The sequence below is a fragment of the Camelina sativa genome, chromosome 7 (genome assembly GCF_030686135.1).
Source record: "Camelina sativa cultivar CO46 ecotype springtype chromosome 7, ASM3068613v1".
Classification (NCBI taxonomy): Eukaryota; Viridiplantae; Streptophyta; class Magnoliopsida; order Brassicales; family Brassicaceae; genus Camelina; species Camelina sativa.
The window spans coordinates 6618498-6820946 of NC_141886.1; the positions used below are offsets into that span (position 1 = coordinate 6618498).

The 202449-nt window shown below is 36.5% G+C and overlaps 34 protein-coding genes, 7 long non-coding RNA genes, 1 other non-coding gene and 14 pseudogenes across 117 annotated transcripts; 28 read left to right on the plus strand and 28 right to left on the minus strand.

Annotated features, from left to right (window-relative positions):
- Positions 1-3474: 3474 nt before the first annotated feature.
- LOC104704376 (uncharacterized) lies at positions 3475-6005 on the plus strand (annotated as a pseudogene). The gene is made up of 9 exons (XR_015562753.1): positions 3475-3833; positions 3943-4083; positions 4183-4371; positions 4497-4634; positions 4734-4852; positions 4943-5075; positions 5165-5294; positions 5373-5599; positions 5659-6005. The product of XR_015562753.1 is annotated as an uncharacterized LOC104704376 (transcript).
- A 1793-nt stretch (positions 6006-7798) lies between these two features.
- Positions 7799-11498, plus strand: LOC147940951 (uncharacterized; annotated as a pseudogene).
- A 132-nt stretch (positions 11499-11630) lies between these two features.
- LOC104700525 (uncharacterized) lies at positions 11631-11924 on the plus strand. Its single transcript, XM_010416050.1, has one exon. The coding sequence runs from the start codon at positions 11631-11633 to the stop codon at positions 11922-11924; it is 294 nt and encodes a 97-aa protein (XP_010414352.1).
- Positions 11925-12017: 93 nt separating this feature from the next.
- On the minus strand, positions 12018-15141 carry LOC147940952 (uncharacterized). The gene is made up of 9 exons (XM_087457839.1): positions 14667-15141; positions 14412-14552; positions 14123-14311; positions 13862-13999; positions 13633-13751; positions 13410-13542; positions 13190-13319; positions 12890-13116; positions 12018-12789 (listed from the first exon to the last, which is right to left on the minus strand). The coding sequence occupies exons 1-9, from the start codon at positions 15099-15101 to the stop codon at positions 12544-12546; spliced, it is 1758 nt and encodes a 585-aa protein (XP_087313965.1). The 5' UTR covers positions 15102-15141; the 3' UTR covers positions 12018-12543.
- A 1307-nt stretch (positions 15142-16448) lies between these two features.
- Positions 16449-22938, minus strand: LOC104700527 (DNA replication factor CDC6). The gene is made up of 18 exons (XM_010416057.3): positions 22718-22938; positions 22555-22629; positions 19713-20037; positions 19488-19590; positions 19150-19370; positions 18987-19061; positions 18793-18902; positions 18597-18703; positions 18444-18503; positions 18245-18318; positions 17980-18030; positions 17839-17888; positions 17657-17738; positions 17458-17547; positions 17112-17174; positions 16900-16995; positions 16708-16797; positions 16449-16624 (listed from the first exon to the last, which is right to left on the minus strand). Exons 3-18 carry the CDS (start codon positions 19944-19946, stop codon positions 16592-16594), a joined length of 1539 nt encoding a protein of 512 aa, XP_010414359.1. The 5' UTR covers positions 19947-20037; positions 22555-22629; positions 22718-22938; the 3' UTR covers positions 16449-16591.
- Positions 22939-24186: 1248 nt separating this feature from the next.
- On the minus strand, positions 24187-30920 carry LOC104700526 (uncharacterized). 27 transcript variants are annotated; one of them, XM_087457857.1, is made up of 15 exons: positions 30522-30920; positions 29434-30416; positions 29125-29275; positions 28939-28998; positions 28699-28778; positions 28477-28544; positions 28259-28337; positions 27682-28172; positions 26957-27222; positions 25700-26712; positions 25442-25608; positions 25132-25314; positions 24724-25053; positions 24494-24644; positions 24187-24415 (listed from the first exon to the last, which is right to left on the minus strand). In XM_087457857.1, exons 6-9 carry the CDS (start codon positions 28498-28500, stop codon positions 27037-27039), a joined length of 780 nt encoding a protein of 259 aa, XP_087313983.1. In that variant the 5' UTR covers positions 28501-28544; positions 28699-28778; positions 28939-28998; positions 29125-29275; positions 29434-30416; positions 30522-30920; the 3' UTR covers positions 24187-24415; positions 24494-24644; positions 24724-25053; positions 25132-25314; positions 25442-25608; positions 25700-26712; positions 26957-27036. The 27 variants fall into 27 exon arrangements, with proteins under 27 accessions (XP_087313983.1, XP_010414356.1, XP_087313982.1 ...); XM_010416054.3 differs by having other exon boundaries at positions 28477-28563; positions 28939-28995; positions 29434-30423; XM_087457856.1 differs by having other exon boundaries at positions 28689-28778; positions 28939-28995; positions 29434-30423.
- Positions 30921-31222: 302 nt separating this feature from the next.
- On the plus strand, positions 31223-34715 carry LOC104765006 (glutathione S-transferase T3-like). 4 transcript variants are annotated; one of them, XR_015561626.1, is made up of 9 exons: positions 31223-31358; positions 31468-31514; positions 31638-31688; positions 31794-31905; positions 31995-32072; positions 32196-32314; positions 32418-32452; positions 32563-32864; positions 34344-34715. XR_015561626.1 is itself a non-coding variant. In XM_087457867.1 (3 exons), exons 1-2 carry the CDS (start codon positions 32823-32825, stop codon positions 34220-34222), a joined length of 936 nt encoding a protein of 311 aa, XP_087313993.1. In that variant the 5' UTR covers positions 32726-32822; the 3' UTR covers positions 34344-34715. The 4 variants fall into 4 exon arrangements, 2 of the variants coding, with proteins under 2 accessions (XP_087313993.1, XP_010486944.1); XR_015561627.1 differs by lacking the exon at positions 34344-34715 and having other exon boundaries at positions 32569-32709; XM_087457867.1 differs by lacking the exons at positions 31223-31358; positions 31468-31514; positions 31638-31688; ... (2 more) ...; positions 32196-32314; positions 32418-32452 and adding an exon at positions 33329-34222 and having other exon boundaries at positions 32726-32864.
- On the minus strand, positions 31951-37052 carry LOC147940953 (uncharacterized). 4 transcript variants are annotated; one of them, XR_015561624.1, is made up of 3 exons: positions 35514-37052; positions 35033-35361; positions 31951-34881 (listed from the first exon to the last, which is right to left on the minus strand). XR_015561624.1 is itself a non-coding variant. In XM_087457840.1 (2 exons), exons 1-2 carry the CDS (start codon positions 36878-36880, stop codon positions 35292-35294), a joined length of 1437 nt encoding a protein of 478 aa, XP_087313966.1. In that variant the 5' UTR covers positions 36881-37052; the 3' UTR covers positions 31951-35291. The 4 variants fall into 4 exon arrangements, 2 of the variants coding, with proteins under 2 accessions (XP_087313966.1, XP_087313967.1); XR_015561625.1 differs by having other exon boundaries at positions 35033-35405; XM_087457840.1 differs by having other exon boundaries at positions 31951-35361.
- Positions 37053-44289: 7237 nt separating this feature from the next.
- LOC147940954 (DNA replication factor CDC6-like) lies at positions 44290-48545 on the plus strand. Its single transcript, XM_087456399.1, has 16 exons — positions 44290-45279; positions 45402-45504; positions 45622-45842; positions 45931-46005; positions 46090-46199; positions 46289-46395; positions 46489-46548; positions 46674-46747; positions 46962-47012; positions 47104-47153; positions 47254-47335; positions 47445-47534; positions 47818-47880; positions 47997-48092; positions 48195-48284; positions 48368-48545. Exons 1-16 carry the CDS (start codon positions 45046-45048, stop codon positions 48398-48400), a joined length of 1539 nt encoding a protein of 512 aa, XP_087312525.1. The 5' UTR covers positions 44290-45045; the 3' UTR covers positions 48401-48545.
- A 1305-nt stretch (positions 48546-49850) lies between these two features.
- LOC104704378 (uncharacterized) lies at positions 49851-52672 on the plus strand. The gene is made up of 9 exons (XM_010420479.2): positions 49851-50325; positions 50440-50580; positions 50681-50869; positions 50993-51130; positions 51241-51359; positions 51450-51582; positions 51673-51802; positions 51876-52102; positions 52203-52672. The coding sequence occupies exons 1-9, from the start codon at positions 49891-49893 to the stop codon at positions 52446-52448; spliced, it is 1758 nt and encodes a 585-aa protein (XP_010418781.2). The 5' UTR covers positions 49851-49890; the 3' UTR covers positions 52449-52672.
- Positions 52673-53067: 395 nt separating this feature from the next.
- Positions 53068-53361, minus strand: LOC104700522 (uncharacterized). Its single transcript, XM_010416046.1, has one exon. The coding sequence runs from the start codon at positions 53359-53361 to the stop codon at positions 53068-53070; it is 294 nt and encodes a 97-aa protein (XP_010414348.1).
- A 2921-nt stretch (positions 53362-56282) lies between these two features.
- Positions 56283-59357, minus strand: LOC104700524 (uncharacterized). 2 transcript variants are annotated; one of them, XM_087457837.1, is made up of 9 exons: positions 58587-59357; positions 58328-58468; positions 58059-58247; positions 57810-57947; positions 57581-57699; positions 57357-57489; positions 57139-57268; positions 56842-57065; positions 56283-56742 (listed from the first exon to the last, which is right to left on the minus strand). In XM_087457837.1, the coding sequence occupies exons 1-9, from the start codon at positions 59133-59135 to the stop codon at positions 56518-56520; spliced, it is 1848 nt and encodes a 615-aa protein (XP_087313963.1). In that variant the 5' UTR covers positions 59136-59357; the 3' UTR covers positions 56283-56517. The 2 variants fall into 2 exon arrangements, with proteins under 2 accessions (XP_087313963.1, XP_087313964.1); XM_087457838.1 differs by having other exon boundaries at positions 56283-56763; positions 58587-59135.
- A 5918-nt stretch (positions 59358-65275) lies between these two features.
- Positions 65276-67760, minus strand: LOC104700529 (uncharacterized). 13 transcript variants are annotated; one of them, XR_015561638.1, is made up of 8 exons: positions 67527-67760; positions 67259-67435; positions 66793-66906; positions 66630-66683; positions 66483-66533; positions 66259-66345; positions 66032-66121; positions 65276-65850 (listed from the first exon to the last, which is right to left on the minus strand). It is a non-coding gene; the product is annotated as an uncharacterized LOC104700529 (long non-coding RNA). The 13 variants fall into 13 exon arrangements; XR_015561639.1 differs by having other exon boundaries at positions 66259-66377; XR_015561634.1 differs by having other exon boundaries at positions 66259-66296; positions 66630-66693.
- Positions 67761-71303: 3543 nt separating this feature from the next.
- On the minus strand, positions 71304-72481 carry LOC147940955 (uncharacterized). The gene is made up of 2 exons (XM_087458329.1): positions 71681-72481; positions 71304-71639 (listed from the first exon to the last, which is right to left on the minus strand). The coding sequence occupies exons 1-2, from the start codon at positions 72479-72481 to the stop codon at positions 71304-71306; spliced, it is 1137 nt and encodes a 378-aa protein (XP_087314455.1).
- Positions 72482-78626: 6145 nt separating this feature from the next.
- On the minus strand, positions 78627-81319 carry LOC104700531 (DNA replication factor CDC6-like; annotated as a pseudogene). The gene is made up of 9 exons (XR_015561968.1): positions 80590-81319; positions 80354-80444; positions 80027-80247; positions 79864-79938; positions 79669-79779; positions 79234-79321; positions 79040-79137; positions 78848-78937; positions 78627-78760 (listed from the first exon to the last, which is right to left on the minus strand). The product of XR_015561968.1 is annotated as a DNA replication factor CDC6-like (transcript).
- A 3166-nt stretch (positions 81320-84485) lies between these two features.
- Positions 84486-86445, plus strand: LOC147940956 (uncharacterized). Its single transcript, XR_015561070.1, has 2 exons — positions 84486-84996; positions 85290-86445. It is a non-coding gene; the product is annotated as an uncharacterized LOC147940956 (long non-coding RNA).
- Positions 86446-86891: 446 nt separating this feature from the next.
- On the plus strand, positions 86892-89744 carry LOC104700532 (uncharacterized). Its single transcript, XM_010416059.3, has 2 exons — positions 86892-88473; positions 89389-89744. Exons 1-2 carry the CDS (start codon positions 87107-87109, stop codon positions 89636-89638), a joined length of 1617 nt encoding a protein of 538 aa, XP_010414361.2. The 5' UTR covers positions 86892-87106; the 3' UTR covers positions 89639-89744.
- Positions 89745-93658: 3914 nt separating this feature from the next.
- LOC104700533 (uncharacterized) lies at positions 93659-95405 on the minus strand. Its single transcript, XM_010416060.3, has one exon. It carries the CDS (start codon positions 94975-94977, stop codon positions 93829-93831), a length of 1149 nt encoding a protein of 382 aa, XP_010414362.1. The 5' UTR covers positions 94978-95405; the 3' UTR covers positions 93659-93828.
- A 2649-nt stretch (positions 95406-98054) lies between these two features.
- Positions 98055-100820, plus strand: LOC104700536 (sodium-dependent phosphate transport protein 1, chloroplastic). Of its 2 annotated transcripts, none has more exons than XM_010416063.3 (9): positions 98055-98525; positions 98649-98756; positions 98901-99056; positions 99133-99348; positions 99433-99642; positions 99728-99865; positions 99965-100132; positions 100225-100309; positions 100422-100820. In XM_010416063.3, the coding sequence occupies exons 1-9, from the start codon at positions 98175-98177 to the stop codon at positions 100517-100519; spliced, it is 1530 nt and encodes a 509-aa protein (XP_010414365.1). In that variant the 5' UTR covers positions 98055-98174; the 3' UTR covers positions 100520-100820. The 2 variants fall into 2 exon arrangements, with proteins under 2 accessions (XP_010414365.1, XP_010414366.1); XM_010416064.3 differs by having other exon boundaries at positions 98077-98525; positions 98632-98756.
- On the minus strand, positions 100687-101295 carry LOC147940957 (josephin-like protein pseudogene; annotated as a pseudogene). Its single transcript, XR_015561644.1, has one exon. The product of XR_015561644.1 is annotated as a josephin-like protein pseudogene (transcript).
- Positions 100687-103239, minus strand: LOC104700535 (josephin-like protein). Of its 2 annotated transcripts, XR_015561643.1 has the most exons (4): positions 102891-103118; positions 102297-102774; positions 101789-101825; positions 100687-101288 (listed from the first exon to the last, which is right to left on the minus strand). XR_015561643.1 is itself a non-coding variant. In XM_019227512.2 (2 exons), the coding sequence occupies exons 1-2, from the start codon at positions 102999-103001 to the stop codon at positions 102310-102312; spliced, it is 576 nt and encodes a 191-aa protein (XP_019083057.2). In that variant the 5' UTR covers positions 103002-103239; the 3' UTR covers positions 102177-102309. The 2 variants fall into 2 exon arrangements, 1 of the variants encoding a protein (XP_019083057.2); XM_019227512.2 differs by lacking the exons at positions 100687-101288; positions 101789-101825 and having other exon boundaries at positions 102177-102774; positions 102891-103239.
- Positions 103240-103923: 684 nt separating this feature from the next.
- LOC104700534 (phosphomethylpyrimidine synthase, chloroplastic) lies at positions 103924-107795 on the minus strand. Of its 3 annotated transcripts, none has more exons than XR_015561641.1 (8): positions 107651-107795; positions 107224-107536; positions 106724-107015; positions 106505-106632; positions 105590-106416; positions 104817-105500; positions 104564-104637; positions 103924-104418 (listed from the first exon to the last, which is right to left on the minus strand). XR_015561641.1 is itself a non-coding variant. In XM_010416062.3 (6 exons), exons 2-5 carry the CDS (start codon positions 107011-107013, stop codon positions 104820-104822), a joined length of 1926 nt encoding a protein of 641 aa, XP_010414364.2. In that variant the 5' UTR covers positions 107014-107015; positions 107224-107606; the 3' UTR covers positions 104456-104637; positions 104817-104819. The 3 variants fall into 3 exon arrangements, 1 of the variants encoding a protein (XP_010414364.2); XR_015561642.1 differs by having other exon boundaries at positions 103924-104398; positions 107651-107674; XM_010416062.3 differs by lacking the exons at positions 103924-104418; positions 107651-107795 and having other exon boundaries at positions 104456-104637; positions 107224-107606.
- A 598-nt stretch (positions 107796-108393) lies between these two features.
- On the plus strand, positions 108394-111946 carry LOC147940958 (uncharacterized). Of its 2 annotated transcripts, none has more exons than XM_087457871.1 (7): positions 108394-108604; positions 108701-109862; positions 110024-110631; positions 110718-111050; positions 111145-111222; positions 111330-111433; positions 111578-111946. In XM_087457871.1, coding segments are annotated over exons 2-7 (2274 nt in total). In that variant the 5' UTR covers positions 108394-108604; positions 108701-108712; the 3' UTR covers positions 111579-111946. The 2 variants fall into 2 exon arrangements, with proteins under 2 accessions (XP_087313997.1, XP_087313996.1); XM_087457870.1 differs by having other exon boundaries at positions 108471-108604; positions 108698-109862.
- Positions 111947-112156: 210 nt separating this feature from the next.
- Positions 112157-113644, minus strand: LOC147940959 (putative F-box/kelch-repeat protein At2g29780 pseudogene; annotated as a pseudogene).
- A 2184-nt stretch (positions 113645-115828) lies between these two features.
- On the minus strand, positions 115829-117045 carry LOC147940960 (F-box/LRR-repeat/kelch-repeat protein At2g29770 pseudogene; annotated as a pseudogene).
- Positions 117046-118189: 1144 nt separating this feature from the next.
- Positions 118190-119706, minus strand: LOC147940961 (uncharacterized). Its single transcript, XR_015560663.1, has 5 exons — positions 119483-119706; positions 119196-119286; positions 119009-119098; positions 118717-118894; positions 118190-118425 (listed from the first exon to the last, which is right to left on the minus strand). It is a non-coding gene; the product is annotated as an uncharacterized LOC147940961 (long non-coding RNA).
- Positions 119707-121025: 1319 nt separating this feature from the next.
- Positions 121026-121874, minus strand: LOC147940962 (putative F-box/kelch-repeat protein At2g29860; annotated as a pseudogene).
- Positions 121875-129229: 7355 nt separating this feature from the next.
- LOC147940963 (uncharacterized) lies at positions 129230-129652 on the plus strand. The gene has a single exon (XM_087458331.1). It carries the CDS (start codon positions 129230-129232, stop codon positions 129650-129652), a length of 423 nt encoding a protein of 140 aa, XP_087314457.1.
- Positions 129653-131397: 1745 nt separating this feature from the next.
- Positions 131398-132638, minus strand: LOC104704367 (putative F-box/kelch-repeat protein At2g29800 pseudogene; annotated as a pseudogene).
- A 164-nt stretch (positions 132639-132802) lies between these two features.
- On the plus strand, positions 132803-133912 carry LOC104704385 (uncharacterized). Its single transcript, XM_087458332.1, has 4 exons — positions 132803-132820; positions 132954-133157; positions 133246-133386; positions 133496-133912. Exons 1-4 carry the CDS (start codon positions 132803-132805, stop codon positions 133637-133639), a joined length of 507 nt encoding a protein of 168 aa, XP_087314458.1. The 3' UTR covers positions 133640-133912.
- Positions 133913-134108: 196 nt separating this feature from the next.
- Positions 134109-136205, minus strand: LOC104700540 (uncharacterized). Its single transcript, XR_753601.3, has 4 exons — positions 135988-136205; positions 135450-135700; positions 134482-135286; positions 134109-134385 (listed from the first exon to the last, which is right to left on the minus strand). It is a non-coding gene; the product is annotated as an uncharacterized LOC104700540 (long non-coding RNA).
- A 118-nt stretch (positions 136206-136323) lies between these two features.
- On the plus strand, positions 136324-138367 carry LOC104700538 (cell division cycle 20.1, cofactor of APC complex-like; annotated as a pseudogene). The gene is made up of 2 exons (XR_015561645.1): positions 136324-136633; positions 136914-138367. The product of XR_015561645.1 is annotated as a cell division cycle 20.1, cofactor of APC complex-like (transcript).
- A 38-nt stretch (positions 138368-138405) lies between these two features.
- On the plus strand, positions 138406-139338 carry LOC104704386 (uncharacterized; the record flags this gene model as incomplete). The annotated part of the gene is made up of 2 exons (XM_019227015.2): positions 138406-138552; positions 138673-139338. Coding segments are annotated over 2 exons (291 nt in total), but the record flags the coding sequence as incomplete, so codon positions are not given.
- LOC104700537 (dihydroorotase, mitochondrial-like) lies at positions 138831-141071 on the plus strand. 11 transcript variants are annotated; one of them, XM_087457880.1, is made up of 7 exons: positions 138831-138970; positions 139482-139607; positions 139721-139871; positions 140104-140240; positions 140331-140384; positions 140475-140635; positions 140709-141071. In XM_087457880.1, the coding sequence occupies exons 4-7, from the start codon at positions 140192-140194 to the stop codon at positions 140820-140822; spliced, it is 378 nt and encodes a 125-aa protein (XP_087314006.1). In that variant the 5' UTR covers positions 138831-138970; positions 139482-139607; positions 139721-139871; positions 140104-140191; the 3' UTR covers positions 140823-141071. The 11 variants fall into 11 exon arrangements, with proteins under 11 accessions (XP_087314006.1, XP_087314003.1, XP_087314000.1 ...); XM_087457877.1 differs by having other exon boundaries at positions 140104-140201; positions 140314-140384; XM_087457874.1 differs by having other exon boundaries at positions 140104-140201; positions 140331-140388.
- Positions 141072-141678: 607 nt separating this feature from the next.
- On the minus strand, positions 141679-141751 carry TRNAV-UAC (transfer RNA valine (anticodon UAC)). Its single transcript has one exon. It is a non-coding gene; the product is annotated as a tRNA-Val (tRNA).
- Positions 141752-141844: 93 nt separating this feature from the next.
- Positions 141845-144498, plus strand: LOC104700542 (phosphatidylinositol:ceramide inositolphosphotransferase 3). Its single transcript, XM_010416066.3, has 11 exons — positions 141845-142167; positions 142313-142402; positions 142615-142701; positions 142798-142866; positions 142959-143039; positions 143153-143224; positions 143319-143379; positions 143473-143575; positions 143658-143753; positions 143823-143869; positions 144177-144498. The coding sequence occupies exons 1-11, from the start codon at positions 142135-142137 to the stop codon at positions 144305-144307; spliced, it is 870 nt and encodes a 289-aa protein (XP_010414368.2). The 5' UTR covers positions 141845-142134; the 3' UTR covers positions 144308-144498.
- LOC104700541 (mitochondrial import inner membrane translocase subunit TIM10) lies at positions 144490-146146 on the minus strand. The gene is made up of 6 exons (XM_010416065.3): positions 145949-146146; positions 145791-145861; positions 145497-145549; positions 145063-145101; positions 144880-144949; positions 144490-144755 (listed from the first exon to the last, which is right to left on the minus strand). The coding sequence occupies exons 2-6, from the start codon at positions 145839-145841 to the stop codon at positions 144705-144707; spliced, it is 264 nt and encodes an 87-aa protein (XP_010414367.1). The 5' UTR covers positions 145842-145861; positions 145949-146146; the 3' UTR covers positions 144490-144704.
- On the plus strand, positions 146059-147572 carry LOC104700543 (uncharacterized). 3 transcript variants are annotated; one of them, XM_010416069.3, is made up of 4 exons: positions 146059-146188; positions 146359-146498; positions 147133-147209; positions 147321-147572. In XM_010416069.3, the coding sequence occupies exons 2-4, from the start codon at positions 146398-146400 to the stop codon at positions 147509-147511; spliced, it is 369 nt and encodes a 122-aa protein (XP_010414371.1). In that variant the 5' UTR covers positions 146059-146188; positions 146359-146397; the 3' UTR covers positions 147512-147572. The 3 variants fall into 3 exon arrangements, with proteins under 3 accessions (XP_010414371.1, XP_010414370.1, XP_019083058.1); XM_010416068.3 differs by having other exon boundaries at positions 146078-146188; positions 146326-146498; XM_019227513.2 differs by lacking the exon at positions 146059-146188 and adding an exon at positions 146196-146263.
- A 116-nt stretch (positions 147573-147688) lies between these two features.
- Positions 147689-150052, minus strand: LOC104700544 (tubulin beta-7 chain). Its single transcript, XM_010416070.2, has 3 exons — positions 149514-150052; positions 149083-149352; positions 147689-148563 (listed from the first exon to the last, which is right to left on the minus strand). The coding sequence occupies exons 1-3, from the start codon at positions 149905-149907 to the stop codon at positions 147878-147880; spliced, it is 1350 nt and encodes a 449-aa protein (XP_010414372.2). The 5' UTR covers positions 149908-150052; the 3' UTR covers positions 147689-147877.
- Positions 150053-150441: 389 nt separating this feature from the next.
- LOC104700545 (cytosolic enolase 3) lies at positions 150442-154215 on the plus strand. Its single transcript, XM_010416071.3, has 13 exons — positions 150442-150793; positions 150909-151063; positions 151249-151423; positions 151524-151595; positions 151683-151799; positions 152043-152123; positions 152225-152301; positions 152451-152554; positions 152782-152880; positions 152967-153052; positions 153192-153278; positions 153379-153576; positions 153960-154215. The coding sequence occupies exons 1-13, from the start codon at positions 150689-150691 to the stop codon at positions 154029-154031; spliced, it is 1428 nt and encodes a 475-aa protein (XP_010414373.1). The 5' UTR covers positions 150442-150688; the 3' UTR covers positions 154032-154215.
- Positions 154210-155291, minus strand: LOC104704389 (DNA sliding clamp PCNA2-like). The gene is made up of 4 exons (XM_010420489.2): positions 155174-155291; positions 154832-154990; positions 154643-154743; positions 154210-154545 (listed from the first exon to the last, which is right to left on the minus strand). Exons 1-4 carry the CDS (start codon positions 155289-155291, stop codon positions 154324-154326), a joined length of 600 nt encoding a protein of 199 aa, XP_010418791.2. The 3' UTR covers positions 154210-154323.
- A 197-nt stretch (positions 155292-155488) lies between these two features.
- LOC104700546 (DNA sliding clamp PCNA2) lies at positions 155489-157260 on the minus strand. The gene is made up of 4 exons (XM_010416072.3): positions 156712-157260; positions 156155-156307; positions 155974-156071; positions 155489-155874 (listed from the first exon to the last, which is right to left on the minus strand). Exons 1-4 carry the CDS (start codon positions 157028-157030, stop codon positions 155653-155655), a joined length of 792 nt encoding a protein of 263 aa, XP_010414374.1. The 5' UTR covers positions 157031-157260; the 3' UTR covers positions 155489-155652.
- A 2099-nt stretch (positions 157261-159359) lies between these two features.
- On the plus strand, positions 159360-160553 carry LOC104700547 (putative F-box/kelch-repeat protein At2g29780 pseudogene; annotated as a pseudogene).
- Positions 160554-161243: 690 nt separating this feature from the next.
- LOC104704390 (putative F-box/kelch-repeat protein At2g29780 pseudogene) lies at positions 161244-162482 on the plus strand (annotated as a pseudogene).
- A 580-nt stretch (positions 162483-163062) lies between these two features.
- LOC104700548 (uncharacterized) lies at positions 163063-164150 on the minus strand. 2 transcript variants are annotated; one of them, XR_015561665.1, is made up of 5 exons: positions 164131-164150; positions 163898-164022; positions 163748-163797; positions 163564-163648; positions 163063-163462 (listed from the first exon to the last, which is right to left on the minus strand). It is a non-coding gene; the product is annotated as an uncharacterized LOC104700548 (long non-coding RNA). The 2 variants fall into 2 exon arrangements; XR_015561666.1 differs by lacking the exon at positions 164131-164150 and adding an exon at positions 164113-164125.
- A 5461-nt stretch (positions 164151-169611) lies between these two features.
- On the plus strand, positions 169612-172480 carry LOC104700550 (uncharacterized). 2 transcript variants are annotated; one of them, XR_753607.2, is made up of 3 exons: positions 169615-169867; positions 170225-172049; positions 172216-172480. It is a non-coding gene; the product is annotated as an uncharacterized LOC104700550 (long non-coding RNA). The 2 variants fall into 2 exon arrangements; XR_753606.2 differs by having other exon boundaries at positions 169612-169867; positions 170225-172480.
- Positions 172481-175007: 2527 nt separating this feature from the next.
- On the minus strand, positions 175008-176302 carry LOC104704391 (triose phosphate/phosphate translocator TPT, chloroplastic-like; annotated as a pseudogene). Its single transcript, XR_015561969.1, has 7 exons — positions 176176-176302; positions 175979-176074; positions 175780-175892; positions 175617-175694; positions 175401-175517; positions 175213-175313; positions 175008-175108 (listed from the first exon to the last, which is right to left on the minus strand). The product of XR_015561969.1 is annotated as a triose phosphate/phosphate translocator TPT, chloroplastic-like (transcript).
- Positions 176303-176312: 10 nt separating this feature from the next.
- Positions 176313-177726, plus strand: LOC104700551 (putative F-box/kelch-repeat protein At2g29800 pseudogene; annotated as a pseudogene).
- Positions 177727-178155: 429 nt separating this feature from the next.
- LOC104700552 (uncharacterized) lies at positions 178156-182127 on the minus strand. Of its 2 annotated transcripts, none has more exons than XM_010416075.3 (3): positions 181536-182127; positions 178722-181007; positions 178156-178621 (listed from the first exon to the last, which is right to left on the minus strand). In XM_010416075.3, the coding sequence occupies exons 1-3, from the start codon at positions 181563-181565 to the stop codon at positions 178313-178315; spliced, it is 2625 nt and encodes an 874-aa protein (XP_010414377.1). In that variant the 5' UTR covers positions 181566-182127; the 3' UTR covers positions 178156-178312. The 2 variants fall into 2 exon arrangements, with proteins under 2 accessions (XP_010414377.1, XP_010414378.1); XM_010416076.3 differs by having other exon boundaries at positions 178722-181052; positions 181536-182045.
- Positions 182128-182907: 780 nt separating this feature from the next.
- On the plus strand, positions 182908-183746 carry LOC104700553 (17.6 kDa class I heat shock protein 2 pseudogene; annotated as a pseudogene). The gene has a single exon (XR_015561667.1). The product of XR_015561667.1 is annotated as a 17.6 kDa class I heat shock protein 2 pseudogene (transcript).
- A 1179-nt stretch (positions 183747-184925) lies between these two features.
- Positions 184926-185930, plus strand: LOC104700554 (glutathione S-transferase U1-like). 2 transcript variants are annotated; one of them, XM_010416079.3, is made up of 2 exons: positions 184926-185339; positions 185431-185930. In XM_010416079.3, the coding sequence occupies exons 1-2, from the start codon at positions 185019-185021 to the stop codon at positions 185782-185784; spliced, it is 675 nt and encodes a 224-aa protein (XP_010414381.1). In that variant the 5' UTR covers positions 184926-185018; the 3' UTR covers positions 185785-185930. The 2 variants fall into 2 exon arrangements, with proteins under 2 accessions (XP_010414381.1, XP_087314050.1); XM_087457924.1 differs by having other exon boundaries at positions 184932-185339; positions 185444-185930.
- A 66-nt stretch (positions 185931-185996) lies between these two features.
- On the plus strand, positions 185997-187083 carry LOC104700555 (glutathione S-transferase U2). Its single transcript, XM_010416080.2, is given in 3 exon segments — positions 185997-186514; positions 186626-186865; positions 186868-187083. Coding segments are annotated over 3 exon segments (675 nt in total). The 5' UTR covers positions 185997-186193; the 3' UTR covers positions 186982-187083.
- Positions 187084-187201: 118 nt separating this feature from the next.
- On the plus strand, positions 187202-188702 carry LOC104700556 (glutathione S-transferase U3). The gene is made up of 2 exons (XM_010416081.3): positions 187202-187817; positions 188157-188702. Exons 1-2 carry the CDS (start codon positions 187494-187496, stop codon positions 188508-188510), a joined length of 678 nt encoding a protein of 225 aa, XP_010414383.2. The 5' UTR covers positions 187202-187493; the 3' UTR covers positions 188511-188702.
- A 1415-nt stretch (positions 188703-190117) lies between these two features.
- On the plus strand, positions 190118-191223 carry LOC104700557 (glutathione S-transferase U4). The gene is made up of 2 exons (XM_010416082.3): positions 190118-190642; positions 190727-191223. The coding sequence occupies exons 1-2, from the start codon at positions 190325-190327 to the stop codon at positions 191078-191080; spliced, it is 672 nt and encodes a 223-aa protein (XP_010414384.2). The 5' UTR covers positions 190118-190324; the 3' UTR covers positions 191081-191223.
- A 1112-nt stretch (positions 191224-192335) lies between these two features.
- On the plus strand, positions 192336-193401 carry LOC104700558 (glutathione S-transferase U5-like). The gene is made up of 2 exons (XM_010416083.3): positions 192336-192785; positions 192978-193401. The coding sequence occupies exons 1-2, from the start codon at positions 192468-192470 to the stop codon at positions 193332-193334; spliced, it is 675 nt and encodes a 224-aa protein (XP_010414385.2). The 5' UTR covers positions 192336-192467; the 3' UTR covers positions 193335-193401.
- A 5210-nt stretch (positions 193402-198611) lies between these two features.
- On the minus strand, positions 198612-200434 carry LOC104700559 (uncharacterized). Of its 4 annotated transcripts, none has more exons than XR_015561671.1 (6): positions 200215-200434; positions 199664-199724; positions 199389-199554; positions 199255-199279; positions 199060-199134; positions 198612-198886 (listed from the first exon to the last, which is right to left on the minus strand). It is a non-coding gene; the product is annotated as an uncharacterized LOC104700559 (long non-coding RNA). The 4 variants fall into 4 exon arrangements; XR_015561670.1 differs by having other exon boundaries at positions 200199-200434; XR_015561669.1 differs by having other exon boundaries at positions 199852-200434.
- Between the last annotated feature and the right edge of the window lie 2015 nt (positions 200435-202449).

A 202449-nucleotide genomic window follows, 5' to 3' on the forward strand; every position in this document is an offset into this window, starting at 1 on the left:
ATTTTAATGGAACAAAAACTATAGAGTTGAGAATCGAACCAAACTCTTTCGGTCACAAAGGTCCCAAGAGCATTTCACATTTTCTTGATTCAATCCCTGCTACATGCATATAATCACACAAAGTAAATACGCATTATCTATGATGATTGATGCCAAGCTATATAATTATGATTGACTCATACGAAGTAGCCATTTTTTATTGTTTTTGCCAGAGACGGAGAGACTGTTTGCAAAGTTTGAGGTATTGTTCTTCTACCAGAGCTCCCTTTTATAGAAAAGTATTAAGGATTTTGATAATAACAAATCTTTTTCATATTGGCAATTCCGGATTTAGTGATTGGTGTGTATGGTGATTGTTATCAATGATTGCGATGATTTGGAAGTTTGGAAGATTTTGTATCAATTAGAATAAGTTACTATAAATTAGGTAGAATATATTACTTGCAAATCGTTTTTTGGAAACATATCTTCGTGATAATAGAAAATCTATACTATTGAAGATCTGCGTCCCTTATCAATGAAGATCCGACTGGATTATTCTTGATCCGAATGATCTTGTAATTGATGACTTAACACGCTTAGGATCCGCGTCCTCCACCCATCAAGATTCCAGTCCCTTATTCTAGATCTGAATTACTTTATAACTGGTAAATTAAAGTTTCGTTTAATTTTTCTCTTAATTACCCTTGTTCTTATTTTTTTCTCACACATTGCCAAGGGCATTTAATGGAATTTTTTTGTTTATTTCCGAAAATCTCTTATTTGTACTCCCCAATTAATAGTATAGATATACTAATTTACAGTCAACACCATTACTATTTATGTCTTCTTTATTTTTTTTTCCTTTAACTTGTTCGAATTCTTCATATTATTATTAAGTTACCACCCTATCATTTAACATATATAATTTTTATTACCATATATAATAACTAAAAGACCTACGGTAAATGTAAAATTAAAATTTTAGATTAAATATAATTACAATTATAATTATTATTTTGATATATATATATATATATATTTCTGAATATATGTTTGGTGTTCCATATTTGAAAGCAAAAGATCATTCCGACCAGAATGCACCAGCTCTTTCAACTCATAATACATCAAAGCATCTTGGAGAGGTTCAAAAGGCTTCTAATTTTTAGTTGGCCAAATTCATTCATGAGAAAGTTGGTATAAAAATTAATAGATCTTTTATAATGAATAAAAATATTGCAAACGAAAAAGTCATCGGCCATGTATTAGTTTTTATATTTTTATCATCGCCATGGACGTCTCTTTGCAGCCTTGCCAACGCTGCTGAGGTATTGGGATTTCCTAAAGAGAAACAGCAACAGATTTACGTGGATCTACCCGCAGGCAGATTACTCTTGCACTATCCGTGAGTGTCTCCTATCACTTGTTATATATGTGGTTCTGGTGACAGTTCTATGTATCGTTAGCTTTGAAATGTCATGGAGCATTGAGTAGGTTTGGTAAATTTTGGTGGCTAGACTCGCTCATTCATACAAGTATTCTAAGACACTGAAACTTCACCTAAATTCTGTGTTTAAACTTTGAAAACAAAGAATAGTAATTGATTGATTCTTTATAGTGTGTAATTGATTGAAACAATTCTTTAGGGGCTGCTTTGTTTCTAGGTTCAATTTCGATTTAGCTTTAAGCAAAATTGACTGGATGTCGACATTTCTATATATAATGTGTAGAGTTGCTCAATAACCTTTGATTTTCTTCTGTCTTCTGAACAGTGAACATATAGAGTCGCTGTTTATACTTGATCGTGCTGGGACACTATATTTAATGGATCAATCAGGGAAACCAACATGTTCAGCATCATTAATGTTGTGGTTGTCAGGTTTTCATCATTAATGTAAAATTAAAATTTTAGATTAAATATAATTACTATTATAATTATTATTTTGATATATATATATATATATATATATATATATATATATACATATTTTCTGAATATATGTTTGGTGTTCCAGATTTGAAAGAAAAATATCATTCTGACCATAATGCACCAGCTCTTTCAACTCATAATGCATCAAAGCACCTTGGAGAGGTTCAAAAGGCTTCTAATTTTTCGTTGGCCAAATTCATTTATGATAAAGTTGGTATAAAAATTAATAGATCTTTTAGAATGAATAAAAATATTGCAAATGAGAAAGTCATCAGTATTTGAGGTTTTTTCTCAACCATGAAAAGCAATGGATGTAAAATGCCATTTTATATCCCAATCTGAGGTCCAAGATTTTGAACAAAATTCTCACAATGCATCATACAAATATGCAAGAGTCATATGTTTCCATGGTAATGATTTTGAGAGTATTTCACTTAGCTCTGATTTGAGTCTTAGGATATGTGATCTACAAGATCTAATCATCTTTTTCGTGGACAAAGTAAAGAAAAAAAAGCAAATCAGCTAAGGTTATTTAGAAATACCATTAGATGGAAGTGTATAGTGATAAGTTGTGGACCTTCTGCCACCTGTAGTGCAATAATTCATGAGCTCAAGTTAAATTTCAAATTTTATGTTTAATTTATAATATTTGTGTTGTGATGTTATACTCCCTTGTGGATTTATGCTTCATTATATATATCCAAGACTACTCTAAGCTCTGAAATTTGTGATTTAATCAAGGCTCTGAAGTTGTGATTTATTAGTTTTTATCTCTGACTCTTTTGAAATTTGAATAACTAAGTTTTATTGGTGATTTCTTGTGATGATGAGTCTACTACTGGTGTTGTGGTGATTGAATTTGGAAAATTATGTGAAAAATAATATGGTTAAATTGGTGTCCTGGGCAATTTTTAGAAATTTATCAAACTTATTAGAGTAATAGACCTGGTCTAATAATAAGTAATCACATGACTGGAAAAAAAGCAAAAAAAGAGACGGTACGCTGTTTTTTTTTGTATAATTCATAAATAAAAAACAGCAGGTATATATGTTATGTTATATTTTTAAAACGACTCACAGTTTGGTATTCAATGAAGGTTGTCGTCTTCATCTGAGGCTCTGAGGGGAGCCTTGGCGACGTTGCCGTGTCGGTTGCTCGAAATTATTCAAAACCTGCTGATAACTACAAATATTAAGGCATTTTTACCTTATAGCTAACTTATCTATAATGAGTGGTACACAAAATTATTTGTGGTAAAATACCCTTGATGCAGTTTGTGGTAACAAGTGGTAACTAATTAATTTGTGCTTGATAGATAAATCATAAATTAGCTTTAAGGTAAAAAAAAAAGCCTTCATTAAGATTTGTAAACATAAAAGGACCACTTTATGGTAAATTTTTATTTTTTGTTATATAATTACCACTTGTTACCAATAATTTCCTTGTAAACAAAATTTTTTTTAAAAAATAAATTCTCAAATGAAAGTATCAAACTACATTAAATTTTCATATTTTTGTTTTGTTTTTGGTATGGTTTTTATAGGTTAAAAACCAAAAACCTAAAAAGCCGAATTAATTCTTAAAAAAAATCCGAGTTGAAGTCAAAAAAGTATGGATCAATTACCATGCAACTCCCACGTTTACGACGACGACGAGGACCATGGTTGGACGAAACTCGTGTCCCGGAAGAACAAAGTTTCCCGCAGGAATGAACGACGGATACTGACGGCGAATAAGATGGTTTCTGCTGATGTAAAGGATGAAACGAACAGTGCCGGTGAGGCGGCGGCCAGGAATAATGAGAATCTCCCTAAAACTAAAAAGCCGAAACCGAACAAAGAGAAGAAACCGATAGTGTCTTTGTCCGAAGCTATGGCAAAGATCGACCATTTAAGTCTTGCGGCTTTCCTCGCCGTATCATTGGTAAGTACATCATGAGCTGATGTAAAATTCAGCTCGATCCTTTTGTTTTAGTTACTTAAAAATCCATAACCCCACAAATCAAAATTCATTTTTTTTTTTGCTTAAATAGGAATCGTATTCGAAATTGCCAGAGATTCAGCTATTAAGATTTATGGATTACATCGGGAATCAACTTACCGAGGTGCAATTTCCATGGCTGAAGATGTTTCCTTTGGAGGGTACTTGGCCCAAGCTTATCGATGTCATGAATGTGAGCTGTTTCTTCTTTTTTGGTTCAGAGATTTTGAAGTCTATGTTAGATTGTTGAAGCTGATTGATTATAAACTCTTTTTTTTTCATATATAAACAGGTTCCATTGTGTGATATTCCTGAACCTATCTCTAACACATCAGTCAGTTGGATCCTTCAAGTTCCAGTTATGACACTCTCTGGCTTTGTGGAGTGGGCGTTTTGTACTACTATCGTTCATTTGGAAGCACAACAAAAAGGTGCCAAATCTGGCAAGATTGGTGAACAACCTACTTCTCCCAAACCTCATGTAAACTTTTGCAATACCTTTCTCTTAATAATTGTCGCTTTCACTTATATGTATTATGATGTGGTTGAATTACCTTTGTTTGACTAACTCCATTATTGTTCTCTTTGTTTTTCTTTTCCGATTAGATGCCAATATTTGTTACATTAGCAATGGTATTGCGTAAGAGACCTAATGCTTTGACTTTAGCATTGGAGCCTATTAGGGAGAGCCATTTTTTTCAAGGACAGGAAAGGCTTCCGCTTTCAGTTTGGATGATGGCTGTGGTTCGTGTTTTCCCTTATCTGAACTTAGGACCAAGAGTGTCGAAACTTGTGTGTATCTGTGTTCTGTTGTATTATGAAATTCATTTGAACTGTGGACAGGCCTCCCAGCATAATTTAGGTGCAGGGTTGTATTCATGGGCGCACAACTTGTTACCAGTAGTGGGTAATACGAGCTGCAACCCTCAGTCAACGGATCTTATCCTGCAGTTGGTTGAGGAGTGAGTCGGAAGTTTTCTTTTGATTGATCTCCTTTGCTATATAATATAAACAATCATCTCATCTTTGTTTAATGCAATTTTCTTTATCAGAATTGTTGCGGATCCAATGGCTTGGACGATGCGTAGGAACCAAGCTGCTATTGTGCATCAGCGAATGATTCCGCCTCCTTCATTTGAGATCTTACTGCGGCTTACATTCCCTGCTTCATCTGCAAGAGTAAAAGTAAGTTAGTAATATTTGGAATTCATAAAAACAAAACCTTGATGCTTTTGTCGATTCTGATCACAAGCGTGGTCTCTGTACGCACACAGGCTACAGGGAGGTTTGAGGCAGTTTATCCCTCTCTGAAGGAAGTGGCTCTCACCGGTGACCCAGGAAGCACGGCAATGAAAGAAGTCATTCTACAGATTTTCTCTTTGTCTTTGAAACTTGCTGGAGAAGGTATATATATATTAGTAACAAAAACCTCGAATCCTAGACGTTTCTGCTTCGCATTCTAATGTGTTACTGTTGTCACAGGAAACCCTGCTTTAGCCAAGGAAGCTACTGCAATAGCTATCTGGTCTGTAACTGAAAACGTTGATTGCTGGAAGGACTGGGACAGTCTCTATACGAAGAATATAGAAGCTAGTGTTGCTCTTCTTAAGAATCTTGTGGACGAATGGAAGTATCTTTCCCTCAAACTATTGTCATCGCCGAAAAATACTCTCACTCTCAGTCAAACTATTAAGAGCTGCAGGCTGAAAGTAATACCCTTCCCTCTTGTAGTTTCATCTCTGACTTAAGCTGTTGTGATATTTTTTAGAACGAAAAAGCCATCACTAAAGGAAAAGCCAATGCTACTCTTTACAAAGAGGCTGACAAGTCCTGCAAATTGATCTCGCGGAGACTCCCCGATGGAAGGACAAACATTACTGCCTCAAAGCTACTGCTGTGGTTCTAGCTGTTGCAGGAGCAGGAGCCACTGCTGCAGTTGTTCTATCTTTCAACCCGGAGCTTAAGAACTTCTGGTGAACTCATTGGATCTGCAGCTATACGTCAATGCAATCACCAAAGCATTAAACAACTAAGAGAGAAACATGGACTGGGCTTTGAGATTGTCTAATATAAGTTTAAGTTGTCTTAACATTGTCTTAAAACAATTTTATTAAGAGTACGTATTGGTTGTTTAATTAAAAACGTTTTATTAAGAGTACTATTCCAGTCTCCAGATAATTTCGCCTCATACTTGTTAATCTTGGGTTTTACTTTTAGATGAATTCTTTGTAACTCTTTCTTATGATTATCTTTGAGAGATTAGGAGAACTTGTAGCTCGCAAATATCTTTGATTTTAGTGAATTATACAGTAGCAAAAAGCTCTCCCGTTGAAGGTGAACCACAGCAGTAAATCTTGAAGAATTACATAAGAAGAGATCTAAAAAGGACACGTAAGCAAGGGTGCGATTTTGAAGGCGATTAGGGTTTTGTCGTGCGCCGCACGTTCCGCAGCGTCTCGGCGGTTGGCCGTCGGGGTTTCTCATGATGGTGGAGGGTACTGTCGGGGTTTCGAATACTGTTTCCAGTCCGCAGAAGGAGGCTACGACTCCTAAATCTTATGCTAATGTCGTAGGAGGTAAGCCAAGCCTCACGAAGTTTGATTTTGAAGTTTCGATGGTAGATGGAAAGACCACGGTCGCTGTTCCAGATGCTATTCTCAAGGATTCGGTGCCTTTGTGGGAGGATTTTCTCATTGGTAGGTTTCCGTCTGAAGCGCCTCATGTAGCCAAGATCCATGTTATTGTAAACAAGATCTGGAATTTGGGGATAAAAACATTAAGATCGATGTCTATGCAGTCAATGAAACAACAGTCAAGTTCCGTATCCGTAATGCGTCTGCTCGCCTGCGAGCACTCCGTAGGGGTATGTGGAACATCTGTGCTTTGCCAATGATGGTTTCGAAGTGGTCTCTGATAGTAGAGGAGGCCCAACCGGAGATTCGCACAATGCCTTTGTGGGTTACATTCAAGAATGTTCCGCATTCAATGTTCACCTGGGAGGGGCTTAGCTTTCTTGCAAGTCCGGTGGGTGACCCTAAGAGATTGCACCCGGACACTGAGCTAGTTACTAATTTTGATGATGCTAAGATTTTTGTGGAAGTGGATCTTATGCACGAGCTACCAAAAACGTACTATTTTTCAGTGTGTGGAGTTGAAGCCTGTGTGCAATATGAATACCCTTGGCTGCCTAATCGTTGTGGTTTCTGCCGGAAGTGGGGCCACTCTGTTGACGGCTGTTTGGCGAAGCTAGCAACTGCATCTTCATCCCCTGTCTCCGTTCAACCTGTTTTGACGGAAGCGGCTGTTACTGTTCACGTTAATGTGCCGACCACCACGCCAGTGGTGGAGCAACCTAAGCCTGTAGAACACACCATGCCTGCGGAAGGAGAGGACACTACTCTGCCTGAGCAAACTATGCCTCTGGCAGACACTACTCTGCCAGTGGTGAAGTGTGCGGGGCACGTTACAGATCCCAGCTCTGATGCATTTTCTGTTCCACTGGTTACTGAGAAGGAGGGTTCGGGGACAGCAGAGGAGTGGACAGAAGTTACTACTTCGGGTGGTAAAAACTCACAAGCAATGCAAAAAAAATTAGTTTATGGTGCGGTTCAAATTGCTTCTCCTTCCCGGTTCGCTGCTTTGGGAGATACTGAGGAAGGGGAGATTGAACCTGATGCCGTGCTTGCTGCGGTTGAGAAACTTGGAGCTCCTCCTGTCTCTGCAACAGGAAATAAGTCTGTCTTGGAGTCAGTTCGTCAGCTGTCAGTGCTTAAGGATCATGTTACTCTTCGTGTGCAGCAGCCGAGGAATTCAAAGGATGCTCATAAGTTTTTGTCTGACTCATCTAAGAAAACCGAGGACGCTGGTCCTCGAAGTTTTGGCAGAAAGAACTCTTCTCGCAACCGTTAATGTCGGGATTTTTCTGGAATATTCGGGGTTTTAATAAGTCAAATAAACAGGATGTTGTCAAGAAGTGGGTAAGGAAGAATGGTTTTCAGTTTGGTTGTCTTTTGGAAACGAAGGTTCAAGAGCAAAATGTGGATCGTGTAATGAAAAAGGTTTTTGGTGATTGGCACCTTGTGTCTAACTATGGTTTCAGTCGGTTGGGAAGGATTTGGTTTGTGTCAAACCCGCAAACAAAGGTTCAGGTTGTTTTCAAGAGTGGGCAGATGATCACTTCTTCTGTTCAGATGAGTGGTGGTGTAGATGAGATTTGGTGCTCTTGTATATATGCGTATAATACTGCAGCAGAAAGGAAAGCGCTTTGGGCTGATATTCGGAGGCAGCATGACTTAGCCTCTTTTCAGGGTAAGCCGTGGGCTCTGTTTGGTGATTTCAACGAAACTATGGACATTGAGGAGCATTCGAATGCTGTCTCCACTCCGTTGTTAACCTCTGGGATGCGTGATTTTCAAGACGTGGTACGTTATTGTTCTTTATTGGAGTTGCGAGCTTTGGGTCCTTTGTTTACCTGGAGTAATAATCAAGAGAATGGTCTTATTTGTAAGAATCTAGACAGAGTTCTTCATAATGTGGACTGGTCTCAATCCTTTCCACATTCTTACTATTTGGTGGAGGCTGGGGGATGCTCTGATCATCTCCGTGGCAAGATTTACTTTGATTCTGAAATGCAGCAGAAGAAGGGACCTTTTAAGTTTACTAATCTCATGGCTTCGCAACCAGAGTTCCTACCGAGTGTTGCAGACTATTGGCAGACTACTCCAGCTCTCTATCTTTCTACGTCTTCTTTGTTCTTTCTAAGCAAGAAGCTAAAGCAGTTAAAGCCTGTTCTACGAGAGCAAAGTCGCAACACACTGGCTGATATTTCTCGGCGAGCAATGGTTGCTTATGAGGATCTTTGTGCAAAACAACTAGCGTCTCACCTGCATCCTACGCCTCAGGATGTGGCGGAGGAAGCAGCGGCTCATGCTCGTTGAGAGCGGGTTGCAGGTTTGGAGGAGCGATTTCTCAAGCAACGCTCTAAACTTCACTGGTTGAATGTGGGAGACAAGAATAACAGAGTTTTTTACAATGCCATCACAGAGCGCCAGTCGCAGAACTCGATTCATGAGATTGTCGACCCTAATGGTAATTGTCTAACTGCTATGGATGATATTAAGGATGAAGGGATTCGGTTTTTTACACATTTGCTAACGCATAAACCAGTTGAGTTCACTGGTATCTCTGTTGCAGATTTAAGGGTTCTGTTACCTTTTCGATGTTCTGCGGATCAGCAATGCCGACTTCTTCAAGAGGTTTCAGCACTGGAGGTTAAACAAGTTCTCTTCTCCATGCCTTTAAACAAATCTCCGGGTCCAGATGGTTTCACGGTGGAGTTTTTCAAAAGTACTTGGTCTATCCTTGGTTCGGATCTCACAAAGGCTGTCCAATCTTTTTTTACATTTGGTTTTTTGCCAAAGGGTGTTGACGCTACAATCCTGGCTCTTATACCAAAAACCACTTCGGCTTGTGCAATGAAGGATTACAGACCAATCTCCTGCTGTAATGTCTTATATAAGATTATCTCCAAGCTTTTGGCGAACCGTCTCAAGACTATCCTGCCTGATTTCATTGCACCGAACCAATCTGCTTTCATAAAGGACCGCTTACTCATGGAGAATTTACTTCTTGCTACAGAACTTGTCAAGGACTATCATAAGGAGGGAGTTTCCTCCAGATGTGCGATGAAGATAGATATTTCAAAGGCTTTTGACTCGGTGCAGTGGCCATTTCTCTTAAATGTATTATCCGCTCTTGGTTTGCCGGATGAGTTCATTCACTGGATTCAACTTTGTGTGTCTACAGCCACTTTCTCCGTTCAGGCGAATGGAGAGTTGGCGCGTTTTTTTAATAGTGAGCGAGGGTTGCGTCAAGGTTGTTCATTGTCTCCCTACCTCTTTGTCATTTGTATGAACGTGTTGTCTGCTATGCTTGACCGTGATGCAGCTGCGCGTAAGTTTGGCTATCATCCCCGTTGTCGTAGTCTAAACCTTACCCACCTTTGTTTTGCGGATGATATCATGGTGTTTTCTGATGGGAAAGCTTCTTCTATGGAAGGTATTCTAGAGGTCTTTAGGGACTTTGCTGCAATCTCGGGTTTGTCAATCAGTTTGGAGAAATCGACTCTGTTTTTAGCAGGGGTTACTGGTCGCACTAGGGAGGACATCCTTGTCCGCTTCCCGTTTGCTTCTGGTTCTCTGCCTGTTCGTTATTTAGGGCTGCCCCTGCTCACCCAACGAATGACGGTCCATGACTGTGCTCCACTCATCGAAAAGATCTGTAGTCGCATTGGCTCATGGAAGAATCGATTCCTCTCTTTTGCGGGGAGGTTGCAACTGCTTCGTTTAGTGATTGCAAGTCTAACCAACTTCTGGGTTTCTGCTTTCAGGTTACCGAGTGCATGCGTCCAGGAGATAGAACGGCTTTGCAATGCTTTCCTTTGGTCCGGTCCAGAGCTTGATGCTAAGAAAAATAAACTTGCGTAGGTAGATGTTTGTATGCCTAAGGAGGAAGGTGGTCTTGGGTTGAGGTCGCTTGTTGAGGTCAACAAAGTTAGCTGTTTCAAACTGATTTGGCGTATAGTCTCGGCCACAGGCTCTCTTTGGGTTAATTGGATTTAGTGTGAGCTGTTAAGAGGGGCTTCTTTTTGGTCAGTAAAAGAGTCTACCACCAGGGGCTCTTGGATGTGGAAAAAACTACTCAAGTATAGAGCGCTTGCAAAAGAATTTCATAAAGTGGAAGTTGGTGATGGTATGCTTACTTCTTTTTGGCATGATAATTGGTCTTCCCTCGGTTGCCTTTTTCCTCTGCTTGGGGAAAGAGGTTTCATTGATCTTGGAATCACTTCGCAGGCAACAGTTGCAGAGGTCCTGCAGGGCCACTCAGTCCGTCGTCGGCGATCTGTCATGTTGACCCAGGTAATATCAGAAATCACTGCATTACAGGCTTGTGGTCCATGTGAACACACCGACACTGCTCTTTGGCGGCGGTCAGACAATTCCTATGATTCTCAGTTCTCCACCACTAAGACTTGGCTACAGCTTCGCCGTGAAGGGTCACAAGTGGGTTGGTATAAGAGTGTTTTTTCAATACTCTATACCAAAGCACTCTTTTATTTTATGGCTAGCGATCCGTCAGAGACTCAACACCGGGGATCGCATGCTGCAGTGGAACAGGGGTCTATACCCTTCTTGTGGCCTCTGCAGTGCCCCGCTGGAGACAGTTTCTCACTTGTTTTTTGACTGTGGATACACTTCACGTGTTTGGCAGGCTATGACTCGTTCCCTCTGCCCTCAATTTTACTCAACTCAACTCTCGCAGCTCTTGATCCTCCTCTCGGGTACGAATGTTAAGGGCACTGTTTGTTTTCTCTTACGCCTTGCTTTTCAAGCCACAGTCCATACCATTTGGTTGGAGCGGAACCGTCGACGACATGGAGGCAATCCTAGTACATCAGCTCAGCTCATTCAGTTCCTTGATCGATTGATCAGAAACAAGCTTCTTGCCTTGCATACCACGAAGTTTGCGGACGGGCTTCAACTCTGGCTTGCTTCTCATTCTTGGTCTGATATCTCTCAACTCTTTTATACCTTTTTGATTAAAGTCTAAAACAAGAATGCATTTATTGTAAAAAGGACTTTTTTGGGTTTGAATATATTTTTACATTCATTCAAAAAAAAAAGAACCACAGCAGTAGCTTTGTACGATGATTTTTTTTAGACTTATCAGAATACCAACGAGATGGCGGTTCAAATGTCAAAGAGAATATGCAATATCTTAATGATTATAACGTTATGTACGATGATGTTTTCAGCACAAGTCGCTCATTCGAACAAGAGAGCGCTGGATGTATGTCTTAGAAACTGTGTTACTAACGTGTGCATGAAGACCGGCAAAAAAGCAACTCCAGCCAAATGTTCTGACGCTTGCAAGCAAGTTTGTGATGGAAACCCATACAATAGTGGGGAATACTTCGTCCCTGGAGATAAAAGTCCTGTGAAAAGGTTTTGCGAACAATTTCCCTGGATATGTTAGTAAAATGGTAAGTACCAAATTAAACATACAAAAAAAGTTGTTCCCTCATTTAATCTATAAACTATGTATTTTTATTTTTATATCATATTCAAAAAACAAAAAGTTGTCTTATTTTATTCATAAAGAAAAAAAACATGTATCAATTTTTATATAATAATAAAAATATAATTACTTAAAGTTAAATCATATGCTTATGGGCTTTGAATGGAATGGGCCGAATTCGTCTAATGAAGTCCCAAAAAGCTTGTTCTGCTTCTTCTATTCTTGGTTTTCTTTGAAGCTTCGTGAATCGTGAGCTCAGTTTCTTCCTTTGATATTGTTGCAAGTTGGTTACGGGAGTCGTTAAGACAACTTATATCAGATGTTTCTCTCTTAGTTTCTTCCTTCGTGAAACATGATCAACAAGAAGTTGTCTTAAAAACCATCCTTTATTACATCTCGAACCGGGTCGTGAAAATTACTATATCGTAGGATCTCAGTTCATCGAAATCAAAAGGCAAACTACTTTTAAATATTTTGTTTTTAGAAAGATGTTAAGACAACTTATATCAGATGTTTCTCTCTTACTTGTTTAATGCTGTGGTGATTGCATTGACGTATAGCTGCAGATCCAATGAGTTCACCAGAGGTCCCTAAGCTCCGGGTAGATAAATAGAACAATTGCAGCAAAGGTTGCTACTCCAGCAGCAGCTACAGCTGCAGCAGTGGCTAGTCCTGCAGCTACAGCTAGAACCACAGCAGTAGCTTTGAAGCAGTAATGTCTGAACCATACATGGGAGATTCTCCGCGAGATAAATTTGCAGGACTTGTCAGCTTCTTTGTAAAGAGAAGCATTGGCTCCTCCTTCAGTGATGGCTTTTTCGTTCTTAAAAAAATATCACAACAGCTTTAAGTCAGAGATGAAATTACAACTGAGGTAAAAAGGTGAAATTAGTTTAAAGCTTAGAAGAGTAAGAGGTATTAACTTTTAGCCTGAAGCTCTTCGTAGTTTCAGTGACAGTGAAAAAATTTCTCGCTGATGAGAATAGTTTGAGGGAATGATCCTTCCATTCGTCGACAAGCTTTTTAAGAAGAGCAACACTAGCTTCTATATTCTTCGTATAGAGACTGTCCCAGTGCTTGCAGCAATCAACGTTTTCGGTGACACACCATATAGCTATTGCTGTAGCTTCCTTGGCTAAAGCAGGATTTCCTGTGACACAACAGTAACACATTAGAACTGTCAAGGATTCAAAAGTTTTTGTTACTAGCTAGTATATGTATACCTTCTCCAGCAAGTTTCAAAGACAAAGAGAATATCTGTTGAATGACTGGTTCCATTGCCTTGCTTCCTGGTGCACCGGTAAGAGCCACTTCTTTCAGCGAGGGATAAACTGCCTCAAACCTCTCTGTAGCCTGTGTGCGTACAGAGACCATGCTTGTGATCAGAATCGACAAAAGCATCAAGGTTTGTGTTGTTATGAATTCCAAAGATTACTAACTTACTTTTACTCTTGCAGATGAAGCAGGGAATGTAAGCCGCAGTAAGATCTCAAATGAAGGAGGCGGAATCATTCGCTGATGCACAATAGCAGCTTGGTTCCTACGCATCGTCCAAGCCATTGGATCCGCAACAATTCTGATAAAGAAAATTGCATTAAACAAAGATGAGATGATTGTTTATATTATATAGCAAAGGAGATCAATCAAAAGAAAACTTCCGACTCACTCCTCAACCAACTGCAGGATAAGATCCGTTGACTGAGGGTTGCAGCTCGTATTACCCACTACTGGTAACAAGTTGTGCGCCCATGAATACAACCCTGCACCTAAATTATGCTGGGAGGCCTGTCCACAGTTTTACAGTTCAAATGAATTTCATAATACAACAGATCACAGAAAACACACAAGTTTCGACACTCTCTTGGTCCAAAGTTCACATAAAGGAAAACACGAACCACAGCCATCATCCAAACTGTAAGCGGAAGCCTGTCCTGTCCTTGAAAATAACGCCTCCCCCTAATAGTCGGCAGTGCATAAGTCAAAGCTTCAGGTCTCCAATGCACTACCATTGCCAATGTAACAAATATTGGCATCTAATCGGAAAAGAAAAACAAAGAGAACAATAATGGAGTTAGTCAAACAAAGGTAATTCAACCACATCATAATACATAAGTGAAAGCGACAATTGTTAAGAGAAAGGTATTGCAAAAGTTTACATGAGGTTTGGGAGAAGTAGGTTGTTCACCGATCTTGCCAGATTTGGCACCTTTTTGTTGTGCTTCCAAATGAGTGATAGTACAACCAAACGCCCACACCACAAAGCCAGAGAGTGCCATAACTGGAACTTGAAGGATCCAACTGACTGATGTGTTAGAGATAGGTTCAGGAATATCACACAACGGAACCTGTTTTATAGATATATAAAAAAAGAGTTTATAATCAATCAGCTTCAACAATCTAACATAGACTTCAAAATCTGAACCAAAAAAAGAAGAAACAGCTCACATTCATGACATCGATAAGCTTGGGCCAAGTACCCTCAAAAGGAAACATCTCCAGCCATGGAAATTGCACCTCGGTAAGTTGTCTCCCGATGTAATTCATAAATCGTAATAGCTGAGTCACTGGCTCATCCGAATATGATTCCTATTTAACAAAAAAAACAAAAATATATGAATTTTGATTTGTGGGGTTATGGATTTTAAGTAACTAAAACAAAAGGATCGAGCTGAATTTTACATCAGCTCATGATGTACTTACCAATGATACGGCGAGGAAAGCCGCAAGACTTGAATGGTCGATCTTTGCCATAGCTTCGGACAAAGACACTATCGGTTTCTTCTCGGCCTCCTTCTTGGGTTGTGGATTGTTAGGTGTTTCTGCCCTCACAATCTCCTCCTTCTTGGGTTGTGGATTGTTAGGTGTTTCTGCCCTCACAGTCTCCTCCTTCTTCTTCTTGTTCTTGGGTTGTGGATTTTTAGGGGTTTCTACCCTCAGAATCTCCTCCTTGTTGGGTTGTGGATTTTTAGGTGTTTCTGCCCTCAGAATCTCCTTTACATCAGCAGAAACCATCTTATTTGCTGTCAGGATCCGTCGTTCATTCCTGCCGGAAACTTTTTTCTTCCGGGACACGACTTTCGTCCAACCATGGTCTTCGTCGTCGTCAACGTGGGAGTTGCATGGTAATTGATCCATACTTTTTTGACTTCCACTCAGATTATTCGGATTTTTTTTCTTGGGAATTCGTTCGGCTTTTAGGTTTTTAACCTATAAAAACCATACCAAGATACTTTTATTTGAGAACTTTATGTTAAATTTTTATGTTTTGTTTAAAAGAAAATTAATCATATCAAATTATATCTTAATACAAAATCAACTGTATTAAGTGGTTATATTTTTTATACATATAACAAAATCTTAAGTGGTGAAAAAAAAAAGGAAATAACAAATATTATGGTACGCGTGTATGATATAAGTGAAGGTTTTTTTTTTTTGGTCGGAATATAAGTGAAGGTTAGTTGCTTTCTTGTGAAGCAATTTTGAACATTGAATATCTTCTCAAGTCCTTGATCCTTGATGCCTCTCTTAGTGCCTCTGCTTCACCTTGTACTTACACTATTGCATTTTACCTGTTGAGAATTACTATTATTGTAAAATGTGTTGTCTATGAACTAAGTTAAGGTTGTAATAGGTTGCCCTTAATTACCTGCATTGCCAAACTGGTGAATTAGGGTGATGATAGAATTTTTTTGTTTCATGGGGCCTTAAATTCTGACAGAGTGACATGTCTAGATGTTAAAATATTTATCCACTGTTGCGCTTGCCACTCAGTTCTATTTGAACTTATCTTATGGCAATTCAAAGGCATGAGTCATCAGAATTCTAAGACTGTAACTACGAACGTATTTACAGAATGAAAGAATTACCGATTACAACTCCTTAATAGCCACAAAGAGTTTCGGAAACGATTTCACTGAATATGTTGGAACTTTGGAAACTCTTGGTTGTATTGAACACAGGAGATAGTTTTGTTAGTCAGCTTCAGAACAGAGGTTTCATATATACGGTCTTGCCTTGGAAGCATTAGTAATATCTCCTAGCTACCAGATTATGGTCATTGCTATGAGAGTACATATTTTGGAAGTTTAGAGTAGTGACCTCAATATTTTGGTCATTTCTATTTGTGACCTCAATATTTTCTTTGCTTTTAAGCCCAAAAATGCCTTCCAGGAAATATGAGACAGGTCGATATGAAACTTTAGAGTAGTGATGTAGAATATGACATCAGCGCATAAGCTAAGTTTGGTGTTTGCTCTACTTTAGTGGTTGAGATAATCTTGAGACCTCTGAATTTTTGAGGTCAGCCTTGTTACTTTAGATGACCTTTTTCTTGTGATCTTTTGCTTTGCTAATGCAAACACTCTCTCACATACATACTGCTTGCCCTGGTTTAGTGAGTGTGAGTTTCCAATATAAAAATCTATCTCCCAGTATCGTTTAGTGGTCTTTCTTGTACAGTTGAATGACAGACACTGAGTTCTCTTTCAATGTAAGTATGTAACTAATGTATTGTTTGCAACTTGTATAACAGAATAATACAATTTATGTGTACTGTATTTTTTTTTTTACTCTTTGTATTCTATAAAAAAAATGGAGGAATCCATTGCTATTACTCAATAACTTCATCATAGAAGACAGTTGCGGAAGAATCGAATTTCCTGTTGTGCAATGAAAAGGGAAGGTGTTAAATAAATTAAGAAACTGCATTTCGGGAATAATTAGCAAAGGATGTAATGTATACCTTAAGAGCAAATGTGATGTCTGCTTCATCTACTCTGAGGCTCACTCTCCTTAGCTTATCGTCCCGAGCTTGACTAAGTTTTAGTATCCCCTATGTCAATCCAAAAATGACATTTTCAATCAAATGTCTCTTTCAAGATTTACATAAACCATACACAAACATGAGAGTTATTACTCTTATAGGAGTTAGTACCTGGTCATTTAGCACTGTACACATGTTTGTGAACTCTGTAATTCCAGCTGGCGTTATCGTCGAAGATTTACAGATTTCCAAGTATAGCTTATTTAACTGCATCAAAGTGTGAAAATTCACATATATGAATATTATGTACAAAGCCTTAAGTTACAAGTTCATGAAGCTATGTTTGGGACTTTGTGTATTGTTCTTTCAATCAAGATTTTTACCTCTGCAATGGTTCTATCTTTTTTGCTTCCTCTAAAGGCCTTTGCAGCAGAACAGACTATGATCTGCAAGTTTTCAGTATAAGCATGTGAATTTCAGATTTTATCGTGTTATCCACCAAGTCATAGAACCAGATACACGCCAACATTGTGCGTTATGATAGTTGTTCTCTTAGTTAAGGTTAGTACATATTCTCAAACTACATTAACAATACTTTAGATCACACTGGAAAACAAAACTACAGAATTGTATATTCCTATGCAAAGCATGTTGTTATATTTTTTTTTTTTAACTTATGAACACGAAGTACAAGATATCAACTAATCTGTGTGTTGATGTGTGACTTACTTGCTGGTGTTGAGGAAGGGACTGAATGGTGTCGACTACTGGAGATTTAAACGTCTTGGACAATGCAGCTAACATATGATCCATCTTCACCTATAGATTCGATGATAACAATTATGGAATAAGACAACGGTTTCTATGGATCCTGGATATTTTCATCGTCAGTAAGTGAACTGAGTAAAGTAGAGATAAAAATACTAACCATTTGACACTCTGGAACTGGACCTTGTGGTTCTTGATCTATTGATCCTCTAGCTTCTATTTCTAAGATTTCTAGGGCGTTCCTGAAATCAAATCAATGTGAGTAAATACGGACTGTCATCTTTAATGTTCTAATTTCAGGACTAAAGTTACAATAGAAACAAAATTCGTAAGAGAACTAACCGGCAAACACATAGAGCCTTTCTCATGTCTCCTGATGCAGCTGATACTTTCTGGGACAATGCAAACATTATGAATATTAATTAAGAATCTAAAAAAGAAAACAAGGTTGAGAGAAAAAAAAATGACATATATTCTTCTTACTCTTGCACAAATTTCCAAGGCATTTGATTGAAATGCAACATATGGAAGTGCCTGTTACAACAGTGAAGGTAATCATTTAAGATGAACATAGAAAGTAGTATGAGTTTGGATTAGATATATACTAATATACAGTTTCAATCTCCATAATTCCTTGAATACCAACTGCTTTGAAACAGAAAAAATGGCATTGGCAATAGATTTATCCTGATATACTTAATCAGACATTCCTCTCTCATCAAATATCACAAAATTACGGTAGACTTACCACAAGCCTTTCCTGCAGTATCCTAAGGATCTGCTCCTTAGAATAGGCACGGAAAGTGACAACCAAAGGTTTGCCTGCATTAATTGGAACAATAAGTTAAAAGGAGTATACTCAACTTTTATTCTTCATCAAAGCTTAGGGACATATGGTGAAGTATGAAGAATGTTCAAATGGCACACAATTATGGAGAAATTCTTACAATTAAGAGACTTCAATTTTGGAAGGAAACGATCTGCAAGGTCTATTGCATTTGCTACACCTGGAGGACAAATACGAAATTAAAACTTCATTTGTATGAGCAGAGGAAACAGATAAAAAAAATATGAACATTGATAACGCAAGACAGTTTTACCTATAAGTATACACCTTGAAAAAGGCAAAGTTGTGAGCATAAAAAGCTCATGAAGGACACCTCGATCTCTTGTGATCAAGTAATCCATCTCATCTGCAATTATAAGCCTGCAGACAAAGTTTGAATGAGATACAGCGCAACAAATTATATCTACCAAGTCAACATATGACAGACCAAGAAGAAAACAAAAACCTACATCATCTTTGAGCTGGATTGTTGTTGCTTTTGAGAAAACAAGCTCTGAAGTTGTTGTAGAGGTGGAGATGAACCATTAGCTTCCCTCCCGGACTCATTTTTACCAAGTATCTAAAAACAAAATAACTCAATTACCAACTATATTGAAATGAGACCAAGAAAACTTCGAGGTGTTTCTATTGCAGAAGGTCTTACCTTGGAGAAAATATCTGTTGATTTTGTCAATGACGTGCAATTAACAGACACTGTTTCTAGACAAGGCACCCCTGTCTGTAAGAATTCAAGAAGGATCAGTCTTTCTATTGGATAAAATCCGCACTAATCACAGGTTCTGAGACAGACACACAAGATTGATTACCTGTTTCGCCCAGTCTTCAGCTTGTTGTCTTACTTTCTCCATGGATAGTGACTTCCCAGTTCCAGGACAGCCACATATATACAAACTCCCAGCCTTGTTCTGTTCCATACAACCTTTAACAAACTCGAAAACCCGTCTCTGCTCATCCTCACGGCAAACAACAGTTGACGGTGCCTTAGACACATGCAATGCCTCCTTCACAGCTTTCATTTGTTCCTCATCTGAACCCAGTCAAATTATACAATCAAACTCACTGAGAGCCTTAAAAAATCAATACAACACTAATGAATGAAATCATGAACACTTTGATTCAACATCTAGGGTTCATATATAAATACCTCTAGGGTTCCACTTTGATTCAACATCTAAACAAACATCTAAGTTCTTCACTACTGATATCACTGGACTTGCCAAATTCCCATTAGAATCTTCCTTAATCTCCTGCAATCGATCCAACATTTTATAAATCATTACAGAATCAGATTTTTAACTAAATACCAAAATCAATCAAGAACTACAAATTCGAATCGATCGATTCTCACTAAAAGAACAAAGGAGCTTACCTCATCAGACGTCTTAGGGATTGAAACAGCACACCGTCGGGGAGATTTCCATTTCATCGGCGTGGAAATCGAATTCACAGGCGTCGATGATGAAACCTCCGCAGCGGAATCGGATCTCAACTTGCGTTTCCGACAAGTATTGACTTCGGCGGATCTAAGACCTCCGGTAACCTCCAATCTGGAGCCGACGACATGCTTCTGAGGGGATGAACTAGGTCCAGCGATGGCAGGCATTGTAGGTTAATAATATCAGAGGATGACGGAGATTGAGATCGAGATTGAGATCCAATGTAGCCGAAGTGAAGAATCAATCTCATGGTCGATGCTGCTGGGTTTTATCAGGAAATGGGATAACAAAAAAATTAAAGGAAAAAAAAAAATAAACAAGAGAGGGAAAAATGGTAGTAGCGGGAAAACGCAATACAACAAGATTTATTTCGCCGCCCGGTTTTGTTCGGCTACCGTTTTAAACCATCGGCTTCGCGGCAATTTTATTGGGTTTAAACCATTATGGTCTTCATATAAGTCCTTTAAGGGCCCATATTAGAACTTCTGAATAAACCACGTTACCATGCTATTGGTTTCAATGGTTTGTATACTTATCGCTTTAATTACTTCTTGAAAACTTTTTTACTATAACCAAGTTGCTAGACTTAGTTTTTCACATTTTACGTTTGTAATGAGAAAAATAAGTGTAGCTACTATATATTGTTTACTCACCCTAACCACTTGATATATCAGAAATAACATAATGACGACAACAACAACAAAAAAAAGAATCAGAATAGAAGATAGAAAAGCAAAGTGGTCGGTGTGTCAATCAGTCAATGCACTTATATTTATTTTTTTTCTCATATATAATCATTGAAGTCTGAGATATCAACATATAGTGGAGATATTTTTTCATATCTGGTTCATAAAAGGTTTTATGGAAGAAGGATATCCACATTAAATGAGAAATCGATGGTTTATATCATCTGATATGTACCCAAATTATCAAAGGCATTGATAGGTATATAAGAAAGATATATATCCACATAAAATCGATGATATATCATATGATATGTAGCCAAATAAAAAATCAATGCATGGATATATATATATATATATATATATATATATATATATATATTTAAGAAGGATACATATCCACATAAAACGATACTATATAAATATATATGTAGCCAAAACCTCAATGCATTGATATATACAAACAAATAAAAAAAATATCAATGTATATAAGATAGGAAAATTTTGATCTAGGAAATGAATCGAAGGAGGTTGGTTGAATAAATATATCAATGTATATAAATATATATGAACCTGAAACATATAGATCATTAAAGCATTGTAAGATCATATTTACGTGTCTACGAGAGTAAGATACGCAACTTGGAGACATTTTTGGACAACTTTTTCTCTTTTAATCAGTAAAAGGAAAATCATTAATATTGAAGTTTATCAAGCTGAGCTAAATGTAAAGCCTCTAGGTATTTGTTATGGCGTTTTAATGGAAATACTTTATGACATAGTATGTCTCCATTAACAATATCGGGAACTTAGCAGCAAAGAACTGGTCTAACCCTTCAAAATTGCAAGGTCAGTGTCATGGTATTGAAATAGGTCACTAGCTTCTTGTAAGAAAGTAAGTCTTATCTCAGATTCCCAAAACATTGGATGGAGCAGAGCTTCTGATGCACTTCAACCAAAAAAATATTCCCTTGCATTTAGACATTTATGAATCTATATTATTATTTTTGTAGTACATTTTGTGTTACCATTGAAGTTTTGGTTATTTAATTTGTTTTATTTACAACATTAACCCCTAACTATTTTCTTAAAATAACAATTCCTGAAAACTCATTTAATAGAACTAAAATTGACCTTATTTGATACGTTTATTGTCATACAAAGCTTGACAAAATCTATACATGTCGATTGTTCCAAAAACAACTCTACGCATTCAATTTTTAATCCCTTAAAAATTTTAAAATCTATTTTAATAGATCTGTAGAGACTGTAGGATCTCTTCAATTTAAATGACACAACCGAATTTATATATACATTTTTGAATTATATTTTGGGTTTTACTCTTAAAATTATCCATATTTTCATAGTTAATCCTTACAATTTTGTCAAAATAGCAATAACTAAATTATTCTTAAAATCGCGAAAAAAAATATTTCTAACATCTATATTATTATTTTTGAAGTACATTTTGTGTTATGCCCTTAAAGTTTTGATTATTTAATTTATTTTATTTACAACATTAACTCCTAAGTATTTTCCTAAAATTACAATTCATGGAAACTCATTTAATGGCACTATATTAATCGAACAAATTTATTTACACTTATTGCCATAATAAGCTTGACACCATCTATATTTTCTGATATTTCCAAACACAACTCTACGCATTAATTTTTTAATCCCATAAAAATTTCCAAACCTATTTTAATAGATCTTTAGAGACTGTATGATCTCTTAAATTTAAATGACACAGCCGGGTTTGAGTAACAAATGATTACAATCGCAATAATTATTATAACGTTAATAAAGTTCATAAAAACAAGAATCCAACTTTTATAAACTCAATAATCGGGTATATTTAACTTTAGCATCAAGAAAAACATTTAATATAGTATATACCGTGTTAAGAAACTGAATATTATTCTGCAATATTGTTATCAACTCAAATAGGAAAACACTAAAATCTCTCTTTTATTGCTACGGATCGTAAACTCCTTGCTCATCGAGCATTTTCCATGTATAAATATCAAACTTCACAAACAAAACACAACACACAACCAAAACTAGGTGTTTCTATTGCAGAAGGTCTTACCTTGGAGAAAATATCGGTTGATTTTGTCAATGACGTGCAATTAACAGACAATGTTTCAGGACAAGGCACCCCTGTCTGTACGAATTCAAGAAGGATCAGTCTTTCTATTGGATAAAACCCGCACTAATCACAAGTTCTGAAACAGACACACAAGACTGATTACCTGTTTCGCCCAGGCTTCAGCTTGTTGTCTTACTTTCTACATGGATAGTGACTTCCCAGTTCCAGGACAGCCACATATAGACAAACTCCCAGCCTTGTTCTGTTCCATACAACCTTTCACAAACTCGAAAACCCGTCTCTGCTCATCCTCACGGCAAACAACAGTTGAAGGTGCCTTAGACACATGTAATGCCTCCTTCACAGCTTTCATTTGTTCCTCATCTGAACCCAGTCAAATACAAACATTTAATCATACAATCAAACTAACTGAGAGCCTTAAAAAAATCAATACAACACTAATGAATGAATCAAAAGGCTAACTAAAATATAAATACCTCTAGGGTTCCACTTTGATTCAACATCTAAACAAACAGATAAGTTCTTCACTGCTGATATCGCCAAATTCCCATTAGAATCTTCCTTAATCTCCTGCAATCGATCCAACATTTTATAAATCATTACAGATTCAGATTTTTAACTAAATACCAAAATCAATCAAGAACTACAAATTCGAATCGATTCTCACTAAGCCTGAACAGCTAGAACCAAAAGAACAAAGGAGCTTACCTCATCAGACGTCTTAGGGATTGAAACAGCACACCGTCGGGGAGATTTCCATTTCATCGGCGTGGAAATCGAATTCACAGGCGTCGATGATGAAACCTCCGCAGCGGAATCGGATCTCAACTTGCGTTTCCGACAAGCGTTGACTTCGGCGGATCTAAGACCTCCGGTAACCTCCAATCTGGAGCCGACGACATGCTTCTGAGGGGATGAACTAGGTCCAGCGATGGCAGGCATTGTAGGTTAACAATATCAGAAGATGACGGAGATTGAGATCCGATGGAGCCGAAGTGAAGAATCAACTGGGATTACTCCATAAATAGTAACATGAATGATTTTGCTGGAAAATGGAAAAATAACAACTATTTCAAACCAAATAGATATCAACTGGGATTACTCCAAATTTGGTAATTTGGTACTGGGATTATTACTCCAATATCAGAAAATTACCAAATTACCTCAAAATGGAAAAATAAATAAATAAAAGAGGTAATTTGGTAATTTTCGGTTACTCCCAAAAAAAACAAATATTTCAGTTCACCGAAAACCAAATTTATTGGTTAAACAACTTGCTGATCGATTCAAGACATATAACCAAAACCGAACCAAACAGCCAAAATCTCGGTCCAATTTGATTCAACACTTATAACCAAAACCGAACCAAACAGCCAAAATCTCGGTCCAATTCGATTCAACACTTATAACCAATACCGAACCAAACAGCCAAAATCTCGGTCCAATTCGATTCAGTTATAACGGTTTGGAAATTTATCACTAACCCAGAATATTAAGTAAGGATAGCGATTACAATTATTCGACTGTATGATTTAGCTAATCAATAAAAGCTGCTAAAAAAATCCAACTTGATAACTCTTAAATCCAAAAAAAAATATGCGAAGTTATCAAGAGATGAATAATGGTTCCATAAACAGATAAAAAGCTTAGGTATGATCGAAGAATCCAACTTGACATCTAAGAAAGAAATGCTTTTTGCAAACATAATCACAAGAAATCAGTCACCACAACACCATTCAAGAAATCACCAAAAAGCTTAGATATTCAAGTTTCAAAAGAGTCATAGATGACAACAGTATCACAACTTTTCTTGGTTGCTTGCTTGAATTGCTTCAAGTACCTGAAACATATAGATCGTTAAAGCTGTAAGATCAGATTTCCGTGTGTAAGAAAGTAAGAAACCTAAGCTATTGCTTACCTGCTATTTCTTGGAGCTATTGGAAGTACTTTTTCCATGATGGATATCCTTTGTAATGAAAAGATACGACCTCGTATGTCACCATTAGCAATCTTGGGTACTTACCAGCAAAGAACTGGTCTAACCCATCGGATTTCGATCCCACAAGCTCCTGAAAAAAATAAAAGATAAAAGTTGAGTTTTCTGTACAATAGTGTTTGAATAACTTGGTTATGAGGAAAAGAAAAAACCTGAATGTCAGAAGGAAGCTCTGTGTAGTGAAACAGTGTGTTTCGGACTAGTCTTAGCAAGTCCCGAACACTTTTGAAATCATACTTCTTATGGTGTTTCTTCCTCACACCATCAGCTTCTTCTACAAGATATTGCTTGAACGTTCACCTATGGTAGACTCCCATGACACCGACTGTCCAAGTACCTCCCCTCTTCTGGAATACAAATCGCTCATGGTTTTTGACTTAATCCCAGCACTCTGAAACAGGTCAGAAGCATCATGTAGGAAAGAAAGCCACATTTTCGCATCCCAAAACATTGGATGGAGCAAGGCTTCAGATGCACTAAGCCTGCATATGACACTATCAGAAATTAGTATTTTTTCTAAATCATTAAACATAATGAAATTATCTTAAATGAGAAATTACCTTAAATGAGGTTCGTGTTTTAGCAAATGAGAGATGAGGTGATATGCTTCAGGGATAGCTTTTACTTTGGAGATATTGATCGTTTTATTCCTGATCTTGTTCTCACGCCTACCACCAGGTCCAAATGGATGCAGACCACCAGTTATGGTGTAATAAACTCAGGTGCTTGCCAATCCTTACTACCTATAGTTTTCATGGATGCATATTTAAAGACTGGTCTAAACCTCATTTCATAAGCATAATCAAAGGTTCAATAAAAACATATACCTTTCATTTAGAAATCAAGCAAACACAATTTAGCAAAACTAACCTGGATAACTGAAGGATGGCTCATGGGAGATACGCTTGCTGTTTCCAAAATTGGACAATTTTGCAATGAGCTTCTTTCCTTTAAGTATAATCTTCACATTTTGAGGATTGAAGTCTCGATAAATTACTTTCAGGCTGTGCAAGTGTTCAAGAACACAAGCCATATCCCTACACAATATCAAGAGCCCAAAAAAATATTAGTTGTAATGAAAAAGTATTATGAACTGAACTAAAGATATACTTTGAAACCTAAATTAACCTCATTAAATCTCGCACAACAGGTGAGAGAACGCCCAAAGCTTCCCACAAAACATTACCATCCAGTGGAACCTCTAAATACTCTTTAGTTGAGTTTTTTTCCTGTACTTTCTCTTTACAGAAGATCACCAAATCTTCTAGATCACACATCCATGGCTCCAAACCGAAGTAAGCATAATTCTTGTCATAGTCATAGCTATATAAACGGATGATTCCTCTGTCTTGGTCTAATGCATTGCTGATATATATCTCATTCATAGTATTGTACAGCACAGATTCAGATACACCAACCCGTTTCACCGCCACTGCACGCTCGGGATGACAAAACCCCTCAAACACTGAAGGATCTTTACCATTTGCAATCTTCTTCTCCGTAATGAACATTCTTCTACCAATGCTTTTACCATCTTTTTCATGGAGAAATTCGGTCCAACGAGCATTTAAAAGCTTTTCAACTTCGCTATCAAACTCTCCAACATTCTCTGGTGCATCCTGGAGGAGATTTTGTGACTTCTTCTCGAGAGTATCTGAAGTACCTGGTGAAGGATGTGGTGAGGTATCTGGTGAAAGTGGTGGTGAAAGTGGTGGTGAAGGATCTGGTAAAGGTGGTGGTGAAAGTGGTCGTGTGAAGGATCTGGTAAAGGTGGTGGTGAAGGTGGTGGTGAAGTATGTGGTGCAGTCTTTATACCAACATCCTCTCTTTGTTTCTTTTCTGAGTTGCTGTCCCTCAATGAAACAACTGCTTTCTGAGACAGTGGTGGTGAAGTCTTTATAACAACATCCTCTCTTTGTTTCTTTTCTGAGTTGCTGTCCCTCAATGAAACAACTGCTTTCCGAGACGAAAGGAAAATCCTCTTAGTCTTACACGAAAGAGCAACCATAAGGAAGGAGAAAAGAGAAACCACAGTAAAAAACAACTCCATATAAGATGCTGAGCATATTGGTTTCCCTGATTGATCCATTAAATACAGCGTCCACCCACGATCAAGTATAATCAACGAATCCATATGTTCACTGTTCAGAAGACAAGAAAATCAAAAGGTTATTGAGCAACTCTACACATTATATATAGAAATATCGACATTCAGTCAATTTTGCTTAAAGCTAAATCGAAATTGAACCTAGAAACAAAGCAGCGCCTAAAGAATTGTTTCAATCAATTACAAACTAGAAAGAATCAATCAATTACAATTCTTTGTTTTCAAACTTTTGAACACATATATAACAACTCTTTCAAAAAGAGGATAGAGACACTCACGGATACTGCAAGAGTGATCTGCCTGCAGGTCGATCCACGTAAAGCTCTTCAGAAAATCCCAATACCGACGTCCATGATGATTATAATAATATGAAAACTAATACATGGGGGAGGAACCGACATCTCCGCATCATCTGGATCATTTGGACATGAAGTGACTCCGAGTCACTCAGATTTGAGTAGGCACTGGTAGCAGCGGTCAACAGTTTCTTCAATATTGACTTCCCAGCCATTAACGGGGTTTTTCTTTTCACTCCCAAGTCAGCCTACGACAGCAGAAAAACACAGTCAAATTTAATGGAACGAATCCTTCTTCAGGATGTTAAATGGGTCTTTGTTTTACTCCTAAGAAAACGAATGCCACACAAAGAAAACAATCAACTTAATAAAACGAATCCTTCTTCAGCATATTAAGCTAAGTGAACAGGTATTTTAAGCAAAAAAAGAGGTTATTTAGAGGAGACGACAAGAATACTAGAGGCTAAAGAACAAGTATTATAGAACACTATAATCATTCCCCAAGTCAATGTGGATCAATCAAGAAACCTTTCTCGAGTTTAGCAGATAAGGCATTATCAATAAATGAACATAGAGAGACCTAGAATGTGCCAGAATGCAGGTGACAAATAAGGTAACATGTGCTGTAAGAACTCGGTATATGACCAGTAAAGCACAGAGCGCAGCTATGAAAGATTATGATTACAAGGATAATACTTAAAACTGACCTTGATTTCAATTGGTTCACTGCTGCATAAGAAACTTGACAGTACATTAGTGACACTGGCAGGAAAGTTAAGCTGAGGGATAAATTTTAGAGCTTGATTTATGTAGTAGATATAGACCCCGTGGTTCTTCTGATTAACTGCTTGGCATTCAAGTGTAAATGGCTCTTTGAAAAATCTTCTTTTGTGATCACCAAACTCTTTTCCACCCGCAGGATATGGCACAGACCTCAAATGGGACCATAATGCTAAGATCACTTTAGACATCACACTGCCCGTGTCAGGATTCTGAGTCTCAACCAGGAAAGCGAGGGTGCGCAACCACAAGCGGGGAAGGTATGGCAATGAGGAGCTCGCAGAAAGCTCTGGCATGCATAAAGAGAAGATGTCCATTCGATCTTGAGGAGCAGATGACTGTGACGGAGCTTGAAGGTTCATCAACTGAGGTCGCGGCAAATGGGTAGTGGTTATACTCCATATCACTGGTTTCAATCCTGAACACAGCAAGAAAAACATATTCTCATCTCTAACTTATAGATTTAGAATCAATGTAAAAAGTTGATTCGCCAAGATTTAGTACCATTCTTATAATCGACAACAGAAACTTCGTCAGGAGTAAGTACGCCTCTCTTGAAATCCGCCGTCTCGACTAAGGGTTCCTGCATTTCATGTAATGAAAATAAGAAATTTCACTAATTGAAGAACTTTCACTGAAATCAAGCCACCCAGAATTTGTTTTTAATAAGAAAAATTTTATGATAGATGCAGAATCTGAAGAGGTTACAGAATTGATTTTACATTTGCTTTCTTCCTCTTCTTCATGACGCATATGCTTTCTTCAAGAGACAAAATTACTGAAATTTTAGCTGAAAGGCAGACGGGAAACTACTAAAATTAAGGGTTTGTAAGCACCGAACCCGGATCCGAACCCGGATTCGAACCCGGCCGAACCCGGATACACTAAAGCTGATTTTCCAAGTGAATATAAGAACTAAGAAGAAGAAAAAAACCTTATATCACCTTTAGTGATTCTGAATCTGAGGAAGAAGATGAAAAAGATCTCACAAACTTGTTGCTTTCCATGGTGAGGGTTACTGCAGCTGAAAACAACAACGAGACTGATTCAGCAACGAGAATGTGGAGCTTGTGAATGATAAGAAGAGACAGAAATCACAACAGAGCTTGTCAAATAAAGGAAGAGACTTGAGTGACCGACTGGTAACTATATCACACAAAAATCATAAAAGTCACTTCACTTACGAGCCTGAGAAAAGAAGGATGAAACACAGAAGCTGAAACTACAACTCACGAAGGCTGCTGCTGATGATTTAATGAAAGAAAAACAAGAGTATAAAGGACTGCATATTAAGCTCCAAGAAATTGGCAATCATGGACTTGGATTTAAAGGTGACAATAAATTCAGGAAAAAAGAGACTGTATTTGTACCTGCGATTGGGCTGACAGAGGCTGAAAAGGTGTACATCGAATACTAGAGTAGGAGAGACAGTTGAGAAGTCTAAGGAGCTCAACAAGACCGAGGAACAACAACCACTGCCTGATTTGAAATGCTTGACAGATGTTCCAGCAAGAAGTGCACCTGAATTCAAAACCGCTTCGAGGTTAGAAAGGACGCAAAAGAAAAAGTACAGGGGATGTTTTTTTTTTCTTTCCCTTGACATAATTTGATGCATTAATAGAAATTGAACCAAGTTTACAGAAATAGTTTTTGAGAGTAATCGAGGTAGGAGAGCATACAATTAGGTATCTTCTAACTTGGCGTACAAGAGAGCAAGTTATTAAGCCTGCTTGCTTAGCCCCGACAACCACAACCACGTCTTCCAACTGTAGTCCATTTCATCTCTTGTAATTTTTGTGAAGGCTTGATTAGTCATCCTGAGAGAGTAGTCACCCGTCTCAAATCCTGTATTAACTCCCGGAGGCAAACAGATTGCCCCTACCAAAGTTACCTTGCACAACCTCATTAGGCAGTGATTGGAAAGGAAAAGATATAGAATCCACAGTTGGATGAATACATATAGGAGGCTGGTGGGAGTAGAATTGGCGTGTAATGACGCAATATTAGGAGAGAAGTCAGGTGTTGAAGTTGAAGGATCCCCCATAGATATGAGCAGAGAGCCTCAAAAGCAGAGAGAGACTGGCAGCCTTTGGCGAGGACAAAGTCTCAACTTGAGCTCGCCAAAGTCTCAACTTGAGAATTTGCGTTTTCTAATGCAGATTGCAGTAGAAGTAAGAGAGAGGCCAGTTACGGTGGCAGTACGTCGGAACGAGTTGTAACCACGCCTGGAGGAGAAGCAACCACGAGAGTCTGTAGCTTCCATGACTCTCTGACGACATCGACGTCACAAAGCAGAGTCCTGGCCGGCAACGTCAACTGAGCCCGTGATGGGAGACCTTCCCCTGAGGGTGGAATCGTCGATTCCATGAAACAGAGATGGGGGTGGAAGTTAGCAGAAGCAGAAGAAACGCCGGAGAGCTTTTGACGGCTATCAACAGGAATGATTGTAAGCATATCCTGGAACAAGCTGGTGTGGTTCCCAGGCGGCATCCCTCGCCACGAGTTCCTCAGATGGCTGTTTATGCTGGATCGTTGCCCGACAACAGATCACACACGTCTCCTTTGTTATCAAAGGAACGAATCGAGATCGCACCTCTATTTCAATTGTTCTTATAGCTGGTACCGCAATAAGGCGTGGACTAGCTATACCTTTCACCTGCAACTGCGATCTAGCAAAGCACAACCAATCAGCTAAAACCACCAATCCAAGAGAGGGCAAAGAAAAGAAAACATTGCTTCTGCTTGCATGGAAATGCTCAAAGTATACCTTATCTGGACACAGAGGAATAACCAGCTACTCAGGAACAGCTTCAAAACGGCAGATCCACTTCTCAAGCATGTCGGTAGCACAATCCTGAACAGAGCATCATCAAGCAGAAGGCGATCTGATGGGGAGCCTCCATGGATTCAATTCTGGTTTGCTTGATCCTACTAACAGGTATGGTTGACGGCGACAACCAGCTCTTTGAACTCCATACCGAGGACACGAAACTGGTTACATACCTAAACTAATCGGGAGAGATAGGAAGATGAAGTGCAGAGATCGTGCATCTCTGGACCTCTGGTCGGAAGAAATCTGTTAGGACGTACGGCCAACTATACCCCACTTATTTCTGGGCTTCTTAATTGGGCTGTTTACAAATGGGCTCCAATTATGTGTGTTGTACTGTTTACGAATATTAAGTGTTAGCAAAAATTTACGCGCAAAGTAGCCTAAGAGCATGATTAGTGGGGAGTACTCACAAAGTTACTCCACTATTTGGGCCCCAAAATAATATTAAACAACCCAAAAATGGGTCCATTATCGAAGAATCGATACCCTGGGAAGGAGTTTGAGCAACACTTGAAGAACGCTACGTGGCGACTTGTGAATGGGTGTTTGTTAAATATAAAAGCGTTTTTTTTTTATTTTTTACTCATTTTCTTTTCTTTTCTTCCCCAAAGTCTCTCTCTCTTCTCTCTCGAGAACTCCGGCGAAAGAAATGGCGATTCATATGTAATCGGGAAAAGAAGAAAGAGAGAAGAATCGAGTTATCAATTGGATTAAGCAGTCTGCCCAAGTGATCTTCTTCATTCTTAAGGGTTTCGTTCCTATCCTTCTAGGGTTTGTTCTCTCTCTCTCTCAATCCAATTGCATCGCTCTGTTATTCTTTTTCTTAACGCGTCGCGTCTCTGATTTTTTTGTTTTGTTTCTTCGTCGTCTCTTGTTGCAGGTTTTTTAAAGCAAGTTTAATCTGATTGTCGCTCACACGGCCTCTAGGTGAGTTCCTCTTCTAGGATTTGGCTTTGATCTTTCGGTGATTGATTTATCGTGTTGCTTCCTCTGTTTTTTTTTTTACTAACTTGTTTCTTCTTCTTCTTCTTCTCCTTCTGTCTCTCGCAGGTGCTTTTTGGAAGCATGGCTTTCGTCTCTGAAATCTCAACTTCTTCTAGGGTTTGATCTCTAAATTGATTTCTATTACATAGGGTTTTTTTTTCATTCACTCGAATTCCTTATATTTACTCATATTTCTATTATTATATTTTTTTGTAAATCCAGATTGATTGATTGCGGAGGATAACTGTAGTATTGATCGATCGGCGATTGAGGAGGATACTAAGATCTCTCCCTGATGGTTTGATTGAGGAGGAGGGCACTAAGATCTTCTTGGGTTTTTATTCATTCTTGTCACTCTCTGTTTGATTTTAACGACTTCTTTTCTTTTTTGGGGGGGTCTCACTCTCTCTCTCTTTGTTGCAGGTCTTCTTTTGGAATTACTCCCGAACAGCAAGCTTTGTCAAAGGATGGATCACAACTAGCAGCAATATGAAGGGACAAGTAAGTTTGCAGCCATGAGCTTAGACTTGCTTATTATATATATGTCTTGTTATTTTGTTTCTTATCTCTTGTCTCTAGCTAACTTTTGGTATGCATGTTTTCTTTTCTTTTTTGTTGCATCAGCCTCAAGGATTTGTCTCTTGACTAGCAGATAAAGGCATCAATGGAGATGATGACTTGCCAAAGCGCAAGACCTTTTGTGGTTTCTGGGACTAAGATCTCTCGGTGATGGTTGAGAAAGAGTGGAGTCTTCTCTTTGTTTGTTTTCCTAATCTCTCCCATATTTACTCTCTTTTTTGATATAGTGAAATAACTGTTGATATGGCTTTTTTATTTTCCTCTTAGGAGTTGAAAAACCGACGACCATCATTGTGGCTTATGTAAGTTAACTGATTAACTATGTTCATCTCTCTTTCTTCTTTTACATGAATTTTGAGATTTACCAAGTTATACTACTAACCCTGCTTCTGATGATGTTTTCTCTTTCTAGTTTCAGCTGATTTGTGCACAGGCTCTTGGATTGCCATTAGAGCAGCCAAAGAGTGTAAACATGGAGAGGTTGCAAAAGGTGAAACTTCGTGGGGCTCTTTAAGCTCCTCTCGAAACCACCAGAGGTTTGCTTTTTATTATGAGATTATTCTGTTGTTCTTGTTAAGAGTACAATGTTTTTGTTTCTGTTTATGTGATTTATATTGACTATTTTTACATGTTTGTGCGAGGTCAAATGGAGATCATTTGGAATGATTATTCATGAAGCGGACTGCAGCGTTTTGGATTCTCTTATTTGAAAAGGTATGGTACGACAGCTTTCATATGTTGTTGATAGTTATTGTTTGCGATTGTGTGTTGGGATGAATTAGTGTTAGATTAGGTAATAGTCAAGTCAGGACATTGATGATTGCTTTTTTGTTTGTTGGAGTTCTTAAATACGAATAGTACTTGATTAGAGAGATACTTGTCGAGTAGGTTGTTTTAATGTAATAAATTTGTGGTTGTTGTAGTTAATTTACAACCATAAATTTGAAAACCCAAAACCACTTGAGCTCAATATAAACCCTCCATGTTAGCACTAACATAAACCATTAACTTTTTCTATACAAACCCTTTTCTTTTAACATCAGCTTTCACTAAAACAACCAATGGATCCTAGAAGCCTTATTCGTAATCCACATACATATTTTGTTGATCTTATGAATTCTCAAAAAGACTCTAACTCCCAAGATAATCCAATTCTTCCAAATACATTCTCTTCTCAGCCTGTCCACTTTACCCAAACCCTCTCTTCTCAGCCTGTCAACTTTACCCAAACCCTCTCTTCTCAGCCTGTCAACTGTGGGCCTAGATTCTCTTCTCAGCCGTTTCAGTTTAGGCCGGCATCTGAAGATGATGATTGTATCGAGGTTGAGGTTGATGAGGATGAAGAAGACGAAGGAAGGGGAATAAGAAAGCGGTGGACTGCAGAGGAGGATGTTAACCTCATAAGCGCTTGGTTAAACACAAGCAAGGATCCAGTTGTAAGTAATGAGCAGCGGCTACAAAGTTTCTGGAAGAGGGTTGCTGCCTACTACAAAGCTAACTATGGGTCATCTGTTTCAAATGCAAGAGGGCCTACACAATGTAAGGCTAGGTGGAGCAAGATAAACCATGGAGTCAATAAGTTTGTGGGCTGTTACGCACAAGCGAGTTCAAGAAGAAAGAGTGGAGAATCAGAAGATGATGTATTGAGCATGGCGTATGAGCTTTACAAGAACGACAAGGGCAAGCCATTTCTGCTAGGACATTGCTGGAGGGAACTGAAGCATGATCAGAAATGGATCACGGAGGAGTGTAGCCATAAGCGGACTAAACTCGCTTCAGATGGAGCAGGAGCATCCTCACCCGGAGAGTGCAATGATGGAGCTGAGATGAGGCCTCCGGGGGTTAAAGCTTCTAAGAAAAAAGGGAAGAAACCGGCTGTGACTATTGATGTAGAGGATGGTTCTGTTGGTAAGCTAGACAAGATCATTGCAATGAAAGAACAAGAACAAGCGGCTAAAGAGAGACACGGCAAAATGAGACTGCTAGACAGCCTCCTTAACAAGACTGAACTAACAAGTGCCGAACAACTTCTTAGGGACAAACTCGTTGACCAAATGTTGACAAACACTTAGGTTTGGGTTTAACTCTTTTGTGTGTAACTATCCTCTTTTGTGTTTAACTCTTGTTTTCATTAAACTTATGCTATATGTTGTTTGTTTAACACTTGTTTTGTTTTTTGTTCTTTTGTTTCAGGTTTTGCGACAACAAATTAAGGTGATACGAGAAGGGAAACATGTGTTGTCAAAGACATAGATGTGTTGTGTTTACACCCGTGGAGGGGTGTTGTTTTTAGTTGTTGTCTTGTTGTCTTGTTGTCACGGGTCTGTGAGTTGTTGTCTTGTTGTCTTGTTGTCACGGGTCTGTGAGTTGTTAACTCTTTTGTAACCCGTGGAGGGGTGTTTTGTAACACGGGTTGTGAGTTGTTGTCTTCTGTTTTGTTTTGGTTGTCTTGTGTCTTGCAAGGACAGTCACAGATTTGTTTGTGTTGTTTTGTCTTTTGTAAGGGTTGTATTGCCCACTTGGTACTTTGTGTTTGCTGTTAAGACTATATATTCACTTCTCCTACTCTTTCATCGTTTTACATCAATGCTTTCTGATTATTCTCTTCCGATTATTCTCTTCTCTTTCATCCTATCTTCACTTCTACTACTCAACCAAATAAAATTTCCTTTGCTCAACCTTTTCACTTCTACTACTCAACCAAATATACCTTGTAACCTAAACCCTTTTCCTATACAAAATAAATCACACTTCCCATAAGCCTTCTACTATATCCAAATTGCAAAAAAATGTCTAATTGGAGTTCCGATCAAGAAGTTGATGATATTGTAGAAGAGGAAGTTGATAGTATAGTGGAGATGATCCAATACAACTACACTCACCCATATGTACCACCAGCTCCAATAATCCGAAGAGTGCACATTGAGAGAGACCGTGAAGAAGGCCACACTCGGTTGTGGAATGATTATTTTAGTGATAATCCAACTTACACTAACGCTATGTTCCGTCGTCGCTTTAGAATGAACAAACCATTGTTCCTTCGTATTGTTACCGCTATTGAGAATGGAGTCCCATACTTCAGACAAAGGCGAGATGCTACTGGAAGGCTTGGTCTTTCTGCACTTCAGAAATGTACGGCAGCTATTCGTTTGATGGCTTACGGATATACGGCAGATGCGGCAGAAATGTACGGCAGCTATTCGTTTGACTCCTAGCAATCAACTTGTAGCCTCACAATTCACAACCCCAAAAAATCTAAAAGGGAAGATTCGACGCAAACTCTTAAACCAAATCTACTCAAGCTAAACTAAGGTTTAACAGTTTTTTAACTTTAACATAGGGAGTGGTAAAACGTTTAGTTACCTGTCATGGTCATTAGAGACGAGGTAGAGGAACTGAGCATAGTTAGCAAGTAAGAGAGGATTATTAGGCTCTTGAGACAGTCCCGTTTGGTACATAAGCTCTGTTTTGAAGTGATCCGTGTCTTCCTCTGCTTCTACACGAGCCTCAACAGAAGACACGAACCGCGTCCTAGTGTCGTGATCCAACGAATCATCTATGTCTGAATACTGCATTCGATCTGCTTCCTCCACCATCGAATTCCACAGCCTGTTTTCATCTTGTCCCGATACTGACGGCTCTGACTCTGTAGTCGTTGACCCAAAACTCGATGATGACAATTGAGAAACTCCCTCGGGTATGATTGTTCTGAACTGTTCAGATCCATCGAATCCATCACCACCATCTGTTCCGCTTAACACAGGCTTAATGTTTCCACCGCCGCCGCCATTGTTGTTACCACCAACCGAAGTTGTATTCCCGTTAGTAGACGTCGATACAAAGAACGTTTTCACAATCGAGGAATCCAACTTCACGTTTGTTGCTTCATCTGTTTCACTGACGGTTGTTACCTCTGTAACCATCTGAGGAAGAGGAGCAGCTAAAGCAGAGTTGCTCCCGATGGAATAAACAGTGAAGTTAGCTAAGAGTATCATAACGTAAACCATCAACGTAGGCGTCGCGGAGAAGACTTGTTGAAACAACCAAACGAAAGATTGGTGCAACTCTTCTCTAACTCTAAGCAAGATCTCTTGCAAATCTTCGTAAAACAGAACCTCTCTCATATGCAGAGTAAAGCTTTGAAGCTCCCTAATCATAAACACCATTGAAGAAAACGCTTTGTTCATGGAGCAACACGCTGATTCACCGACTTGTTTGACTCCTTCTTCCCATTGTCGTTTCTTCTTTATGATCCTAAGCGAAAGAGGAAGGTCAACACTGTTTGCTTTCATTTCAATACTCGACAAATGCACCATCTCGTCCCACGGCGGCCCGATTGAGTTAGCTTTGTAATCGTGAGGCTCTGAACCGTATTGGTTTGGGACATTGAATCTGAGAGTTAGCTCTTGGATTTTTTTAGAAAACTCCTCATCGGAGAATGGAGGATCTAAGCTTGCGCTACAAACTCTTCGAATCGGTTTAGGTGATGATGATGATTCCCATAGGTCACATGACTTGGAGCGATGAAGCTTCGTTCCTAAAAGAGCTGAACGGTTCATCAGTCTCTGTGGCGCAAATCGACAAGATAGGAACCGTACGTCGTCGTGACCAATGCTCCGTCGTCGTTTTGAAGGTAGGGTTTGAGAAGGGGACGAACACTGATGAACGATAGGTTGAGTCGTCGTCCATTGAAGGAACGGAGATGAAGAAGAAGCTACTTTCACCCCCATGCGGAAACTCAAAACACAGAGAGTACAACAACAATGGCGTCTCCTTATATTCCTGTAAATCAATGGAGCTTTTATATATATAGTAGAGATGCGAATACAAAGGGTTTATTTAGTTAACGCACGAGTTTATTAAAAAAATATCAGCCGGTGAAACAGCGACGTTTAGAACCTGACAAACAAGTAAGCTGGTGACACGAACCGACTCACATGATTATTATTATTAAACCGGGAGAGGAGAAAGAGAGTCATTTATTAATCTGACGGTTTTAAGATATGCCACGTGTCTCTCAGGCTTTTGAGTTTTTTTTTGTTTCTCGTCATTTTCTCATACTTGTATTTTATTAATTAACCAATCAACGGTATTTGAAAAGCCACGTAGGTATTTATAATAGAATATTAAAAAGAAAAATCAATTAAGGAGTGTGAAAATAACAGTGTTTTTTGCAAAAATGGCCATGTAATCTGGCGTTAACTTTGAAGTGTGGGTTCTATACGTAAGTGTTGCGAATTGCGTCCATGTTCATTTTGCTCTCTTTGGTATAATTTTGTTTTTACTTTTTTCGGTGTTTGAATCTTTTGATTTTATATAGTAAAAATGGAATACGTTTGATTCAAAATTGAAATGTGGGATATCAATATTTTTCTAGTGATGCAAATGCAATGGATCATATAACCCGCTTATAGTTAATTACATTATATATAAAAAAGACCAAAACCAAAATAAACCAAATGAGCCAGGCTTACTGAAATTGACAAACAAACATAATCGAATCAAATTAAAAATTCTATCTAAATTCAATAACATGCGGACTAAACTAAAATCTCCAACAATTTAAACCCGGTGGACCAGAATTATTTAGGCTCTACACTTCTACTTTAGAGTTAGACATACTTTCACACAACCAACAAAACTTGAACCAAACCGAATCGGACCGAAAAGAAGAACGTGGTGTTTGGCTCATGTAGTTATATCTTGTCAAGAAGTAAACACAAGTGGTTTTATCTTGTTGGAAAGTGTAATAGGAAGGGAAGGTGGGGTTAAAGTTTCGACGGTGTAGAAGGAAGGAAAGGTATGCACCAACTTGCCATAAGTTTACATCGTTTGAGACAGTGACGTACTGACGTTAGAAGGAGGTGAACAAATTGACGGCTCTCGTTGATATTTGGCTCATGTCCTTCTTATGTAGATATTTTGGTTTTACTACCTACCTTGTTGTTCGTCTTAGTATCGACTGTTCTTGACTCTGAACTTCTTCGATCTCTTCATCATTAATAGAAGATACAGAGTTGTTGTCTTCGTTCTCTTCATTGCTTTCTCGATGTTGATCCACATTAACACCATGTTCTGCAACCGATTCATCTTCATTCTCTTGTTGGATGCCTCGGTTACCAAAATCACCAAATACAACCCTGAAACTTCCACTCTGTTATGCATCTCGACTGTTAGCACTCCAACTCCAACCTTTTGTCTCATCAACCACCACATCCCTGCTTACAATTATTTTCTGAGTTTGCGGTTCTAGAAGTCTATAGGCCTTAGAACCAGGTTCTGTCCGGAGATGAACTGTGGTTCATGATCTATCATCTAGCTTTCGAAAGTGAGGTTTGTCAACCTTAACATATCCAATGCAGCCCAATACTCGAAGATGATCAATATTCGGTTTCTTGTTCCGTAATGCCTCACATGGTGTTTTATTTGCAAGAGATCTTGTTGCAATCTTGTTTAATAAGTAGGTCGAATGTCTGATGGCTTCACCCGAGAAATAGTTTGGAACCTGCATGTGCTCATGATGCTCATTGTCATCTGTAACAATGTCCTGTTTTATAATTATAAATAAAGAATTTTTTTGAATAATTCAGGAAAATAAATTACAAAGGAAATTGAATTAAAAAAAAAAGAAAAAAAAATCAAGCAACAAAAAAGAAGATTGAGCAAAATTAAAACGGTAAAGCGAAGAAAATGTAAATACGAAAAATGGAAAACGTTACTATGTAAATTAGCAATTTACTATTTGTGTGTTAAAAATAAAAAATATATAAATAGGTGTTAAGAGATTTATTTCCCCTATTATTGTTCTAATAATTGACAATCCAAACAAAATTATTATTTAATTAAACAAAACAAACTAAATATAAAACACAAAAGAATTAAAATGTTATTATTTTTTAAAAAATTGTCTCGCGGTGTACCGCGGTTTAAAATCTAGTTTAGTTAGTATTTTTATTATCAACCTAGACCACAATGTTGCTCTACTCTTAGATTAATTTTGTTTTCAAAAGTTATTCAACCTATCAACTGATATATATCCACATAAAATCGATGATAATATCATATGATATGTAGCCAAATAAAAAATCAATGCATGGATATATATATTTAAGAAGGATACATATCCACATAAAACGATATGATGATATATATATATATATATATAGCCAAAACCTCAATGCATTGATATATACAAACAAATAAAAAAATATCAATGTATATAAGATAGGAAAATTTTGATAAATACTAGGTAGAAAGAAGATAATAGATAATAAGAGTGGTGGCCATTGTTATGTCTCTCTCCATTTGATTTTCATATTGGCTCTATCCTCCTGTCAAGAGCCAACATGCATGAAAGCACATCGTTCCTATACGTTTGGTGCCAATTTATTTCCTATATGTTTAGTTCTGTATTTGTTGGGTTGATATTTTTCTATTCAATATTTGGAGCTTGCGAACCATTTTTTTTAAATTGAATGAAAAATAGTTAAAACTTTTAGGTGGGTAATCTCTTCTCATTTGTTAGGATTTCATATTCTAAAAGAAAATTCTTTCTGAAATTAAGTAGTCTATCTTACACATAACAGTTGCATACTATCAGCTCATATGGTTACTTCCTAACCAAAACCATTTCCGAGTTCAATATGGTTAAATGTCGGATGGTCTTTGTAGAATAGATACTACACTGATGTTTTAGATTATCTTGATCGTATTTTTTTGGTCAAGGTTCACAAATTATTTAGAGTCATAGGTTCGTAAAACCAGTGAGACACTTGACATGTAGCATACCTCTCATGTAATATATAGTTGTTGTTATTGCATGTCTAACATCTTACTTGTCTACCATTATGCTTATATACATATAAATTAATATTATTGAATTTTCAATATCTTCACCATATGAAATGTCCATCATATCAATCTTCATAAACCAACCCCCTTAATATCATCACATGGTGTAACCTATCATTTTCTCTTTGTTTTTATTTACCCTCCATACGTTTTCGGACATTTAGCATTTTGATTTTATGATTTGTCTCTAGTCTTCCTTGTCGTTGCTGTCCATTAGCAATTATTTTCATCATCACTTATTCACTTACATAACGTATAACCAACTTATTTTCACCTTTTAGAAATTGTACATTTCCCCAAAAGAAAACAGAAAACCTACTATTACTTAAATTGACGGGCCATTGCGGGGATACGAGAATATTTTAATAGAGCTAAGCAGATCCCACATCCTTAGCCTACTGTCGGACAATTGTCCACACCTCAAATTGATGATAATAAAATCATTTAAAAAAACTCGTATTAGGAAAAGAAAAAAAAAATCTATGAACTCTCAAATACTAGTATTTGGATTTTTTTTATCAAAGGGTCAGTTTGGCTTATAAATTTGATATTCTCTTTTGTCAAACATTTCATATGATATTTCAAGATATTTTGTTTGATAACATGGCGTTTAACTAACTTTAAATTTAAGATTCAGTTCCTACTCCATGATCTATTTCGACGATGCTTAATAATTTCAACAACACATTTCACATCCGATATTCCTAAAACCAGTCACGAGACAAGCTAACTATATCGATATAATCCATGTTTCTCCAAAGCTTGTTTTCTGACGAAAATTTCTCGATCGTCCAAATAAAGAAACTAGCTAGGATGGGGCAAGATTCCACCGTACGTGTTTTCAATGACATTGAATAGAAATATATAAATGAAGTGAGAAGAGTTCAATGAAAGAAAGACCAATAAATATCAACCGTTAAAGAAGGACATGAGCCAAATATCAACCGTTAAGAAGGACATGAGCCAAATATCAACGAGAGCCGTCAATTTGTTCACCTCCTTCTAACGTCAGTACGTCACTGTCTCAAACGACGTAAACTTATGGCAAGTTGGTGCATACCTTTCCTTCCTTCTACACCGTCGAAACTTTAACCCCCCTTCCCTTCCTATTACACTTTCCAACAAGATAAAACCACTTGTGTTTACTTCTTGACAAGATATATAACTACATGAGCCAAACACCACGTTCTACTTTTCGACCGGGTTCGGTTTGGTTCAAGTTTTGTTGGTTGTGTGAAACAGTGAAAGTATGTCTAACTCTAAAGTAGAAGTGTAGAGCCCAAATAATTCCGGTCCACCCGGTTTAAATTGTTGAAAATTTTAAAAAAAAAAAAAAAAAAAAAAATTGTTGATTAGTCCGCATGTTATTGAATTTAGATAGAATTTTTAATTTGATTCGATTATGTTTGTTTGTCAATTTCAGTAAGCCTGGCTCATTTGATTGGAATATGTAATTTATAAGCTATTGTCGGATTAAGTCACAATTTTACCAATGATTTAATTGTTTTACAAAATTTTAGTTAAATTACCCTGATTTAGTATGTCTAATATTCTTATATTAGTGGTATTGACCAAATAATTAAATGAAGATTTAATCCGTGTTTCAAAACCGAATTAATAATATTTTATATTTATACTAATGTTAATTCAAATCGTCATGTTAATAACATGTGCCGCTATATAACAACAAACCGTCATATTAGTGGTTTAACCCGTATTTCAAAACTGTCATATTAGTGGTTTAGGTTAGGGGTACCAAAATGGGTAAAAACCCATGGGTTTACCCTGTTTGTCTATTATTTTAACGGGTATGGGTTAAGTTTTTATACCCATATAAATAAATGGGTTTTGATGGGTTCGTCCAATGGGTTCGTGGGTTTAACGGGATAAACCCATTAGGGTTATGGATTACCCATAGGTTAATCGAAAAAAATAATAATAATATATATATAATATAATATAATATATATATATATATATATTATGTATATGAAGAATGAAAAAAAATATATATTATGAAGAATGATGACTATGAAGTTAAAGAATCTGACTGGATCATTTACAGAAGATTCAAGTGTTTTTTTAATTTTAAATTAAGAATAGTTTTTATTTTAAATTAAGAATGACTTTTTATTTTGGTTTAATAGATTTTTGGCTTTAGGATTTTAGGATGTTCTTTCTATTTTAATATCTAGATATTATTTTCCTAAACTTGAAAACTTTGGTTGGTTTTATAATTTATTTTATATAATAAGTTATGGATTTAATATTAATTATTTTATTTATATATGGGTAACCCATATAACCCATTTAGCCATTGGGTTTTATATTATTGGGTATGGGTATATAAATTCAACCCATTATAATAAATGGGTCGGGTTTAACCCGCCCACGAAAGTCTCTAACCCATGTGAGTATGGGTCGGGTCGAGTCGGGTCGGGTCGGGTTACCCATTTTGAGATCCCTAGTTTTGGTTGTGTGTTGTGTTTTGTTTGTGAAGTTGATATTTATACATGGAAAATGCTTGATGAGCAAGGAGTTTACGATCCATAGCAATAAAAGAGAGATTTTAGTGTTTTCCTATTTGAGTTGATAACAATATTGCAGAATAATATTCAGTTTCTTAACACGGTATATACTATATTAAATGCTTTTCTTGATGCTAAAGTTAAATATACCCGATTATTGAGTTTATAAAAGTTGGATTCTTGTTTTTATAAACTTTATTAACGTTATAATAATTATTGCGATTGTAATCATTTGTTACTCAAACTCGGCTGTGTCATTTAAATTTAAGAGATCATACAGTCTCTAAAGATCTATTAAAATAGGTTTGGAAAATTTTATGGGATTAAAAAATTAATGCGTAGAGTTGTGTTTGGAAATATCAGAAAATATAGATGGTGTCAAGCTTATTATGGCAATAAGTGTAAATAAATTTGTTCGATTAATATAGTGCCATTAAATGAGTTTCCATGAATTGTAATTTTAGGAAAATACTTAGGAGTTAATGTTGTAAATAAAATAAATTAAATAATCAAAACTTTAAGGGCATAACACAAAATGTACTTCAAAAATAATAATATAGATGTTAGAAATATTTTTTTTCGCGATTTTAAGAATAATTTAGTTATTGCTATTTTGACAAAATTGTAAGGATTAACTATGAAAATATGGATAATTTTAAGAGTAAAACCCAAAATATAATTCAAAAATGTATATATAAATTCGGTTGTGTCATTTAAATTGAAGAGATCCTACAGTCTCTACAGATCTATTAAAATAGATTTTAAAATTTTTAAGGGATTAAAAATTGAATGCGTAGAGTTGTTTTTGGAACAATCGACATGTATAGATTTTGTCAAGCTTTGTATGACAATAAACGTATCAAATAAGGTCAATTTTAGTTCTATTAAATGAGTTTTCAGGAATTGTTATTTTAAGAAAATAGTTAGGGGTTAATGTTGTAAATAAAACAAATTAAATAACCAAAACTTCAATGGTAACACAAAATGTACTACAAAAATAATAATATAGATTCATAAATGTCTAAATGCAAGGGAATATTTTTTTGGTTGAAGTGCATCAGAAGCTCTGCTCCATCCAATGTTTTGGGAATCTGAGATAAGACTTACTTTCTTACAAGAAGCTAGTGACCTATTTCAATACCATGACACTGACCTTGCAATTTTGAAGGGTTAGACCAGTTCTTTGCTGCTAAGTTCCCGATATTGTTAATGGAGACATACTATGTCATAAAGTATTTCCATTAAAACGCCATAACAAATACCTAGAGGCTTTACATTTAGCTCAGCTTGATAAACTTCAATATTAATGATTTTCCTTTTACTGATTAAAAGAGAAAAAGTTGTCCAAAAATGTCTCCAAGTTGCGTATCTTACTCTCGTAGACACGTAAATATGATCTTACAATGCTTTAATGATCTATATGTTTCAGGTTCATATATATTTATATACATTGATATATTTATTCAACCAACCTCCTTCGATTCATTTCCTAGATCAAAATTTTCCTATCTTATATACATTGATATTTTTTTTATTTGTTTGTATATATCAATGCATTGAGGTTTTGGCTACATATATATTTATATAGTATCGTTTTATGTGGATATGTATCCTTCTTAAATATATATATATATATATATATATATATATATATATATCCATGCATTGATTTTTTATTTGGCTACATATCATATGATATATCATCGATTTTATGTGGATATATATCTTTCTTATATACCTATCAATGCCTTTGATAATTTGGGTACATATCAGATGATATAAACCATCGATTTCTCATTTAATGTGGATATCCTTCTTCCATAAAACCTTTTATGAACCAGATATGAAAAAATATCTCCACTATATGTTGATATCTCAGACTTCAATGATTATATATGAGAAAAAAAATAAATATAAGTGCATTGACTGATTGACACACCGACCACTTTGCTTTTCTATCTTCTATTCTGATTCTTTTTTTTGTTGTTGTTGTCGTCATTATGTTATTTCTGATATATCAAGTGGTTAGGGTGAGTAAACAATATATAGTAGCTACACTTATTTTTCTCATTACAAACGTAAAATGTGAAAAACTAAGTCTAGCAACTTGGTTATAGTAAAAAAGTTTTCAAGAAGTAATTAAAGCGATAAGTATACAAACCATTGAAACCAATAGCATGGTAACGTGGTTTATTCAGAAGTTCTAATATGGGCCCTTAAAGGACTTATATGAAGACCATAATGGTTTAAACCCAATAAAATTGCCGCGAAGCCGATGGTTTAAAACGGTAGCCGAACAAAACCGGGCGGCGAAATAAATCTTGTTGTATTGCGTTTTCCCGCTACTACCATTTTTCCCTCTCTTGTTTATTTTTTTTTTTCCTTTAATTTTTTTGTTATCCCATTTCCTGATAAAACCCAGCAGCATCGACCATGAGATTGATTCTTCACTTCGGCTACATTGGATCTCAATCTCGATCTCAATCTCCGTCATCCTCTGATATTATTAACCTACAATGCCTGCCATCGCTGGACCTAGTTCATCCCCTCAGAAGCATGTCGTCGGCTCCAGATTGGAGGTTACCGGAGGTCTTAGATCCGCCGAAGTCAATACTTGTCGGAAACGCAAGTTGAGATCCGATTCCGCTGCGGAGGTTTCATCATCGACGCCTGTGAATTCGATTTCCACGCCGATGAAATGGAAATCTCCCCGACGGTGTGCTGTTTCAATCCCTAAGACGTCTGATGAGGTAAGCTCCTTTGTTCTTTTAGTGAGAATCGATCGATTCGAATTTGTAGTTCTTGATTGATTTTGGTATTTAGTTAAAAATCTGATTCTGTAATGATTTATAAAATGTTGGATCGATTGCAGGAGATTAAGGAAGATTCTAATGGGAATTTGGCAAGTCCAGTGATATCAGTAGTGAAGAACTTAGATGTTTGTTTAGATGTTGAATCAAAGTGGAACCCTAGAGGTATTTATATATGAACCCTAGATGTTGAATCAAAGTGTTCATGATTTCATTCATTAGTGTTGTATTGATTTTTTAAGGCTCTCAGTGAGTTTGATTGTATAATTTGACTGGGTTCAGATGAGGAACAAATGAAAGCTGTGAAGGAGGCATTGCATGTGTCTAAGGCACCGTCAACTGTTGTTTGCCGTGAGGATGAGCAGAGACGGGTTTTCGAGTTTGTTAAAGGTTGTATGGAACAGAACAAGGCTGGGAGTTTGTATATATGTGGCTGTCCTGGAACTGGGAAGTCACTATCCATGGAGAAAGTAAGACAACAAGCTGAAGACTGGGCGAAACAGGTAATCAATCTTGTGTGTCTGTCTCAGAACCTGTGATTAGTGCGGATTTTATCCAATAGAAAGACTGATCCTTCTTGAATTCTTACAGACAGGGGTGCCTTGTCTAGAAACAGTGTCTGTTAATTGCACGTCATTGACAAAATCAACAGATATTTTCTCCAAGGTAAGACCTTCTGCAATAGAAACACCTCGAAGTTTTCTTGGTCTCATTTCAATATAGTTGGTAATTGAGTTATTTTGTTTTTAGATACTTGGTAAAAATGAGTCCGGGAGGGAAGCTAATGGTTCATCTCCACCTCTACAACAACTTCAGAGCTTGTTTTCTCAAAAGCAACAACAATCCAGCTCAAAGATGATGTAGGTTTTTGTTTTCTTCTTGGTCTGTCATATGTTGACTTGGTAGATATAATTTGTTGCGCTGTATCTCATTCAAACTTTGTCTGCAGGCTTATAATTGCAGATGAGATGGATTACTTGATCACAAGAGATCGAGGTGTCCTTCATGAGCTTTTTATGCTCACAACTTTGCCTTTTTCAAGGTGTATACTTATAGGTAAAACTGTCTTGCGTTATCAATGTTCATATTTTTTTTATCTGTTTCCTCTGCTCATACAAATGAAGTTTTAATTTCGTATTTGTCCTCCAGGTGTAGCAAATGCAATAGACCTTGCAGATCGTTTCCTTCCAAAATTGAAGTCTCTTAATTGTAAGAATTTCTCCATAATTGTGTGCCATTTGAACATTCTTCATACTTCACCATATGTCCCTAAGCTTTGATGAAGAATAAAAGTTGAGTATACTCCTTTTAACTTATTGTTCCAATTAATGCAGGCAAACCTTTGGTTGTCACTTTCCGTGCCTATTCTAAGGAGCAGATCCTTAGGATACTGCAGGAAAGGCTTGTGGTAAGTCTACCGTAATTTTGTGATATTTGATGAGAGAGGAATGTCTGATTAAGTATATCAGGATAAATCTATTGCCAATGCCATTTTTTCTGTTTCAAAGCAGTTGGTATTCAAGGAATTATGGAGATTGAAACTGTATATTAGTATATATCTAATCCAAACTCATACTACTTTCTATGTTCATCTTAAATGATTACCTTCACTGTTGTAACAGGCACTTCCATATGTTGCATTTCAATCAAATGCCTTGGAAATTTGTGCAAGAGTAAGAAGAATATATGTCATTTTTTTTTCTCTCAACCTTGTTTTCTTTTTTAGATTCTTAATTAATATTCATAATGTTTGCATTGTCCCAGAAAGTATCAGCTGCATCAGGAGACATGAGAAAGGCTCTATGTGTTTGCCGGTTAGTTCTCTTACGAATTTTGTTTCTATTGTAACTTTAGTCCTGAAATTAGAACATTAAAGATGACAGTCCGTATTTACTCACATTGATTTGATTTCAGGAACGCCCTAGAAATCTTAGAAATAGAAGCTAGAGGATCAATAGATCAAGAACCACAAGGTCCAGTTCCAGAGTGTCAAATGGTTAGTATTTTTATCTCTACTTTACTCAGTTCACTTACTGACGATGAAAATATCCAGGATCCATAGAAACCGTTGTCTTATTCCATAATTGTTATCATCGAATCTATAGGTGAAGATGGATCATATGTTAGCTGCATTGTCCAAGACGTTTAAATCTCCAGTAGTCGACACCATTCAGTCCCTTCCTCAACACCAGCAAGTAAGTCACACATCAACACACAGATTAGTTGATATCTTGTACTTCGTGTTCATAAGTTAAAAAAAAAAAATATAACAACATGCTTTGCATAGGAATATACAATTCTGTAGTTTTGTTTTCCAGTGTGATCTAAAGTATTGTTAATGTAGTTTGAGAATATGTACTAACCTTAACTAAGAGAACAACTATCATAACGCACAATGTTGGCGTGTATCTGGTTCTATGACTTGGTGGATAACACGATAAAATCTGAAATTCACATGCTTATACTGAAAACTTGCAGATCATAGTCTGTTCTGCTGCAAAGGCCTTTAGAGGAAGCAAAAAAGATAGAACCATTGCAGAGGTAAAAATCTTGATTGAAAGAACAATACACAAAGTCCCAAACATAGCTTCATGAACTTGTAACTTAAGGCTTTGTACATAATATTCATATATGTGAATTTTCACACTTTGATGCAGTTAAATAAGCTATACTTGGAAATCTGTAAATCTTCGACGATAACGCCAGCTGGAATTACAGAGTTCACAAACATGTGTACAGTGCTAAATGACCAGGTACTAACTCCTATAAGAGTAATAACTCTCATGTTTGTGTATGGTTTATGTAAATCTTGAAAGAGACATTTGATTGAAAATGTCATTTTTGGATTGACATAGGGGATACTAAAACTTAGTCAAGCTCGGGACGATAAGCTAAGGAGAGTGAGCCTCAGAGTAGATGAAGCAGACATCACATTTGCTCTTAAGGTATACATTACATCCTTTGCTAATTATTCCCGAAATGCAGTTTCTTAATTTATTTAACACCTTCCCTTTTCATTGCACAACAGGAAATTCGATTCTTCCGCAACTGTCTTCTATGATGAAGTTATTGAGTAATAGCAATGGATTCCTCCATTTTTTTTATAGAATACAAAGAGTAAAAAAAAAAATACAGTACACATAAATTGTATTATTCTGTTATACAAGTTGCAAACAATACATTAGTTACATACTTACATTGAAAGAGAACTCAGTGTCTGTCATTCAACTGTACAAGAAAGACCACTAAACGATACTGGGAGATAGATTTTTATATTGGAAACTCACACTCACTAAACCAGGGCAAGCAGTATGTATGTGAGAGAGTGTTTGCATTAGCAAAGCAAAAGATCACAAGAAAAAGGTCATCTAAAGTAACAAGGCTGACCTCAAAAATTCAGAGGTCTCAAGATTATCTCAACCACTAAAGTAGAGCAAACACCAAACTTAGCTTATGCGCTGATGTCATATTCTACATCACTACTCTAAAGTTTCATATCGACCTGTCTCATATTTCCTGGAAGGCATTTTTGGGCTTAAAAGCAAAGAAAATATTGAGGTCACAAATAGAAATGACCAAAATATTGAGGTCACTACTCTAAACTTCCAAAATATGTACTCTCATAGCAATGACCATAATCTGGTAGCTAGGAGATATTACTAATGCTTCCAAGGCAAGACCGTATATATGAAACCTCTGTTCTGAAGCTGACTAACAAAACTATCTCCTGTGTTCAATACAACCAAGAGTTTCCAAAGTTCCAACATATTCAGTGAAATCGTTTCCGAAACTCTTTGTGGCTATTAAGGAGTTGTAATCGGTAATTCTTTCATTCTGTAAATACGTTCGTAGTTACAGTCTTAGAATTCTGATGACTCATGCCTTTGAATTGCCATAAGATAAGTTCAAATAGAACTGAGTGGCAAGCGCAACAGTGGATAAATATTTTAACATCTAGACATGTCACTCTGTCAGAATTTAAGGCCCCATGAAACAAAAAAATTCTATCATCACCCTAATTCACCAGTTTGGCAATGCAGGTAATTAAGGGCAACCTATTACAACCTTAACTTAGTTCATAGACAACACATTTTACAATAATAGTAATTCTCAACAGGTAAAATGCAATAGTGTAAGTACAAGGTGAAGCAGAGGCACTAAGAGAGGCATCAAGGATCAAGGACTTGAGAAGATATTCAATGTTCAAAATTGCTTCACAAGAAAGCAACTAACCTTCACTTATATTCCGACCAAAAAAAAAAAACCTTCACTTATATCATACACGCGTACCATAATATTTGTTATTTCCTTTTTTTTTTCACCACTTAAGATTTTGTTATATGTATAAAAAATATAACCACTTAATACAGTTGATTTTGTATTAAGATATAATTTGATATGATTAATTTTCTTTTAAACAAAACATAAAAATTTAACATAAAGTTCTCAAATAAAAGTATCTTGGTATGGTTTTTATAGGTTAAAAACCTAAAAGCCGAACGAATTCCCAAGAAAAAAAATCCGAATAATCTGAGTGGAAGTCAAAAAAGTATGGATCAATTACCATGCAACTCCCACGTTGACGACGACGAAGACCATGGTTGGACGAAAGTCGTGTCCCGGAAGAAAAAAGTTTCCGGCAGGAATGAACGACGGATCCTGACAGCAAATAAGATGGTTTCTGCTGATGTAAAGGAGATTCTGAGGGCAGAAACACCTAAAAATCCACAACCCAACAAGGAGGAGATTCTGAGGGTAGAAACCCCTAAAAATCCACAACCCAAGAACAAGAAGAAGAAGGAGGAGACTGTGAGGGCAGAAACACCTAACAATCCACAACCCAAGAAGGAGGAGATTGTGAGGGCAGAAACACCTAACAATCCACAACCCAAGAAGGAGGCCGAGAAGAAACCGATAGTGTCTTTGTCCGAAGCTATGGCAAAGATCGACCATTCAAGTCTTGCGGCTTTCCTCGCCGTATCATTGGTAAGTACATCATGAGCTGATGTAAAATTCAGCTCGATCCTTTTGTTTTAGTTACTTAAAATCCATAACCCCACAAATCAAAATTCATATATTTTTGTTTTTTTTGTTAAATAGGAATCATATTCGGATGAGCCAGTGACTCAGCTATTACGATTTATGAATTACATCGGGAGACAACTTACCGAGGTGCAATTTCCATGGCTGGAGATGTTTCCTTTTGAGGGTACTTGGCCCAAGCTTATCGATGTCATGAATGTGAGCTGTTTCTTCTTTTTTTGGTTCAGATTTTGAAGTCTATGTTAGATTGTTGAAGCTGATTGATTATAAACTCTTTTTTTATATATCTATAAAACAGGTTCCGTTGTGTGATATTCCTGAACCTATCTCTAACACATCAGTCAGTTGGATCCTTCAAGTTCCAGTTATGGCACTCTCTGGCTTTGTGGTGTGGGCGTTTGGTTGTACTATCACTCATTTGGAAGCACAACAAAAAGGTGCCAAATCTGGCAAGATCGGTGAACAACCTACTTCTCCCAAACCTCATGTAAACTTTTGCAATACCTTTCTCTTAACAATTGTCGCTTTCACTTATGTATTATGATGTGGTTGAATTACCTTTGTTTGACTAACTCCATTATTGTTCTCTTTGTTTTTCTTTTCCGATTAGATGCCAATATTTGTTACATTGGCAATGGTAGTGCATTGGAGACCTGAAGCTTTGACTTATGCACTGCCGACTATTAGGGGGAGGCGTTATTTTCAAGGACAGGACAGGCTTCCGCTTACAGTTTGGATGATGGCTGTGGTTCGTGTTTTCCTTTATGTGAACTTTGGACCAAGAGAGTGTCGAAACTTGTGTGTTTTCTGTGATCTGTTGTATTATGAAATTCATTTGAACTGTAAAACTGTGGACAGGCCTCCCAGCATAATTTAGGTGCAGGGTTGTATTCATGGGCGCACAACTTGTTACCAGTAGTGGGTAATACGAGCTGCAACCCTCAGTCAACGGATCTTATCCTGCAGTTGGTTGAGGAGTGAGTCGGAAGTTTTCTTTTGATTGATCTCCTTTGCTATATAATATAAACAATCATCTCATCTTTGTTTAATGCAATTTTCTTTATCAGAATTGTTGCGGATCCAATGGCTTGGACGATGCGTAGGAACCAAGCTGCTATTGTGCATCAGCGAATGATTCCGCCTCCTTCATTTGAGATCTTACTGCGGCTTACATTCCCTGCTTCATCTGCAAGAGTAAAAGTAAGTTAGTAATCTTTGGAATTCATAACAACACAAACCTTGATGCTTTTGTCGATTCTGATCACAAGCATGGTCTCTGTACGCACACAGGCTACAGAGAGGTTTGAGGCAGTTTATCCCTCGCTGAAAGAAGTGGCTCTTACCGGTGCACCAGGAAGCAAGGCAATGGAACCAGTCATTCAACAGATATTCTCTTTGTCTTTGAAACTTGCTGGAGAAGGTATACATATACTAGCTAGTAACAAAAACTTTTGAATCCTTGACAGTTCTAATGTGTTACTGTTGTGTCACAGGAAATCCTGCTTTAGCCAAGGAAGCTACAGCAATAGCTATATGGTGTGTCACCGAAAACGTTGATTGCTGCAAGCACTGGGACAGTCTCTATACGAAGAATATAGAAGCTAGTGTTGCTCTTCTTAAAAAGCTTGTCGACGAATGGAAGGATCATTCCCTCAAACTATTCTCATCAGCGAGAAATTTTTTCACTGTCACTGAAACTACGAAGAGCTTCAGGCTAAAAGTTAATACCTCTTACTCTTCTAAGCTTTAAACTAATTTCACCTTTTTACCTCAGTTGTAATTTCATCTCTGACTTAAAGCTGTTGTGATATTTTTTTAAGAACGAAAAAGCCATCACTGAAGGAGGAGCCAATGCTTCTCTTTACAAAGAAGCTGACAAGTCCTGCAAATTTATCTCGCGGAGAATCTCCCATGTATGGTTCAGACATTACTGCTTCAAAGCTACTGCTGTGGTTCTAGCTGTAGCTGCAGGACTAGCCACTGCTGCAGCTGTAGCTGCTGCTGGAGTAGCAACCTTTGCTGCAATTGTTCTATTTATCTACCCGGAGCTTAGGGACCTCTGGTGAACTCATTGGATCTGCAGCTATACGTCAATGCAATCACCACAGCATTAAACAAGTAAGAGAGAAACATCTGATATAAGTTGTCTTAACATCTTTCTAAAAACAAAATATTTAAAAGTAGTTTGCCTTTTGATTTCGATGAACTGAGATCCTACGATATAGTAATTTTCACGACCCGGTTCGAGATGTAATAAAGGATGGTTTTTAAGACAACTTCTTGTTGATCATGTTTCACGAAGGAAGAAACTAAGAGAGAAACATCTGATATAAGTTGTCTTAACGACTCCCGTAACCAACTTGCAACAATATCAAAGGAAGAAACTGAGCTCACGATTCACGAAGCTTCAAAGAAAACCAAGAATAGAAGAAGCAGAACAAGCTTTTTGGGACTTCATTAGACGAATTCGGCCCATTCCATTCAAAGCCCATAAGCATATGATTTAACTTTAAGTAATTATATTTTTATTATTATATAAAAATTGATACATGTTTTTTTTCTTTATGAATAAAATAAGACAACTTTTTGTTTTTTGAATATGATATAAAAATAAAAATACATAGTTTATAGATTAAATGAGGGAACAACTTTTTTTGTATGTTTAATTTGGTACTTACCATTTTACTAACATATCCAGGGAAATTGTTCGCAAAACCTTTTCACAGGACTTTTATCTCCAGGGACGAAGTATTCCCCACTATTGTATGGGTTTCCATCACAAACTTGCTTGCAAGCGTCAGAACATTTGGCTGGAGTTGCTTTTTTGCCGGTCTTCATGCACACGTTAGTAACACAGTTTCTAAGACATACATCCAGCGCTCTCTTGTTCGAATGAGCGACTTGTGCTGAAAACATCATCGTACATAACGTTATAATCATTAAGATATTGCATATTCTCTTTGACATTTGAACCGCCATCTCGTTGGTATTCTGATAAGTCTAAAAAAAATCATCGTACAAAGCTACTGCTGTGGTTCTTTTTTTTTTGAATGAATGTAAAAATATATTCAAACCCAAAAAAGTCCTTTTTACAATAAATGCATTCTTGTTTTAGACTTTAATCAAAAAGGTATAAAAGAGTTGAGAGATATCAGACCAAGAATGAGAAGCAAGCCAGAGTTGAAGCCCGTCCGCAAACTTCGTGGTATGCAAGGCAAGAAGCTTGTTTCTGATCAATCGATCAAGGAACTGAATGAGCTGAGCTGATGTACTAGGATTGCCTCCATGTCGTCGACGGTTCCGCTCCAACCAAATGGTATGGACTGTGGCTTGAAAAGCAAGGCGTAAGAGAAAACAAACAGTGCCCTTAACATTCGTACCCGAGAGGAGGATCAAGAGCTGCGAGAGTTGAGTTGAGTAAAATTGAGGGCAGAGGGAACGAGTCATAGCCTGCCAAACACGTGAAGTGTATCCACAGTCAAAAAACAAGTGAGAAATTGTCTCCAGCGGGGCACTGTTTGTTTACAACTTAGATATGACACACTAAGAAGTAAACAAGTTGAGAAGATACTACACACTTCTCAGATCAAACAAGTAAAAAGAAGGTTTTTGATTAAAATGTTTGATGGTTTGCAAAAGAGAAATACATGGTGTTTAAATAGAGAAGGGGGGGGGACGAAGGAGCAGAAGAGAGAGGTGAAAAACATGCAAGAGCATGCACAAGGTCAAGCTCATGCAAGGACATGCACAAGTCCACACTCATGCAAGCTCATGCACAATGCAAAAATACACCTTAGTAGACTGCAAACGAAGTATCCGACGGAAAGATTATAATGCAGTCTAAACCATATTTTTTTGTTTTCAAATGAAATTAAGGAGACTGAAATTTCAGTCTACCGGCTCAAAACTCTATAAATTTTTTATTGCAAAACTGACCACATAGTAGACTTTACATGATATTATGACGGTTAGACTAACAAATGAAGTCTAATTTCGCAAAAATATCAAGGAAAATCATGAAATCTACCGGAAAATAATCTTATCGGTGGTTGTTTCGCAATGTCAAGCACCGAGGACGTCGTCTTTAGTCACCACGGAAGAAAACCATCACCAATTTAATCACTATCCAAGAATCACGACATATAACAAGATGAACGCATTTGCAAATTTTCTTGGATTAAAATGGAGAGGAGATGGAAGAAAATGAAGTTCTCATAGCATTGAGTGTTATTTAAGCTCACAAATTCGGGTTGTTGAAGCATTAAGAGCTTCAAATTTGGTTGTTCATGGTTGTTAGAAAATTGATGGTGGTGGCACAACCGTAAATAAAAGAAAAAAATGAGGATATGGATGTAATAAATATTTTCGTAAGAAAATCAAATAAATCAGAAATAATGGCATTTTTGTGAGTACAATGAACACATAAAAATTTAATTAGGAGAAAATAGCAAATGTTAGAGAGAGAAAAAAGGTGATTAGTTTTGCAATTGACTCAAGTTAGAAAACGTACAATTTCTAAAAGGTGAAAATAAGTTTGTTATAGATTATATGTAAGTGAATAAGTGATTATGAATGGGCATCAGCGACAAGGAAGACTAGAGACAAATCAGAAAATCAAAATATATGTGGGAAGAGATCTGATATTCTCGGCTTCTCGCCATGGCCAGTCCATTAAAGTAATATGTAGGTTATTGTTTTTGTTTTTTGTTGTTGGGAAATATATAATTTCTAAAAGGTGAAAATAAGTTGGTTATACATTATGTAAGTGATGATGAAAGTAATTGCTTATGGGCAGCGAGAAAGAAGATCAGAGCATCAAGACAAATCATAAAATCAGATGCTAAATGTCCGAAAACGTATTGAGGGTAAATAAAAACAATGAGAAAATGATAGGTTACACCATGTGATATTAAGGGGGTTTGATTTATAAAGATTGATATGATGGACATTTCATATGGTGAAGATATCAAAAATTCAATAATATTAGTTCATATGAGCATAATGGTAAACAAGTAAGATGTTAGACATGCAATAACAAGTCAACAACTACATTATTACATGAGAGATATGCTACATATCAAGTGTTTCATTGGTATTACGAACCTATGACTCTAAATAATTTGTGAACTTCACCAAAAGAGATTCAAGATAATCTAAAACATCGGTGTAGTATCGATCATACGAAGACCATTATTAGACCATCTGACATTTAACCATATTGTATGAAACGACCCGACCCGTTTAAAAAAAAATAAATAAATAGTAATAAATAATCTACAACTAGTGGTCTTATATCCACTAGCCACCTAACCACAAATACATACAACAGCCGATAACATAAACCATAACATTAAACCAATGGATATCCAATAGTTAAATAACCAATACTCAAAGTATAACAATTCCAATAATCAAACAACAGGAAACATAGAACCAGCAACCTAGCAATGTTCTAATGACCCAACTCTAGCAACCTAGCAAGCCAGACAACAACCAATCGAGTCCCTAAAACATCCTCTTCTTCATTGTCTTGATTCCACGATCACACTTTGCTTTTACCTGTACCACAAACACATATTGAGATGCATGAGTATTTGATACACACTTAGTGAATCAATACTCCCATCTACTGAGCTATACACACAAGCAATAAAATCTCTACATGCCACAATCAACAAACAATATAAGCAAACCAGGCAATGTACAAAGCATCACGTCTTGTGTTTTACTTTTAGATGAATTATTTGTAACTGTTTCTTATGATTATCTTTGAGAGATTGAGAGAACTTGTAGGTCGCAAATATCTTTGATTTTTAGTGAATTATACAGTAGCAAAAAGTAGAATAAGCTCTCCCGTTGAAGGTGAACCACTATAAATCATTAACATGATCAACAAGAAGTTGTCTTAAAAACCATCCTTCATTACATCTCGAACCGGGTCGTGAAAATTACTATATCGTAGGATCTCAGTTCATCGAAATCAAAAGGCAAACTACTTTTAAATATTTTGTTTTTAGAAAGATGTTAAAACAACTTATATAGACAATCACAAAAAAGCCGAGTATCAGATGTTTCTCTCTTAGTTGTTTAATGCTGTGGTGATTGCATTGACGTATAGCTGCAGATCCAATGAGTTCACCAGAGGTCCCTAAGCTCCGGGTGGAAAAATAGAAAAACTGCAGCAGCTACAACTACAGCAAACGCTACTACGGCAGCTACAGCTACAACCACAGCAAACGCTTCGAGGCAGTAATGTTTGAACCATACATGGGAGATTCTCCGCGAGATAAATTTGCAGGACTTGTCAGCTTCTTTGTAAAGAGAAGCATTCGCTCCTCCTTCAGTGATGGCTTTTTCGTTCTTAAAAAAATATCACAACAGCTTTAAGTCAGAGATGAAATTACAACTGAGGTAAAAGATGAAATTAGTTTAAAGCTTAGAAGAGTAAGAGGTATTAACTTTCAGCCTGAAGCTCTTCATAGTTTCAGCGAGAGTGAAAATATTTCTCGCTGATAATAGTTTGAGGGAATGATCCTTCCATTCGTCCACAGCCTTTTTAAGAAGAGCAACACTAGCTTCTATATTCTTCGTATAGAGACTGTCCCAGTGCTTGCAGCAATCAACGTTTTCGGTCACACACCAGATAGCTATCGCTGTAGCTTCCTTGGCTAAAGCAGGATTTCCTGTGACACAACAGTAACACATTAGAACTGTCAAGGATTCAAAAGTTTTTGTTACTAGCTAGTATATGTATACCTTCTCCAGCAAGTTTCGAAGACAAAGAGAATATCTGTTGAATGACTGGTTCCATTGCCTTGCTTCCTGGTGCACTGGTAAGAGCCACTTCTTTCAGCGAGGGATAAACTGCCTCAAACCTCTCTGTAGCCTGTGTGCGTACAGAGACCATGCTTGTGATCAGAATCGACAAAAGCATCAAGGTTTGGTTATATGAATTCCAAAGATTACTAACTTACTTTTACTCTTGCAGATGAAGCAGGGAATGTAAGCCGCAGCAAGATCTCAAATGAAGGAGGCGGAATCACTCGCTCATGCAACCTATCAGCTTGATTCCTACGTATCGTCCAAGCCATTGGATGCGCCACAATACTGAATAAAGGAAATTGCATTAGAAAAAGATCAGATGATTGTTTATATTATATAGCAAAGGAGATCAATCAAAAGAAAACTTCCGACTCACTACTCAACCAACTGAAGGATAAGATCGGCTGACTGATGGTTGCAGCTCGTATTACCCACTACTGGTAACAAGTTGCGCGCCCATGAAAACAAGCCTGCACTTAAATGACGCTGGGAGGCCTGTCCACATTTTTACAGTTCAAATGAATTTCATAACACAACAGATCACAGAAAAGACACAAGTTTCGACACTCTCTTGGTCCAAAGTTCACATAAAGGAAAACACGAACCACAGCCATCATCCAAACTGTAAGCGGAAGCCTGTCTTGTCCTTGAAAATAACGCCTCTCCCTAATAGTCGACAGCGCATTAGTCAAAGCTGTAGGTCTCCAATGCACTACCATTGCCAATGTAACAAATATTGGCATCTAACCGGAAAAGAAAAACAAAGAGAGCATAATGGAGTTAGCCACACAAAGGTAATTCAACCACATCATAATACATAAGTGAAAGCGACAATTATTAAGAGAAAGGTTTACATGAGGTTTGGGAGAAGTAGGTTGTTCACCGATCTTGCCAGATTTGGCACCTTTTTGTTGTGCTTCCAAATGAGTGATAGTACAACCAAACGCCCACACTACAAAGCCAGAGAGTGTCATAACTGGAACTTGAAGGATCCAACTGACTGATGTGTTAGAGATAGGTTCAGGAATATCACACAACGGAACCTGTTTTATATATATCAATCAGCTTCAACAATCTAACATAGACTTCAAAATCTGAACCAAAAAAAGAAGAAACAGCTCACATTCATGACATCGATAAGCTTGGGCCAAGTACCCTCCAAAGGAAACATCTTCAGCCATGGAAATTGCACCTCGGTAAGTTCTCTCCCGATGTAATCCATAAATCGTAATAGCTGAGTCACTGGCTCATCCGAATACGATTCCTATTTAACAAAAAAAAAAAAAAAAAGGATTTTGATTTGTGGGGTTATATATGGATTTTGAAGTAACTAAAAGAAAAGGATCGAGCTGAATTTTACATCAGCTGCATGATGCACTTACCAATGATACGGCGAGGAAAGCCGCAAGACTTGAATGGTCTATCTTTGCCATAGCTTCGGACAAAGACATTATCGGCTTCTTCTCGGCCTCCTTCTTGGGTTGTGGATTTTTAGGTGTTTCTGCTCTCACAGTCTCCTCCTCCTTCTTAGGTGTTTCTGCCCTCACAGTCTCCTCCTCCTTCATCTTCTTCTTCTTCTTCTTCTTCTTGTTCTTGGGTTGTGGATTTTTAGATGTTTCTGCCCTCACAATTTCCTCCTTGTTGGGTTGTGGATTGATAGGTGTTTCTGCCCTCAGAATCTCCTCCTTCTTGTTCTTGGGTTGTGGCTTCCTGGGTTGTGGCTTCCTGGGTTGTGGCTTCCTGGGTTGTGGATTGTTAGGTGTTTCTGCCCTCACAATCTCCTTCTTCTTCTTCTTGGGATGTGGATTTTTAGGTTTCTCTGCCTTACAATTCTCTTTCCCCGCCGCGTACTCGTCGACACTGTAACTGTAGGATCCGCGTTTAGATCCAGCCGCACCGGCACCGTTCCATTCATCCTCAGCAGAACCCATCTTCGCCGTCCTGATCTGTTGTATGTTTCCGGAAACACCGGCGTCGTATGTTAGCGGTTTTTGCTTCTGCTTGCGCTTCCAATCATGCTCTCGTCAAGGTTAAGGCCACAATGGTCTTCTACAGATTTGATCGGAGCCATCCGCTTTCTTTCCTTTAATTCTCGATAATTTTCTCCCCGGCGTGAAGAGAGGCCGAGGTTTTGTGAATTTAGGTTTGAGGTTAAGAGAAAAAAGAAAAAAAATTGTATTTTATTATTAGATGTTTCTGCCCTCAGAAGATAACTTTGGCAGCGAACGAAAATTTCTCTTCTATTATTCTGTTGGTATGATAAATATTTTTTGAATGTCTTTTTTTTTGTTTTGTATTCTTTTTTTTTTTTTTTTTCCAACCAAACATTAATCAAATTAAAAAATAACTCCAAGATTGGTTGCCCAAACCGGAGGAAAAGAGTTTACAAAGGAAATTTCAGAGGAAAGCAATCTTGAAGAACGGGCTAGACAATCTGCCCTTACATTGAGCTCTCTAGAGATCCTGATCAGGGAGAACGAGGAAAAGCATGGTCTGAGCACAAGAAACTCCTCTAACAGGTTCGAAAAAGATGGCCAATCGTCAGGCGTCTGCACCATCGCCACCAATTCTGCACAGTCTGTCTCAAAGCTTTGACATCCAACTCCAGCCGCCAAGAGTGACTCCATAGCCCAAATCAAGGCTTGTAGCTCTGCATGTAAGGATGTAGGACCGCATCTCTGACTCCGTGCTCCCAAAAGGAGAGTCGCATCATCATCACTACAACACCACCATCCTAGACCCTGCATAGCATCTGACCCTTTCCAAGAACCATCAATCTGACATCGAGGAAACGCTCCCCTATCCTCCACCAGAGGCGTAGTATGCAAATACCTATCCGAATAGGATTTTGCTTCTTCCCATAGTAATTTATCATTATTCGCCTGGTGTAGAATTTCCGTCGGCTCGGCCTGTAACCCCTGAAAAACTTTTTTATTCCTATCTTTCCATAATGTCCAAAGTATCCAAGGAAGACGATTAGCTACATCCGAATCCCCCGACTGAGAGGCTGCCCGCCAAAAAATAAAGTCTAAATTTGCATAAATTGAAGCAAATGGAAAGCCATCGGGGACTAACGAAACTAGGGACAACTCCCAAACATCGAGCGAGCGAGGGCACTCAAAGAGAGCATGATTGATAGTTTCTGGTGCAGCCCCACACCGTTTGCAGAGTGTATCACACCGGATACCCCTATACGCAAGTCGTTCGAGCACTGGGAGGATGCCCGACGCAATCTGCCAGAAAAAATGTTGGACCTTTGGGGGAACATCCAGCTTCCACACCTGGGCCCTGAGGGCCATACATGTTGGTCCGTATTCGACTTCCGTCATCAGTTCTCTGGCTAATCTATAACCTGATTTAACCGTATACTTCCCTGACTTGGTAAAATGCCATACTAACCGATCCCGTTGCTGGACCTTACTGACCGACATACGCCGAATAATCGGTATATCCCCCGGATCCAGAAACTCTTCTAGAGTAGGCAAGTGCCAATCCTTCGTGACAGGATTAATTAAGTGGTTCACCATCAAGCTCGGTAACCAGAGTCGTCCCCGACCATTGGCAGGACGTGGTCTAATATCCGGAATCCATGGATCTCTCCAAACCGAAATAGAACTACCCGAACCTACCGCCCATCGCGCTCCATATTCCACTAAATCTTTCGTTGAAAAAATACTCCTCCAGGCAAAGGAGGGATTAGAAGGTTTTTTGGCCATAAGCGGGTGTTTATTGCTAAAATATCGGCCTTTCAAAACCCTCGCCATTAATGACGTCGGGTGTTGAATTAAACGCCAATACTGTTTTGCTAACATAGCATCATTAAATTGTTCCAAGGCTCTGAAACCTAGACCCCCATCACACTTATCCTTACATAGTTTATCCCAAGCCACCCAATGTAAACCATGAGCCTTATCGTTGGATTTCCACCAAAAAGTGGAAATAGCACTCGTTAATTTAGATGTCAACTCTTGCGGCAATTTGTAGCAGGACATCACATGCGTGGGAAGTGCCAAAGCCACCGATTTAATCATAATCTCCTTACCACCTTTTGATAAAAGCTTTGCATTCCAACCATTGACACGATCATCCAATCGATCCTTGACATATCCAAAAACCTTATTTTTTGAACCCTGGAGGCTTTCAGGAATGCCCAAATAAGATCCCATACCTCCCTCTTTGGTAATACCAATAACTGACTTCAACTGATCCCTTATCTCAGTAGGAACCTTCTTGCCAAACATTATAGATGATTTCTCTAAATTAACCTCTTGTCCTGAGGCTTTGCCGTAATTCCTGATAATTTCCATGACCGTCTGACATTCTGTCGCCTCTGCTTTACAGAAGAAAAGACTGTCATCAGCAAACAACAAATGCGAAATGGTAGGACTATCCCGGGCGATTGTGATACCCGTTACCTTTTTCTCCCGTTCTGCCTTTTTGATATTCGCTATCAGAACCTCTGTACAGAGTATAAACAAGTACGGTGACAACGGGTCCCCCTGACGAAGACCCCGCTGTGGTTTAATAAAACCCCGGGGTTGACCATTAAGAAGAACTTGATACGACACCGAAGATACACACCACATGATCCAAGAGATCCAATTCCGATCAAACCCTAACTTAACCATGACTGCCTCTAAAAAAGCCCATTCTACACGGTCATAAGCCTTACTCATATCCGTTTTGAAAGCCAGAAATTCCGACTTGCACCTATTATTAGTATTTAACCCATGAAACATCTCCTGCGCAACCAATATATTATCCGTTATTAAACGACCCGAAACAAAAGCCGACTGAGTTTCGGAAACCAAAGATGGGAGAAACCGCTTAAGCCGAAAACACAGGATCTTAGAAATAATTTTATAGCTCACATTACAAAGACTTATCGGCCTAAACTCCGCCATCCGCTGCGGACGATCAACTTTAGGAATAAGACAAATATTCGTCTCATTTAAACACGGGTCAAAACGTCCTGAACGGAAAAACTCTCTGACTAGAGCCACTAAATCCCCTTTTAAGGAAGACCAGAATCGTTGAAAAAACAAGGCCGTCATACCATCAGGTCCTGGTGTCTTCTCCGGGTGCATAGCAAACAGAGCTTTCCGAACTTCGGCTTCAGAAATATCCCGAATTAGATCTCTATTCATAGTATCCGATATTAAAGGGGTAACCTCCTGTAACATCTCTGACACACCTTGAGCATCTGAATTCCTAAAAAGGTCCTCAAAATATTTTGTAGCAATATTCTCCATACCTGAAGCCGATTCATTCCATACATTATCTGTATCAAAAAGACCAATGATCCTATTTCTTACCCGACGCTGTTTAGTAGAAGCTTGGAAAAATTTTGTATTCTTATCCCCAACCCTTAACCAGAACTTCCTACTCTTTTGTTGCCAATATAACTCCTCATCCCGATATGCTTCTTTTAATTTCCTCTCTATACCTCGAATTTCCTCCTGAGAAATTGAATCATCCATTTTCGCCTCCTGTAACGCCGCCTTTAAGGACGAAATGAGTCTTGGGCCAGAAAAAACATTATTCTTTCTCCACCAAGAAATCGAATTCCTGCAATTCTTTATTTTATCCACAAAGCCCGTAGGCCGGAAATTTATAGTACGATTCCAACCTGACTCAACTGCCCCGGATAATCCATCCTTCCCCAACCAGCATTTGTCAAAACGGAATTGCCGATTCCGTTTTATATGTGTCTTCAGACAAGTTGCCAAAATTGGACAATGATCAGAACCAATCATATCCAAATAGTCTACCTTGGAATTCGGGAAAAAACCTTGCCAGTCCTCATTACCCAAAGCACGATCTAACCGGCACCGAACAACCTGGTTATTGCACCGATTACCCCTCCATGATAAATGCTCACCATAACAAGGAAACTCTAACATCCCACAATGTCGGATCATGGAATTAAAAGGCACAAAAGAAGAGGCTGGACGCAAAGCACCTCCCCTTTTCTCATGATTACCACTCAATTCATTGAAATCACCAATCATAAACCACGGATCAACACGGAAAGACCCGATATCCGATAATTTATCCCATACTTTTACTCGATTTTGGGGGACCGGATCCCCATAAATAAAAGACATATAAACTAATTGTTGGCCAAAGAAAGCTTGTACATCTATAATGCGATCACAATCATAAAGAACTGAGAGTTTTATTTCATCTTTGTAAAATAATGCTAAACCACCACTTGTCCCGCAGGGTTCAACAGTATACAAATTATTAAAACCAAACTTATTCTGAAACTTTTGCAAATAAGAAAAACATTTCTTAGTTTCTGATAAAAATAAAATGTCTGGTCGATGTTGCTTCCATAAATCACCCAAATACTTCTCTGTCAGATCAACCCCAATGCCCTGACAGTTCCAACTCAGGATCTTCACGTGTGCGCCGGTGGTTTCGGGAGAGCCACCGTCCCTTTCTTGACTTGACGACTACCATCCGCTGGTTTACCTCTCAAGGGAATATCTTGCCTCCCCTGACTCTTCTGTTTTTTTCCTGCACCTGCAGGTTTAGATAACGCCTTAGCCAATAACCGTTTCCCCGGAGAAGCCAAAGTCCTAACAACATTTTTAGCAACTATTCCTGAACCACTAACACCCTTTCTAACATTAGGCCTATTAAGTCTCACCCTATGTATTACCGGATCCACTAGCTTAACATCAGCCAAAGCGTTATTAACATCACCCTTTGTTTTGTATTCTTTTGGCCAAAAATATCATATGTACTATATTATATAAAGTTAGATTTTGAAAATTAGCTATTACTATGATTTTGACATGTGTTAAGTTATGAATATGAGATTTTGACATGTATAAAAGTTAATAAATATAGCATTTAAGATTATGATAAAAAAAACAAAAAAAATTGTTTTAAACAATTTTAATAATGTAAGGAGATAATTATAACAAAAATACAAAAATTAAACAGTTTTTAAAAATAATTATAAGGAGATTATGATGTCAAATTTACTCATTAACAAGATTGTGACATGTGTCAAATATATTGATTAGATGTTGACACATATGAATTTTTTTAATAAAAGTGATAGGACTAATTATATTTACAGAATTTTACATGTTTATATTTTTCTAAATCAAAAAAGAAAACTAACAAAATCAAAATATATTTTCTATTGTATGCTCGTTATATTTTACGCGTGTTTTTTTTTTTATGTTAATATTTTAAACAATGGAGAATTGGAGGGTTTTTGTGTATTTTTTTTGCTGTTTTGTGTAATTTTAATTATTGTCAAGTCATTCTAGAGTTGAGTTTGAGGAATTACAGTGATTACGATTTCCTCTTTAAGTGAGATTGAAGTTGGGAACACATGTGTTGTTGGCGAATTCGATGACGTATGCGATGGATGCTTCATATACAAGGAAATTTACCGTTTCATAGACTATATGCACTATGTTTAATTTAAATTATATTTTATGTTTTATTTATCTTATTCAGAATTTTCAATTCTAAGACCAGATTACGTAGCTACAAATTATTTTATTTTACTCTAAAATAATTTTAACTTTAAAAAAAAAATTAATACCAGATTCGATGAGGTTAAAAAAACTCTTTCTCGCAGCATCACTATTGATGTTCATATGATTCCGTATACAAATCTCTTCTAGCTTCTTAATCGTAGGCATCACATAAAGTCTCAAAACACTTCACTTGATCTGAATCAGGCTCTGCTAGTACGTTCACAATTTATTTACTTATCATCTTTTACGCGGCGGGATTGGATTTTTATTTTATTTTTGTTATATTTTTTTGTATTTCGTTTTTTTCGATTTCATAATTTAATATATGTTATTTAAAATTAAGTTTCATAAATTTATGCTGCTTGAAATCAAATTTCATAAATTTTTGATAATTTCAATGGTGACTTTGTTTTTTTGTTATCAAAAATTATCAACTGACTCCACGAGACGATTGAATCCGATGAAGAATCATCAACCATCTCATATGTTTTTGTAAGAAAAGGTGGGAGTGAGCTTGATGAACCTCTCTATGATTACTCTCATCCATCTCTAAAACACTTTCAAAATCTTTAAAAACTTTCAACTCCTTGATTCAATCTACTGCCACAAAAAGCTATACAAATCACACTCAAAAAAAGCAGAGCAAGAGAGTCTTTACATCAACTATAAGTTCAAGAACCAAAAGATAAAAGCTTTTCATGTCAATAACTTTAGTACACAGAAACTACAATTAAGGACTCAAAGAACTCTCACTGATTTCGATCAAAACTGGATAAGATTCAAAACCCAAAATTCCCTTAAAAAAAGAAAGCTTCGAACTTGAAACAAAAACCCCAAAACCTCACCACTGTTTCTCAAAATGAAGCTAAAAGCTTCTAAGAAGCCCTTAAAACCATAAACCCCTTTAAAATTCAACGAATCTAGAAACCCTTTTAACATTAAAATCTCACTTAATCAGAGAGAAAAAAAAAAGGAACAACCTTTATAGCTTCTGGAACCCTCTCTGCTTCTCGAACACAAAGAAAGAAAGAAAAAAGCTTCTCGACTTGTGTGGGTATTTAAGTAAATCAAACAGAAACGATTTGTCTTCTTATGTGTACCTCTCTCCCTACCATTATTGCTGCTAAAATATCAAAGTTATCTGTGGAGAGAAGACCGTAGCTTGTAAACCAGATGGATAGAAAGTTATTTTTCCTTTTCTCCTAAAGTTATTTTTATCACTACTCTACTATTCACTTTCAAGTTCCAAACAATTTATCTTAAACTAATAAGGAAACCCCTTAAACGACCATATATCTTCAAAAAAAATCATAGAGTAGAACCTGATTGTCGAAAAGTGAAGTAGACTCTCCACCATAGAAGTCATTCCTGTCAATGTGAAGGTCCTACTCCAGATACTACAGTAACAAACACTATACAAATAGTGATAAGCTTTAGTTTACATCAGAGCGGTGTGGCCTTACTGGCGTCTTTGACGGGCTTACCCTTTCACACACATAGACAAAGCAAATATTAATCTCACAGTGATAAGTTAGTATTATTAACTAACCTTGTTTTGTTTCTTGTAAGCTCACGTTATTGGAAGCCCTACCAAGACAATACCACTACAATAAATCGCAGAAACAACACTTTCTGCCTGAAATACACGCAAAGATACATAACAGAAACCTACAACCCATTGTTAACTGAAACATACAAGCCATAAAATCCACTAAAGTTTCTTTCTCTCTCTGTCATTTAAAAAAAAAGAGAGTATGACAAAGCTCTTTTTACCTCTGCACCAGAAGCGAGCACACAGAATGAACGCAAGAGCCAATTGTTGTCCTGCAACATCAAAACAAAATGCATGATTATGATCATATCTCTCTCTCTGTCATTTAAAGGAAATAGAGACAAATGCATCAAAGAGTTCTTTTTGACCTCTGCACCAGCAGGGAGTTTAAAACAAGAGCCAACTGTTGTCCTGCAACATACCTGGAACTCTCTTCGTCGATGCAAACAAAATACCAAAATCAGAAACATATTAGATTCAATTAAGATAATACTTAAGTCAAGTTCTTTCAAAAAAAAACTTCAAATCTACCACTTCAATCCAAAGAACCACAATATATAGTGGCACACTTAATCCTTCTCTTTTGGAATGTCCTTCTTCGGAACCGTTGTCTCTATTTCCTTCTGTTTTATGGCCTCAGCTGCCCTGATATCCACATCAAACTCATCAGTCACACACACACAGAGAATTTGCCTTGTGTCGCTACAGATCTATCACTAATACCAACATTGCTCAATCACACAACTATGCCCACCCAAACCACTGCCATCATAATCAATCTTTTTATGTTTTACTCAAGTTACAAAATCTCAGATGATCCTAAAATTTAAACAACTGATATTATATTCATACCATAAGCTTTCCAACACAACTAAGCTCACGACAAAAAATCGAAAATGAGAGAGTGCACCGGTTTACGAAACCACAAACCCCACCAAACTAACAAACATAACACACGGAGAAATCATAAGGAATCAAGAGAGAGCAGAATTACGACTTGGAGGCGGCAGAGGATTCTTCTTCGAGCTAGTGACGGATGTGCTTGACGTTACGCCTTACGACGGTGGCAGTTTGCTTGACGTCACCCTTCAATAGCAACACCACGGCGCCTACTCCAACCACCGTCAAACCCATTCTTCCGATTAAAATCCAAACAACAAAGGACCCTAATTTTCTAATTCCCAATTCATATAACCCTAATATTAATCAGATATAAACAACACTAATTCATCAAGATCTACCAACGAAAACAAGAAGAATTGTACCAGCAGAAGTTCGTTTTCGTCATCACCGTCTCTCGAGCACCAGAGAAAGAAAAAAGAAAAAGAAAAAAAAATTTTGTCTAAAATTTCGGCCAATCGGATCTCGCGTTTTGCAACCCCTGTTTTTTTTTACAACGAAACGATCATGATTCCTAAAGTTAGAGAGAGTAAATAAAAAAATGACGTGGAAGAAAATAAATCTCAGGTGTATTAATCTAAATGTTTTAAATGGGTATTGATTTTAATTGAAGTGTCTATGCTTTAATATTGAAGCGGAGGTGTCAAACTCGGAAGAAAAACATCTATTTTTTATTGTATTGATTAGCAATTTCATGAAAGCGCTAAGCGTTCACTAGGCGGTGATTCAACGCCTAGAACGTCTAAAGCGGTTTTATGCGGTTTAAGCGTTTACACTATAAACGAATATATATCTGATATTATATACATAATTATACAAAATATGTATAAGAATAATAAAAATATTAAATAAAAAACAAAACAATATAGAAAAACATTATTTTAATTCATTTTAAATAACATAATAAACATTTATAATTATGTTTATAGAAATAAACCTTTTAAATTTTAAATAAGTGCAATTAAAATTTTTAAAATACACTAAAATAATGATAGTAGAATTTTAGGCGGTCAAAGTGGTCATCTAGGCGGTGCTATAGCGCCTAGCGCCAAGACGGGCGGAGGCGGATGCCTAAAACGCTTTTTCGAACATTGTATTAGATAAGGACCCGTCCGTTATGCGGGTTTAAAGTTTTGTAAATTAGATTAAACTTTACAAAAATATATTAAAATTTGTTGTACATTATTTATAAGTTTTAATATACAGATTAATATCTATTTACAAATCTTTTATATATGTTACCATTAAAAGCGTATTTTTTATACCTACATATATTGTATATTACAAATATATTCTTTACCGGCATCTAAAAAATGTATGTATAAACACATTAAGCCAACTATTATATATTTTTTTTACTTTCACTTTTGCATAGTATTTTTAATCACTAAAATTATTGGCTCAAAAAAATATTTCGATTAAAATATATATAACATATTATACTAATCAATGATGTATCATCACAATAGTGTATAACCAACCATGGAGAGAACCTCGACGTCGCCCTCCTCCATTATGGAGAGAACCTTGCGTCCAACCTCCTCCACCATGAAGAGAACCTTAGCTCCACCTTCTTCTCTCGGGGAGATAACCTTGCGTCTAACCTCCTTCACCTTCCTTCCTTAGGGATATAACCTTGCGTCAAACCTCCTCCACCAAAGAGAGAACTTCGGCTCTGCCCTCATCATGTGTGGAGAGAACATGTTCACATCTTTTAGCTATCTCAAAATGGTTTGATCCGACAACCAATGAAACTAAAGACCATTTTTTAACGTTACAAAATCTTTTGATAGTAACTAATGTTAAATTTTCCAATGTATTCGTGTAAGTGTTTTTCACACCATGATGTAGCCTTTGTCTCTGGAACACCCCGATTACCACCTTGCTTAGTGAGCCCATATCCATGGGCACACCTTTCTTAGTGGGCTCCACGTCTACTCCTGGCCCATCCATATCCGACGACTGATATGTTAAGTCTGGAAGGGCTTTAAATACTTGTTTACCGACCTTACAAATCACCATATGATATTTCTCTGTGTTTTGTCCTCACTCGTACAGTTCCGACTATCACTTCCCGATAAGTCATCCATCCTGAAACTAATCCAGCTCAAGCTTCTTGTACCACCACTATATTGCCAATACTCAAACGACCTGGAATAAAGCTCACCTGTGCTGGTCCGATCAAATTCGAGATCACACTCTCCAACCGTATTACCATCATTTTCGTAATTACTTTGAAGAGAACATTACATAAGCTCACCAGCCTAAAATGCGTTATCCTCTCTGGTTTGGCCACTTTAGCCAGAAAAACAATGAAAGTGTCATTAGTGCCATCCAGTAACACCCCCGACTCAAAGAAACCCAATACAAACCGCTTAACTGAGCTCCCCACCACCTCCCAACATTGTTGGTAGAACACGGGTTGAAACCCATTGTGACACATGGTTTCAGAGACTTACGGAGAGGTTTAAAAGAATTGATTTGGCCACCTATGTCACCAAAGTGCACTTATCTTTTCGGTCAAGGGTCCTAAGAGAACTCTAGAGTTAAGCGTGCTTGAGCTGGAGTAGTCTTAGGATGGGTGACCTTCCGGGAAGTGACTGTCGGAACTGTGAGAGTGAGGACAAAACACAGGGAAAGATCATGTGGTGATTTGTAGGGGCGATAACAAGTCTTAAAAGCCTCTCGGACGTAGCAAACCGACCGTCGGATATAGATGGGCTCACGGGCCTACTGAGAGGATGTGAAGCCCATTAAGGAAGGTGGGCCCATAGACTGAGATTGGAGATGGGTCCCACTGAGAGGTGGCGGTCGGGGCATTACATCCATCGGGACCCGGCGCTTTAAACAACCCATACTCTGCACCACCACTGCAACCTCCTCTCCCGTATATGGTTTCGAAAGGTTCTCAAATCCTCCACAGAATACAACTGCTTATAATAGCCGAGATCCAAGTCCTCTCACTCTTGTTTTTCCGACACCAACCTATCATCCCCATCTTTGAACATCTCCACCTTATTCCTCCTTCGCCTTATAACAGTAGTGGTGTGAAAAATGTTGTATTTCGATCTCCTAACGCTATCATTTTCTCGCGGGAATTTTGGAACCACAACGTCTCCTCCTGTTCGAGCAACACTTCCAAGCCACAAAGTAACTCTTCCTCTTTTACCAGGAGTTCATCCGTTTGTATTACCGACAACAAGTCCTGCACTTCTTTCACCTCTCCCAACAACCTTTCCTTCTGATTATGAATGTCCCCAAATACCTCCCTATTCCATTTTCTCAACGTCTTCTGTAACGCTCCTAGAGCCTCCGGAGTGGTAATGGTCGGATCCTAAGAAGCTGTTAGCATATCTTTAAACCCCCCCATGACTCAACCAAGCCGTTTCAAACCAAAATGGCCTCCTCCTCGGGTCACATACTGATATCGGACTCAACTGCAGATATAGAGGAGCATGATCAGATGAAAGGAACGGAAGATGGGACACCACCGATTCCTGCCACCGCAACCAAGCCTACGGATTACACAGAATTCGATCTAACCGTGTTGCAATAAATGTCCGCTCCGTGCGTCCTGGACGCCATGTGTATGGATGCCCTTTGAATCCCACATCAATCAACGCGAGGTCATTTATCCAACCGCCAAAATCCAGCGAGTCAGTCGATAACCTCCCATTCCCACCTGTGCGCTCATCCAAACGTACAATAGTATTAAAGTCTCCGCCAATCACTAAGGATCCCTCAATCCCCGATACCACATCACTCAACTCCCCCATAGACCATTGCGTCTACTCACTATTGGTGCAGCATACACCACCACCAAGTGAAACGCATCAATACCAACCCCCACCTTCGCATGTATGAACTGGTCCGACGAACCAAGTACCTCCACTTGGCCCACTTGAGAACGCCACAACAACCACAAGCCGCAGCTTTGTCCTATCGCATCGACTCTGAATGAGCCATCAAATCCCAACCATTGACATATCCTCTCCGCTCTCTCCTTCTGATCATGAGTTTCAAACAATGCCAGTACATCGATATCAAACTTCTTCAGCACGTAACATAACGATCTACGAAAGTTGGGTCTATTCGCCCCCCCTGACAATTCCATAGCATGCAATCCAACATTAATTCTTTAATCAAACGTAGAACAGCCGGGGAAACCCATCATTGCTCACCACCATGATCCCCAGTTCCATCAAATTCACCTCCCCACTCGAGGTTACATCTTGCCCAACATCTGCAATAGCATCCTTTACTACCACCAGCCGCATGTCCTCTCCAGATTTGGGTGGCGGTGATTCCCCATCCTCCGCCAAACGACCGACTGAAAACACTCCACCTGCTCTGCCTTCGTTTGCTGTCTCTATCCGCAGCCGTTTCCCCGAGGCTGCTAACTCTTGTCCGCTGCTAACGGCCCAAACACCAAACCCATTGTAGGCGTACTCCCTTTCGATTTTGGACCTTTCAGCCCACTACCTTTCATGTTTCTCGGCCCACTAAGCTTCTTACTCACCCCTCCTCTTTTCCCGCCATATACACGAGCTTCCTTCCCCACTCCCAAACTTTCCTTCCCTTGATCAACACCCATAACTACACCGAGGATATTCACAATATTCTCATTTTCCTTATTTGCCTCTCTTGATTGCGTATTTTTCTTCAATCCATCCAACACCAAATCCGCATTCAATCCCCCAAAACTGTTGGATAAGGCAATATTCCCAGAATTAGCACGAGACGCAATCTCACCCACCTTCCCCACGTGATTCACGCCGGACCCACCTGTCGCGAACACGACATTTTTCGACGGTGTCAACACCTTCCTCACCGGGCGATGGACCGCCGTGAAACCATCCTTGCATGTCCCTTCTCCCCCTAGGCGCGACTCCTCATTCTGCACCCGCATTTGAACCATGTTCTCTGCTAACTTCTGAGGACACATAATGGCGGTATGGCCGTAAACGCCGCACGTTGGACAAATGTTGCTCAACCCTTCATATGACACCATGTATCTCTCTCCATTCACCATGACTGACCCTTTTAGCGGTTTGTTCAGGTTGACATCAATACACACCCTTGCAAACCTTGCTCTCTCCACTTGTGTTGTTGTAAGATCAGCCCTGAGCGGTTTACCTATCCCCTCCGCCACTCCCAGAATGATTGTTCGATGATAGAAATTCAGCGGGAGACTGGCTATCCTGATCCAGACTCGTGTGGTCACAATATCATCCTTCATCAGATCAAACTCCGGTGACCACGCTGGAGTCATCAAAATACTCCCAAACAACCTCCATAGTCCGCCTGTTACCACCTTCATGGCTCCATATAGTCCTCCTCCAAATCAAAACGCACCATGAAGAACTGTCTCGGTAGGTCCACAACATACATCCCACCCTTCGGTTTCCATAGCTCACGCAACTTCCTCGCCAACACCGCAATCAGAATATGCCTCCCCAACACTTTCACGATCATGCACTGCTTCCACAACCCATTCATAGCTGATAACACCTCCTGTTTGATGGTAACTACTGCTTCACCATCGGCCCCATTCGGATACTCCAACCTCATCCTCGAAGTGACAAACTCATCTTCCAAGACTCGTTCCGGAACCGGCCTACCACCACTGTTACTACCCCGAACCTTCTCCACATACAACAACCCCGCTCCCGTACCCTCCCCTGGTGGCCGCCCCACCTCCTCCATGCTGGCATCTTGATTTTCGTCCCGACTCTCTACCCCGCAAACCCTAGCCGTCATCTTTTTTTCTAGTTAGCTGTCGTAAAACTATCAAACTACCTGTATAGTTAGTACTACTATGTTAGATTATTTATTTCAACTACTTCAACTTCATTATATCTACAAAGAAAAAGGACATAGTCTCAAATACGAAATATTCTAATTACCTTGTATTCTCTTTTTACATAAGGGTGTCATGAGTCTCATGAACTACGTAGTTTGGGCTGGGGCAAAATAATAAGGTGGAGAATCCGAACAAGTACCTTAAACTTTTTATTTTGGGTCCGGCACCTTAAACTTTTTATTTCTCTATAAATGCTTAAAAATTAAGTCATGAAAGCCTTTGGAGATGATTAATGATCAGATTAGCAAAGAAAATATTTCCGGATGACCTTCTTCAGTCAGAACTTAAACTGACCTTTGGCGTAATTTTCTAGTTTTTTCCTTACAAATATTTTTTTGTATGAACTTTAATACTCAAGAGGCTGTAAAAAGAAACTGTATACTTGTAAAGTGACCGTAAACTATATACTTGTAAAGTTACTGTAAGTATAAAACCTTTAGATCTTTTGTATTTAATATTAGGTTTTGAACACGCAGTTTTATTTGATATATTTTGGTGAAAATTATATATGATTGATGACAGTTATGAAATATCTTATTATATAAAGTTTGATGACAAAATTACTTATTAACAAGATCGTGACACGTGTCAATTATATCATTCAGATGTTGGCACATGTCAATTCATTATTAAAATTTTTAAAAAATAAAAATGTAAAAAATTCAAAACCTAACCTAAAAGGGTTTTATATAAAAGTAAATAGATAAAATAAAATCTAATTTTATTTAAAATCTAATTATAAGATAAATTATATATATATATATACCGTAAAATTCAAAATTATAATATTGTTTACTTAATTTAATTTTTAGTTGTTGTATTACAAGAAAAATATTACTTTTTATATAAGATAAAAAAATGATTGTGAAAATTATACAATTAGTTACTGTTTCTAAAAAAAATGTAAATACTTACCTTTACATAAAGAAGAAGATTGTTGAAGTAAAAAAAGAAAATAGATCGTCTCATATTTTTTTCACCAATCAAATAATTTATTCAAAAGACTGCTATTGTAATATATATGATAGGAGTATGTAAGATTAAAGTGAAGAGACATATAATAGGTTATTTAATGTGTTCATAAAGATAATTTGTTGGTAATAGTTAAGACTAAAGAGTATATATTAACAGTAAAATATATTTGTGTGTACAAAGAAACTTTTAGTGGTAATGTAGACAGTAGATTTGTAAATGGATATACATGAGTGTAATATAGCAAAAACAAAATAAAACAACTATTTTCTATAACTAAAAGTTTATCTCTTTACTTTTATACAGTGTTTTTACTTACGAAAAGAATTAAATATATATTCTTTTTTAAATTTAATTTAATTTTAATACTTTTGAACTCATCTACGACTATTTTCTTTAACTAAAAGTGTATCTATTTTTCTTTACTACCAAACAATAAATTAAAAGGAATTTTCTCGGTTAGTTGCCCAAGCCAGAGGGAAAGAGTTTACAAAAGAAACATTAGAGATAAGAGAATGTGAAGCATGTGCAAGACAATCCGCCTTTGAACTTGTCGCATGCGGGATCCAAGAGATGGAGAGTAGTGGAAAAAACTCCAGCGAGTTAAACTTATCTAGCAAGTTGAAGAAGGATGGCCAATATTCAGGGGAATGCACCATAGTGAGTAACTCAGCACGTATCCGCTCCATGGCCCACAACAACGCTTCTAACTCTTAATGCAGGGGGGAGGGGCTCCGTCTTACACACTTGGCCCCCAACAACATGGTTCACTCCTCACCAACACAACACCACCACCCCAATCATGAATGCTCATTGGTTGCTTTCCAATAATCATCAATTTGACAACAAGGTGAAGAAACCTGGACATTCGAGGACGGAGATGGAGCCGACATGACCGCCGTAAAAGATAGCGCCTCTTCCTAGGCTAACTTATCGCCTAAAGCCTGAGCAATTATATCATTCGTCTCGATCTCTAAACCTTAAAAAAATTATTTATGGCCTTCCAGATTGCTCATACAAATCATGGTAATTGAAAAAGTTGATCAGGATCACCCTGTTGAGAGACATCCTTCCAGAAAACAAAATCTAAATTTGAGTACACCGACTCATAAGGAATTCCCTCTGATTAGACCGGAGTTAGAGATAAATCCTAAATTTCCCACGAGTGAGGGCATTCAAAAAAAATGTGATTAATAGTCTCAACCGCAGAGTCGCACCTTTTACACCAGATATTTACATTGGACACCTCGATGTATCTATTTACTTTTATAGATAGTTTTTACTTACTAAAAATACTAACTTTATATTCTTTGTTAATTTTTATTTTATTTTAAAAACTCTTAACCCGCACATCGCGCGGGTCCTACGCTAGTTATTTTATAAAAAAATTAAAATATTATTAAGGCCAAACTTTTATTTCCAATACATAAAATTTTAAAAATCAGTTATGCTAAAAAAATCAAATCTGATCAAAAGAATCATGGATTTAACTGGACGTCCAGGAGAGGCGGATCGGACATTCGAACTGGTGACCTTGCATATACTAAACCATTGCTTTGACGCCCAAACAAACAAAACATTTTTAGAATCATGAATTAATCTTGTTTTCTAATATTTAATTGACCGCCACCATCTATATTTCCGTGTCTTTTTCATTTTTTTCTTACTCTTCATGTTCTTTCTTGTCATTTATATTGTCAAATTTTTATGATAATTTTTATTATTACTTTTACCGTCCGGTTCTTCGTTATACTCTTCTTCTTCTTCTTCCTCGTCAGCTTTCTCACATTCTTCCACTTAATAATCATTTAAAACTTTTTTTAATACTATCAAATAACTTGTTAACCCATCAAACTTCAAGATCAAAATCATTGCCTATTTTCTCACAAAATTTCATGGATCAGCATAGTCACCACATGCAATCAATTATTGATATTTTCATTTGTATACTTACTCGGTTATAGATCCACATGTATTGAAACTTCTTGAACCAAAATATTTAATACTACAAAATTGTAAATTACTTGCAGAAAAAGTAATATGAACAAATGTATAGCTAATAAAAAATATGTTCGTCGTCGATCCTTTTTCTTAAAACCTCAAAAATTAACTCAAACAACATCAAATCAAGGTATTGCGGTGTCAATCCTTCTTCCTTAGACCCAAAAATAAAAAAAAATACTGAAACAATATAAAATCACCTATAAAGTCATACACAAAAACATGTTTTACAGCTCATAAGAGATATAAATCACAAAGAGAGATAAATAAAATATTTTCAAGATATAAAAAACCAAATATATAATATTTAATAATACTTAAATTTTTAAATTTTAATAGAGTTTAAATAATTATAATATTTTATAGTTTAAATATTTATAACATTTTAAATTTTTTAGAGTAAATTATTAATGATACTTAAACTTTTGATAGAGTTTTAAACTTTAAACAATTTATAAAATTTAAATATTTATAATATTTTTGAGCGTTTAAAGTTTCATTAAATATAATATTTCAAACTTTTTAAATTTGAACGCCTGATAAATCAAGCTTTCTTATTCGTAATTGAAAGCATATTAGTCTTATTTATAGTGGTTCTCAGCTATTGTCTAAAAATTTTATAGCTGATTTGAGACGTTGTACATACACTTATTTATAAGTTTTTAATATAAAAATTTTATATAATTTCAAAAATGTTAAATACTGAGATGTCTTATATCGATTGGTCGTTTAAGAAAATCTGAATGTATAAAATTTTGGAAATTTAAAAAAATATTAATTAGTGACATATCTAATCACTATTGGTTGTTTCAAATCCCATGTGGACACATTAAAAAGGTTATAACTTCTACTTTTATTTAGTATAGACTAGGTTATTAACTCGTGCTATGCGCGAGTATGGTTGTATGAATTGTCATATAAAAAAATTAGATTTGAAAATCATTTAAACAGCTATGTACATATAATTTGAAAATTATTATAACATATTTTTTAAAAAAATTTTAATACAAATGTTCTTTTATTTTATTTTAAGCATCATTTATTTTGCTCTTAAAAAATAAAAAGAAAGAAAAAAAATATATAAAATATAATTATATATAGTGGTGTTAGTGATAATGTACATTTGATAAAGAGAAAAAATTATTTTTCAAATTTTTGAAATTAATTTTTGGGATTTTTTGAGTAATAACTCTTTTCCAATATCTCCTTTCAAATATGCTCCCTCCTAAACTTTTTTTTTTTTCAAAATTACAGTGTAAAACTTTGTAATTATCTTATAAAACCATAAAAAATCTCACATACAAATCATCTTATCATCTCCTTTCAATTATGTTTTTTTAGTTTTCATATTATTTTTCAATTCTGTAATTTTTATTTTAATTTTTCACTCTTAAATGATATTCTATATTTATGTTAGTTTAGTATAATCTCAATAATTGTTATAGTTTACAACAATAACAAAGTGGATTCATCTAATACTTCAAATTTCACATTCGGTCCAGCCACAGAAAAGTTTCAGCTCGATCGGACATCCTTACGACTTCCAAAAGATCCCCTCAATAACTCATCTCAGAACTATTCATGTTCCTTATCATAAATTGTACCACTTTCGAGCAGTTACTTTGTCAGGGAGTAACATACACAAATCCTTGAGTTTAATTCCTATTGAAGCTTTGTCAGTTTCTATGGACTCTTGACTTGTTGGATATCAAGTCGGTATCTTTACCTTATCGGAATGATGTCAGACCCTGCATCAGCGAACTCCAAAAGTTAGCTCCTCCCCTCAGTCTTTATCTCCATCTTCCTTTCACTTTCTTTCACTGCTTCCCCTTTCTTTCCTAGATCAGACCTGTCTTAGCTCTTCCACCATCAAAAATTCCCATAACCACACGGCATGAGTCCCTAGACCCACCATGGCTACTATACACATTTTTAAACCTTTTTAGAGTTAAATACTAATGATACTTAAAGCTTCTATAGGGTTTAAATATTTATAATATTTTAAACTTTCTATGAATTATAAATATTGATAATATTTTTGAACATTCTATAAAGTTTATGTTTTTTTCTGGAATTTGTTTTAAAAATAGTAACGCCGTCACAATTCCGTTAACGGTCATAACGGAAACGACGATAAATTGGAAAAAAATAGTAGTTCGTATATTTTTTATCAACTAAAAAATAGTCTGCGATATTTTTCTGGCAATGAAAAAAGTTTATATTTTTTTCTGGCAAATATTAAATAGTTGGCGTTTTTTTGGGAGTTTTCCCCTAGGAGATATGAGACAGGTCGATATGAAACTTCAGAGTAGTGATGTAGGATACTAGGATATGACGTGCATAAGCCAGAAACGACAATCACTGCTGTCCTAAATTTGGTGCTTACTCTACTTCATTGGTTGAGATAGTCTTGAGACCTCTCAATTTTTTTGAGGTCAGCCTTGTTTCTTTAGATGACCTTTTTCTTGTGATCTTTTGCTTTGCTAATGCAACACTCTCTCTCCCATACATACTGCTTGGCCTGTGTGAGTTGCCAATATAAAAATCTATCTCCCAGTATCGTTTAATGGTCTTTCTTGTACAGTTGAATGACAGTCACTGAGTTCTCTTTAAATGTAAGTATGTAAACTTATGTATTGTTTGCAACTAGTACAACAGAATATAAAAAAATTATGTTTACTGTGTTTATTTTTACTCTTTGTAACCCATTGCTATAACTCAATAACTTCATCATAGAAGACAGTTGCGGAAGAATCGAATTTCCTGTTGTGCAATGAAAAGGGAAAGGTGTTAACTAAAATAAGAAACTGCATTTTGGGAATAATAAAAAACAAAGGGTGTAATGTATACCTTAAGAGCAAATGTGATGTCTGCTTCATCTACTCTAAGGCTCACCCTCCTTAGCTTTTCGTCCCGAGCTTGACTGAGTTTTAGTATCCCCTATGTCAATCCAAAAATGACATTTTCAATCAAATGTCTCTTTCAAGATTTACATAAACCATAGACAAACATGAGAGTTATTTTTCTTATAGGAGATAGTACCTGGTCATTTAGCACTGTACACATGTTTGTGAACTCTGTAATTCCAGCTGGCGTTATCGTCGAAGATTTACAGATTTCCAGATATAACTAATTTAACTACATCAAAGTGTGAAAATTCACATATATGAATATTATAACTTCATGAAGCTATGTTTGGGACTTTGTGTATTGTTCTTTCAATCAAGATTTTAGCTCTGCAATGGTTCTATCTTTTTTGCTTCCTCTAAAGGCCTTTGCAGCAGAACAGACTATGATCTGCAAGTTTTCAATATAAGCATGTGAATTTCAGATTCTATCGTGTTATCCACCAAGTCATAGAACCAGATACACGCCAACATTGTGCGTTGTGATAGTTGTTCTCGTAGTTAAGGTTAGTACATATTCACAAACTACATTAACAATACTTTAGATCACACTGAATTACAAAACTACGGATTTGCAAAGCATGTTGTCAGTATATCCTAAAACAGTTTTCTTTTTAAAACTTATGAACGCAAAGTACAGATATCAACAAATATGTGTTGATGTGTTACTTACTTGCTTGAGGAAGAAACTTGAATGAGATACAGCGCAACAAATTATATCTACCAAGTCAACATATGACAGACCAAGAACAAAACAAAAACCTACATCATCTTTGAGCTGGATTGTTGTTGCTTTTGAGAAAACAAGCTCTGAAGTTGTTGTAGAGGTGAAGATGAACCATTAGCTTCCCTCCCGGACTCATTTTTACCAAGTATCTAAAAACAAAATAACTCAATTACCAACTATATTGAAATGAGACCAAGAAAACTTCGAGGTGTTTCTATTGCAGAAGGTCTTACCTTGGAGAAAATATCTGTAGTTTTTGTCAGTGATGTGCAATTAACAGACACTGTTTCTGGACAAGGCACCCCTGTCTGTAAGAATTCAAGAAGGATCAGTCTTTCTATTGGATAAAATCCGCACTAATCACAGGTTCTGAGACAGACACACAAGATTGATTACCTGTTTCGCCCAGTCTTCAGCTTGTTGTCTTACTTTCTCCATGGATAGTGACTTCCCAGTTCCAGGACAGCCACATATATACAAACTCCCAGCCTTGTTCTGTTCCATACAACTTTTCACAAACTCGGAAACCCGTCTCTGCTCATCCTCACGGCAAACAACAGTTGACGGTGCCTTAGACACATGCAATGCCTCCTTCACAGCTTTCATTTGTTCCTCATCTGAACCCATTCAAACACAAACATTCAATTATACAATCAAACTCACTGAGAGCCTTAAAAAAAACCAATACAACACAAATGTATCAAAAGGCTCATTTATACATACCTCTAGGGTTCCACTTTGATTCAACACCTAAGTTCTTCACTACTGATATCACTGGACTTGCCAAATTCCCATTAGAATCTTCCTTAATCTCCTGCAATCGATCCAACATTTTATAAAATCATTACAGATTCAGATTTTTAACTAAATACCAAAATCGAATCAAGAACTACAAAATCGAGTCGATCGAATCTCACTAAGCCTTAACCAGCTAGAACCAAAAGAACAAAGGAGCTTACCTCATCAGACGTCTTAGGGATTGAAACAGCACACCGTCGGGGAGATTTCTATTTCATCGGCGTGGAAATCGAATTCACAGGCGTCGATGATGAAACCTCCGCAGCGGAATCGGATCTCAACTTGCGTTTCCGACAAGTGTTGACTTCGGCGGATCTAAGACCTCCGGTAACCTCCAATCTGGAGCCGACGACATAAGAATTTTTGACGAATTGATCATTCACCATAGCTTCAGTTTTTTCACGCACATGACAATCATTGCCCCTTTCAGTTGAATCATGTAGTTTCTCATTCAAATCAGTATTCACTCTACTCCTTTGGTTGTCACCTCTTGCTGTAAACGTCACACATAATCGTATGTTACTCTTCCTTTTAAAATAGTCAACAAAATTTTTTAGCTGTCGTTCATTCTTTACAAGAACTGGAGGAGAATCAACGCCGAGATCTATAGGTAGATAGCTGAATTCCACATCAACCATAGTATGTTCTATGGTGTAGTCTTCTGAAACCATCAGTTTTAGGTATTCAAGAGTTGTTGTAGATTGAAAGGTGAGTAATCTAGCACATTTTTCTTCATCAACAATAAACTTCCACTCCTTATCAAAGGATTTCCATTCACCACATGTTACATAGATCTGTAACATATTTGTATGTCCTATTCTCGTGAAATAATTTTGAAAGTGGAGGTCGTAACAAGAAGAAGAATAAAGGAAGAAGAAATAACAAAGAAGAAGAAATAAAATCCATATAATCGATTAGGTATAAAAAAAATCTAAAATTTTTAGAACACAACTTCTAATATTTGTAGACGTAATCAAATGCATATATTCGGTTTTCTTATTTATAGATTTTATTTCCATTTTGTTAAAGAAATTCTAAATTATGTGGAACATATTTTCTAATTTTTATAGACAAGCTCCAAAAATTTAAGAATACATATTCTAACAATTTTAGAATATTAATAAAGGTTAGAAAATGTATTCTAAATTACGTAGAACAAAGAGGAAACAGTAGAATACGTATTCTAGATTTTGTAGAAATCAGTATTTTAAATATTATAGAACATAAACACCTTCTACATTTTATAGAACATGTAGAGTGTGTAGAATACATAATCTAAATTTCGTAGAACATGTACCGTGTATAGAATACATATTCTAAAATTAGAATATGTGTTCTAAACTTTGTAGATCAAATTTTATATATCGAAAACATTAACTAAAACAACATATTTTTGAAATTTTATGTATCTTCATGCTTTCAACATCATTTTTCTACAGATTGTTTTTTTTTTTTGGGAAAATTGGTTATATTCAAGATAAATGGTAATTTAGGAATAAATTATATCTCTTCATAGAATGCATAAATGGACAAAAATTGATTTATTTATCCTTTATTTCTAATTTCTCCAAAAATTAAAGAAAAAAAAAATAAGAAAAAGAAAATAAAGAAAAGAGGGAAAATGGTAGTAGCGGGAAAACGCAATACAACAGATTTATTTCGCCGCCCGGTTTTGTTCGGCTACCGTTTTAAACCATCGGCTTCGCGGCAATTTTATTAGGCCAAGTTCTGATTAAGCCTCATATAAGACCTTTAAAGGCCCATCTTAGAACTTCTGAATAAACCACGTTACCATGATTGATGTTTGATGATATTGGTTTGCATGCTTATTGTTGCTTTAATTAATTACTTCCTGAAAACTTTTTTTTTACTATAGTCTACAACCAAGTATCAAAAGTTCGACTAGTTTTTTCACATTTTGCGTTTATAATGATAAAAAGATATGAAGCTACTGTATACAGTTTACTTACCCTTAACTACTTGGTATATCAGATATTACATAATGACCACAAAACAAAACAAAACAAAAGGAAGAATCAGACTAGAAGATAGAAAAGCAAGATGGTCGGTGTGTCAATGCACTTATATTTATTTATTTGCTCATATATAAATATAATCATTGAAGTATGAGATATCAACATAGTGGAGATATTTTTTCATCTATATCTGGCTCATAAAAGGTTTTATGGAAGAAGGATATCCACATTAAATGACAAATCGATGGTTTATATCATCTGATATGTACCCAAAATATCAAGGCGTAGCTAGATATATAAGAAGAATATATATATATCCACATAAAATCGATGATATATCATATGATATGTAGCATAAAAAATCAGTGCATATATATATTTAAGAAGGATATATATCCACATAAAACGATGATATATATGTAGCCAAAACCTCAATGCATTGATATATCATATATACAAGAAGGATGTCCACATGAACGAACCGATCGTATCGTATGATATGTAACAAACAAACAAATAAATAAAATATCAATGTATATAAGATAGGAAAATTTTGATAAATACTAGGTAGAAAGAAGATAATAGATAATAAGAGTGGTGGCATTTGTTATGTCTCTCTCCATTTGATTCTCATGTTGGCTCTATCCTCCTATGAAGAGCCAACATGCATGAAAGCACCTAGTTCCTATACGTTTGGTGCTAATTTATTTCCTATATGTTTAGTTTCATATTTGTTGTGTAATAGAAAGTAAATATGGCTTGCTTATTAATAATTGACAAAAAGTATAGATTTGGTTGATATATTTCTATTCAAGATTTGGAGCTTGCGAATCATTTTTTTCAATTGAATGGAAAATAGTTAAAACTTTTTGGTGAGTAACTCTTCTCATTTGGAAGGATTCATATTCTACTTTTATCCGGATTTAAAAGAAAATTCTTTCTGAAACTAAGTAGTACTCTAGGCTCTAGCTAACACATCCAAACCAAGAACAGTCGCATACTATCAGCTCATATGGTTACTTCCTAACCTAAACCATTTCCGAGTTCAATATGGTTAAATGTCGGATGGTCTTCGTAAAAAAGATACCACGCCAATGTTTTGATTATCTTGGTCGTATCTTTTTTGGTGAAGGTTCACAAATTATTTAGAGTCATAGGTTCGTAAAACCAGTGAAACACTTGAAATGTAGCATACCTCTCATATAATATGTAGTTGTTGTTATTGCATGTCTAACATCTTACTTGTCTACCATTATGCTCATATGAATTAATATTATTGAATTTTTAAAATCTTCACCATATGAAATGCCCATCATATCAATCTTTATAAACCAACCCCCTTAATATAATCACATGGTGTAACCTATCATTTTCTCTTTGTTTTTATTTACCCTCCATACGTTTTTGGACATTTAGCATTTTGATTTTATGATTTGTCTCTAGTCTTCCTTGTCGCTGCTGCCCATTAGCAATTACTTTCATCATCAGTTATTCACTTGCATAATCTATTACAAACTTATTTTCACCTTTTAGAAATTGTACATTTCCTCAAAAGAAAGGAGAGAACCTACTATTACTTAAATTGACGGGCCTTGCGGGAATACGATAATATTTAATAGAGCTAACCAGATCCTTAGCCTACTGTCGGACAATGGTCCACACCTCAAATTGATGATAATAAATCATTTAGAAATTTCGTATTAGAAAAAAAAAAAATCTATGAAAAAAGTATTTTTCAACTGATTAGTTTGGCTTATAAAATTGATATTCTTTTTTGTCAAACATTTCATTTGATATTTCAAGAAATTTGTTTGATAACATGGCGTTTAGCGAACTTTAAATTATAAATTTTCAGTTCCTACTCCATGATCTATTTCCACAATGCTTAATAAATTCAACAACACATTTTGTTGGTTTTAAGTTTGAATTGGTCTTAGTTTGTTTGTCAATAAGCCCCGATGTATAAGGAGTCAATAGGTTGTCCTAGTTTTTCGTTTCAGTTAGTAGTGCATCCTATTAATTTGCTTCCAGTATCTGTAGAAGATTGAGTCTTCAACCGTTGGCTATTTATAGCTCTTTCCTTGTGATAATAAGATCATCGAACTATTCAGTTTTCCTTTGTGTATTTGCTTCTGAGATTAACACATTTCACATCCGATCGATATCGTAAACCAATTAACCAAGTAAACGAGACAAGCTAACTATATCGATATAATCCATGTTTCTCCAAAGCTTTTTTCTAACGAAAATCTTTCGATCGTCCAAATAAAGAAACTAGCTAGGATGGGGCAAGATTCCACCGTACGTGTTTTCAATGACATTGAATAGAAATATATAAATGAGGTGAGAAGAGTCCAATGAAAGAAAGAACAATAAATATCAACCGTTAAAGAAGGACATGAGCCAAATATCAACCGTTAAGAAGGACATGAGCCAAATATCAACGAGAGTAAAAGTCTCCTCCCCCTGCACCACCTTCCTAGCCTCTGTCATCATCAGCTGGTCCGGGATAACAACTCTACTCCAAGTTTGCAACTTTGGGTCGAATACCTCTGCCCAGACTGAGGGATCCTCCTCGCAGCCTCCAAACACGTATACTTAATTTTTGTTCTCTTTTCTAATCCTCTCTTTTTTTCTTTTATTAAAATCTCTTAACACCTATTTATATATTTTTTATTTTTAACACACAAATAGTAAATTGCTACTTTACATAGTAACGTTTTCCATTTTTCGTATTTACATTTTCTTCGCTTTACCGTTTTAATTTTGCTCAATCTTCTTTTTTGTTGCTTGATTTTTTTTTCTTTTTTTTTTAATTCAATTTCCTTTGTAATTTATTTTCCTGAATTATTCAAAAAAATTCTTTATTTATAATTATAAAACAGGACATTGTTACAGATGACAATGAGCATCATGAGCACATGCAGGTTCCAAACTATTTCTCGGGTGAAGCCATCAGACATTCGACCTACTTATTAAACAAGATTGCAACAAGATCTCTTGCAAATAAAACACCATGTGAGGCATTACGGAACAAGAAACCGAATATTGATCATCTTCGAGTATTGGGCTGCATTGGATATGTTAAGGTTGACAAACCTCACTTTCGAAAGCTAGATGATAGATCATGAACCACAGTTCATCTCCGGACAGAACCTGGTTCTAAGGCCTATAGACTTCTAGAACCGCAAACTCAGAAAATAATTGTAAGCAGGGATGTGGTGGTTGATGAGACAAAAGGTTGGAGTTGGAGTGCTAACAGTCGAGATGCATAACAGAGTGGAAGTTTCAGGGTTGTATTTGGTGATTTTGGTAACCGAGGCATCCAACAAGAGAATGAAGATGAATCGGTTGCAGAACATGGTGTTAATGTGGATCAACATCGAGAAAGCAATGAAGAGAACGAAGACAACAACTCTGTATCTTCTATTAATGATGAAGAGATCGAAGAAGTTCAGAGTCAAGAACAGTCGATACTAAGACGAACAACAAGGTAGGTAGTAAAACCAAAATATCTACATAAGAAGGACATGAGCCAAATATCAACGAGAGCCGTCAATTTGTTCACCTCCTTCTAACGTCAGTACGTCACTGTCTCAAACGATGTAAACTTATGGCAAGTTGGTGCATACCTTTCCTTCCTTCTACACCGTCGAAACTTTAACCCCACCTTCCCTTCCTATTACACTTTCCAACAAGATAAAACCACTTGTGTTTACTTCTTGACAAGATATAACTACATGAGCCAAACACCACGTTCTTCTTTTCGGTCCGATTCGGTTTGGTTCAAGTTTTGTTGGTTGTGTGAAAGTATGTCTAACTCTAAAGTAGAAGTGTAGAGCCTAAATAATTCTGGTCCACCGGGTTTAAATTGTTGGAGATTTTAGTTTAGTCCGCATGTTATTGAATTTAGATAGAATTTTTAATTTGATTCGATTATGTTTGTTTGTCAATTTCAGTAAGCCTGGCTCATTTGGTTTATTTTGGTTTTGGTCTTTTTTATATATAATGTAATTAACTATAAGCGGGTTATATGATCCATTGCATTTGCATCACTAGAAAAATATTGATATCCCACATTTCAATTTTGAATCAAACGTATTCCATTTTTACTATATAAAATCAAAAGATTCAAACACCGAAAAAAGTAAAAACAAAATTATACCAAAGAGAGCAAAATGAACATGGACGCAATTCGCAACACTTACGTATAGAACCCACACTTCAAAGTTAACGCCAGATTACATGGCCATTTTTGCAAAAAACACTGTTATTTTCACACTCCTTAATTGATTTTTCTTTTTAATATTCTATTATAAATACCTACGTGGCTTTTCAAATACCGTTGATTGGTTAATTAATAAAATACAAGTATGAGAAAATGACGAGAAACAAAAAAAAACTCAAAAGCCTGAGAGACACGTGGCATATCTTAAAACCGTCAGATTAATAAATGACTCTCTTTCTCCTCTCCCGGTTTAATAATAATAATCATGTGAGTCGGTTCGTGTCACCAGCTTACTTGTTTGTCAGGTTCTAAACGTCGCTGTTTCACCGGCTGATATTTTTTTAATAAACTCGTGCGTTAACTAAATAAACCCTTTGTATTCGCATCTCTACTATATATATAAAAGCTCCATTGATTTACAGGAATATAAGGAGACGCCATTGTTGTTGTACTCTCTGTGTTTTGAGTTTCCGCATGGGGGTGAAAGTAGCTTCTTCTTCATCTCCGTTCCTTCAATGGACGACGACTCAACCTATCGTTCATCAGTGTTCGTCCCCTTCTCAAACCCTACCTTCAAAACGACGACGGAGCATTGGTCACGACGACGTACGGTTCCTATCTTGTCGATTTGCGCCACAGAGACTGATGAACCGTTCAGCTCTTTTAGGAACGAAGCTTCATCGCTCCAAGTCATGTGACCTATGGGAATCATCATCATCACCTAAACCGATTCGAAGAGTTTGTAGCGCAAGCTTAGATCCTCCATTCTCCGATGAGGAGTTTTCTAAAAAAATCCAAGAGCTAACTCTCAGATTCAATGTCCCAAACCAATACGGTTCAGAGCCTCACGATTACAAAGCTAACTCAATCGGGCCGCCGTGGGACGAGATGGTGCATTTGTCGAGTATTGAAATGAAAGCAAACAGTGTTGACCTTCCTCTTTCGCTTAGGATCATAAAGAAGAAACGACAATGGGAAGAAGGAGTCAAACAAGTCGGTGAATCAGCGTGTTGCTCCATGAACAAAGCGTTTTCTTCAATGGTGTTTATGATTAGGGAGCTTCAAAGCTTTACTCTGCATATGAGAGAGGTTCTGTTTTACGAAGATTTGCAAGAGATCTTGCTTAGAGTTAGAGAAGAGTTGCACCAATCTTTCGTTTGGTTGTTTCAACAAGTCTTCTCCGCGACGCCTACGTTGATGGTTTACGTTATGATACTCTTAGCTAACTTCACTGTTTATTCCATCGGGAGCAACTCTGCTTTAGCTGCTCCTCTTCCTCAGATGGTTACAGAGGTAACAACCGTCAGTGAAACAGATGAAGCAACAAACGTGAAGTTGGATTCCTCGATTGTGAAAACGTTCTTTGTATCGACGTCTACTAACGGGAATACAACTTCGGTTGGTGGTAACAACAATGGCGGCGGCGGTGGAAACATTAAGCCTGTGTTAAGCGGAACAGATGGTGGTGATGGATTCGATGGATCTGAACAGTTCAGAACAATCATACCCGAGGGAGTTTCTCAATTGTCATCATCGAGTTTTGGGTCAACGACTACAGAGTCAGAGCCGTCAGTATCGGGACAAGATGAAAACAGGCTGTGGAATTCGATGGTGGAGGAAGCAGATCGAATGCAGTATTCAGACATAGATGATTCGTTGGATCACGACACTAGGACGCGGTTCGTGTCTTCTGTTGAGGCTCGTGTAGAAGCAGAGGAAGACACGGATCACTTCAAAACAGAGCTTATGTACCAAACGGGACTGTCTCAAGAGCCTAATAATCCTCTCTTACTTGCTAACTATGCTCAGTTCCTCTACCTCGTCTCTAATGACCATGACAGGTAACTAAACGTTTTACCACTCCCTATGTTAAAGTTAAAAAACTGTTAAACCTTAGTTTAGCTTGAGTAGATTTGGTTTAAGAGTTTGCGTCGAATCTTCCCTTTTAGATTTTTTGGGGTTGTGAATTGTGAGGCTACAAGTTGATTGCTAGGAGTCAAAAGTAGGCGCATACCTCGATGATTTTTCTATTCACTAGTGGGACATACTTGGTGTGGAAATCATAATTGTTCTTGACGTAATAATCGCATCAGCAGAATCAACGATAACCAATAGAGTGGAACCAATTCTTTTCATCTTCTAGGAAAAACGACATTACATAAAATATCTAACAGATAATAAATAAATAAATAAATAAATATTATGTAACTCTCAGTCAGTGTTAGGGATTAGTTGTAGCCAATGAGCTTTGAGTCTTTGAGAAGGTTTTAGTGATAGTGGAGTTTATGGTTGTGTTTTAAAGACTCCCCACCAGTACCCAACACCAAAAGTCTCTGTTTCACAATTTGTCTTCTAGATTTTTTTCCCCACCCAATTCAATTAACCCATGTTTTTGTCATTGGCTTTATTTTATATCTAACGCTAACGTAGTAAAGTTACAAAGCTGGTAGTTAGTGTTATCTAGAATGTAGCATTCTCTGATTTAACAAGCATTATAGAGTTTATTGACTTGGTGAATGGTTTGATATCCTAACCAATCCTTTTTGTTAATATTTACCAATATTGGTTATTTAGACACTTCTAGTTCTATCACATTCTACAACCGTTACTAGTTTATATTATTATATATGGAAATTTAATTTTCACACGACAACACTTTTGGCGTTATTCATCCCTCATCTTTAATGCATTCCACATGTCTACTTATCTCTAATGAATAAGTTCTCACGTGATTCCATATGATAATTGTGTAACAGAGCGGAAGAGTACTTCAAAAGAGCGGTAGGAGTGGAACCGAAAGACGCGGAGGCGCTTAGCAAATACGCGACGTTCTTATGGAGAGCACGGGACGATCTTTGGATGGCTGAGGAGACTTTCTTGGAAGCCATCGATGCTGATCCGACCAACTCTTACTACGCTGCTAATTACGCCAATTTCTTGTGGAACACTGGCGGTGACGACACATGTTTCCCTCTTGACGACGAGGCTCAGGAAGACACCATCTAGATAAGATGGTTCAACAAGTTGTCTCTCTATTAAAAAAAAAAAAAATGATATACAAGTACAACTAATGAATATAAAACATATGTGAATACCATGTATGTATTATGTATATGCCTGTTTGTCACCAAGGAGCGATGGGTAAACCGTAAAAGAGTTAATCCCCTTATGGTTGCGATCAGTCTAGCGAAAAGGAAGAAAATATCTCGAACGGTTTGGTTTGGTTTAGTCGTAGTTGAACGCCTAACTGAGTGAGATAGAATAGAGCACGTACGTGAGATCGGAGCTGATCTCACCGCCTTGGTTTGGGGCCTATGTCGTGGAACCAAGTATCTATCCTTTGTTTGTTTCTTTTATTGGTTTGCATATAGGAGTACTACCAGAACCTAGTCAAAATACTAAAATAGTAATGCAATTTCGGCATGTTTTTAGTCCCACTTTATTTACTTGCCTGTCATATATAACTAATTCAGATGGCGATATTTTTTGGTGTAACTAATATCGCTATTTAAATAACAACTGAAAAGAAAAAAGAAAAAACAACATCACATTAGTTATATGACTAAATCGTTCCACTTTATTTTGAGGTTTATGTGCGATGTGTATCTTGTATCAGACCTGATAACAACAACACACAAACTCGTTAAATTCATGTGGTTGGCTACTTAATGGAAAGTTTATTTACACGGTTAGACTTGTTGCTCTCATGGATTAAATATTGGGTTATGTAGCTAAACTGAATTACAAATAAAATTATATAACATAGAAAAATGTAAGGACTAACACAGCTTCTATAATTCAAAAACAATTTTTTTATGGGTTCAAGCAAATTTATTTATTGGTCCCAAAATGACATTTTGAAAGAAGGCTATAAGATTTAAATGTAAAACTAAGCTATGGTGGCTCATGGTTAACATGATTTATCATATGAGTATAGCCTATACTCAAATGATGAATCCTTTAACCAGTGACATATTCGTCAAGGCGTATACTTCAAGATTTATTTGAATTGATCAAATTTAGATGGGAAAGTATTCAATATTAGGATTATATTATTACTCAAACCATAACAATTTTGAGAACTCAATGATATACTAGTTCAAGATTCAACCATTCTAAACTTATTAAATCTCAATTAAAAGTACATACTATTAGGGAAGAGATTCATACATGTACAACATGCTCCACATTGGTGATGTCAGTTGATGATCTTTCTTAAGATGTGACCAATAAAATTTTAGTATTATGAGATTTTTTGTCTTTTCGGAGTTACTTAAATTTTACTAGATTGATCTTGTTTTGCTACTCATCTCTTGCCACATTATTTTCTTCCTATCTTGTTTTTGAGGAACCAAATTTTTGTAAATGAAATAATTTCTACATCTTATTAATATATATGGGTTGCTTTCTGTAGAGCTAATTTAAGAAAATTCAAATGAAAATTTTGTAGAATCAACAATATAACACTGATATGATCAAGAAGTCAACATACTACACACAAAATACTCAAAATTAATTTATTCATTTGGATTCCAAATTTGAAGCAGATAATTGATGAGCTCATTTCTTTATCGGTATATATTCTGTCCATATGCCATATTTGTTACATCACTTTTGTTTGTATCACTTACACTATATAATATCAAATTAAAATATTGATACTTCTAGCATATTCATACTGGATATTTGAAAAATATAGCATTACATTCATAAGACTAGTTTTTTTTTTTAAGTTTGACCCATTTTTATCCATTAGTTTCTTATGTTTTGATGTCTCTCCTTTAAAATTTTATTTTTTGTTGTGCTACTTTCGCAAACTCATATTTTGTCTTTTTAAAGGGTATTAATTATATCTTAGATTAAGAGTTTACAGTTGTTTAGGCATTGAATAGATTTTGGTTTTAGTTTTTCTAAAAATCTAACTTATTGCCATTCAAAATTTCATAAAATTGATTTTCCTATGAAATAGGGAATCTAGTTTTTGGCAGATTTTATTCATTTACAAAGAAAACCAAAAACCACTATAAGATGGTTTTCCTAATGGTGAGTGTTTTTTTTCATTTTTTAAAATTTATTATTATATTTAAAAATATTTTAGACTTTTAGCAAAAACCAAAACCAAATATTTAGAAACCAAAAACTAAAAAACAAAAGCTAAAAACCAATTTTAAAACTCATTCCATTCATGGCCTTAATGTATTGTTCTTTGAAAGTGTTTTAGTGGATATTGGTGTATTCAATACAATATATGTGAGTTTATTTTGCAATTCACTCGATTGTATTTCTCTCAATTAACTGATATGAATTTCTTTGTTTTTTAAATCATTTGATACCACAATCGATCTCTAATCAATACAAAATCAATATTACAATAAAATCTCAAAGATGAAGAGAGACGGTTCAATGAGTGTTGTAACATTTTGGTGCAATTAGATTAGACAAGGTTATGTTCTGATTTTTTTTTTCTCGTATTTGCATTCATCAATATATGCAAATGAAATATCAATATAATTATGATAAATGTTCAAACACCATGGTTTTTTACTAGGATTTTCAAGGCAACACTTTTTTTAAAAGACCAATTATGTGTTGCAACATTGAATCTATCTAATTAAAAAACCTAAACTAGATAGTTCATGTTATCATAATTAATTTAGAAAGCCCAAAATTTCTTGAGATTCTTAATTTCTCTGCCACATATCTTTTCTATTTTGGGTCTTAATTGTGTGCTCTCATAAGTTTATCCCTAAGGTCCTATTTTCATTTCACTTTGCATAAAGTCCACTATTATTTTGCATGATCTCTAAAACTTTTTTTAACTTTTATTTTTGGCATCAGTGACTCCAAACAAGAAGCTCTGCATCTTTCTATTATTAAATTTGAGATTATACCTAAAAAAAAAAAAAGGATCACCAAAATGCACGAAAATCTGTGCTAGATGTCTAGGTGATATCTTTGTTACAACTTGCAATTGTTACTCAAACCTTTCACTCAATATTGTTTAAGGCCTTTTTGTATTTTAATTTAGCCTCGTTAAGTTGGTGGAGCAATTGTTCGATTTCATTTGGTTAATTGGTTTATCATTCACGTTCTTAGGCCTGTAAAGAAATGTCTTATTACTTAGTATTATTGTATATGAGATATCTATAGAAGTGTTCAAATGAAATGATCATGATATGTGTTGGTGGCTTTGTCATGCTATTGGTTTCTAATTTAAAAACGACGACATAATCGTTGTTAATGCCATAATGGCATAATGCACACGATCAAGTTATGTTTAACGCGATTTGGACCTATATAAATGCATGAATGAGACGCATTCTTATGTAATGAATGTCTGACAAGATTTTTATTTCTTTTCTTTTAAAAATGTCTCACAAGTTATTACGTTCTAGAATAGCTATGTAATTTGAGTTTCTACATCTTAAGTATAGGGAACCATAAAAGTTGCATTACTTCTCTACTCGAAATATCAACAAGAAAATAACAATAGAAAAATTTGCGCCTATAACGTGAGAAATTTGCATGTCCATACCAAAAAGTTCACTATGTTTGTCTTATTGTTTACAAAACAGGTTCGTGATGTGCTACCGTGATGGTCAATTAACACAAAACCCCAAAGATAAAACAAAAAATTCACTAGTTCAATTTGTTTCGAACTTTCGGTATTTATGGATCTATATACATCTCATCGAATGTATTGCTAGCCAACAAATATTATTATTGAAAAGAAAAAAAACAAACAAACTTCAATTAAATTGAAAAAGCATCAGATGAAATTGTCTGTTTTCACTTTCCCAATTCTTGATAAACTTTATCTTTCGTTTCTTAAAGAAAGTGTTTACTTTTTAGGTAAAGTTTTTTTTTATATTCACATAGTTGTCAAGCATTTTCTTCCTCTAAAACAAAAATTATTCAACGAAGGAACTAAAAGGAGAAGGATCATCTAGTGGTTGGTTAACCCCCTCTTTGATTTTGTTGGATTCAACGAAATCGTCTACAGTATAACAAAAACAAAAAAAAACATTAGACTTAAAAGGTATCTTCGAATCTTTTAGTCACCACAATAATTTTACCATTTTTGCAAACAAACTAATAAAGCGTTCACACTTCTTCTTCACTATTAACTTCTAAACCGGTTAATCAAACCAAAATATAAACAAACAACACAGAGAGACAGAATCACAAAACCGGTTTTACACCGTATAGACTATAACAAAACAAGGAAGCACAGCCCTTGGATTAAACACCAACAGCTCATCATCGTCGATCCTCAAAAGCGCCCCACTCTTGCTCCCACTCTGCCCAACCACAGAATCATACCCTCCTCCTCCTCCACCTTCACTCTTATCCACGTCATCAATCATCAAATCACACCCGACCCGACCCGCTACGACCCGACAAACCAACATGGCCCGTTTCACGTTCATAAACCCAAACTCTTCCTCGACCTCCTCCGGCACCGCCACGTGTCCTCTCCACCCCGTCGCGAGCGTCGCGATCCCGTCGAGCTTCGGCGAGAATCCGGATCCGATGATACCGCACACGCTGCAGTACTGATGACCGCATAGATTCGATTTGCCGTTTTGACCTAGATCGCACATGAACGTCGAGCAGTAGAATTGTAAAAGCTCGTTACCGTCGGCGACGCAGCGCTCGTCTTCCCACCGCGATCGAGCGGCTTTGGCTTTGACGAACTCGCGGTACTCCTCGAATCTGGTGAGAATCTTCTGGCTGTTGTGGATTTTTAAGATCCGGTTGATCTCCGGCGATTTGCCAATAGGCCAGCCTGATTTGAATATGATCTCGACGATGTTCGTGCTCGATTCGCCGGCGATTAGCTCCGACACGGCGTGTTTGATCGCGATGTGGCTCTCGAGGAGATTGGTTCTCGCGAAAATCTCGCCGCACGAGTTGCAAGGGAAAATCTCGTTTCGTAGAGGGAGGAGAAACAGAGGATCGTTGTGATCGGAATACGAGATCTCGAACTCGGGTTGTTGTTGGGTACGGGTAGCCGGGTCGGGTTGGTCTGTTGTGGTTGTTTCGGGTTGGACGAGGGTGACGAGCGAGTTCTGTGATGATCTTGCTGAAGTTAACGTACCGTTAGGGTGTGTTTGGTTACGGGATTTACTAATCCTTGTCGTGGATAAGAAAACTCGTTTTAAGTACGTCCAAGAAGATGATAGAGCTGAACCTGAAGAAGATAAAGAGACTGTTCTGAGCTTCTTCTTCCTTCTCTTTTGTTTACAGTCTGCGCCTTTAGGGAAGAAGAAGCAACCGAGGAAGAGGAAGCATAGTGAGAAAAAGTATTGACGTAACAACGAACCTAGTTTTCGCGCCGCCATTGCACAAGACTTAGAGGTGTAGAGAGAGAGATGGAGGAAGTTAGTAAATGGGAGATTACACCATTGGAGGGGGAGAGGTGTAAAGAAGGAGAGGAGTAGTGTAAAGGAGTATGAAGACAGGGGAGAGAGAGATACTAAAGGTATAGAAGAAAGAGTAGGTGTGACGCTATTTTATGTCTTTTTTATTTTCTAAGTTTTTTTCTTAGAATATTTGTCTCCTCACTTTTAATTTATTTTACTCCATTTTTTTGTATGTTTATGCGAATCTTACCGATGCATTGGTTCGTGTGTGTGTGTGCATATGAGTGAGTGTACATTGTTTTTTTCTTTGTTCACTAAATTTATAGCATGAGAGGATCTTAACTCGACGTGGCTGTGACTATCCAGTATCAGTATATCTCTTGTATTCTGAATCCAAAGGTTTAAACTTTAAACGAATTTGAATTGTGTTTCGAATAGTTTATTCGTTAGGTTCGTAAATTCTTCAAACCCGTAACAAACGCAAATATTCTCGTCCCTAGCAAGGTTCGACGAATATGCAAGACACAGACGGCTTCGGCTACTGCGTACGTACCAGAGCTACCTATGATGGGTGTTTAGTGGTTTTTATCACACTGGTATGATATCTCAAATTTTTAACTGGATGTAAATAAATAGATCTTTGTTAATATTTCAGTTTAGAATCTATCATCTAATTTTTCTCAATTCTTTTTGTACGATGTTATGTAATTTTACATTTAAATTATTAGTGTATTACAATGCATAATACAGAAAGCCAAAGTCGAAAGTGTGAGGAATCCAAGGCTACACAGAATTATTTTATTGATATTAATTATTTGGTTTCACAAATTTTGTTGCTTAGGATGCGGACGTCGACAGAGGAACACGTGCTTATGTCTCGTGTCTAGCTAATCTCTGCGCCTCAGTTGCATATGTTTTACTTAGATCCATGCACATATCCATGCATATGATCATAACTATGATCTTATTTATAAAAAATGTTTCACTCAGGTTAATTAGGCTTTTATGATGTAGACAGAACAGGACAAAGTCACAAAATTACTGGTTAAGGTTTCGCTTTCAAGTTGAAAAGAAAAACGAAATAATCAAGTGGCAGTTAGATGTGTTAGTCAAGCTATATCTCAAATGGTTTGATTCGTTTAGCTTAATATAAATGTAGTATATATAAATGTCACCACCTTCTTGTTTTATCACAATCAATCGGGGTGTCGCCACACCACTTTTTTAAAAATATATATTATAATTAATCTGAAAAAATAACAACGTTTTGATGGAAATGCATCAAATTTGTGAAATTATTATATATGCCATGTAAGTTTTGGAACGATTAAGATATATTCAGGCTCAACTAATAGGATAACGATTGAAGGTCATAAGATTAATTTACTACCACTCTCGATCAATTATTTTCATTATACTGTCGGCAGAGAATACCACATTGTATAACCAAATTAAGAAAGTGTAATTTGGTTATAACTTATAACTTGTATGTCGTTTAGCCAATAAATGTAGACATAAAAATAAGAGAAAAAAGAGAGTTAGCGATGAATGATTGAAATGGTGAATGATAATTGAAGAAGTGGCGGGCCACGTGAGAGAAGTATGTACTTTTGGAAAGTGGGTCATCTCGTAGTTCTTCCTGTCTCCATCCATATGAGGTGGCCATTGTTGTTTCTAGCTTACGGCCTAAGTTTTTGCGTTACTAACTAAAGTTCTTGACTCTTGAGAAGTGAATCTTGCCTTCTTTTTTAGTGAGTGGTATGGGTCCTGATAGTAGTAATATGATAACTAGACGGCTTCATATTGAATCGAATACCATAACTTAGGTTTTAGTTTACACATACAATGTTACGTATTGCCAAAACTAGATGATAATATCGTTATAAAACCAGTTACTTTGACGTTTGGTTTAGATTGTGGAAGACCTTATCACGACGAAATGTTTTAGATGTTTTGGTCAATGGATAGCGCATGCAAAAAAAGAAATAATTTAACGTTATAGAAATAATAATGACGAGTACTTAAAGAAGAGTAAAATAAATAAAAGTGGTACTGATCATAAAGCCAAAGCTAGAGAACATTTAATATGGTAGACAAGAAGGGACACCTTCGATGAGTAAATCTGCCGCACCACAATCTTCAATCATTCTCATCCTCTACTCTTGGTCTCGGACCTGCGTTGTAACTGTGATTTTGTAAGTTTATTTTTTTTTTCCTTTTCTTTTAATCTACATACAATTCTACTAATGTCTTTTAATACATTTAATTAAAGAACAAAAAAAATGGAAAAATATCAAAGATTGTCTTAAAGAACTACAATTTGTCACCAATTTATTTGACAAATTGGTGAATATCCGATGGGTTTGGTTTTAAAAAACTGATATTTTACATTTTGTTTTTTTTGTCAACATATTATTGATTGACTCAACTAAGCCACTTTTGAGAGTTTACATAAAAAAATGATCCAATATTAATATTAGTACTTGCTAATTTATTTGCTTTGACAACTATTTATTTTATACTTATTAGTTTTTTGTACATCAATGAAAATTGAAGTTTAGTTTGTTTACTTTTCATTCTATCGTTTTTGTACACTAACTAAATTAAGCCCGTTGGTGTTCTTCTTACTTATTTCAGCCAATATCCTTTCTGCCAGCTTAATCAATTGTCGGATTAAAAATAGTCTCCCGCATCTTTATGAACGCAATTAGTGGGTGTTTTGGGTTCCACTTCCACCTTTGGATCCTCCTGCCTTTATTCCACATAAAAGTAGATCACTGGTCTCATATCCTTAAATATTTTATTACGGATAAGAGAAATGATTTTTCGTTGATATTAATATCGCATTTCTTTTGTTTCCATAGGCCTACTTAAAAAATTCATAGGTGAAAATTAGTAATAAAAAAGTTAATCTCGCATTTTAAATTGGGCCTTTCATGGGCTTGGTTATGTTAACTTCAAATTCTTAGATTAGCTAGTTTAATGGACCTCAATAATTTTGTTAACCGTTACTTTCCCGTTAGATTATGACATCCTCATCCAGCCAATATCGAGCCGCCACATGTTGTCACGTCAGCCACGAGCTTTTGAAAAAAATCAGTTCCCCTCTCTTAGCACAAAGAAAACAAAAAAACAGAGAAGAAGAAGAAAAAAAAATATCTATTCTAATCTCAGCCATGAACGCGAGAGCTCTTCTTTGCTCTCCAAATCTTCACTCTCTCTACACTTCAAATCGTCCACCTGAAAAATCCGTTTCTTCTCGAGGCCTCAAACCAGCTCCAAAGTCGTTACGGGTATGGGTCTACCCGAGGAACAGGTCCGGTGTTTTCCGGGTATTAGTTCGGAGCTCCGACAAGAGAGAAAGCAGTAATTCGTATTACTTAGATGAAGAGAGAGTGAGTCAAAACGAAGTCGTTTCTGATTCTTCGACTAGCTCAATCGTCGTCCCATGGTGGGAAGAGTTTCCGAAGCGGTGGGTGATTGTGTTGCTCTGTTTCTCAGCTTTTCTTCTCTGCAATATGGACAGAGTAAGTTAGGAAACAAAACAAAAAGATTGAATTTTTATGGAAATTGAAGTGTTTTTGGACTTGGGATCTGCTTAATTAGGAAATTGGAGTTATCAATTTGGGACAGATGATGTTTTTCAACAGGTGAATATGAGCATAGCTATACTTCCTATGTCAGCTGAGTATGGTTGGAATCCAGCAACTGTTGGTTTGATTCAGTCTTCTTTCTTCTGGGGTTACCTTCTTACTCAGGTTAAGCTTTTTGATTTCTTTCCTTAATTAGGTGTTCCTTTGTCTTCATTGTATAGATTCTTTACTATGGTTGCATAAAGGATTTTCTTTTGAATCAAATAAGTGTGTATCTGAATCAATCAGTGTGTTTGTTGATATGATTAGATAGCTGGTGGGATATGGGCAGACACTGTAGGTGGGAAAAGGGTTCTTGGATTCGGTGTTATTTGGTGGTCAATCGCTACAATTCTCACTCCTGTAGCTGCTAAACTTGGTCTTCCTTACTTGCTCGTTGTTCGTGCTTTCATGGGAGTTGGAGAGGTATGATGTTTTAGATTTTAAGTCTCAGATTTGTGTATTTCGATGGAGAAGTAAATTTCATTTGGTGTGTCTATAGGGTGTTGCAATGCCTGCTATGAATAATATATTGTCGAAGTGGGTGCCTGTGCAAGAGAGAAGTAGATCTCTCGCGCTTGTTTACAGCGGAATGTATCTTGGATCCGTTACTGGTTTAGCCTTTTCGCCTTTCTTGATTCATCAGTTTGGATGGCCCTCTGTGTTTTACTCTTTTGGGTCTCTTGGAACTGTATGGCTGATTCTGTGGCTAACTAAGGTCAGGCTTCTCTACTGCTTTAACTATTTCTTGATCAAAATCTCATAGTCTCATACCATTCATGTGTGTTGTTACTTATTATAGGCAGAGAGTTCACCACTAGAAGATCCAACGTTGCTCCCTAAAGAAAGAAAGCTAATTGCAGACAATTGTGCCAGCAAAGAGCCAGTGAAGTCAATCCCTTGGAGGTTGATACTGTCGAAACCGCCGGTTTGGGCTCTCATCGGTTGCCACTTTTGTCACAACTGGGGAACATTTATTCTCTTAACCTGGATGCCAACTTATTACCATCAAGTCAGTTTTATTACTGTCTTTATTCAGCGAGCTTTGATGTTCTATATTTCTCTGGATATTAATCTCATGAACATTGTGAGTGCAGGTGCTGAAGTTCAACCTAATGGAATCAGGGCTTCTCTCAGTATTTCCATGGATGACTATGGCGATTTCTGCAAATGCTGGAGGATGGATCGCCGATACACTCGTCAGCCGAGGTTTCTCTGTCACCAATGTCCGCAAGGTACCTGCACTGCATATATCACCCTTCAGTCCATTTCAATGAATCTAGTTCAAGTAATTTATTCGATAATCATTTTATCCTTTTCTATGATGAATTCAGATAATGCAAACAATTGGGTTTCTTGGACCAGCGTTCTTCCTAACACAGCTGAAACACATAGATTCTCCAACAATGGCTGTTTTGTGCATGGCTTGTAGCCAGGGGACTGATGCGTTTTCACAGTCTGGTCTATACTCTAACCATCAAGATATTGCTCCAAGATACTCTGTAAGTGTAGTTACTTACTCCCAAGTCTTAACTAATTATGCTACTCTAAAGCAAATTGATAAGCACGTTGATGATGTTGTTTGTGTGATTAGGGAGTGTTACTTGGTTTGTCTAATACTGCTGGAGTACTTGCCGGTGTTCTTGGCACAGCTGCGACTGGTCACATCCTTCAACACGGTCAGGACTCTCAACACTTTTTGATTCTGACAATTCGTTGCTTAATCCTTTTAAACTCTAGTAAGTCTTTTTGTGTTCCTAATGAAATTAAAACTGACATGATATGCCTCAGGTTCTTGGGATGATGTTTTCACGATTTCGGTTGGTCTTTACCTTGTTGGGACTGTCGTTTGGAACTTATTTTCAACTGGAGAGAAGATAATCGATTGATCCATTAAAGAACAGTGATTTATCAGTGAAGAATTCAGCTCAAAGACCTCATCAGGTGCATCTTCACCTCATGCCAGTCTCCGATTATACATATCATTGCAGTCTTAGAGCTTGCCGGAACATACCTTTTTTGCCGGAAAATTATCCTGGAAAAATCTGCTCGTTGATTTAGGCCAAAGCATAATATGTAGATGAAAGCTATACGGTTAATTTTTTGTACAAAAAACGAAGCTCACACTGTCACGTTTCTCAAGATTACTTCAGATCTTTCTTCAGCTCTATATATATATTATTTCATACAGAATACACGCAGTTCTCTAATATGCTATTGCGTAGTGACCAAGAAAAGAGTTTTCTAAACTTAAAAGGCATAACAGAACTTAAGATTCACGGTCACTGGTAGAACTTGATCTTTTGAAGGAAGAAGAGGAGTTTATGAACTGTATGCAGTCTTCTATAGCCTCTGATCTTTGACTATCATTAACGACAGAGATGACCGAAGGCTGAGATATACCAGAAGAAGAAGCCTTCTTCAGAGGTGTAGATCTCTTCTTCTTCTTCGTCCTCATCACCACTTGTCGTAAGCCTTTAACGAAGATACAGCTGACATGTTTGACCAGTCTTGCTGCTGTGCATTCTGTTTTCCTCGGTAGCCTCATACCACAGCTTGTTGTGCAACCAGGATTCTTACCATATGGTCCCTTGACTGAGGATTGCTTACCGGGTGTTACTGGTCTAGTGTTTGCACTGAACCGTTTTGTTCCTGTAGCTGACATATCAAGAGAGAGAGTGAGAGCAGTTTGTGAGAACAAACCTGAGGAGAGTAAGGGATTATATATATATAGGGATTGATGCTCAAACGTTGCCTATAAGAGTTCAGGTAGAGACCAGAGAAGCCATGATTATTAATAATGTATCAATCAATAATGACATAATAACACTTAAAGCCATGATTACTGTAGTCATTTAAAACATACACAAAGAAAAATAGTAGGCAGGTTCAGTTTTCATACTTACTTTAGATACTTTTTGTCAAAAGAATTGTAATAACTAACAGATTTAAAGATATCTGAAACTCTTAACGCCGAAATTTAGAAAACAAAGCTAGCCAAAGCGCAAAAGAAAAAGACTTTGTTTAGTTTTTCTACATTTCCATTAGGGAAAGCAAGTAGAAGATGGTCCACAAAGGAATAAAACCATTTGTTTAAGCGAAAAAAGGTTCTTTCTTTGAAGCAACCTTTCGGTATTGTTCCTATTTGATGAACTTACCTTTATAAATTGCAGATACCTTACTTGAGACTTGAGGCTACCAAAAATTAAGAAAAGAAATAAGAACGAAGTCAATAGTGGGCACAAGCATATCAGCAAGCAGATTATCTAACCATACAATTTCATGACATTACATAAAACATTCAACCTTTGGAGAATGATTTCTTACATGTGACAACATTCCATTGAGATCGGAACACTAATCATGATAGATTGATTAGCTTGTTTATTAGATGCTTAACATAGATGGCAGACTTCAAAATTGCAAATGCGCCATAAGGAATACAAAAACTACTTCATCAAGTCTACTCATAGATTTAGTATACCAGTCCTACTCATAGACAGAAAGCAAAGATTTTGTATACTGACACATGAAGATCAAGATCACTAGTTCCAAAACTCATAAAAGGATCAAATTCAAACCAGAAGACATGTACTAGATACATTTCCACACTTGATGGGTATTCAATAACATACAGAGAGAAACGTAAGAAAAATTGAAACTCACGTTTGTTGATCTTTTAAGCATTGTTGTTCACTAGCAAAACCTCTGCACCTAAACTCAGATTTTGATCCAAGAACACTCTAACTTCATCTCCACCTTTAAACATCTGTGGCAAAACGAGATCACTATCCAAATTATACCAAACACCATTGATTCTTCTAACCACAACCCAATGCCTACTTCTCCAAAGTCCACCGTACCGCTTAACCGGAACATTCAACACAATACCCATCAAAGTATCTTCTGCATCATCAAGATCAATCGAAGAAGCTCCAATACGCTTATCATGCCAAACAACACTCTTGCCTTTGCCTTCGAGAGCTGTGATCATCACGTTCACGTCGTAGTTACCAGTGAGTGTGTTGTGGTGAGGCTTGAGGAGTAAAGAGAGAGGTGTCGTCCATGTTTCTTTGTTTGGATCATCCTCCACGAGCTTCTCTGCGATTGAGTTCAAGGTTTCTCGTGTGAATGCGTCTTTGTCCTGAATCACAAAACGAAAGCAATAAAGCAAACACTCTTTAATCATCCGTGTGATTTCGCAGGATTGAAAATTTTGAAATTGAAATTGAAATTGAAATAGAGAATTTGATCAATCACCTGAAATAGATTGTTGAGGGAGTGCAATAGGCAAAATTGTAATCGTTGTCGTTCGTGATAGATCTGAGATTCGGATTCCGCCATCTTTGGGAACCTTCCGGTGAAGAACATTTAGGGTTTAAGTCATCAATCGAGAGAAACGAAGCAAAGGGGTCGGGATGACTTGGAGCCTCAGATTGAAGACGACAGTAGTGTTGAATGAGTATCAAACTGTGTGACGTTTGAAATTCTAAACATAACATACATGCTGTTTTTTATTTATTAGTCACAAATCATAACGTCCAGGATTTCCTAAAAGAAACTGCGTGCCGTCTCTCTTCCTCTATTTGCATTTTCCAGTCATGTGGATTACTGATTTTACTGGTTTGGTTATATCAAAATACAAACTCCAACGCATGGATGATGTATGATCAAACATGAGGTTATTACATAATCACTGTCTGATCTGATCAGGTGAATGACAAAACAAACTAAAAATGGTGCCAAAAGAGGCTCACAAGCCCCCAACAATTACAGAAACAGGGTATCGATATATAAACATAACATCTCTGATGATTCATGTTCATGTACATGTTAGCAGAAACATTAATTATATAAAACACCCGAGGCTGTCAATACAGAAGCTAGTAGATGATAAACATTCAAACCAATTAAGACACAACGTAAGAGTTTCAGGCTCTTTGACTATTGTGTGATCTCATACAGCAGGAAACTACTACTACAGGCTGTGTAACATTTTTATCCTCTTGGCCCCAAAAGTTTTCTTTCACATTTGGTAAGTTTCGTTTATTTTATGTTTCTACTGCAATATAACAAAATCTTTTACGTAATTGATGTGAAAACGTTTTCATATTTGTGTTTATCAAAGCTGAACAATGAGAAACCAAAGAGCTAGGATCATTTTCATGTGTAGCTGATTGAGCTTATCTGTCCCTACATCTGCTTGTCCTGGTCGATGCCATACCACTCTCTACGCCTCTGCCATGGCTGGTATGTAATAAAATGAAAAAGGTGTATTTCTTTGCCCACTATGTTTCCTCAAAGTGATCATCCCAAATTTCATTGTCATGCAGATTTATGTAGATAAACGAGTATAGCTAGGTAGAAAACATGATCTTAAGTGCTAGAAATCAGATTTGTGTTGTGTAGCTGTAAACCAAATTAAAAGAGCAGACTGATTTTAGCTTATGTCCCAAGGGTGCAAAAGCTTTTTTACCAATCTGAATGAAGTTTTGGTTTAATCATTCTTCACTAATAGTGACGTAGTGCATCAGTTAGACTTTTTAATAGCTGTATGTCAATTTAGCTGAATCTCATAGCTCGTGAGAACCAACTGTGCGACACTGTCGACTGAGACTCAGGGGAGCGGCAACGGTAGAAGCTTCTTCACCTTTAGAAAGCTACAGAAAAGAAAAAAAAAACATGCACACTCCCTGCGCAGGCATTACCCTGTTCAGGTTCAAAGGGACTTTCTCAGCCTGGTCCCGGATAGCCCGCTCTTTCGCGGACTATCCTGGTTCAAGCACCCCTGGTGCTTTTTCATGTCAAATCACACTCAAAAAGTATTGAAAACATCAACTTAGGTTGTCTTTATTACTGACTCTGACTCGAAGGAACATACAGCAACATAGATAGTTCTAAAGATTAAAAGACACAGAGACTACATAGCTTACCGACAGTTTGTGCCTTTATATGGTATAGTCCAACAGGAAACTAAGACTTGAGTAAGCGAGGTCTTGTTTCAACCCTGAGGAAGCAGAAGAAAAAGAAATACGACAAGAAACATAGATGTAAGAACACATTTGACCATATGTAATAAGCTTATTCTTCAGAATTTTAGAGAAAAGGTTATGCACCTGAATGCTTTTAAACTAGCAAGCAGTAACTAACATGTTTGTTAAGTGAGAAAGGTCTACGCATACTGACCTTTTATTTCATAGCAGACTTGACGTAGCTCTCTGGCAAATAGATTTCTCCACCTACTTCACCGTGCTGTTCTCCACTGATGGTTTTCTTGGCGATGTTGAACTCTTCACTCATAGCATCCATTCCTTGTTTGATGGCTTCTTCAGCAGTGCCATAACCATTCTCCTCTGCATACTTACGGATGTCTTCCGTTATCTTCATGGAGCAGAATTTTGGTCCACACATGGAGCAAAAGTGTGCAACCTTGGCTCCATCAGCTGGAAGAGTTTCATCATGGTAAGACATAGCAGTCATGGGGTCCAACGACAGAGCAAACTGATCCATCCATCTGAACTCAAACCGGGCTTTGCTCAGCGCATCATCCCATGCCTGCGCATGTGGATGCTGTTTGGCTAGATCAGCTGCATGAGCAGCGATCTTGTATGCTATAACCCCGGCCTTCACGTCATCTCTGTTTGGTAACCCGAGGTGCTCTTTTGGTGTTACATAGCAAAGAAGAGCTGTTCCCAAGGCTCCGATATTGGCAGCACCAATGGCAGAGGTGATGTGATCATATCCAGGGGCGATATCAGTAGTCAAAGGACCAAGGGTGTAGAATGGTGCCTCGTTACACCATTCCAACTGCTTCTGCATATTCTCTGGAATCTTGTGCATTGGGACATGCCCTGGTCCTTCATTCATCACCTGAAATATAAATCAACCAATATTGAGAATATGTTGCAAATGCAAACTGGATGACTATAAATGAATTAGAAAAATAGTTTGTAGTATACCTGCACATCTTTCTCCCATGCTCGGCGAGTTAGTTCACCTTGAGTTAGGAGCTCTGCAAACTGAGCAGTGTCGTTAGCATCATAGATGGAGCCAGGTCTCAGACCATCACCAATTGAAAGAGCCACATCATACTGGTTACAGATGTCTAGAATGTCATCCCAGTGCTCATAAGCAAAGTTCTCCTTGTGGTAAGATAAACACCATTTAGCATGAATGGAACCTCCACGCGAAACGATCCCGGTCATACGCTTAGCAGTTAAGGGAATGTAACGCAGCAAAACTCCAGCATGGATTGTGAAATAATCCACACCTTGCTCAGCTTGTTCAATGAGCGTCTCCCTGAAGACTTCCCAGCTAAGATTCTCAGCAATTCCATCCACTTTCTCAAGCGCTTGATAAATAGGCACAGTCCCAACAGGCACAGCTGAGTTCCTCAAGATCCACTCGCGTGTCTCATGGATGTGACGGCCAGTAGAGAGATCCATGATTGTATCAGCTCCCCACATTGTTGCCCACTGAACCTTGTAGACTTCCTCTTCAATAGAGCTTGCAACAGCAGAGTTTCCGATATTAGCATTGACCTTGACCAAGAACTTCCTACCAACAATCATCGGTTCCAGCTCCAAATGCTTCTTGTTGGAAGGGATGATGGCTCTCCCTCTCGCAACTTCTGATCTAACAAACTCAGGGTCTAGCTTCTCCCTGGTAGCACAGTAGAGCATCTCCTCAGTTATGATCCCTTGTTTAGCGTAGTACATTTGAGTGTATCTTGGTGTTCCTAGCTTCTCTCGGCGATCAATCCACTCCTTCCTTAGCTTAGGAAGCCCTGTTGAACGTTTCATTATTTATTATTGATACTCACGGAGAAACCAAAAGAGAGATGAATGGGTAAAACACAAGGTCAAATCACATACCAATGTTTGGGTTAACATCTTGAGGACCACTAGTGTCATAATTATCAAAAGCTGGTTCACCACCAGACAAATGAACACGTCTAAAAGGAACTTTAAGCACATGACCAGATTCTTCATGAACAACTTCCCTGGGAAACAGATCAAAAAACCAAACCAGTGATTTCTCAACTCTTCCAAATTTTGAAAATGTGAATTGAGTGTGAAGAATAGATAACGAACCTTTGTTCTTTAGTGCTCTTAGGAAAACATTCTTGAAAAGATGGGATTGGTTGAAAATCAGGAGAAGAAGGATCGATGGTGTGCTTCCTCTGCTTAGCTCTCTCAGAGTTAGTCGTCGGTGGATCAAACGTGAGAGTGGCTCGTGTGGTTGTCTTGAATCGAGTAGTAGCAGCAGCAGGAACAACCACATCGAATCCAGGTAACAAGGAAGAGTTTGGAAGTTTAGGCCAAGCAGAGTGAGTCTTGTTGTTGCATACGACCGACATCAAAGTACTGTGTACTGAAGCCATAGCTGAAAGATATATACAATACAAAGGTTACTTACTACTGTTACTGGTATTAATACAACGTATACGCAGAACCCATAGATTTTAACCTAAAATATCGTAATCGAAGATCCGATTATTGCATGATTCTAAACGTTAAAATAACTCCATCATCAAAAACATCAAGAATAGTTAGACCACCATGCACATTCGTGAAGAAGAAGGAATACGAACCTGGAATAAGAGGGAAGCTTCGGGATCTGTTCTCTCTAGACGAAAGAGGGTTGGCTCGTGTTTGAACTGAATCGGCACACACTGAGTCAGTCTGTGGTACTCAGAGTGATGATATTTAGGTTATAAGAAAATGATTTGGGTCCTTTAAATTAAAAAAAAAAAAAAAAGGAACGAAGCTCCTGAACCGTCAGTGATATTGTCACGGCCCAATGCAGCCTAAAGCTTTGCTGACGTGTCTCCCTTCCCAGATACTTTGTCGTCCAGAAGGGATAAGATACGTGAGGAGGAGATCATCGTTTTATAAGTAAACCACCTTTTAAACCAATAAAAACCAAAATATCAATTCATGATCTAATTAACCACAAAAACAAAATGAAGACAATGTTTATTATAAATAAATAAATAAATGTCTCTATTGGATTCTTACTATGTGATAAATGTTGGCAATGACAATTGATAGACCATACATTTTGGTTTTTTAGTATCTGTTGTTCAATCACTCCAAAAGGTGAGAGCGACATTGATATTTTTTGCTGTGTCCATATCTATGTATTGATATATGCATTGTTCATATATTGAGAGATTTGATGATTCACATTTTTATGGACGTCAATATGTCCTTCATAATTAGTATCATATATATACAGTCGAAAGAACCATGAATTAAATGTTCAAACATCTTTAGAAAAACAAGAAAACTCTGAAATTAAGTATATAAAAAAATTATCTACCAAGAGAAACATTCTTCTTGAGCAGATATATAATCGTACAAGCAACAACCATTGACGCATTTATATTTGCATTTTTAAATTAACTAATATTTCTTTATTAATTATATATTCTCTTTGCTAAGAACATGGATTATGTGAGTTTGAAATTGTTGAACACCAAAAAAAAATGCAAGTTTGAAAAGGCAAAAAGCAACAACACTAAAACAAATTACTAATCTTCGCATACCGTTGTATCATTAGGGCACTAAAAATTAAAATTATACCAACTAACTGATCATATTTGGAATAAAATTTTCATTAATCGACCACAATTTTTAGAATCCAAAAACTAAGAAATCTGAGAAACAAATGCAAAGACTAAGAACTAAGGGGATCAACTTGAAATTTCAAGAAATTATCATATGATCAAAAAAATTCAAAAGTGTAAAAGGGAAAAAATAATGATATCTTTGACAAAACATGTAAGCAACTACGGTTTTTTTCTAACTTGTCTTCCCCGCACGATCCGATCCATACGTAAACAATTCATTCCCTCCCTGCCACACCACCACACCGACATGTATTTAAGAAAACAGAGAAAATTTTCTAAATCTGCAATTAATAAAACCCCCCTCCCAATACAACATTTTTGACTGGTTAGCATTTCAAAGGTAAGCTTGACCTCTCTTCTTCATCAATTTTTGAACTTTTCCTTCATTAGTTTTGATCATTCTTTTTGTTGTTGTTGTTGTTTGAATTACTAGAAGAAAGACAAAAAAATGGGAATTGATGGTAAAGATGTCTGCTTTATCATCTGGAAGATTTTAAAAATCTCAACGAATACAACTTTCAGATACGTGATGAGATACCCAGTTGTGTCTGGTGTTTCTACGTTTATGATCATCTTGTATATTTTTCTTCCTTGGGGTTTCTATCTCTTGCTCTGTTCTTTGATAGCTTATGTTTCGTATTATCCACGGAACCATGATCTGAGTTCAAAGATCGATGATCTATCGGAGGAGGGAGAGAGAACGGATCGTGGGTTGTCTTTTGTTTCTCAAGAGGGAAGAACGGAGAAGGCTGAGTTAAAGCACCAACGAAGTGTCCGACGTAATGCTCGTAGAAAAGTTGAAGAGGTTGGGAAAGATTGGGATTCGTCTCAAGCTAGTGAGGACGAGAGAGGAAAGGTTATTCTAACAACTCTATATGGGGAAGTTTTACCGGAGACGATCAGTACTCCTGATTTGGAGAAACTTAAGAGAGAGAGGACGTTGCTTGTTGGAGAAGAAAGCTCTTTTGACTCTGTTTTTGACAACAGTGAAGATGTTGTTGATCCATTGGAAAAAGTAACAAGTGTTGATGAAACTGAAGTAGAATGTTCATCAGAAGAGGAAGAGGAAGAAGAAGAAAGGAGTGAAGATAGAAACAAGGTCGACGTAGTAGCGTGGACAGAGGATGATCAGAAGAATCTGATGGATCTTGGGACATCTGAAATGGAACGAAACAAGAGGCTTGAGAATTTGATCACCAGGAGAAGATCAAGGAGATTTTTCTTACTTGCAGCTGAAGGAAGCTTAATGGATGATATGGAAGTTCCTCGGATTTGTATAGGTCGGAACTTTTATGGTTTCGGTAAAGAAAACTATGAAATCGATGGACTTCTCATGCCTGGCTCTGCACCTTCCGTTTTGTTACCAAGAAGAAACCCATTTGACCTTCCTTATGATCCACTCGAAGAGAAGCCGAACCTCACAGGAGATAGCTTTCAGCAAGAGTTTGCTGTGGCTACTAACTCGAAAGATATCTTCTTTTGTCGCCATGAGAGCTTTCATCACAGAGTTCAACCATCAACATTGCAAAAGGAATCTAAATTGGCGTCATCATGGAGAAATGAAGTTGATGGTGGTAGTAGGCTTAGGAAACAACAAGGTAATATATATAAGCTCAAATAAGTTGTAGTAAATGGTTAAATTTGAACTGAAACATAAGGATTAGCTCTGCTTTTGCAGAACTTACTTTGACCTTTTACTAGTTTTGTTTTTGCATTGATCAAGGTTATGATTAGGATTCTATATTTATTGTTGATATAGGTAGCAATGATCAACCACCTCTACTGAAAGAAAGAGAAAAAGGAAATGATATGGAGGCAGGAGAGGTTCGGATAGAGACAGATTCCATCAGAAACGATGACAGTGACTCGAACGCATCGCTGTCTCCGCGAGAAAGAGAGAAAGATTTCAATGTCTCGGACCAATCTGATGCTTCTGGAACTTTATGCAAACAAAATGAACGTGTTGGAAACTCTCTTGCGGGTTTAGTGCCTAGAAGCAGTGGTTCGAGTTCACTAGCAACCGCGAGGCAAAGATACATGGAGCATTTTGGTTACAACACAAAAAAATGTCATATGGTGACACATTCAGTTGACTCTGATCTTCAAGTTGAGGTTTCTGAACTCGGATCACCTCCAACTTCAGTTGATGGGAATGACTCTGATTATGAGAGATCTATGTTCGTTTATGAATCGGACTTTGGAAAGCAAATGAGTTTCAATGGTGAGGAATATGAAGTCTTACCTGTTGGGAAAGATGATCAAGATCTAAATGAAAAAACTTCTTTCGCTTCTCCAAAGAATGAAGAAGCAGGGGAAATGGAGTCCATGGTTCCTCAACATAATGAAGCTTCCTCCAAAAGACCAGAGGTAAGCTAATGTTTTTTTTTTTTTTTTTTTTTTTTCTCAAAAATGTTAAGACAATATTGAACAAAATCTTTGAAACTTTTTGTCAGGAGTTAAAGGAACTTCCTGAGAACTCAGCTGATGAGATAAAGATAAGTTATGACTCTGATGAACCTCAACCATCTGAGAGAATTGATCAAGAATCTGAAGAAACTCGTGAGAGAAATGATGGAGAAGAAATGCAACAAGTCATGGCGGAGGCTGAAGCTTCTTCTGATGTAACTCATCATGGAAACTCTGAAGAATCTGCTACTTCTCCAAGATCAGTGTTACCAGACATGTTACTTCTAGACCAAACTCATTCTGGGGATCTAGATCATACATCAATTGGTGAGCTGCAAAATATGGATCCACCTGCTGAATCTTCTCATAATCAAATAGATGTAAGTTTTTATATTTAGTAAAGCAAAATACAATTTCTGTATACATTAATACATGTACGTTGTTTGAGGCTTGGATTTGTTTTCTCGATCGCAGGAACATTCTGAACCAACTGAGGAAAAAGTAGAAACCATTTGTTCGGATGCCATGGGAACAATTCAAGAGAAGCAAGTGGTAAGCCATTATCCTTTTCCAAAGTTACAATGCTCTGTTTATACTTAATCAAAAGTGTATAATTCGTCTTGTGCTTAAACATTTTGAACATGAAATGAAAATATCAGGGATCTGAAGTAACATACAATGATGAGCCTATATATGCAGAAGAACACAGACAGTCCATTGATCCATTGGCTGTAGAACTTAAGAACAATCAAATGATGAAATGGTAAAGCTAAGACTAAGATGAAATCATTTTTTTTTTCTTTTGATATTCAAGTGAGACTTTTATAAGCTTTTTGGTTTTAACTTTTACAAGGAAGTGAGGAACACAATCTGATTCTCTTTGCTTTGTTCTCCACTTCTGATGCAGAGAATTCATATTTACGGATACTCAACAAAAGAATCAAGTCATTTTGGTGTATAATCAAACACCAAATAAGCGTACAAAAAAGCGGAAATGAATTATGAGATTTTTGTGTAGATAAGAACTTTATATGTTTGTGTAGTATCATGAAATGTATGTTCCATACAAAAGTATAGCTAGCGAGAGCGAGTGTATAGGTTTTTTTTGTGTGTGCTTTGCTTCCTTAGAGTTCACGGAAACTGAGTAGATCCTCTTAAACATTTTGTTTTCTTCGGCTATAGATTTTCATTGTGCCTTGTATAAAAAGGTGATTTTGTGTTTACTATATATATGAGTCAAAAGAAAGAGGGTATAAAATATATGTTAAGTTGGTTATTTTGTGTCAACTAAATCACTTTGATTTGCTTCATGATCTCTAAACCATAAATTCATATTTGCTCATATGGTACGTATAGCAGAATAAATTGCGTGAAATCTGATTGTGATTACTTACAGAAGAATGTTAGTGCAACTACACACACACAAAAAAAGAAACATACAACAGAGCTTAAGAAATCAACTCAAGGCTAATTCTGTAAAGGGTATTCACACTCTGCACAAAGATAACAGCTGCTGAACCACTTTTTGCTTCATATTTGCTCTCATATCAACAAGCTGGTAGCTAGAAACAGTAGATGTAATAAAAGATCCTTCACCTGCACGTTCATGAAAAGCCTAAATAAGACTTGAGGCTACAGAAATTTTCATATAATCATATCATCATCATCAATAGTCCATGCACATCAAAGATTAACATACCTTCAACTGCAAGAAACCGTCCCACAGATCATCAAAACATAAGAGAGCGAGAAAGATCAATGGAAGGCAAGTTCATGGATCTAAGCACATTCGATTTTTATACGACCGTCCCCTGAATCTCCCCTCCTTCAAGTCTTTGTAAGACGATCTCTATGCACCAAACATCTTTAAACACAAGGGGTTTGTAAGTATTGGCTGTATTGGCCAAAATCACCAACTTCCCACCAACATTGGCCATTTTACACTGATGATAACTGAGCCTAGGCAAACCAGATACACCACTCAGAGTCAGAGGTCTCCAAAACAACTCGTTCGGATCATATATACTATTACTTTTAGATCACTGGAGAAACGATAAGGATCAATACTACACAACAAATCCTCAACCACACAAGACGACGACTGGTGCCAACTTCTCTTCAATTCACTTCCGAACCCCCATGACTGCCATGTACCTTGTCTTGGTTCGTAAGCCAAACAACACTCAGGATCCAACATGTAAATCTTCTCTTGCATCACCACATATGACTGAAACCTTCCTCCTTCCATACTAGAATCCTTTACAAAAAGCGAGGTATCTTTACAATTGTCGACACTACTCCAAATCCGAGTATCTACATCGAACACCTCGATCCAATTATCATCTAGCTGCTCGCAACCTCCGATCACGTAAATCTTTCTGTCGATAACTCCAGCGGCTGCGGATCTGCGAGCCCTCTGCATTCCCGGGAGCGAGCTACACTTGTGAGATCTGCAATCGATTACTACTAACACGTTCGATGTTGTTTGAGCTGATTCATCCCATCCACCGATCACATACATCTCGTATCCGATTGTGACCACAGCAGATCTAGGCATCAGAGGAGGAAGTGAACTGACTTCGATCATTCTTGGAGCGTTACGATTGAGAATGAACCAGCTCCGCTTGCGCCTAACACGAGGGAATCGGATCGAAGCGTAAAGAACAGGTTCGGTGAGGCCGAGTTCCAAGCGCCTCTGGTAGAGTCTCGGCGAAGAGATGACGCGACGAAAGGCTCTGGAGAAGAGAGATAGCTTCGGGTAATGACATCTCTCGACGAGTAAGAGGATGCGTTCGGCGATATCTTCTGGGATGTGTCGAGTAACCTGAGAAAGATTCTGTACTTGTTCTTCTTCTTGAGGTTTCTCGTTTTGATTCTCTTCTTCTTCTTGCGGTTTCTTGTGGAGTTCTTCGGGTTTCTTGTTTGGATCGCCGCCGTTAGAACCGTCATCGGAAGTTTCAGAGATCAAAGCCATCGCCGCCGTGTGAAGTCTTCAGCAGCAACGAATTAACTGAAAGGGAGACTAGATTCGATTTTTCAAATAGGCTGTTACGTTGTGTATTTTTGTTTTTCTTTTCTTGCTAAGAATTTTGTTTTTGTATTTATAATGAAACCATATGAGTAAATAAATACTCATAAATAAATAAAAATATTATAAATAAAGTTTCTTTCCAAAAAAAATAATTAAAAGTTTTCAAAGTATATGATTTTTTTTCTTTCATGTAAGTTTTTTCCTTTGTGTCAACAAACAATTAACCAAGCTAAAAAAAATTGAGTCAAATGTCTCTGTATGTGATTACTTGACTCACAAGTATCTTTGTCTTTCATAATGAAGCTTCCTCCAAAAGAGCAGAGGTAAGCTAATGTTTTTCTTTTTTTCTAACTTTTGAGTTCATGGAAACGGTTTTGAGTTTTTTTCCTCAAAAATGTTAAGACAATATTGAACATAATTTTAGTAAATTGTAATATTTTGTCAGGAGTTAAAGGTATTTCCTGAGAACTTAGCTGATGAGATAAAGATAAGTTATGATTCTGACGAACCTCAACCATCTGATATAACTGATCAAGAATCTGAAGAACCTCATGAAAGAAATGATGGAGAAGAAATGCAACAAGTCGCTGCGGAAGATGAAGCTTCTTCTGATGTAACTCATCATGGGAACTCTGAAGAATCTGCTACTTCTCCAAGACCAGTGTTACCAGACATGTTACATCTAGACCAAACTCATTCTGGTGATCTGGATCATACATCAGTAGGTCAGCTGCAAAATATGGATCCACCTGCAGACCTGCTGAGTCTTATCATAATCAAATAGATGTACCTTGTTTGATACTTGGATTTGTTATCTCGATCGCAGGAGCAATTTGAACCAACTGAGGAAAATACAATAGAAACCGTTTGTTCGGATGCCACGGGAACAATTCAAGAGAAGCAAGAGGTAAGCCATTATCCTAATCCAAAGTTACAATGCTCTGTATATACTTAATCAAAAGTGTGTAACTCTTCTTGTGGTTAACATTGAACATGAAAATATCAGGGATCTGAAGTAACATACAATGATGAGCCTATATATGCAGAAGACCACAGACAGTCCATTGATCCATTGGCTGTAGAACTTAAGAACAATCAAACTGATGGTATCAATTGATGAAATGGGTAAGCTACGACTAAGCTTGAGATAATTGCACCTTTGATGAAATCAAATTGTTTAATTTCTTTTGATATTCAAGTGAGAATCTTATAAGCTTTTTGGTTCTAAACTTCTAACTTTTACAAGGAACACAATCTGATTCTCTTTACTTTGTTCTCCAGTTCCGATGCAGAGAATTCATCGCATTTAAGTATAAGGAAAGATCAACAAAGAACCAAGTCATTTTGGTGTATAATCAAACACCAAATATAGCTGCAGCTACCACATTTTATACAGTGCTAATATGCATACAAAAAAGGGCGAATGCATGATAAGATTTTTGTGTAGATAGGAACTTTATGTTTGTGGTGTATGATGAAATGTATGTTTCATACAAAAGTATAGCGAGAGAGTATATAGGTTTTTTTGTGAGTGTTTTGCTTCCTTAGAGCTCACGGCAACTGAGAGATTCACTTTGACGTACATTTTTGTTTTCTTGGACTATATTTTCATGTGTCTTAAATAAATTTACTCTTTACAGTTTTACTATAAGGTGAAGAAAGAAGTAAAACAGAACAGAAAGAGGGTAAATATATGGTACGTAGCAGAATAGGATTCGTGAAATCTGATAGTGATTGCTTATTACAGAAGAATGTAAATGCAAACTACCTAAAAAAAGAGAGTTAAAACAGTACGTAATGACTGCTAAGATTGCTAAGTACGTAAAGATGCATATCAACAAGTTTTGTAAGAATCAAACAGGCTAAAACACGAATGCCCTATTGTGCACAAAGGTAAAGAAAGACGAGTTACTTTCAGAGATATAACAAACAGCTTCTGAACCACTTTTGCTTCATATTTGTTCTTATCAACAAGCTGCTAAAAACCGTAGATGTCATATTAAAAGATCCTTCACCTGCAAGTAAATGAAAAGCCTAAATAAGACTTGAGGCTACTGAAAATGCCATAGTATCATCAAAGATTAACATACCTTACAACTGCAAGAAACCATCCCATGTCACGAACCATCAGAACGTAACAGAGCGACACAGATCAATGAAAGGTGAGTTGACGGATTTAAGCACACGCGATCTTGATACGACCGTCCCCCCTATCTCACCTCCTTCAAGTCTTTTTAAGACGATCTCTATGCACCAAACATCTTTAAGACCTTGTAGGCTGTTAGTAGGGCCTAAAAGCATCAACTTCCCACCAAAATTCGCCAGTTTACACTCATTTAAATTGAGGTTGGGCAAAAAGAATTCACCCACCACACATCTCCAAACCATATCATTGGGATCACATACCAGTATCGGATGTTGAAAAGCACAATGGGGATACACGCTATATAGCAAATCCTCAACCACACAAAACCCCTTGTCGCAGTGATACCACAACCAATCATTATCAAATCCCAATAGCTTCTGCATTGTACCTCGTCTTTGTTCATAAGCGAAACAACTCACAGCGCTCTTAATGTATATCCTCTCTTGCATCACCACATATGCCAAGAAATTTCCACTCCAAGTACAGAGCGGGGTGGACCAAGCACTGGCACATTACTCCAAGTTTTAGTCTCTACATCGAACACCTCGATCCAATTATCATCTCTCTGCTCGCAACCTCCGATCACGTAAATCTTTCCGTCGATTACTCCGGCAGCTGCACAGTAGCGAGTCCTCTGCATTCTCGGGAGCGAGCGACATGTGTGGAATCTGCAATCGATGCGACACACCTCCGATGTGGATCGATATCTTCCGTTGTCTCCACCGATCACATACATGTGGTATCCGATTGTGACCACAGCAGATCCAAGATTCATAGGAGGAAGTGATCTGACTTCGGTCAATCGTAAAGAGATGTTTCTTGGAACGTTACGGTTGAGAATGAACCAGCTCGGTATGATATAAGGAGGGAATCGGATCGAAGCGTAAAGAACCGGTTCGGTGAGGCCGAGTTGCGAGCGCCTTTGGTAGAGTCTCGACGAAGAGATGACGTCATGAAAGGAACTTGAGAAGAGAGATACCTTAGGGTAATTACATCTCTCGACGAGTAAGAGGATGCTTTCGGCGATATCTTCTGGGATGTATCGAGTAACCGGTACAAGATTCTCTACTTGTTCTTCCTCTTGAGGTTTCTCGTTTTGATTCTCTTCTTCTTGTGGGTTCTTGTGGAGTTCTTCTGGTTTCTTGTTTGAATCGCCGCCGTTAGAACTGTCTTCGAAAGTTTCAGAGATTGAAGCCATCTTCGTGTGACCTCAGTAGCAAAGAATTAACTGAAACGGAGACTAAATTCAATTTCTGAAAGAAGCTGTTACTTTCTGTATTTTGTTTTTTGTTCTTGCTTCTCTTATAATGAAACCATAGTTATTAAGTAAATGCTCTCTTATAAAAAGAAAAATATTATAAAATAATTTTCTTTTTTAAAAAGTAATTAAAAATTCTCAGTTTAAGTATATCATTTTTTCCCCTGTAAAAACAATTCACCATCGGTTACTTGACTAACAAGTATCTCAGTTTTTCTAGCTAAAACCCTAATTTGTCTTTCATACGTTGAATTCAGGTGATTTCTTCGCCGTCTTGACTGGGGTACTGATGAAAGGATACTGAGGGATCTATTTTCTCAATGCCTTTCTCTGGTTTACCAGTTCGATTACGTAGAGATTGGAATCCAATAATTACGAACCAGATATGTCACAAATCAATGATGAAGAAGAAATAAAGTACTAATCTCTTAATTTGCACAGCCAGAAGAAATGATAGCAACGAAGGGGCCAAAGAAGATTTGGGTTATTGAGAATATAATTAAAGGGAACTGATATTTATAAGCTCTGTGAGAGAGAGATCATAGCGAAACCGGAAGTAGTATAAACTACTCTGGTTTCATATTGCTCATATAGTCGAAGCAGAGTTAGGTTTCACTAGTGTATAAACTACTCTGGTTTCTTACAGAAAAGTAGTCATATATCTAAAATCAAACCGGAAGTAGTTTGTGAAGAAAGAGAACCAAAAATAAAGATGCATTTCAACATGTCTTGTTGATTTTTTTCATTAAAAAGCTAAAACTGCAGTGGCTGCACTACAACAAATATGTACATTGTTAGCACGAAAGAAACGCTATAATATGTAATTCATAGCTTTTTTACAAATGCTATGTTAGGCCACTGTTATCGTAGGTACCACACATACAATAGCGCCAGATATGTATGCTATGATAAAGTCTTCTACCATAGCAGTACCAAAATGCTCTGTTATGGGGCTTTTCTAAATTTTTAAACTAATGTTATAAGTTATTTTACACGCTAAGTTAGGAGTTAGTGCTATTTTATATAATATGGTAGTATCATTTTTTCTTTCAAAATTTATTAAATTAAATTCTATATTTTTAAATTTCATAAAATAATATTACATTAACCAAAATAAGTCTTACATAACATCAAGTGTCACCAAGTCTTAAATAAAATAAAACTAACATTACAAAGAACAAAGACAAACTTTACATGTACATGTAACCCATCCAAACCTTTCTTCTGCTCACTTTGCCATGAAACAATCCAATGAACAGCCACTAGTTCACTTTGAATATATGAAAAAGACATGTTCCATGTTATCCTCTCCATATGCATCTGCTCATATGAAACAAAAGAATCATGAGAAGCCACAATCTGCCATTAACAATATAAGCACATACCAATCACCGAGAGATAAATAAACCCTAAATTGTAATTGTAACCAAAACAAAAACAGAGTCAAAAGTTGAATCAGTTCAGAAGCAATGGTAAAAATCTTATTTTTTGTACAGTTGGTGAAGTCGTAGGACGCACAAAGGATTAAACAAGAGAAATGAAAAACAGGAAAATATATTCAAAGTGTTTACAAACCTGGTCAACCAAAAGTCTAAGCGAAAAGCATCTTACCTGAAACTTGAGCTGCAATTTCCCTATCCTTCTGCTGGAGTTATGCTTTGGCTTCAAGTCTAGATATATCCGACTGTTGTCAATACACAGCAAGGAAATGCAGATAGATCACAATTAACGAGTATTACTTCTCTGCAGGTTTCTTCTTAACGAGTTTGTGTTACAACAACTTGGGCTTCTGAAAAAAAAAAACCAAGTTCATATTAGAGAGTGAGCAACAAAATTCACATAAAAGATCATTGTTACAACAAGAACCTACACATGAAGAAGAAATGCAGCCAATTAAACCTACCCTCCATTGTCCAATGCGAACAGACCAGACCAGTTTTCTAGCTAGAACAGAGAGCGACTCTGTATGACTGTATCTACTGCACGACTTTCTCTATAACCACCAACACAAAGACACATCAATCCAGACACAACATCCAAAAGTTTTTGTTTATAACATCAACAGAGATCAATCCAAAAGAGAAGTTTACCTTAGAGTTAATGCAAGATCTATAATGCGGCCAAGCTCAAACGAGGGATTAGCCATTGGAGAAAATTCCGTGAAAATAGAGACCATATTCCCTATTAAAACTCACACATATATAAATTTGCCATCAGTTCACAATATTACAAAAACCAGAGAAATCAAAAGTAATAATCTGAAGAGACCCAAAACAAAATTCATAAAATCACAGGAGCAAGGCAAATACATTCATACATCTCACAAAAATTGAAGCTTTCAAGCTAAACAACATAGGAGAAAAGAGTAAGAACTAACTTGCCAAACTTGATAGTATAGCTTGTGGTAATCATAAAGGCCACGACCATCCACTCTGAGCTCAAAATTCCAACACAGATTCCATGAATTTACTTGAATTAACAAGAAAACCCAGATCAGTACGGATTCATACAGCGAGAAGAGAAGTGAATCAACACAAATGTTGCAGAAACCCCTAAAATCTGAGAGTGAATCAACACAAATGTTGCAGAAACCCCTAAAACCTGAGAGATAAGCAGAAGAAGATGAGATTACCGACAGAGACTTAAAGAGCCTCTTTGTGACGATGGTGGTGGAATTGATATAAATCAATATGGATGAGTTGGTTCAGTGATAAACAGAGTCTCAAGTCAGAGAGAGAAAGAGAGAGAGAGAGAGTACATTCGACCAAGTTTCCTCTACGCTTGCCGGATTCTGGGTCCTCCACTTCTGTGGTTTTCGCAGTAGTGAGAGATTTTTCCGGAGAAACCAAAGCTGCATCCTCTAAATTCAGATCTGTTAGGAGAGGGGCCAGATTCTTCGCCTTGGCATGAGATTGGGCAATAATCTCAGAAAGAAACCAATTTGGGTCGGGTGAGAGTCGAGAGATACCGGATTAGACTTTACTGAAGCTCCAACAACTCATGCCGTTGATGGCGACGACGGTGGTTTCCAAGATGAAACCCTTGACGAAGGAGAGTTTCTAATTTTTTTTTCTTTTGAGATATGTTTAATGTTTTAATTTTTCAAGGTAAGTTTTTTTTTTCTATGGACTTGTTCACATACGACGCTTAAGTGAAAATTTTCCCCAAATATTGGCGGAACAAGTAATTTTAACTTCCCGCTTCATGATTTTTTGTTATAGTGTTGTTTGAGTGCTATTATAGGGTAATCGAAAAAAAAAGTTATCTTTCATAGCAGTTACGAAAAATGAGTTATTGTCTTGTGCTATCAATGTGGATATTTCTTGTAGTGCTGACTCAGAGATTGTGCACAAAGATTAAGGACGAGTTACTCTCTAATGCCTCAGATAACAGTTTCTTGAATCACTTTGCTTCATATATCAACAAGCTGCTCAAACAGTAGATGTACGTAATATAAGATCGATCCTTCACCTGCAAGTTCATCAAAGCTTAACCTATATCACAGTTCAAACTCATCATAGAAAACATACCTGCAAAGTACTGGAATCATCAAACCGTAACAGTTCGACAAAACTCAATAGAAGGCAAAGTCCACACGCCTCCTAAAAACACAGGCGAGACTGATTCCACCTTCCCCCAAATCTGATCTCCATTACGTGTTTCCAACGCAATCTCGACACAACGAATTTCACGTATAGACCAATAATTGTTCCCCAAAATCACCAACTTGCCACCAACATTCGCCATCTTAGACCAATCATCACGGAGCATAGGCAATTGATAAGTGTATACACCCATCACAGGTCTCCAAACCAATTCATTCGGATGATATACCAGTATTGGATGTCCAAGAGAACACGTAGGATCATAGGCATACAACAAATCTCTAACCACACAAGACAACGGGTGCCAAAACCTCTTCAATTGACTTTCAAGTCCCCATGACTGCCATAGACCGTGTCTTGGTTCGTAAGCCAAACAACACTGACGATCCAAAATGAAGATTCTCCCCTGCATCACAACAGACGTACCAAACATTCCATCCGCACTAGCTTCGTTAGGGCATAGACTAGGAACAGTTTCCCAAACCTCAATCGTCACATCGAACACTTCGATCCAATCATCATCTTGCTTCGTGCGACCACCGATTACATAAATCTTTCCGTCGATCACTCCAGCGGCTGCATTGTAACGAGCCCTTTGCATATTTGGGAGAGGCCCCCACGTATGTAATCTGCAGTCGATGACCATCGCATTCGTCCGGCTTGATTAACGCAGAGGTAACCACTCATAACGTAACCACCCATAACGTAAATCTTGTGTCCGATTGTGACGGCAGCAGATCCAGGAAACATGGGAGGAAGTGAAGGGACTCTGCTCAATCGTAAAGGTACGTTGTTTCTCCGATGAAGAAGAAAGACCCATCTTGGGTAAGTAGTCATCATTGAGAATCCCATCAAGGCATAAAGAACCGGTTCGGTGACGCCGTGGTCCAAGCGCGTTTGGAAGAGCTGCTGCGAAGTGATTAGTTGAAGAAAGGCTCTGCAGACGCAAGATAGAACCGGGTAATAATAACAACTCGACACGCGTGCGACAATGATCGCCATGACATCTTCAGGAAGTTCTTGAAGAGGAAGATTCTCTTCTACTTCTTGAAGATTCTCGTTTTGATTCTCTTCTACTCCATCTTGAGGATCCTCGTCTTGAAGATTCTTGTTTGGATCATCACCACCATTAGAGCCGCCGGAAAGTTCAGAGATTACAACCATCGCCGTGTGTGTTACGTTAACAGCAAACGAATTAACTGAAAGTGAGACTAATTCAATTTTTTTCTTTGTAAAATAATGTTGTACTGTTGTGTATAGTATTTATATTAAGGAAACCTAATTGTCATTTCACTTGGCATCACACTCACTCATTCAGAAACTTTGTTTTTTAAAAAGTTATAACATTTTTCAAATGATAATTTGTATTAAATGTTTTTTCATTTCCTTAAGTCTCGTTATACAGAGCATTACCAAAACAAAAGGTCTCATTATATCATAATTTACTAAAAATGTGTTTATTTTGCTTAATTTCTATTTTCACGTTTTTTGATATAAAACAAACCCTAATTTGTCTTTCAAATGCTGAATTCAAGTGCTTTGTTCGTCGTCTTGACTGGGGTACTGATGAAAAGGATATTGAGATAGCATTTTTTTTTCTTGAGTTGGCGACATTATCGATTAAGGTCTCCACATTCCCGTAATCTCAATGATTTTCTCTCTTATTCGACTATGGAGAGATTGAAACCAAATAGTTGCGAACCAGAGATGTCACAGGTAGTGCAGAAGATCAATGATGAAGATGAATGTGTGGAGATTTGCATTCAGACTTTCAGTTACGTCGTTTAAGTAAACCAGTTTAATTGTTTTACTCCCAGACCCATCTTCACATCTCTGAATTAAACCAAGATTTCAAATTGCTTATATACTTGATAACTTGAAGGCTTGAAGCACATTATATTTACGTTGGTCTTTAAATGGTAAGAAGAGAATCAAATTTCATAAGATTTCAGTAGATGAAAATGTTACTTACAAACAATCATGACTTAATTTGTAGTATTAAGTTTCTCACTTTGAAATTGTAGTTACCAATAAAGTCAAACCCACCGGTACGGTTAAATCATCTTCTTCTGCTTATCCCTTATAAACCAACTAGTGTATACCCGGTGCTATGCACCGAAAAAATTCTTAGAATCGGGATTTGATAGTATTATACCAAATCTTTTGTTTTATTATAGTAACATTCAGTTGATGGTATAAATACATGTACACAACTGAAAATGAGGTCAATAAAATAAATGAAAATGAACATGATAAAATAATTCATGAATTAATACATTTAATAGTGATCTATATTTAGATGTAAGCAGGTCCGGCCCTTGACACATTATCATGACACATTAGTATTGGGCCTCCAAATTTTTGACATTTTTAGTAAAAAAAATAAGCCTCAAAAATATATTTTTATTGCAAAAATATGCCTCATTTTTATGAAAGTTATAGATTTGGCCTAAATTTTAAATTTATCTATTTTTTATTGCAAAAATAGGCCTCATTTTCCAAAATTTTAAGATTTGGTTTCAATTTTAAATTTTTATCTATATTCCATAAGAAAAAAAAGTTTTGTATTGGGCCACAAATTTCACTGGGCCGGTCCTGGATGTAAGAAACATGTCTGTTTGCTATCGAATCTAAGTTTATTTTTTACGTCGACCATGTACTCTATCTTCTTCTTCTTTTTGGTTAAAATGTCTATCTCTTTCTTACTACAATGGTTTTTTTTTTTGTTTTTTTTAAAAAAAAATATTCCGAATACCCTTTGGTATTCTGATTCTTGTTTTCTTTTTGGATAAAAAAAAAATTTTCATTGTAGTTTGTTTAATCTAAGAAAAATACTTAGGTTCACTCCTAGGGTGAACCTTCTTGTTCACTTCTTTCTTATCAACCAATCAGAATCTTATATACATTATCTTGTTTTAAAAAATAAATCAAAACTAAATTAAAAAGCAATACATATTAAGGAAACAAATTCTGTATAATATTTTTTAAGGAAAGTAGAATATTAGTTTGGTTTAGATTTTACAATTAGAATGAAATGATGTATCGGTTTGGGTTTACAAATAAGGTGATTAGGGTTTAGATTTTACAATTAAAACAAAATTATATGTCGATTTGGGTTTACAAATGAAGTAGTTAGAATTTAGATTTTACAATTAAAACAAAATTATATGTCGGTTTGGATTTACAAAATGAGATGGTTAGGGTTTAAATTTTACAATTAAAATAAAATTATATGTCGGTTTGGGTTTACAAATGAGATGGTTAGGGTTTAGATTTTACAATTAGAACGAAATTATATGTCGGTTTGGGTTTACAAATAAGATGTTTAGGGTTTAGAATTTTACAATCAGAATGAAATTATATGTTCGGTTTGGGTTTACAAAAGAGATGGTTAGGGTTTAGATTTTACAATTAGAATGAAATTATATATCGGTTTGGGTTTATAAATAAGCGGTTTAAGTTTTTAATTTTATAATAATGTATACAGATTTTGTTTCCTTATTTTATAAGGAGATGAATAAATAGGTTCTTAAATATACTATGACATGTCAGATTCTTATTGACTAAAATAAGGAAAAGTGAACAAAAGGGTCACTTTAGGAGTGAACCCAAGAATTGGTCCTTAATCTAAACTCTTTTTGTTGGCATGCATAGTGTTCAAAAAAATAAAAATAAAAAATATAAACTCAATGATCTTTTATGTATAGATGATCTAAGATTTTTTGTTTTTGTTTTCATGAGTATATAACTTCTTAATTATACACTGAATAACCAAAAATTGATAAAATCTAATAATTTTCTAAACCAAGACATGAAGAACCTTAATTATTATCAGTTGTAGTGTCTCGACTTCTCCAAACCTTTATTTAATTTTTCTTGTGTTTCATCGTTCATCTTTATCTACCGGTTTCTCTATTCTCTACACCCTCTTAACAATTGTTGCATCGATGCAGAAGTGGATCTCTAATTCTAAGAGAGAGAATGAGATGAGATGCTGAAATACAAAAGACATGAAATTCATTAGAAAAAAAAAAATATAGATATGCACATATAGAAGAGGAGCAATATATACATTTCATAGGTAATGATTTAACCTTTTTTAAATGCAAATCGTTGAAACTACGATGAGATAATAACCAACAGTATCCTCATATATGTTGATATCAATATCCAACTCATGTAGGACTTGTACATCTTTATCTTCAAAGTGTCAAATGTTGTTGATGCCTTGATATACGAATCCGCATATCCAACATGAGATTTTCTCAGGGATAAAAAACTCACAAATGAATAGAAGAAAAATTTCAACTTTTAACTCACGGGTTCATAAGAATTTGAAGGAGAAAAAAAAATCTATATATAATAGTAAACCCATTTTTTTGTGTCAATTTTTAATCTAACGGATGAGATTAGTTCCAACTTTAATCCAACGGTTTAAAATTATTAATCGTGTCTTTTTGTCACACCCTCATTTTTCAAAAATCACACCTCTTAGTCTTTGCATCTCTTTGTTGTACCTCTTGGTTTCAAAAATCACATCCATTAATTTTTACACCTTTTAAATCACACCTCTTAGTCTTTGCATCTCTTTGTTGTACCTTCTGGTTTCAAAATCACATCCATTAATTTTTACACCTTTTAAATCACACCTCCTTAGTCTTTGCATATCTTTGTTGTACCTTCTGGTTTCAAAAATCACATCCATTAATTTTTACACCTTTTAATTTCACACCTCTATGTGTTACACCTCTTTGTTGTACCTCTATGTCTTACACCTCTTTGTTTATTATATATAAACTTTTCTTGACTACATAAACAAGTTTTGAAAAATTATTTTCTGAGTACTAAAGAATTGTATTATTGAAGTGTTTTTTAACTTTCAAGCATCAATCTCTAATTCAAGGTAATTTAATATTTTTGCTGTGAATGACCTGTAGTGTTTCTCGGTTAGATTATTATTACTGTTAGTCGACACTATTAAGTTCATACATTAATCTTAGTTTTGTTAACTTTTAGTCTGTTCAAAATTTTTAGCCTTTCCGGTTTTCATGTTTTTGCATGGCTAATGTTATTAAGTACGTGTGCCATATTTTTTGCATGGCTAATGTTTTTGATTCTCAATGTGCAGATTTTATTTTTTGACTTTCTGGAAAAACCAAAACCAAGATACGAGAGGCATGATGATATACAATGATGCTAGAACTACGGATAAGCCAAATTTTTTTAACAAACATGGTATAATTATAATTTTATATATGTTCTTATTTTAACCTATTTATTTTTCTAACAAACATGGTATAAATGTTAATTTTTTTTTTTTTGTAGGATGTCCATTAGATGTTCATGATCTAGGTTAGTTTACATTTTTGTAAATAAAGTTTTTAAATATTTTAGTTGAATTATAATTTTTTATACTTTCTGGGTATCAAACATTTTGATAATATATATAAATATTACAAATTAGCATGGAAATAGAGAGTGCCGAAGAAAAAGCCAGACATACTTGTGACAACATAAAATCAAATTCTAGAAAGCGTAAGCACGACCAAATGACAAGTCAAGTTAGAAAGAAAAGATCTACTAAAGGTAACTTATTTAGTCTTTGATGACTTTCTAATATGGATATACAACTTTTTAAAAACATAATGTATAACAATCACTTTTATCTATATATAATAGCAAACCCACTTTTTGTGTCAACTTTTAATCCAACGGATGAGATTAGTTCCAGCTTTAATCCAACGGTTTAAAATTATTAATCGTGTCTTTTTGTCGCATCCCCATCTTTCAAAAATCACACATCTTAGTCTTTGCATCTCTTTGTTGTACCTCTTGGTTTCAAAAATCACATCCATTAATTTTTACACATTTTAAATCACACCTCTTAGTCTTTGCATCTCTTTGTTGTACCTCTTGGTTTCAAAAATCATATCCATTAATTTTTACACCTTTTCAATCACACCTCCTTAGTCTTTGCATCTCTTTGTTGTACCTTCTGGTTTCAAAAATCACATCCATTAATTTTTATACCTTTTAATTTCACACTTCTATGTGTTACACCTCTTTGTTGTACCTCCATATTTCACATCTATTAATTTTTACACGTTTACATTTTACACCTCTATGTCTTACACCTCTTTGTTTATTATATATAAACTTTTCTTGACTACATAAACAAGTTTCGAAAAATTGTTTTCTGAGTACTAAAGAATTGTATTATTGAAGTGTTTTTTAATTTTCAAGCATCAATCTCTAATTCAAGGTAATTTAATATTTTTGCTGCGAATGACCTGTAGTGTTTCTCGGTTAGATTATTATTACTGTTAGTCGACACTATTAAGTTCATACATTAATCTTAGTTTTGTTAACTTTTAGTCTCTTCAAAATTTTTAGCCTTTCCGGTTTTCATGTTTTTGAATGGCTAATGTTATTAAGTACGTGTGCCATATTTTTTGCATGGCTAATGTTTTTGATTCTCAATGTGCAGATTTTATTTTTTGACTTTCTGGAAAAACCAAAACCAAGATACGAGAGGCATGATGATATGCAGTGATGCTAGAGCTACGGATAAGCCAAATTTTTTTAACAAACATGGTATAATTATAATTTTATATATGTTCTTATTTTAACCTATTTATTTTTTCTAACAAACATGGTATAAATGTTATTATTATTTTTTTTTTTTGTAGGATGTCCATTAGATGTTCATGATCTAGGTTAGTTTACATTTTTTGTAAATAAAGTTTTTAAATATTTTAGTTGAATTATAATTTCTTATATTTTATGGGTATCAAACATTTTGATAATATATATAAATATTACTAATGAGCATGGAAATAGAGAGGCCGAAGAAAAAGCCAGACATACTTGTGACAACACAAAATCAAATTCTAGAAAGCGTAAGCACGACCAAATGACAAGTCAAGTTAGAAAGAAAACATCTACTAAAGGTAACTTATTTAGTCTTTGATGACTTTCTAATATGGATATACAACCTTTTAAAAACATAATGTATAACAATCACTTTTAGAGTGATCTGGAATCTGCCAAAAAAAAAAATGCAAGAAATTTATAAAATTAGTGTTTAACCTAAAGAAGAGAACATCAAAAGGTGAGATATTATTATCACTTGTTTCACCACATCGACTTCGTTTTCGCTGTCGTTTATTGAAAAACATGATGGTACCGATTCATAGACATAAGTGGGAAATCAAATAGAGGGGGATGCAGCCTGGAAGGAGAGCAGCCAACACGGTGGAATGAGATAGATTGGGAGAGACCAACATAAAATCCTCTGTTCTATATTTTATTAATTTTCTGAACTTTTGTAGTTTAATTGAATTGCTTTGATTGAATAGCTGATGAGTGTACAAGTTTTTGTCTATATGCATTCTTAGTCTGTTATGTCTTGATTTTTTTTCTTTTCCAAAGAGGAATATGTGATTTGAAGCAAATATTACAAATTCATGTATCAAATGTGTTAGTAGGAAATAAGGCAATCAAGATTAACCCATTAAAAGGGAGGAAAGAAGAGGGTTTTTTGAGGGAAAACGTGAGACCAACATGCATGTAACTGTGGAAAGCATTATAGCCAAATATATATCTCTAAAAGTTGTAGCTGAAGAATGTGAGTTACTCTATACTAACCAATTAGGTTTGATTGGTCGGTCATATAAAACTCGGTTTTGTACATATCTAAAAGTGAGAGAAAAAAACATCCACAAGCATAAGTGAAATTTTATATATGGTTAAAAGTAATGTTCATAGTAAATCATTTGTATACAAACTCCACTTGCTTACAGATCGGAATATTGATTGTGATTTGTGAATCAGTAATCTATGGAAAGAGAAATCGCGTATCAAAGTGAAGGGGAAACGAAACTCAATCCAGCCATCTACTCCGATCCCAATCTTCGACCTTCCTTCGACAAGTGGCATATAATATTTTCTCGATACAGTAAATAAACCAAGAGAGAAGCAGCCTCATATGTATTTCGATTGATAATGATCAACAACAAAGACAATTTCTAATAGCGAATTAAGAAAGGATACCAATATATAGCACCATATGGTCGGAGACAAACATAAGTGAAATTTTATATATGGTTAAAAATAATGTTCATAGTAAATCAAGCTCTAAAAAAGGCTCATTTTTGTGTGTGACAACATAAAATATAATAACATTGAAATGAATCTTTGGCTTTTTAATCAGCAGAAAGCAATAGCAAGAAGTGAAAATGATCAAATTGATTGAGAAAAGAAAGATTTTAGGATGAATTACAAATGTTAAATTTCAATTTAGAATTTCACCTCCCCGTACGGCAAGGCACGGGTCGCTTTCCTAGTTATAATAAAAGGATTTGTTGTTTGTTTCTTGAGTTTTATATTTTGAAAAATAAAAACATGTGCTCGATAGAGAAAAAAGATATGGGGATCATGGAGCAGTGGAGAAGGAAGACACATTGCCGCAGGTACAAAGGGAGGATCCAGTATGTCGTTTTGATGCGTCTTGGAAGGATATGGACAACATAGCCGAGATGGGCTTTGAACTGCAGGGAGCTTCACGACCTCTTTATGGAGTCACGGGCGTCACAAGACAACTCACACCCCTCCATGCTGAGCTTGACGGGTTGATATGGGCGATGGAACAACTACTCCTTAATGGCTTTGACAGAGTCCACTTTGAAACAGATTGCTCTAGTATTCCCAAGCTTTTAGACGAGCTAGAGGATTGGCCGGTTTTTGCCACTGAAACAGATTCTTTCAATAGGCTCCGAGGCAGGTTCTCTATTTTTTCAATCTCTTATATTGCTCGTACCAACAATGTCCGTGCCGATTGTCTCGCTAAAAGCGCTCGAGCACGAGGAACTCTTTTCTCCCATGTAAACTCGCAGATTCCGGAGTGGTTGGCTCATGAGGCTAACCTTTTCGATCTAGCATAATAAAATATGGTGATTTTGATGTCAAAAAAAAAAAAGATATGGGGATCATGGGTTGAACCTTTGAAGATGGAAACAGTTTATTTATTTATTTATTGTGGAGGTTAATAAGAAGGTATTTTGTTGTGTGGAAAAAAAAAACAGAATATATTATTGTCTAAAATCAAAAGCTTCATTTTTTTCTCTACCCATGAACGTGGTGTAGAAAATTTAGTTTTAATTACCTTTTTTAAAATTATAATTAGGATCCCACGATGGTTTTTTTCTGAATAGGATTTTGTTTTAAAAAAAAAAAAATATTATTTGAAAATAACTAATGTGTCACAATTTTACTGGTCGTGTGACTTGTGATTTATAAGATAAAGGATGTTTCATTTTTTGTTCATATGGTAGAAAGAACTTGAGACCATTTAGTGAAACTATACACCAAAAAGGATAACTAACGAAGGTGCATTTCAACAAGTTTCGTAAGACTTTATGTTTCAAGGCTAAGAGAATGGCCTAGTCATCCACACAGATTAAGAAATATACACAAAAGTTAAGAAGGACGACTTACTCTTTGATGTGTCAAGTAAACAGTTTCTGAGTCACTTTGCTTCCTATATGCTTTCTCATATATAACAAGATGCTCAAACAGTAGATCGATGTATTAAAGAACCTTACCTATAAGTAAGTACGACTACTTTAAGCTAAATCAAATGGCTGAACATGATTGGCATCATCAATAGTCCATACTCATCACAGAAAACATATTGTGATGGTATCATCCCACGATGGAATCATCAAACCACACCAGTTTGATTAAGCGCAATCAAAGGCGACTTTGCAGGATGAAAGGACATGCGATCTTGATTTGACCTGACCCCAACTATCACCATCTTCTCACGTAATTCCAGGGCGATCTCTATGCACCAAATGTATTTTTACCAGTAAAAATTGCAACAACCCCTGTTCTCTGTTTAGAAACCCTATTTTGTTGTTTAAATAATAAGGTCACCAATTGGGAAAATGCTCCTTGAAGATCCTTTTGGTAGTCACTATCAAATCTGATCAAAACCACCGGTTAAAGTGAACCGGTTTGTCTTGCTTTTATATTGCTAATATACTTGAAGTACGGTGAGTATCTTAAAAATGAGAACAGAGTATCATACTAACGATATTAACTTCTCTTTTTGTATGATCTATATAGATAGATAACTTCAGGCTTCATCAGGACTCTGTACTTCCACAGTTTTATATTGTTGTTACCCATAATATCATAACCACCGGCTAATTAGATCACCGTGTTTTGCTTCATCTCTATTATACCAAGATATCATATTGCTCATAGTAGAAGCAGATTAGGTTTCATTAGTGTAGACTACTCTGCTTACTTACAAAAAAGTTATATATCTAAACTAAAAGCAAACAGAAAGTAGTTGACACAATGTTACTGAAAGAAGAACAAAAAACCCAAAATAAAGATGCATTCCAGCAGGCCTCGTAGTGGCCGACTCTACACATTGTGCACAAAAAGATTAAGAAAGACGAGTTACTCTCTAATGTGTCAGAACAAGTTTCTGAGTCACTATGCTTCATACTTGCTCTCATGTAAACAAGCTTCTCAGAAACAATATATGTAATATGAGATCCTTTATTCATCATGACCTGCAAGTTTATGAAAACCTAAATATAAGACTTGAGGCTCAAGAAAAATGTCATAATTCATCATCAATACTCCAATACTCAACAAAGATTAACATACCTTGCAGCTGCAAACGAATCATCAAAACGTAACAGTTCGAGAAATCACAAAGAAAGGCGTCTCGACTGAAGAATGCACATGCGATATTAGTGACTCGACCGGCGAGGTTGATTCGACCTTCCCCCAAATAGCACCATCTTGACGTTTTTCCAACGCAACCTCTACACACAAAACGTTTTTTTCCGAGTCATGATCACACCATCCCAATATCACCAACTTGCCACCAAAACTTGCCATTCTAGACACAAGATAACCGAGACTAGGCAAATCATCTAAACCCTTGACAGGTCTCCAAACCATATCCTTTGGATCATACACGAAAATCGAAGATCCAACAGCCGCCACATCAGGAATATTAATAATAGCATACAACAAATCGTCAACCACACAAGAGGAAGCGTGCCAAAAATGCCTCTGTGGACTTCCAATTGCCCAACTACTCAATCTACGTAGTCTTGGATCGTAAGCCAAACAATAGTGATGATCCAAAATGTAGATCTTATTATCCAAAACCACATGTATAGGAAACACTCCGCTAGAACTAGCAACGGAAGAGAATGAACCAGGCACAGTTTTCCAAATCCCCTTCTCTACGTCGAACACTTCAACCCAATCATTATATCGTCTCTTGCGACCTCCCACCACGTAAATCTTTCCGTCAATGACTCCGGAGGCTGCGTAGCAACGATCCCTTTTCATATTCTGGATACGTTTACACGTATGGAATCTACAGTCGATGACAATCACAGCCTTTACGCGTTGGTTTAAGCCGTTGCGTCCACCCATGACGTAAATCTTGTGTCCGATTGTGACGGCAGTGCATCCAAGAAACATTGGAGGAAGCGAACTGATTCTGCTCAATCGTAAAGACATGTTGCTTCGATGGAGAACGTACCAGCTTGGGGGTGCAAAAGATGGGAGCGAGATCAAGGTATAAAGAACCGGTTCAGTCAAGCCGAGGAGCGAGCGCGTTACGAGGAGTTGATCCGAAGAGATTACGTCACGGAAGGCTCTGGAGAGTAGAGATAGCCTCGGGTAATGACATCTCCTGACGAGTGCGACGGTACTTTCGATGAGTATCACTGGGATGTGTCGACGAAGCGGAGCAAGATTCTGATCTACTTCTTGATCGTCTTCTTCTTTCGGTTCTTTGTCTTGATTCGCTTCTTCTTCTTCTTCTTGCGGGTTCTTTGTTGGATCTCCGCCATTAGAGCCGTCGTCGGAAGTTTCAGAGATCAAAGCCATCGCCGCCGTGTGAGTGTGACCAAGTCTTTGAGTTAGTTATGAGATGTTTAACTGAAAGTGTGACCAAGTAGACTTTGAAAGAGCTGTGACGTTTGTTTTAGACCTGTGGTACTCTATTATAAAAGGAACGAAGACCCTAACGACGTCGTATAGACGATTGTAAAATGAGGCCTAAATACGCCGTCTAAGCGATATTCAAATTAGGGCCTTATAAGGCCCAAACAAAAGTACAGTAACTGAAGGACTTGAATTATTTTGTTTATTTATCCTTAAAAAGGACCAAAAAAAAAAAAATAGGAAGTGGGAAGAAATTAGAAAAAAAATGGAGAAAAAATCGAGTATTTACAACTGAGCGATGAGGTTGAAGAAGACGGCGGTGAGGCACAGCGGCTGCTGGAAGAAGAGTTTTCACGGAAAGGAAAAAGCTTCTACGAGGTTTTTAGTCTCAGAGGAATCCGAGTCAACCGGGTCGACCCGGGTTTCATTTCCTGCTCTTTCAAGGTCCCTCTTCGTTTGACGGTTCGTCTCTCTCTGTCTCATTTTAGGAATACCTTCCTAAAACTTAAAACGGCGGTATTGATCACTTTTTAAGTTTTGATAATGGCAGGGTCGGGACGGGAATCTAGCTAATGGTGCGATTGCAAATCTTGTGGATGAAGTTGGTGGAGCGCTTGTACAAGTCGTAAGCTTACCTTTGTGTGTTTCTGTGGACATGTCTATTGCATTCCTTTCTCAAGCTAAGCTCGGTGTAAGTCTGTCTTCTCGTCTTCTTCTTTTTTTCAGTCTTTCAGTCTGTCTGTTGTGTGATTTATTGAATAGTCAGAAATATGATTCTGAAATGCAAATATATTTTTCAGGAGGAGTTGGAGATAACGTCGAGATTGTTAGGCCAGAGAGGAGGTTATACAGGAACACTTGTTGTAGTGAGAAACCAGAGGACCGGAGAGATTATAGCAGAAGGTCGACATTCTCTCTTTGGCAGACAAGCTAGTAAGCTCTGAGGTCGAATCTTTCTTTTGGCATTCTTTGTTTGGCACCTTCAAGTGTTTCACTGTTATGTGTTATGTCTGTTTTCAATGATAGGGTTATGGTCAGCTAAATTTGATTAGGGATCTGTTAGGATGCCGTTTTCTTCTTTCTGGTTGTGTAAACTTAATCATTTGTAGGGATAGCTTATAAATATAATACCGAACCACCATTCACAGTCAGTAAACTTGATAGTTATGGTGGTGAAAATTGTAATCTGTCTCATCAATCCATTTACATTCGGTAAACTTGATACTTATGGATCCTCTGTGGCATTTTTGTTTTCTTCGGCTATATATTTTCATGTGTCTTGTATAAAAGGTGATTTTGTCTTTACTATATAAACCATAATTTCATAATATTGCTCATATAGTCATATATATGATAGCAGATTAGGTTTCGTTAAATCTGATTGTTATTACTTAATTCCTAAAGAATGATATATGTCACAAAACAGAAAGAAGTAGAAACTAGTTAAACCAAAGTTGCATTCCAACAAGTCTCGTAAGAATCAGTAGAAAGAGAAAGAGTGGCCAACTCTACACAAGGCCTATTCTGTTAAAAGTGATCACATTCTTGCACGAAGGTTAAGAAGGAAGACGAATTACTCTTTAAGGTGTCAGATAAAACAGCTTCTGCACCCCTTTTTGCTTCATATTTGCTCTCATATCAACAAGCTGGTAGCTAAAAACAGTAGATGTAATAAAAGACCCTTCTTCACCTGCAAATCCATGAAAGCCGAATAAGACTTGGGCTTACAGAAAATGTCATAAAATCATTGTCAATATAGTCCATGCACATCCAAAGAGAAACCTACCTTCAACTGCAAGAAACCATCCCATAGATCATCAAACCGTAACAGAGCAACAAAGATCAAAAGAAGGCGAGGTCCCGGAGATAAGCACAATCGCCTTTGAATCGACCTTCCCCCAAATCTCACCTCCTTCACGTCGTTCTAACGTGATCTCTATGCACCAAGTATCATTATACGTGGTTTTTTAAGTGGCCAAAACCATCAGCTTCCCACCCACATTCGCCATTTTACACACAGAGTATCTGAGGTAAGGCAAACCTCCGATGACATAGATCTTTCTGTCAATGACTCCGGCAGCTGCACGGTAGCGAGCCCTGTGCATACTTGGGAGATGGTCCCACGTGTGGAATCTACAGTCGAGGACAAACACAGTCGATACAGGTTGATTCAACCCGGTCAAACCACCGATCACATACATATTGTATCCGATTGTGACCACAGAAGATCCAGGATACATAGGAGGAAGTGAAGGGACCTCGCTCAAGCTTTCTGAGATGTTTAAGTTGAGAATGTGCCAAAATCACGATTATAACTAGCCAATAGGAAATACCAAATCAAGAAACTGCGGGAAGAAAATGAAAGCCAGTAGTTTGGTAACCCATAGTAACGGTCTTTAATGTTCTGCTGGGACAACTCTCCTGAAGGTATGGACACTCAGCAGCTCTTGTACACTCTCCCCTGATGAAGAAACTACAAACATGTGCTCGGTTCCTTTTGTAGTATGGCGTTGTTCTTTGAAGCATACGAATGGTATCATTAGATCGAATCTTCCCAAAAGAAGACTCGTAATCTAGTTCAGCTCTCTCGTCTGCATAGAAGAAAGTAAGATCATTTCAATAAAGCCACTATAAAATCAAGCTTTTCAACAGGATCTCATAACTGTAGTATTGCCACATTTCAAACCAAATCAAGACTCAGAAGAAAACTATTCATCAGATTCCAAGCTTGGACATAGATAGAGGCAACCATACCTTTCGATAATGCTCTTCAGCAAAAAACTCCCGGTTCACAGCACTCTTTGGGATAGAATCATGAGTACTAATGTTGAGCGCCGTGTCTCTGACCTGAACCGGAAGACCATACTCAGTTTATCCAAGAGACAAACTTGAGATACATGCTTCAGCTTGCAGCATGTCTAACAAACTTCAGTCTTCTTGAACCTCTCATCCCGCCCAGGTCGCCACCTAAACACCGTGAAAGGTCGGGTACAGATCTTGCATTCCTAATCAAACATGAATCACATATCAATACCAAAAACATACAGTCATAAGTATCATAACATCATCATTCTCTGCAATCAAATTTGGGGTCTTAACATAATTTACAGATATCATCAATTCGAAGTAGCCAAAAAGGTTTTGACTTTTCCCCGAAATTTCCTAAACCCTAAAATCAGAAATCACTAAAACTGCAGCTCCAACACTCAAAATCAACAGCTCCAACAACGAGTACGAACTTAACAATGGATGAAGAAGAAAAAAGGAGAGATTGGAAGTTGAAGAGTTTTACCATTCGAACGTAAAGGATTGTCACCGAGACAAGACTCGCATATGATTGATTGGGAAATCAGAACGTTCCCCATCCATCAGCCTCATTCATGATCTCTCAGTATTCTCTCTTTCTCAACCTTCCTGAATTTGATTTCGTCAGTCTCTCTCTCGAACATGACGAAGATGACTGACTGACTGGGAAACGAACAGAGGGAATCAAACCAACAACAAGTGGATACGTAAACCGAATTAAACCACAATTAAATTTAAAACAAATCAATAAACCGGAAATAACCGACCAATTATAAAAAAGAAAGGCTTTATAAAGTGGTGGTGGTGTATAGAAATAGCGATTGCCGTCTTAATCACTTCTCTTCTCAGTCCTCATCAAATCACCTCTCTCTGGCTCTCTCTCTCTCTACCGATCCAATTTTTACTTAAACGTTTGCTTCATTCTCTGCAGGATTCGTTTAGTTTACTATTTCGACTAGGGTTTCGTTTCGTTTCTATTGTTAGATCTTCTCTTCTAACCCCTTAACCAATCGCTCGTTGTTGTTGTTTCTCTTTTGTGATTTTTTTGTATAATGGGTTCCTCCTACTTGAAGGCAATGGCTCGATGCCCAATTCAGCGATCCTTTCTCCCTAGAGATACCTCCAAAGAAAACGTAAGTTTTGGCTAAAAAAATTAGGGTTTTCGATTTTTTTTTGGGCTTTGTTCTATTCTTCGGGATTTTAGGGTTTTGAACTTGCCTTGCTTTAATGTCTTCGGGATTTAGGGTTTTGAACTTGCGTTGCTTTAATATCAATTGATTTCGTGTTTTGTGGCTTTGTTCTGTTCTTCAGGATTCAGGGTTTCAATTGATTGATTTCGTGTTTTGATTATCAATTTCGTGTTTTGATGATGAATTGAATTGGACTGATTGATTTTGTTTTTTATGTGTGCAGCTTGACAGATTCATTCCGAATAGATCAGCCATGGATTTTGACTTTGCCTACTCGCAGCTTATGGAAAAACCACCAAACAGGAACGATGATCATCAGGCAACAAAGGTAAGCTCACCATCGAGAGAAGCTTATAAGAAACGATTAGCTGAGGCCATGAATCTCAATCGCACTCGTATTCTTGCTTTTAGGAACAAATCTCAAACTCCAACTCCAGTGGCAACTCTTCACAGCTCTGTTTCTTCTTCTTCGCTTTACCAACAGCAGCGTAAGCCGCCTAGACACATCCCTAAGACTTGCGAGAGAATGTTGGATGTTCCTGACTTGGCCGATGACTTTTATCTCAACTTGCTTGACTGGGGCAGTGATAACGTTTTAGCCATTGCATTGCATCATACTGTTTATCTCTGGGATGCTTCTAAGGGACCTGTCACTGAGCTTGTCACTGTTGATGAAGATAAAGGACCTCTGTCACAAGTATCAACTGGGCAGGAGATGGTCGTTATCTTGCTGTTGGGCTTAACAGCTCTCAAGTCCAGATTTGGGATTGTGTTGAATGTCGTAGAGTGAGAACGATGGAGTCTGGTCACGCCTCTAGAGTAGGATCGTTGGCATGGAACGATCACATCTTGACAGCGGGAGGAACGGATGGGAAGATCATCAACAACGACGTACGGGTTAGTTCACACGTTGTCAAAACGTACAGGGGTCACACTTTAGAAGTTTGTGGGTTGAAGTGGTCAGGATCTGGACAACTGGTGGCAACGACAATGTGGTTAATATATGGGACCGTTCTAGTAGTACTCAGTGGCTGCACATGCTTGTAGAGCACACATCTGCAGTTAAAGCTCTTGCTTGGTGCCCTTTCCAAACGAATTTGCTTGCAACTGGTGGCGGTGAGAGAGATGGGAGAATCAAGTTCTGGAATACTAGGACAGGAGCTTGCTTGAACACGGTAGAAACTGGCTCTCAAGTTTCTTCTTTGTTATGGAGCAACAAGGAAAGAGAGTTGCTTAGCTCACATGGGTTTACTCAGAACCAGCTTACACTTTGGAAGTACCCATCTATGGTGAAAATGGCTGAGCTCAATGGTCACACATCACCTGTTCTATATACGGCCCTGAGTCCGAATGGTTGTACTGTAGCTTCTGCAGCAGCAGATGAGAGACTGATGTTTTGGAACGTCTTTGGAGTACCAGAGGTTGCCAAAAAAGCTGCTCCAAAAAAAGTAGTAGTACCTGAGCCGTTTTCTCATCTGAACCGTATTCGCTGAAGTTGTTGTGAAGCCATTGTCTAATTGTATTTTTGCTACACAAAAGAAATGTTTATGCACATTGTAGTCACATGTTAATTGTTTAGAATCAAGGAGAGGAAACTCAATTGTTGTTTAGATTTGTTTAGATCTCCTTGTAATTGTTGTTTGTATCTTGGCAGAGAAACTCAATTGTTGTTTTCCCTTTGATATGGTGTTTGATCAACTTTTAAGTTCTGATGAAGGCAGGATAGAGACGGGAATCTAGCTAATGGTGCGATTGCGAATCTTGTGGATGAAGTTGGTGGAGCGCTTGTACAAATCGAAGGCTTACCTCCTTCTGTTTCTGTGGACATGTCTATTGCATTCCTTTCTACAGCTAAGCTCGGTGTATGTCTCCTCAACTCCCTTTTTTTTGTTTATTTGACCCTTTCTGAAAGGTTTCATAGAATGGGATTAGAGAGAGAGAGAGAGAGATATGATTTTGAAATGGAAATGATATACTTTCAGGAGGAGTTGGAGGTAACGTCGAGATTGTTAGGCGAGAGAGGACGTTATAAAGGAACACTTGTTGTTGTGAGAAACCAGAGGACCGGTGAGGTTATAGCAGAAGGTCGTCATTCTTTGTTTGGCAGGCAAGCTAGTAAACTCTGAGGTCGAATCTTTCTTTTGGCGTTATGACACTCATCTTCAAGCTCTGGTCTCCGATTCTGTTTTTCCACAGTCTCAACTAGTCTCAGCTTCGTCTTTTCTTGTATGTGATTTGGGATGATGAAGTCTCTGTCTCCAATTGATTCACCACTTCCGGGTAGTGTTCTTACTTCTTCTTGTTTTTTGATTTCGAGACTATTGCTTCTGCTTCACAATCTTTGAATCAACATGTTCGATCTTCTCCTTTTTAGTATCTATCTTGTTGGCTTCAGCTCCATTCTTTTCTATTGAAGACAACGTGAGAAACTTTTTGGTGCCGCAGCTTCTCATTTTCATTCTGCGCCAGCATTGTTATAATGATTAGGAGTTCGACGAATCCACTTGTTACCATTTGTGTTTGTGAACTAGTATCTCTCTGTTTTATTCCATCATAAAGAGTGTATAGGAAGAACACCAAAATTCAAAGAAAAAAACAATAGTAAAAAAGTTAAATTGAATCTGAATGGTAAAATATAGGGGACTAAACGTCGTGTTTTAATCCAAAATCGATTCTGACATCTGACTGGAACCATCTGGCTCCATTTCGTTAACACAATGGTAACCTTTTGTTGACGGAGTACAAATCAAATCAATGGTTGGTTCACTCGTTGAATGTCTCTTATTTGCAGGTGAATCTTGCAAAGCCTTGAGATTTTGACATGTTAAAGACTGGTTTCTCCTTGTAGTGTACATATGTACTGTGTCTCCGCCTCCCCTCACTCTTGCTTGACTCAATTGTAGGCCAGTTTATTCAGGTCACGTGACTCAATTTTCAGCTTTATTTTTATTGGTAGTAGAAACATATAGTTGTTGTCCATATGCATCTGTAAAAGTCTTGTGACAACCTAAAATTTTATTCCTGTATTAGGGGTTTGGATCTCAGAAACTGAAGTTTGACACATCTTGTAAGAAAGTGAAGCCAAGAGCAGTAAGAATGAAACTCACAATCACTCAACCTGATGATTGGCATCTTCATCTCCGTGACAGTGATCTTCTTCAAGCTGTTGTTCCCCACACAGGTCATTTAACTTTCTGACAATTATTTGTTTTTCCCTTGTTTTGCAGCTGTATGATTTTGATTATAATTGTTGGTGTGTGTCTTTCTTCACATTACTGTTTTGGTTTTTGTTGGTGTATAGTTTAATGTATCTGACGTTGACCACACCACCACATCTGTTTAGTTGACAAAAAAACACTTATTCTACTTGCAACTGTTTAGTTTATGCTCATATATATATGCTCGTTTTTAAGGGGAAAGTGGTGTGGTCTATCCGGTGAAGTTGTACCCTGCTGGAGCAACAACCAACCCTCAAGATGGTGTCACGGACCTTTTTGGAAAATGCTTACCGGTACTAGAAGAGATGGCCAAATAAAACATGCCTTTGCTAGTAAACAAATCACAAAGCACATTAGACTTGCAATTTTTGTTTTTTGTCTTTTATACTGTCTCCTTCTCAACAGAAATGCTCTTTTCCAAGGTGGATTACAACCTCACAACTACTGTCTTCCGGTTCTCAAAAGAGAAATACACCGTACGTATGTTCTTCACTTTCCTTAAGAACATTAAGATTTCATTTCTTTCAGCAGCTTTATGAAGGTCGTTGCTTTTACTTCATTGACAGGGGAAGCCATTGTTAAAGCTGTAACTAGTGGAAGCAAGAAGTTCTTCCTCGGTACAGATAGTGCTCCACATGAACGGACTAGAAAAGAATCATCATGCGGATGTGCTGGTATTTACAGCGCTCCTGTTGCCTTGTCTTTATATGCTAAGGTCTTCGATGAGGTAAACTTTGTAACTGGAACCACTTTACTTTCCCGGTTTGGGACTTCCTTAAGTTCATAGCTTTTACATTCAGGCGGGTGCGCTTGACAAGCTAGAAGCTTTCACAAGCTTCAGTGGACCTGATTTCTATGGCCTCGAGAAACTCGTCAAAGATCACATTGAAGAAATCTCCTTGGGAGGTCCCTGACGTTTTCAGCTTCTCCTTTGAACCCTTCTGTGGCAACCGTTGAACTAGTGTGGTGGTGTGGATTTGTCAAATTTTTCCACCCAAATAAGTGTTTTTTTGGGCTGAGTTATGCACTGCACTATTGGAGGAATAAAATAAAGATATTGGCCCTCTTTTTTTTTTTTTGTCGGCAATCAAGCCCTCTTAAGAGCGGCCCCATGTAACATTTAACCTGAGAATTTGACACCAAGTAATGAAGAGTTCTGAGAATTGGACACCGAGTAATGAAGAGTGTCCCAAGAAGAGGTCATGCTCCATGGACTCAAAGATCAGGTAGAGGGTAGAGGAATCGTACTCGACAAGCATTAACCCTTCGAGTTTGATGACATTGGGATGATCCGACTTGCGCAGGATTATGATCTCTCTGGCTATACACTTGATGCTTTCTGAATCGTTGAGATCAAACCGGATTCTCTTCAAAGCTACGGTCTTGTTACGAAGAAGATCTCTAGCTTTGAACACCTTACTGAATGTTCCTCCCCCGATTAGCAACAAGAACGCTTTCTTCTCTTTTCATCTCCTTGGGACCTAAAAGAAAGTATCACTCATCTTAAACAATTCTGAAACCTTTATTATGGGGCTTGATCATCATGACCATCATCATCAGCTATTCTTCTTTCTGATGGAAGTGTATGGAAGCACGGACGGTTTTCGGGCAACCCTTTTCTCGCCGGTTTAATTTTCGGAGAAGAAACGATGCAACCCATATTGGCCAAAAAGCCTTGAAACCCACGACACTGAATTTGTTACAAAAGATATATATAAAAAGAATAAAGAAACGTAAACTAAACAATCAAAAGAAAACAAAGTGAAAAGATGGTGCTGCCCAGGATCGAACTGGAGACCTTTTGCGTGTAAGGCAAACGTGATAACCACTACACCACAGCACCTGTTGTACTAATCCTGCCTTTAAATATATATATATATATTTAGATACTGTTTGAGGAGGAGTACTAATTGAGCGGTTACAGAATTGGCACAACAAAAAAGTTTTTGCCTTTTTTTTTTTTTTTTTTTTGGCGTAGATTGCACAAAAAGCTGAGTCCTTTTTCTCCGACAACATACACAAAAAGAGACCCATTTGAAATCGATTCCTTATTGAAAAATTGTTGTTCATTAGGGAATAATTTTCGTATCGAATACAGGTGAAATTAAAACTGGTCGGTCTGATTCGTATGTGACATCTGCGGATCGAGGTTCTGTTTCTATAGAAGAAGCACTTTCATTTGTTTGATCTTGCTGCAAAGATTAATGTTCATCCTCAATCTTAAACATGCCCCTTTACGTTGATCGCGAGGCTCCGAAGGTTTTTTTTCATTTTTTTCCTGCCGTTGTCGTCTCTTTGTTTTTGAAATTGTTTAGTTTAAGCAATTTACTCAGAAGCGACATTAGAAGCTTTTACTCCGAAGGTTTTTTTCATTTTTTTTCCTTCCAATGGTTTGTGTGTGAAGCTATGGAGACGAATTTACTCAGAAGCGACGTTAGAAGCTTCCCTCCTTGCAGAAAAATGGAAGCTTGTTCTCGCTGGACTTGTATTTCAGGTTGTTCTATAGCTCCCCTACCCTTCATCCACCTAATTTTAATGTTGATTTGGGTCTCTCTTGAGCTGGAAAATTTCATGTTCAGATTATAGTCTTGCAATGTTGTTGGTGAAATGATTAAAGCTAAGTGGTGTGATAGATCAACTAGTTATGCTGTTCAGTATATAAAATCCTATTTACATTGTTGTTTTGTTTGGTCCCTCTCATATCAGTACATTCATGGACTTGCTGCTCATGGAGTTCACTACTTACACCGACCTGGTCCAACGCTACAAGATGCTGGTTTCTTTATTCTTCCAGTTAGTATGCTTGCTTTGACTTTTTTCTTATCAACTTTTTGTTCTGTATCATAGCTCTCTCTGATTTGTTTGGTAAATGATATGTGTTCTTCCCAGGCGCTTGGGCAAGACAAAGCCTTTGTTAGTGAAACTGTGTTTGTCACTATCTTTGGATCGTTTGTCTTGGTAAGTTTTTAACTCTAAAGTATCTGTTTCTTTTGTTTTTCCTTCAACTCGCTGTAATGGATTAATATGGTTAGCTAATACCTTGATTGCAGTGGACCTTTCATCCTTTTGTTTCCCACAGTAAAAAGATTTGTACAGTTTTGATATGGTGCAGAGTTTTTGTTTATTTAGCAGTAAGTTGCATTTCCACTACACTGATTCTTCTATTTATATACATACACAGAAGATACAATCTGTTTTTAGTTTAGTTTTGTCAGAGGTGTTTTAAGCTTTCATATGTTTTCAGGCTTCTCAAAGTCTGAGGATCATTACATTCTTTGCAACACAGCTTCCTGGGCCGAACTATGATTGTCGAGAGGTAAGATTCTCAAGGCGTTGGTTTCTTAGTTGTGACTTCTTTTTGGCTGTGTACTGATTTATTTCTCCACTGGTATATCAAATTTCTCTATTAGGGCTCCAAGCTTGCCAAGATTCCGCCTCCAAAGAATGTTCTTGAAGTACTCTTGATTAACTGTTAGTTTGGATTACATCTTTATGCAAATTTTTAGTTGGTACAGAATTAAGTCATAAAGTGGCATGTGATTAAGGTTTGTGTTCAAAATGCAGTTCCTGATGGAGTGATATATGGTTGTGGAGATCTAATATTTTCATCACATACGATATTCACTTTAGTCTTTGTACGCACATATCAAAGATACGGCACACGAAGGTACTGTTTCATATAAATCATTCTACAAAAGTTCATCCTTTGTAACAAGATTTTTTACATCTCATGTATGTCAAATTCCCAGGTGGATCAAGCATTTGGCTTGGCTTATGGCAGTTGTACAAAGCCTATTGATTATAGCATCAAGGAAACATTACACAGTTGACATTGTTGTTGCATGGTCAGAATAAAAAAGATGAAATCAAATATCAGTTTGTTTCTTAAATTATCTTGACATTTTCTTCTGCAGGTATACTGTGAACCTTGTGATGTTCTACGTTGACAGCAGACTTCCAGGTATTCTTCAAGAACTCAATCATCCTCCCAAATGATTAAGCAAACCATATTGTTTATTTTCTGTGCACATAATATATATTTGCAGAAACGTGAGACTGCTTTGACAATTTATGTGCCCAACTGTAATAGTTACCTTGTTACTTACCGTAAATCAGATCATTACAGTGCTAAATAAGCGTCGTAGCTATTCCAGATTTCCAGACCATTTCGTAGTTTAGTCTCTGCTATTTGCCAGTTTTAGATTTGACACATGATCTGGTCAGTTTGTTCATTGTTGAAGTAACTGTGAACGTATATCTGATTGCAGAAATGGCTGAGCGTTCTAGTGGACCTTCCCAGACGCCTTTACTTCCACTAAGTACAAAGGATAGTAAGAACAGGAGCAAAGAGGATCATCAGAGACTTCTAAACGAGAACAACGTAGCAGATGATCATTGATGTTCTCTCCAATCTCAAATTCTCAGAGCAGAATCTTAGTTAGAAACTGTGCTGGTTTTCTGCATGTTAGTCATAAACTAAACAGAAATTTCTCAGTTTCAAGCTACAATATAGGATACACACAGTTCTCTTCTCTTTGTTCGAAGTGCAAATACAAATTATACAACTCATTAATAGATGTGTTTCGTGGATTTTGATTTTGTTATTTCATTTCATCCCTTTAGAATAATGGGTTCACAGAGAATTTGCATAATTTGTCCAAATCAGCGCCAAAAATGTAATGCGACTCCCTTGACAATAAAAACAAGATTGCCTTAAAGCTTTAGAAAAACAAAAAACAGAGTTTTGTTCCCTCCATGGATCGTTTGGTCTCTAACATAATTGTCTTTAAACTGAATTACATCGGAGGCTTGCCAGCACTTAGAAGCTGTCCAACCATTCCATTTACCTGAAAACGATTATATGAAGACAACATCAGTATAAATTTTGAATAAATTATGTTCAACTATGAGAGATTTGAAGTAAGAATCGTTCATTGCTTTGTTTAACTTTAACTAAGACAAGAGCTTTACCTGCCAGTACTTAGAAACACAACGGTCAATGCAACTATTCTCACCCATGTTTAACTCAGCTTCCTTGTACCTGGGAATCAGATCGATTTTGTAAACAATCTCAGCTTAAAAGGTCCCCCAACAATGCAGACAAGAACTAAGAGATCATTAGAGAACATTAAAAAGAGAAAAAGGCTTTTTTACCTTTTATCCACACATTTATTAAAGCATGTTTGAGCAAGCCTGCATCAAAGAACAAGGCTTATCACTTATCAGAAGGAAATATATAAAAAGACGCGACGTTTGGCATAACATCTAACCCAAGGAATCACAGGAGATCGGTCACCATGAACTTGCTATCTCAACAAATGACACAGGACTTAGCAAATTAACAGAACACCACCACCCAAGTCAAGGTTATCAAAGTTTAATAACCATCTACATGTCTACCAAAATAAGAAAACCAATTCAAGCATTACAACGGTGTTTGGCATGAAAGCAGTCACAATGTGATCAAAACAAACTCAACCTAGTATCAATTACCAATCAAAATGTGACTGCATCAATCTCAAATCTTTATACTAGACAATCGAATTTTATAACGAAAAAAAAACAAATAGGGGGTTTTAATTCAGTACTTGTTAAAGAGTTCCACCCGATACTCCATCTCCGTTTGTGCCATAGTAAACGCCTGATTCAATCAAAGAGAACAAAATCAAAATGAGAAACTTGAGAACACCAAACCAAATCTACTTCGTACAATAAATGCTTAAAGATCTGAGTCAAGCAGATACAATTCAACCCTAAGCATTGCTTGAAATCTACTATGTCAATCATAGAGACAGCTAAAAACTTAAGCTCCATTGTCTAATTAAATCAAAGATCGGAGCTTTAAGATATATTAACAACAAAGGACGAGACCAAAACCGAACCTGTTCCTTTGTAACGCCGACGGGAATAGGACTAGGAGTTGGAGCAGCCATTTTTTTTTTTTTAGCACTACCTGGAAAAAAAAAAAGACAGATTAAAGATTCGTAAAAATCGAAACTTTATAAATCAAGACTTGAATTTGAAGATCAAAGATCCCTACTTTCTCAAATGGGATTAGATTGTGTGAAGAAGAGAGAGGTTAACTAACGAACAACAAAGGCTTCTCTTTTTTTTTTTTTTTGCTAGACTAGACAGCCCGAATTAGGGTTTAAGAGACATAAGACGACACGTCATCAATAGAAGGGCATATATGTAATTATACTAAGCTTCTCTACGACTAAAAAGACGCCGAGTCTTTCCCTAATGGAGCTTTTAGGGTTTTAGCAAATTTCAATTGAAGGTATCTTCTTCTTTCTCTCTACTCGCACAGCTTTGATTTCTTGGAGAAATTTACATCAATTTCGAATTTTTCTTTGTGGGTTTGGTTTAATTTTAATTGAATTCGTTCTTTTTCTTTGTTTGTTTTTTTTTTTCTAGTTGGTGGTCGATTTTGATTTTTGAATTCTCCAGAGAAATTTAGTAGCAAAAGAAGCTGAAAGAGAGAGAGATATGGAGCACGGTTCGTTCAAGGATAATAGCCATGCTACGTTTACTTTAGGGGAAGAAGATCACACACTTGCTAATGCTGTTCGATTCGTGCTAAACCAAGAGTTAGTATCTTCCTCTTAAAATCCCTCTGAATCTGTTATTGTAGTAATAGAAGAAGAAGCTATGTAAGTTCATGGCCGTCTAATGCTTTACTAGACAAGACACTTAGTTCTTGACTCTCTAATGCTTACTATTGAGTTCATAGGGTCTGTCATTAAGAATGAGCCTGTGACCTGTCTGTACCCACCATAAGCCTCTGCTAATTTGTTATGAGTTGTTTTGAAGATAATCTAGTGAATTGTCAGTTTGAGATTGGATTTAATAGTAATTGAACCAATGTGTGTGCTTGTAATGCTGTGATTGTGAACTTGATTTTGAGTAAATGTTGGTTACATTCATGTTTATGTGATTAGAGGTTCTTCTATCCATTGTTTGCCAAGGATTTAGAAAAAAATGTTATTACTTGCTATTCAACCTCCACCCATCATCTTAGTAACAAGGTTTTTGGAATTGATAATGCAATTTCATTTTTGCATTCATGTTATAGGTGAAGAGATTTTAGATATTGAACAATCGATTGTGCACATTTCTATGTTTGTGGCCAATGTATTGTGATTTTTGTTTGCAATTACATTCATGTTGTGGTGATAAATGATTATGTCACTAACCAACCATTGCTATTGTTTAATTCTGTAGTCCGAGAGTAACCGTGGGTGCATACACCATCCCGCATCCTTCCCTTGAAAAGGTCAATATCCGGGTACAGACTACAGGTAACTGCTTTCAAAGCCTTGTTCTCAAAGGTCATGTTACTCACTCTATCAGGAACTCTTTTTGTCTGTGTCTAACAAAGAAATACTTGTTGGCTTTGTGGTTTTTTTTAGGCGACCCAGCGAAGGAAGTTTTCAAAGATGCATGTCAAGAGCTCATGCAAATGAACAGACATGTGAGAAGCGTTTTTGACAAGGCTGTTACCGAGTATAAGGCTGAAGAAGAGCGTAAGGTGAAGAAGGCTGCGGAAGAGCTTCAGAGGCAGAGGGAACTATTTGGGTCCATGGACATTGAAAGCAACTGATTTTATGAAATAAACAATTTGTATTCTGTTTTGATCTTAAATCCAGATTTATCCTTAAAAATTGATTCGTTTCACAATCCAACACCAAAGTACTCTTAGCCTACACACTCTTAAGAACGCAATACGCAATCATTAACAACGAACAGATAATATGGAACAAAGAAATAAGGATGGTTCTTTCTTTTGTTATAGCAAAATAGATTGTTTGAATATTGATAAATCCTCTTAGCCTAGGCAGAGTACATAAAGGATAAAACTAATAACGCAAGCGATATAGTTACAGAAACTATAAAAACTTAGTAGAAGAAAAAGTTTAAAAAGTAAACAGCAACAGGTAGTTGAGGTGTTTTTTAATGTTATGTTTCTTCAATAGGCTTCTTCTTGCTCGTACTCAGCTTCTTCGTCTTCATATTCACCTTCTTCATCAACCGTGGCATCTTGATACTGCTGATACTCAGAGACAAGATCGTTCATGTTGCTTTCAGCTTCAGTGAACTCCATCTCATCCATACCTTCACCTGTGTACCAATGCAAGAAAGCCTTTCTCCTGAACATAGCTGTGAATTGTTCGCTGACACGCCTGAACATCTCTTGAATCGATGTTGAGTTACCGATGAATGTTGAAGCCATCTTCAAGCCAGTAGGGGGAATGTCACAGACGGTTGATTTGACGTTGTTTGGGATCCATTCCACAAAGTAGGAGGAGTTCTTGTTCTGAACGTTGAGCATCTGTTCATCGACCTCCTTGGTACTCATCTTACCACGGAACATAGCTGAAGCAGTGAGGTAACGACCGTGTCTTGGGTCAGCAGCACACATCATGTTCTTGGCATCCCACATTTGCTGAGTCAGTTCTGGGACAGTGAGGTTACGGTACTGCTGAGATCCACGAGAGGTGAGAGGAGCGAAACCCACCATGAAGAAGTGAAGACGAGGGAATGGGATCAGGTTCACAGCTAGCTTTCGAAGATCAGAGTTCAGTTGACCGGGGAACCTAAGACAGCATGTTACACCAGACATGGTTGCAGAGATCAAGTGGTTCAGATCACCAACTGCACAGTTCAGAAGACAAACAAAAAGTATGTGAGTGAAGTTTCAAGGTAAGTATAGTGAATGTACGAAAGACCTTTATCTGATTTTAAAGCCTTTGGAAACATCAAGGAAGACTAATCCCACATCTGAAAACCCTTATGAATAACTAAGCATCAAACAATAAACCCTTCAAACCACAACGACAGAGTAACAATAGTGATACTGATTGAACAAGGATATGATTTGAAACATTGAGAAGACTATCACAACAGCAGGCACCATGTCCAATTTATAGCATTACACATCATACTTATGAATAAACTATGCATCAAATAACAAACACAGTAGAACCACAGAGACAAATCAACCCTTAAAACCACAACGACAGTAACAATAGTGATATTGATTGAACAAGAATATGATTTGAAACATTGAGAAGACAAACGCTTTGATCACATCCGCAGACACAAGTCGAACCACAGAGACAAGTCAACAATACTGATTGATATATAAAGTTAAGAAGGCCTTGTGATACTTACAACTTGGAGTGCTAAGCTTGAGTGTACGGAAGCAAATGTCATACAAGGCTTCGTTGTCAAGAACCATACACTCATCAGCGTTTTCAACAAGCTGGTGCACAGATAGTGTTGCGTTGTAAGGCTCCACAACAGTGTCAGACACCTTAGGAGATGGGAACACAGAGAACGTCAGCATCATACGGTCAGGGTACTCCTCCCTGATCTTCGATATCAACAAAGTCCCCATTCCAGAACCAGTTCCTCCCCCTAAGGAATGACACACCTGAAACCCTGTAAACCGAACCAAAATCAAAAACCATAAGCAACCTAATCCGCAATTACCAGTTCAAAATCAGAAACCGCAAGCCTAAACCCAATCAAACACTAGCGATGGTCAACCTAATTTTACAGATCCAAAACCCTAAATAAGGCAGAGGAAATAAGAAATTTACCTTGAAGGCAGTCACAATTCTCAGCCTCCTTGCGAACAACATCAAGGACGGAGTCAATAAGCTCAGCGCCTTCAGTGTAGTGACCTTTCGCCCAGTTATTCCCGGCACCGGACTGACCAAAGACGAAGTTATCCGGTCGAAAGATCTGACCGTAGGGTCCAGATCTAACACTGTCCATGGTTCCAGGCTCCAAATCCATTAGAACAGCGCGAGGAACGTACCTTCCACAACTCGCCTCGTTGTAGTAGACGTTAACCCTCTCGAGCTGCAAATCGGAATCTCCCTGGTACCGTCCCGTCTGATCAATCCCATGCTCGGCGCAAACCACTTCCCAGAACTTGGAACCGATTTGGTTTCCGCACTGACCTCCCTGGATATGAAGAATCTCACGCATCTTCGCTCACCGAGAAATAAAAAAAAAAAAAAAACCCTAAAAACTGGATCTACAAAAGCGAGAGAGAGAGAGAATTTGAAAAAGGGAAGAAGCAGAGAAGATCTTTTTGAGGAGAGAGATAGAGGAAGCCAAGGGTCCAATTTATAAAGAAAAGGAGGTTTTAACGGCTAATATTTGGTGATTCAAAACGAGATCGACGGTTTAGAGAATGCCACGTAAATCGAGGTGGCAACGGGTGGCAAAATTCAAAAAATTAATGGCTCGTGAATAAAGAGTTTTTGAATTTCGAAAAAAAAAATCTGTTTCTGTGAGTGAATGACAGACAGCTGGATTCTATTAACGGAGCAGTTACTAAAACGGCGCCGCACGTGCTTTGAGATAGGTTAAAAAAGCCGTTCCATCCAACCTGGCAAACGCACGTGAGAGAGAGTTCTTATGGGCCCGTTATCATGATGGGCTTTATTCTTCCCAACAAACTCCATAACCGTACTGTCGTAATTGATTAGATATTGAAAAGAAAAAACGGGGTGATGTGGTCTAGCAAAACCCACAGACGACACGCATGCTTGGTTAAAACGAAACGTCGTCGTATTGATTTTGAATATGCTTCTTGGATCCTGAACCGGAACCTAAACCAAAAACACACACAGCAAATCGGAAAATGAATGTCAGATTCAAACTTGCTTGATTGACGATTCGAAATTGTTCATCGAAAAGTTTCCAGAAGATTCGAAATCGAAGAAGAAGATATCGTATTGGAAGGAGTGAGAAGAAGAAGAAGATGTCTGTGCAAGAGTACTTAGACAAACACATGCTCTCTCGGAAAATCGAAGACGCCGTTAATGCCGCCGTTAGGGCTAAAACCTCAGATCCCGTTCTCTTCATCGTACGTTTTCCTTCGAATTTTCCCAGTACTGATTTTTGGCTTTGCATCGTCGATGTGCAATTTTGAATTCTCCAAAAAAAAAATTACTTATGGTGAGTTGGAAAAAAAAGTGCAGGCTAATCATATGAAGAAAGCTGTATCATCTGTGATAACGAAGGTGAAGGCAAGGCAGATCCTTGATAGCAGAGGAATCCCAACAGTTGAAGTTGATCTCCACACTAACAAAGGCGTCTTTCGTGCTTCTGTTCCCAGTGGTGATTCTTCTGGAACGTGAGAATTCAATTATATCCTTCTTCTAACTCTCATTTTGTTTGCTTCTTCCTGTATGTATTGGTGATGGTGTCTTTTAATTTGGTTGATGCATAATTCTGATTTCACATTTCATAATCCTTATTTGATTGACGGCATTCTAAATTGATAAGCCTGCTAAGAAGAATCTGGTTTACTGATTCCAGATATGAAGCTATAGAACTACGTGATGGGGACAAAGGAATGTATCTTGGAAACAGTGTGGCTAAAGCTGTTAAGAACATTAATGACAAGATTTCAGAGGCATTGATTGGTATGGACCCGAAACTTCAAGGTCAAATCGACCAGGCCATGATTGATTTAGACAAAACTGAAAAGAAGGTTGGTGGGAACTATGCTGTCTTTGTGTTTGGAAAATATTAGGATTGGAACATTCATCTTGTGTTTTCCTTGCGATTTATTTGATTTAAATATCTTGCAGAATGAACTAGGGGCTAATGCTATACTAGCTGTTTCAATTGCTGCATGCAAGGCTGGAGCTGCTGAGAAAGAAGTACCAAAGTCTTCACAATACTTTCTTGTATCTTATGTATTCCATGCCTTGTCTAGTTAGGAGATCCTTATTGAACTTGCGTATCAGGTCCCTCTGTGCAAGCACCTTTCTGATCTTAGTGGCAGAGCAAACATGGTGTTACCTGTACCTGCCTTCACTGTTTTGAGTGGCGGGAAGCATGCATCGAATACTTTTGCCATTCAGGTATTCAACGTTAACTTCGCTATTAAGCCTGCCTTCTCATATTTTTTTCATCTTTAACCCTTGCTCCTCAAATATCTTCATAAATGTTTTGGATTTCAAGTAATTTCATTTACATATGTGATGCTTGTTGTCTCTATTCAAATTTTTATTTCATCTTTTAGTCTTGCTCCTTCAAGAATGCTTTTGATTATCAGTTATTTCATTTATATATGTGATGATTGTTGTCTGTTCATATATTGTTAGGAAATTATGATTCTCCCAATTGGAGCAAGTAGATTTGAGGAGGCCCTGCAATGGGGATCTGAGACGTATCATCATTTGAAGGTCAATTTTCAAAGATATATGGCTTTCTGGAAGTTACTTTTATATTTACATCTGTCAATTTGTATTTAAAGGTGAGAATTATCTATTGCTGTTTATGGCAGGCTGTCATTACAGAAAAGAATGGTGGTTTGGGATGTAATGTTGGTGAAGATGGTGGACTTGCTCCAGATATCTCGAGGTACGTATTTTTTCCTCTGTGATGTCTGATTTGCTTGCATCTATACGATAGATTCTAAAGATATTTGTGGCGTCATTTGTCAAATTGAGAATCTCATGTTATTGTTTCTTGGCTTAGTGCCTTGTATACTTACTTGCAACTTTATACAGCCTCAAGGAGGGTTTGGAGCTTGTAAAAGAAGCTATCAATCGAACAGGGTACAGTGATAAGATAAAGATAGCAATTGATGTTGCTGCCACTAATTTTTGTTTAGGTAATACCCATCTTCTTAGCAAACTGGTTTTGTGCTGCTATTTTTTAGTCATTGGTAGTCTCTGTTTGGTTCTAGGCATTTTTTTTATTCACAATTGGCTGGTGACACAAAAAAGATGTTAAATCATCACATGTGTAACCTATCGATATCCTGATTTTTGCAATTTTTTCACTATTTTTACTTTTCCTGGATTTTTCTAACCTTGAGAATTGTTCTTTCCTTCACAGGTACCAAGTATGATCTAGATGTCAACTTTCCAAATAAATCTGGGCAGAATTTCAAGTCAGCGGAAGATATGATAGAGATGTACAAAGAACTTTGTAATGGTATGTCTGCTTGTCTGCAAGATAATTTGTATCTATTTTAGTATTCTAACGACCTTATTCTGTGTTTGGTCTCCTTGTTGGGTCAGAGTATCCAATTGTGTCTATAGAAGACCCTTTTGACAAGGAGGACTGGGAACACACCAAGTATTTTTCCAGTCTTGGAATATGTCAGGTCCAACTCGGTTCCCCTAACATAGATTTTGTGTTGTTTCAGATCAGACGTCTTCTTATTCTTTTCACAGAAACAATTTTTTAAAGAGAGAGACCCAATTATTTTCCTTGTCTAAATTCTCACTGTTGAACTCTAGCAGGTGGTAGGTGATGATTTGTTGATGTCAAATTCAAAACGTGTTGAGCGGGCAATACAGGAGTCGTCTTGTAATGCCCTTCTTCTCAAGGTATGTTGTCTGTGCTATGTACATGAATTATCTGTGCTAGTCTTGTATGATTGCTATTGCCTAAGAATGACAAAGACATAATGTGCATACGGTGATACAGGTGAATCAGATTGGTACAGTAACAGAAGCCATTGAAGTGGTGAAAATGGCAAGGGATGCCCAGTGGGGTGTGGTGACATCTCATAGATGTGGAGAAACAGAGGACTCTTTCATCGCTGACTTCTCCGTGGGTCTCGCAACAGGTGTGATAAAAGCTGGTGCTCCTTGCAGAGGAGAACGAACAATGAAGTATAACCAGGTCTGGATCTTTTGACAAACTAATAACACCTTAGCACCCCTTATGCGATTGATTACTCTAGAACATGATAAATTGCATGGAGTAAACTGCATTGGACTTTCTCTTTCATCAGCTCATCATCAGCTTAATTTTAGCTTTTATGAGTTATGTTGTAGTATGTGAATCTTTAGCGACCTAGGCGAAATTTCAGTTTCTTCAACTTTTGGATAATGCAGCCTTAGCTTATAGGTACAAATAGTTTCCCTCAGTGGGTAATGAATAATAGATTGAGTTTGGAGCAGGCATGTACATTTAGTTGGTAGATAGTGTTTCTTGTTTAGTGTATACTGCAGGATGTACTTTTTGTGTAAAACCTGAAAACCACTGTTGGAATCTTCATGTAGTTGCTTCGGATCGAGGAAGAGCTCGGGGATCAAGCAGTGTATGCTGGAGAAGATTGGAAGCTAACTCTCTAAACAAGTGCACTTGTGATATAATTGTTACACTTCTCATCTCACTTCATTGTTCTCGAGTCTTATTTCTCAGGCAGACAAAATTCTGTGTCTTGAAAAGTTCAAATTTTTTGTTTTTTGTTTTTTTTTTGGCCAAATTTAAGAACAAACACAGAAGTAAAAGAGTGTTAAACCTGTTTGTTCCAAATTGCAAAAACACCCAAACTGTTTATCACAGTTTAACAGAGGATTCCAGCAAGTAAAGAATCATCCATGAATACAACAAGTTCGTAAGGTTTCTGAAGCAAACGTGTGTTTAGGGCTTTGTGTCTTCTTCTCCTTCAATCTTACGTGCCAAATAGTACCGAATGTAACCAATCTCAGCCACCTTATACTCCACCACGACTGGAAGCTCCGAGGACAATCTGATTGTCACAGTTTCTGACAATGGAGTTGCCTTTGTGAAGAGGTTCATGTACCTCAATGCGAATGAAAGAGAAACAGGCTCGTTCATCTCTATCACAATAGCATCTTCAGGCTGAAAAAACACATACAAACACAAGTTCACCTCAACATTGTATTGGACAGATTATAAAAAAAGCTTTAGATGACTCCTTAGTTATTACTATTCATACTTTGTCCATATGTGTATTCTGCTTCAGTACAATGTTCGCTGTCCCGATATCACCATCTGTTGAAAACCTCACACTTTCTTTTGTCATCACAGAGATTACAACTGCAATCAAAGTCGTACTAATCACTTATGTTTGTAGAAAAATTTAGAAACAACATTACAGTTAATATAGAACAGTCCACTTATCTACCTGTGTCACCGATGCTACTGAGATCTTCACATATCCTGCAAAATTCACCAGAGGGCATTCTAACATTTGCGTGGTACTCAGGAATTGGTATGCGTATACGCTTACTGACGATATCCATCAGCTTGAGGTTCATCTCAAAGACTGCAATCTTTTCCTGTGCTGCATCATCAATTCAAGAAACCCTATTCACTTTTTCACTTTACACTATAGATTTCAAGATAGACTGAATAGTTATCTACAATCTAACTATAGTTTCTGGCTATAATTTACAAAACCAAGTGATCAATAGCATCATAATCATCGACAACAAATACAGAGATCTGACAAACTTAAATCGAGAACTTACTAGGGCCAACATGAAGGTGGATGTGTTGCTACCGCCATCAGCTTTAATAGTAACGGTGTCATCACTCCCAGCACATCTCAGCAACTTAGACATGCTACCAAGATTCATCATCATGAAGATGTTCCTATCACACCTGGAGGCAATCTCTCTAAAAAAATGCACATGTAGTATAACTGTTACACTTCTCGTCTCACTTCGTTCCTGAGTCTTATTTTCACGCAGACAAATTTCTTCAAACATTTTTGTATTTTGGTTATATTGAAGAACAAACATAAGTAAAGAGTTATAAACAACCTTGTAGAAAATGCAAAAGCACAAACTTCGTCATCAGATTAACTAATATGGCGTTGCCTTAACATTGTAAATCCAGGAAGCTGAATCAAGACAGACATTTCAACAGAGGACTCAAATGGAAACAGCTGAATCAAGACAGGACATTTCATCAAAGGAAAAACTAAGAAACATTCATCATTATTTAGGGTTTAGTGTCTTCTTCTTCTTCAATCTTAGGCGCCAGATAGTATCGAATGTAACCCATCTCAGCCACCTTATACTCCACCACAACCGGTAACTCAGAAGACAAACTGATCGTCACAGTTTCCGACAATGGAGTAGCCTTTGTGAAGGAATTCATGTACCTCAATGCAAATGAAAGCGAAACAGGCTCGTTCATCTCAATCACAATAGCATCTTCAGGCTGCAAAAAAAAAACACAATACAAACATAAGTTCATTTCAACATTGTATTGCACAGATTATTAAAAAAAGCTTTCTGAATGACTTGTGATTGTTCATACTTTGTCGACAGTAGTATTCTGCCTGAGCACAATGTTAGCTGTCCCGATATCACCTGCTGTTGAAAACTTCACCCCTTCTTTTGTCACAGAGATCACAACTGCAACATCATAACACCAAAACCAAAATCATGATTAGATAAAACTCAAAAGACCATTTCAGGATCCTCACTGTAACATTTACCTGTGTCGCCAATGCTACTGAGATCTTTGCATATCCTGGAAAATTCACCAGATGGCATTCTCACAATAGAGTGGTACTCAGCGTCAGGAATTCCTAAATGCTCACTGTCTATATCCATCAGCTTCATCTCAAAGTCAGCAATCTTGTCTTGTGCTGCATCATATATAAATCCGAAACCATGAGATTATGCAAGCTTTTAACATTGTCTACAATAAACAACATCTTCTGCTATCATTCTCTATATCAATAAACCCCATTCACTCTCAAAACTATAGTTTTAAAGCTTGAAACTATACATGTTCTGAAAAACAAAATTGGAATCAACTCATTCTTATCAATTCTAGTTTCTAGCACATTCAAGAATCAGGTCATTAGTAGCATCAACACAAAAAACAAATCCCTAACAAACTTGAACCTAATCCAAATCCCTAATTCTCTTCAATCTACTTCAAGATTTTACCCAAATGAGACCTTAAAAACTACAGAATCAGGTTACAAGCAACAACAAAATCAAACATAAATCGATTTTGGGGTTAGAAAAAAAACGAGGAACTTACTGGGACTCTCAAACATGAAAGTGACAGTGTCGCTACCATCATCAGCCTTGATGGTGATGATATCATCATTCCCAGCACATTTGAGCATCTTGGACATGTTACCAAGATTCATCCCCATAGAGATGTTCCTATCGCATCTGTAGTGCTCGAAACCTTCAGATCTAAGCAGGAGAGACACGAGCGCGACGTGGCTAGAGTCCATGGCCTGGAGAGAGAAACCTGTGCTTGAACAGTCGAAGTTCGCATCGTTCACCAGATCCTTCACCGCTTCTAGAACCTTCTTCAGTAGAGAACCTTGAACTAAACGAAGCTCCAACATCTTCTTTCTTTAGAGAGAGAGAGAGAGAGAGAGAGAGAGTCTCTGATGAATCGTTCGGTTTTTTTAGGGTTCTTGAAAATGAAAGCTTCTGAGAGAACGACGATTGCAATTTGTAGCGGGAATTGATATTATAAGCCGTGGTTTTGTGGCGCCATTTAGCAAATTTAGGGTATTTTGTTCCCGCCTATGATGAAGCTGACGACGACGAATTATCACCTGTGTGATCCCGTATCGTTATTTCTGTACACTACCACTTATAAAAGTCTTTATTTTCTAAATTGGTCGGTTATTTCCAGTTTATTACGGTTTTACATTGGTTTAGATTTGCTTTAAATTTAATTGTGGTTTAATTCGGTTTATGTATCACTTGTTGGTTTGATTTCCTCTGTTCCAGTCATCTTCGTGTTTGAGAGACTGACGAAATCAATTGTTCGTACTCGTTTGATGATTTTTTTTAATGTTTCTCTGAGTGTTGGATTTCTGATTTTAGGGTTTAGGAAGTTTTGGGGAAATGTCTAAACCTTTGGTTACTTGGAATTGATGATACCTGTAAATTATGTTAAGATTCCCAAATTTGATTGTAGAGAATGATCTTGTTATGATACTGATGACTGTATGTTTTTGGTAATGATATGTGCTTCATGTTTGATTTGATTCACTTCACTGTTTGTTGTTTCTTTTGGTATGCATTGCAGACAAAGGCGGAGAGTATGATAAGGAATGCAAGATGTTTCACGGTGTTTAGGAGAGAGTTTATAGCTTGAAACTGAGAAATTTCTGTTCAGTTTATGACTAACATGCACACAACTAGCGTAGTTTCTAACTAAAGATTCTGCTCTGAGATTTTGAGATTGGAGAGAACATCAATGATCATCTGCTACGTTGTTCTCGTTTAGAAGTCTCTGATGATCCTCTTTGCTCCTGTTATTACTATCCTTTGTACTTACTTAGTGGAAGTAAAGGCGTCTGAGAATGTCCACTAGAACGCTCAGCCATTTCTGCAATAAGATGTTCACAGTTTCTTCAAAAATGAACAAACTGACGAAATCATGTGTCGAGTCTATTACTGGCAAATAGCAGAGACTAAACTATGAAATGGTCTGATCTCCAGTTACAGTTTGGCACACAAATTGTCAAAGCAGTCTCAAGTTTCTGAATGTGACTATGTGCAGAGAAAATAAACTGGGAGTAGATCTATTGCAGAGAAACAATCTGGTATGCTTAATCATTTGGGAGAATGATTGAGTTCTTGAAGAATACCTGGAAGTCTGCTGTCAACGTAGAACATCACAATGTTCACAGTATACCTGCAGAAGAAAATGTTAAGATAATTTAAGAAAAAAACTGATATTTGATTTCATATTTTTTATTCTGACCATGCAACAACAATGTTTCCTTGATGCTATAATCAATAGGCTTTGTACAACTGCCATAAGCCAAGCCAAATGCTTGATCCACCTGGGAATTTTACATACATGAGATGTAAAAAATATTGTTACAAAGGATGAACTTTTGTAGAATGATTTATATGAAACAGTACAACAGTAGCATATGAACCCACAACCTCCTCATCAAGACAGACCCTTTTACCCATCAATGGACCCTCAGAGAATGGGTGCAGTCATTTCATCCCAAGAAAAGCTTCTTCGTCTTCTTACCGATGCAGCAACATGGCCATTATCCTCACCAGCAATACCCGCCACCACAACATGCAACCACCTTACCAGCAGTATCCTCCTTACCACCATGGCCCGCCACAACAAGCTCCTCTCTGTTCCACCAGCTGACTATGTCTGCAGCAATCTTCTGATGTTGCTGTTCTGCTGGTTCGTCTCAATAGAAACCACTCTGTTAACATGTAGTGCGGCTTTCTGGCTATAGCTGCAACTGCTTTTGTTATTTATCACTCTGTTAATATTCATATGAAAAATTAAGAGTAAAATTCTTTGAATTGGTTTTGGAGAAATTTTCTATATAAATAATTACCTGAATTTTGTTTTATAACGAAAAGACGTGAAAATAAAAAGTAAGCAAAATAAACACATTTTTAGTAAAGTATGATACTCTCTGTACACATTTTTAGACGAGACCATTTTTTGGTAATGCTCTGTATAACGAGACTTAACCCAATATTTTATACAAATTATCTTTTTGGAACAAAAGAAAATGTTATAACATTTTTAAAAAACGAAGTTCTTGAATGCGTGCAATGAGTGTGATATATATATACACCTAGTGAAATGGCAATTTGGTTTCCTTAATATAAATACTATACACAACAACAAACATTATTTTAGAAAGAAAAAATAATTGAATTAGTCTCATCACTTTCAGTTAATTCGTTGCTGCTAACGTCACACGGCGATGGTTGTAATCTCTGAACTTTCCGGCGGCTCCAATGGCGGTGATCCATACAAGAATCCTCAAGAAGAAGAAGAAGTGAATCTTGCTCCGATCCCTCCTCGACAAATCCCAGAGTTACTCATCGCAAGAACCGTCGCACTCGTCCGGAGAAGTCATTACCCGAGGCTATCTCTCATCTCCAGAACCTTCCGTTGCGTCATCTCTTCGCCGGGACTCTACCAAAGGCGCTTGCAACTCGGCCTCACTGAACCGGTTCTTTACGCTTCGATCCGATTCCCTCATGTTAGTTACAAGCCGAGCTGGTACATTCTCACTTGTAACGTTCCAAGAATGATCAAAATCACTTCGCTTCCTCCTATGAATCCTGGATCTTCTGTGGTCTCAATCGGATACAAGATGTATGTGATCGGTGGTTGGATCGGGTTAGACCACCCTGTATCGTCCGCGTTTGTCATGGACTGTAGATTCCACACGTGTGACTATCTCCCGAGTATGCGCAGGGCTCGCTACCGTGCAGCCGCCGGAGTCATTGACAGAAAGATTTATGTCATCGGAGGTTGCGAGGAGAAGCGTAATGCATATGATGGTTGGATCGAAGCGTTCGATGTAGATAACGGGCTTTGGTGGACTGTGCCTGATCCATTCCCCGAGAATTCTAATTTGCCAGGAGGAGAGTTTTTGACATCTGTGGTGATGCAGAATAGGATTTACATTATGGATGCTCTCTGTGTTTTGGTCTACGAACCAAGACATGGTACATGGCAGTCATGCGTTCATGGATCATCTAAGCTGATGAATTTTTGGAGCAACCCGTCTTGTGTGATTGAGGATCTCTTGTATAGCATTTGTCTTTTTAAACATCCAATAGTGGTATTTGATCCAGTTGAAATGGTTTGGAGTCCTGTGAAGGGTTTAGATGGTTTGCCTGACCTCAGATACTCTGTGTGTGAAATGGCGAATGTGGGTGGGAAGCTGATGGTTTTGGGCACTTCAAACACCACGTACAATGATATTTGGTGCATAGAGATCACGTTAGAACGACGTGAAGGAGGTGAGATTTGGGGGAAGGTCGATTCAAAGGCGACTGTGCTTATCTCCGCGACCTCGCCTTCTATTAATCTTTGTTGCTCTGTTACGGTTTGATGATCTATGGGATGGTTTCTTGCGGTTCAAGGTAGGTTTCTCTTTTGATACATGGACTATATTGACAATGATATTATGACATTTTCTGTAACCCCAATTAAGTCTTATTCGGCTTTCATGGATTTGCAGGTGAAGAAGGGTCTTTTTAATACATCTACTGTTGATTTGAGAGCAAATATGAAGCAAAAAGTGGTGCAGAAGCTGTTTTATCTGACACCGTAAAGTGTAACTCGTCTTCCTACTTAACCTTCGTGCAAAAATGATCACTCTTAACAGAATAGGCCTTGTGTAGAGTTGGCCACTCTTTCTCTTTGTACCGAAGTTCTTACGAGACTTCTTAAAATGCAAATTTGGTTTAACTAGTTTCTGCATTTTTTTTCTGTTTTGTGACATACATCATTCTTCAGTTATTAAGTAATCACAATTAATCAGATTTAACGAAACCTAATCTGCAATCATATATATGACTATATGAGCAATATTATGGAATTATGGTCTAGAGATGAAGCACACACAAAGTGATTTAGTGTCTTTAGGGGTAAACTAACTATAATGAAAAAAAAAGCGAAGCTTCATAATAGGGGTTTCATTATAAATACACAAACGTAACTCTTTGCAAGAAAAATAAACAATACACAGCGTAACAGCTTCTTTCACAAATCGAATTTAGTCTCCCTTTCGGTTAACTCGTTGCTGCTGAAGACATCACACGACGATGGCTTCAACCTCTGAAACTTTCCACGACGGTTCTAACGGCGGAGATCCAATCAAGAAACCCGAAGAACTCCACAAGAACCCGCAAAAAGAAGAAGAGAATCAAAACGAGAAACCTCAAGAAGAAGAACAAGTAGAGAATCTTCTTCCCGTTGTTACTCGACACATCCCAGAAGATATCGCCGAAAGCATCCTCTTACTCGTCCCGAGATGTCATTACCCGAAGCTATCTCTCTTCTCCAGAGCCTTTCGTCGCGTCATCACTTCGCCGAGACTCTACCAGAGGCGCTTGGAACTCGGCCTCACCGAACCGGTTCTTTACGCTTTGATCAAGTTCCCTCTTGTTAGTTTCAACCCGAGCTGGTTCATTCTCAACCGTAACGCTCCAAGAAAGAACTCTTTACGATTAAGCGAAATCAGTTCAGTTCCTCCCATGAGTCCCACGAAGCCTGAATCTGCTGTGGTTACAATCGGATATGAGATGTATGTGATCGGTGGATGCGATGAATCATATCAGCCCACATCGAACGTGTTTGTCATCGATTGCAGATTTCATAAGTGTTGCTCGCTCCCGGGAATGCAGAGGGCTCGCAGCTCCGCAGCCGCTGGAGTTATCGACAGAAAGATTTACGTGATCGGAGGTTGCGAGCAGATAGATGATAATTGGATCGAGGTGTTCGACGTAGATACTGGGATTTGGAGTAGTGTTGCTGGTCCATACGACCACAATTCTAGTATGGAAAGAGGAGGGTTTCTGACGTATGTGGTGATGCAAGAAAAGATTTACATGTTGGATCCTCAGTGTTGTTTGGCTTACGAACCAAGACAGGGTACATGGCAGTCATGGGGACTCGAAAGTCCGTTGAAGAGATATTGGCACCAGTCGTCTTGTGTGGTTGGGGATTTGTTGTGTAGTACTGATCCTTGGTCTGTTTCTAGAGATCTAGAACTAATGGTATATGATCCGGATGAGTTGTTTTGGAGACCTGTGAGCGGTGTATCTGGTTTGCCTAGCCTCAATTATTATCACTGTCAAATGGCCAATGTTGGTGGGAAGTTGGTGGTTTTGGGCTATACTTTCAACCCGCATAGATTTAAAGATGTTTGGTGCATAGAGATCGTCTTAAAAAGACTTGAAGGAGGGGAGATTCAGGGGACGGTATCAAGATGGCATGTGCTTAGATCCATGAACGCGACTTCCATTGATCTTTCTCGCTCTGTTACGTTTTGATGATCTGTGGGATTATTTCTTGCAGTTTAAGGTATGTTGATCTTTGATGTGCATGGACTATATTGATTATGATATTATGACATTTTCTGTAACCTCAAGTCTTAATTAGGCTTTCATGGATTTGCAGGTGAACAAGGATCTTTTATTACATCTACTGTTTTAGCTACCAGCTTGTTGATATGAGAGCAAATATGAAGCAAAAAGGGGTGCAGAAGCTGTTTTATCTGACACCTTAAAGAGTAACTCGTTTTCCTTCTTAACCTTCGTGCAAGAATGTGATCACTCTTAACAGAATAGGCCTTGTTTAGAGTTGGCCACTCTTTCTCTTTCTACTGATTCTTACGAGACTTGTTGGAATGCAACTTTGGTTTAACTAGTTTCTGCTTTTTTTCTGTTTTGTGACATATATCATTCTTCAGTTATAAATAATCACAATCAGATTTAACGAAACCTAATCTGCTATCATATATATGACTATATGAGCAAATATGAATTTATGGTTTAGAGATGAAGCAAAACAAAGTGATTTAGTCGACACTTTTGTCTTTATGGGTAAACTGGTGATGAAGCAATATCCAGGTGACAAAATATAAAGTCTCTAGCTTAGAAGAGATTTTTTATCCTCTTTATTTTTACTTTTATAGTAAACAGAAAATCACCTTTTATATATACAAGGCACATGAAGATATATAGCCGAAGAAAACAGAAATGTTCAAGAGGATCTCCTCAGTTGCCGTGGGCTCTAAGGAAGCAAATCACACACAAGAAACCAATATATTCTCTCGCTATATTTTTGTATGAAACATACATTTCATGACACAACACAAACATAAAGTTCCTATCATTTTATCATTCATTCATTTCGCTGCTTTTTTGTACGGATATTAACACTGTAAGATTGGTCCCTGCAGCTATATTTGGTGTTTGATTATTAACCAATGTGACTTGGAGAACAAAGGAAAGAGAATTAGATAGTGTTCCTGGTAAAAGTTAAAACCAAAAGCTTGTAAGAGTCTCACTTGAATATCAAACTCAAAAGAACACAATTTGATTACATCCAAGGCAATTATCTCAAGCTTACCATTTCATCAATTGATTCCACCGGTTAGATTGTTTTTAAGTTTTACAGCCAATGGATTAATGGACGCTCTGAGGTAATCAGATCCCTGATAGTTTCATGTTCAATGTTAAGCACAAGATACACTCTCTGTTAAGTGTATACAGAGAGTATTATATTGTAACTTTGGAAAAGGATAATGGCTCACCTCTTGCTTATCTTGAATTGTTCCCTTGGCATCCGAACAAACGGTGTCTACTGTATTTTCATCAGTTGGTTCAGAATATCCAAGCGTCAAACAACGTACATGTAGTGTTTTACAGAAATTGTATTTTGCTTTACGAATTGTAGGACTTACATCAAACTGATTATGAGATGATTCAGCAGGTGGATCCTCAGAATGATTCTTCAAAGATAAAAGTTGACGTTGAATCCAAGCTTAAACCATAGATAACGGTTTCTCTTGGACCTTCTCCCAATTTCCTACATAAAACACAGCTTTCGATTATGGATTGATGATGAGACAGTATTATATTTGTAAATTATCTCTACAAAGGGTTAAGTTTACTCAACAAGAAAGAAGAAAACGACCTAACAGATCCCAAACCAAATAGGTATGTTCTTTTTCTTCGTCATCATTGATCTGCACTACCTGTGACATCTCAGGTTCGTAACTATTCGATTTCAATCTCTCTGTAATCGCATAAGGTAAAACAGAGACAAACATTGAGATTACCTGAATATGCGAACCTTAGAAACGAAAATGTAGTCAGTATCCCAGTCAAGACGACGAACAAAAGCTCTTGAAATCAACATTCGAAAGATAAATTAGGGTTTTTAAATAGAGAGAACAAAGAGACTTGTGAGTCAAGTAACCTCGTTCAGAGACATTTGACTCGATTTGTAAAGATTACCTGAATATGTGACTCTTATGACGACCATAGAGACCATAACCATGTCCTGTCTCTCGGACAAAGGCTGGCTCTAGCTCGTCTTCCTCATCTATCATGATTTGGTGATTCTTGGACAGCGGTAAACTATGGTTTTGATCAGTTAGTACAGTTAAGGTTTGGAGCTTTCTTGCTTGTGTTTGCATAAGAAAGAGAGATAATGTGAAGAAGGTGAAACACAAAAGAGACGTGAGGTTGAGTAATTGAGCCATTTTTTGTATGGTTTATGTTAGTCGATTAGAGATTTTTTATATGGTTTTTGCCATTTTTATATGGTTTTTGCCATTTCTTTGTTGGAAGTTACCAAACATTATCTATTCGGTCGAGTTAATTGGTCAAAATAATTAGACATACCAAACGTTTGGTAAAATAAAAAGAAATTAGGTATCAGCTCGCACTATGTGCGGAATAAATATATACATATAAAATTAAAGTTATGTGTAAATTTATTTTTTAGGATTTAAAATTTGTTTTAAAATATATATTTATATATATATAAACCGTGAAAATATTTTTAGATTAAACTATTATGTATCAACTAAATATATCTATAACCGGCTCTTTTGTTAATCTATGCAAGATTATTTATTTATTAAAAAATTTTATTCATACTAGCGTGAGTTTATTTGATATATTTTGATAAAAATTATATATGAATGATGACGGTAATGAAATACTATCTTATAGAAAACTTTAAATTATTATTAAGAAAAAAATTAAATTTCAGATACACAATTTTTAAAAATATAAAAATCAGTTGTGTTTTAAAATCATGAATTTAACTCGACGTCCAGGCGAAACAGATCAAACTGGTGACCTCACATATCCTGAACTATTTCTTTGACCACCAGAAAACGGAACAATTTTATAATCACGAATTTATCTCGTTTTTCATATTTAATTGATCGCTATCACCTATGTTTTCGTGTTTTTTTATTCAATGTTTTCTTATTCTTCATATTCTTTCTTGTCATTTTCACTGTCAAATTTTATGGTAATTGTCATCATTACTTTTACCGTCCGGTTCTTTGTTATACTCTTCTTCTTGTTCTTCCTTGTCAACTTCTTCACATTCTTCCACTGAAAAACCTTTTTTTTAGACTACCACACAACTTATTAACCCATCAAACTCCAAGACCAAAATCATATATTTTCTCATAAAAATTGTGCAATTCATGAAAACCAGCATAGTCAACACATGCACCCAATTATTGATAATTTCATCCATATTATTCGATTTTAGATCCACACGGTTTGAAACTTCTCAAACCAAATCCTTACTTGCAGAGAAAGTAATATAAACACATATATAGTTAAAACAATATTTATGCTTGTCGTCAATCCTTCTTCTTTAAATTCAAATAACATCAAACCAAGGTCTTGCGACGTCAATCCTTATTTTTTAGACTTGAAAATAAAAATTTACTGCGAAAGTATCAAATCATCTGTAAAGTCATACACAAAAACATGTTTTACAGTTCATAAAATATATAAAACACAAACGGAGATAAGTAAGATATTTTCAAGGTATTAAAAATTTGATATATAATATTTTGTAATTCTTAAACTTTTAAATTTTTAATAGAGATTAAATTTTTAAAATATTTCAAATTTTAGATGTAGTTTAAATATTTGTAACATTTTTTTTTGAGTTAAATATTAATGACACTTTAACTTTTTATAGAGTTTAAATAGTTATATTTTTTTAACATTTTTATGGAGGTATTTATAATATTTCTAAATATTCTATATTAAATATTTAAACCTTTATATATTTTAATTTGCTAAAATAAATCAAATAAAACTTCTAAATTTGGAAGCCTGATAAATAAGCATAAATCAAGCAAACCATATAAATTTATAATTAAAAACATATTAGTTTTATTTATAATGGTTCTCAGCCATTGTCTAAAATTTTCTAGCCGATCTGGGATGTTGTAAATATTTCTTTTATTTCTGTAAATTATATTTTTGTCTAAAAAAATCTTAATATATAGATTACTACTATATTTCTAAAAATGCTATTAGTGAAATATCTATTTCTTCTTGATTTTTTTTTAAATTATATATGGACACCTTTAGGAGTTTATAGCTTCAACTTTTTATTAGTATAGATATAATGTCTTAAAATTTCTATGGAGGTTAAGTAATTGTAATGTTTAAAAACATTCTATGAAGTTTCAATATTTTTAATATTTGAACCTTTTAAAATTTTTAAGTTTCAATATTTATAATATTTTAAACTTTTGAAATTTATAAATTATAATTTTTAAAAAATCTTTAAATGTTAAGAAATTTTTAAAATTTAAAAATTATAATATTTTGAAACCTTTAAAAGCTAAGACTTTTAGAAGTTTCAATATTTATAATATCTTAAACTTTTAAAAAGTTCAAAATATAATATTTGAACCTTTTAAAAAGTTTCAATATTTATAATATTTCAAACTATTAAAATTTTAAAAATATAATATTTAAAAACTTATAAAAAGCTAAGAACTTTTAAAAGTTTCAATATTTATAATATTTTAACTTTTAAATTTTTTAAATATTATAATATTTTTTGAAACTTTTTTAAGTTTTAATTAGATCAGATAAAAAACCGGATTAAACCGAATAAAACTTTTAAACTTGGACGCCTCATAAATCAAGCTTTCCTGCTCATTCGTTGTTGGAAGCATATTAATCTTATTAATGATGGTTCTGAACCATTGTCTAAAAAATTTCTAGCTGATGTTGGATATTGTACATAGTTCTTTTATTTACGTAAATTTCAAATTTTTCTTTTTCTAAAAAATTCTGGAAATTTTCAAAATGTTAATGAATGGCATGTCAATTCCTAATTGGTCGTTTAAAAAATATTTTAATATAGAAAATTCTGGAAATCTTAAAAATGTTAATTAGTGACATGTCGAATTCCGATTGGATGTTTAAAATCTTATGTGGACAGCCTTAGGAGCTTATAACTTCTACTTTTTATTAGTATAGATTATGTAAGAATATGTTTCACACGTGAAATAAGAGTTAGCCACTAAGAAGTGGTGGTCGGGACGTTACAATAATCAAATAAAAGCTTAAGTATTTAGATATATTCATACTTAAGTATTTAGATCTAAAGATGCATATTTTGTAACAAAGAGTTTTTTGGTTGAATAAATTTTACATTCATTCAAAAAAAAAAGCTTAAGTATTTAGATATATTCATACTTAAGCTTCTCAATTAAATACTATGAAACACTAACATTTTCTTTTATCAAGAATTATAGTTTGACTAACTCTTTAATATATATAATTAAGATAGACATTTTCTTTCATCTTAGCTCTTCAATTTCTTGAATATAGCTCTAGATTTTTTTTTAATAAGAAGTTCATTTAATTTTATTTTTGACAACTTCTAAATATTAGAATATGAATACTCACATTCATGAATTAATTCAACTATCTTCCTCTTTGTCTCTGGATTTTTCTAAACCAACGTTCTTTCGTTTTATTCAATTATCTTCCATTTGATATTGAAAAAACCCTAATCTTTTTCATATATATAAAAATTTAATTCTTTAGGGACAAAGTTGCAATTCTTCTACAATATTAACCAATATCTCGATCATTGCTACAACACTTCAAACTATTGACAAAATTGTAACGCGTAAACCATATGTCTATACATTCATGATTTACGCCAAGAGGAAGAAGTGACTCTTTGATTGACTCCTGATGTCCTTTTGTCTTTTGGTGATGCATCTATTTTATTGGGACATGTTCTAAACCTCTCTAAATTTTTTCGGTAAATATTGAAACTGTTTATGATATAAAAAATAAAGAATAGAAGACATGGAAGATGTTTCATATTACTTTTAATTTAGTTTTGTAATTTGCTTTAATGAGAACAAACATGTGGCACTCTCTCCACTACTAACTTGTCACTCAGATGGAGAGAGTTGGCCATCTTTAATAGTATAGATTTCTTTCAAATGCTTTCAAAAAATCATTGTTTTAGGTAGGGGTGGGCGTTCGGTTTTTCGGTTTGGTTTCGGTTCAGTTTTTTCGGTTTACGGTTTTTCTAGTTTTATAAAAATGGAACCATAAAGAAACCATATGTAATTCGGTTTGGTTACTGTTCGGTTTTTTCGGTTTATGGTTTTTTTGGTTTCATCAGAAATGAAACCATATAAAAACCATATGTATCACAGTTTGGTTCGGTTTCGGTTTGGTTCCGGTTTTTAACGGTTATTTCATGCATTTAAAAAATAAATAGTTGATACATAACTAAAAATAAGCATAAAAGTAAGAATATATATAGGTTAGGGAATAGAGACTTAGGTTAAGGTTTTGTAATTCGATAGATTAATTGAAGATCAATAATTAAAGCCCAATAAAGAAAAAAATTATTGATATTGTTATACAATATAAATTTATAAGCTTGGAAAACTAATTAGTAATTATATCTAATTATCCTAAATTTTTATAAAAAACCAAAAAACCATTCGGTTTTACGGTTTTTAACCAAACTAAACCTAAACCAAATGGTTAATTAAAATAAAAACCAAACGGATTTTTAGATTTAACCATAACCAAACCAAATCATTAAATTCGGTTTGGTTTGGTTCGGTTTTTCGGATTTCGATTTTTTCGCCCACCCCTAGTTTTACGTTATTTGTGTTGACTTTTCGCGTTTCATTTGCTCGTTTGTTGTATTTCAATTTAGTTTCTATACTTAACACTTTCTAAAACAATCATAGTTTTTTTGATTAGTTATATTTATAGTTTCTCATTTAGTTTTTTTTTTTTTTTTGCCTTTTTGCTTTTGATTGAATCATTTCAAATTTCTTTGAATTTCAATATAGTTTATATGGTTTTCAATTTTGCTTATTTTTTTAAAATCAAATAATTTTGTCGTTGATTCTCCTTTTGTGTGTGTATTTAGGTATCTAGTATTCACACCCACCAACGTTAATTATAATTCAAAAAAAAAAATTGGGTGTTAAAATAACAAATTAAAAAAGGTCGAAGTATCAAATATTGACACCTACCAACGATGTCCATACAGCTGTCCTTTACACGCTTACGTATTCAAATTTTTTTTTATAGCCGTTAGTGATATTGTTTCTTCTTCTTCTTCTCTTTCATTCTGAATATATAATAAATAACTGACCATTAAAAAAAAAATTGAGAAGGAGCCGAGAAAACTAAAACCCTAGTTCCATCTTTTCGTCGCTCCTTCTTTCTCTCTCTCTCTCACGCTCTCTCCTAGTTCCGTGGCATGATTCGGGGCTATGTTTAAGTATGGAAGCAACAACAACAGAGGAATCAACCGTTACTACGGGAGAGGAGAGACGGAAGACGAGGCTCGCCGAGCCAAGCCAAGCCAAGCCAAGCCCAGCGTAAGTTCTTTTCTCCATCTTTGGTGTTTGAATTTTTAGATTCTATGAATTGATTTCGATTTCGTTGATTTCTTAACATCAACAGTTTGATTAGGGTTTCAGTTTCGTTGATTTTGATTTTCTAATCTGATAATCCAAAATTAGGTTTTGATTTTAATTTTGTTGATTTCATAACAGGTACGGTTTCAATTTCGTTGATTTTGATTCTCTAATCTTAGAATCCGAATTAGTGTTTGATTTTAAAAATCTTAGGGTATCGAAACGAATTGGGTTTTTTTTTCTTCATATCTCTGCTCTAGATTTGCGGTTCCTAAAATCTTATATATGACGTTCAAGTTCTCTTTTTCTTTGATGCAGATTCGGTTCCTTAAAATCAAAGCAAGTTAGAAGATATCTGCTGAATCGGTGAAGGGGGTATAACCGAAGTAACGAATGGCGCAAAAGGGGGTTTTCTTTGAGACTAAGTACACCATCGTCCATCAAGTTATGCATAGGTCAACTCAAGGAACTGTTGTGAGGCAGTTAAATTTTGCTACAGTGTCTTGGTGGAGCTGAACACAAATGCCTCTTCTCAGTCGAGGTAATCAAAATTACCTCTCTGAAATGTCCCATCTTAAAGTCCCTGTCCCTGTCCATGATGGTAGAATAATAACAAATGCCTCGGGTTGGTTGAGAGGTAATCAAACTGAATGTCCCTGTCCCTAATAAAAAACGAGATTGTCCCATGTTCTATAATTTCTCGGGTTCCTAGTCACCGAGCTGAAACAAATGCCTCGTACTGCTAAGGTAATTTAAATTACCTCTCTTAAGGTCCATGTCCCTATCCCTGATGGTAGAATGATAACAAATGCCTCTCTGAATGTCCCATCTTAAAGTCCCTGTCCCAGGCCATGATGGTAGAATGATAACAAAATGCCTCGGGTTGCTCGAGGTAATCAAAATTACCTCTCTGAATGTCCCTGTCCCTGTCCATGTCCCTGATGGTAGTATGAAAACAAATGCCTCGTGTTGATTGAGGTAATCAAAATTACCTCTTTGAATGTCCCTGTCCCTGATGGTAGAATGAAAACAAATGCCTCGTGTTGGTCCCTGTCTCTAATGAAAACGACTGTCCCAGTTCTGTGTAGATTCTCGGGTTCCTAGTAACCGAGCTGAAACAAATGCCTCGTGTTGGTTGAGGTAATTTTAATTACCTCTTTGAATGTCCCTGTCCCTGTCCCTGTCTCTGATGGTAGAATGAAAACAAATGCCTCGTGTTGGTTGAGGTAATTTTAATTACCTCTTTGAATGTCCCTGTCCCTGTCCCTGTCTCTGATGGTAGAATGAAAACAAATGCCTCGTGTTGGTCCCTGTCCCTGTCCCTGTCCCTAATGAAAACGACTGTCCCAGTTCTGTGTAGATTCTCGGGCTCCTAGTAACCGAGCTGAAACAAATGCCTCGTGTTGGTTGAGGTAATTTAAATTACCTCTTTGAATGTCCCTGATGGTAGGCTCTGCAGTCCCAGCTTCTTAATTACTCGGGTTCCTAGTCACCCAATGTAAAAACAAATGCCTGGCCTATGAAATAGCTTGAGATCCTAGTCACTCAAGCCAAAAGAAATGTCCCTATGGTAAAACGCAAGCGAGGGTTCCTAGTCACCAGAGCGAAAAGAACAAATGCCTCGACTCGGTATGAGATCCTAGTTGCTCATGCAACTGGGATTTCCATTAGTGTGGGGGTTTAGTCGTCTAACCCAAAAACAAATGCCTCGACGCGGTATGATATTGAGGGTTCCTAGTCACCTGAGTGAAAAGAACAAATGCCTCGACTCGGTATGAGATCCTTGTTGCTCATGCAACTGGGATTTCCATTAGTGTGGGGGTTTAGTCATCTAACCCAAAAACAAATGCCTCGGCGCGGTATGAGATTGAGGGTTCCTAGTCACCTGAGTGAAAAGAACAAATGCCTCGACTCGGTATGAGATCCTTGTTGCTCATGCAATTGGGATTTCCATTAGTTTGGGGGTTTAGTCATCTAACCCAAAAACAAATGCCTCCACTCGGTATGAGAATGAGATATCTCGTTAGAAGTACTTATGCCGAAAGTGAACTCCTAAATGACGCAAATCAGGTAGTTCCTTACCCTTACCTCTTGACTTGCTTAAAACAGCTCTGCAAAATCAATATACAGTATGTGAATTCAGGTATGTAAATTTCTGTTTCTTCTATATCTGATGTCTTATTATATTCAGTTTCGTTATAATATTGTTTCTAAACTGAATCCTCTTCTTTTTTTTTTGGCGTCTAAAACATTCATGGTTTTGCAGACACTTACATAGATCTTCTAACATCACATATTTTTTTGCGCAGGCTGTTGTTCCTCGGTTTCCAAAGATCATCATCAGGTTATTTTCAGGGTAGACTCTTCGGTTTATATTCTTCCTCATATTCCCCATTTTAAGAATTGGAATCAGTCTGTTAAAATTATGCATATTGCCTTTGCTTAAGTTTGTCTCAAGTTCAAAAAGAAAGTAGATTTTCTTAAGTTTGTCTCAAGTTCAAAAAGAAAGTAGATCATTCTATAAGTTGTTACTGTTACTGGAAAAAGATAGTAAATCACTTGATAATTTTATTACTCCGTTTCTAATTGTAGAGCAGATTGCATAATTATTAACACTTTTTTAACTTGCTAACTGATAGTTTTGTTTGTCAAAATTCCATCAAGAATTGAGTTTGTTGAGTGTCTTTAGGTGACTAGAGCTAATTAAAATGGTTCAACTCATGTTTACACATGTGATTCTCTGTTGAAATTGTATTCCTGTAAATTGTCAATTTTAATATATTCTATGATCTTGATATCTTTATACAAATTAGAAAGCTGCATTTTTTTCTATTATTTGTGACATTCAAGTTCGTCTAGAAAACCATTCAATTACTTGTAGTATGAGTGATACAATGTTTTCCTGTGCTTTCATTTAAGTGTAGCCGTGTAGATAAATATGTGACAGCTGAATGTTGTTCTGGAAGATCCTATAGTTGTGTCTGCTTACTATATCTTATGTTATCTGGTGTTCACAATATTGATTGAGCAGTATCTTCTCTGACTTGTATAGAATGATTGATACAATTGAGTATTTTCTGTGATGGTTCATATTTGATTCTTAGAGAACCTCATGTCTGAGATCTGTCGGGTTTGTCGTAATGCAACCCATTTGCATTATGAAAACAGAGGAAGTTTTGTGTAGCAATAGAATTTTATGGATATTTTGTTAGGTGCATTGTTTCTCATTTGTGATTTCTTATTCCAGTTACGCATTCGGCTTACCCTTTGTATCATCTTGTTGTTAGTTACTTACTCATTTGGTCATTCGGCTTATTCCTTGTTTGTTGAGATTTCTCAGTAATGACATGTTTTAGTATAATTGGCTATCTTGTTTCCTATGATTGGTAATGAATATTAGTGATCTATAAAATTGACCACTTCTTACTGTTGAAGCTGAATAGCATAGCAGTTCTTTTAGCTTTGTAAATATTTCGGCATCTGATTTTGAGTATGTTTCATGTTGCTATTATAGTTTTATTCATTCTTGTTGCTATTTTTGTTATGGTCTGATCTGACCTTGGTTATTTTGGATTCAGCTATCGTTGGATGAAACCTAAGATGTTGTTATCATGTAAAGTTTGCCTTAATTTCTTTTTCAGGAATGACTCTGTTTCTAATGTTTGTGCTCATATGATTTAGAGCAGATACTAATAGTTTTGGGTTTCCTTTTGTTTGTCAATGTTCTATGGATGACTGAGTTGGTGAGAGTAAAAGTATCGTTCAGTGTCTTTAAGGTCACTAGAGTTAAAATGGTGTAACTCATATTTACACATATAATTTTTCAATGTTAAATATTCTGTAGGATTTTACTTCCTTTATACAAAGATAAAAAGCTGTATTTGTTTTTATTTTGTGTTAACATCCAAGTTTAAGTAGAAACCACTCACTTACATGTAGTGTGAGTGGTATAATAATGTTTGTGTTTCGTTTAAGTGCAGCCGTGTAGCTAAATATTTAGTGTTTTGTTCTGGGAGATGGTATAATAGTTGTGTATGCTTACCATATCTAGTGTTCATCACATTATTGATTGAGCAAACTATATCTTGTCTGACTTGAGCAGGATGACTGATTCAATGAGTTCATATCTTTTATGTGTTAGTTCGTTCATATCTGATTCTTAGGGAACCTCGTGTGATTCAGATCTGTCGTGTTGCAATCCATTTGCCTTATGAATATTACTACATGGATTTAGAGTGCATTTTTTTTACTTGATTCCTTTTTACATTTTGTCTAGCTGTTAGTAGTTCGATACCGTCCTAAATGGTTGTACTTGTGTCTCCTCTGTTACTTTGCCCGTCGTAGCTTTCTCTTCATCCCAGAGTTTACTCTCTCTGGTACTCACTCGGCCACCTTAATTGGTGGTTGCTTCCTTGAGGTACTTTTAAATTACCTCTTCGTTCTAAATTACTGTTTTTTTTAATTCTTTTCCTGTTTAAGGTGTTGTGATTTCGCAATTTAATATGGACGGTTCTTTTTTATATTTCATATAACAACCCATATAATATTTACAAGAACCATATATAACCAATTTACAAGAACAACATATAACCAATTTAAATTATTTAATAGAAATTATCAGTTAAAAAAAACAAAATATAATACCAAGGAAAAAAAAATTAAAAGAACCAACAAAATTTTAGTTCTATGATGATGGCTATATAGTATATGCTCAAAAGAAACAGCAAATAAATACATTACTATGCATTTTATCCGTCAAGATAATTGCATATTCTGAAGAAATGGAAATGTTCTCCATTAAAAACCGAAGAAGCAGAATCGAAAAAATATATATAAACTTTTCAGAAAGCAAAAATAAACAAAAGATAGGAAGAAAAAACTCGAAAACAATGGTTGATGGTACCATACAACATACTATATTGCATTTTGGTTATTTATTATATATAAACATATCCATCGGAGGACTTTGTTCAACTGTCTTCCGCCGTCTTCCGCCTCTTTCTAAGCTTTCTTTCCTTGCTGAAGCATAAAATAAATAAATAAAACACACAAAAATCTCATTAATTAATCATCATTTTCTCAAGCTCCAAAACATGTATTATTAATTATAAGAAAATATCATAAGCTTTGTTGTGAAAAAATAGTGAACTCCAGCAATTGCTATTCCTGTTCCAATACCTATCTGTGTCGAGATCTGGTTTCCTGCAAATATTAATTAAGTGAAATACATTAGTTTGTTACATTTGTGATTGTCTAAATAAGTAAAAAGGGTATATGAATGGAAGAGAGTTTGAGTATTCTTTTACCGAAGATAACGATGGAGAAACCGATCACGAACACACGTTTCAGAACGTTTTTCAACAGCGTGTGTCAGTGGTGCGACCCTCTCCAAGGTATTGGTAGCCAGCTGCAACCGCGGTTTTTAAAAAAAATTTTGCTCTATTAAAACACAGGAGGTTAAGGTTAAACAAAAGAAACTTGAATTGTGTATTACCTGGTTGTAGAGATGGTAAAACATTCCAACCCAGAAGAGATCAGTAACGACTTTTGTCATTCCCACTTTAGCAATCGCATCGGCGAAACCGTGGTTCAGCAGTTTAGGACCTTCCACCTAATAACAAATTTTAACCAATAACCCTAGTTAATAACCAAATATAAACATATTACTTCTTCCATACGTAACTAGTGAGAGATTATAAAAGTGACTTACGATGATGGCAGGAGGAATGCAGATGAAGAGAGCAATGATGGAGATGTAAGCATAGACATTTGTACTGTCCATATCAGTCTGAAAATAAAACACAATCCGGTTTCAAAAATCAAAACTTGACGTGAATTCGTAACATAGGGAAGAAGAGAAAAGAATCAAGAACCATGACTTTCTTGGAGAAGATGCTTCGGTAAGTGAAAGAAATGTTTGAGATCATCGCACTGATGAAGCCGAGCCAGTTGAATGATAGCTCGGTTAGTGAAGCCATTGCAACACCTACAAAAGTTTAAAAATTAATCCAAGATACTTTTAACAAAAACAAAAAACAAGAAATACGGAAAATAGTATAATTGAGTGTTTACCAAGAACAACAGGAGCTAGAGACAACCATAGTGTTATGGGGATGGATTGTCCCATAATGAATTGAGAAGCTGCCGCATTGAAGAATGGCTGAAGCGCTGCGTTTTGACAAAAAAACGATAGAAATGTTAGATTTTGATTAAATGAAATGTTTCTACATGATTTTTGAAAGAAAGAAACAAAAAAAAAAAAAGAGTACCTTTGATGGTGTGAGTGAAGAAGACAGCAACTGCGGCACAGGAAACGTTGCTATTGACATGGCCTAAGGCGTGACAGACTGCAACTTGTATCAGTACCTTGAGGAGGTTCGCGTCAATTAGCTGCAGGCTGCAGCCATCAAATCATTCACATGAGGAAAGATAGTAAATAAATAAAATTTAATACTTAGGAGCTGAAAGTAAAATTTAAAATTTAATTTTTTCTTTCTTTTAGAGATTTTCCATATGGTTTCATTATAAATACACAAACGTAACTCTTAGCAAGAAATATAAAAATACAACAACGTAACAGCTTCTCTCAAAAATCGAATTTGGTCTCCCCTTTCACTACTAGATTCGACTTCACACGGTGGCGATGGCTTTAATCTCTGAAACTTCCGATGACGTTTCTAACGGCAGCGATCCAAACAAGGATCCCGAAGATCTCCACAAGAAACCGCAAGAAGAAGAAGAGAATCAAAACGAGAAACCGAAAGAAGAAGAACAAGTAGAGAATCTTGCTCCGATTCGTCGACGAGACATCCCAGTGATACTCATAGAAAGAACCGTCACACTCATCCGGAGATGTCATTACCCGAGGCTATCTCTAATCTCCAAAGCCTTCCGTCACGTAATCTCTTCAGAGCATCTCTTCGTAACGCGCTCGAGCCTCGGCTTGACTGAACCGGTTCTTTATACCTTGATCTCGTTCCCACCTTTTGAGGCCCCAAGCTGGTTCATTCTCCATCGGAGCAACATGTCTTTACGGTTGAGCAGAATCAGTTCACTTCCTCCGATGTTTCCTGGATACACTGCCGTCACAATCGGACACAAGATTTACGTTATGGGTGGACGCGTCGGTTTAAATCAACCCGTAAATACTGTCATCGTCATCGACTGTAGATTCCATAAGTGGAAATATATCCAGAGTATGAAAAGGGAACGTTGCTACGCAGCCTCCGGAGTCATTGACGGAATTATTTACGTGGTGAAGGGGATTTGGGAAACTTTGCCTGGTCCATTCTCTTCCGTTGCTAGTTCGAGCGGATTTTTTCCTATACATGTGGTTTTGGATAATAAGATCTACATGTTGGATGGTCAGCATTGTTTGGCTTACGATCCCAGACTACGTAGATGGCAGAATTGGGGACCTGAAAGTCCACAGAGGCATTATTGGTACGCGTGCTCTTGTGTGGTTGATGATCTGTTGTATGCCATTGTTCCTCAGTGGTGTCTTGCTGGGTCTCTCATTGTCGTGTATGATCCAAGGGATATGGTTTGGAGACCTGTCAAGGGTGTAGATGATTTTCCTAGTCCCGGTTATCTTGAGTCTAGAATGGCAAGCTTTGGTGGGAAGTTGGTGATATTGGGATGGCATCAAACCAAGAATAGTTGTGCTCGTGACTCGGAAAAAATCGTTATGTGTGTAGAGGTTGCGTTGGGGAGACGTGAAGATGGGGATATATGGGGGAAGGTCGAATCAACCTCACCTGTGCATTCATCATTCAGCTGGCCTATCATTGATATTTCTCGAACTGTTACGGTTTGATGACTCGTTTGCAGGTATGTTAATATTTGTTGAGTAATGTAGTATTGATGATGAATTATGACATTTTCTTGAAACCCAAGTCTTATTTATGCTTTCATAAACTTGCAGGTAAAGAAGCGCAGCTCTGTTTACATGAGAGCAACTATGAAGCAAAGTCACTCAGAAAATGTTATCTGATACATTAGAAAATAACTCTTCCTTCTTATTCATTGAGCACAATGTGTAGAGTCGGCCACTTTTTTTTAGCCTTTATACAAAGTTGAGCTATCATTCTGTTGTAAGTTTTCTGCTATCATATATATGACTATATGAATTCTGGTTTAGAGATGAAGCGAAACAAAGTGACTTAATGAACACTAGACAAAACTAACACAGACGAGTTACACGAAGGCAATCACCGATACTCTGGAACTGTAGAAGAAAGAACATAATATAGAGGTAAAACAATAAGAGTGTTTTTATTTGCTTAAAACAAGTTTCACAAATTTCTATTTAACGTAATCTACTTCCACGCCGTAATTACATACGAACCCCATCATCAGAGACTAAAAAAGATATATATATAGCCAGATTTATTTTAGAAGAAACAACTAAACCCTTCCCACAGGAGACAATGGTGGGTGGTGTGAGAGATACCTAGCCGGAGCCTCAGCTTCAATAGGACCTGAAAATGACTTCAACCTCTCGTTTTGAATCTCTCCATTAGCTTTGTTGTCTACACATGAAGCATTCGTTTCTTCTGTGGTCTTTGACAGATTCCGTCCCTCGTTAACCGCTATACAAATGGAGAATGCTTGCAAGAGTGAAAGTGATGTATTGTACTCAACCGCGTAAACACCTTCTCTGTATGGAGTGAAACTCAAGAACGGTTGGTTGTTGTTATTATCTTGTAATCCTCCCTGCAAAACATTCACATTAATCAGTTTCCATAGCTCAGTCCAAAGTAAAAGCTACCCATGATGTTTAGTATTCACAGTTTTTTGTTGATGTTATATATACCTGAAAGAAGAGCTTGAAGGCATCTGAAGCGGAGGGAGATGGGTTTTGGGGTTTATTATGCTGATTTGTGAGGATTCTAAGGTTGCAGCCAATGTCCCAGCCTCCACAGTCGCATGATCCACCTGATTTCCATCGTTGGATAAGCGATGAAGGCCCTCCTTTGTGTGGGAGACTGTGAATCCCACTTGGAAGTACCACTGTTGCGTTAACATCTGCAAAGTAATCTCCAAGTGTGGTGTCTTTTGCTGAGCCTGTGTCAGCAATTTTTGGGATCTTGATCACCATGGCAGCTAGCTCGTTAGTCCGCTGCGATTCAGATGCAAAGAGTACAAATTCTCTGGTTGTGAGGTTCTGGACAGCACTTTCTCCTGCGAAAATCAGAGGCTTAGAACCAGAGACTCTCATCTGAGCGACAATGTTGGATGTGTACTCTTGGTTTTGCATCTTCCTGCCGTGGTTCATCCATTTCCCATTTTTCTTCTGTACTTCCTGAACAGTGAAAAACGTATACTTGTGTCCATAGTCTTCCTTTTCCGGGGGAGTCTGTTTTCTTATCGTGGCTGCTGTAATACTTTGTTCCTTTTCAACCGCAAATGTGAAGAGTGGTTGATCATTCTTAGACGTCACACGAAATAGAGCCTGAACAGTTGAATTTTTTCCATTTCTCGACAGAAGGGATGAAGACGGTTGACTGTCGGAAAGTACATGCTTTTGGTGACTTGAAGTTGCATCCTTTTGTGATGGCTCAGGAGACCTACATGAGTGGCTTGATTTTGGTCTTATTAAAGGATCGAGTAACCTTCTCAACGGACTAGACCTGCCTCTGTTTACTGCACTGGTTTTATCAAAAGAAGAGCTGTCACTGAAAGAAGAGACAGCAGATGGATTGTCTAAACCAGCTCGTGATGAAATAAGTGCTGCGCTTAAGTGGGGAAGTGTCTGAGCATCTTCGGAGTTGGAGTTTTTGCTGGACTTTCCAATGCTGAAGCTGAGTCTGCGAAACGGTGAAATGCTCCTTGCTCTTTCTGCAACAGCTTTCGCTGGTTTCTGATCCGACTGTTTAGGCAATGTTTCTGTTGACCTTCTATCTAGAGTCCTGCTCCTAGAGGGACTAGACTCACCTTTTCTTGATCGGGGAGCTGAACATGATCTTTCTGAACTCAAGAAGCTGATACGCTTTAAGAACGGCTTACTGCCATCAGATTCACGTCCAGAGTCCAGGACTGCACCTTTCCCATACGCCAACTTTTCTGAGAAGCCCTTAGTTTCTGCCACTCGCTCAGCCAGCAACACTTTTGAATCGTAGAACTTGGACAAACCAATAATCTGTTTCTGAGAAACAATTCCTGGTACAAACACAGCAGCAGGCTTTTCTTTACCAAACAAATCATGAACACGAGGATTTCGGATTCTCTCCTCCATCTTCTCTCCTTTTTTCTTAAAATCCTCGGCTAGATTCCTTGATATTATCCTTGTGCAAGAAGGACTATCTGGCTTTGATGGACTCAAGAACGTTCTGGTTTTTGGAGGAGCAATCTTGAAATCAGAATCCGGTTGTAACACAGTTGCACGAGGGCTCTGATGAATCTGCCCATCTCTTCTGGTGGAACAAATTCTTTGTCTGTCAGTGATATTTCCAGGCAAAAAGCTACGACTATGAGACAGAACACCATTATCTCGAGGTGGATCCAAATCTTGAAAATTATCTCCAGGCTTAGATGACATGAGATAATACTCCAATGGAGGGTGATTGACTCTTTTACGAAAAGGAGAAGCAACCAAACCTCTGCTGGAGTCAGTAGATGATTCATCAGTCCAGAGTGAAGACGACGTGCTAGTGTTAGACAAGGAAGACCTCGTATGCTTATCCACTTGTTTATCACCTGGTTGCCTATTTCTCAGGTCCAGTAAACCAATGCCACCAGTATTAGCTTTAACATCCTTGTCTTCATGTTTATCACATTTCTTGATATAACTCGGAACATAAGACTTGTACTTCACAAGGTCTCTTTCTCCAGAGGCAGTTCTACCTATCCGTGACTTAAGACGATTCTCCAAGCGTTTAGGACAGACGTCTTCGACTTTTTTCGTGATCTCGCGGTGGAAATCGGAATAAGACAACCCGCGTTTGTCGTCTCTGAACTTATCCGGTGTAAACGACTTTGAGCTTTCCTTAGCCAACACCTTCTTCTCAGCAGATACAAAAGGCGGTCGATCACAAGAACCCTTCTTCAGCTCCATACGGTACTCCATCGCAGTAACGTTTTCACTTAGATACCTCCCATTCTACAGCAAAAGGTTACAATGGTCGAAAAAAATCTTGAGTGTTTTCTGTAGAGAGACAATTCAAAATGTTTTTAAGTACTTAGTTATCCACACACACACAGAGACACATACGAGGTAATAAAATCTAGGGAAGAATCTTCAACATTTGGAAATGGAATCAACAACAACAAAAAGGCCAAAATTATCAGATAGATACAGAGCTTCATGGATCCTTAAAAGAAGAATCCATGAGAGATCTGACAAGAATCTCTACAAGATAAAAGCTGAGAGAAAGGGATAAAAAGCAAAACCTAAGAAGACGAGAATAATAATATCACATTCTTGTCAATATTACTCTTTTACCCAAAAAAAAAAAAAACCAACTTCAACAAGAGAGAAGATTAAGAAACTAGAAGTGAGTGAGTGAGTGAGAGTGCACAGAGTACAACATTAACACAAAATTTTGCTTTACATTTAGGGGAAAATGGAATTAACATTATTAGCAGTAGTGTACGGATTAGCCAATTAAAAAAAAAATCGAAGCCGTACCTTGACGGAATCAGTGCGCCGACGAAGCATCCATCCGATAGGAGGAGAGTAAGAAGAAAAAGAAAACCCAGATCAGAACAGTGATAATTTACAACAACAAAGGGAAGAAGAAGAAGAAGAAGAAGTCAGATCTCAAATCCTGCTCTCCGTGAAATCAGGCAAAAATAGCGCCGACGAAGCTGACCCTATCAGCTACAGAGGGTAGAACTAGAGAGAGAGAGAGAGAGAGGATTTTTTTAGAGCTTTGTTTAATTTGTGTGTAGAATAATACTAATAGATAGAGAGAGTGACAAGTAGAGAGAGAGAGAGAGAGTTGTTGGAGAAGAGAGAGTGTTTTTTTTTTATTTTTCTCTCTGCTCGCCCGAGTCTTTCGTCCAAAGTTGTTGTTTTTTTTTTTTTTTTTTTTTTTGTTGTGTGGAGAAACGAGGAAAGAGAAAGACATCACTTTTCTTTTGTGGCCGACGGATTTAGTTTTTAAAAAAAATAAGAAAAAGAAACAGTAGATAGATGGTGATGGGGCCAAGAAGCCAAAGGGGGGTAGTAGAGAAAGTAAGTATAGTAGAATGAATCGTACGTTCAAGATTCCGTAATGAACGCGGGAATTACGTCATCGTTGTTACCCTACTTAGTGGAGCTCTCTCTTTATTATACACCGTTGGATTTAAATATATTTAGCCACAACAAACATGATAAACAAAATTACAAATGGGTTATATATACTTATTATTATATCAAGATCTGACATTTAAGATGGGCCTATGGCACAGAATACATAATAAATTCAGCCCATGGTCCATATACCTCAGACAGCCTTTATTGCTTCAGATTATACAATATGGAAATTATGTTATAAATTTCCTTATTGATTACACTTGGAAATAATTTTTTAGGTTACATGTCCGGTCGGATGATCCGTAGATTTCCGGTTTTATGTTTGTCCATGTATCCTTTTTTTTTTTTTTTTTTTTGTATGAATTACTACGTTTTTACTCTTTTAGCTTCTTGTCACGGTCTCCGTTAAATCAAGTTCTCACTTCTCAGTATCTTCATACAATAAGCCTCTTTGCTTAATATGGAACCATGTTTTTGGGATTTTTACTTTATATAAAACCTAGACTTTCAGTCGACATAATATATTTACATAATTTTATTCTTATGTATAAAAAAAGAAAAAATCCGAATAGCTTTTTAAGCTACATATATCTCGTCTCTAGACTTCTAGTAGTCTGTAAAAACTAAAAACCAAATTAACACATGTTATTATGACGAATTTTTTAACATAGGACGAGCCCGTTCTGGACAGATTTAAAGCCCATTAAGGCCCATAAACACATATGACCTTTTCAGAAACCTTCTCGAATTTTCTCGATTTCACCTAGATAGATAGTTTGTCCCCATTCACATCCTCTAGATATTTCTGTATTCCCGTAAATTTCAAGAAAAAGCTCGAGAATTTTCGGATTCGTGCCTTTATATAGATTCGCAAATCCTCTGCGCTTCTCATCAGAATTCGAAACAAAAAAATCAAAGTTTCTCATAATCGAATCAGATTCTCTCTATATTAAAAAAAAAAAAAAATGTCGATGATTCCAAGCTTCTTCAACAACAACAACAACAGACGAAGCAGCAACTTCTTCGATCCTTACTCACTCGACGCATGGGATCCGTTCAGAGACCTAACATCATCATCATCTTCGCTTTCTCGAAACACCTCAGCGATCGTTAACGCACGTGTTGACTGGAGAGAGACGCCGGAAGCTCACGTGTTCAAAGCCGACTTGCCTGGACTTAAGAAGGAAGAAGTGAAGGTCGAGATCGAGGAAGACAACACCGTTTTGAAGATCAGCGGAGAGAGACACGTGGAGAAAGAAGACAAAAACGACACGTGGCACCGTGTGGAGAGGTCGAGCGGACAGTTTTCGAGGAGGTTTAGGTTGCCTGAGAATGTGAAAATGGATCAGGTTAAGGCTGCGATGGAGAATGGTGTTTTGACTGTTACTGTCCCTAAGGCTGAGACTGATAAGAAGGCTGATGTCAGGTCTATTCAGATCACTGGCTGAGCTGAGCTTTGACGTTCAGGTTTTCTGATCTGTGTTTGTTCTCTGTTTTTACTTTGAGTGTGTGTGAGTGTGTGTGTGTCTATCTAATTAGTAATTATGATGATGTATCTTAATTAAGTAATGAAGATTAGAACATGTTTCTTGTGCTTTACTAATAACACACAACAAAGAGATTGTCTAATTAATAGGCCCATACAAGAAGCCCAAATTTAGCAAACTAATATATCCCACATCGGTGAAAAGCTCTGAACTGATCTAAAACTTTCTCTATATAATAAACGCATTAGCATTGTTTTTGGTTCGTTCCACCAACAACATCACGATCTTTCTTTCTATTTCTTTTTTTAGGGTTTTTTAAAAGATGGAAAACGATCCCTTCTCTCGTACGCTAGTGATAAACACACATGACATGGTTACTGATCCTTCGTGTGATTCAACGATCTCGTGGAACGAGAGTGGCAAAGAGTTTCATCGTCTGGAACCCAACTGAACTTTCGAGAGAGGTTATACCAAAATTCTTTGGGTATGGCTACGACGATATCGGCTTTGGTCACAATTTCGTACTCTTTGTCAAGTTGCTTGACCGATACGGCTTTAGGATAGTCTGACCCATGGGAATTCGCAGACGATAACTTCGTGAGAGATATACCTTATCTTGTTTGGAACATACGTAAACGCGAAAGAGGTCATAAACGAAACCCTACAAAAGGGAAAGAGCGGCTAAAGCAAATCGTGGTTAGGAGGAAACAGGGAAAGAAGATTATGAAGAACCGTACCATCCCGTACTAATAACTACTGAATTCAATTCCTAGTCAAAACTACACTCTTTAATGCACTGTACAACAATGGGCAAACTTTATTGTTAAGTTTTTGTTAATGTTCATCACAAACTTCGTCTTGGCAAATAAACATATATCTTTTAATAAACCTAGTGTTACTACCTTCTCCCTGATAGAGATGTTTACTATATGTTTGTTATGATTGAATCCCTTTTTAAAAAAAAATAAAGTTGTATGAACAATTTACTTAACAAGGATAGGTGTTATGTCCGTGGAGTTAGTAAAGTACTTTGTTTTATCTGGTTTTGATTAAGGATTAAGAAAAAAAAACAATTGGTAATATATGAAAATAATTTTTTCACTTCCACTGATATGAGAACATCTATGTATCTTGTGAAGAGAGATGACGTTAGCAATGACGTTCATACCTTAAAAAAAAAAAAATTAATCCCTGTCTGGTTTGATCTTCAAGATATTCTTGGATACCAAGAGAAAGTAAAATGGCCTTCTTTATTAATTAGTATTTTATCAGCCATAACCTCATTTATATATAGTTAAACTAATACTCAATCAAGGCAACGAAACAAGAAAGAAAAAAAACAGAGGAGTTAGATAACTTTAGAAACAGAGGAGTTGATCCAATTATGGCGGAGAAAGAAGAGTGTGTGAAGCTTCTAGGGTTTTGGGGAAGCCCTTTCAGTCGTAGAGTCGAGATGGCTCTCAAACTCAAAGGCGTACCTTACGAGTACTTGGAGGAAGACTTGCCAAACAAGACCTCTTTGCTTCTTGAGCTTAACCCGCTTCACAAGAAAGTTCCGGTTCTTGTCCACAATGATAAAGTATTACCCGAGTCACATCTGATTCTCGAATACATCGATCAGACATGGAAGAACAATCCGATTCTTCCTCATGATCCTTACGAGAAAGCCATGGCTCGATTCTGGGCCAAGTTCATCGATGAGCAGGTATATATATTGATTTGCGGGTTAAGTGATAAAATATTTAAAATCAGGATCATATAGTTCTTTTTGTTTATAGATTGTTCTTAACTTGCAGATTCTATCACTAGGGTTCAGGTCCCTGGTGGAAGCAGAGAAGGGAAGAGAAGTTGCTATTGAAGAGACTCAAGAAATGCTTATGTTTCTAGAGAAGGAAGTCATTGGACAAGATTTCTTCGGTGGCAAGACGATAGGATTCTTGGACATGGTCGCAGGAAGTATGATCCCATTTTGTCTAGCTCGGCTTTGGGAAGGTTTGGGAATTGATATGATTCCAGAGGAGACGTTTCCAGAGTTGAACAGATGGATCAAGAATTTGAAGCAGGTTGAGGCAGTGAGGGAATGCATTCCTCCAAGAGATAAACAAGTTGAGCGAATGACCAAAATTGCTGAAAAAATTATGTCTACTTAAACGAAAGACACAACATCATATGCTTGCATTGTTTTGTTTTGTTACGTTTTTTTTAGTAGACATTATGTATGAAAATTGATATTTTAAAAGCTTTATCATAACATGTTTCATGTAGTACTATAATAGAATAATTTACTTAATAGCCATATTTAATCTTTGAAAGTATTATATAGCAATACATTAAAATAAAGGCTCGTAACTCGCAAAGGAACAACGTGGTAAGTGTCTATGAAAAGCCAATTGCTAGTACGACACAAGAATAAAATAACTAAAGTGGTGTCAGCAATGACTTGATTTCTAGAGACATAATTATATTAGTGAAACAGCGAACGAACCAGAAAAAAATTAAAGAGAGAAGAACAAAGGAGTGAGATAATAAAAATCAAAAAGTGATAGAGCGAGAGATCTAATGGCGAAGAAAGAAGAGAGTGTTAAGCTTCTAGGGTTTTGGATAAGCCCTTTCAGTCGTAGGGTCGAGATGGCTCTCAAACTTAAAGGCGTACCATATGAGTACTTGGAGGAAGACTTGCCCAAAAAGAGTACTTTGCTTCTTGAACTAAATCCGATTCACAAGAAGGTTCCGGTTCTTATCCACAATGATAAGATATTGTCCGAGTCACATGTGATCCTCGAATACATTGACCAAACATGGAGTAATAATCCAATTCTACCTCAAGATCCATACGAGAAAGCCATGGCTCGATTCTGGGCCAAGTTCGTCGATGAACAGGTAATCTATCTAATTAAAGTAAGTTTTATAATATTGATTGCATATTAAGTGATAATAACACTTAACGACTTATTAGGACTTTTTTTTCTTATAGCTTGATCTAACTTGCAGATCCTACCAGTTGGGTTCATGCCTCTAGTAAAAGCAGAGAAGGGGATAGATGTTGCGATTGAAGAGATCCGAGGACTGATTACGTTTCTTGAGAAGGAAGTTACTGGAAAAGATTTCTTCGGCGGCAAGACGATTGGATTCTTGGACATGGTTGCGGGAAGTATGATCCCGTTTTGTCTGGCTCGGGCTTGGGAATGTATGGGAATTGATATGATTCCAATGGAGACGTTTCCAGAATTTTAAACAGATGGATCAAGAAGCTGAATGAAGCTGAGATTGTCAGGGAATGTATACCTCCAAAAGCAAAACATATTGAGCGAATGAACAAAATTATAGAGAGAGTTAAGTCTGCCTAAATTAATGAAAACATCATAACTCTGTTCTTCTGAAGTAACAAATGTTTAACACATTTCTTTTCGTGCTTATGTTAAACTAATATGGTGTTAATTAGAACAATTTTTCTGCTAATCCATCTTAATTGTTTTGCTACGTTTTCACCTCTTTGCTTTGCTTGACCGTTCATTTGCCTCGTGACGTAGTATTCAACAAAGAACAACAACGTTTTAAACGTTTCTTGATTAATCGTGGAACAGAATGTAACTATTATTGAAAGTGACGCGATAGATGATGATTCTAGAAGTCCTTGGATGGATGATACATACGTTGTACTTGCAATTAAGTGTTCCTCACAACTCTTGGAAAAGTATGCTTAACTATTTGAGTCAAAGGGGCCTAAAAAAGACTTATTTTCCTTTACCTTTTCCTTTTGCCTTTATAATCAAAGCATAATTGATAATTTACATGGGAGTATAACGAGTATATGAGTTAAATAGAAGAAAAAAAAAACAGCGGGAAAGAGATTGATTCAATGGCCGAGAAAGAAGAGGGTGTGAAGCTTATAGGATCGTGGGCAAGCCCATTCAGTCGTAGAGTCGAGATGGCTCTCAAACTCAAAGGCTTGCCATACGATTACTTGGACGAAAACTACTTGGTCGTGAAGAGCCCTTTGCTACTTCAACTCAACCCGATTTACAAAAAAGTCCCTGTTTTGGTCCACAATGGTAATGTACTACTCGAGTCACAGCTCATCCTTGAATACATCGACCAAACATGGACAAACAATCCAATTCTACCGGAGAATCCGTACGACAGAGCCATGGCTCGATTCTGGGCTAAATTCGTCGATGAACAAGTAAATTCTTAAAACTAATTCCTTTATTAACTAATTGCATAGGTAATTTCTAGAAACGATATGATAAACACTTAGAATGATCAATATTGTCGCGAATATTTGGTTAAATTATAATGATAATCAAGAACTAAATTCTTATTCCCATTGGTAATGAAGCCACACCTCTCCGTAATAATCATTTATAATGATCAATATTGTCGCGAATATTTGGTTAAATTATAATGATAATTAAGAAGTATATTGGTCATGATGCATGTCAAAAAAAAGAAAAAGTATTTTGATTACTTACATGTTTATAATCACTTTGTTCTGAAACGTTTGCTATATATAACCTTGTAGGTAGTAGCGATAGGGTTCAGGTCTCTGGTCAAATCAGAAAAGAGTATTGATATTGCAACCGAGGAAGTTCAACAACAAATTATGAATCTTGAGAATCTAATCAGGGAAAAAGATTTCTTCGGCGGAGAGACAATAGGATTCTTGGACATGGTCGTGGGAAGTATAATCCCGTTTTGTTTAGCTCGGGGTTGGGAAGGTATGGGAATTGATATGATTCCAGTGGACAAATTTCCAGGACTAAACAGATGGATCAAGAATTTAAAAGAAATTGAGATCGTAAGGGAATGTATTCCCGATAGAGAGAAACATATTGAGCACATGATGAAAATTGTAAAGCTAATGAGAGCAGCCTAAGAGACAACATACTACGCTTTAATCCTGCGATGTTAACTATGTAGTATACTAGTATTTGTCTTGTTATTGAAAAGTTTTATGAACAAATCTACTAAATAAAGATGAGTGATACATGTAGTGGTAGTAGAATAAAAATGTATGAATGTCTAGTTCTATCTTAATTATTGACATATATATGATCATATTTTATCATAAGATATTTTATTGATAATGTTTAGTTAATATCTAATTTAAAATTACTTAAACAAAAATCTAACATTTAAGTCCGGTCGTATAAAGTCATACATAATTCGATAGGTGCAGGTGAGTTTCAACATGCATCTAAAGTAAACGATTAGTTATTTGGCGACGTCACGTAATCTACTAATCTGATACCAGAAAGTGCTTGCTGATGTGGAGTCTGATATATCAAAATTGTGTACATAATGTGACTGTTAGAAAACTAGAATATGTCTAGGAATGAGGATATTAGTACACACATACCAACAATGATGAACAAATTTACAAGTGATGCCACTCATGATATTACCTACCAGATGTCCTTCGATGATACCCATGAATGATGCACATGCATATCGTACTTCTCGCCTTATAGGTGTTCCACACCAAGGAAAATAAACTATAGGTAAATGTCATGAAAATTCACTTTCTCCTAAAGTATTGTCACAAAAACCTGCTTTCCACTTTTGGTATATTTTCCCAAGTTTTTTGCTTATGTGTCCATTTTCCTTTTACATTTTTGTCCTTGATAGCAGTTTTTTGCTATGAAAAACAAAAATGTAAAAGGAAAGTGGACACATAAGCAAAAAACTTGGAAAAGTATACCATGAGTGGAAAGTGGGTTTTTGTGACAGAACTCACACCCAAAGTGGGTTTTCATGACATTTACCCATAAACTATTATAGTAAAGGGGCCTTTTGTTTTCATTTATATTTTTTTATAGTCAAGCTCAATTTACATAAGAGTATAATAGTAATTTCAGATTTAAAATAGTACTTTCAGTTTTTACAAAATTATGTCACATATCAATTTACGTAATAACTTAGCGTATATTTAAAATTTTAAATTAATATCAAATTATGAAAGTTAAAATTAGATATACCAAAAAATAAAAAATAGTAAAAATGATATATCAGAATGGTTCTGGAAAAAATGTAAACAGAAAAAAATAATACAAAAATGAATTTTTGTAAGAATCAAAAAGACCTATCATTAGTTCTCCAACTTCAAGAGGTAAAGAAACAGAGTTCTCAAGTCTAGTAGAAACAGAGACCGAAAGGAAAGCTAATAGCCTAATACTTAAAAGAATGACAGAAAAATATAAAGAAACTTGCTCAAGGAAAGAAAAGGTATTTGCAAGAATAGTACATAAATTAATTTTTGGATACAACTAGAAACGTATATGTAAGATAGAATAAAATCAAACAAAAAGGAGAAATTTCTTGAACGTTGAGTATTATTATTTACAAAGTTGGTATTGTTTGAGGAAAAAGAAAAGTATTATATTTGAATTTATGAAGAGATGACAATGTGTTCACGGTTCATTGGATACTTAGCAGCGAAAGGCAAAATGGTATTTTCTTCATATAGTAGTCAAACACGAGAACGGAACCACAAAAACAAAACGACTAGTCAAAAGACGAAAGATGTAACGCCTAGAGAACAGAACCATATAAACTGCATACGTGAACCGATCAATAATTCACGAGAACAACAGTTACAAAACCACATAAACTAGTCAAAGAAGAATATAGAGTTACATTAACAAAAAAAAAAAAAAAAAAGTTAGAGAGTGAGAGAGAGAGAGAGGTGCAATGGCAGAGATTGGAGATGTGAAGCTTCTAGGTTTTTGGGCAAGTCCTTTTAGTCGTAGAGTCGAGATGGCTCTCAAACTCAAAGGCATGCCATATGAGTACTTGGAGCAAGATATAGTGAACAAGAGCCCTTTGCTTCTCCAGCTAAATCCGGTTTACAAGAAGGTTCCGGTTTTTATCCACAACGGTAAACACATATCCGAGTCACATCTGATCCTCGAATATATCGACAAAACATGGAAGCAAAATCCAATTCTTCCTCAGGATCCTTACGAGAAAGCCATGGCTTTATTTTGGGCCAAGTTCGTTGATGAACAGGTAACCTTATATATCAATTTGCTTAGGTGATTTCTAGAAATTATTAGTACTTTTGTGATGAAAACAGTTACAATATTCTTGTAGGTCGGACCAGGAGCGTTCAAGGATGTGATAAAAGCAGAGAAGGGAATAGAGGTTGCAATCGAGGAGGCTCGAGAACTCTTTACTTTTCTTGAGAAGGAAGTCACCGGAAAAGATTTCTTCGGCGGCAAGACGATCGGATTCTTGGACTTGGTCGCAGGAAGTATGATTCCGTTTTGTATAGCTCGAAGTTGGGAAGGTATGGGAATTGATATGATTCCGGAAGAAAAGTTTCCAGAACTGAACAGATGGATCAAGAATATGAAAGAAAATGAGATCGTGAGGGAATGTATTCCTCCTAGAGAGAAACAGATTGAGCATATGAAGAAAGTTGCAGAACGAATAAAATCAGCCTAATTAATAGAAAACAACTATACTCTTCGATCGATCGATAGATGTTAACTATATGTTTCATGTTTGTATAATCTCGTTAAATAAAAGTTGTATGAACAACGTAACTATTTATTTTACTAAATTCTAATATCATAATAATTACTATATATACACAATTTGAATGTTGTATTATTCAGTTTCTTACAAATCTTAAAAGTTAGTTTGAGAATTGGTTTCCAGTTTCCACACGCAAAAAGTTGTCTAAACAGTGAAAACTACCACGGACATCACATGTGTGGGTGTGGCGGCGTGTGGGTCTAACCAATCGATTAGCTGTTTTTATTTTTATTTTTAATTTTTTTTATCAAATAGAAAATAATTTTAATTTCCTAAACAGAAAGATAAAAGTTTACAAAAGATAATCCTGAAACTAAAGATTTCGAAAAACGAGCAAGATAATCTATTTTTTCGTTTTATGAACACAGTATCCTGATAAGAGTGAAAGAGAGGAAGAAAGATCTAGTTACCTGTTTTCTTAAATCAATTCAATTCGGCAAGATTTTTTTAACCATGTTCAGTTTGTCCGACCGATATGTTACCTGATTTTTCTTAACCAAAGCTAAAGCAAATTTACACTGAATCAAACCAAATTATTTTCAAATTCAACTTGATTTAACTGAATTAACCAGTTTTACCAGATTTAACTGTCAAAACCAAAAAAAAATAATTAATTTCGATAAAAAAGTTTCAACCAAAATAAATCGAGATCTGAACCAAACCAAACAGGTTATTCACTTGACTAATTTCTATGAGCAAAAGAAATTGGAAACCAAATCAACCGGATCGGTTGGTTTTATTAACCGAACTCGCAGTTATAACCACAGAAATAATCACCGACACTTTACAGATAGTTACTAAAGCAAGAATTTGCTAGAGTAAGACCAAAACATTTCTTGTTCCAATGGACTAAACTAAAAAGACAATCCGATTTTCTCAGGCTTATATATCTAGCTCTTAATTATGCCTTTTCTTAAGGATCGGACCGGTGTTAAACATTTGGCATTGGTCTTAAACTCCTAATAAATATAGTTAGTTTCACTCGGCTTTAGGGATGGCAAGAGTTAAAAGAGCTAAAACTTAAGACCCTATCTCCTCCTATCAAAAATATCTAAAGTGAACGTTACAAAAACGTTCTAAAGTCAACAACATCTATCGCCTTCTAGAATCTTCCCATTTCCATCTCATAACCCACCAGAAAACGGCAAACTTTGTCGTCGTTTTACCACAAGACCATTAAAACCCTAAGCCTATAAAATCTAAGCTAAAAGCACCGATAAGTCTTCAAAACCAAAACAAAAAAAACATTGCTAAGAAGGCAGAAAGCACAACAACAGAGCGAGAGAGAGACCTAATGGCGGAGAATGAAGAAGTGAAGCTTCTGGGGATATGGGCGAGCCCTTTTAGCCGGCGGATCGAGATGGCTCTCAAACTCAAGGGCATAAAGTACGATTACGTGGAAGAGAAGCTGGAGAACAAAAGCTCTTTGCTTCTTGCTCTTAACCCTATCCACAAGAAGGTACCAGTTCTTGTTCACAATGGTAAAACCATTCTCGAGTCTCTAGTAATTCTTGAATACATCGATGAGACTTGGCCACACAACCCAATTCCCCCTCAAGATCCTTACGAAAGATCCAAAACTCGGTTCTTTGCTAAACTCATCGATGAACAGGTATGCACACACTCTCTTCAGTCTTCACTAACTCCGGTTTTGTAATTAAATTGATTTAATATTAGCGATTTTTAAAGTCAAATAATAAACAATTGGTAATACTTTAATCAGTTGAAATCCAAAAAAAGTATAATTATTTATTAGAATTAGAGACTAAAAACTATTGTTGTTGTTTCTCTGACAATATTGTAGATTATAAATGTGGGTTTTGTATCAATGGCAAAAGCGGATGAGAAAGGAAGAGAAGTGTTGGCCGAGCAGGCAAGAGAACTGATTATGTATCTTGAGAAAGAACTTGTCGGAAAAGATTACTTCGGCGGCAAGAGTGTCGGATTCTTGGATTTAATCGCCGGAAGTATGATCCCGTTTTGCTTGGAGAGAGGTTGGGAAGGAATAGGATTGGAAGTGATTACAGATGAGAAGTTTCCAGAATACAAGAGATGGGTGAAGAATCTGGAGAAGGTTGAGATTGTTAGAGATTGTATTCCTCCAAAAGAGAAACATGTTGAGCACATGAACTATATGGCAGAGAGAGTAAGATCTTCTTAATTCAAGGAAACAAATCATCTTCTTAAGTCTTTGATTATCACAATATGTTTCAATGTTTGTAAGATGATATCGTTGTTATTGTTCTGTTATATATATATATATATATATATATATATATATATATATATATATATATATATATGTGGTTGAGACTTGAGAGGGTGAAGTTTTGTCCCATGTCCCAAACTATGACAGATTGCGAAAATTCAATCCTGAAACGGTCCTATTAATTTAGAAGCGTGAAGCATATATACACTAATGACATTATATATTTTATTTTGATATTTTAAATACATGTATAAATTATATATATATATATATATATCAAAATTTAATTAAATTATATATATATATATCAAAATTTAATTATATATATATATATATATACATATATTTAAAGTAAACTAGTATCTTAGAAATAACTAAAATATGACATGATGAGAAAGAGCAAGTGAGCCACTAGTACTCACCTATGTTGCTATTCTCATCAAATCCGAATTTAATCCGATTTTTTCAAGAAAAAGTCATATATAATTTGGCATACGAGCATAGGTGTCAAATATATATGTTATGATTTTAAAAAATTAATATCATTCAATATGAATTATTTGTAGATTTGATACTATATATATTTTTAAATTAATAATAATAAAGTTTTTCTTTTAAAATAGAAAGAATTAAAACGAATGAATAAGAAGAAAAGATAACAAAGCAACAACAAACTCAAAGATTGGTTGGGAGTTGGCACCTAACATCCTTACGTATTTCACACCAATAGGTTATCCCCCTGTAATTGTACACGCTCCCATAGCAATAACATAGGTTTGTGCCTTTATCCCCCTGTAATTGTACACGCTCTCATGAATAATCACCTGCTTCCTTCCGGAAGCAAAGAATTTCTTGGGAATCCAGACTTCTCATTTTTTTCCATTGTACATTGTAGAATTCTAAATTTCAATAATAATAATAACTTTCTTTTCATGAAAGTAAAAAAAAAAAAAAGAATCGACCGTTCGACTATTTCTTTAAAATTTAAGATTTCCGTTTCTTCTAGACGAATAAGTTAAACAACGGAATAAATATATTTATCTTTCAATTTTTGGAAACTTAGAAAGTTCTTCTATTAAACCCTGATCAATAAACCGATAAAACCCTTGAAATTGATCCATGGATTCGCTGTTTGCTTACTGGCTTCATATAATTCAGAAAACACAAGTGAGTTAGACAAAAAGAGAAGTAACTTGGACAAAAAAAGAAGTAACTTGGACAAAAAGAAACTTTTTCAAACCTACTCCCATTTCGAGTCAAGAGATAGATAAATAGACACGTCCCTTTGCACTGATCGGGGGAAGTCAACATTCTTGCATTTATTGCTACTGCACTCTTCATTCTCGTTCCTACTACTTTTTTTGCTTATAATTTACGTAAAAACAGTTAGTCAAAATGATTAATTTGTAAGGATTCCGTTAAATAGAAATAAAGAACGAAGTAACTAGAAAGATTGTTCGAGTTCGCCTGATCTATCTTCTAGAAGGATCATCTAGAAAGCAAAATTTTCTGTAACCAAGCATCCCCTATCGGTTCTATACCTGATTCATAACTAGAAAGTTTCTCCGGCCCCTTCCTAATTGGAGATAAAACTTCAGCTTTTCTCAAGTTAGCTTCTGCTATTTCAAGAGTTTGCTGAGCTTCTTGTGGATCAATGTCACTCTTCTTCTCTGCATCATTTACTAAAATAGTGATTTCATTATTGCCTATTCTAGCAAAACCGCCCATCAGAGCTATCGTTAACCATTGGTTATTAAGGCACCCGCCCCAGTAGAAATTTTTCGATTTCAAAATATATTGAAACCTTGAGTAGTAAAAAAAAGTGGGATGCTGTATTTCCAGGATTGAATTTCATATTCAAATGAACGTTCTAGTGCGTTGTAGATTCTTATCCAAGACTTGTATCATTTGATGATGCCATGTGAATCGCTAGAAAGATATGTGGCAATGAAATAGAGATTAAGTGGAACAGAATTGACTGGGTGGTAGAGTTGTAGGAAAAAAGTAGAAGATCCCGAGAAGAAAATAATCATATTTGACCGCTGTACATTGCTCAGCAACTCCTTATCAATTTTGATTCATTTCAATATGAAAAATAATTCCCTCCTTTTTTTCACAAATCGTAAGTTCCAGATATCTAATTTTTATATTAGAAGGATTATCATATATAAAACCTCAAGGCTATATAATTACTTTCCAGTATTATTGCCCCATATTATTTTGATAGGGAAAATTTTATCATCCTCTCTTAAGTACGTAATCTACAAAACAGTACCTCTAGAAGATATGAAAGACTTTGGTCACTTCTCCAAGAATATGACAAAAATATGGTGGATTTGCGACTATCCTTATCTATATCTTAACATTTCCATCACAAAATTTTATAATAGAAGTAAAACTATTTTTTCACTGTATAATAGTTTAGAAGTACATCGCAATTTTTCATAATCTTAAAAATGAAGATTATGAAAAAATTTAAATGAATTTTGTGCCAGCTTTTAAGAAAATTACTCACAACTGCGAATATAAGATAGATGTATTTATATGGATAAAGATGTTTATTTATATGTATTCAATTTCCAACAATACCTACGTACGTCTTACTAAGTGAGATCGTACAGAAAAACTTCACTTTCTAGCATAGTAGTGTCATTTTGAAAATTTGGTTGACTGAGTGATATGCATGAGAAAATATAAAACAGGCTTTGCATGGTCAAACTAATTATATGTGAACAAAACAATAGTGTGAACAAATTTATTTCGGCATCTTCAAATTTATTATTCTGTGCTTTACAAGAAATTATTATATATTCTAGCCACCATATTGTTATTATTATTTGTATGCCTTTAATTAATACTTGTATGCCTTTAATAATATACTTCTAAAATAATCTTGTAATAGTTTTAATTTAAATATTTTGACTCATAGGAAGAATGCATTTTAGATTATTGACTAGATTAAGATCCGTGCTAGAGCATGAGTTGAAATTCATTATTTATATTGTAATTTTTATATAAAATATAATTTATGTGATTGTTTTTAAAAGTTTTTTTGAATAAAACATTATGCAATATAATCATATGCTAAATATGATGGCTTGAAAAAAAAGACACATATTTTGTAAGTTTTATATTGTTAATGATTTTAGATAAGTACCCGTGTTATAACACTGGACAAGTTTTATTTTATACAAAATTTTGTATATTTTATATTTTAAAATAAAAATTTAATATGTTGTATTAGGTTATATATGTGAAGTTATTTCAACAATGTATATTCTAAATCATGACTTGAATGTCATTACAAGACATAATTTTGTGAATTTGGTTTTTAAAAAGCGAGTTATTATATTACGAGTAATTTAATATATTGTTATACTTTTTGTTTTAATATACTTGGTTTTTGAAATTCTTTCATATTATAGTGATATATTATTGACATTGCTATAACAAATCAATTTAGAGTGTTTATAGTTTCTAACTTTAATATCAAGTTTCAATATTTTAAAAACATTTCAAAATAAATTATTTAAAGTTTATTATATTATATAAAATTATAAAATTCAACAAAAAGTATGAAATTGATTTTAAATATTCAAATTTTGACCCGTTACTCAGTAAATTTTTTAATTCAATAGATATTATTTTTAAAGAATAATATTAATAAAAATTGAATATTTTGTAGATTGAATCATTTATATTTGTTTTTAAAAATTCAACTTATGGTATATCCGGAAATAAAACTATTTTTAATTATAATAAATAATATGATAATTTATTTGTTTCACAAAATAGACTCATATATAAAAATGAGAGGTGAAGTGTAATAATAATTAACAAATTAATATGTTAACTTAGATATCAAAGGATTTTATTTGATGAATAATTTAATAAAGGAAATTAATATGGTAAGTTAGATGATATCAAATGATTCTTTATAATATTCTCTTTAATATTTTTAGAAACAATAAATCCAGACTATACAAATAATATAAAACTTAATCTATAACCTATTTGTAATCAACTTATTAAAATTATATAGTCTACGAAACAATGTTGTGTACTTCCGTTTTATTATATAAGGGATATGAGTGAACTTAACATTAATATTTGCACAATAATTGTATTTTTGATGACCAAACAAAAGTGTATATACTAAAAATAAATTCAATCATAAATAGTTTATACATTATATGTCAGAATCTTCCCAACGTTGGTGGTTCGAGAGAGGTGGATAAGCCTACAATACCCTCTACACCAAAGGGAGGAACTTGTAACAGATCAAATGACTCTGTTTCAAAACTGAAACTCTGAAAAAATGTTTCAGTTGGTCCTTCCTTCACAGCCATCCATAAGGAAAAGTTTCCCACGGACACAACCCTATATCAGTATCTGTACAAGTCCCATCCCACCTTCATATGGACATCTATCCGAATCCAAATCATAAACCTCGCACATGGGTTCATGAGAATCACAGCGCAAATCAAAACTACCAAAGTTGTAACGTAAGATTTTATACTGCATGCTCTTGTTCTTTCCAAGACAGTAGTTATCAAATATTGACAGATCGTCTCTCATAATGACTCTGTGATTTTCCTCAATACTATTCCAAACAAGAATTTTAACATGAGGATGTAATATATGGTTGAGGGGTGAAGTAGAGGTGATTATAAGCCCATCACACTGAGAAATATTTCAGAAGATCCTATCATTCAGAGTCTTGATTACTATGTAGTTCAAGGATGTTGGAGTCTCAAGCTCAACCATCCAAGCCTCTTCTTTCTTTGCGTGAAGAAACATATCACTAGAAGAATAGTTGTGTACAGTTACAATTTTATTTGTAGGTATAACCCATTTTTCGTAGCAAAAAAATATTTGTTACTAATTTGCCACAAAATAATTTAGTAATTATTTGGTCGTACCAAATTTTCCATCTGTCACTAATTGTGGTAATTTGCTACCAATTTGATACAAGATAATTAGTAGCAAATCGCGACTGGTTGTGACAAAAATCTGTCGCAATTTCCCACACATTGAGTTGAAAAAATTCGTAACAATTAGCTACAAAAAATAACGAACAAAGATGTAACAAATAGATATAACATGCATGCTACTAGCTCTCTCTAACAAATTTATGACTGTTGTTGAATTGTATTTATATAAATATTTTTATTTTTATTAATTATTTATAAATTATGAATAATGTTTTACTTTTGAAATGAAATGATATTAAAATAAAACTACTATATTTATTATTATGAAACCATCATTTTTAAAAACTGTATTACAAAATAAAATTAAAAACATGATTAAAAAAAATAAGAATACTCTTAAAAACTGTAGTGATACTCCTAAAAAAACATAATAATAAAAAAAAGTAGATGAACACACTATCCTTCCCTGCAGCAGTCTTGAATCTCAGCTAGATTTGTGCTTTTGAAACATAGCTGTGGAAAGCAGACAGGTAAACCTCTCCTGATGGCCTTGGGTGGTTTTAGTTGCGCCTATATGAAACATAGTGAACACAAAACATTAATGGAAGTTGAAACTTGTTCATTTTTCTACTCTAAAAGCACAATTTACAAATGATATGATACATGCTGGAAAAAAAAGAAGCAGAGTAAGAGGAAAAATGGAGTCATCATCATCAATCTTCAATCATACAAAATGGATTTACCTTGGTGCTCATATAAAGCAACTGCTCTCTCCTTTAATTTCTCCAAGAAACCACTTGTCCTCCATATAGAAGCACCTGAAACCATTTACAGCCCAAAAACATTAAACTTAAATAGAGAGTCCATCAAGCTAAACCGCCATTGTAAGTTAGAGAAGACAAAGAAAATGTTTTAAGTCATTGTACAGGTGAGCATACCTTAGTCGTCAGAAGTGGAAAATTCCTGCGTAAGTTGAATTTCATATGTGGATCCAAAGATATGGAGATTAATTACCCTTAAGAAGCAAACCAGGACAAGACATTTAGATACATATTAAGAGGTAGTAACTCACCTGAGAGCCGAATTTAGATAATGTGCCAGTCCCTGTCCTATCGTTTTTTAAGACACCAAGGTTGATATGCAGAAGTGTCAACAAGGGGAATAAATGTATCACAGTCAACACTTGTATCAATCTCAGTTAAGTGGATGGCTTTACAACGCGGTCTATTCAATGATTCCTACAATACAACAACTGTTAAGACAATCAAAGAAAAAGGAAACCACGAAAAAAAAATGAGAATCCTGAGTAAAGAACACCAGAGACACTGTGGAGATGCAGCTAATAACCTGAACCAACTGCAGCACCGGAGACACTCATACTGGAGGATAAGCAATGCCGTGAACAGCACTAGACAATTAAAAAGAAATAAAAAAGCACAATAAGAAGGCAAGGGATTAACATTGTAAGCATAAAGACAGACACATACGTCTGATGAACTCTCAAAGCCGAGAAAAAAGTAGAATGACACACTTACCTCTAAGAGTAATCTCATATCTGGATCCAGAAACAAGAAAAACAACCAATTATCCATTGATATATGAACTAACTACATAGAGAGAAGCACATGGACTTTAACGGCAAAGAAAATAATCTGATTCTTTCATAAAACTTTCCACAGGACATTGATTAGTGAGAAAATTAGCTAGCCATCAAACAACAATCGAAAGTGTAACCATAAAGATTTTCCTATTTCTGATAATTTAAGCTTCATCAAACTGGAATATATACCCAACTCACCGAAACCAACACAAATTCAACCTAATTAGGAAACCAAACAACATTGATAAGTGAGACATTCAAATTGAATCTAAGAATGAGAACGAAGAAGATAACTTACAGTGATAGTTCGGCGAGAGATAGGACACTGGAAGGGCGAAGAGAGGAACAGATCCAGTCGGGGATAGTTCCGGGCAACCTCTTCCATTCCCAGATCTGTGATTTCGCGAGCATCGTTTTTGATCTCCAGTGCGGATACAGAAATCAAACCAACTTGCAAATGATCAGTGCGAGTTGGAAATGAATGGTGATGGCTCTATTAAACGATAAGACAGTCCACTACAATTTCAATTTTTTAAAGAATATTAAACTACAATTTGTTACCATTAGTAAGTGCTACAAAATATTTTGTCTCCTAGTTTGTAGTATATTAGCTTCAAATCTAAGCTGTATCTGTTTGTAATTATTTTCGGACGGACACTCACAAATTTGCCACAAAATAAATTATCTACAAATTTGTGATTAATTTGTAACTACGTGTAGCCAATATTTGTTACGAATGGCTTTGTATCAATTTCTCGTAACTATATGACAGATTTTTACTAGTGTATATAGGCCTAGTGCAGTTGAAATGGGAGTGAATAAACTGACTATCCTGAATAATAGATTGTCAAAGCTTAATTTGATACAACGCTGCAACGGACAAGAGTTTTGAGTGGCACAAACACTAACAATTCAATTATTTTATGAATGCCTCTCTTACCAAGGCAAAAGCCATTATGATAATTTATATACTATAGAATTTGGCCAAATGGGTGCAAAATAAAGAGAAACCCATTTTCTTTTCTTTTTAATGGAAACCAAAGCTCTTATATGTTGTATCTTGTAATTAACCAAACTCATATTGTTCTTGAAAAGAAAAGAAAATGACTCATCATTTGTATGATTGTATCTTCTCCTCAAGCTATATGTCTTGCAAACACATCATTTTTTAAGAAAGTGGATAGATAACGGATCCTCTCTTATGTGCCTAGACCCAGTCAGGTGAAGTGCACACATTAATCTCTTTTACAATCAGATTTGTGGAACAAATTTCTCTGATCTCTATTTTACTCTTTGTATACTGATGGTTGCATGGTGGGTTAACCCATCTTCTGTGTTCTGCTTGAGATACACTGTGTACCCTGTCAATTTTTAGAAACTATCAATTTTTCGATTTGAACTTTTTAGCGTAAGTTTCTTTGGTTGAATAAATTTTACAATCATTAGAAAAAAAAAAGGGGAGAAGAAATCTATCCACGTGTTAAGACTTTTTGAAACAAAGTACACAATAGAATGTTGTCTTCTGAGAGTGCTGTGAACGAAAAAAGACATCAAAAATGTCGTCGTTTTTGCTCCGGATCGGACGACCATACATAATAACATATTCATTAGTTCACACTTATCCTAAACACATTCATTATTGAATTTGTATATATAGCATTTCCAGTCACTACAACATAAAAAATTAAAAATGGATAAAAGATGGAGTCTTCAAGGTATGATTGCTCTCGTGACCGGTGGCACTTAAGGCATCGGGTCAGTCCTCATCTTATATCCTCTTTTATTGTTTTGTGATATTCAGTTATGAAAGAACTAACTATACATGTTTGCCTGTGAGATCATGAACAGGGAAGCTGTGGTGGAGGAACGCTCTATGTTGGGAGCAAGAGCACACACATGTGCCAGAGACGAGACTCAACTTCAAGAACGCTTACGTGAGTGGCAAGGAAAAAGGGTTCAGGTCACCACTTCTGTCTGCGACGTTTCTTCTCGTGAGCAACAAGAGAAACTCATGGAAACTGTTTCATCCCTCTTCCATGGAAAACTCAACATTTTCGAACGTCTACATATATAAGCTTCTCCGCCTAAGGCTTGTGATCTACAAGAACTATATATATATATATATAAAAGTGAACTTCTCAACATTTTCGTACGTCTACATATATAAGCTTCTCCGCCTCAGGCTTGTGACCTACAAGAACCAAAACATATATGGTGAACTTCTAACAGAATTATTATGGAAACGCCATACTGTATATAGGTGAATAATGTGGGTGTACTTCGTGAGAAGCCAACAACAGAATATGTGGAAGAAGATATTGACTTATATCATATAAGTTAATACTGTGTATATTAGAGTTGATAAGTCTCCCTTAGCTTACTTCTCTATATACTAATTGTACAGTATAAATACTCTTGTATCTTGACTTTGATTCATTAATGAGAAATATTCTTTACGTCAAAGTTAATATGGTATCAGAGCTCTAACTAACTTTTTTCTTTTCTCATTCGCAAAACCCAGAAATCGCCATTG

What these genes read in the sequence shown, in the direction of transcription:
- LOC104700536 (XM_010416063.3), top strand. Translation starts at nt 98,175, where the DNA reads ATGAACGCGAGAGCTCTTCTTTGCTCTCCAAATCTTCACTCTCTCTAC. An exon ending in CTTTCATGGGAGTTGGAGAG is followed by an intron (nt 99,057 to 99,132) that starts GTATGATGTTTT and finishes GTGTGTCTATAG; the next exon opens with GGTGTTGCAATGCCTGCTAT. An exon ending in ATATTGCTCCAAGATACTCT is followed by an intron (nt 100,133 to 100,224) that starts GTAAGTGTAGTT and finishes TTGTGTGATTAG; the next exon opens with GGAGTGTTACTTGGTTTGTC.
- LOC104700524 (XM_087457837.1), bottom strand. Translation starts at nt 59,135, where the DNA reads ATGGGTTCTGCTGAGGATGAATGGAACGGTGCCGGTGCGGCTGGATCT. An exon ending in CTTCATCTGCAAGAGTAAAA is followed by an intron (nt 57,269 to 57,356) that starts GTAAGTTAGTAA and finishes GTACGCACACAG; the next exon opens with GCTACAGAGAGGTTTGAGGC. An exon ending in TTCGAAACTTGCTGGAGAAG is followed by an intron (nt 57,066 to 57,138) that starts GTATACATATAC and finishes GTTGTGTCACAG; the next exon opens with GAAATCCTGCTTTAGCCAAG.
- LOC104700541 (XM_010416065.3), bottom strand. Translation starts at nt 145,841, where the DNA reads ATGGCTGCTCCAACTCCTAGTCCTATTCCCGTCGGCGTTACAAAGGAA. An exon ending in TCGGCGTTACAAAGGAACAG is followed by an intron (nt 145,550 to 145,790) that starts GTTCGGTTTTGG and finishes TGATTGAATCAG; the next exon opens with GCGTTTACTATGGCACAAAC. An exon ending in GTGTTTCTAAGTACTGGCAG is followed by an intron (nt 144,756 to 144,879) that starts GTAAAGCTCTTG and finishes AATCGTTTTCAG; the next exon opens with GTAAATGGAATGGTTGGACA.
- LOC104700552 (XM_010416075.3), bottom strand. Translation starts at nt 181,565, where the DNA reads ATGCTTCGTCGGCGCACTGATTCCGTCAAG. An exon ending in GGCGCACTGATTCCGTCAAG is followed by an intron (nt 181,008 to 181,535) that starts GTACGGCTTCGA and finishes CTTTTGCTGTAG; the next exon opens with AATGGGAGGTATCTAAGTGA. An exon ending in CCTTCAAGCTCTTCTTTCAG is followed by an intron (nt 178,622 to 178,721) that starts GTATATATAACA and finishes AATGTTTTGCAG; the next exon opens with GGAGGATTACAAGATAATAA.
- LOC104700527 (XM_010416057.3), bottom strand. Translation starts at nt 19,946, where the DNA reads ATGCCTGCCATCGCTGGACCTAGTTCATCCCCTCAGAAGCATGTCGTC. An exon ending in CAGTTCCAGAGTGTCAAATG is followed by an intron (nt 17,548 to 17,656) that starts GTTAGTATTTTT and finishes TCGAATCTATAG; the next exon opens with GTGAAGATGGATCATATGTT. An exon ending in ACATCACATTTGCTCTTAAG is followed by an intron (nt 16,625 to 16,707) that starts GTATACATTACA and finishes ATTGCACAACAG; the next exon opens with GAAATTCGATTCTTCCGCAA.
- LOC104700526 (XM_010416052.3), bottom strand. Translation starts at nt 29,161, where the DNA reads ATGTACACCTTTTCAGCCTCTGTCAGCCCAATCGCAG. An exon ending in CTCTGTCAGCCCAATCGCAG is followed by an intron (nt 28,999 to 29,124) that starts GTACAAATACAG and finishes TTAAATCATCAG; the next exon opens with CAGCAGCCTTCGTGAGTTGT. An exon ending in ATCCTTCTTTTCTCAGGCTC is followed by an intron (nt 28,779 to 28,938) that starts GTAAGTGAAGTG and finishes TGTTGTTTTCAG; the next exon opens with CTGCAGTAACCCTCACCATG.
- LOC104700558 (XM_010416083.3), top strand. Translation starts at nt 192,468, where the DNA reads ATGGCGGAGAATGAAGAAGTGAAGCTTCTGGGGATATGGGCGAGCCCT. An exon ending in CTAAACTCATCGATGAACAG is followed by an intron (nt 192,786 to 192,977) that starts GTATGCACACAC and finishes ACAATATTGTAG; the next exon opens with ATTATAAATGTGGGTTTTGT.
- LOC104700532 (XM_010416059.3), top strand. Translation starts at nt 87,107, where the DNA reads ATGGGGGTGAAAGTAGCTTCTTCTTCATCTCCGTTCCTTCAATGGACG. An exon ending in GTCTCTAATGACCATGACAG is followed by an intron (nt 88,474 to 89,388) that starts GTAACTAAACGT and finishes ATTGTGTAACAG; the next exon opens with AGCGGAAGAGTACTTCAAAA.
- LOC147940958 (XM_087457871.1), top strand. Translation starts at nt 108,713, where the DNA reads ATGGGAATTGATGGTAAAGATGTCTGCTTTATCATCTGGAAGATTTTA. An exon ending in TAGGCTTAGGAAACAACAAG is followed by an intron (nt 109,863 to 110,023) that starts GTAATATATATA and finishes TTGTTGATATAG; the next exon opens with GTAGCAATGATCAACCACCT. An exon ending in CTTCCTCCAAAAGACCAGAG is followed by an intron (nt 110,632 to 110,717) that starts GTAAGCTAATGT and finishes ACTTTTTGTCAG; the next exon opens with GAGTTAAAGGAACTTCCTGA.
- LOC104700542 (XM_010416066.3), top strand. Translation starts at nt 142,135, where the DNA reads ATGCCCCTTTACGTTGATCGCGAGGCTCCGAAG. An exon ending in CTGGTTTCTTTATTCTTCCA is followed by an intron (nt 142,702 to 142,797) that starts GTTAGTATGCTT and finishes TGTTCTTCCCAG; the next exon opens with GCGCTTGGGCAAGACAAAGC. An exon ending in GAGTTTTTGTTTATTTAGCA is followed by an intron (nt 143,040 to 143,152) that starts GTAAGTTGCATT and finishes ATATGTTTTCAG; the next exon opens with GCTTCTCAAAGTCTGAGGAT.
- LOC104765006 (XM_010488642.3), top strand. Translation starts at nt 33,212, where the DNA reads ATGGATCCTAGAAGCCTTATTCGTAATCCACATACATATTTTGTTGAT.
- LOC147940954 (XM_087456399.1), top strand. Translation starts at nt 45,046, where the DNA reads ATGCCTGCCATCGCTGGACCTAGTTCATCCCCTCAGAAGCATGTCGTC. An exon ending in TTCAAGGTGTATACTTATAG is followed by an intron (nt 46,396 to 46,488) that starts GTAAAACTGTCT and finishes TTTGTCCTCCAG; the next exon opens with GTGTAGCAAATGCAATAGAC. An exon ending in GTACAGTGCTAAATGACCAG is followed by an intron (nt 48,093 to 48,194) that starts GTACTAACTCCT and finishes GGATTGACATAG; the next exon opens with GGGATACTAAAACTTAGTCA.
- LOC104704378 (XM_010420479.2), top strand. Translation starts at nt 49,891, where the DNA reads ATGGATCAATTACCATGCAACTCCCACGTTGACGACGACGAAGACCAT. An exon ending in CTACTTCTCCCAAACCTCAT is followed by an intron (nt 50,870 to 50,992) that starts GTAAACTTTTGC and finishes TTTTCCGATTAG; the next exon opens with ATGCCAATATTTGTTACATT. An exon ending in TTTGAAACTTGCTGGAGAAG is followed by an intron (nt 51,803 to 51,875) that starts GTATACATATAC and finishes GTTGTGTCACAG; the next exon opens with GAAATCCTGCTTTAGCCAAG.
- LOC104700533 (XM_010416060.3), bottom strand. Translation starts at nt 94,977, where the DNA reads ATGGCGGCGCGAAAACTAGGTTCGTTGTTACGTCAATACTTTTTCTCA.
- LOC104700557 (XM_010416082.3), top strand. Translation starts at nt 190,325, where the DNA reads ATGGCAGAGATTGGAGATGTGAAGCTTCTAGGTTTTTGGGCAAGTCCT. An exon ending in CCAAGTTCGTTGATGAACAG is followed by an intron (nt 190,643 to 190,726) that starts GTAACCTTATAT and finishes ATATTCTTGTAG; the next exon opens with GTCGGACCAGGAGCGTTCAA.
- LOC104700545 (XM_010416071.3), top strand. Translation starts at nt 150,689, where the DNA reads ATGTCTGTGCAAGAGTACTTAGACAAACACATGCTCTCTCGGAAAATC. An exon ending in CGAATACTTTTGCCATTCAG is followed by an intron (nt 151,800 to 152,042) that starts GTATTCAACGTT and finishes ATATATTGTTAG; the next exon opens with GAAATTATGATTCTCCCAAT. An exon ending in GTAATGCCCTTCTTCTCAAG is followed by an intron (nt 153,279 to 153,378) that starts GTATGTTGTCTG and finishes ACGGTGATACAG; the next exon opens with GTGAATCAGATTGGTACAGT.
- LOC104704389 (XM_010420489.2), bottom strand. Translation starts at nt 155,291, where the DNA reads ATGATGATGAATCTTGGTAGCATGTCTAAGTTGCTGAGATGTGCTGGG. An exon ending in CTTCATGTTGGCCCTAGTAA is followed by an intron (nt 154,991 to 155,173) that starts GTTCTCGATTTA and finishes TTGATGATGCAG; the next exon opens with CACAGGAAAAGATTGCAGTC. An exon ending in AGAATACACATATGGACAAA is followed by an intron (nt 154,546 to 154,642) that starts GTATGAATAGTA and finishes GTGTTTTTTCAG; the next exon opens with CCTGAAGATGCTATTGTGAT.
- LOC147940955 (XM_087458329.1), bottom strand. Translation starts at nt 72,481, where the DNA reads ATGAAGGTGGTAACAGGCGGACTATGGAGGTTGTTTGGGAGTATTTTG. An exon ending in ATGGCGGGAAAAGAGGAGGG is followed by an intron (nt 71,640 to 71,680) that starts GTGAGTAAGAAG and finishes CATGAAAGGTAG; the next exon opens with TGGGCTGAAAGGTCCAAAAT.
- LOC104700546 (XM_010416072.3), bottom strand. Translation starts at nt 157,030, where the DNA reads ATGTTGGAGCTTCGTTTAGTTCAAGGTTCTCTACTGAAGAAGGTTCTA. An exon ending in TTTCATGTTTGAGAGTCCCA is followed by an intron (nt 156,308 to 156,711) that starts GTAAGTTCCTCG and finishes TATATGATGCAG; the next exon opens with CACAAGACAAGATTGCTGAC. An exon ending in CAGTAGCATTGGCGACACAG is followed by an intron (nt 156,072 to 156,154) that starts GTAAATGTTACA and finishes ATGATGTTGCAG; the next exon opens with TTGTGATCTCTGTGACAAAA.
- LOC104700537 (XM_087457873.1), top strand. Translation starts at nt 139,812, where the DNA reads ATGATTGGCATCTTCATCTCCGTGACAGTGATCTTCTTCAAGCTGTTG. An exon ending in AATAAAACATGCCTTTGCTA is followed by an intron (nt 140,241 to 140,330) that starts GTAAACAAATCA and finishes CTCTTTTCCAAG; the next exon opens with GTGGATTACAACCTCACAAC. An exon ending in ATGCTAAGGTCTTCGATGAG is followed by an intron (nt 140,636 to 140,708) that starts GTAAACTTTGTA and finishes TTTTACATTCAG; the next exon opens with GCGGGTGCGCTTGACAAGCT.
- LOC104700535 (XM_019227512.2), bottom strand. Translation starts at nt 103,001, where the DNA reads ATGTTCTTCACCGGAAGGTTCCCAAAGATGGCGGAATCCGAATCTCAG. An exon ending in CCCTCAACAATCTATTTCAG is followed by an intron (nt 102,775 to 102,890) that starts GTGATTGATCAA and finishes TTTGTGATTCAG; the next exon opens with GACAAAGACGCATTCACACG.
- LOC104704385 (XM_087458332.1), top strand. An exon ending in AGGTCCCTCTTCGTTTGACG is followed by an intron (nt 133,158 to 133,245) that starts GTTCGTCTCTCT and finishes TGATAATGGCAG; the next exon opens with GGTCGGGACGGGAATCTAGC. An exon ending in TTTCTCAAGCTAAGCTCGGT is followed by an intron (nt 133,387 to 133,495) that starts GTAAGTCTGTCT and finishes TATATTTTTCAG; the next exon opens with GAGGAGTTGGAGATAACGTC.
- LOC104700544 (XM_010416070.2), bottom strand. Translation starts at nt 149,907, where the DNA reads ATGCGTGAGATTCTTCATATCCAGGGAGGTCAGTGCGGAAACCAAATC. An exon ending in GAATTGTGACTGCCTTCAAG is followed by an intron (nt 149,353 to 149,513) that starts GTAAATTTCTTA and finishes TTCGGTTTACAG; the next exon opens with GGTTTCAGGTGTGTCATTCC. An exon ending in CAAGCTTAGCACTCCAAGTT is followed by an intron (nt 148,564 to 149,082) that starts GTAAGTATCACA and finishes TGAACTGTGCAG; the next exon opens with TTGGTGATCTGAACCACTTG.
- LOC104700534 (XM_010416062.3), bottom strand. Translation starts at nt 107,013, where the DNA reads ATGGCTTCAGTACACAGTACTTTGATGTCGGTCGTATGCAACAACAAG. An exon ending in AAGAGCACTAAAGAACAAAG is followed by an intron (nt 106,633 to 106,723) that starts GTTCGTTATCTA and finishes TCTGTTTCCCAG; the next exon opens with GGAAGTTGTTCATGAAGAAT. An exon ending in AGATGTTAACCCAAACATTG is followed by an intron (nt 106,417 to 106,504) that starts GTATGTGATTTG and finishes AACGTTCAACAG; the next exon opens with GGCTTCCTAAGCTAAGGAAG.
- LOC104700543 (XM_010416069.3), top strand. Translation starts at nt 146,398, where the DNA reads ATGGAGCACGGTTCGTTCAAGGATAATAGCCATGCTACGTTTACTTTA. An exon ending in CGATTCGTGCTAAACCAAGA is followed by an intron (nt 146,499 to 147,132) that starts GTTAGTATCTTC and finishes TTAATTCTGTAG; the next exon opens with TCCGAGAGTAACCGTGGGTG. An exon ending in TATCCGGGTACAGACTACAG is followed by an intron (nt 147,210 to 147,320) that starts GTAACTGCTTTC and finishes GGTTTTTTTTAG; the next exon opens with GCGACCCAGCGAAGGAAGTT.
- LOC104700522 (XM_010416046.1), bottom strand. Translation starts at nt 53,361, where the DNA reads ATGGCGGTTCAAATGTCAAAGAGAATATGCAATATCTTAATGATTATA.
- LOC147940963 (XM_087458331.1), top strand. Translation starts at nt 129,230, where the DNA reads ATGGACAACATAGCCGAGATGGGCTTTGAACTGCAGGGAGCTTCACGA.
- LOC104700556 (XM_010416081.3), top strand. Translation starts at nt 187,494, where the DNA reads ATGGCCGAGAAAGAAGAGGGTGTGAAGCTTATAGGATCGTGGGCAAGC. An exon ending in CTAAATTCGTCGATGAACAA is followed by an intron (nt 187,818 to 188,156) that starts GTAAATTCTTAA and finishes ATAACCTTGTAG; the next exon opens with GTAGTAGCGATAGGGTTCAG.
- LOC104700525 (XM_010416050.1), top strand. Translation starts at nt 11,631, where the DNA reads ATGGCGGTTCAAATGTCAAAGAGAATATGCAATATCTTAATGATTATA.
- LOC147940952 (XM_087457839.1), bottom strand. Translation starts at nt 15,101, where the DNA reads ATGGATCAATTACCATGCAACTCCCACGTTGACGACGACGAAGACCAT. An exon ending in CTACTTCTCCCAAACCTCAT is followed by an intron (nt 14,000 to 14,122) that starts GTAAACTTTTGC and finishes TTTTCCGATTAG; the next exon opens with ATGCCAATATTTGTTACATT. An exon ending in ATCCTGCAGTTGGTTGAGGA is followed by an intron (nt 13,543 to 13,632) that starts GTGAGTCGGAAG and finishes TTTCTTTATCAG; the next exon opens with AATTGTTGCGGATCCAATGG.
- LOC104700554 (XM_010416079.3), top strand. Translation starts at nt 185,019, where the DNA reads ATGGCGGAGAAAGAAGAGTGTGTGAAGCTTCTAGGGTTTTGGGGAAGC. An exon ending in CCAAGTTCATCGATGAGCAG is followed by an intron (nt 185,340 to 185,430) that starts GTATATATATTG and finishes CTTAACTTGCAG; the next exon opens with ATTCTATCACTAGGGTTCAG.
- LOC147940953 (XM_087457840.1), bottom strand. Translation starts at nt 36,880, where the DNA reads ATGGGGGTGAAAGTAGCTTCTTCTTCATCTCCGTTCCTTCAATGGACG. An exon ending in GTCTCTAATGACCATGACAG is followed by an intron (nt 35,362 to 35,513) that starts GTAACTAAACGT and finishes GTTGATTGCTAG; the next exon opens with GAGTCAAACGAATAGCTGCC.